This window comes from Rhinolophus hipposideros (assembly GCF_964194185.1).
Source record: "Rhinolophus hipposideros genome assembly, chromosome: 1".
NCBI lineage: Eukaryota > Metazoa > Chordata > Mammalia > Chiroptera > Rhinolophidae > Rhinolophus > Rhinolophus hipposideros.
Genome location: NC_138047.1, coordinates 80,396,469 through 80,684,826, shown reverse-complemented (window position 1 = coordinate 80,684,826; position 288,358 = coordinate 80,396,469). Strand labels below are relative to the sequence as shown.

General features: G+C 41.0%; 4 protein-coding genes and 1 pseudogene across 7 annotated transcripts; 3 read left to right on the top strand and 2 right to left on the bottom strand.

Moving 5' to 3' along the window:
• The first annotated feature begins 53,675 nt into the window (after positions 1-53,675).
• Positions 53,676-54,269, top strand: LOC308490711 (large ribosomal subunit protein uL6-like; annotated as a pseudogene). The gene has a single exon. The product of its transcript is annotated as a large ribosomal subunit protein uL6-like (transcript).
• A 17,175-nt stretch (positions 54,270-71,444) lies between these two features.
• Positions 71,445-183,657, top strand: LEF1 (lymphoid enhancer binding factor 1). 2 transcript variants are annotated; one of them, XM_081056157.1, is made up of 12 exons: positions 71,445-72,839; positions 75,409-75,475; positions 76,929-77,062; positions 149,498-149,630; positions 155,107-155,197; positions 156,876-156,959; positions 158,991-159,113; positions 160,135-160,297; positions 165,304-165,411; positions 170,117-170,165; positions 170,825-170,865; positions 182,454-183,657. In XM_081056157.1, exons 1-11 carry the CDS (start codon positions 72,627-72,629, stop codon positions 170,857-170,859), a joined length of 1,200 nt encoding a protein of 399 aa, XP_080912283.1. In that variant the 5' UTR covers positions 71,445-72,626; the 3' UTR covers positions 170,860-170,865; positions 182,454-183,657. The 2 variants fall into 2 exon arrangements, with proteins under 2 accessions (XP_080912283.1, XP_080912282.1); XM_081056156.1 differs by lacking the exon at positions 170,825-170,865 and having other exon boundaries at positions 182,454-183,650.
• Positions 183,658-192,238: 8,581 nt separating this feature from the next.
• HADH (hydroxyacyl-CoA dehydrogenase) lies at positions 192,239-237,757 on the bottom strand. 2 transcript variants are annotated; one of them, XM_081056185.1, is made up of 8 exons: positions 236,445-237,757; positions 214,840-214,968; positions 211,348-211,505; positions 207,067-207,193; positions 203,896-203,985; positions 199,996-200,068; positions 194,041-194,157; positions 192,239-193,089 (listed from the first exon to the last, which is right to left on the bottom strand). In XM_081056185.1, exons 1-8 carry the CDS (start codon positions 236,625-236,627, stop codon positions 192,971-192,973), a joined length of 996 nt encoding a protein of 331 aa, XP_080912311.1. In that variant the 5' UTR covers positions 236,628-237,757; the 3' UTR covers positions 192,239-192,970. The 2 variants fall into 2 exon arrangements, with proteins under 2 accessions (XP_080912311.1, XP_080912312.1); XM_081056186.1 differs by having other exon boundaries at positions 236,496-237,757.
• Positions 237,758-247,746: 9,989 nt separating this feature from the next.
• On the bottom strand, positions 247,747-271,449 carry CYP2U1 (cytochrome P450 family 2 subfamily U member 1). Its single transcript, XM_081056145.1, has 5 exons — positions 270,695-271,449; positions 254,115-254,750; positions 252,124-252,285; positions 250,779-250,946; positions 247,747-250,032 (listed from the first exon to the last, which is right to left on the bottom strand). Exons 1-5 carry the CDS (start codon positions 271,179-271,181, stop codon positions 249,854-249,856), a joined length of 1,632 nt encoding a protein of 543 aa, XP_080912271.1. The 5' UTR covers positions 271,182-271,449; the 3' UTR covers positions 247,747-249,853.
• An 8,293-nt stretch (positions 271,450-279,742) lies between these two features.
• On the top strand, positions 279,743-280,387 carry LOC308499425 (UPF0711 protein C18orf21 homolog; the record flags this gene model as incomplete). Its single annotated transcript, XM_081052865.1, has 1 exon — positions 279,743-280,387. One exon carries the CDS (start codon positions 279,743-279,745, stop codon positions 280,385-280,387), a length of 645 nt encoding a protein of 214 aa, XP_080908991.1.
• Between the last annotated feature and the right edge of the window lie 7,971 nt (positions 280,388-288,358).

Genomic DNA, 288,358 nt, shown 5'->3' with positions numbered 1-288,358 from the left:
TATTCATATTATTTTAAAAGTTTTTTTCTATTATGTAGACTAAAATACGTTTGTAATTTTACTTATGACACTAACTTTTTATTTATTTATTGGGGTGACAATTGTTAGTAAAATTACATAGATTTCAGGTGTACAATTCTGTATTACATCGTCTATAAATCCCATTGTGTGTTCACCACCCAGAGTCAGTTCTCCTTCCATCACCATATATTTGATCTCCCTTACCCTCATCTCCCACCCCCCACCCCCCTTAGACACTAACTTTTTAAATAAACATTTCCTCTACTAATACTATTAAAATTTAGGCCTTAACTAAATCACACATTTTGGATTATGGGAGTTGATAATAATTGAGAAACAATAGTACTCCTCTGTTGTTTTCTTTCTTGTCCAGGATCCATTTCCCTTTCTGCCATTAATAGCACCCCAATTTTCTCCTAGGAAACCATCTTTCTTCTTTTCATAGTTTGTCAGGATACACTGAAGTTGACCCCAACCCCAGTCCACAGATGGGCATAAAGATCTAACCTGTCTAGTCAGAGCATTCCATCTTACTGTCCGAATAAACCGATTTGGGATGGGCATGTGACCCGCTCTGGACCAATAAAATCCACTCCTAAGACTTCTGCTGCAACGGTCATGAGAGAGATGCTGTCTTCCTGCTGGTGTGCTAACCTGGTAGGGTGTGAGCCTGGTGTTGACCACACTAAGTTTAAAAAGAGAGCCAGACCAGGAATGAGGCCAGTGCAGGAGGAGGCAGAGCTGAGAGAGAAAGACAGAGTCCTGCTAAATGACATGATCTGCATCTGCACGGTGGCTCAAGGCTGCTGTACACTTGGACTTTTCAATTGCTTAAACCTGTAACTGAGTTGGATTTCTGTCATTAACACGCAAATGAGTCTATCCTACAAGTTTCTTCTATGCTGATTTTCAAAGCATGCTCTGCTTGGTTATATTTTAAATCCTGGTGAAAGTATATAGATTTCTTCAGCTGGCCATATGCATAATTTAAAATCTTGCTAACCTTTCCAAACATTATAATTAAGGACTTCAGTAATTCAGAAAGTCAAGAGCTGTGTTTTAACAGAACCTATGAAGGAAAGGTTTTTCTGTGTAGCTTGATGGCCTGAAGGTTTTTCTGTGTACCTTGTTTTCAGAAAAATAACTCAAATCTTTGAAGACTATGATTCAAAAAGTCCTTTCTTTATACAGGACTTCGTGTACTGTTAGGTAATACCCATTACCACCGATAGGCAGGGACCTAGAAATACAGCCTTATGGTGGCAAAAACTACACAGATTCACAAAATGAAAAACCTAGAAGATTGCCATTCTTCTAGGATTCATGGAATGCCTCACAAAAGTCTCCAAAGGGGAATGTAAACTATTCTGAAACAATTTTCTATCATCCCAAACACTGTATCATGGAATCAAAACAGAATGGAAGGGTGTGGAAAGAGGAGCCTTAATCTGGGTGTGGGTCCCGCTTTTGGTACTTGCCATCTATGTGATACCTTTAGTCTCTCCATTCAGTGTGATAACTTTAGTCTCTCCATCTAGAAAATAAGGATAATAGTTTCTTCCTCATGCGACTCAACGGAGACAGTGAACTTTAAGGACTCCAAGAGCTCTATAAATGAACTATCAACTATCATTTTCATTATATTATTAATATTGTTATGTTTATTAACTGCGTTTACCTACTTAAAAGAAAATCTGGTGTGGTAAACAGTTCATATCCAGGGAACGTAACCACAAATCTCGTTCATGTCCCTGAGACAGACTTACCCAAGGGTCTAAGTACCTTGTAACAAGAGGATAAACAGCATGACTGTTCTACTTTGTGAACTGCGCTCAACAGCGGCGGGCCTAGTGAACCTTGCTTTTCTGTGCGCAGCCATATGTTAGCACCGTCAGAGCTGTACCAACGTGTAAGGCAGTCTTTACTTCTAAGAAGAGAGAGGCCAGCCGTAGAGGCAAGCATATCTTGCACCAAGCACATGGGGGCTGGAACAGATGGGCAGGCAAAGGGCTATCTTATATCCAATCTAGTTAATCTTCATAACAATGGGCATTTCCACACAATTTCAAAAATTACCTGGGTTTTAATAGGTGCTGTGGAAGAGTCCCCGCAAGAAAAAGGAAAAATATGTGGAAAGGCACTGAGTAGTGAAAATACATACAGGGTTCACGAAAGGTTGAAGTTGGGGACAAACTATGCACAAAGACTTGTGAGAATGGGGAAGGCTGGGAACACCCAGTAAAAAAGCGGACTTTAGTCTACAGGCAGTAATGAGTTACTGCAGGTGTTAAAGGAATGAGCTACAGAAACAAGCTAAAATTTAGGACAAACACTCAAGCATCCGTGCGAAGGATTTCTTGACTAGGAGAAAGTATATTGGCAGGTAGAAACGTGGGGAGTACTGTAATCTCCAGGGAAGGAAATGATAGAATGACTTGATAGAATGACTGGGAGGTCAATAATAATACCAATCAAGTAGGAAATTCAAGTAGAGGAACACGGCTGGAAATGGAGGAATATTGTGTACCTTTGGAGTTTGAGGTGGTGGTGACATAGTGTAAGAGATAACAAAAGCCAACTGGAAATGAAGATGTCTAGTCATGATGAAGGTTACAGCTAGAGACAGAGCTTTAGAAATCAGGAGACCTCCCAAGGAGACACTGTAGAATGGTATATCGGGTTATGTGGGAAAAGAGGAGGCAAAAGTGATTCAGGCCCTCAGAAGGGAAGGGACAGAGAGTTTTAAGAAGGGAGTGGTCCTCTCATAATAGGCCGTACAAAGACAGAAGGTGAAGAACAGCATTTGCCCATTAAAATTTCAATTTGACTTTAACCAAAACTTACCATTTTTTAAAAATCTGATTTTATATACGCAAATATTTTAGAGTTTTTCATCCCCAAGACCAGAGCCAATTAACACACTAGTTATAAAACTAGCTATTTTAGAAAAGTGATTTAAAGAAGAATAATCACTTACATTTCTTAAATCCCAAGCACTCTCTCAAATGTTATTTTCATGGTTTTCCTCTCCCCAGTTTCTCTCCAAAACAAAGGAAAAAGAATTAACATTAGGTTTTGGGTGATTTATTTTATTTTTTTAGATTTACACTTTTAAATGTTTCTCTATTTTTTAAACTATTTTAATCAACTTTATTTACAAAATACTAGTCTAGCAATTATAATTCTACAAAGGATCCATTTGAAAAATATATATAATCACTTAGATAATGATGAATAATTCAAATTTACTTTAGAAGAGAGACAAAAGAGCCTCCTATTCACTACTGTGGAAGGTGGAAAGATGAATGATTCCTGGCCCTTTGTGAGCTGGGGGTGACGATGGGGGATTGTTCTACCTACTTCTTCCCACTGCCTCAGAACTTTCCTCACATACATGCACTGATCAGTACTCAGCGAAAGATGAAACTACCCTCTGCATATCTCCAGAGCACTTCTCTCTCTCTCTCTCTCTCTCTCTCTCTCTCTCTCTCTCTCTCTCTCTCTCTCTCTCTCTCTCTCCCCTTACCTCCATAGCTCTCTGCTCCCAGATACTCTGCCCTGTGCATCCTAGCCACCTTGACCTCCTGGAAGCACAAACTCTTTCTCCTCAAGTCAGGGAGGATTGCACTGCAGCCTGGAAACACTCATGAAGCAGTGAGCTAGGCCTATCATTGAGCTCACTTTCATGCATTTCCTTCTCTCAGAGATCATTGTCCTGTCTATTTTAAAATAACTAAACACTACTGTTTTACATACTTTTGCCCATTTATTTTCAGTTGTTTAAGTTAGAATGGTAAATTCAGTGCTTATTACTCCATCACAGCACAGTGTGTAACTGATTCAGGGGATTGAATATCAGGTTCAGAGATTTGAACCATAAATTCCAAAGGGTTAATGTCGAACAATTTCCACAAATTTCTCAGTCTGACCCAGATCCATGGAACACACGTGAATGAAGGAGGTTCAGTGTTCCTGATAGGAACCCTACTTTTATTTCCATAAATTAAGATTCAATGTATTAGTATGTGTTGCTCTACATTTTCAAATCCCTGCCCAATGATTTGGAGATATTTTCTCTTCAGCTGTGTGTGTGTGTGTGGGGGGGGGGGGGGGGGGTAGGGTAAGGGACAGTTACTATAAACACACATGCATATATATTTTGTATCCAGCTGTGTGACTGGATTTAGGCTTAAAATAAAACTTGTAAGTAAACTCTGTTTAATGCATATAAACAGGAAATAGCTACTTGTGAATTCATTAATTAGAATCCTGTTTATGGAATTATTGTGAAGGGTAATCCTTTGTTCACATGAGTGAGATCCTGCTGTCAGTTTGAAAAATATAGAGTGAAGTCCTGTTAAGGAACCACCTTGAAACTTGACTGCACAGTCAGCCAGTTTCACTCAAGAGCCCCCTGTATTTCCCATGTCCTGAGATCGGGTCTTACTCTCAAAGGAGTAAGCGTTTGACCGGACTAGAACCTTTCAGAAGAGCTAGTCGCCAACCCAGCTGCTCCTCCCCCCTTCCTCTGACTCTATTCCTAGAGCCGCCTTGGCTGCTTGCCCAGATCCTTGACTTCTCGAATTTGGGCCCACTTTGTTTTTCATGCCTGGCTGAACCCAAGGCCATCTACCTTTCCTTGACCTTTGGTATAAACTTTTCTAGACTCCTGTCTGCCTGTCCACCTGGCCATTGCTTGGCCTGATGCCCAGTATATGTTAAAAGCAAAAGGCAGGATATAGGAATCTACTTATTTCCTCTGAACTATGTATGGAAAGGCAGCCAGCGGTCAAGAGAGATGGATATGGTACGTATTTATAAAGTTAAATGAACCAAGGACATAGCTACACTATTAATGCAATTCAACAAAACACTTCTTAAGCCAGGCACTATGCAAAAGTCTGGGATCGAGCTGGATAAGACATTAGCCCTGATGATGGGCGCTCACCGTCTAGTTTGGGAGACAGGCAGGAAAGGAGATTGTAATACAGCATATGAGAGAACCATAGCTTCCCCTTGCCTGTTTAGTTCCAACTCTCTACCTTTCTTTACATTATGTTCAGGCAACAGACTACTACTATTGGATGACTGACACCGTGTCCACACTGATTTCCAAAAACAGTTTATATGTCTGTTTTTCTGACTAAATTATAAATTTCCTAAAGAGAGGGGCCATGTCTTATTCCTTTCTTGTTACTCCCAGTACATAATATAAATTTTCCTTAAATAAAAATACATGCAATTCACATATATAAGGGTCTACTATAAAGTACTAAATTATACAGTTAACACATAATAAACTAAAGCATACCTTCTGATAAATAGTGATACTTCTAATTAAGAAAACATAGATGGTTACAATTCACAATGAGAAGTTGATAGGTTAACTAAATGGTTAAATAGATTATTAATACATTAATAAAGTAAGTATATTAAAATTGTTCATTGTTCACCTTATCTCAAGCGTTATCTTTAATGTATGTGAGTAGTAAGGTTATATCCACATGTAGGCATCTGTGCACTGCTGGGACCAAGCATTTGGGTGATTGACAAGATGACAGCTAGAACTCAAATTTTCAGAGAAGAAAAAAGTCTAGAGGCTGCCAGTGTTATCATTTTTTTAATCTTTTGGCCACGACTTTCATCTACCACACCTCTACTCCATATAAAGTCTCCTAGAAGCAGGAAGATAATCCTAGATAGTTCTGTGCCTAGGAAGAGATACGTAGTAAGGGTTTAGCTACCAGCCAAGGAGAGGCAGGAGGTGGAGGAGGGGTCCAGCTGACTCTATTGGTTAGGAATCTTCCAAGTGACAAAGAGCCAGACTCAAACTGCTATAACTATAAATAAATAATGAAGGAAAATGTTTATGCTTCAGGTACAGCTAGATTTGGGGCTCAGACCATGTCACCAGAACTCCATCTGTCCACTTCATGTTCTGCTCTCCTCCATGTCAGCTTCATTCTCAGCCTTTCTTCAACTCATGAACAGTTCTGCCTTTGGTACAAGCTGATTGCAGTGACATATTTTCTAAAAACTTAACATTGTATTTGATAGTGAACAAAAGATAAATGAAATTGTTTAAACTCTCTGCTTTGGTAGCTGCAATGTCAGGCTCACTGACAAAAGTTTTGAAATATGATCTAAGTGAGAGAGGGGCACCACGTTCCATTTCAGCAGTTCCTACACTCAGTGGTCTCTTCAGTTCTCCTCACATACTGTGTTACACAAAATGAAAGATACACCATTCTGTGGTTTGAAGGATCTGAACCTTTATCAGCAGTACTTATTCAGTGTATCTCTCAAAGACCATGAAGTGGTTTATAATCCACCAGTTTTAAATTGCATTTTATGTCCTCAGTTACCCATTTGTCATGGTAAAATAATATCATTTCATTCTGGCCTTTGTCTCTGCATTGGTCTGATTTAGCACATATAATTTTGCAAGGTTAGATTGTGTGTGTTTTTTTCAAGTATTTATCGCCAGCAGAGTGCTTGGAACAGAGATGGTGAGTAATAACTATATTTTTAATGAATGGCCTCCTTCTTCAACTGTTGGTCTCTGCCACTCCCTGCATCCGAGCTTGCTAACCCATCCACCTTAGTACAGTGCTCATATAGCTCAAGATTCTGGATCATATGTCCTGCGCGTGCGCGTGTGTGTCTGTACGTGTGTGTTCTAATTAAGATATAACTCACATATGGTACAGTGCACCAATCTCAAGTGCTCAAATATACAACTTAATGAATTTTTACCAAATAAATAGACTTGTGTGACCATCTACCAGCTCAATAAATAAAACATTTCCAGAAGCTTCCTTACAGTCAGTACCCCATCAAAGATAACTCCTATTCTGACCTCTGTCGCTCTAGATTAGCCTTTGTTTTGAACTTCATATAAATAAAATTATACACTGTATCAGTTATCTTTGCTGTATAACAAACCACCTCAAAATGTAGTTGTTTAAAACAACAACCATTTTATTTTATTTATTCTTTTAAATTTTTATTGGGGAATATTGGGAAACAGTGCATTTCTCCAGGGCCCATCAGCTCCAAGTCATTGTCCTTCAATCTAGTTGTGGAGGGCGCAGCTCAGCCAAGTCCAGTGGCCGTTTTTCATCTTTAGTTGCAGGGGGCACAGCCCACCATCCCATGTGGAAATCGAACCAGCAACCCTATTGCTCAGAGCTTGCGCTCTAACCAACTGAGCCATCCGGCTGCCCCACAGCAACCATTTTATTTGCTCACAATCCTGTGTTGGCAATTTGCCTGGGCTCAGTTCTTCTGTTTGTCTCACCTTGGGTGAGGCATGCAGCTTCAGTCATCTGGCAATTCAGTTTGGTTCTTCATAATCTGACAGGACCCAAATAAATACCTAGTGATTTTTGCTGACTGTCAATTGAGCTGTTTGTGTCCAGCAAAGTAGCCCATATTTTATCGCATGGCATTTGTGTTCCAAGAAGGTGAGAGCTGCAAGCCTCTGTGGCACAGGCTCAGTAGTCATACTACATCACCTCCCCCACATTCTGTTGGTCAAAGCAAGTCACAACAGCAAATTATATTCAAGGGAAGAATATATAGACTCTGTTGGGAGTAGTTACAGAATATACAAGTATGTGGCCATTTTTAATTCACCACACACAACAGGTATTATTTTATGTTTGATTTCTTTCACTCAACATTATAAGATTCACACATGATATTGTGTGTATTATTAGTTTGTTCTTTTTTATTGCTATGTAGTATTCTATTATACAAAAATACCACAAGCTATTTACCCAATCTACTATTGATGGATATATGGGTCATTTTCAGTTTGGGGCTATAATGAATAGAGCTGCTATGAGCATTCCCGTGTGTATCTTCCAGTGGACATAGCCACTCATATTTATTGGGTATACATCTAGGATTAAAAGTATCAGGTAATAGTGTATGTGTACGCTTGGCTTCAGTTGTACTGATAAGTATTCCAAGTAGTTATTGTAAAGTGTTGTGATCTAGAAGTTTCACATTGTCTTGGAAAACGATTTCAACACCACTACCCATGTGTCTTTTTGGGTTCTCAAATAAAACTATAGATTTTTTCCTCTGTTTTATACTCCTGTTATTCTTTTAATGGTGAAAATGATTTCAACATAGCCATTTCTTAATTAATTTGGTCTAAACAAATTTCCTTGAGCAATCAAAAAACCCTTTTTTTTCTGAATGGTCTAGAGATGTATGGCAAATCTCCTATGTCTAATGACACAGTATGCAACAAGTCAAAGAAACCTGATCAGAATCCCACCAACAGTAGGTAGGAGAGAAGGGTAAGGGGAGGGTAAGTAATTTTTATTGGCGACCTACTGTGTGAAACGCACTGTTCTGTGTCCTTGGCTCATAGGACCTCAGTGAATCCTCACAATCATAAGCTGAGGTAGGCTTGATGTTTCCCATTTTGTAGATGGGTGAGACTCATCTACCTACCTAAGGTCACATTCGCCTGCTAAGGGGCAGAGTCCAGATCAGGTTTTGATGTGCTGCCCAGCATTGTATGAAATAATTTTGAACTAGATATCTCCAAGGTGAGCAAGATTCACGACTTACAGCAGATCTGACTGAAACTGATTCCTTGATCTGCACTTGAATATATTGAGGCTCAGAGAAAGCCACAGCAACAGGTGCTACAAACTCCTCAGCATGTCCTCAAAACACAAACAAAAATAGCACATGTGAATCATTTTTGTTTGAATCATTTTTCAAACCAAATTTCCCCCACCTGCCTCAGGTATCAGAGGGTGAAAGGGCACTCTCCACGTGCCCAGGAGTGAAGACCACTGTGTGCCTGAGTAATCCAGGGTGCGAGGGAAGCACAGCCAAGCCCACGTCCATGTGTTCCATTTCTCGACAGTATTCTCCTGCTCTAACTTCCTTTGTGCCTAGATGATAGCCTTCTGAGCTCCAGGAAGAAGTGCTCTATTGGAGTCTCTGTTCCACCATCCCCATTCACCCTTTCCTCATTCTGCCCCAACAGTGGACAAGTCTATCTCTCCTGTGCACACCAGAAACCAACCCCACAGGCCCTTCTGTCTTTGCTCAGCCCTCTCACAGGGCACATTCCAACATGGGGCCTGATTTACAATTTAAAAGGACAATTGTCCCTCAATATCTGCAGAGGATTTGTTCCAGGACCCTCCTCAAATAACAAAATCTGTGGATGCTAAACTCTGTTTTTAGTTGGCCCTCCATATCCGCGAGTTCTGCAACCATGGATACTGAGGGCCGACTGTCTACAGGCTATGCTTCCTATCGTTTTGTCACACTAGGAAAACACTTGGCTCTGCATCCCATACTATCAAAACAATGTACCTCCACACACAACTGTTAATTCTCCCATTCTTCAACACACACATGTGTGAACACACACATGCACACACACACCCCATGCAACAATCTCTTCATGGAAGTTAATCGATGCCCTTGTCTTTTTCAATGTGTTATTAAACAAGGCATTTTTCTCTTCTGTCAAAGCTAAATATTTTCCATAATTACCTAGGCCATTTTAAGAAAGAAAAAAGTCATAACAGTAACTTATAGTCAAAGGAAGAATACGTAGACTCTATCTCCTATTGGGAGCAGTTGCAAAATATATAAATTAATAACCTATTCATGCTGCAATTGTCTCAGCCTTTGAGGTGCTTTTCAGGGCTGTGATTCACTGTGGAGCTTTGAAGATCACCAACCCCGGGCTAAACAAAATTAATGTCCTGCTTCTGATTACTAACTAAAAGAACACAGGCCTGAAATCTCCTGAGTTCTTAAAACTTCACCCCTGGGTGACACGTGGGATTAACCTGTGAAAAAGCAACATTACTTGTTGGTACTTAGGGGTCTATTTGGGGGTCTGGATGTGTAATTATTAAGCAGACAGGCTCTGGAGGTTTCAGCCCTAGTCCTGTTCCTGGCCATCAGTGTGGCCTTGGGGAGGTTACTTTACCTTCTAGAAAATAGAAATGATATTATCTATCTCATATTTCTGCCATGGGATTCAATGACATAATTCATGGAAAGTTCTTAGTACAGTGCCTCACACACAATAAGGCCTCAGTAAATGTTAGCTATTCTCATTCCAACCGTCAGTGTCACCACTGCATCTTCAGCCTGACTCCCAATCTCCTTTCTCCTACCTATTACTGGAATATTGCCCTAGATGGAAATTTCCACACTCCTGTCATCACTTCTCATTCCCCATCCCTCCCCACCCATTCCCTTACCCACCAGGCTTTTTCACTGTGCCCTGAGAAACTTCTGCCCTGATGTAAACACACACCCTCTTTGTCCTTTCTCCTGAATGCTGGCTTGTCCCTGAAGATACCATTTTCTTTACAACCCTTTCTAATGGTGATCTACAGCCTCTCACCTTTGAAATAAGCACATTCCAATCACAAACTTAGTTCTTCAGTCATCTCCCAACATCTGCTTATCCTGAAATCAAAGCCATCCACGTAGATCACCTTTCTCCAATTTTGTTGCTGCTATGTTTCTTAGTTTTTCTTAAATTATACCTGGTTGTTTGGACTCATGTTTTTAACAATTACGGTGCATTAATAGATGCATGAAACTCTGCATCAAGCACCGAATATATAAAGGTGAATAAGACCTTATTCAGCTTCCACTAATTAGTAGTCTGGTGGGAAGGCAGACACATACTACTAAGAGAACGGAGTAATGAGTGCTACCAAGGAGATAAGTACTGGTGCGGTGGAAGCTCAAACCCCGTAGCACCTCAATTTCCATTATGTCAACCTTTTCAAGCACAATCTCTTACATGACCTGATCGCCTCCACTTTTCTACTTGCCCTGCCCAGAAACAGACCCCCACATTAGATCTGGTGATCCATAATTTAGAATTGCTCACCTCTAAGATCTTAAATTCCCCTCTTTGATTATAACCTCTGATCTTTGCTTCATTTTTCTTTAATTCTTAAAATTCCCTATTTTCACTACTCATTGGTCCCTTTTAGACCTTTCTACAATCTCTATCGAGGGTCATTAATTCTATCAACCCATGTTCCCCAGTCTTACCATACTTTAAGAATCCCTAACCTGTGTCTTCAAACCATCCGTACTCACATTTTCTCCTCCCAAGGTACTGTTACTGGAGACGTTCAAAATAAAAATAATTTAAAACTTAATAGTTCCAATTTACATATGCAATTTCAACTGGCCCCTTTTTCTATTCAACAGTATTTTCATTCAGTGAAATCCAATCACAGTCCCTACAAAACCAATTCCACATCATTCCTTTCTTCAAATCCTTCTACCACTTTGCCTCAGCTGAGCCCATGGGACAGGTCTTTCAACTTCCCCCATTCCTCCTCAAAATATCTTTAAATTTTCATCCATTTTTTCATCTTCCCTTCTCAGCAAAGAGCATGATTTCCTGCTTTCCCAGGCTAGCCACTATATTTATGACCTTGATCTTACCCATGTCACCCTCATTGAGCAACCATAACAATTGTCAGTTCACTTGATTCTCCCATTTCTCCCTCTCCACTGGACTTGCCTGATCAGCCTATAAGCAAGCTAAAATCTTTCTTCCTATCCTAAAAGAGCATCCCTTTGATATACTACGCCATAGCCACCATCCATTTTCTTTTCTTCTTCTCATGGCTGACTTCTTGAAAGAAACCTATACTCACTGATTTCCACTCTCTGACCACCCACTCATGTCTCATGCGTGTGAAATCTGGCTTCCAGTCATGTGGCTCTAATAGCAGTGCTTTAGCACAGATCACCAAGGAAAATACAGGATAGTAGAGAAATCATTTGAAACCAAGGTTAAAATAGAATAGAGTTAGGCTTTTTCAGTAAAATTCTCACAAGAATCAAACACTACCCAATTCTCACGGTTGTGTGTTGTTGACTTAAAAGGAAAAAAATGTCCTTAATTGTTTTTCTGAAAGAGGAAGAAACTTCAGGATGTAAATTACAAAATCATGTGGGCTTTTTCCTCTTTCCTAAAATACTCTAATTTTTAGAGCATAATGACAATATACAGTGTTTCAGATAAGCATCTTGATTTATAATGTACAATTTTTCCATTTTGTATTAAATGAATCCTATCAGATCTTATGGTTCATACAGTACTCTTTATTTATAAAAGTAGTTCCTAGGAATTAGCGATGCATCAATTTAACTAATTCTTCCATTATTCTGAAGACAGAAAAGAAATAAAAGTTTAGGGAAAATATATCTAGAATGAATATGTAATATGTCCATAATCTCCAGTCCTTGCGATCAAGGACCATGATACACACAACCTTCTAAAAATGGAAGAATAAAATTCAGTATTAATATTATTTTTTCATGAGTTTCAGGAGGTTTTTACAGGTTGCTGGTTCTGTCCATACCATCATTGGTTCTCACTTTGACTGGGATTCTGCTTACAATCTGTTCCAATGCATTCTTGCCTTGCAAAGTGTATCATTACTTCTGCCTTGATATATCTGTATTAGTGCCATCAATAAACCCCATGCTTGCCTGTTTCACAATATAAATCCTTCATAATTAGTATAATGACATTCAATCATAGTATGAGAATTAATTGAGCCTTCGGAAAACTGAGGGTGTGGCCTGTCTGTCTGGTCTCTCCAGGTTTTAGACTACTAAAGATCCTTCCACTTCTGTTCTTCACATCTCATGCTATGCAGGTGGTATCTGAGAGTATCTACAGAATGAAAGTTTTTCTGTCTTTTTAGAAAAATAAAAAAAGTGTTAAGGTTTAAAAACTGTAGAAGAAAAGTGGGAGTGAAGTATGATTTGGGCAGTGTTAAAACTAATTGGTTCATAGATTTTCTTTCTTAGAGTGCTCATTTTTATGCGTGTATTCTTAAGTAGAAGGGGCTCACTACAAAGACTATTCACCATCACATACTTAAGTGGAAAAGAGCTGAATGCTGTTTGCAGGTACTTGGTGAGTGCCAGAGCCAGGTAGCCAGGTTGCGTGGAGGTTATCCTCTCTACTGCAGAATCACAAAGCTAGCAAAGTACAGATGATCACGGCTATCTTTCAGTTTTGATGATCTAAACATTCAGAGTTGAGAAATTACCTTTCTCTTATATTTCACCAAGAGTATACTCAGTTAAGAATCTTAATTCTGTTAACTGTGGAACAATAATGCACCTTTCCGTAGCGATTTCCTGACAAGTGAAGTAAGAAGCCCAGAGTCAAACTTCTCTATACGGTATTTAAGGCTGGAATACATCTTGCTCTTTGTCCAACCCTGCTTACTTATACAATGTTATTCACACACCAAAAGGAATCCTAGTTACCATGAAAACAAGCCACAGGGATACTATAGAAATTTCCCACAATTATTTGTTCCAAAGTAAACATATTTCCTTTGATTTTGACAAAACCATAAAACACAGAAGTGTATTGTGAGGCTCCGATTAGCTGTGTGTTTACCAATACCCTGGAGGCTTTACTCTTTGAAACGCAACAAGATTACATCATGCTGTTTCATCTTTCATCACTTGGCAGGCTTGTATGTTATACCTAACAATCAGACGTCAGCAGGGAAGCACAATGAACTAATTCATGAATCAGGATTCCGTTTTATCCTCCATTTGTGAAGGATAATTGTGACTTAGCCTAATAAGAATCAAGGCTAAGAATTTTAGCCTTGATTACAGGTTTCAAAGCATGAAAATGTTGACTGAGCCTGGCTCTCTGATATAACACATGAAATACAGAATATTTACACTACCTTTGCTGAAGGATCGTATAAAGGTTAACTCATGTACAGCACAGGAAACATTACAGAGTATACAGAAGATCTTTGTTTCTAAATTTTATCCCTGCTCTCAGTCATAATAACAATAACTTTGTTTTCATTGTATTTTCTCTTCTCTTCCCGTCAAAAAAGCCTTCAAATGTCTGAGCCCCCATAACACTACTCTCCGAAAATAGTCACTTGAAATAGTCACTTCAAGGGAGCACTTTGTTTTCATTTCAGATGGCAAACTTCTTTTTGCTCTCTTCATCTGTTTCAGTAGATTAAAGAAGGATTGTAAAAGAATGATAAATGCTCAGAAACCACACAAATAAAAAAGTCCCACTACTTTAGAGTTTCTCTGTGGCTATCATTTTATTTATTCATTCATTCAGTAAATATTGAGCGTCTAAAATATGCCAGGCATCAACCTTCCAAGAAACAACACAGAAGAATCTTGTACATCTATGACCTCCTTCATTCTGGTTCATTCATGTCTTTTCCCAGGAGCACACCTTAGCATTATCACCACCTGGAACTGGGTCATGCTGAACTCATAAACACAAACCACATCTTGCTATCTGTGCCCTTTTGCTCCTTTACTCTTACGAAATTTATTGTTTGATTTTACTAACACCTTTAGTTTCTCATCATGTGGAGGTCTCCAAACATGATACTCACTTCCCTCAAGCCCACAGTGAGTCATTCTGACAGCACTCTAACCGGTGCCCTTCGTTCTAGCCTCCTTTGTCCTCTCGCTGCTACCACCATGACCACCCCCTGCTCAGTTCAACCCAATTAAATCACAGAAGGCTTGGTGTGACATGGCCCCAGACAAAGCCCTTGGCCTTTGCCGTCAGTCTGTGGCTTGCACTGCTTCTGCCAATTGCCAACTTAACCTCCATAAGCCTCAGTTTCTCATCCATATGGTGGAAATAATAATACCTACGTCATAAGCTTTGTTATGAGGAATAAAGAATGGGCATCTTAATCATATAGCGTAGATCCTGGCACATAGCAGGTATGAATAAATGGCAACTAGCATTATTTTGTCTGTTTCTAGTTCAGGTCTGCTAAACCCTTCTGAAGAAAATTGCATATTCATGTTGCTGGGCTCCATTATAAATTTATGAGCTCCAACCTCAGCAAGGCCCTCAAGGATTTCTCATCCACTCCATTTCTGCTCTCCATAACAGCTGTTCTGAACCTTACCACTTCCCTCAAGGATCCTACCAGCTCCCTGCTTCTGGTGCTCTCTTCAGGTGGCCTAACCTGATCCTTCCCTGAGAAAACAGGCACATACAAGCAAACCCAACTTCTGCTTCTGTCCTGACCTCCAGTCAGCCTATCATTATGCCTGCTCTCCCGCTTCACTCCTGTCTCGGGGAAAGAGGTATCCCTGCTCATGCGATCATTAACTAAATGACTCAGGAAATATATATTGAATGCCCACCAACCATATGTCAGGCCCTGTGCTGGGTGCCAACCTGCCGTCTCGCAGCTCTAGCTCGCTTCCAGGAGGAATTAGACCAGTAAATAAACAAGAACCAAACAACGGGGTTCATGCTACAACAAAAGCAAAGACAGGTACTAGCCAAGACATGCAAGGTCAGCTAGGACAGCTTCTCATAGGCGGCTGCATCTAAGCTAAAAACTGAAGAAGAAATAGTAGCAGCCAGGTTGCAGAAAAGGCAAGGGGGCTTTCAGGCAAAGTAAGCAAGATGTACAAACCCTGGAAACATAGAAGAGTCAGGTGCTGGGGTTGATTTAATTACAGATGTAAGAAACTTGGAGCAGCACAGCTATTGTATCCAGCAGCTGGGCGAGCAACTCAAGTTTGTGGCACTAAGTGAGGAGGAATGGAGAAGCCAGACAGACCCTCCTGCCTTGCTCCGAACCAAAGTATCTAGTGTTATAGAGAACGATCAGGAAAACTGCTAACTGGGGCATGACATTCCTGTACTGGACACAGAATGACTTTCCCTCCATATAACTCAGATGAGACCAACAGATTATGACCACAGTCCCTCCAAAGTAACTGCACCGTTTTCTGTGTGCACCAAAGGAAATTGTGGTTAGAACCATATTTGTTTAGAAATACTGTTTGCTTCTTTTTTGCTGTGTGTACCTCCATAAACAGATTAGAGAGAAACTTGTCCTTTTGTATCCTAAATAAAGCAAAAGTTTTACCTTTCAAAATGTGGGCCCATAGTTTCTTCTTTGGAAAGCATAAAAAAAGAGGGGAGACCTCCAGGTTTACTAAAAAAACACCTGAACAAGCTTCAGTGACCCTGCCAGGGCCATGGTTATCTTCTGCCATCCCCCCAACACTGAAGTCTGGGATAGATAGCTGCAAATTCTCATCTTTAGGCAGAGGGCTCAAGGCCATGTGGGTCATATCTGAATGTTTAGATATGACTTTTGAAAGGAATAAGAGGATATGAAATCATTTGATTGGTTTCTATCCCATGGGAGGAATTTTGTCGCAGACACTTAAAAAAAGAGAAGTCACTCATTCCCTTGGTGGTTGTCTCATGGCTTTAGTAGTGTCTATATTCCAGTAGCGCCTGTGATATGGTGATTTATAATAAGAAATATATTTTAGGTCTTTGTCCCTGTTTCTGGCATCCAGCTCCTAAAACCCTTGGAAATTTTTAAGTGATGAGAGTGATAAAGGTGTCTTTGTTATGTTAACGAGGCGACTTTTGACCACACCTAAGGATGGAGACTGGTTGCCAACCCTGTGATAAGAGGGTTGGAACGATGGTCTCACCCCCGTGACCTCTGGGAAGGGGAGAGGGGCTGGGAGTTGAATCAATGGCCAATTGCCAACCATTTAATCAATCGTGCCTATATAATGAAGCCTCCATAAAAACCCAAGAAGATGCATTTCCAAAAGCTTCCTGGTTGATGAACAGGTGGAGATTCAGGAAAAGCGGTGTGCTTGGAAAAAGCATGGAAGCTCCGTGCCCTTTCCCCATTCCTAGCCCTATGCAATCTGGCTGTTCCTGAGTTATATCCTTCATGATAAACGTAATCTAGTAAGTGACATGTTTCTCTGAGTTCTGTGATCTACTCTACCAAAGTAATTGAACCTGAGGAGGGAGTTGTGGGAACCTTTGATTTACAGCCAGTCGGTCAGAAGCACAGGTAACAAACGGGATGCGTGATTGACAGCTGAAGCAGAGAACAGTTGTAGGACTGAGCCCTTAACCTATGCAGTCTGACGCTATCTCCAGGTAGATAGTGAATTGAGTTGAATTGTAGGACACACAGCTTGTGTCCAAGGATTGCTTGGATGTGTGTTATTCAGTCCTCATACACTTGGATTTGTGTAGTTCATGCTGTTGATAATCCCCTTTGTTAGACTTCTCCACGTCTTCAGGGTACTTGTTATTTTTTAGCATTTTTGTTATTTTTGAATTTCCTGGGTTTTCCGTGGGTTAAGAACCGCTCAAGAAAGAAATTGAACGTGATCTTCTTTGTGTTCCCAGCACCGAGTCCAGCACCGAGGACAGAGTAGGGACAGAGTAGGCACCGAGCGATTGTGAATGGATGGGTCGATGGTTGGAACAATAGAGGCAGACCTGATTTCCTACCCTTAAATATTCATGACTCATATATTCTCCTCCTTGGACTTTTCTCATTCTAACATGCCTTAAGCAATCTCATTCAATTCCAGTTTGCACTCATCTTTGGAGATAAGCACTGTTACCAGTTGTGTTTTTTTGGTATTTTCTGCACTTTTTTACAATGTACATACAGTACTCCCCCCGGATCCATAGTTTCAATTTTCATTGTTTCAGTTACCTGTTTTCAATTGTGGTCCAAAAACATGAAATGGAAAATTCCGGAAATAAACAATTCATAAGTTTTAAATTGCATGCTATTCTGAGTAGTGTGATGGAATCTCAAACCATCCCACTCCGTCCCGCATCTCCACGCTGTGCACGCTCCCAGCCCGTTAGTCAGTTAGTAGCCGTCTCAGTTATTGGATTGACTGCCATGGTATCACAGTGCTTGTGTTCAGGTAACCCTGGTTTTACTTAATAATGGCCCCACAGCACAAGAGTAGTGATGCTGGCAATTCAGATATGCCAAAGAGAAGCTGTAAAGTAGTTCCTTTGAGTGACAATGTGAAAATCCTTGACTTAATGAGGAAAGAAAAAAAATCATATGCTGAGGGTGCTAAGACCTACAATAAGAATGAATCATCTGTGAAATTGTGAAGAAGGAAAAAGAAATTCATCCTAGTTTTTCTGTTGCACCTCAAACTGCAAAAATTACCGGCATCGTGTGTGATAAGTGCTTAGTTAAGATAGAAAAGGCATTAAACTTGCAGGTGAAAGACATGAACAGAAAATTGATGGCAATGTGTTGCACCAGAAAACATTGGGCCTATGAGAAGACTCCAGCATGGGTATATACACGTATGTATAGGAAAAAACATAGTATATAAACATAGTAAAAAACATAGTACTATCTGTGGTTTCAGGCATCCACTGGGGGGCTTGGATTGGGTCCCCCACAGGGAGAACTACTGTATAGAAAAACAAAAAAGGCTCATACTGTGTTTCCCCGAAAATAAGTCCGGGTCTTATATTAATTTTTGCTTCAAAAGATGCATTAGGGTTTATGTTCAGGGGATGTCATCCTGAAAAATCATGCTAGGGCTTATTTTCTGGTTAGGTTTTATTTTCGGGGAAACACGGTATATACAAGTCTCGTTTATAGTTATGAAATTTGCTTTTTTTCCATTAGTATGTCATGGAAATTATTCCATATTATTACATACCTCATTCTTCTTAATAGGTGCATAGTAATCCTTGTAAGGAAGTGCTAAAATTTAATTTTTGCTGTTGAACATATAGGTTATTTCTCATTTTTCTTTACTACAAATAATGCCCTACTGAATATCTTTATAAATATGTTTTTGTGCATTTGTATAGTTCTATAAGATACATTTTTAGAAATGGGCCCATTAAACATTTTTCATAAATACGGACAAATTGCTCTTAAAAATACATACTTTATCAATCCACATTTCAACCAATAATTGCTTGAGAAGACCAGTTTCCTTGTATCCTTACAAACACTAAATATTTTAATGCTTTTTAAAAATATTTGCCAATTGGATATTGAAAAATGTATCAGTGTGGCTTTAATATGCATGTCATTGAATATAAAGAGGTCAAAGACCTTTCAATATGTTTAATGAACATTTGTATTTATTCTTTTAGTGTACTTTGCTTGTTCTCCTTCTGGAGATATTTTTCTAATTAATTTGTAAGAACTTTGTAAGTTTTGTTTTGCCATATTGGCTGCAAATAGTTTTCAATTCAATGAAGCATTCTTCAGTGCATGCAGGTTATATGTTCTTGATGGATTTTATCTTTTTTTAATAGTACAATAGTCCCCTCTCTTGTGTTCAATGTATTTTGTCTTAAATTCTTCTTTTCTCTTACAAATATTTTTATTCTGAATTTTCTTTTGCATGCATTTACCTTATATATTTTTTTAAGTCTCTCTTTAAAAATAATTATTTGTCATTTATTTTTAAGTATGTCTCTTATAGCATAATGGTCTTGCTTTTTCACCCAATTGGAAAGCCTTTGCTTGTCAGTGTGTATGTTGTTGACTGGTATGGGGAAGATAATTAACTCATTCACATTTATTCTAACTACCGATATATTCTTACTACTGATTTAGTCTTATTCCTGCCATCTTAATTTGTACTTCAATTTATTATACTTGCTGTTTGCCTCCTTTATTCTTTATTATATTTCCTCCATTTTACTCTAACAAATATAACTGACATTATATATCTCTATCAAAGTCAACAATTATTCTGAATCTGTAGTCTATCTTCACAGAACCGTCAAGATCAGATCTTCAGCAGAATTTTAATTCCTCTCCCCACTCTTAGGCTTCATTGAAGTAAACTGAAATTTTAGCTATGGATTGTTTTACTGTTATAATTTATTTCTTATGATAGCAAAACCCTTAAAATTTGCATTAAACTTCACAATTACATCATAGGTTAGTTACCATAAATTTATATTCACCATTCTATCTTGTCTATCTCAGGTTCCCTTCCTGACTTCTTTATTCTGACTTATTTTTCATTTGGCTGGAGTATTTCCCTGAGTAACTATTTTTATAAAAGGTGTAAAGGTAGCATAGTTGTTATGTTTTTTCACATCTTCACAATTGAATGATAGCTTAGCTGAGTGTGGAATTCTGGGGCCATGGTTCTTTTTCCTTAGAATCCATCACTTCTCAGCATATAGTGTTTGCCTATGAAGTCAGATTCCAATCTGATTAACATCCTTGTTGTTTTTTTCTGTTTTTTCTGCCTAGAAGCTTGGATTGACAATTTTCAAAGAACATGAAGGAAAAAGTCATTCAAAAAGAAAACATTAATGTCTGTCCTGAGGATTTAATGATTCCATAAAAATAATTTAAGAATAATTTATATTCTACTAGAAGAATAATGGCTATTTTTTACCAAAGGCATAATAATTAGTTTTTAAATGAGTAGCAAAAGAGCAAATGTGATTTATCTCTATGATAAAAAGAAATAGGTTATATGGAATGAATTATTGTCTAATGGTAATGGTTTTTAGAAAGGTTTGTAAAGTTAAGTACTGCAAAATAAGTTTCTCAAGAGTCCAGAAAAAAGTCCCTGGAAATGGGAGGGAATTCCAGATTCAATCACATAACACTCAACGATGGAAGAAGATATGTCAAGTACTTTACCTGTACTATTCTTCAGAACTGGTTCTCAAAGAAATGAAACACTTACTCAAGGCTCTAACACTAGTGAATAGTGGCAGAACTAGAATTTTAACACAGGATTTTATGCCTTCAGTAACGTCCTCTTTGCAATACGCCATGTTACCCAAAGTGCCTACACATTCAACACACTAGACCAGGAGCTGTGAGGGATACAAAAGAGAATGCCCCTGAGTCCCTACATTCCAGTTGTTATCTAGCTAGAACCTATTCAGTATACTCAGTTTTAAAAAAAAAACACAAAATGCATTTTTCTTCTTGTTAGTAAAAATTAGGCCATGAATCTATGATTCAGAAGAAAAATGTCCTTCTCCAGGTGCATTTTTATACATTAGCATTTAGGGCAAAGTGCCCAGAACTCCAATAGTAATTTACCTCCAGGATCTCAGTCCATAGTTACTGTCGGAATTTTTGGCAAGTCAATTTCCCTGAGGGTAATAGTCAAATTAAGAAGTCTTCTTCAAGTAAAGGTGTTGGTCTTAGGCAAAGATTCAAAGCTTGGTGTTCAGAGGTGGGAGGTACCCGCAGTAATGCCCTGGCAGTAGAGATGGTGAGAGATTGCCTGTTCCCTCCCACCCCCGACCCCCACCACCACTAAGCCCTGCTTAATGGGTCCATGGTAGAGTTTCAGGTGCAGTGATGACAATCTTTACTTTGCACTCAGAATTCCAGTGGACTATATTTTAACTTCTAACTCCAACGTTATTATAGCAGATTTGGGAGGTGAATATTTCCACGGTCAAATTCAAACTTTTTGCAAGTATGAAAAGGCAATGTGAGTTTGGCTGTCCAGTAGGCACTTCCCACACCCCTACCTCTTCCTTACAGTGGAACCCAAATTAATGAGTCCATTCTCATTGAACTGAGAGTCCCCTTAGATCAACCAGGAAAATAGTAACAGGATAAGCTATCTTTTTTGATCATTTGGTATGTGGTATGTACTAATCTAAGGACTTTGCCATTCATTTAATCCTCACAACTCAATGAGGTTGTATACCTATTCTATAGATGAGAAAACTGAGGTCCAGTGAGATTAAATGATTTGCTGAAGATTATACAGCTACCAATTGGCAGATTCTGGAACTGATCCACATAGACTGGTCCCTAGCATGCATAAGTAACCACTACCATTTACGAGGTTTCATGTAGTCACATCTGACCTTTAGAGAATTTTTTCTTTAGCATCTGAATCAATCTCAATGCAGACAGATGTTCAGGGGAGCTACTCAAGCCAATATATTCCAGGAAAACACTAGCCAGGCAGCGTAGGGAGGGCTTCTACAGGGCACGCATTCCAGGGCCCCTAGTCACATACACCATCAAGGAGCCAGTAAACCATGAACTCTCTACTAGGAATAGAGCTGATCAGAGAACATCTCCTGGACCTTCCTTTAGCTAGCTTCCAAATCTCAGTTTTGTCAACCCAGCCAAGTTTTACAGTTACCAACAGTACCCATGAGTTTCAAGTCCATAATCTTTTGAAAAGTCAGTAATATGTGTGATGAGTTGGACTTCACAGGAGTCTGTCTGTGGCTGTGCTCTGAATCTGCTGCAGACTGTAGACAGATTGAATGACACGAGAAATAATCAGAAATGTAAATTGTAGCATTGTATGTATTTTTAGAGATATAATCCAAATATCTTCATTTGACGAAGTTCTCAAGGCTAAGAAAAGTGAAATAACTTGTGTTCAGTTACCCAGATGCCAGAGGCCAAACCAGAATTAAAAACCAAGTTTTTGGTGCCTAGTCTAATTCTCTTCCATTCAGCCATGCTGAAGGGGGCTTGGGCTCAGGTGAAAGGAGGGAAGGAGGTATGAATATGAAACAATAGATATTTTATGAAAACCATTTTCTATTCACTGTTATTACGTTAGCAAGATAGACAAAGAAGAAGTATTAGGTCGGTGCAAAAGTGACTGCGATTTTTGCAATTATTTTTAACCTTTTAAACCGCAATTACTTTTGCACCAAGCTAATTCCTAGAGTAAGTCATGAAGGTCCCCATCCACACACTACAACTCCCCACCAAGAGGTGATTACTGCAGTTGATAATGTGGGGTGTGACCTTCCAAACCCGTTTCCAGAATGCCATACCAGTGCCCTGGATACAGCTTGCTCTAGTCCTTGAGAGCCAACTGAAATTGTCAGGAAAGTTGTGAGCTGGTTGCTAAACACAGTCATTATTAAAAATTATAATAAGTGCTCAAAATTCATCACTTCCTTTTTTTTTTTTTACTACATTTTACTATTGTCTATATACTTGGGGTTATTTACATGTATTGTATCTCTACGGTAGAAAGACTAATGGTGTGTGATTACATATCTCTTCCCAACTTCACGTTCAGTGACATCACGTTTGTAGACTCTGTCATAGTGGGAGTTACTTACACCAAAGAAATTGACAAACACTACAAATCAGGGCCTGCCCACCCCTTCCACCAGTCAATTTTTAAGCGTTTATTAGCATACTATAATAGACAAGTTTTTTCAAGTATTTTTTTTCTTTATATAAATAGACTATTGAAAACTTTTAAAAGTCTGTTAAATGCATTTCTTTTCCTTGGTGGAAATAGAGAAGAAGCACTGAGACATATAAAATAATTTTGCCATCAAGCTATGTTTAAAACTATTACTCATGTTCTCTCCCTCAATAACCTGCTCCCTTGGTAATCTTCAAGTATATTCCCTTTTCAAGTATATTCTGTCTCCCCTCCTCAATTCACCCCCACAGTTTTCAAACCTTCTTAAAGAGAGGAAAAGCATTCTTAATGGTAAAGGTGAAGTTTTTACAAAGGTAATTACTTAATAGGCAACCAAACAAGAATGGCTGGGTTTGCTTTGCCTGGTAAGCACTGATCCTGCTAGCTACATACTTCTGCACTCCCAGGCTCCTGAGTGTCAGAGAGAAAGCAACATACTTAGTCCCTTTTGTTTACACACCAAAAGATTAGGTTTCCTTAAATTCCTCAGGAATTTCAGAAGATTAACTTTTAGATAGGAAACTTCATAGGCTGAGCTGGCTGAGAAAAGAAAAAAGAAAAAAAATCATGTCACCCTCAAGCAGTTCCATCAAGGGATGAAATTTTAAATCACATCATGTCTCACACCCATTTCTTCGTGCAAAATAAATCACTTGAACAGAGTGCAAGCCAATTTTTACTTTAAAAATGTTGTGTCCTAAGGCTGTCTTCTTGAACTTCAAAAGCACACTTTGTAATTACTCTACCTATCAAAGGAAACTCAACATTTCACCCCCAATCTTCTTCAGCTTGTGTTACCATTTTTAATTGTTAATAAACCACATTAATTTTAAACTGATTATTCTGTTTGGGAATTCTACACTGAATTATATATAAATGAACTTATTTATGTACAAGCTAAAGTAAGTGGCTCTTCTCACTATCCTTCATTGGTTATATTTTTAGTAACTTCTGTCATTTTGAAGACTCACAGCTATTCACATCCCTCATTTCTTAAAAGAGTGGTGTTCTGGGAATAAGAGGGATAAAAAAAAGTCAAGGATTTTATCAGGGTTTGTGCCCAACATTGATATCATATGATTGTGGGTTTTGAGACTGCCTGCAACTTGTTTTGTATGTTTGAGGAAAGTGGAGGGCTGAAAAATAATTTGCTAAACTCAGGCCACATTGTCAACCTGTGTAATTCATTCAGATTTGTTTAAACCCTCATTTTCTTAACAAATTTTTCCCTAACCTAGAATTAAATAGATAAGTGCTTATTATGGACCTTCTTGCTACCGTAGGCAATGATGAAGTCTCTTTGACAAAAGCATTTGTTCGCAAATAATGTTTTTCCAGCCTGGTCAATTTTCTGTCACGGTTACAAGCAAAACGTTCTCAAGATGGAAACATGCCATGTTTGTTTCCACTTTGGCACCAAGCTCAGAATTCAGGATTGGGAGCAGTTCCTCCTACCTGACTAAAAAGTTTTCAGATCATCCTTCTCTCCACTCTAATTGTACCCATAGAGCTGAACCCTCCATCTGGAGGGCGCTCCATCGCCTCTGCCACGCAAGACCAATTCTGCAGCACCCTGCCCTGCCTCCTGCATGAAACTGGCATGCTTCCCTTTGGCACCTAGCACCATCCCCACCCACCAGCATCGCCATCCTCGGCCTCTATCAAGGGCTTTCTGTGGTGCCAAGCACAGTTCTATGTGTTTTACATGTGTTGACTTAAGTAAGCCTCACTACAGCCCAACTATAAGTGTCATTACAGTCCCACTTTATACATAAGGACACTGAGGGTCTGAGAGGTTGGTGCCCGAGGTCACTCACCTAGTAGATGACAGAGCAGGATGTCTCCGGGGACTGCGTTCAAGCACTTTACCTCCTACTGCATCCAGCTACTTAGTTACCTACAGACTTGTTTCTCCACTGGCCCCCACACACTCCTTAGGCAGGGAGCATCTCTTACACATTCCTACATCACCCAGAGTGCCTGATACAATGCCTGGCGGATAGTAGGGGTTCCTTAACTGTTTATGGAATGAATCAATGCATTTTTCCTACCATTTCCAGGTATGTGAATTGGGAGATGTCCTCACAAGAAGACAGCCTGTGGTGGCATCAGGAAAAGAGCTCACCAAGCTGGTGGCCCTAGACCATACACAGCCTGAAGCCAAGAGCGGTCCACTCCTGGGATATATAAAGTGAACAACCTAACTGACTTTACCAATGGTAAGCACTGACCAAGGGTCACCTCCTCTGGAAAGCTGTGGCAAGTACGGGGCCACAGATGGCACTTGACACGCTGTAGGTCAATGACTGAGGTTGGTATAAGCAGCAGGGCTGACCCTGGATTGGTGGGAAAATGGGGTATGTTGCCATTATCATATTTTTCTAATTCTTTGAGCACTCTGCTAGCAAAATTATGATTTAAATTTATTCAATTACTTCTACATACCATATCTTTTCCCCAAAATGATTTACATGTTCAGCAGATTTATAAATTGGAAGAGTGGAAAGAAGAAAACAAAAATAGGGACAATAGTTGGAACTTAGAATGAGACTAATACAAAAAAATATACATGTATAATGGAGTCGTTACATATTTGCTAAGCTTGGGGCAAAAGACTAAAATGTACATAGTGCCTTATGCTGTACAGTCACAAAGATTTGCGTATCGGATCTTTAATGCGGCCATTCCTATAGCTAATGTTACCATGTGCAGGTTACAGGTGAAGAACTTGAGGTTCAAAGAAATCAAGAGACTTGAGTTTACAGAGATAGTAAGTGAGATTGTAACCAAAGCTGAAATGAACTCTTTGGGCTAAGGAACTATATATAGTTGACCCTTGAACAACACGGTTTAAATGCGTGAGTCCACTTATGCATTGATTTGTTTTCAGTAAATAGTGTAAATGCATTTTCTCTTATGATTTTCTTTACTACATTCTTTTTTCTAGCTTACTTTATTTTAATAATGCAGTACATATATAATACGCAAAATATGTGTTAATTGATTGTTTATATTCTCGGTAAAGCTTCCGGACAACAGTAGGCTATTAGTAGTTAAGTTTGGGGGGAGTCAAAAGTTCTACTCGGATTTTTGACTGTGTAGGGGGTAGGCAGCCTGACACCCTCGTTGTTCTGAGAGAGTTGCTTCCAAAGAGAGACCTGTGTCTCACTAGCCTCTGTGGACTCTCCTCCCTTCTCCCTTTTTGTCTCTCCAGCCTCACCATACCCATCACTGCCCCCACCCCTACTACCTACCTCAGGACAGTTTCCCACCTGAGCAACCCTAAGGAAGGTGCTTCAGACCCTGTCTTGCCAGAAATGTGTTTCTGAGTCTCTGTTGCTGCCATAAGCATCTAGAGAAGGCCCCACTGCGGGGTGCACTAGTCAACAGTGAAGAAACATAATACTACACACTTAGACGTGGGATTAGTGGCAGCTAGACACACTGAGGAATGAAAATTCCTTAGCCTCCTGCTGACTTGCTGTGTGAAGGAAAGGTCCAGCTGATGTGCTAGCAATCATCCCTGAACAATAAAACAATGTTTTCTATTTCGAAATCCAATCACCACTAATGGGATCTTGCCAATGACACAAACACCTTGCTGCCCCCATCTTTCCTGACTTTCCTAACTTGGCCCTTTTCTGGCTGTGATAATGTACCAGCACGTACAGATGTGGATATTTCTCTTCAGAAAACTAATCACAAGTCAGGGCTGAGGGATCCCAGCATCATCTTGAGGCGACCTGGAGTCCAGTGACCTTGCCTAGCTATAAAACCATCTATAACCAATAGACTGGATTAAAAAAAATACTTGTGGAAGATCATGAAATAAAATTCAAAGATACCTCAAAAACAGAGGCATTTAGGAAATAGTTTAATCATTTTAGTCAAATATTCTGACAAGATGAACACAAATTAGTAGACAATTCATTTACTGGAATAAACTTTGAAGATAATGTAGCATAACCTTCATTTTACAGATGAAGAAATTGAGGCCCAAAGAAATTAAATGAATGTTCCAAGATCATAGTGCATGTCAGTGTTAAGACAAGAAACTAAGTAAGTAAGACTGGTAGCAGGACAAGTAATGGAGTGAAAGAATGCAGCTTTGAGAATCCAGGACTGCTGGGATTACACAGGCTCCTTCATAAATTAGAGATGCACACTCCCACTGTTCCCAATGGGGACCAGGATTCCCTTGATCCCCAATGCTGTTCCCACTGCTTACACCCCTCTACCCCTCCTGCAGTGGGTATCATTTCATAGTTACACCTGGGAACTGTGTCACAGATGATAAGATACAAAGTGGATAACAGAAGTCAGTTGAGCCCCTTCCTACACTCAATGGGTCCACTTTCCACCCCAGGAATGGGAAAGGGAGGAGAATAGTACAAAGAACAGCAGCAGTTGCTTTATTTATCCCTGTTTATGTATGCTTCCTCTCCCCTCATCTACCAACCCCCTGCCCTGCACCCTCTGGTAACCACTAAATTATTGTCTGTGTCTATGAGTTTTTGTTTCTTAATTTGTTTGTCTTGTTCCTTTGTTGTTTTCAGTTTTGTATACCACGTATCAGTGAAATCATATAGTTCTCGACTTTTTCTGTCTAACTTATCTCGCTTAGCATTATAATCTCAAGATCCATCCATGTTGTCCATGTTGTTGCAAATAGCACTGTATTTCATCTTTTCTTGTGGTGGAATAATATTCCCTTGTGTATATATACCACAACTTCTTTATCCATTCATCTATCGAAGGACACTTTGGTTGTTTCCGTGTCTTGGCCATCGTAAATAAAGCTACAGTGAACATCAAAGCACATATATCTTTCTGGATAAATGCTTTCAGATTTTTTAGGTAGATATCTAAGAGAGGGATTACTGGGTCATATGGTAATTCTATTTTTAACTTTTTGCGGAATCTCCACACTGCCTTCCATAGCGACTGCACCAGTCTGCATTCCCACCAAAGGTGTATGAGGGTTCCTTTTTCTCCACAGCCTCTCCAACACTTGTTATTATTTGCCTTGGTGATAGCCATTCTAACCGGTGTGATATTCTAATTGATATCTCATTGTGGTTTTTATTTGTATTTCTCTGATGATTAGTAATGTTAAGCATTTTTTCATATGTCTATTGGCCATTAATATGTCCTCTTTGGAGAAAGGTCCTTTTTCTATTCACTTTTTAATTGGATTGCTTGATTTTTTTATTGTTGAGTTGTATGAGTTCCTTATATATTTTGGGTATTAGCCCCTTATCGTAGGCATTGTTTGCAAAACTCTTCTCCCATTCGGTTGGTTGCCTCTTTATTTTGTCGATGGTTTCTTTTGACGTGCAGATAGCTTCCCTGTTTCTGTCATCTGGTACTACTATAGCTTGAAGTAACATTTGGCCCTTGGTGACAGTACTCTAAGGAAGCCACAGCTTCCTCTAACCATCCTCTTAGAGGCTCAAGACCAAGGCTGGAGGCTTTAAGAGAGTCCTAAAGACTGGATTCTGATTTATTTACTGTTGACTTATTTATAGACTTTTTTTCCTAAACTCCTTTGCGATGTTTAATAATACATAAAGTTAAGTTTTACCACATACATATAAATAAAACTGATCACCACTGCCAGCTGTAGCAAACATAACTGATAAGCTGTAAACCTCTGCAAAGAGAGCAAGTGTTCAGAGCCTGGCAATACATCTAATATTTCATGTTATGAGTAACTGAACACATTTGCAAAAAGAAACCCACTGCCCTTAAAATACCTACTCTATTCTCTAGCACATCTGTGATGCAGTTAAAGAACCTAGTGCACAATTAAAATTCAGGTCAGCACACAGCAACAATGGGGCTCTTTGATGTGAGGTCAGCTTTGGTCATTCTCACATACTCATTAAACAAGTTAATCAACTTAGTGCAGGATATAGGACAGGAGTATCCCCAAAATCTAATTACCATTACTCTGAAAGCTTCGGCAGAAAGATCTGTTTTATTTGTTTGACACAGCAACTGCTGCTTCATTTTCAGTGCATGGCTAAAGGCCTCACTTTTGGAATTGTGTGCTTTCTTTTCCAGCTTGTGAAATGTAGACATCACACAAACATTTGTTTGTATTTGTTATTAATTTATATATTGCAAAAATAGATGTGCCTTTCTTTATTCCCCTATACATTTCTCTTTCTTGGTTAAAGTAAACAAATCATGGGTCAAATTTGTGGAATCTTTCTCATGCTCTTTATACTTGTTGTCTTCCCTTGAGTCAAGAAGGTGCTAATGTGATACATTCCGTTCAGATGAGTAAACTTTGTTCATGTTCTCGTAGTAACATGCTTTATGCAGTACCCACAAGGAAGAATAATTAATACGGATGAGTAGAGCCTATTGCAAATGCTTTAGTGGAAAGACTTGAACTTTAGGTCAAATACTCATAAATTTAGATTTGAATCCAGCTTCTTGATCAGCAGTTGTTCATTTGTGAAATGAAGATAATAAGACCTACTTTGCAGGGTTGTTGTGAGAATACAATAAAATAATGTATACAGTGTGCTTAGTGCAGTGCTTGGAACGTGATAGAACTTTTTATGATTAAGAAAATGCTTTCTTTTTTTTTGACATTTTATTTTATTTTATTTATTTTTTTAAGTTTATTGGGGTGACAATTGTTAGTAAAATTACATAGATTTCAGGTGTACAATTCTGTATTACATCATCTATAAATCACATTGTGTGCTCACCACCCAGAGTCAGTTCTCCTTCCATCACCATATATTTGATCCCCTTTACCCTCATCTCCCTCCCCCCACCCTCATTACCCTCTGGTAACCACTAAACTATTGTCTACGTCTATGAGTTTTTGTTTCTCATTTGTTTGTCTTGTTCTTTTGTTGTTTGGGTTTATATACCACATATCAGTGAGATTATATCGTTCTCTGCTTTTTCTGTCTGACTTATTGCGCTTAGCATTATACTCTCAAGGTCCATCGATGTTGTCACAAATGTTCCTATATCATCTTTCCTTAACGCCAAATAGTATTCCATTGTGTATATATACCACAACTTCTTTATCCATTCATCTATCGAAGGACATTTTGGTTGTTTCCATGTCTTGGCCACTGTAAACAAAGCTGCAATGAACATTGGAGCACATGTGTCTTTATGTATAAATGATTTCAAATTTTTTGGGTAGATACCCAGGAGAGGGATTGTTAGGTCATATGGTAATTCTATTCATAATAAGAAAATGCTTTCTTAAGTCATTAAAGAATCTATAACATCATTAATCAGGGTAAAATTTTCTTTTCCACTTAAATATGGCATTTAGTACAAATCACTGATTTTTTTTTAATGATGAAACTGAACACACAATATATAAGGTTAAAGTAAATAATGAAAATCATTCACTAGACTTAAATAACAGAGCTAAATGACCTCAAGAGGAAGGCATTGTGAGTGAGTGTCACATGTATCCAAATGCTTCCTGTGTCATGCCCAAATAAGATACAGGGAGTCCCAGCTTTGGGAAGCAGGAAGTGACTTGGGAACACTCACGATTAAAAATCACAAATAGCCCAAATAACCCTGGAATATCCCTGAGGAAAGAACTTCACTTGGTTCTAATTACTTGTGGTAGTTAATATTCTATAAAGTAACTGCAAACACTGAATTAGTAAATTTCAAATCATAGTTCCTAAAGGAAATAGAGAATTAGGTTCCTGTGAGCCTCTGCTCACAATATTTTTGTCAATTAATCGGTACACAACCTTGTTTTATGTGTGTTTCTGTTTAAAAACACCTTATTTAATGTATATTATTGATTCATTAACATTGTACCCATGGCTAACAGCACTTCAACTCATGCCTGAACAAAGTTTATCCAACACATATATTTTCTCCATAAGGTATGTCACAGCCCTCTTGCACATAGGAACACTAGGCCACAATTTGGCACTGTGATTGGGGCCATTGTAAACAGCAAAATCACCAATATATATACAAAAAAAAAAAAAAGACACTAAATTGACCACCAAAAGGACACCTGTTTACAATAGGAGAACAGAAAAAAAAAACACAGAGTGATGTGTAGTTTGATCTCAGCTGGGAAACCTATGCATTGGGCAAGTCAGATTTTTTACCATGCAGTGCATGTCTGCGAATGAGTGTGAAAGCACCACCAACATTGATTTGGGGGGTACAAACAAATGTTAAGAAGTAGGTGAATTCACAGATGTTGAATTCATGAATAATGAGGATCAACTACATCAACTTGAAAATTGACATACCACCTCTCAATAAGTCCTATATAGCAAGTCTTTTCTTCAGTGTGTGAAGGAAAGCTGTTTCACGGGGTAAGCACCAGATGAAATTGTTGACTTGCATGTAGGGCCCACATTGCATGAAAAGCACTAGAACAACATTTTAAACATTAGAACAAAACTCTAGAGAGTCTCAGAATGAAGAGATTCTAACTCTATGAGACAAATTAAAGGATCAGTAGATTCAGATCTCCCATCACCCACTTATTATGCAATAGTAAATAAAATTAAAAAAAGAAAAAAATGATAGCTAGTAATTATGTGGCGTTTATTATGTACCAGGCATAGGTCTAACTTTATCAGTTAAATGTATATTAACGTAGTAATTTATTAAATACTGTTACTATTACTATAGTGGTTCAAGTTGTTGTTTTTCTTTCTTTTTTCTTTGGAAAAGTTGGCTGGTGCCACGAGAAGGAAGCTATTCCTGTTGGTTGGAAGGTGTACTGGTAGAAAAACTAGAAGCCATGGGAAAATGTTCTCTCCTCTCTCCCCTTACATAAGAGCATCTATTGATCCATGCAGAAAGCAGCCACTACTATGTTCAACAGGCCAACCAAGTGGGATCTTCTTCAGAGAGTTAGATCATGCTTAGGATGATAAAATGTTAGACCTGAATGGGAGCATAACAGTCACCTTATTGAACCCCTTCTTTTTCAGAGGAGAAAAATGAAGCTCATAGAAATTAAGTGACACAGCTAATTAGTACTATCCACATGACAGAAAAATTATATGATCATAACAATAGAGGTTGACAGTAATTTGATGAAACCCAAAACTAATTTAAAAGAAGAGAGATGCAAATGGGCACTTGCCCTATTACAATTAAAATATATTATAAAAGCACATCCTTTAAAAATATGTGGCACTAAAGAAGAAATAAACAGACACACCAGTGTCATGGAATACACACCCCACAAATAAATCATAGTCTGTTCATACAGATGTACAGGTAATCAATCATCTGTACATCATTTGAAATTATTCACTAAAATAACATAAATTAAAAAGCTAAATATTTTTATAAACTAGAAAACACAGGTAAAATATAGGTTGATACTTATTAGATCTCCATTTAAGTAGGGCATTTTAATTTTGCAATAGTGGAAGAGATTACAAAAGAAAATAGTTACTACGTAAAAATTTTAATCTTCTGTTTAAGAAAAATGACCACACATTAAAGTAAACACAATGAGAAATATATTTTAGCAGACTCCGATGGCTGCCTACCCAATATCCATTCTCTCCTTTTTACTTACAAACAGAACTCCAATTTCATCAAAGTATTAACATGTCCAATTTAAAATCCTGTCTTAGGCATCTTTGCAGCATGGTGTGGTTATGTGATAAGTTTGAATCAAAGGAATGTATTGGAGATTGTGGAATAGGGCACCCAGCAAGCTTCACAACAGAGACAAACTGCAGCAAATGCTTGGTGCTCTGCCCAGACCCCCTCAGAAACATTTTATCCCCTCTGTGCACCCTTATTTCTCTGGGTTCTGATCCTAACAGCTGGCACCTGTTATTTTATTCAGACAACTACTTTTGGCTGTTAGAGCTTCTATGCCTAGATGGTCTGAGTGTTCACATTCCCATTCCCCCACCGACTGGGACAGGAGTCGGAACACGGAGCTATTTTGCTTCAAAATGACAAAAACCTGTGTGATTTATGCTCAGAGTTCCCTTGAGATTAGACTGAAGCACTCTCTTGCTTGGCTTCATCTTTTCCTCTTTCTCCACTTACTGATTTCTCCTAGAAACACTTCCTTAGTAAACCACTAACACATGAACAGGCCAGGGTCTGCTTCTGGGGAATCTGATGTAAGACATATTCTCAGCTGGTATGCCCTTCCACCTTTTGCCCCTTTGCCCTTCACACTGCCACCTTTTTCTTTCTTGGAGCATGAAAGAAATGCCTGGATGTTCAGCAGCCATCTGGCCACCATGAGGCAATAAGCACAGAGTCAAATGTCCATACACTCAGGATGATATAGAAGAAAATTGAAAAAGCCTAAATACCTGATGGCATAATTAAGTTGTCGCACTAACCTTGGACTGACACACCTAGACTTGTTTTTGTATAAGACAAGTAAATACCTTACTTATTTTTATGCCTGGTGTGGCATAAAATAATGCCCCCCCCAAAGATGTCCACATCCAAATCCCTTGAACCTGTAGTTATGTGATGGCCCATGACAAAGAGAAATTATGAGTGTAGATGGAATTAAGACTGTGCTGCTAACCTTAAAATAGGAAGATTATACTGGATTATACAGGTGGCAGAGGGAAACAGGAGATCAGAGCCAGAGATGTGGCGATGGAAGCAGAGGTGAGAGTGACTATTTGTGAAAAGGACTCAACCTGCCCTTGCTGGCTTTGAGGATACCATGTTACCCTGAAAATAAGACCTAGCCAGATCATCAGCTCTACTGCATCCTTTGGAGCAAAAATTAATATAAGACCCGGTATATATTATATTATATTATATTATATTATATTATATTATATTATATTATATTATATTATATTATATTATATTATATTATATTATTATATTATATTGTATTACTAAAGACCCAGTCTTATATTATGGTAAAATAATACAGGGTCTTATATTAATTTTTGTTCCAAAAGATGCATTAGAGCTGATTGTCCGGCTAGGTCTTACTTTTGGGGAAACACAGGAGTAGCATTTGATCTTTAGTCTATGTGGAAGTAATTTTTAACAGGAAAGAGCCATGATCATATTTGTATTTTATAGAGATTTTTCTGCCACAGTGTGAGAATGCGCACGGGACCAGAGGCGGTGGGATAAGTAAGTTCTATGGTAATTGTCCAGGCAAGAGGTCTGAGCTGAAACACAAACAAGAGAGCTAAAGAGAAAGAATGAATTCAACAGATACTTGAAGAGTCTATGAACCAAGGGGAATGATTTAGAGGAAATAGTGAGGTTGACGCCCAGTGTTTATTGAGCATCTTTCTACCATTTTTCCCCTAGTTTTTTAAATGACAGCTAACATACTATACGTGTAGAAACCAATGCAAATAAATGCACGGCATTTACAGCTCCATGAATTACCATAATGTGAACACACTCATGTAATCCCCATGCAACCTGTCACTTCTTGGACTATTGGGGCCTCAAAGGACGTGACATCCCTTTGCTCAGACCAAAACCCAAAAGTCATCTTTTATTCCTTTCTATTCCTCATATCATATGCATCTAAGCCATCAGCAAGTCCTGTCATCTAGTCATTTAAAATATATCCAGAACTAGCCTGTTCTCACTGTCTCCACTGCTACTACCCTACTCGGAACTACCATCATTTCCAACGTGGACTCCTGCTGTAGCCTTCTGCCTGTTCTCTCTCATTTCACTCTTGCTCCCCACAATCTCTATTCTCCACACAGTTACTGAAGTGGACCTTTTAACATGGGGATTGTATGAAATTACTCACTGTAGTGGATTACGTTAATGGCCCCGTTCTTCCCCCTTTCCTGTGTTGGTACCCTTTGCCATGTAGCTTTACAGTGACCTGGCCCACTCCATTGATTCTGGGCTCACTTATATAGTTTACATAGTATATCTGATGCACGCAGAGGCTTAAACTGGGTTTGAGCATTAAGGCTTTTTCTTTGCAAAATTGTGCCATACTCCATGCTTCTCCCAACTTCACTCAGGTAAGAATTCAAGTCTCACAAGATGCATCTGACAGGTAGAATCACATCACAGCTCTAGTTGTAAGGGCATCTATGAACATTAGGCTCTGCAATACAGGAAGAAGCATGAGAATGAAGTTACCGTGAATGGGAAATGATCCATTTCATAGTATCACCATATTCTCCTGCTCCAGTGTGCCTTTACCAATTGCCTTGCACAATCTTGCCCCTGTTCCTGCCATTACCCCAGGTTCCCCCGCTCTATTCTCTGGCTCTCAGGGTCCTGGCCAGGATTTCGCCTTTTCCCTGAGCCCTTTCCTACCCACAATGGCCCATGTTGGTCTCTGTCCCACTCTGCGCAGTGCCTTTTAGCAATCTCCTCCCAGACTCCATAGCTAGTGTCAAATAAAAGGGAATCTCCAATCTCTCTCACTACGCACCTGTCCCCCTTTCTTCCCACGGCACTCTGCACTGTTCAACTGCCCATCCTGTCTTCCCCTTCTCCTGGAAACTGACCACTTAACATCATGTTTTGGGCTAATTTTGAATCCCCAAGAACAATAGTTCAGATCAAAACAATCTCTTCTTCTGATTTTTTTTTTGTCACTTATGTGGAAATAGAAATGACTTATCCATTAGGCACAACAGCATAGTACCTAGAGGCCCACAGAAATGTTTTCATGTTAATTTCTTTTAAAATAAGAATAAAAAAGAAAATAATAATAACAAAGATGTAATAATGAATCCAGCCTGGATTAGATTAATCTTCGCACTACACATTTGTAAAATATATGTTTTAGCATTTTTTAATGGAGGAAGGGGCCCACAAAGACAAAAAGTTCCTAAAGCAAACAAAAGTCATACTCTGGTCCTAGTTGCTTTTGAGTATATTGTTATCTTTCGTGGGTGTATGTGTACTTTGACTTAACTGTTAGCTCCATTTTTTATGTATTTGTTTTCCCGACTTGAGCTGTCTTCTTATTAGAAACTTGTTTCAATTGGCTGACCAATTGCAACATTCTTCCCACAACATAGAAACGTCAGTAGTTGCATTTTCCTTTCTCCACTCTGGTCAAAGCCACAGATGATAGAGTGAGTGAGCCCCACACAGGTGCTTCATCTACATGAAGACAGTGGAGATCATCTACTTGTTGGTTGAAAGTTCACGACCAGGTTGGTCGAGTGGTTCACGACCATTCTCACATGTTATTAGAGGGAAATGAGAGGAGACAGTAGATTTTCTCATTCATTTATTCACTCATTCATTCATATAGTGGAATCCTGGATCCTCTCTTCTTACTAGTTACTAGTTATAAGGTCTAGACAAGTAATTTAAGCTCCCTTTGCCTCAGCTTCCTGAACTAGAAACTGGAGAATAAGTACTGGCTTCAGAGGCCCACGATGAAGAATAGGTGAGCTAATCCACACCAAGGCCTGCAATGGTGACTGGTGCACTCTAGAAATGGTAGCTGTCAGTTAATTGGACAAAAAGTTGAGTGCCAACAAGTTTACTTGTTGACGTATGTCAATTGAATGAACCAACGGCGATCAAACATCCAAGGCCTTGCCTCTGGGCACTGCTCTCTGCAGCTCTCCTCAGGTGAGCACATATCCTGGACCCTTAGGTCAGTCTGACCCGGCTATGCCAGTCAAGCACATTCACATTCACTGGCCTTTGGTGGAATGTAAGCATCTCGAATGTATCTTGCCATGCATGCTGAATGTCTGCTGACTGAGGAGAGAACTTGTCAGCATCCCCATGGGATTGCAAAAGAAGTATCTCCGAAAGTTTTACTGTAAAAACCGCCTAACTGGTCTTCCCAGCCCCCGTTCTGTCTCCACATTGGGACATTCTCCACAGAGTAGCAGACGGATCTTTCTGAAGGTGTGCATTAGATCACTTCCCCAAGTATCTCTTTCAAGGTTTCACCTTTAATGTAAAGTACAAACTCTCAGTGGCTTACCAAGCCCTCCATTTTCTACCCCAGCCTGCCTCTCCAGTATGGCCTCTTTCCCACTCTCCCTCCGACTCTGCATTCCAGACTTGGCCTTGGTTTTTCAGTTTCTTAAGCAGCATGTTCTCTTTATCTCACAGACCTCCTACTGGCCAACTCCGGTCTCCTACACCCCACCCCACCCCCACAGAGTTCCCTCTGCCGACAGCAAGTGTTTTTCTAAACTTTTGCCTAGAGCAATTGTCTCTCCACTTGGCAAATTCTCACTCCACCCTAGAAAATAACTCGGACCCCTAGACCACCGGCTTTGCCCTCCCACAGCACCTGGTATTTCCCCAACCATCACTGCAGTCTATTGTAATTATTCATTATTAAATCTATCTTTCCCAACTGTAAGCTTTGTGGGGCTACCATTACCCCTGTCTTGTTCATGATTGTATTCTCATCGCCTAACACAGTATTTGGCTTATAGTATCTCTCAACACATATTTATTGACTGAAAGAATGAATTAATCAATTAAAGAATAAAGTCCTAAAGGGCAAAACCAAAAATGAATCTCAATGCCAAGAATTAGTCTGCATCCACTAAAACGACACACTGTTGGGGCCAAAGAATAAGAGAGATACACAGGGTAACATAAGAGAGATAAGAAGGTAAACACTCTGTGCCTCAGTTTCCTCACTTGTAAATTGAGGATACTAAAACGGCTACCTTACAGGGCTATTGTTTAAGTGGTTTAAGTGAGTTAATAGAATAAAGCAGTTAGAACAGGATGTGACACATGCTGGCATTGTATGTGATTATTATTATCTTTTATTCACGTGGGTCATTTTTCCTGGATAGTGTACCTTATTCCACACAATGAATGCAGGGACAGTTTACTGAGGCAAGCATGAGCAGGAAGGGACATTTGTGGACTGGCAATGTCCAGTGGCCCATCCTAGAGGGGCACAGAGCAGGAATGGCTGAGGCTGCTACTCCCTGGAAAGCCCTGTTATCTACAACATGGTACAGATTAGAAAGTTATAAGCCTGCTCTATGGAAATACATGTAACACACTGCTGCATTTCCAGCCTGTCTGGAGAGCTGGGTCCAATGAGTATTCCATCTTTATCCTTCCCAGTCCCCAAGAAGAACACATCAAAGAGCATGTTTGCATCGCTACAACAGATAAGAGCACTGCCATAAGCTTCAGGGTCCACACATGCTACAGATAGAATGAATTAATAATTTCACATATTTATAAAATATAAATTAGCCCAAGACATATAAAACTTCAAGTAAAATTCCTGCTTTTTAAAACTGAGCAGAGAAAGAAGCTTTGATGAATGAAAGGCTAGTAAATTGTCATTACGTGGCATCACCAAATTGGCATTTATCCCATGGAATAAATCACTCCTCTTTGATATATAGATATTCACACAACAGAAGCGTGAGGCTGTTTGGGTGGAGGGAAAGGAGGTGGAATCCAGCCAACTGACCTTTTTAATTACATTTGATTATTTGGCTTTTTTATAACAATAGAAAACAAGTAATATGATCGGTAAGAATTCTAGAGACTCTAGTGCATTTATATAAGCACAGTAAATTACTAGCAAAAACCATGAAGCATTTACCTTCGTCTTTGTGTATAATATACCATGTCTGTGTGGAACCCAGTTTGCTTTGATGGTAAACAGCTATTCTTTCTGAAACCCTGCCTTTTCTTGCTCTGCTCTGTGTTGAGAGGTTCCCTTAATAGCCGAACTGGTTTTCCAGGAAGAAGAAAAAGACAGCAGTGTGAGAAATGTATTAGACTTTTTTTCTTTTCTATAATACTGTAAGGATAATTTACATTCATATTCAAAGATATAAAGATCCATATTCTAGCTTTGTAGAGAAGCATCAAAGATGTAAAGCAGTATCCTATATTAAATACACCACAGCAAAGAAAAAATTTACCAGTTTATTCTACAGCACATAATGTACTAAAAACCAACCTTTTTTCTTCTCATGTCTCTGACCCTGAAACAGAATAGTATGTATATTCGCAAGAATGCTATAGGCATGTAGATTATTTATTACTGGGTTTAGGGATTATCTTGTTGCTAAATAGGCTTGAGGGAGACTATGTATTATCTATGAGATATTTCCAACATTATTAATGACACATCATCAGAAAAGACAGCAACTTTATACCATAAGTTTCTATTTTCCTCATAAAGAATTTTCCATTTAGAACCTGAAATAATTATATACATATATTTTATAACCACAATAGAAAAAATAAGATTAAAAAAAGAAGATGAATTCATTAGCATCACCTCCAGGTAAAGAAATATGTGAGCTGTGATGGAAGGCCTTTATATGTAAAGCCAAGAACACTTATTTCCATATTGCAAAATGTGTCAAGTTTTGCAGAGATAATAGCATAGACTGAAAATTTTAATTACAATAAATCTCCCGGAAGCACTCTGGACTAGAAATTCCCCCTATAGCTCAGGATAGTCTGTAGAACAGACCAAGGAGCTTGCCCCTGCACTTCTCTCCTGTTCTCTGGCCTTTTCTGAATGCTCCCCGGTGCATATTTCTTTTTGGTAGCAGAGCCTGGAAGTGGCACCCAGAGGACCCAAAGTTACCCTTAGCAGAAGCTCTCTAAGGGACCCCATAGCCACAGCCATTGAAGAGCCAGCTGGAGATTCACCCAGAATCAGGCCTGTGAGCTCCGCGCCAGCCAGGGCCACCCGGCCTCTTGGCAATGCATCCGGGCAGAAACTCCAGCACCACAGCCACACACAGAGCCACCTAAGAGAAGGGAAGAGATTCTTCCTGTTCCACACTCCTCCACCCTCCATGTGTATCTGAGCCAATTTTATCCTTCCCATAGCACGCCTGGGAAAACCACGTTGAATTCAGAAGAAAATAGCAAGGCACAGGAAGAGGAGAGGCTGGTTGAGTGTGTGGTGTTTGCACTTGACAGAACCCTTATTACTGAAACTTCTCCCCACACCTATTCCTTCACAGCAGAGCAACTACATTGCAAAATCCCAAGCTGTGGTCCTGAGAGATGTGTTAGATATAAAGCTTATTTAAGAACATGGAGGATGGGAGATGGCTAGTGTACAAAAATTACGTTTTATTAGAAATTTCTATTGTACCAAGGACTCTGCATGCATTATCCCTGGAAGTCTCTATGATCATTCCATTCCACAGAGAATGAAACCAAAGCTCAGAGACATGCAGTAACTTGCCCAAGATTACATAGACAATAAGTATCTGAGGTGGGTTTGAACCCAGATTTTTAAGACCCCGTGCTTTTAACCACTGAATCAAACCTTATTGCGTATCTTTGTAGATTAGGCAAATATGGATAGTATGACAAAGAACTCATGTATTGATTTAACAAGCAAAATACGTATGACAACATTATTAGTAGCATTTGAAAGAGAGACATTATAAAGGCATAAAGAAATGTTGATCTGTCTTTATATTACATACATACCCACACACAAGCAGGTTAAATTAATGGAATGGTATAAATACAGAAAGGAACACGTAGGGCAGGGAGGTTGTATCATGTGATTGAATGATGGGATTCCGTGGTCATAAAGGTTTTCTGCCAGCCATAGGCAAGAGGCTGCATGGTTAGCCCAGAGCCTGCAAAGAGCATGGTTTCTGCCTCCTCTGCAGGTTAATCAAACAGCAATGCTACAAAGTGTCAGGTGGTTTCCTGATTGGACCCTGGAACAGAAAAATGACATGAATGGAAAAACTAGTGATACCTGAGTAAAGTCTGGAGTTTAGTTCAAAGTACCAATGTTAAGTTCTCTGTTTTGACATATGTCCCCTACTTATTTAAAATATTAACATTAGGAAAAATTGGGTGAAAGGAACATAGGAACACTGTACTATCTTTGGAACTTTTCTGTAAATCTAAATTCATTCCAAAATAAAAGATTTGGTTTAAAAAGTTAAGCAAAATTTACGGAGCCAGCCCGGTGGCTCAGGTGGTTGGAGCTCCATGCTCCTAACTCCGAAGGCTGCCGGTTCAATTCCCACATGGGCCAGTGGGCTCTCAACCAAAAAATTGCTGGTTCAACTCCTCAAGTCCCGCAAGGGATGGTGGGCTCCACCCCCTGCAACTAAGGTTGAACACAGGCACCTTAACTCAGCTGCCTCCTGGATGGCTCCATGGGTTGGAGCGCGGGCTCTCAACCACAAGGTTGCCAGTTCGATTCCTCGAGTGCTGCAAGGGATGGTAGGGATGGTGGGCTCCACCCCCTGCAACTAAGGTTGAACACAGGCACCTTAACTCAGCTGCCTCCTGGATGGCTCCATGGGTTTGAGCGCGGGCTCTCAACCACAAGGTTGCCAGTTCGATTCCTCGAGTGCTGCAAGGGATGGTGGGCTGCGCCCCCTGCAACTAGCAATGGCAACTGGACCTGGAGCTGAGCTGCGCCTCCACAACTAAGATTTGAAAGGACAACAACTTGACTTGGAAAAAAGTCCTGGAAGTACACACTGTTCCCCAATAAAGTCCTGTTCCCTTTCCCCAATAATAAAATATTAAAGAAAAAAAAGAATATAAAGAAAAGTTAAGTAAAATTTAAATGTAAAAATGAGGGAAAGAATGAGAGAGAACATAATACTACGGACGGAAAATCATCACAGAAAATCATCGTGCTGGACTCTCTATAATATTCAAAGGGAAAAACCATGCTGGATAATTTTGCAAATGTTTTGTATATGTTACTAATATGGTCACACAGATGCAAAATCATTGACTGTGTATATTTAAATAAAGAGAAAGATGATTCTCAAAGATTAGAAATACACATCAGTTAAGCAAAAATCTTGCTTTGTCTGAATAACTCTCCAGGGAGCTTATTCTCTTGCCAGCACTTCATTAGGAGGGATTCTCTTTACTGGAGTGAGTATTAAAAGAATCTGCTACTAGACAAAAACGAAGACTTGAAAAAAATTGCAAAAATACCATGCTCTTGGATAAAGGCTTAACATCCTAAAATTCAATTTTTCTTATATCGATCTGTAAACTTACATGTTTCCAACAAAAAGGTGAACTGTTTTTGCGGGGGAACTAGACATGCTGATCTCAATGTCCATAAGCAAGCAAGAATAGCCATGAAAATTTGAGGGGAAAGAGTAATTGGAGAGAACAACCTCTCCAATTTGAAACCTCTACCAGATTTCAAAATGTACAATAGAACTATAGTTTTAAAAACAACATGGTACTGCTGCATGACTAGACAAACTGATCAATGGAATGAAACGGAATGTCCAGAGATAGACCTAAATTCAGGAGGTAATTTAATATATACTAGTAGTTTTTCAAAATATTAATGAAAAGATTATTCAACAAAAATGGTGTTAAGGCAAGTAGATGGCGATAGGGAAAATATCAGTAAGCCTGGTTTTTTACCTTATATCTTCCACCAGAATAAATTCCAAATGTATCAAATATAAATTCATAGGAAATTGATAAAAACGGAGGGATTTTTTTAAATGACCTATTTTGGGAAAAGCCTCTTAAAGTATAATATAAAAACTTTAAGTCATAAAATACCTGGATTTGATTACATAAAAACAAAAACTTTCTGCCCAGAGCAGGGGGTGGGGGAGACTAAATAAAATAAAATACAAACAGCAAACTGGTAATATGTTAGTAATTCATATTCCAGGGGAAAGAAGACTAGCATCATTAATATGTACAGAGTTACAACAAGTCAATGAAGAAAAGAATATCAACTCTAGAAAATGGGCAAAGAATATGAACATACAGTTCACAGAATAAGAAAAACAAAGAGCTCTTTAAGCATAAGCAAAGATGTCCATCCTTACCTACAAGAAAAGTATATATTAAGTAATACTGAGGCACTATTTTCACCTTCTAAACTGGCAAAGATCCAGAAGTCTTGATGTTGCACCATGCTATCACGGATGTGAGGAAACCGACACTCTCTCATATAACTGGTGGGGGTGTGAATTGGCATGATCTTTATGGAAAGCAAGGCAATATAATTTCAGTCAAAACCACTACCAATGCTCAGACCTTCCAACCTCGCAATTCCAATTCTAGTCATTTACCCTCCAGGCTCACTCTCACGTTTGCAAAATCCCACAGCTACAAAAATATTAATTGCCACACTGTTGGTGATAGCAAGAGATTAGAAACTACATAAAGTCCATCAATAGAGACAGGTTAAATAAACTAGGGAACATCCGTATCATGGAATGCTATGCCAGAGATAAAAAGAATCACGCTGTGTGGTGAGCACACAATGTGATATATAGATGATGTATTATAGAAATGTACAGCTGAAACCTATGTAATTTTACTAACCACGGTCACCCCAATAAATTTAATTTAAAAAGAAAAACAGTGAAGCAGTTCTATAGGGACTCAGAGCGAAATGCCTCCAGAATATATTAAGTAAAAAAAAACAAACAATGAAACAGTGGACAACGTGCTATCATTTGGAGGTGTGTTTATAGATGGATATAAAATCTATGAAGGGGAATAGTTAGCTGGCGGGGGGCGGTGGCAGGGAGGCTAGCAAATGTAGCAAGAGACTTGGTGCTTGGTGGCAGAACTTTGTACGTTTTCTCTTTTGGCTTCTCTGATTATTTTATAATGAACATCAATTCTATTTTAAGCAGGGAAAATAAACAAAGTTAATTTTATAAGAAAGTCAAATGCCCTGTGACTACTCCAACACATTTCTAAGAAGAAAGTGAAAACAAATAGAGCCACCTGGGTCTTGGGGGCCCCTCTCCATGCTCCTCAGCCTTCTCTACCTCTCCCTAAGAAAACAACTGTAGTGTTAAACCCTCAAAGCCACCCAGCTCAGTTGTTAAGGTAATTGTGTTTACTCTTTTCCAAACAAAGTGATTTGAATCAGAAAAGTAAATGTGCTCCGTCTTGAGGTTCTTTGATGTCATCTTCCTCCTTGCTCTGCCGATTGCGATGCCGCCCACGGCACTGCTGCCCAGAGCCTGACACACAGATTCTATAAGCATTGCCATAGCTACACCATTCTACTTGTGATAATGACATGAAACAAATGAGGAAAATCAAATTGGAAATAAAGCAATAGGCCCTGAAAAACATTAGCTGTGTTGTGTTTTTTTTTCTGCCCTTTGAACACTTGTGGAGATTATGAAACTTTGGAGCATTTTAAAATTTCAGAACAATTTTTAGTGTGGTAAAGTCCCAGGGGTAAGACTATTTTCTTTCCTGAAAATAACATCTGATCGAGGCAAATGGTATGTTTGAAACATGAAGAGCCAGCGTCCGTACCTCTTGAGCCTATCAGATGCTTTCCCTCTAGATGACCCTTGTTAAACATCCCATCAGCTTGCAATGTGATTTTAGGATTTTAGGTTCCTAAGACTCCCAAGCTGGTGGCTGTCTAGTCATGCAGGCTGGCTCTATGCAGACAGAGGACAGAGCAGACCGTGCCATCCTGCATTAGATGAACTATCCCAGTCATCCCAATAAAACTGTCTAGTCTGGGGGACACCTACTGGCTCCCCTGCCCCAAAGGCAGGGGAGCACCCCTGCCATTAGTTCTTTCTCCTCACTTTGTGGGAAACCAGGTTTACTTGCCTGGAGCTTCAGGGTTGTTTTGTGGGGTTGTTTTTTTACTGTTTCCCCCCTCTTAACACTCCATTCCCCCTTCCTATCCTTGTAACAACAAATTTGGAGTTAGAAGGTTAAAAAGAAAAAAAATAGGAAAAGATTTTTAAAATACGTAGAATTTCCTTTGCTCTTTTAACACCCTGAGGTTAAGCTTCTCGAATGACATTTAAATCCTTGGTTGTTTTTTTTTGTTGTTGTTTTTTTTCATTACTTTATGTACTTGCAATAAAAACATTCCTTTAGACTTTAGAAATTCTAAATAAAACAAGAACAAAAGAGTGTTCCGTTTTTTTCAGCTCTCCACCCAAATGTTACCATTGTAAATCAAGGTAAGAAAGTAAATTAACTGCTGACATTTAAATGTTTGCTGTCCCAAATATTTATTCCTTCCCTCTCCCCCAAAATTTGTTTTATACAAAACAATGTTCATAAAAACAATAAATATTCATTTGTTATCTACTAAAATTTTTAGATCAAAGGACTGGGTGGCCCTGAATAGCAAAAAGTAATGCTGTTTGTTCAGCAGGAAGCCTTCCACTTCCCAACAGCAACCTGATCAAGTTTGGTTTCCATTTTCTCTCAGTGCTGGAGTGTTAGGTTGAGATATAGTAATATAATTATCACTCCACATTTGCATAATACACTTTGCAAACAGAGTTTCTCTTACCTGGTAAGTGCAGTGTGCTGGAATGAGCACATGCTGACTTCAGGCCTGGATTTGAATCCAGATGCTGTCGCTTACCTAGCAGCACACTCCCGCCCCAGGATTCAGTTTGTCATGGATAAGACCAGAGGATGTGCCTACTTTGCTGGGAGATCGTGATGACTGAATGAAATAACGTATCCACGACTATTGGCCCCCAGCAGGCCTGCCCTGTGTTGTATGTTTGCTTCCCACCATAAAATGTGAACTCCTCCAGGAAAGAATTAAGTCTCCTCTACCCTTTAAATTGACTTAAGTGTACAACGTGCTTATTTTTAAATTCTTTCCTTGGGCTTACAGAACTGCTACCGTGCCCCTCACCTACAACCTCTAACAAGAGGGCACCAGAGCCTCCCTTTTCCCTGCCATGTTCCAAATTCTCTTCCAGCCCCATTCAGGCGAAACATTTGCGGGAGCTGTGAGAACCTCCAAGGAGAGGTTCTCCCCCCACCACCAGCCTCGAACCAGGCTAGGCTGGCACAACATCCCCATCCTTGCCAGCCCTGACTTGCCCAGAGCCTAACGGTCTTCCCTCAGTTGTGTTTTGCCTTGTGCACACAGACAGGCTCACGCGCACATGCACACGACTCCCAGGCTCAGAGTGCTGGGCAGCCCATGGCTTCCATCCAGTGCTGCAGAAGGATTCTCAGAGCGTTCCTGCCTTTCTGTTGGTCCCCTTCCTTCTGCCCTGAGGTGGAGTCCCCACACCAGAGCTTTTGTCTGTGTCTGTGCCTTGTTCGACAAAGTTGTTGTCCCTGGGGACAGCTCTTGTGCAATGAACTTGGCAAACAACTTTTAAATGATTACCAACACTCCACTCCAGGGTAGATTACCCAAGGACAGATACACACTGCCCACCCTGTAAACTGCTTTGTGGTCCTTGAGAGCCTTTGGGCACCTCTTTTAGAGAGTACGCAGAGAAAGGTTGAGGTCAATTCATAAACCTGGTAAATATTCTTTGGTGAGATCAACTACTATCCTATCTTATTAAACCATTCAGTGACACATAGTGAGCCATCATTGTGCCAATTATTGTGAGTGAGACACTATAAGACACGGTCTTTGCCCCCAGTGTCTTCCAGTAGAGGTGGTATAGGATACAGGTCCCACATCCTGCCTCTGCCACAAACCATTTGGGTGACACTTAGCCTAGCTCTGAACCTCAGTTTTCATTCTGTGAAATGGAGATACTGTGCTTTGCAGATTATTTCCAGGATTGGAAATGATATACGTGATACACAGGGTGTACAGGAAACAGAGTTTACTTAATGACAGGTCTTGTTTTGTTGGTTTTTGAGGGCTTGCTGAGAGGCACAATCCATGGCTGTCAAGAGATTTATGGACATAGGAGGAGGGGCAAATGTGTAAACAAACCCATGGGTACCAGAGTGGACTTCTCTATCGGGTAGAGTTCCAGGGTGGTGAACGAAGGAAACGTGATCACGCCTTTTGAGGTGAGCTTTCTGAGGTGGGGAAGTCCTTCATAGAAGAGGTGACATGACTTGAGCTATGAGGGATGTTTAAGTACAGGATAAGTGGTGAAGACTGGAACAGTATTGTAAATGGAGAGAATGGCATGAACAAAGGTCTGGAAAATACACAGAGTTCAGAATTCTTGCAGCCTGCAGTATAAGCCCGGGCCACATGGCATAAGACTGTAGTGAGGAAGAAAGGAAGCCTGAGGGAGAATCAGCGATAGAGTGAATTTTTAGCCCCCTGCTTGTAAGCAAGAGGGGGTGTTCATTGAATGTGTTTCCCCTTGAAAATCTTTATCTTTATTAATTTTAATTGGAAAAATAATATGTACTCTTTCTTAAAGAAAAATCAAATAGTGAAAAGTACATAGAAGAAAAATCAAATCATCCTGCCCCATTCCATAGAGGAAACAGATTAGTGTCTATTCTTTTGGACTTTCCATTGAAGGGTGTTTTAAATAAGAAAGTATCTTGGACAGATTTTGTATTAGAAAACGACTTTTGGCATTAGGAAGTGAGTGGGGAGACTGAAAGCAAGTAATGGGGGTAGTTCTTTCAGAGATGTGGAGAGCCTGCATGGAGACAGTGCAACAGTGGAGAGAGGAGTGTGCCTGGGTCTTCATCAGATGAAAGGGTGAATAGACTATAATAGGGTGACAGTAAAGGATAACCCCTTGATTCTGGCTTAAATTAATGATATTGGAAATATAGAAGAGGGGCTGGCCCCTTCTATATATTGAGGCCAAGATATATTGAAATGTCTTTCAATATATGAGTGGATAAATATCCCATATATACAATGGAATATTACTTGGCCATAAGAAAAGATGAAATAGGGAGCTAATACCAAGATGGTGCAATAGGTAAACACTGTGCTTACCTTCTCTCATGGCTCAAGCGGTTAGAGCCCCATGCTCCTAACTTGGAAGGCTGCCAGTTCGATTCCCACATGGGCCAGTGGGCTCTCAACCACAAGGTTGCCAGTTCAATTCCTTGAGTCACGCAAGGGATCGCGGGCTCCGCCCCCTGCAACTAGAAACAGCAACTGGACCTGGAGCTGAGCTGCACCCTCCACAACTAAGATTGAAAGGACAACAACTCGACTTGGAAAAAAGTCCTGGAAGTACACACTGTTCCCCAACAATAAAATCCTGTTCCCCTTCCCCCAATAAAATAAAAATTAAAAAAAAGAAATATAGAAGAAACACAGGTTTGTGGGGGAAAATTGTGCATATAATTTTGGACATGATGCGTTTGATGTGGCCATGAGACTTCCAGGAAAGGATGCCCTAGTTTTGGAGCTGAGGAGTGAAATCTGGCTTAAAGAAATAGACATAAAGTAGATTTCATGTCATGGTGAGATTGCTCAGAAAGAACCAGAGGAAAGCCTAGAGTTAAGAAATGAGCAAAGATGGGAACTTTACAAGGAGATGGAGAAGAAGCAGATACAGGAGGCGAGAAGGGAGTCTAGTGTTACAGTCAGTAGTCAGGACAGAACTTCAAGAAGGATCAACAGTGTCAAATGCTGTGGAGGGAACAAGTAATTTGACTCAAGTGAAAATGAGCATTGCTCTTAGTGTTCATCAAGGAGCTTTACTGGAATGGGTTCAGAGCCTCATTTATGTATTATTATATTATTAGACAAGAACAGGAAGGAAATATAACATAATGTCAACAGTAATTATTTCTGGGTGTTGAGATTATGGGTGATTGCTATTTCCTTCTATCCCTAGAAAAGAGATGAAGGGTAAGGGAGAAAGAAGACATTGCAATATTCCAAAAGGAAACATTTAAAAATTATACAGAAACTTACGGACCTTGAGTTTAGAGACGATTTTATGAATTTGACCTCAAAGGTAAGGGAAATAAAAGCAAAAATAAATGAATGGGACTATATCAAACTAAAAAGTTTCTGCACAGCAAAAGAAACCATCAACAAAATAAAGAGGCAACCAACCAAATGGGAGAAGATATTAGCAAACAACACCTCTGACAAGGGGCTAATATCCAAAATATATAAAGATCTCCTACAAGTGAATAACAAAAAAATCAAACAATCCAATTAAAAAATGGGAAGAGGACCTGAACAGACACTTCTTCCAAGAAGATATACAAATGGCCAACAGATAGAAGAAAAAATACTCAACTTCACTAGCTATTAGGGAAACGCAAGTCAAAACCACAATAAGATACTACCTCACTCCTGTTAGAATGGCTGTTATCAACAAGACAAGTAATAACAAGTGTTGGAATGGTTGTGGAGAAAAAAGAACCCTTATACACTGCTGGTGTGAATGTAAATTGATACAGTCATTATGGAAAACAGTATGGCGGTTCATCAAAAAATTAAGAATAGAATTACCATATGACCCAGCAATCCTTCTCCTGGGTATCTACCCAAAAAATCTGAAACCATCTAACTGTAAAGATATACGTACCCCTATGTTCATTGCAGCATTATTCACAGTAGCCAAGACATGGAAACAACCAAAATGTCTTTCAATATATGAGTGGATAAATATTCCATATATACAATGGAATATTACTTGGCCATAAGAAAAGATGAAATAGGGAGCTAATACCAAGATGGTGCAGTAGGTAAACACTGTGCTTACCTTCTCTCATGACCACATCAAAATTACAACTAAACTACAAGACAACCCTCATCGAGAATGGCCTAAAATCTTGCTGAATCGAAGCTCTACAATTAAAGACATGCAGAAGAAGCCACCTCAAGACTGGTAGGAGGATCAGAGACATGGAATAGGCTCGTCCCACACCCACTGTGACCCTTAAAGACTGGGACAGATATTTTGGCTTTGAGGTCCCTCCCACCCTCAGAGGAGTGCGAGGTCCAAGCCCCAACCCAGTCCAGCATTCCAGGGCCAGGGAGAGAATTTCCCCATAATTTCTGGTTGTGAAAACCAGCGGACATTGTGACTAAGTGAGACGGAGGGTGGCTGCACTCCCAGGTGCTCCTCTTAAAGGGACTGCACGTGGATTTACCCACCAACGGAATCACTCGCTCTGAGCTCCAGCACTGGGGCAGCAGCTGGAAAGGCGGCAGGTACAAATGGTGGGGAATTGAGTTGTCTAGCTTGGGACGGAGGCTGGAGAGGTGGCTTTCCCCTAGATGGCAGAGCTGGTGGAGGCCATTGTTCCTTTGATGAGCCCTCTCCCTTCCTGGCATGTAGATGGCTGTTATATCTGAGCCTCCACCATTCATTCGCCAAGCCCTGGCAATTCAAGACCCAGCCCCGCCCAACTTTCGGGCACACCCACGCTGCTTCCAGTGATTTTTTCATACAAACTGCCTGCTTTAGCTTAAGCTTTAGACTTTCCTAGGGTCTCTCAAAGGTGCACAGAACCCAGACAAGCAGCATCTGACTTGAGCATGTCCTGTCCTCTGTATGAGCAGCCCTAAGCTCGGCACTAGTGGCAGCAGGCCTTGGTTCACAGCTAGGCCTCTCAAGGCACTTATAAGCACAGCACAGACAACAACCATCTGCAGATTTCTTTGTGGCCCCTGCAGGGCAGCCCTGAGTGGGGCAGGGCTGTGGCTGACTTTGACCTATAGTGGCTCCTCTCCAAGGTGGTCCTGGGGCTGGCGACCCCAGTGGCCAGCTTCAAAATGAGCGAGAGCATCACCCAGCTGCCTCCAAGTACAACACAACCAAGGGGTGGATTGGGCAGGCACCAGAATTCCTGCTGAGATAGATCCTGCTCCATAGGGTCAGCCCCTTCACAACAACTCTTCCACTATAGTTAAGGCCACTCCTCACAACTAGTGAGCCCAAGGGTCAGTCCCTCTCATTGATTTGCAATTATCAACCAAGACTCAACTACAAGAGGAGGGCACACACAACCCACACAAGAAACACACCTGGAGTGCATAGCTCCAGGTGACAAGAAAAACTGTGCCACTGAGCCCCATAGCACACCTACTACATTAGGCCACTCTACTAAGACCAGAAGACATAGCAGCACTACAGAATACATAGAAACAAACACAGGGAGGCAGCCAAAATGGGGAGACAAAGAAACATGTTTCAAATAAAAGAACAGAACAAAGATCCAGAAAAAGAGCTAAACAAAATGGAGACAAGCAATCTATCAGACACAGAGTTCCAAACACTGGTTATAAGTATGTTTAATGATCTCAAGGAGAACTTTAACAGAGAGATAGAAAATATAAAATTAGAGATAGAAACATGAAAACGAACCAGTCAGAAATAAAGAATACAATAATAGAAATGAAGAATATATTACTGGGAATCAACAGTAGATTAGATGAAGCAGAGGATCAAACCAATGACGTTGAATATAAGGTAGCACAAAGCGCCCAACCAGAACAGCAAAAAGAAAAAAAAATCTAAAAAAATGAGGAGACTGGGATAACATCAAAGCATAACAACATTCGCATTACAGGGGTTTCAGAAGGAGAACAGAGAGAGTAAGAAATTGAAAACCTATTTGAAGAAATTATGACAGAAAATTTTCCTAACCTGGTGAAGAAAATAGACATACAAGCCAAGCAAGGGCATAGAGTCTAAAACAAGATGAACCCAAAAACGCCCACACCAAGACACAAGATAATTAAAATGCCAAAGGTTAAAAAGACAAAGAGAGAATCTTAAAAGCAGCAAGAGAAAAGCAATTAGTTACCTACAAGGGAGACCCCATTAGAATGTCAGCTGATTTCTCAACAGAGAGACTTTGCAGGACACAAGGGATTGGCAGGAAATATTCAAAGTGATGATTAGCAAGGACCTACAACCAAGATTACTCTACCCAGCAAAGCTGTCATTTAGAATTGAAGGACAGATAAAGAGCTTCCCAGATAAGAAAAAGCTAAAGGAGTTCATCACCACCAAACCAGTATTACAAGGAATTTTAAAGGGACTTCTTTAAAATGGGAGAAAGTTAAGGATGGGCAAAAAGGGGAAGGGATTAAAAAGTACAAATTGGTTGTTACACAGTAGTCACAGGGATGTAGGGTAGAGCATAAGGAATATAGTCAATAATATCATAATAACTACGTATATTGCCAGATAGGTATGAGATTTACCAGGGTTATAGATGGGAATAGGGTTAGGGACAGGGTGAAAAAGGTGAAGGTATTAAGAAATACAAATTGGTAGTTACAAAATAGTCATGGGAATGTAAAGTATAAGGAATATACCGTGTTTCCCCGAAAATAAGACCTAGCCAGACAATCAGCTCTAATGCATCTTTTGGAGCAAAAATTAATATAAAACAGGTATTATGTGATAGTAAAACAAGACTAAGTCTTATATTAATTTTTGCTCCAAAAGATGCATTAGAGCTGATTGTCCAGCTTGGTCTTATTTACGGGGAAACACAGTGATCAAAATATGGTAAAAACTATGCGTAGTGCCAGGTGGTACTAGTTAGGGGGATCACTTCCTAAATTATATAAATGTATAACCACTACACTGTACACTTGAAACTAATATAAAATAATATTCAATATCAGTTCTAATTGAAAATTTAAAAAGGGGGGAAGATCAATAATATTGTGGTAGCATGGTACAGTATCAGATGGTTGCTGGACTCATCATAGTGATCACTTCTTTAGCACAGGGAATAAAACCAATACTGTGGTAATGACACTGTGTAGAGCTAGGTGGGTACTGTTGAATAACTACGATGTAACCTGAAATATTGTATGCTAGTTGTATTTTAAATATATATGTGTGTGTATATATATATATATATGTAGTGATTTGAACAACCTTTCAAAAAAAAAATACTGCCATTTGTAACAATATGGATGGATCCTGAAATTATCATGCTAACAAAATAAGTCAGACAGAAAAAGTCAAGAACCATATGATTTTACTCATATAAAACTGATATAAAACTGAAAGCAACAAACATACAAAAACTCATAGACACAGACAACAGGTTAGTGGTTGCCAGAGGGCAAGGAGAGGAGGTTGGTAGAAGAGGGTAAAGGGGGTCAAACATATGGTGATGGGAGGAGAACTATCTCTGGGTGGTAAACATACAGTGCAATATATACCGGAGTGCCAAAAATATGTATATACATTCTAAGAGATGTTAATGCTTTGGTCAACGTTGCTCAAGCAGTAGTTTGCTGTAATCAGAAGTGTCTGGACACTGATGAGTACCATTTTAAGCACCTTTTGTAATTGCAGAAGTCAAACATGACTTGTATTCATCTTTTGTTATCAGTATATATTAATAGTTTTTTCCTTTCTTAAAATGTGTATACATTTTTTGGCACCTTCTGTAGATGATATATTACAGAATTGTACACTCTAAACCTATAAAATTTTGCTAACCAATGTCACCCCAATAAATTTAATAAAAACTTAAAAAAATAAACTAAAAAAAAATATCAGATGAAGCAAATTTATTCCATATGCTGAAGCATTTAAATTCCTAAGGGAAGATACCAACTTTATGGGAAATATGGCATAAGATAATATTGCTGTTACATATCACTGCTTGCTGTTTTATAAAGGTGCCACATGAAAAAGCATGGTGGGAAACTCTGGTTCCCCCAGAGACCAAACAAAGCCAACTCAGGAACCACAGCAGGGTGTTCCCCAAACTTCAGTCATGTAAATCCATGATTTTTCTCAAATCCCTTTGTATTAGCCCCATTATTTAATAAGCATTGTATTTAAACCAATTCACTTTTAAACTTAAATGGATCCATTTATATTATAAAAGTGATTGGAAAATCATTATCACAATAAATAGAAGGTTACTGATAAAGAAAAGAAAATGAAAACAAACCTAATTCTAGCAAGATGCTCTCAACAACCCAAGGTTTCAGCCTGAGGCCTTGAATAGCCCTTGGTTAAAAAGGAAGATCAGCTTTTTTTGCTGAATCAACTGTGAGGATGAAGACCATTCTCAGCAATCAGAATGTGGACATTCCAGAAAATGTGGACATCACTCTGAAGGGACGCACAGTTATTGTGAAGGGCCCCAGAGGCACCTTGCGGAGGGACTTCAATCACATCAATTAGAACTCAGTCTCCTTGGAAAGAAGAAGAGGCTTCAGGTTGACAAATGGTGGGGAAATAGAAAGGAACTGGCTACTATTCACTACTACTATCTGTAGTCATGTACAGAAAATGATCAAGGGTGTTACACTGGGTTTCCGTTACAAGACGAGGTCTGTGTACGCTCACTTCCCCATCAACGTCGTTATTCAGGAGAATGGTTCTCTTGTTGAAATCCGAAATTTCTTGGGTGAAAAATACATCTGCAGGGTTCGGATGAGGTCAGGTGTTGCTTGTTCAGTATCTCAAGTCCAGAAAGATGAGTTAATTCTTGAAGGAAATGACATTGAACTTGTATCAGATTCAGCTGCTTTGATTCAACAAGCCACAACAGTTAAAAACAAGGACATCAGAAAATTATTGGAGGGTATCTATGTTTCTGAAAAAGGAACAGTTCAGCAGGCTGATGAATAAGGTGTAAGTTGTCCAGCTACAGAAGCACCAAGACGTCAAGACACCGAGCGAATCTGAACTTTGTGATATTTTGAAGGCGCAATAAAAGACATGTATTGAAAAAAAAAAAAAAAGGAAGATCAACAAGCACTAAAAGTGGTAAAAAGCCTTACTGGTGCTGTCTTAGTTTGGATTTCTCCAGAAGCAAACCCTATGACAAGAATTCACTTGCTAGTAGTTTACATGAGAGGTGAAGGAAACATGGAAACACAAATAAGAGAGTTGGGAAATGAGACAGAAAAGGGAAGGAAGTCAAAAATGGTGTGTTATCAAGCCAGCAATCACTTGGCAACTGGTTCTTAATCCCCCCGGGGAAACTGTGGGAGCCAGTACAGAACACACCTCAGAATTAGCCCCCACTGAGGGTGAGAGAGCTGGGGTTTTTATACACCAACTGTCGTCCAAGGCTGATTCTGGGACATTAATTCCCCAGCATTCCTGGGCTGTCTTGTGGGCAGCAAAACCGGCCCCTGAGGTGAGAAGACCTCAGGAAAAGAGCACAAGCGCTACATTTGGAAGTCTGGACAGAGTACACTGACTTGACAAAGCTGAAAGATACGGACAGGGCCTGGGAGAGACTGCTAGATACTAAACCGAGATTGAAAGATAATAGAAAAGGAAATAACTTTCCCTTTTATTTATGTCAGAGGAATTTATGCTGGGCCTGTTAATCACTCAAAATCATCTCCCATACCACCAGGCTTAAGGCTTCCCCACCCCAGTAAGGCCTGAAGCAGCTCAGGGGAGTGAGAGCCTAACCCAACACTGCTCTAAGGGGCCTGGCAAAATCTCATCCAGAGCAGGCCACTGAAAAACAGACCTTTTAAAATATTTTTAAATTTAAATTTACTTTCCTCCCTATCAGTTAGAAATCACTTCATCGTATCTGCCTGCCTGATCGAGTTGTCTAAAAGATTCTTCTCTATGAAAACAACTCATTAGGATTAAAATCTACATTGGCGATGTAGACAAAGGAGAATATGATTGGTCATTTTTTAAAAATTTTACCCTTATAAAAGGACCATCAAATTCCTTCAAGTAATCACATCCCTGATTCATTTAAAAGGATTTATTTACAAATATCAAGCGACCCTATCGACAGCTCACAACTATAACAAGGGATAAAGTACACAAGGGCTACCAAACTGTGCATATGTATTTTTGTAGATTTCATTGGGCAAACACTTATTGAACTCTTTCTATATACCAGGAGCTGTTCTAGGCATCTGGAGACATAGCAATAAAGGAAACAAAAATCCCTGGGCCAGCCTGGTGGCTCAGGCGGTTAAAACTCCATGCTCCTAACTTGGAAGGCTGCCGGTTCGATTCCCACATGGGCCAGTGGACTCTCAACCACAAGGTTGCCAGTTCAATTCCTCGAGTCCCGCAAGGGATGGTGGGCTCTTCCCACTGCACCTTGAGCTGAGCTGCATCCCCGATGGCTCAGTTGGTTGGAGCGCATCCTCTCAACCACAAGGTTGTCGGTTCGACTCCCACAAGGGGGCTGCGCCCCTGCAACTAGAAATGGCAACTGGACCTGGAACTGAGCTGTGCCCTCCACAACTAAGACTGAAAGGACAACAACTTGAAGCTGAATGGCACCTTCCACAACTAAGATTGAAAGGACAACAACTTGACTTGGAAAAAAGACCTGGACGTACACACTGTCCCCCAATAAAAGTCCTGAACCCCTTCCCCAATAAAAAAGTCATAAAAAATAAATCCCTTCCCTCCAAGGAACTACATTCTAGTGGTCAATAAATAAATAAAAAACATATACAGGATGTCAGCTGGCAATAAGTGTACAAATAAAGCAGGAAAAGAAAATGGGGAGTACCAGTGGCTGGGGAGGGGTTGTAATTTTAAATAGGGTGAACAGAGGTGTTACTGACAAAGGATATTTGGGAATAACCCAAAGGAGGTGAGGGAGTAAGCCATGTGAAGATCTAGAGAAAGATTACTACAAAGAGAAGAACCAACCTGCGCAAAGGTCTCCTAGGGCCAGGACATGCCCAAGATTTGAGAAATCACAAGGAACCTGGCGAGGCTGGTGCAGAGTAGGTAAGGGGAAGGAAGAGCAGTAGGAGATGAGACCAGAAGTCAGGGGTTAGTATAGATCTTATAGGGTCTTGGAAACCATTGAAACGGAAATCTCTGGAGAGCGATCAGAGGAAAGGCCGGAACTGGCTTAGGTTTAAGAGGATGGTTGTGGCGGCGTGCAGACAAGGGCAGAAACAGACCAGATATATTGTTTGGATGGCAGCTTGAACCAGGGTGGGGAGAGGTCGTTGGTTCTGGTTCTATTTCACAAGTAAAAGACTTATAGCTAGGTTAGATATGGGGGAAAAGAGAAACAGAAGGGTGATGGCTCCAAGGTTTGGGGCCTGAGCAGCAAAAAAAAGACACATATTCTGAGGGAGAGAATCCCTCAGAAGACTGTGGAGAAGCAGATTTGGGGAAAAATCAGAAGTTAGATTTTGAACATGTTAAGTTTCAGATATCTGTTAGACACCCAAATGGAGAGGACTGTAGGCGGTTGTACATGCAAGTCTGTAAGTCCGGGGTTAAGTGTAGGCCAAAGACATAACTCTGGGAGTTGCTAGCATACACAGTGGATTTAAAGGCATGAGACTGCATGAGGTCATCAAGGGAAGGACTAGACAGAAGGGGCTGAGAGGCTGGGCCCTAGGGACACTCTGCCAACTGCTGGTGAAGGAGAAGAGGAGAACACGCCAAGGGAACTGAGGGAATGGCCCAGGGAACCAGGGAAGAACAAGAGCTGATGGTATCCAGGAAGCAAGTGAGAAAGTGAAAAAAGAGTCATCAACTGTGTCAAATGCCCATGATGAGTCAAATAAGGAGATTTGAGAACTGACCATCGGATTTAGCAGTTTGTGTGGCAAGCTGGGGCCAAAAGCATGTCTGGAGTGTGTACAGGGGAGAATGGGTGAAGAAGAATGTGCTCGCACTTGCTACCCTCTTTGTGCCGACGATTTTAGCACTGTTTGGAACCTATAAAGAGTCTAATTTTTTTCCCAGATAAAACAAAGTATAATTGAACATTAACTCTGTTGAATTTAATTAATTCAACAAAAAGCTGTTTAACAAAACAGCTTTTCCTTCACCAGTAGGGTGTTTTGCCTAAGGTATTAAACGATTGGTTTAATCTTCTGATTTACTTTTTACATGAACAAAATATTGGCTACATACTATAATGTGTGTAGCATGTAAGAAGGATAGTCTACATATGTAGTCACTGTAATGAGTGTATTGATAGTATATAAGTCAGTAAATAAGTTTCTCTCCTTCTCTCTCTGTTCCCTTCTGGTGATGTGGAAGACAGGAAAAAGGACACAGTAGGATGAAAAAGAACAAGCAATACAGACTTTTAAGTTATCTCCAACCTGAAGATGGAATTAATCCCATTTAAATCCAGTAGCGACATAATGGATGAACACAGAGTAACATTCATCAGTGTTCACAGTGAGGCAGGTAGCATACTTCCTGACTCACACACAATGTAAATTGAGTTACCAAAGTAAAAAGAAAAGAGAAATTGCCCCGTCTTTCCTTTTAAATTAAATCTTGTGTCATGTTGATCAGAATACAATCCTGAGTTTTTAACTGTATAAATTAGTTGTACTGTCTGCAGTATGATCTTTATTTGATTGTAAATTCCTCTTTCATCTTACTGAGACTAGAAGAAACTATGAAGAAATCGAATATCACTTATCTCCTGATTAACTAGAAGTGAGGGCAGTTTTATTCAAAGGATTCTAGTCCTAGACTAGAAATATAATTATTGTTGTTTTCTTTAGTTCTTTTTATTTTTTTCTTTTCTTTATTTTTTCCCCCCTTTCAGTGAAAAAGCAGCAGAAAGAGACAGTAGAGCTGAAATACAGTTACTTCCATGAAATGTTTCTTCCAGAGTGCTGGGAACCTTAAGATAACAGTCCTGTATTCAAATGCGAGAGGCAGAAAATGTAATTTACTTGAAGCACTACATGAAACAGAAAAGGGTTTTTTTAAAATAAAATCAGCCATAGTAAGTGAAATATTCACAGTAACTAATGTACAATGTCCATTTGATTTTCAACCTTTTCTCACTTTCAGTAATCAAAAAATAGGTATGACAATGATTTTCATTTAAAGATCATTTTTAGCTGTTGCTGTTGTTGCACTAATATAATTAATTATAGAGCATTAACTCTTGCATGGAAAACAAGCAAACAAATAAATACCCACTTTGGTTTACAAGCGAAGAGGAAAGAAAAAAGAAAATATTTAGTTATTAAGTAAACTTCCTCTCCTGCTTCTTTTTCAGACTATAACTTAGCTTTCATTGTTGCTCTCTGTCCTTCTTAGAAATGGATCTTTTTTATTATCTGAATTTTCAGCCAATTTATTATTTCTTACCTACTATACAAAGACATTTTTTACCTAGGGGACAGTTTCTGGTGACCAATTCACCACTTTGGGCACCAAATCGTCCTTCCTATCAGTTCTTAATTCCTTTCACTTTCAGGGGTCAAACTATGAAATTCTCATAGCTCACCAGTGGAAACAGTTTATCGAGTGATTTCACACCCCACATGCTGCAGGGTCCATGAAGAAAGGGGGACAGATGAAAGGCATCGACGAGCAAGACAGCAGCTCTGGAGTGTTTTGCAGTCCATACTTGGAGTAAATCCTGAACGTTGCTTTCACATTATTGTTTTATTTCCCTTACAGTGGGCAATGTCTTTTTGGGCTACCAGGATAGTAATCCAAGAAGTTCTAACACTTAGCTAAGGAATCATCTAACCTGAACCAAACTGCAATCCATTCCACAGACTGTCAAACAATTCTGCCCTTTCTACTGATCAGATTGTTCTGGCATGGGCCTTTGAACACACATTTAAGTTGATTAAATTTTCCCCTTACTGGAAGCCCAGGTTTATTTTCATGTTAGAGAGAGAGAGAGAGAGAGAGAGAGAGAGAGAGAGAGAGAGAGAGAGAGAGAGAGAGAGAGAGAGAGAGAGAGAGAGAGAGAGAGAGAAAGAATGTCAACTATTTCACAATAAGGGGAAAAAACATCAGAGTACATCCCGTCTGTACTTTTCAACACTTCCCATAAGAGAAATCCAGGAAACGTCTCCTCCCCCCTTTTACAATGAATAAAATTTTGTGCCACAGCCAGGAGACCCCCGTTTGCTGTGTTCAACTGCATGTATGCAGTGGACTGGATCAGACAGAGGCCAGGGCAGTACTGAGCGCAGGAGGTGTGTGCTGGGGGCATGCAGAAACCCACTGTTTTGCTCTCCTGTGTTCCTACGCCCACCAAATAGCCTCACATCCCCAGGTTTCTGGGATGCAGTTGCCTTTGGAAATCACCCCATCACTTCTTTCTCAATTTAACCCCACAGTCACCTCCCTCAAGCATCCATGTCTGGAGCACCCGAGACCTCTCCTGTTGTGTCTATTGGGACCATAGACATCATTTCATCTATTACACTCAAAAATAATTTGTAATACAAATATTTCACTGAATCTACTTGGTCAGTGTTTCACTTCAGCATTTCAATACTCCACCCAATACTATGAGTTCCATTCCTGCCCTTCCTATAAAGTACAATAGCACATTTTCTGGAAAGGCATGTTTTAATTTCACAAAGGTTTCTAGATGGAGAAAATAAATCCCAAAGAGTTTAAGGGATGTTTCCGAAGCAGTCAGCAAGAAAAGAACAATCTAACAGCATGACATTCAGCAAAAATGTGCTTAAAAGTTGCTTCAAAATAAGTTAATCCCATGGGGGAATTTCTGGGGTGATTGAAATGTTCTGTGTCTTGAGTGGAGTGGTGTTTTCACAGATGTATATATTTATGAAAACTCATTGAATTGCACACTTAAGACCTGTGCATTTCACTATGTTTAGATTTTACCTTAAAAATAAAAACCCCGACTTTCCAATTGCTATAAATGGTCACAGCCCCTTGGCATTAACTTCTGCATGCCCACCAGTCAGCCTGCAATTGTCTGCTGTGATGCATGGCTCCCACACGGCCAGGTCGTTCCCTCATCCTCCTCTTGTCCTTAGTGCTTTATTCATTTCTTTTTTTGCTGTTGTTATTTAAGATTGGATTTTATTTTTTTTTTAATCTTTCTATCATGTTACACGTTAACATCTTTTATCTTCTTCCTTTAATAATGTTGATTCCTTGCAAAATGTTTTTAAAAGCGCAAAGAAAAATATAAAAACCACCCATGGCTCCACTATTCAGAGACAATGACTATCCATATTTTAGTTTATCCTTCTAGATATAGCCAACAGATACCGACCGAGTGCCTACTTTGTGGCATGAATGATTCTAAGCACCAGGTAAACTGTGGAAAACAAGATAGTACCCCTGCCCTCATAGAGCTTGCATGCTAAAATATGTAGAAGGGGATTGTATGTGCTTTTTCTTGTATAACCTGCTTTTTCCACATAACAAAATAGCACTAATGTCTTTTCAAGTGAATAAAAATAATTGTACAATATCATTTTCATAGCTGCATAATGCTCCACTGTATAGTAGAATTTAATTAAATACCCAGTTCAAATAATAGATCTTTCAAAATTATAAACTACACTTCTAGGAACATCTCATTGAGAGTCTTTTGCATATATCTTTAGTGATCTTCTTGCTCGCAAAATAATTCCAGGAAACACTGCTAACATACTTACTTGTTTTCTTTTAAACACCCTTCATTTTAGCGGTTGCATAAGTTTACTCCTTAATGCTCTGTATTGTTGGAGAAAGAGTCTATAGGCAATTTTCAAAGTCATGGTAAAGGATGACACGTTCATGCACTTATGTCTATATAATGTTTCTCTACCATAAAGGAATATGAAGGTCTTGAAGGTAGATCACTCGTCAGGAATTTCTTTTAGGAAATTACCCTACTCTTTTTATTTCATCAGGGTTTAAATCTTTGAAATGGGCACAATAATTTCTGCAACTATAAAGCATTTTGCCTAAGACTACGGCTGATACCTTATTAAGATATCTTGTTTAAAAACTCTAGGCACAGGACAGAGGAGATTTACTGTCATATGTGGCTAAGAGGCAGTTGAGGGAGTACTGGTATAGCTGAAAAGGAAGTCTGGGGTAGGAGTGGGAGTTCTCCATGCTACATGTTTCCTGAGAAACATTTGATCCCAGATGACTCATAGAGAACCTAGAAGTTTTACAGAGGGGGAGAAAGTCATTTTAGAAAATATGATACAGAAAATCTTCAACTTATATATTTCCTAAAGTTCAATGGTAAATCTATTATTCAGGATGTAGAAAAATACTCAAAGAAACAATTTAGCAACACACTTGAACAACTATTCAGTGAGCCCTTATTATGTGCAAAGCACTACTACACTGCACTTAACATGAGTATTACAATCATCAGCTAGTTCACAAAAACTTATTTCACCCTCCAATAAAGTTGAAAGTCTATAGTTGCCATGAAAAATAGTATATAACAATGTATTATAATATTGATACATTTTGGATCATCTACTGTTTAAAGAGAATTGTGTAAGGTACTATTATAGCAAGGTGCCTACAAAGATGAATCAGACAAAAACTTGTCATTAAAGGGCTCATCAACTACAGCTGCACTATCTAAGATGGTAGCCTCTAGCCATATGTGCTGCTGAGGTGGAGAAATGTGCTAGTACAAACTGAGTGCCATAAATAAATGACATACCAAATTTCAAAATCTCAATATGAAAAAAAGAATGCAAAAATCTTTCATTAATAAAGTTTTATAATGATTACATGCTACAATGGTAATACTTTGGATATTTGGGTTAAATGAAATACATCGTTAAAATTTAACCTGTTTCGGGCCAGCCCAGTGGCTCAGGCGGTTAGAGCTCCGTGCTCCTCACTCCGAAGGCTGCCGGTTTGATTCCCACATGGGCCAGTGGGCTCTCAACCACAAGGTGGCCAGTTCAACTCCTGGAGTCCCACAAGGGATGGTGGGCTCCGACCCCTGCGGCTGAGGTTGGGCACAGCGCCTTTAGCTGAGCTGCCTCCTGGATGGCTCAGTTGGTTGGAGCACGGGCTCTCAACCACAAGGTTGCCAGTTCAATTCCTCGAGTCCCACAAGGGATGGTGGGCAGTGCCCCCTGCAGCTAGCGGCGATTGGACCTGGAGCTGAGCTGCGCCCTCCACGGCTAAGACTGAAAGGACGGCAACTTGGGGCTGAAAGGCACACTCCACGGCTGGGATTGGGACAACAACTTGACTTGGAAAAAAAGTCCTGGAGGTACACACTGTTCCCCAATGAAAGTCCTGTTCCCCTTCCCCAATAAAATCTTTAAAAAAAAAAATTAACCTGTTTCGTTCCAGCTTTTCAATTTAAAATTAATATATGTGACTTGCATTCTATTTCTATCGGCAGTGCTGATATACACAATTATAGTTACTTCCTACTCAGTGTTTATACTATATGCCAGGCAATTTTGTATCAGATATACGTAATCTTCCATAGGGAGGTATTATAGGTGAGGAAACTGAGGATGCAAAGGCTGTATTAATTCATTATTCAACACACATCTAGTACATATTCTGTGCACCCAGGGCTGTTGTAGGCAGTAGGGCTACAACAAAAGTCCCTACTCTCATGGAATTTATGTTCTAGCAGGAGAGAAAGGTAATGAACAAACAAATAAGTATAAATATGTCAGGCAGCGACTGTGAAAAAAGATGAAGCCTGTCAAAGAACGAAGAACACCCAGAATTGGGGTGAGGTGGGGGTGGGCTATCTTTAGAAAACAATACCTGCGAAGGAGCTGTCATCTGAGCAGAAACATGAAGTGATGGAGTGAGTCCTACAAATATCTACCTGGCCGGGAGCTTCTGGGTAGAGTCAACAAGTAAAGGACTGACAGGTGTGTGTGTGTGTGTGTGTGTGTGTGTGTAAGCTTTACATACTGGAGGGACAGCAGGAGAGCAGTAAACAAGGAGGGCCAGAAGCCTGTTCCCATAGCGACTTGGAAGCCACCACAACTAGGAAATATTCAAGGATAACTTTGGCTGCTCTATGACTCATGGACTGTTGTGGGCATGTGTGGAACCCAGCAAGAGCGGAAGCCGGAGACCAGTTAGGAAGCTACTGCAGTAGTGCAAAAGACCTTACGAGGTCTATCTGACGCAGCCACTGGAGATTTGCTGTTCCTGCAATACAAAGTAAAAGAATCTAAAAATTATCCAGAGAATTTGAACAGCAAAGGTCAAATATTTGGATAATCCAAATCTCAAAATATATTTGGGAGTCTGTAGAGTTATCTAAACTGGCAGTCAAAAATCACTGTCAAACTTCCTCGATTAGTAATTTGTCTCTGTCCCTTGCTTTCTGCCAATTTCACCTGAGGGAAGTAGACTTGAGATCTGTAATTGGCAGAGTGGGATTACAGGACCAATTAAGTCAAATTCGGATCAGGCAAATTAGCTCTATTTTTGCCAAAGAAAGTGTTTAGTTGGACCAGATGACAATTTTGTAGCCTAAGTTATTTGCATTGTCTCTGTCTACCTTCTGAATTACTCCCATAATTGCTAACTGTGAGATTGAGCATAGTTATCCACATAAGACAAGAGTTAAGGAAAGAACAAGAAGCTGTGTCTTGGATAAATGTATATATTAATCTAGGTAACGCCACTCAATAAGTCTGTTTTGATGGACAGAAGTACTTTAAAAAAGAAAGACTCCTCAAGGTCAAATGTTACATAAACCAAGTCCATCCTCCTCTGAGAGATAAATGAAGGTTTAAAGTAGGTACCTGGTTTCAAATGAAAGCAAATATAAAGCAATCACAAGGACCCTCCCAAAAGTTATATCGTGATTAAAAAAAAAAAAAAAAAAAAAAAGAGGCTCAATGCTGACCCTCAGGTGGTTTATTTACTTTGATGGAATTCACTGGAAAATTGTTCAACTCTGTGCTTCACTGTGCCTGTGTAGATGTGCTTTCTGGGCATTGGCTGTAGTTCCTGTCAGTCAGGCACTTTCCCCAGCACTAAAATGTACAGATTACACACATCAAAGGCAGGCTGTGACCACTGCAGTTGAAATTTACACAAATCTGTGCTGTGAGTAACTAGATCAACAAGGAGACTAATGACCTTGTTCTGCATTAATCTCCATATGGCTCTGTTGGTAGTGCTCTTGCCTTGAGGCAAGAAGGTTGTGGCTTTGGCTTCTGGCCTCAAACCAGGGATTAGGCACTGGCCCAATGCTGACAGAGCCCAGGGCCCTGCTCCTACAGCCCAGGAAGCCTGAGACTACAGAGGCCATCCATCTTAGGAGGTGCACTTACCATCATTTAAGAAACACCTCCATTACCACAGCCACTGAGAAAACAGATTTATAAAAATAAGAAAATCCTTTAGCCATGCTTCCCCCTTCAGAGAGTTTATTTTCTTCAACAGACGGCCCGGGTTTTCCTTGAGTGTTTTCAGGGCTTCCTCACTGCCCTCCACTCCCACACATCGGACAGAACCCTCAGTGCTGTGATCCATGTTTCCTCCAAGAATAAATTTCAAAATGGCTGCATCTGTAAAGAAGACAGAAAGGGAGGACTCAAATTTACCAGTGAACTTGATCAGCATTTATTTCTAAAATGGGATATTTGGGGAAAGATATGTTAAAAACAGAAGGTGCCTCCTAAGTGCCCTCGCCCCAAATGCCATACAGTCCCTTCAACACTATTTGCAAAGTCTGAGTACTGCTGCCAAAGGAGACTCAATACCTCACGAGGATTCTGCACCTGGGTAGCCTTGGACCGCCATAAAAGGAGAATGGAACACAGAAAACAGTCCCTACTCCTGCTTCATCTCTTTGTACACAGGTCACACTGAAAAGGTTATGCTCGGAGGTGGAACCAAGGCAATGACTCTGTCGGTGGGTTACCTTAGATTAGAAACCATTACACATGAAGCGCACTCAACTAAAAGCCCTAAGTTCTACATATGTGGTACTCCGGTGACTTCACACCCAGCCCAAGCCATAATCTTTACTGCCTCGTAAATCTGAGATTCCTCAGTCTGAGGTATGTAATCACATCCTATTCTGACACATAAATTCTGGTGGGAATTACAGTCCCCCCCAAACACCTCTTATATACCTTTCTGGTTACCCTCCTGTATTCATATTGCTTTTATTGTTTCAAATATTTGATCCACTTATATACACTACCCCTTTCATAGGCCATCGCATTAAAAAGACTATTCACAGAGTTATTGTGAGCTGTGTCAAATGCCTCACAAAAAAGTATGCTATTTTTAGTGTCACGTTTCTTCATCCATTTATCAATTCATTAAGAGCCCATCCTAAGCATGCGGCACATTCCCTCGCTTCCTGGAGTGTTCTTTAGCTCATCACACTCAGTCTGGGTAACAAACGCCAAGGTGACTTTGGTGCCTTTGTAACTCTACCACTGTAGCAGATATGGAGATGGTCACAGCAGTTGATGTGCCAGTGTGAAACCATCCCCATTTGCTCCTGTGGTAAAAATTCCTAGTGCTTTAGAAGTTTGCTGTTTTGCAACACGTCTCCTCAAGAATCATCTTTGCTTCATGGACTAATAACACCTTACTTTCACATGTATTATTACCTCACTGAATTCTAACAACTATCTTGTCAAGTAGACAATTATTACATCCATTTTTCAGAAAGGAAATTGAGTCTGGGAGAGGTTAAATGGCTTGCCTGCGGTCACCACAGCATGGGAGGGAGTGGCAGAACCCACCTCCAACCCAGGGTGTCTGACTCTGCATCACACTATTTCAAAGCTGTCTCTTTATACCAGTTACTTCTAAAACAAGAGAATACTGTTCAAGAAGCATATTCAAGAAGGGGCCTTACAGTTTTTTTTAACCAAAAGAGAAACTTTCTGGCGGGTCACTTCCTGGCTGTAGGAAAAGATTTCTGAAGTCTACCGATGAAAGGGTTTCAAATCATAGAGACCATTGAGAGAGTGAGTGCCTGATAAAAATATTTAGTATTTACACTGGTTCTCCAGAATCTCACTTTTGTGGAACAAAACTATGTGGTATACGGTACGGTGTGTTGAAAACTCAGCATTATACACAATGCACATATGCACACATGTTGTGTTAAATTCTCTTCCCAAATGTGGCTGCAGAAGAAAGTGTGAAGCATACTGAAATAAGACAATATTTATGGCTGAAGAAATTCGGCCTCACGTAACGGTAATTATGAACAAGATATTTTCCTTAATAAAATTACTGCAAAACAAAATCTGGAGGAACTAAGTGTTTCCCTATGTTTTCTTTTTTTTTAATTTTATTCCATGTGCTCAAGAACGGTTGCGGGAAAGAAAGGGGGAGAGTAAAAGGGAGCAGAGGGAGAAAGAGTTATAGCGAGACCGACTCTGCTGAGGGTTGGTTTTGCTTTAGAAACTGGAATGTGTCCAGGCTTGATTTTTATTTTCAATTCACATTTCAGATCCAGCTCCCCAAACTCTTTGATCTTTCTCCCTGTCTCCTTACCCGGAAGAGAACCCTTGGCCTTCTCAGCTGGGAGCTGGGAGCACACGTGGAAAGACTGGCTCGGATCCATATTCTTGCCAAATTTAGTCACACAAAGAGGCCTGCAAGGGAAAAAAGAAAGGATGAAAGCCGCAGCCGCCAGGACTTCAAAGGCCGCGCCGCCGCGCCGGGCCCCGCGCAGGCGCCGCCCTCCGCGGATATAAGGCGCGGCTTGCGCGCGGGGCCACTCGCGCGCGTCCCAGGCCCGAGGGCGGGGCCCGAGGGGCGGGCCACCGAGTCCGCGCCCCCCGCGGCGGGTCCTCGACCAAGGGAAGGCGCCTGAGAAAAGTTTTCAGAAAGGAGAGACAAGAATGTCCCGTCTAGCCCACTAGGCGAGCCATCCTGCGGCCAGCCAATTTATTCCAGCTCCCATTCCACTCCATTCTGGGGATCTCTCTTCCAGACGAGACGCCCGCTCCTCTGCGCGGGAGCCGGGTCCTCGCGGCGGGTGGCTGGGGGCTCCCGTGGCGCAGGGGAGCCGTGAGGATGTGTGGCAGGGCCCTTCTGGCCCAGACCGCTCCCCTGAGCCGCCCCGCGCCCCCTCATGCCTGTCCGCGATCTCACAGTTTGACTCCTCTCCCTGTGGGCGGCCTCGGGACATGAGCCCTCGCCTCCCGGTTGGTAGAGGGTGGACTGGCCGAATCCACAGATGGTGGTGGTGGCCTGGGGCCCACCTTCACAGGCCTTGGGGAGGACCCAGCCCCTGGACTGGCGTGCCTCGGGCTCCGACCCGGAGATACGCGGACGCGAGTTCGGCCCACACCAGCACGAGCGTGGGAGAAGCCACGAGAGGGCTGAAGCGGCGGGCTGGAGCCCTGGGCTCCGCAGGCAGACCCCCGCCAGGCAGCGCTGGCCCCGTGTCCGCAGGCGGCCCGATTTGGGAACGACATTTTTATGGTCCCACAAGTTCTGTTACCCCGGCGGATGGGGGGGGGTTGAGTTTGTTTGTCTTAGGAGGAGGCAAGAAGAGGCGGAAGAACCCCTGGGACACAAACTGCCATTTCCCTCGCCCTCCCCCTTCTCCCTTAACCCGAAGTCCGTTAAACTGAAGACGCGCACAGCTTTAGGCTCGGGTGAGGCGGGGGTGGGAAATCGAGGATGCTGGAGTTCCGTCTCTGGAATCATATTCTTCGTTTATCTAGTCCTTGACCATCGCTTCTCTCTCTTCGAGCATCCTCTTCCGTAGGCCCCCACCACCCTCTTCCTTTGGGATCCCACCAAAGTTGTAGCTGGGAGCGAGTCCAGGCCACACAAAGGGGAAGACCCGGAGCTTGGGCGGGGGGTTAGGACCGAGGGGGCGGAGAGGGCTCTGAAGGGCACCGCGCTTTTCTCTCCTCCCTGTAATTAAAGACTCACTTGAGTGTCTGTAACTGACTTGACTTGGCAGCAGAATCGCCGGGGGGAGGGGTCTATGGTGTGGGTGGGGGTCATTCTCCCAGTTCCCTTGCCCACACCCGCGGGGGGCTGGGCCCGGTGTGCCCTAGGCTACGGGGCGCGTCTCCGCTCCCCCTTCCTCTGTTCCGGCGCGGGGTGGGCGCCTCTCCCCCACGCGCAGCCCTGCCGACGGCGCCTGGCGCAGCGTAGAAGGAAGTGTTGATATAAAACAAGTCACTGTTCGCTCCCCAAATTAACCCCAACCAACCAAAGCCACCAAGGGGAAAAACCAACAGCAATCCAGCCAGCCCCTAGCAATTGTTTCACGGTCGGAATTAAATCACATCAAAACGCCCCCTGAAACCCACATCCTGAAGGAGTGAACCTGCAACAGCCAACCTCCCGTCGTTCGCTCGAGTTCACACGAACAACCCGCCTCTACATCCGAAGGAAGGGGGCGGCGGGCGGCGGAGTTTCTCCCGCGCTGCACCCACCACATCCCGGACGGTGCACCTCGAGAGGCGGCTGCATATGTTAATAGCAGCCCCCACACAAATTAAAAAAGACCTCCCGGCGACCGAAAATGCCTTTGCCTGGAACTTCACCGAACCTATAGGGAGGAAGGAACGTCTTCCCAGGGTTACTTCGCCCCTCCTGTGCCCCCCCCCCCGCCTCGAGAAACAGACTTCACGTGGAAATGTCAACCTCCTTCCCAGAGAAAGCTTTAAAAAACTTGGGTGAATGTTTTCTAGTAAAGCCTTTAATTGCAGCCCATTAGAACACTTGCAACAATGCTAAGGACACTCAGCAAAACACCTCGCAGTACACGGGGAGGGAAAACAGCCACGCAAACAGAGCATGGCGTTGGGTGCTTTCGTTGCAAACAATTTTTCCAAAGAAGAGGGTTACCGCCAAATACTAAATAAAGGCAGCCACTTACCCTCGGCCCTTGTAGTAAACAGCTCCCACTAGTTATTGCTCCAAAAACTCCCATCTTCTCGAGCGCCTCATCTCCAGGACACCTGGAGTTGAGCTCCAAATGACTCAGGGAGTCCAGATAATTAACATGAAGGAGAAGATGGGATTCGAGTGAGTTGCAACACTTAAACGGGGATGTAGGAGTCATCATTTAATCTCTCTTTGGCTTTCAGAAAACACCCTCTGGCCACGCTGTGTCCCCCCTCCCCCTCCTCAAGTTTGATGAAAAGGAACTTCTACTCTGGCTGCTTTGGTGAAACTGCATTTTCCAGTTCTTTTTCTGTCGGTCGAATTGGCACCGTGTGGAACGACATTTGACTACTTTGTTTCCCAATATTTCATTTAGAACAGAGGGTATACATGTGTGACATAGTTACATGTTCGCGTCTCTAGAACATTGCACTCACATTGGTGCATAACTTCAATGGAAGTTGCTGCATATGGCCACCAATCAAAAAATAACATTGGGTTTCTTTCCAACCTTTTCCGTATTGCCTTACCGACACTGCAGCAGAATATTCTTTTTTGTTTTTCTTCTCTAAGGCATTGCATTGTTAGCTATTTAAAGTGGGTTTACTGTTTTACTCTTCATGGCTCCCATCACCAGCCCCAAAACCCCTCTCCCATAGAATTCACCTGTGACTACTGGCCATGTTCTATGTAATCGACTGAAAATGGTATAGTTTTTAAAATTGCTTCCTACAACAATTCCCATCCCTAAGAAGTAGATGTAAAGTGAAGTTTCAGGTGCTCCATTAGAGCCTTGTTAAGGTCTTTTCTTATACAATATCCAACAGCAATCACCCCCCCCCCCACACACACACACCTTAGGAAAAGAAGAGGGATCTTTGCCTGACTGTTCCTACCGTATATAATAGAGTTAAAGTCTGATTCTGTAGTGTTTTCCTTATTTTCAATTTAAGGGATATAGAGACATTTATTCCTGCCCCTTGTTTACTGTTCTGAGGTTTTACAAATGGCTACTTCATTGGGTATAATAATTTCTCCTGGATTTTTAACTGAGGGGGTTTGAGAGCCAAGGAACAAAATGTAACGTGTTTTCAACTTCAGCTTCAGCTTCGTTTATACTGTAACTTTCACAAAGCATCTCCTTAAAAGTCCTGTCCTCGTATAAAATGCATCGGTGGAGAGGTGGAGACGGTGGAGGCTGGGGAATTTTTGAGGTTGGATTCGGATTTGCATTTTCAAGGGTCCCTTTGAGCCCAAGTCGGAGGTGCCAGAGGCTACCCTGTCCTCTCTCTACTGGTTTCGCTCTTTTGGGTCCTTATACCTTCTCTTCCTCCTCTTTGGGTTATTTTTTCATTCTCTATGAGATTCTCACACATTGCACCGTGTATCTCCGAAAATCCAGGAGAGACCTAGCGTAACTCTCTCCTTACATCCCATGGCGAGGACACAATGGAAGAGATCTTGTTTAAAAAGCGATAATTAAGATCTTCAGTTTTTTCTTCCTCGTCTTATTATTCTCGGTAAGCCTGGAGATTTTATTTTTGCTAGCATGTGCTCTCTTGTCCTTTGACATTGTATTTAGGAAAGCCACAACTCTATTCCTTGTCCTTCTTGCTTCCGTTCTCTTATTAGTTGAGCGATGTCTGTTACATTTTCCCCTTTTCCTTCTGTCTCCGATTCCCGCCTCATCCTCTGTCAGAGCATCTTATCAATGTGGTGTCCATCACTGCTGTGGCGGCTTCGCTTTCATCTTCCCCCTGCCTGAGTGAGGGAGGGAGAGAGGGAGGCGGAAAGGATGTGGGGGAAGAGACTGGCGGAGGAAGGGGGCGGAGGGGGTGCAAGAAAAGGTACTTAGATGAAGTTAAACCATTCGGGCAGTTTCTTGTCAATTTCACGCGGGCAAAGCGTGCCTCTCCGTGGGTTACAAGGAGCGCCCGGTCCTTCCTTGTCAAATTGCGGGATCCTTCCCTCCAGGAGCGCGCTCGCGCGTGCTCACGTACACACCATACACACACACACACACACACACACACACACACACACACACACACCAAAACTAGGACTCGTCCTACAGGCTCTGGGAAAGAAAAAAAAGTCCTCAATCACCACCTCCAACTCGCGGTCCCCCTCCTCCCCCCACCCCCCCACCCCAGCGGGCAGCCAAGGAGAGCTGGAGGCGGGGGAGGGGAGGGGGAGGAGAAGCGACGCAAGTGGGTAGCTTTTCAGCGCCGGCGAGGCGCGGGAGGAGGAGAAGCGGTGGGGAGGCGCAGCCGCTCACCTGCGGGGTAGGGCGCGGAGGAGGGATCGGGGCTGCGCGCTCTCGGGCCGAGGAGCCATCGGGACGCGCCCGGAGCCCCGCACGCAGCCAAGCTCCGGGCGTCCCCCTCCCCTCGACCGGGAGAACCCGAGGGGTGCAGCTCTTTGCTTTGACAGACCGGCCCGGCGGAGGCTTGGAGAGCGTCGAGAGAGCGAGCGACCGAGCCAGGCAGAAATTCGAGCCGGGAACAAAGAGGGGTCGGGCTGTGTGTGTGTGTGTGTGTCGGCTCCAGCTCCTGGCAGAAGCATTTAGGTCCGAGGCCCCTGCTGTGACACCCCGAGACCCCACGGTGCCCTCCACTGCCGACTCCTAGCACTCGCCGGCAAAAACTTTATTCTTGGCAAACTTCTCTTTCTTTTCCCCTCCTCCTCCGCCCCCACCTAGCCCTCCTCCTCCTCCTCCTCTAGCAGATTAAACGCGTCTGGAGAAGGAAAACCGAAGCGAAAGGGAAGGAAATAAGAAGCTCTATAAAGGACATATTCCAACACGGGTGGCTCTTTATTTTCCTCCCCTCCAGGAAGTGGACGTTTTGTTATCTTTTGATTCTCCTGAACCTTCTCTGCCGGGGTAAAAGGAGACTTTTTGCCCAGCTCTCCTCTTTTCTCGGAAAACTTCCAACTCGGCATCCGGGGGAGCTAGGGTGGAGAGCTTTACGTAGAGACGCGCCGACGGACTCTCCCCAGCACTTTGGAGAGGCGTGCCTCCTCCACAACAGGCGTCCTCGGCGCGCAGACCCCGGAGGAGCTGGGGCGTGGGGTGGCCACCGGAGCAGCCAACCCTCGGGCACCCACGTTGTGCCGCGCAGACGCCCGCAGAGGCGCCTGCCGCGGCGGCCCTCGCAGCCGGGTGCCCATCAGCCTCGAAGGCGGGCGCAGGCGGAGGTCTCCGCGGAGCGGGCAGGCGCGGGCGGCCGCCGGGGCTCAGGCGCCGCCGCAGCTGCTCGGGCTGCGGGCCGCCGGCCCTGCGCTAGCCGGCCCGACTTCCGCCCACTCTCCTCCCTCACGCATCCTTCCAGTTCTCCTTCCCTCACCCCCCCTGTCGTTGACCCCCTCTCTTTCCTGCTGTCGCCTCGGGTGCTCCCCCAGCAGAGCGGACGTTACAGGGTGGTCGGAATGCCCCAACTCTCCGGGGCCGGCGGCGGCGGCGGGGGGGACCCGGAACTCTGCGCCACGGACGAGATGATCCCCTTCAAGGACGAGGGCGATCCCCAGAAGGAGAAGATTTTCGCGGAGATCAGTCACCCCGAAGAGGAAGGGGACTTAGCCGACATCAAGTCCTCGCTGGTTAACGAGTCCGAAATCATCCCGGCCAGCAACGGGCACGAGGTGAGCGGGCCGTAATCCGAGCGCCGAGAGGCGTGGCGGGTCCCGGGGAAGAGCCGAGAAGGAGGGCGGGCGGGCGCCGGGCAGCCCCGGCGATGATCCCCCGGGGGCCCCTGGTTGTCTGGGGGGCGGATGAGCCCCTCGTCCGCATTCTTCCTTTGTGTGCCTGTGTGTCTGCGCGCGTGTCGGGTGGGAGGTGGAGGGGTGTGCAGGGAAACTTATTCCAAGTGGATCCGTGTGGGGTTCGGTGGCTAAACCGTTGGTTTGCGGGCAGGACAAGCTGGCCTTAACACGATTGGCCTTCGTAGGTTTCAGCGGCGGTGAGGGTGCAGTGCATTAAAGCAGGGATGTCTAAACCGAGAAGTTCTTCCGTAGGACGGAAAACAAAGTGCACCCGCTATCTCTCGGTAGATGTCTGCCAAAGTGCGTTAAACCACCGAAGGCTTAGGTAGAGACGAGCAGAGCCACAGGCGGAGAGGAAGGGGAGGCGGGCGTGGGCCGGGGACAGGCGGGGCCGGTCCAACTGCCGCGGAGCGGGGCGCGCGCCGAGCCGGCCGGCCGAGGGGCCTCGCGCCTGGGCGGGTGGGGGGCGGTGCGGGGCTCGGTCCCTTCGGCCGCCGGAGTTCCAGCGCGAGAGCCGTGGGCGCGCGGAGCCGAGCCAACCCAGGGGGCCCTCGCAAGTACCGCCCGCAGCACTAATTTTCTCCTACCCCTGTCACTTTTTTTTTTTTTTAAGCGCATGTATTTGAGGTTAGATTGGCCCCGGATCAGGACTTAAATCTATGCAGAAGACAGGCGAGTCCGAGTGGAGATGCGGCGGAAGCCAGGGCACCCACTCAGGGGAGGGTGGAAAGAGCTTTATCAGATCTCCTGGCCCGCGGCAGGCGATAGCGCTGGTAACCCGAGTAGGGTAAATAGAGACACGTGGGTGCCGGCGAGAGAAAGCCGCGAGCGGGACCGCGCGGAAGGGCTATTTCAGGCCGCGCGAGAGCTTCAGAAGGGGGTGGGGGTGGGCGGATGGACCCTGATACCCGACACTCCACTGGCCACTCTTGTTCAACAGCTGGGAAACAAACGCTTTGGAGGAAATCCGGTAGAAAAGTTCTGACACTCAAATGATTTCACCAACGCTTTTTCCCTCCAAAGAAACTTCGAGGGTATACCCTTTGTCCTTAAATGGCATCCTTCTACCCCCCAAAAGAAACCTTGTGGTTTTGGGGGCGGGGGCATTTGGGGTTTTAAACAACGCGTTTAAGAACACCTCAGAGTTACCTTCTTTATTCCAATGGCAGGGGTGAGTACGCATTTTGGAAGGCTTGGGGGCCTGGGTTCTAAGGAAAACATATAAGGGTGTTCTTTATTCTCTGAATGTTTCATCCCAACATGCCAATTTGAGGGGGATGGGGGGGGTGTCTAGGGTGCACCCGACCCCACTTAAAAAGTTTGTGACATATGTGTATTGGGGGGAGGAGGGCATTGGGGGACACGTGTCCAAAGACCCAAATAACATCCAAACCTCTCAGAGGCCAAACTCTCCTATTTGTAGAGAAGCCTCTTTCTATCCATTTTGCTGTCATTCCTATTCAATAAATTAATTTGCCACCATTTCACATTTTCTGTGTGTTTCTGCTCTGGGAAGAAGAGCACCACATTTGAAGCCCAGAATCCAGATATTAGGGCTCTGTTAATCTTTGCTATGGTGGTAAGTGGGCATGGGGCAGCCCCAAGGAAGATAGTGAAGGGTAACACCACTGATTAGCACGTGGTTGAGCCTGGGTGGATGGTGGTTACCAGAACTGATATTAGCTGGGCTACCTTTTAGATGTCTAAACCCAACTCTCAAACTTTCCTTTCTTCAACCACAGAGTGGTTCACTTTTCTCTTGTAAGCTTGCACTCAGCCAGCCATGGTAGGTTGTAAGGAGTGGAGCTCCTGCTGGGACTGGCTTGGGACAGTGGCTTCTGTGAGTAGTTGGCTTGTTTTTATTTACAATGCCATTTTCAGTTGAACAATGATATTTCAGCCAGCTTTTGATTAGATCTGATTCAAGTAAACAGATTGAAGTAGCTATCAATACGATCAACTCCATTAACTCAAACTCCTATCATATTAGGCATCCCAGTAGCCTGATGCGTTTTAGCAAACAGCAGTCAGAACAGCATGTGGGTCTTTCCCAAATTTACTATATTATTATTATTTTCTTATTATTTATATTTTTTCTAGTCCTGAGTAGATAATAATGACTCAAAAATACCAGGGGGGTGCCAAAAAAAAGGTGTATTGCATGACTTGTGTTCATCTTTTGTTATCAGTATATATTGAGTATTACTATTTTAATACAGTTTTTTCCTTTCTTAAAATGTGTATACATTTTTTGACACCCTCTGTACATGTTAAAAAGAAAAAGATTTCCCACTACTCAACCCTAGCCTACACCTAGTAGATTAATAAAACGGGTAGATTGAGTTGCATTTAATACTCCTGCTTTGAGTTACCAGTGGACTTCTATCAGTATTTTCACAACCTCTAAGGTGATTTTCTTTCTTTTGGGGATGGGCATTCATGATGTTAGGTGTCCAGACAAGCACAAACCTCTCAGGAGTCCTACCACGACAAGGGCAGAGAACACCCTGATGACGGTAAGACTAATTCTATTCCAACTATTATTTACCATGTGCAATTTGTGAATATAAGTGTTTTGCTGTTTTGAGTCCAGGAAACTGGGATCAGATGTGATAAGACTGTGCCCACTATTTTAACAAGATGGAAAAGAAAACCCAGGAGACTTCATGCTTATCTCTAATATATATTTATGTAATTTAAAAACTGTCTTTGAATGCGTTAGGAGCCTTTTGATTTCAGTATTGGCTTCCAGATTTTTTGTAGAAGAGCAAATGTCATTATAATGAGTTTTTCTCTTTTCCTCATTTTACCTGAAGTTCTAATTGGCTTTGTCTTTAGCATTTTTTCTTGCGTTGTTGACAATTGGTGTAAAGAGTGACAGTTTACACCAGTTTATTTTCCAACATGAATGGTGTCAAATGGATTTTTGTTTGTGAAATTGCTGTTTCCAGTTACAGGGAGAAGAAAGGCAGTGAATGTAGACTAAATGTAGCTCAGCAACGCAGACTCTAACTTGTAAAAATATAACATTTTATTCATAAAATTAGGAATTATGCATGTGAAACATGATAGACTTTCTCTTCATTTCTGATCTTGCTCAAAACTTTACAAATTGTATATATTTTTTTAGATTTAAGGAGAGCTCCCTGTGACTTTAAAAGAACGAAGGAATCTGTAGGGTTTCCTTGTTAGACAGTCTGCATTTCTGTTCTCCTTTAATTATTTACAATTGGCCTGACCAGAATGAAGTGTTTGTACATACAATATGTCAGCCAGAAGAAGGGAAGAGAACTGTAATATCAGGCTTCCTTTTGAGCTACAAAGTAGTTACACAGATTAAAGAGAAGAAATGTATATACTGAACACACGCAAATTACTTTGGGAAAATGATGTAAGTGTAGCACATAAAATTCAGTTTCCTGGAGTTAATCCTTCATAAATTTGGGCAGTTGTCCTTACACCAGCTATAACTCTCTCCCTCAGTAAAATCTACAAATTTTCTAGAAATCTGGAAGCTGGGGTAGAATTTTTGAGTTTGCCTATGAGGTGGAGCATAACTTCAAGTATATAAATATATATGTATGTGAATGGCTAGATGGCCTAATATATTTATATTACAGCTTTAGGTTTGTGTGTGTTCTTTCATGTGTCTCTATTTCTTACTCCACTTTGTTAGTATTAGAACAAATTAAGTTAGATGGATAACACTTATTTTTGTAAAAACACTAGTCAGTAGTGGAAGTAAATTGAACCACATGTTTTTAGAACATCTGGTTCACTGCTAAGCCATTTAAGAGAATAAATACTGTCAATCTAAAATAGAGCATAATAATTCAGTTACAGTATTTTGTAAACAACTCTTTTATGTAAGATTTGATTTGTCATAGAACTAGTAGATATTCAGATGAAAAATACACTGATATAAAAAGGAAGCCAGTGCATCCTTGATTGTTCTTTGAATTCTCTCAGGAAAGCATCCAGATGGAGGCCTCTACAACAAGGGACCCTCCTACTCGAGTTATTCCGGGTACATAATGATGCCAAATATGAATAATGACCCATACATGTCAAATGGATCTCTTTCTCCACCCATCCCGAGAACAGTGAGTAACTTGCTCATGTTGCAAATTATTTTCAGAAGAGCAAATTAATTTGTATTTCGGCAAAATGTTTTGTTTTGTTTTTAAACACATTGGAAATGCTTTTCATTATATATGACCAGTTTTTGCTAAATAAGACCTGTTATGAGGAATGGCTGTCTTAAAAGAGGCTAACTTTGATTTCTTGCACTGGGAATTTTAGCTTTTGGCTTGTTGGTTAAGATTAATAAATAACAGATCACCAGTTACCATGAAATCAAATGAAATTAAATCAACAAATTTATCATTTTATGAGTATTGTGCTTTCTATGCTGATGAGAGGAAAAAATTGATCTAATCTTTCCATTACCTAAGTACTGTATAGCTTTCACAGCCATAAGCTATCTAGAATCAGAACTACTTTGGCTCATTTGGAGTTGAACATTTGGAGTGTTACTTACTTCAGCTTTTAAAACAGTGTCTTGTTTTAGTGTATTAGGTAATGTTTCTTTCAGATCACTTGAGATGAGCTATTTTTACTTTATTATCAATTGTTGAGAAAGTATCACTTGAAAATAACCCTAGTGAAAATTATATGTTCTTTTTTATCTCGTGGTTCAGGTAACTTTCAGTTAATTTTCCAAGTTCCAAAAATGCAGTGGCATTAAAACTGCACGATACAAATGTATAACACTGTGAAGAATTTCAGATCTGTTACTTGACGATATTTCTCTTGCTGGGAAGTAGAAACATCACTCATATAGTAAGAGAGCATCTAAACTGTAACTTGTGTAGTATGTGATTGTGAGACGTGCTGATGATGGGTACTCCCTTGAGAACCCGTCCTTGCCTGTAGAGATTTTTACTGCTCCATCAATATATTTACCTTTATCCCACCTCACTCTCTCTCTACCACCTAAATGCCAATGAAAAGCATGGATGTCTGGGTCTTGGGGATTAGAATTTCCGTCTACCTGGCCCTCCTAATTCAGGATCGTAAAAAGGAACCAACCTATCATCTTTGCCTTGGCCCAGTCCTTCCACCAAGTGAAAAAAAATCAGTCACAGACATCTGGGGAAAGTACTGCTGTTAATACCTCAGTGAACAGAATCTTGGGTGGAGAAAATTTACCAAAATAGCAGAGAGGAATGGCTCATACATACAAGGGTTTTGTGTTATCTTGATTATCCTCAGTACTTCACTGTTGAAATGATAGGTGTATAAAATATAACTACTTTTTGTGGGTGCTGTGATGTAGAAGTTATTTTAATTATTTTTCCATAAATTTCAAAAGGATGTTTGACTTTTCAAATAGGGAATACGATTTTTCTAATTTTCATATAGTGGTTAAAGTGGTGATACTGGAGATCTTGTGATGATGGTTGTTATAGGAAATAGTGATTTCACATTTTATTTTAAAAGGCTTTTTAAATATTTAATGACAGAGATGTCTGTGTGGTATATATGAATCTCGTACCTAAAAAGTGGATGAACTAATAAAAGTAAATAATTGTAGGCCACCCCCAAATAAATGTTTCTGAGTTTCAAAAATTTGTAGGAAGCTTTATATTTGTTGAACTAAATATGCTAACATATCAGGTATTTTATAGTTGGGCTGCTTTGTTTTGTTGGGTTTTTTTCTGGAGGAGAAGGAGAATATGTTTTAGATAAGGAATAATTAATTGAAGCTTTCTGTTGAAATCCTTTTTAGAACAACAAAAAATCCTTTTGACAAGTCTAGATTATAGTTTCTGACTTGGTTAACAGTAGAAAAGAGCCATCAAAACAATCTTATATTCTTTGTGCACATGGTCAATGCTTAATAAATATTTGTGTGGCTTTATTCTATAGGTCAGCTACTTTTCCTTTCAAAACAATTTTTAAAGTCAATATAATAAAAATATATTGGTATTTATAAATGATCCCTAAGCATATTGAAAATTAAGCTTCTCTTCCTCTTTCAACTAGCATTTTCTGCCTTAGGTCTCTCCAGCTTTTTCTCCTGTCCCTTGGTGTATTAATCATTTTGAGATTTTGATAGAATGGAAGCTATTTAGTGTTAGTGTATGTATGTATTAAAATTTTGAGGTCAGTAAGCTGAACAGCCATTCATTGTTTAGGAAAGATTTGTGGCCAGAATAAATGTTGGTAGGTGTAGAGTGGAGGAGAGGGGTGTGGTCAGGAAACAGTTACCTTACCCTGTTATCTGCTGCTTTGCTTTATTGTTGCATTTTAGGACATATTTATTTTAGGCACTTTTTCTTGCAATATTCTGCAGCTCGCATAATTCCAGAAGCTTTTCAGCTTTAACCACAAGGCTATGTCCAATTTTTTTTTTTTTTTTAAGGTCGGACTAAAGTGAGTTGCAGTCTTTGGTTTTTAATACCTAACAGCTGTTTTTAACGTGTCTGAGACCCAAAACACTTTAACCGGAAGGCAGCCTCTCTCCTTCACCCCTAACCACACTTCTGCCTTCTTGATCTCTAACTTTGTCCTCAGCAAGAGGAGTGTTTGTGTAACTGAATCCATAGTGATAGGTTTTAATCTGAGGTGTCAGGAGCAGGGAGACCATTTGTGTTTGGGCTTAAAGTGGGAGCTGCCCTAAGGCATCCCTGATGCTGGAATTTGCATTACAAACAACTGCTTGTTTACTGCATCTGATGCCTGCAGGTGTTAGGACTCGGAAAACATCTGGGGGTGGGAAGAGCTCTGAACGCCCCCTTCCCCACACAGAATCTTTTATTTGTAGTAACTGCAGGTCACCCAGAGAATACCTGCCGTTGGCAAGTCACACAAAAATGTTTCTGCTGGTAGCTCATCCTAAAAATTCTGTGTGCTTTTGTTCTTTTTTTAGACAAACTGACATATGTATGATCGCAGAGTTTTACCTATCACCTACGTACATTATTACCTACTCAGGAGAAGCATCTTCACCAATCCAGCTTTTTTACTTCAGAGGGGAATTTTAATTGGCTAATTACATCCTTCCAGAACTGGAATTCTTAGAGGTGTGTCTATACCAGAAATCTTGTGAATGGGTGTCTCACAGAATTTTAAGAATTCTTAGATCAGAGATAAAATAGGCATAACAAGAAAGCACCTGTAATGGATAACACATTTGGTGTCAGTGTGAGTTCTTAAACCTCGAATTGTCTTCATAGAAGAAGATGCAGAAGCCTGTGAAGTATGTCAGAGCAAAGACCCTGATGAGTGCATTAAAAGCACACATAGCCCCAAGCTTTTCTTTCTCTGAGTGTTATTTATGAAATCCCCTGTAGGCCAGTGGTAAAGGTTCATATTAAAAGAAAACATCGTTCGTAACTCCGTGCTTGGGGCCCTGGCACTGCCGTGCCTGAATACCCTGGGAGCAGTGAGCTTGCCTGGCTTTCACACAGTGAAAGTTCCCACTGGCCTGTGCACTGGGTTATTCATCTTAAGTGTCAGGCTCCCATTTGTCCCTCACACAGCCCAAATGTTTAACACCTTTGACGAGAAACAGAGAAAGAGAAACAAGAGAAATGTCTAATTTCTCTTCAGCTGGCTCAGGGGAGGGTAAAGCTGTGGGCTTCGTGCAGGAAACTACAGCAAACGTTGCAGCTGGGTTGTGCCAACCACAGGAGTACCCGGTCACCACAGTGCTGCAGACAGAGGACATGTATTGGTTTCTTTGTGACCTTTCTGAAGATGGATTTTTAGGTCGGAAAGGAAGATGTTTGTGTTTGCAGTTCATCTTTCTTTCCTTATTTTTATTAGACATTGCTGTTGAAATGTTTCAGGGTTTCTTTTTCATTATTTTGAAGGATTCATTCGTTTGAGTTCTATTGTATGGTTTTTACCTGAAGGGAATCAACATTTGGCTTTCTGATGAACAGAATTATAGCTGTTATAACATTGTCTTACCCCCCACCACACACGTTTATATTTGCTTGCAAACACCTAAAATTTGATTTTTGTCATTTTTGACATCTGGACTTAAGGAACTAAGGTGGATATGTCTAATCAGTAAGCTTTCACCTAAATCACTGTATATTCCACTGCTACCTAAATTAGAAAATAATCACAGAAAAAATTAATTCAAGTGCAGAGAAGACTATGGTTTGTAATTTGAGCATGATTTTTAAGGCAGAGTGTCTTTTCACTTTACTGCAAGGAGCTACTTAATTTGACTTACTGATAAATTATTTTTAATTTTCTTATCTAAGTTGTATACTTTTTGAAGCTAAGTGTATTAAAATTTCTTCTTTACCTCAAGTACAGTAGAAGTTGAGTTTTAGAAAGTGTATTCTGTTTCAAATTTGAATGTGGATTTTAGGAGAATATGTGGTGAAATTCCTCAGAGCTCCCAGACTCTTCTGTTTAATTCACTCTTAATTGTACTGCTGTAGAGTTGGGCAAGGCTCACAGAAAGAATAATTGGACACTATTGCCATTCTCCCTTCAGGTACCTTAGCTGTCTTGGGACCAATAGTTTGCTTATTCTGGTATCCCGGGGGCCACACTGTGCGTGGCCCCTCAGGAGCATGACTGGTGCGGCAAGGGTGTGATCCTTATTCAGATGTGTTTTGTTGAAGTGATCCCAGAAATTTCTTGTTTATTCATAAAAACGTGAGAATGACCCAGTTTTGCTAAAACAAGGCCATTGAGCCAACCTGCAGAAAACCTTGCTCTTTGAAGTACCCTGTCCCTGCCCCCATACAGGTCCTGACTTGCTATCATCAACCCCATTATTTTTTGAACCAGTCTCTTGTGGTCAAAGACTCATGTGTGATTTAAGAGGACAGAGATTGGGTCTTACAGATGGGTCTCTCTGGACTTCAGCTTGTAACCTCACAATTATACTTCCATAATATCAGCTGAGAACATTTTGTAGCTCTTGAGTCTTGTTTTGGTTTTGTTTTGTTTTTTAAGTAATCCTGTTAGCTTTTTAGGTAGAACCATTTTTGGTTTATGTGACTGACATTTTTTTTAAGCAATCGGATCATTCTATTCCTCTCTGATTCCTTTTGTTCCTCATTTATGTATTATAGACATGATTAGAATTTTTATAAAACTGGTTTCCCTTTGATTTCTTGATAGACTTGGAATTTAAAGACAAAATGTGCCAGCACTGTCTGTGAGCCAGCAGAAAAGCACATCTGTTTTATTTTGGGGCAAAGTAGAGCTCAGTGTTATATAGGTGCTGCTGTCATGGGACTGAAGGTTTTTTAAAAGAGGATATTCATTTAAAACTTGTATCTTTAAAGTTATTACTTAAGTGGTTATGCCAAACTGAGCCAGTCTGTGGAAAGCCAGTACTGTAACAATCAAAGAGAATTAGTACTGCTTTGTACAGTCCCAGTAGGTCCTTAAACTCATTTGGAAAAGGCAGTCTTTGGATTTTATTTAAGGAATTTTGAAACTATATTTTAGATTCATGATCACTTTTTAAATATTGTGACTTTATGAAGTCACAGTCTAGGAACTGTAGACTCTACTATAAGCTCTTAAGTCATTTTAGGCAAATAAACGATCCAATCTCTAAGATTTGGAAGTGCAAAGCCAGAAAATGACCTAGAAACCAACAGCAGAGAACAGGGGTTGGGGTTTGAAATGCACCAAAGAGGAGAGTGGGGAGTTGAGCATAGATAGTGAACAGGGATTGCTAACTTCAGAGATTTTGGTAATGCCGCCAATCTAGCTGGGACTGTTTGTAGACTGAGGCTGTTGAGAGGATTATACTACATTTGCACACAATACCCACTCTAGCAAAACCTCTAAACCTGCTGAAATTATCCATTTGCTATATGTAGACTACTTACAAAGCTCTCTGAGGAACGGTACTGACCTGCTTTCAGTGGGTAGCGGGAAATTTACAGGAGTATTACAGAGCAAACAGGTTTGGGTTACCTGTTCCCTATCCCCCATCTGACTGAGAAATATGACGGGCAGAGATGGTGCATCACAGAGGGTCTAGAAATGTGTTTTATTTTTGCAGCAAACTAGGGGCAAGTAGACTCTAAAAAATGATTATTGACCATTGTTTCTAGCTATGCTCACAAATAGTCTTATATGGAACTTAGCAGTTTTGAAGAACCAAGTTTTGATCTTCATTATAGTAATGTATTGTTGATGTTATATTCACTTTTTAAAAGAGACCTATTACTACTTTATTCAACATAGAGAAAGGTTGAATGAGGGCAGGGTGGTGGGAAGGCTCTATAATATAAAAAGAGGAGTGGCTCTAGTGTGACTTTAATGTTCTTTTATTATTGTCAGCTTCTGAATGAAACAGTTACCAAAACAAAATTTTAAAAGCTGGCGTTCTAAGATATTTTTATAAGTCCTTTTATATTTTTTAATCTTGAAAAATTTTGCAATGAAACCTATCAACTGTTGGTGATAGTTGATCATCTAATCAAGTGGTGCGAGACTACTGATGAATGTTAAAATAGTTACATTCAGCCAAGCACAGAATAGACACTTCAGTAGATTTACTGAATAGAAAACGTACCAGAAATTTTTCGTGTATGTTTTTTTTTGGATATTTGCAAAAGATCTCTCTTTATCAAACCAAGTACTAGGTGAAAAGCAGAATCTGAAATAATCCTTATTGTTTTAATATTTTACCTTTTCTCTGTAGCATCAATGAAAAAGACATTAAACCAAGGTCTTCCGTGAGGAAGTCAAAGTCGCTTTTTATAGAATGTTAAAATTTTCAAGTAACAGCTAAAAGCAGTCAGCTCTGGAGCTCACTGAGAGAGTAAAAAGAGTGGGAATGGACTCTCCTTTGAGGACCGATCATAAGAAGTACTTATGTCTTACTTAGGTCCTAGAAACCTAATTGAGGAAGAGAAGATGATTGAAATGCTTTTTTTCAGAAGGGTGCTTGAGATGGAAATATAATAGTAATAAAAAGAAAACCATGTTCAGTTATGTTTTAGTATCATATTATGCTTTTCAATTCATTTTTATTCTTTCCCTGGTAGAAAGGACATTTTTTTTTTCTGTAACACTTGAGATATTTTCATATATTAAAAAATTCTTTAAAAAATAGTCTGTGTTCTTTTCCAATACATACGGCAGCATCATTGCTGACTTTTCTAGGCCCGTTTGTGTTGTAAATTGATAATATCTTCTGCAATGTAGAGGACAAAATTTTTGAGTCTTCATTAGGCAGAGGTAAGCAGTCCCTGTGAAGTCTGAGCCTAATACCAAGTCTGTCACTCTTCTCTAGGAGCCTTGGGAAGATATTTAACCTCTATTAGCCTTTGGTTTCTCATTTACAAAATGTCATATTAGTATCTAGCTTACCTACCTTATATGGTTGATGTGAAATTCAAATGGCACAAAGCGTGGGAGAACATTCAGCTTTCTAGCTAAGGGAGCAAAGCATGAGTCTCAGATGGTGTAAGCCAGTGCCCTGGTCCCCACCTGGAGGGAATTCTGCAGCCACAAGAGGTGCTTGGCTGTATCCAGGAAGTAAATAAGAAAGAGAAGAAAGTTTTGGTTCTTACTCTGCCACCAAGCTAACCTGGAATTTGAACACTGAGTGAAGGCCTTACATTAACCTTTAGAAAATATTTGCATAAATAAAAAATCTGGGAGTTGTCATTATGTCCCTTACAGAGGTGTTTCTCTTCTCTTGGGCTCCATTTTCTCTCCTAATGATTGGGAGAGCACCTCATTTTCCTCTTTAGCACCATAGTCTTCTAAGGGAATAAAATGTGTGAGGGAACAGGTTTCTAAGTTTCATATTTGTTAAAAATCTCGTATCCTTGTAATATTTTATAGGAAATTGCCAGATAACTCTTAAAGACTCCTTGGATGGGAGTAAGAATATATTTTTGGTTAGGAGACTTTTTTCCCCTTAATCCGTTAGGAGCTGGGTCTGTTCTCCCCTCCTGTTTTCGCAAAAATTACAGAGAGAGGAACTCTTTAAGAGCCACGTGAATGCGGAGGACAATAGGCAAGTTATTTTTTTCCTCGTTTGAATTTTCCTTTAACTTAAATCTTTCTAGCTCTCCCGGCATCTAAAAGGATCAGGTCCAAAGGAATATGTTGGCCGGGCAGCAAAGAGAAATCCCTGTTTTTCTGGCTTCATGGAAAATTCCGGCTTGCAACCTTTCAAGACTTCTTTTTCAATAAAACCCAATTTATGCTAAATATATTTCAACATGGAATCAGCTTTTTTGGTACAGAAGTCTTTAATTTTTAACAATACATATTATACCTTGTAATAATTGTGATCACATAGCATTTCGGTGCACTCGTTCAGATGGCCTGGATAAAGGGAAGAGGTACTGTAATCTTATTTCAAGTGTGTTAGGCCTTGTCTTGACTACCAGCACTAGGTTTTTTAAAGTTTGGAACAAGCCCAAAGTACCAAAGTAAAAATATGTTTGCTATAGTTGGGCTATTCAGTTACCTAGTCAGCAGGGCTAGGAAAAGAATTAGGTCTTCTAAACATTGTTTAAATTGGTTTTTGTTCATTTTTATGTATATACTAAAAGCTTTAATTTAAAACTGAAGAGTTTGTTTTTTTGAAAGGGAAAACAATTACCTTTTTTTTTTAAAGGTAATTGTGCCAGATACTGTGCTAGGCAGTTTACATGTTTATCTAATTTAATCCTAACTGAAAACTGTGGGTGGATGTTATAATCTCCATATTAAAGATAAGGGCCCATCCTCAGGAACAGCAGTAATCTGCCTCAATTTAATAAGTTGTAGAGTCAACGCCCCTCCTTAGGTCTAAAACCTTATTTTCATTAATAATAGCAACCATATGTGCATTTCAGAATATACAACACTTATTAATGAATCATAATATTGATTAAAATGTAAAACAGAAAAGCAATTATTATTTTGATAATTTTGTTGGACGCTTCTTTTCCGTAATACTTAACTATCTTTATGAAAGTTAAAAAAAAAAATTCATTGAAAATCAATACGTTTTCGTGGTGGCCGGTTAGCTCAGTTGGTTAGAGCATGGTGCTGGTAGCACCAAGGTTGCTGGTTCAATCCCCGCAAGGGCCACTGTGAGGTGCGCCTTCCATAAGTTAAATAAATAAGTAAGTAAATAAATAAATAAATACATGTTTATTAGAAAAATTAGAAAACTTAGATGAGCAAAAGGAAGAACAAATATTAAATCCCCAGGACCCTATTCTCAGACATGATCACTCTTAAAACTTGCTTGTGGTCTTTAGACTTCTTCCTATGAACATATAGAAATATACATAAAGCTGTACAATATATATTATACGTTCATGGCAATGGGAACATAATATACCATTTTGTAACTTGCTTCCCCCCCACACCAGTATTATAGTGGATACCTTTTTTTTACCCTTCTGTACATCATTTTCAGTGATTATCTAATCAGTCTTTTGGTAGATACTCAGGTGGTTTCTATCACCTTTTTCCCCTGTCTTAAGCAAGGTAGTAATAAAATGCATATTTTCTAACTAAACCTTGACACAGATTTTATTTCTTTGGAAAATAAATTGCTAGAAATAGAATTGTAGAGTCAAAGGCAATGCACTTTTAAAATTTGGTTAACTAAACATTGCAAATTAACCTTTAAAAATATTCATTTAAAGTCAGTATTAAAGTATGTTCTTGATTATGTTCAAGTTTGGTTATGATGGGTCTTTTGAGGTCGATAATTTTCTTGCCTTCTTCCAGTCAAGAATAAGTCTAGCAATAGTCAAAAAGTCAGGCAGATGGGGAGCAGAATATCAGCTGAATTATTAAAAAGGCTGGATTGGAGAATGTGGCTTGAACTATGACTTGAATTTGGACTTCCTTGGACTTCTCCAAATAGAACACACCACTAAGCTATAGGCCTCCTCAACAGAGGTGGGGGTTTACCTCTTGTAGAACTGGAGATGAAAACAAACCCATGCTTGGGCAAGCTGGCCCCAAAAGAGAGAATCAGTCAGTCCATCCTTGCCCAGTTTTTTCTTCCGGTCACCAGACATGAGTAGCTGTTCCCTGTGGAAAGGGAATGAGGGAGTGGGAGAGAGAATGGCGACTGCCACTGCCAGGAGAGCAGAAATTCCTCCTGTGTTGGCCAACCTAAGGAGGAGGAAAGAAGGAGAGGCTGCTTATCTCCTTAGTCCTCATCTTTGATCATACCGATCAGCCTGTAATTTCTTATTGCCATCACTGCCACCAGTACACAGGGCAGTGATGGGAACACAGCCTGCACATAACGACAGGAGTTGCTGCAGAGCCCAGCTGCTGGAGTCAGATTTAGACCACAGTGCTCTGTTACTGACTAGCTGTGGGTTCTTCAGCCAGTTACTTACTCTCTCTGAACCTTGGTTTCTTCTGCAACATAGATTGCCACCTTTTCTACTTGTGAAAGTACACAGCCCTCTGTGTTAGTAGTAGTGTTTCTGGAAGGGGAACCCACTGCAACCAAATTGCTTGTGTTCTTGTTTAAAAGGCAGACACCTGGGCCCCTGTGCAAATGTCCTAAACCAGAAACTGCAGGCAGGTCATGCATTTGCACTTTTAACAAGTTACTTTATTGATTGTTACCTGAAGTAAGGTTTGGAGAAACACTGACCCAGAAGATGTCCAATAATTTAACTGAGGTCAGATAACCTAAGTGACTTTCACAAAGTCTCACACCAAAAGAGCAGTGGCACTTGGACTCAAAGTTGGGTGCTTTGGCCCCTGTAGGTCCCTTTCCTCTCCATTCAGCCTTGTCCAGTCCTGTTCCTCATTGAGACCACTGGCACTCTGTTTATTTCTAGTCAGGCCTCAGGAAGTTTCCTCCCTGAGCCTTTCTACTGACTACAGAATAAAACCCACATTTGTTCGCATTATTGTCAAAGCTTACCACAGTCTGGACCATATACCTTTCAAGACTTGCCTCCTCACCGCCCTACCCTGCAGTTTACGATTCAACTACATTTCCAGACCTGTACCTTAAACCCTTTCCCAAATCCCTGCCTCCCTGAAATGCCTTGCCTGCACAATCTTGTTCATCCTTAAAGGCTAGATGGTACGTCCTCCAGGGTGCTCCTCCTGATTCCACCACCAGTTAAAACTAAGTGTTCTCTCCGGTGGGTTTTCATAGGACCTTCATAACTCTGTTACCGTGTCTTATGTAATGGTTATGTCCGTGTCTCTATTTCTCACTAGTCGTTAGTTCCTTTAGGAAAGAGAGTATGTCTTACTCCTCTCTGTTGCCCAGAACTCGTTACACTACCCTGCATAGAGCAGGTTACTCCCCAGATGTTTGTGGAATAAATATAGCAGAAATTTTAAAACTTTACAAATGCAGGGCCATAACACCAGATATCAATACGTATTTAAGTGGAGACTCTTAAAAATGTATAAACTCATACAGAATCTGAAAGCTGAAGTAGAGCTCAGACGTTTTCTGAGCGTTAAGTATAGAATCTATGGACTCGGCATTCGCTATTAGTTTTGAGTACTTAATACGTGCCAGGAACTATTCTGAGCACTTTATATTTGTTAACTCCTTTGATCCTCACAATACTCCTATTTCACAGATGAGATCGAGGCGCAAAGAGGATTGAGAAACGGAAGCATAGGGGTCATAGGGTTAAAGACCACTGTAAAATAGACCCAGAAATGGAAGGTCAGATGAGGTAGGTAATTTGCTTGGATCACACAGCCAGTAAGTAGGGCTACCATAACGGGGGGCCCAGGCCTTGACTCCCACTGCAGGATGCTTTTGCAACTGTAATTTCTTATTGCCATCACTGCCACCAGTACACAGAAGATGCTAGATGATTTTGATTGTTGTATCAGTGACTTTCTAGTCAGTAAGATATAATTGATTGTTGTAGGGGTTCTGTGAGTATAAAATGAGATAATATATGAAATTATAAATTTCTTTAACATACTTTTGGGTAGTAATAGCTGTTGTGCTAGTGGAGAGCATAGAGTTAAAGGCAACCAGTTAAATGCAGGGGGAGGGAGGTGTATGAAAGATGGTGAGAGTTCCAGCCTGATGATGAGGGGAGAGTATTAGTGGAAATAATGAATTTAGTTAGACAGAGGAGCAAGTTTTAGAACAGCCATTCCTGAGTTGGGTTTAAGGATTATCCTATGTTTTCTCTTTTATGCTAAGTAAACAAAGCATAACAAAAATTAACCAATACTTGGAACCACACATTTTCCATTATGGACATCTTTTTGGTCCATAATTTAAAATGCCTCACCAAATCACCTAACTTACCTCTGAAGCTACTTGGACCTTGACCAGAAGCGTATTTTTGATAATGGGTAATAGAACTGCATATTGCCCAGAGGTAAGGAGAGTGTTAGTATTAATAATACAGTAGATTGTATTAATAATACAATAATACAGTACTATTTAATAAATGCACTTTACGTGCATTTTCTTATTAAATACTCTCTATAACACTATGACGTGTATACTACTTGTCTTTACATGTTTCCAATAAAGAAACTGAGGCACAGAGGTTATTTGATTGCTGTAGTCCCAGAGTTTAGTAAGTGGTAGCATTTGGATTCAAAGCCAGGTATAGGTATCCCTGAGTCAGGTGCCGGGACCCAATTCATGAACTAGATTCTCCTCGAAAGGGTGTTGAGAAGAATCCTTAGTCATTGTCAGTAAACTGCTTTGAAGATTAAAAGCATCTGTTATGGTGGTGTTTTATTAAACGATGCAAACGGTTCAACTTTAGTGGTGGCTTAGTAACAGGTTCTCTCATTCAACACACAGCCATGTAATTGCTCAGTGTGGTCTTGAAAATTCCCAGGAAGTATTTGTCCTTGGGTGTATACTTTTGATAAATGTCTACTTTTTATGGGAATCTTCATTGCGCACTTTAGGCACCTAGTGTCCCCAAGTCTTAAGGACTAAATAGATTATCCAAATAGCTGTATGGCCAAAGGTTTTGTGATTCTTGGATTCTCTTTGGTAAATGATGTTGCCTCCTTACTCCATGAGAACAGAGCACTTACAGGCAAAAATCTCTGCCAAGAAGTGTTCTTTGCACAATAAGCAATTAAACTGTGGTATGTGCTTTGTTTTTTAGAGCTGTTGGTGGTGACTTTTGTGGTATCTTGATCTTAGGTTAAGTAAGAGAAATAAGTTTAGAATTAACTGGAATTGTGATCATTCCTGAGAAGTTACAACAGTGGATTTCCTTCAAAACGCGAAGAAACTTTTCATGTTAAGGAGATAGTTATTAAGAGAATAGTCTAATTTTTCTCAAAAGGAAATATCTTTTTTGTTGTTGCTGGTTGGTTGGTTTTTAAAAAGTAATTATTTTTTCAAGTTGGGAAAACTCCTTAAAGAACAGAAAAAAGTAAAAAGTACCTGTATTTCTACCATTCAGATACATTTCTTTCATTTATACACACACGTACATAGTTTCAGATGTCCTTTCTGCATCTACACTTACAAGCATTTTTATAAATGGGTTCATAAGATTAGTGGTTTATTGTACTCTTTTTTAAAAATAAAATATTATGTTCTCCTATTTCCATATGAATAAATATAGGTCTATATCATCAATTGTAATAGCTGGCTACTATCCGGTTATAAGAATATTTGAATTTATTGATTTTACCCTCAATTGTGGATATTATTTTGTTGCTTGCTTTAAACAATGCTAAAATACAACCCTGTTAAAAATACATATTTATAATATTTTTATAAGGTATATAGATTTATATTGATGTCTGTTAGATGATTTTAATAGAAATTGATTTAAATAGATTATAAATAGGTATTTTACATATGTATGTTTGTGTTTTACATATTTATGTTTATGTGCATTTCTTGTTCATATCTTGACTTATGAGAGGTGTTTATATATAAAGCATATTAACTATTTTGATCAACTCCTCTTGAAATAATGGTTCAAAACTATTCTACACCAAAATTATGATTATTTTTCTCTTTCTTTACAACAGTTGAGATCTACCTGCTGGTTATTGAGTAAACAACTAGCTACTTAATACAAGAAAATGTTTTTCAGCATTAGCTTGGCTCATTTCTTGTATTTTATTTCAGGAGAGAAGATGCTAATACAGCTCTTTTGACCCTTGTAAGATCGTACAGTAACCAGCAAGGACATTTTATTCCATTTCATTAATCAGAAGAAGATATCTGTTGTTGTAACCATTTTTGAACAAACCCTAAAGTTTAGGGTTAAACAAATTTCCAGATAGAATGAAGACAAACACCAGAGAATGTTTATTTCAGGAATGATTTATCATTCATCCCATAAATATTCATTGAAGGTACTTACCTTGAAAGTCATTGTGCTGAACCCCATTGTGGATGTGTGACACTGAAGATAGAGTCACCACCTTCACGGAGCTTACAGTTCAGTCAGCGGGAGACACTGTACACACCTGGGTACAAGGTGGGCAGAGGTGAGACAGGTCTCTCTGGAGTGGGGCAGCCTCTTCCCACAGTTCCACAGGACTGTCATTTTTTAAATGTGTCATTCTTTCTTTACCTGCTTTCAGGCCCATTTGAAGTATGGTAGAGAGGATTTGGTTTACACATTTAAAAGTGGTTGTGTAGATAGCTCTGTTTTTTGGGGGTTAGGAAAGTTGCTTAATAAATACTTTTTTTTTTTTTAATGAAAAGCACTCATATTAAGTAACCTAAGACTAGTTAAGAAAAGAACTTTATTTGTTTAAAAAATACATTTAGTTAACACATCCATCATAACACATTTTAAATGACCAGGTTTATAAGCGATGGCTGCCAAGTTAACTGATGTATAGAGTTAACCCTCCTCTGTTGTATGTCGTTCTTGCTGTGTCACTTATTTAATTAGCACAGCCACCAGAAACTCTGACTTGTAAGACATTTACTCTGTGTACTCTGGAACCACATTTTAAATAGTTATTTTCAGACTGGATGACAATTAGCATTAGGCAAACAGAATCTCATAAAGGTAGATAAGTTTCCATTTATTTATATAGTGTGTGGTGATGAGAACACACTGGATCTGACTGCCGAAGCCCGAATCAAGGATCAGCCACTTGCTATGTATCTAATGGGAAAATTACTTTTACCTTTCTGCTTCTGTTTATTCATAAACAGTTTGAAAACTTTTGTGATTGTTGGAAACACAGCAGGAAACGACTGCTTTGAAAATCATGTGACTTGGTCACGCTATGTAAGAAATATTTGGTCAGTACCCATGTCAGGGAATCACTACCTGCCAGGAATAAGATGCTAAGATAGATCTGTGACTTGCAGACCTGAGGATGTTTGCTTTTGTGTCTTAAAAGACCATTTAGCAAATAATTCTAAGCTAAAAGCAAAGTTAAACAAAGCAACACCGTATTAACTAGATTTTATGAGGGGTTCTTATGTAACGAATTGGGGAAATTAGTCAAAAATTAAGTTTTTCAAAAAGAAATGTTCCCTCCCAAGATGTCTGGTTATCAGGAAAGAACAGGAGTCTCTGTGTAGTAGCATGAGAAATATGACATTTAACCTACAAATGAGAAAACAGTTTATAATTCAGGGATGTTTATTTTTTGTTTATTATTTTAGTAGTTTTTGCGTGAATTCAGTAATGTCTATGCAATGTGAAGTTTAAAAATACTTGGCTACCGGAAGAAAAACATATTTTAAAAGGCTTTTTTTTTTTTTTTCAGTTCTATTGTTGTTAATGTCATGGTGGAGGGGAAAAATACTGACATGGACTTGGCGAGTCATTCACTAGCTGTGTGTCTTTGAACAAGTCTCCAACTTCCTCAGCCTTAGTTTTCTTATCTGGAACCTGGTAATAACAAATCGTTGTTGCGTGAACTAAGGGAGGCTCTGTCATGGAAGTGCGCTTGTTTGAAAGCCCCTGGGCTTCTTGCTGCCAGACCTCTGAGCCAGATCAGAGAAGGAAACATTCACGTTTCTCTCCTTGTCTTACCAGTACTGCCAGCATTAGAATTGACCTTGGTGCTTTGGCAGAGGAGGTTTTCCTACTCTAGGAGTAAATAGGGTAGAAAACTGACCCAGTACTGCTTTTGCTTGAACAGGGCATCTTGTTCATTAGTAACTTTCTGGGGGCATCACAAGTGCAAACTTATACCAACTAAGGTCTGGACATCTGACTTGGGTCGAATTACTTTCAATAAAGATCTGTCTTCAGAGAACCAGCCCATCCCTATTTTCTGCTCTCCTCTTCTCACTCATACCTCAATCTATTCCTAGAATTCCTTGTCTACGGTTCTCATCCAGATGCTGCATTTTCATGAATAAATATTTGTTGTTTTAAAGTCACCAGGTAGTTCTGTGGACAAGGATTAAGCCACACTGTAGTTTTTTTCAGGGAGATCACATCCAGGAGAGTTTCCCCTCTGGCTTTTTTTTTTTTTTTTAAATTGGGGGAGGAGGAATTTATTCACATATTCATTCAGCAAACATTCAGTGGTTACTTATTTTTAAAATAACTTTATTGAGATATAATTCACATACCATGCAGCTCACTCATTTAAAGTATGTACTTTAGTGGTTTTTAGTGTTTTCACAGATGTGCAACCATCACCACAGTCAATTTTAGAACATTTTCCTCACCTCAGAGAGTAACCTCACACCCTTTAGCTATCATTCCCTTCTCTCCCGATTCCTTCACCCCCCAACCCCAGGTCTAAGGAACTACTAAGCTATTTTTTGTCTCAATAGATTTCCCTGTTTGGGACATTTTAGAAGAATGGAATCATAATATGTGGTCATTTGTGACTGGCTTCTTTCACTTAGCATAATATTTTCAAGTTTCATCCATGTTGTAGCATGTGTCACTATGTCATTCCTTATGCCTTCTGGGTTTTCATAGCTGTATCTTGCCTCCCAAAGGTTAAATCTTCTCACTCATGTGGATGAGTTATCAGTATAGTGAGAAAAGGAGTTGGTGTAGTCTATTTTGGGAGGAAGGAAAATCAAAATTGATTGATAACTTCAGATGTATAAATCAGTGGTAAGAATTTTTTTGACTTCAGGTTCCTATCAGTTAAAAATTTTGCCCACTGTATAATTATTTATGAGTTATATGCCATACTTGCGTAATTATCTAATAACTCAGATTACAGCATACACTTAGGGCAATGTTTATGGTCATTGATGGAAACTGCAACTTCTTATTTCAAGTAAAATTGATAATTTCTAATTATTTTGGTCATTTTCTTGTCAGATCTCATTATAGATTTTAGCTCTAATGCAAGCTTTTAAAGAGTTGGTAGTTGAAGTAGGGTAAGAGTTAGCTTTGCAATTTTCTTGATTGCTTTTTCTTGCATTATTAGCATTTTCTTCATTCTACTTGGCATTCTTGCCCATCTGACATACAGAGCAAGTGGGGGCCCCAGTGACAATCTGTATATTAAATATTTTTTGCAAAGCTTAAAATTTTAATGTAAAAATATACATTGATGTTGTACTATTTTATTCCTGCACCCCAATGGCTGATGCTGTATACTCTTTGTGTAGTACATTATAACTCACTGCTGTACATTGATTGATGGGGAATGCAGAGCAGAAGCTATATTCCTATTTGTTGCAGTGAAATGCTCCTGACAGTCTGGCTGCTGCGTATTTCATAGGAAGTTTTTTTTGTGAGACCAGCAGATTGTGCAGCACTCATGAAAATACTTCTGTTTTTGTCTGGTTGTGTCGGATATGTAGGTTCCTTGCAGATTGCTCAGAATCACCTGGGTTTGCTGAGCACACAGGCTGTGGGCTGAGGCTGTGTGTGACCCTGGTGTGGCCCAGCTACATTACATCATGTGAGGTTGTGCTTCACTCTGACCTTGTGGTGTGTCCTGCTCACCCCTCTGTGGTCCTGCCCTCCAACAGCTGTGTGGGAATCCCGCTGCCTTCCTCCCCTAGATTAGAATGTCTGTGTGAAGGGGTTTGCTATTTTAAACCAAAAATGTCGTGCTGGGTGTGCAAGTGATGAAATCTCTTGAAAAGAAAGCCTTAACGCTGTCTGAGACAGTTTTTCAGTCTTTTATGAGCATGTTGACAATTGGGTACTATCCAAATCTTGACATATTCTTGTGGTTCTTGATGGGAGAACTCTTTGCTAGTCCCCAGAGGGCCTTGCTTGATAAGGAGCGGGTCATTGGACTTGGAGAAGGCAGGAGGGCGGTTTGAAATCATCTCTTAACTATAAGACTATTTCTTTCACGCAAGTTTGTGACCAGCTTTGTTCTTCACTGAAGAAATATCCAAAGGAAATGGGCTTAAATTGTTGAAAGAATTTAGGTTGGAAGAATTACTTCCAAGGGAGGGATTAAAAAACACTGTGGAATGGTATATCAGAGGAAAGCATGGAATCTGATTATTTAAAGGTGTTAAGAATAAATGCTTTTTTTTGTATGAAGTGATTTAAATGCCTCACCTGGAGGGATCCCAGACCTTGGGCTGTGCCTGTTCCTCCTGTTCCTCACCCAACTTGCCTCTCCCTCTCTTCACCTCTGAGGCAGTTTTCATTTTCTTTTCAGTTAGCAGCATACACACCCCCGCCCCCCATGTCCTCCAGGAGATTATATTCCTTCCTGAAGGAAAAAATAAATAGGTCAGCATGCAGATTATGCTATATAACGAGTCTCCTGCATATTATGACAGTGTTGTCACCTCAGTTCTCAATTATGGCAGTTTTTGCTGAGGGGCAGTCTTAGGAGTGTGTGAAGCCCGAAGCTTCCGAGGCTTCAGTGTTTCTATTCAGCTGCCGTCATGTCTCTCTCAAGGTTGGTGGCTGAGCACACCTCACGAGCTGTTCAGGTGACTCTAAATTCGGGTTCCTCTGAGGAGAGCTTTGAAGAATGGTGGACGCACGGGAAAGTCGAGGACAAGTGGAATGCGTGTTTATGAGCAAGGGGCCTGGGTTCCGTTAGCCTGTACTGACTTCTCCTTAGATGAATGAGAAATCCGGGACGCTTTGGTGGCTATTGTGCCACTGGAGAGTCACAAAAGAGAGGGGTTTTTGCCTGATAATCTGAAATTAGATGGGGGCCTTGGGATGTGGAAAACATGATAAGATCACTAGGATTACAACCTAGAGAAAAATATTGTCTCACTGGAACTTATTTCTGCCATTTTCTGAAAATGGTAAAATTAAGGAAAGACAGCATTTTTTCAAGAGAAAAAGATCTATTCTTTGAACTGTTATAATTCATGTATTTATTTATTTTTTTTTGGTATTGCAGTTCTGAATTCAGATAGTTTGCACCCCTTCCTCCAAAACAATAAACACACTCCAAATAAAACAAGCATTAAAACCGAAACCTGGGAAACTGAGGTAGGTAGTCTGTTAAAATAGTTTTCTAGCTCACACAGTTTCAGACACATTTCTCAAAGAAAATGTATAGTTGGGTACCTTACAACCAGGCCTGTTGATTCAAAATGCTATCACGAAAGGCAGCTTTTGTTCACCAATTACTTGGTGTTTCAGAACTAAGAGATTTTGTACAGAATGAAAAGAGGCAAGTTGTTTTCTAGTCGTATCTTCAATGTCGGTAAGTTTCAGAACTTCATAGACTTGGAAAAGTAAAATACTGATGGTTCATAGTATCTGCATAAACAATATTAAACCTTTCAAAAAGGGCACTTTAATAAATGAGATGCATTCAATTCTTTAAAAATTCTTCTGCTTTCCCACTCTCTCCATCCTACAGCCTTGTCATTTATTACATTTGGAGTGTCAGTATAGAACTATATATGAATTGGGTCAGACAGTTTCAAAATCAGCAATTTGAGTGTTGGAATTGGAATATTAGAGGGTTGTCTCATAGAGTAGGAGTAGAGATTACTGGGCATACAGAGCATTAAAGATGTAATATAATTATTTATGGTTGACCTACTTATTTTCTGTGTTGATTTTAAATGTAGTAATGGATTATTTGCACAACGTGCTTAATAATGACCAAGATGCCTTAATTTCTTTAAAAATCAGAAATACCTTCACTCTTATTTGCTATTTTAAGAAAGAGTATAATGCTGGGGTTGATACACTTTGGTAATTGTATCCTTACACATTTTTTCTGTTTAGTGGCTTCAGGTTTTGATTCAAGTGTCAAGGTATGACAGATTTGTGCCTGTGTATCTGGAGTCGTAATCGAAAACCTCCTTTGACTTTTCTGTTCTTCCTCTCCTGTTAATAAGGAATTATACATTTACAATTTCGCAAATAGTCTGTGATTTATTACAAATGCAAATTTCAGCTCTACTTAATTGGTTGGAGAGGGAGCAGGTGGGGGGGGGCGTTCTTGAGCAGCTCCTCCAATTCACCTTGCATCAGGTGGCTGCAAAGTCTTCAGACCAAATCCATGTTAGAGTCCCTTTCCCAATTGGAATCACTTAGCCCATCGTTTTCGTTTTACCCTCTAGGCTTGAAAAAGTGTGTATTTAGCCATCAGTTCATTTTGTGTGGTCTGAGTTATAAAAATGCCCCTGCTGGTTTTTCCATATGAAAAACATGTTTTTCATTTGTGGAAACTTATATAATTTTTTTTTTTTTTTTTTGCTGGCTTTCTTTTGTGCTGCTTTAAATTAAAAGCAAATGTACTTCCCTCCCCTTCATTCTTGCTTCCCTACCCCCATCTTTGCATGTTCCAATTACAGAGTTGTGAAAATAAGTCATCTTTCAGCTTTTGTTACTTTAAAACAGCTATCGGTGATGTCAGAGTCAATACTAAAAGCATTAAGAATGCTGGCCGAATGTAATGCAGCTGCAATCCAACATGATGCTGGAAATGGGGTTGAGAGCATAAAGGCTTTCCATATTCCCAGGGCGCACAACTGCTTGCGGCCTTGGCTTTGATCTCTTCAAAGGCTGCTGCCTCCTCCTAGATGGAGAGACTTGGCTGCCACTCGCTTGCATTGAAAAAAGGCAGAGGTCTCTATTCAGGCAGAAATCAATCACTGTGCAGAAACAATTATGTGTAATTCAACCATCATGAAAACAGGACGAGATTACGGGTTTGTTACCTGAGTGACTGTGTGGAGACGGGGAGCAGAGAACACTGGAGTCCTGCTGACATGCCACATCTCGATGACAATTATAGACATATGAATGATGTGGCGGGTGGGGGAGGCACGATGACAAATGCTGGTCATGCTGTCCAGCAGAGCAGAAAATGAGGTTACAATTGGGAGATAATGTTTGCATATGTAACCATATTTCAGCAAGCTGAACAACTTCAGGGAACAGACCCTCAAAAACTCTAGTGGATATTTGTATGTGTGTATACTAGCATGTGAATGAAGGTAAAAGTCATTCTAATTATTTGAGAATTATACTGGGAGAGACAAAGTCGTTGAAGTTCGTGTTGCTACATTTGCTAATTTGGGGTATATACTCCTGACTCCAAACTCTGAAAACAGCCAAGTTTCTAACCTATATATGTGAATCTGTCTGTCTTTGAACATCTTCTGGTTCAAGAGTAACGTTTTCATTTTGAGGTTGTTAATCTGCCTCAAAAAAAGCATTAATGTTTTATCATCTTTATTTAAGCCCTTTGGGGAAATGATTTTGTCAGGCGTACTATCTTCCGTTGTCTTCAAATGTTATTTTTCTAAAGCAACCTTCTGAAATGCATTGAAGTTTCCTTTCATTGTGAATAAAAGCAGGGCCTTTTTTTCTAGGTAGGAAGTAACTTCTTGCTTTAAGTAGAAGTATATTTAATCTCAGAGCCCTGGCACACAAAGCTGTCCAGGCATTTATTTTTATTTTAACTTGCTCTTGTCACGTAACAAAGGTGTAGGAGGAACCTCACACTTTGCCAGCTTGCCTGGGTAAGGGTTGGCGGGTGGGGGAGCGGGAGGCAAAATAAGATGAAAACCTAGATGGCTGATTATAAAATGGCATTGCTGCCGCTCAGCTTGCTACCCAGGCCTGGGTTTACCTTTTATGCTGCTCCAGCTTAGACATCAGAGGCGTGAGAGCTGCTTTGAGTTACAGATCTTCAAACAATAAGTCAAAACAAAAAATCAATCCCCTCCGGTCCCTGGGTGCAGTTATCGAAAGATAAAAGAGAAAAATAAAGTTATGCTAAAGCAGATAGAGGAAAGGAGCAGATATGCCAAGGAAACTCGGAGGACAAGTGCAGAGTTGAAGTGGGCCTCGTGTGAGCCAACATCAATGAATTTTTATCTTATCAAAAAGTTTTAGGGTTGCCAGTTCTCTTCAAACTGGATCCACTCTGCTCCAGGGCTGCCTGAAGCATTGGCTCCAATAAAGATGCTTTCTCCCCCTCCCTTTAAAACATAACCACATAGGAATTAGATTGCATTTCACTCAAGGTATAAAACTTGCCACAGACTTCAACACAAATTAGGGGTTTCAATAATCCCCTGATATTTTGAATATAAATTGAGGGGAGTTTCTTTATGTTTACTGAAAGCTGTAGATTTACATGAAAAGTAAGGCAAATCTCTATAGTATGTGTGTTTTCTTCAAGCCAAATTTCTAAGGAAAGCTGGAAAACCCCTTGAATTCTTTTTGAGGTAAGAAATCTGTGTTTTCCCTGTTTCTTGTGGGTAATGTCAAATATTTTTGGAGATTAACTTTAAGTATCTATCTGAAGCATTTTGATACATGAGCCAGTGTGTATTTTTGTGACTCCAAGTTACAGTAAAAAAAAAGAAAAAGGCCTCATATTTTTAGATAGTCTTATAGAATACTGAACCTGTTGCTCACTGATTTTATAGCTGTAAACATTTCTGAGATTATCCAAGATGGACTTCCTTCCCTAGTTTTCCTAAAGGTCTATCATAAAATGGCCGCATACATTTCTCTCTGCTCCTTCCATTGGTTTCTCTTCACTTTCCACACGGAGAGAGTAGTGTACCTGTGCTTCTGTCAGAGAACCAGCTCTGCATCTATCTCCCTGACTTTGTGGAGCCCAGTCTGCCCTTTTCGCGGTAATCAGTTTCCAGATTTTAAGGGAAGAAAAGATAGTTTGCTTGGATAGTTAGAACTGGAGGCCCTGCTATTTAAAGAAACATGTTCTATATATAAACTATAGTTAGTCATTTGAGTAAAACCATCATAGCTTTCATTTGCATAGTTCAGATGACTCACTGTTTTGAAAATTAAATAAACTCAAATGGAAAACAACCACATACTTCGGGTTACAACTTTTATTTCCTAGTATAGAGTTAATGAGCAGAAAAACGGCAGAGCTGTTTCCAAACATTTAAGGCTTAAGTGTATTTCTGAACTATTAATGAATGTACTTTATTATAAACATTGAAGTTTAGAGTATGTACTGTAGGCCCTGGGAGAAATGGAATGATTCTTTCTAGTTTCTTATAATTATGCTACAGTAGAGAATTGCAGTCTGTATTTTTAGGCCTTTCTCCTCTGACTCTCCTTCAGGCTGGGTTCAGCTAACATTTTCACTCGAGTCTCCCTATCATTTCCTATCCTTAATCCCATCTTGTCATCCTTCCAGGCTACTTAGAGGATGTTGTTATAAGTGGCTTCATGTTCACATACAAGGAAGGAAAGAACACAGAGGAGGAAAATGGGGCAAGGTGGTATGTGCCACCCATAGGTCCCATGCCCCAGCAAGCTCCGTTCTGGCTCCATTCTGGCCTAGGTGGAAGAACCATTGAATTCCTGACATCCCAGCCCTAAATTCTGAACTCTTTTATCCTCATGCAGCCAGTGGTAGCTCCAAGGGTTGGTTGGGAAGGGGGTGAGGGTGGGCGCTAGCCTCCCTCATCAATGGCAAAACCCTAAACGCAAATAAACACCTGTGCTAAGTAAAAACATTTTTCAAGACAGAACCTCTAATCCCTTCTTCCAACCAGATTGCAGTTCCTAAGTGCCTGTTATGTAGATATGTCTATGCTAGGTTAACTGTCAGGCATAGTCACTTGTACCTGCGCCTGGGTGTGTGTGTGTACATGTACAAGTAATGCAGTGTCCAAAGCCCGTGAACCAGGTTGCCTGTACTTGAATCTCAGATCTACCACTTAATGGCTGTAGGACATTAAGCAAGTTACTTAAGTATTTTAACCCTCCATTTCATTACTGTATAATGGGAGTAATAATAGTAGGCACTCATGGGTTTGTGTAAAGGCAGTGCAAATGCATACCTGATATTTAGGTGCTAATAAATGTTAGCTATTATTATTGTCATTAGGAAAGAACATGTCTGTTCTGCACTCAGTTAAAACATTTCATTTTGTTACCAACTTTTTGAGATGGTAACAATGGTACCTTACCTATTTATGCATTTTTCGTATTTGAGTTTCTCTATGAGCTGTTCTCAGAATAGAGCCCAGGCTGTCTTATCTAAGCCTGAATTTCCATTAAAGATGCAAAAATAGGAGGTTTGTTGTGGTGGTCCTAAGGGTGGCATAATCACGGTGGGGGGGGGGAGTAATGTGGTTAATAATCCCTTAAACTCTTAGGTTTCGGTAATTTGTAATTGGGGGGGGGGAGAAAAGCCCACAATTCACATTTTTTTTAGCGTTTTCAATATACTAAAGGAAATAAACTGTTTCACAGAAAAAAATTTTTAATTGCGTGAATGTTATCTTTTGACATTTTATATTTAGTTGGATATATTCCATAGGACAATATTAGTGCTCATTACAGAGAACGGGCATGTGTAATTCCCTAGTGTTTGGAATGGTAAAAAAGAAAGCCATATTTCAGATACTTTGAATCAAATAAAATATGGGTTATGGATCTAAAATGTATAATATTCAGGAATATAATGGGTAAGACAAGCAGATTTAGGTTCCAAGGTTCTATAGTCCTGCAGGATAAAATCAGGCCCTGGGCAGTACGGTCACTGGTATCTGCCCTCCCACATTCAAGGCTGCCCGCGCTCCTTGCCCGCCAGCACCCAGGGACCCTGTCCATCACGCCAGCACTCAGCAGTGCTGCTGAATGCTCTCTCCTTGGGGCTCTGAGGACAGTTTTATCTCATACAAACTCCAGATTGAAATCTAAGGTAGACTGTGAAGATAACTTGGCGATATTTAAAATACTACTTAGACCTTCTGTTTTGAAAGGAAGTCACTGACTTAGATCATGTTGTGTTTTGTAAAAACATCTTGAAAACAACTTATTTAACCAATTGGCTTCTTTTAGTTTCAAAATCCTGTACTGTTTGAAGAATAATTGATAGGGGAGGGGCACTAAAATATATTTTAATTAATATTAATTAACATGAATTTTAAAGTACTTAAAATAAAAAAAAACTGACTTTATGACAAGCTGAAACAAACTTATTCTGAATTAAATTGCTTTATCCTTAGCAGAAATGATTAGACAGCCTCTCAGATTTCCCCCCAGCTTTATTGAGGTATAATTGACACTCAAAAAATTGTATATATTTAAAGTGTACAATGTGATGTTTTGGTCAACCTCTCAGAATTTGAAAGGAATACTTAGAGCTCTTATTGGTAGCTATGTAATTTGCAGTGCCTACATACCTGTATAATTTCACAAAAATTATTAGAGAGTATCTCACATTTTATTCTTGGCTGTTTGGAGTTAGAACATTATTTCAAAATCTTACTAGTATATCAGGTCTATAATCACCAACATTTACACTTTTGAAAGAAAATACAAATCTTATTGGAGGGCACATGACCCTAAACGATATAATTTGACTCTTCAGGCACTCTGAGGATTTAGTATTATGCTGTTTAAACATGTAAATCGTGACTCTCGATCTGCAGTTAGGAGTCCTCAAAGGCAACCTTCAGGCATTTGATCCTGTGTATTGCTGAGTTTCCCGGATTGGAGTGAAGTAGCCAAACCTGGAATGGAACTATGCGGCATAACTATCTAAAGTTGTTGTTGTTGTTGTTGTTTTTTAAAAAAGGAAAGTTGAGATACACATTATCTCATTGGAAATATTTTTAGTGGCAATTTGGCATACACATGTTTCTATAAAGATTAACCCTTTGATTTTAGAATATTTGGTTGAATAGCTAGTACAACTGAAGTATTGAAGGTGTAGGGGAATATATATGCTAATAGTAGAAGGACGAAGCAGACCTGTTGGGAAGATACAGATTTTAGAAAGTGCTAGACCAGCACCACATGGGCGTTTTAAAGGTGAGAGTTCTTCGTAGGCAGTGTTACTTGTGCATCTTAGAAAAAGGTGAACTATGCTTTCTACTTTTCAAGTTTTTAATATGATACTCTTCTGGAAATTATTTTGCATTTAAGTTCAGTTTTTTTCCTTCTCTTATCTACCATGTTTTGTCTTGTTTTTCTACCTGAATTTTAACCCCACATCATCACCTTTCTATGAGCGGTTATACTGCTTCCAGGTAAAATGAGACCAGTTTTTGTTCAGTTGGCCTGTTTGTCCAATAATTTTGTGACTGACTTTCATTATGAATGGGCGAAAGTCAGCCTAAGGGATTTTAAAAGGATGTACTTAATCACACCTACTGTTTGATGTACATTTGGGCAAGGGGGTTGGTGTGTGTGTGTGTGTGTGTGTGTGTGTGTGTGTGTGTGTGTGTGATGAAGTCAAAAAGGAGATTCCTTGGGGCCCTGGCCCATGGGGTGAGTGGGAGGAGGACAGAAGGAATTGCAGGCTCCAGTGGGGTTAGCCCCTGAAGGATTCAGAGTGGATAATTACCTACCCTGTAGGGCTTGAGGAGAGCTACATGTCTCTGCTTGCCTAAAAATCTCTCCCCTGCTGGCAGTCCATTGAAGTGTCACTCAGCCAGCCTCCTTGCTCCCAATTCCCACTGTTAGAGGTTCTCTACAGACAAAGCAGGGACGTTGTTGCCTACAGCACCCCCCCCCCCCATTCAACTCCCTGTGAACAGAGACACTAGGGGAGGGGCGGGGCCTTAGAAGTGGGCTGGCCTAACACTCTGGCTAGTAGACACAGTGCTGTACCTCTCCTCAGGTAAGGCCAACCCTCTGCATGAGGAACTCCGTCACCTGTCACTTTCCCACTATGCCCTGCCCCTGCTGGGAAGGGCACTTGCATTTTAGGGCGCCATCACTGAAAATAAATGGAATCGTCTTCCATATGTATGTGAGACTGCTGTCATTGCTTTCCTCTCACCCTTTTCCACTCTTCTGGGCTAAACAAACATTCGTAGTTCTTACAGTTATCTGGTTTTACAACTTTTCCTGTTCTGTAACCCTCCACCTTACGGACTTGTTTTGGTTCAATAACGGCTTGAAGCTGGAACTGTTCAGTGCTTCAGATTGGGTCTGACCACGATAGCATCGGGCTGGTCAATGGCATCCCTCATCCTGGGCATTAGTGGTCTATTAATGTAGCCACAGGATTTAGAGTTTTAATCACCTCTTGACACTTGGGCTCAAAGTTAATTTTAGACAACTAAAACTATTTTCTTCTAACACATTGGTGTACGGACCTGTCAACTTGTAAAGTTTCACATTAATCCGTATCAAATCCACTCTTCTCAATTTCACTTGGTCCTTTTTAGCTATTTTGGATCCAGTGATAGGGTGTCTTTCATTTTTCCCATTTTCTTGTCCTATCAGAATATGAAAGACAGGTATCTTCATCCTCTTTAAAGTCATTGATTAAAATGTGTGTAGAGGAAAGACTAAGAACAGATTTACTGCACCACTCATTGGTACACTTTGGGTATATTGGAAGGAGCCTGCGTAGACTTTGAGATCAGGTAATTTTGCCTTTGGCTTACTGTGTGACCTTGAGTAGTTAACTTCTCAAGGTGTTAATTTCCTCACGTATAAAATGATGACATCTCCTGCTTCACAGAGCAGTTGTAAGGATTGGGGATCGCGTATGTAAATCAGCAAACAGTTCCTGGCACACAGGAGTGGTCAACCAGGGTTCTCTTTTTTTCTGTTTTGGAATCACAGAGATAAAGTTTCATTCTTCATCCATGTCTTCAATGAGTTAAATCACTGTCTAGCCCATCAGCCTCACAAGTCTCTTTTCTAGGGTTGAGTGCCACTTTTGGACTGCTCCTCCTGTGCTCTTACGTTGCATTTGAACTTTAAATAATGAAATAAGGCTGCTTTGGATGAGTAGTTGACCTTTTTCCTAGTCCTCTTTCATTACACTGGATTACTTTATCAGTTGATAATTTAGAAGAATGGTGATATATAGGAGGGGGCATAGTGGGCAGTGGGGAGGGGTCTGATGCTGTCTTCAGAGAGCTGAAGGATGGCTAGTGTGGAAGAGGAAATAGGCTGACTTTGTGGAATCATAGAGGACAAAATCATACACGTCCACAGTCTTTTACTCATAAATATGGAATTGAAAAATATCTGAAAATTGAGGGGGATTTTTTGGTAAATTTGGTGGCAAAATCTGACCCTAATTAATGTGAAGTTATTGATAATCTTTATTCTACTAAGCATGAATATTCACATCTCACTGCAAAACTGAAAATGAGTTTGATTATAGAATACCATCTTGAACCTAACAGGACAATACAGTATGTATGTGTGCCAAAATAACACTTTTTTTTTTAAATCTGAAAAATTAGGTTATAAAACATACTTGTATATGGTCCCAAGAGTGTCAGATAAGAAATTGTGGGCCAGTACCAATGGGTAAGCAGAAGTCTTGGAAAGAAACACCAGCCTAGTTTAAGGAAGACTTTCTCACATACTTCACAGTAAAGTGGGATTATATTCCAACGTGATGGCATCTCATACATTGAGATCATGCTGTGCAACCATCTCTTAAGGAGGCTATCAAAGGGATTGATTGAGGAGACTGGACCTCTAGAGCCTCTTCCGACCCTGCATTTATTAATTTAAAAGATAGAGCTTGTTTAGTCCTAGGTGGATGAGCTTCAACAGAACTTTGGGAGAATGAGCCCATGACCCGAGCCCGCTGAGAAGTAGAACGTAAACTAAACATGGGGTGTCATACCAGAGAGTGCAGGCACCTCATGACGGAAGAGCCTGTAGTTGCTCTCCACTGATTACTTACGTCTCATGGTCACATAGAATGCTATAGGCGTTGTACAGTTTAAATTCCAAATAAAGGTTGTGTGATAAACTTGTGCTTCACGGATTGATCTTAACCCCCAGCTTCTCAGAGTGTGGTCCCTGGATCAGCAACATTAGCATCACCTGGGAACTTAGAAATTCAGATTTCTACCCCCCTGCCAGATCTACCAAGAACTCTGTGGGTCAGGTCCAGAAACCTGTGTTCTATTAAGCTTTCAGGTGATTCTGAGGCATGCTAATTCAGTAACCATTATTGGGCACTTTTCATAAGAAAGCACCAGGAGGGCCACGTGAGGCTTGCCTCCTAGCCCTCAAAGCATAGTTAAGAGATAGGCCCCGGTTGCTCTATGCCAAGATGCTATGAATGAAACTGTAAATGAAACTCAAAATGCAGAAGGAGAATAAGGGAGGAGTAAAGGAATTTTAACTGGGACCTGGAGGAAGGCTCATTGGGAAGAATGTGTGTCGTGCGGGGGACCCTGCTTGCTCCGCCATTTGTTCTGCGAGGTAACCTGCAGGGTCTCTGCTCCTGCTCCCCACATAAGAAAGCAGGATGTGGCTAGGCCAAAAAGGAACACCCACGGAGCCATAGGAGGGGAGTCATACCCCTATAATCTCACTGGAGGCTGGAGCCACACGACCTGCAACCTGCTGTCCACTTTTCTGCCTGCCCACCGACCGACTCCCCAACCAATGCAGCCGCGGCAGTTATATCAGTGGCTAATTGGCTCACTGGTTACAGCTGACGGCCAACTAGCCACAGCTGATGGCCATCCAATCACAGTTGATGGCCATTTACTACCTGAGTGAGCACCTTTCCATGTGAAGCAGAGAGCCTGGAATCTGCTCTCTGGGACTCTATCCCCACAATGTGCTTTAAGACACGGGTAAGACTTTGGGGGTACAGAATGGGATAGCATTCCTGGGTCAGGGGAAAGGACCTCCCCACTGGGGACTCAGTCGTCTCTGGAGTGTCAGTGGGATATGGCATTAACAAGGGAGAACTAAGATAATACTACCAGCCAGACTATCGGAGTACATATTTCACATGCTTTGAATATGGAATCAGTTCTTTTTTGGATCTAAGTGCCTTACCTTACGTATCCTTGTTAAATTTCACCTTCCTTGAGTAGGCCTATCAGTCTAATCCTGCAATGTTTTGCGTTCCTGAATCTGTCACCCCGTTAGATCCTCATGAGTCATCAATGAAAACTTGGAACTGGCATTTGAAATTTCCCTCCTCTTTGACCTAAGTCCAAACATAGTTTCAGTGCACTTGCTAAACTAGGAAGAAACAGTCCTGATTCTGTGTGTGGTTTGTAAAAACAGCCTTATTGTTCTGTCATCATAACCCTATACAACGTACCCCTTAATTTTTTACTGGGTACTTTTTACATTGTAAGGTTTGTGTTATAAGATCGGTTTCATACTGTATGATAAGCTGCACAAGAGCAGAGTTTTGTCTGATTTTCAGCCTGCTAGAAATTTTAGATTTTAATTTATGTTCTGACCGGGCTCATGCCTCCCAGAAGTGTAACTGCGACGAGTAGCATATATTAGCTTGCACCCAGCACACCGTAAACAAAGGCTCATGGATGGGCTTGGTCTTCAGTAACCTCCTCTTTAGACCACTAAGGCAGTTTATGATTTGACTTTGATGCTGTTGCTTGAGAGTTCAGTGTTTCCAAATGACTTCCTTTCCACCAAAATTATGTCTAATGATATATAGAAGTGTATTTTTGTAATGGCCTCTTGCATAAGTGTGTAGGCGTTGCCTAGGTACTTTTGAATGGTTTACATGAGAAAAAACTATGTCTACATAATACCACCGCCACCAGGTAATAGTTTCATATTGTTTAAGATTTAAAAATATGTGTACCTTACCAATTTTCTTTCTTTGTTGGTTAAAGACAATCTTAAGTTCCAGGAAGCAATTTTGGGAGGGAAAGGAAGGGAATATGTTCTTTTCGCTTCGTAGCAAATTAACTGGAAAGCCTTTTGATGAACTGTCAACAGTTAATATAATCAGAGGCTGCTAACACAGCATCATAGGACTGTCAAGTAATGTAAGGGAGCATTCTTGTGCCTTTAAGGATCTCGTCAGCATCATGCAGGTATATAGTTATCTGCCAAGCTCTTAATCTCTTCATTTAAAGAGAATCATATAAGCAGTCTTAATAATCGGTTCTGGTCACCTATGTTATACACAGGCTGTCCTTCCTCTTTTTTTTAACCTAAATTCCAGCGGTTGCTCTAAAAGTCTTTGTATAAAGGAAGACATTTGAAAGACTATTTTAACTCATCTTAAACTTAAGGGAAGTGTATGAAGTACTGTTTTTCTGTACGTGATCATTGGGATTGATGATGTTACGGAAGAAAAGAAATGAAAAATGACATCATCGTTGAATACTTTGGTGATTATGCACTCAGTAAATAGCATTGCTACCCATAACATGGCTTAAAAGGACCATGTTTCTTTCCTAAATTGATACCATTTATTATTTGGTGATTCAGACAGGCTAAGAAAATTGTTCAAAGAATACACAGTATGATTCCTAGTGTTATACCCTAGTAAGTACTCTCCCAATATTGATACCACATTTTTGTGCCTAGGATTTGCAACTAGCTTTTAGTAACATAAGATAAACTTAGTATGTATCTAACTTTATTAAACAATTAGAATGCAAAGATATGACCTAAATTAATTGGGAATGTTTTATTGTTGAATAGACTTATGGAGAATAGAACAGCCATCGACATTTTTGTTGTTTGTTTTTTAAGTAATAGACCACCCAGAGCAGGGTTTTTGTCCTGTATCTGGAATTTTCTCAGAATCCAGAAAAGTGTTGTTTTACTTGGATTGTTGTCTCCCCTTCTGCTTTTCCATTATTCATGAAGGACCATGTTTTTGAGAACAAAGCATTCACAATTCATGCAATCCATACATGGTTTGAACTTCTAACTATCCCTTACAAAAAAATTATGACTCTGAGGCTTAGAGAAACTATGATTCAGGGATATTTTTTCCTCCTAAAATTATAATTTTCTTTGGAATTCTAGTACTCTTAGAATGCTAGAAGCAAAGAGAGCATTCTAATTGACCACTGGTTCTTGGGAATGGAAAGGATTTGTATTTTTCTATCTCTTTCTGGTGAGTTGGTTGACTAAACAATTTGGAACTGACCAGAGTTCCATATAATTAGAAAGACTTTGAAGTGGCCAGAATCATACAAAGGTGTGTAAGGAAACTTGGTTTTCTCTATTCCTTTCTTCTTCCCTTAGGAGCTGCAGGTTTGGTAATGTCAGGAATTAGAGAAAGAACAGAAGCAGAAGAAATGTCCTGATTCAGTTTTGAAAGGGGGATGGGGAAGAGGGGAGTGATGAAGGTGGTGACCAGTGAACATTTTCTGGGGTTTCACCCGGCCCTGTTTTCCAAAGTGAAGGTATTGCCTATGATTTAATAGTTTGTGAAATGCTCATTGATTTTAGCTGTGATAATATTTATTTGATTGCTACAAATAACCATTTATGATAGGCATTTTTATGGGTTCTTTTCCTCTTTTTAACTTTTAGTCTGTATTAAAGCAACAACAGAGGAAATAAAATGAGTTAATTTATACACAGCCTTTCCACCCTAATAATTAACTTTTCATTATTCGTGATCTTTTCTAGTCCTTGCTCATATATGTATGCATTTTAACATTTTTGTAATCCTATCTGTTTAGATATTTATATCCTTTCCATAAGTATTGGTGCTATCTTAACTATATATTTATTTTCTATTAAAATGAACATATTTCACAATTTAGAAAAGTACTCCTTTAGAATCAGCTGTAAAATAAATAATATCTTTTCAAAGGGCAAAAAAACTTCAATTCTTTGCTTTCAGTCATCAATTTATCCTTTAAAAAAAATTCTCACTTTTTTTTCCTTGAGAATTTTAACCCCACCTTGCTTTTAATGACAATTAAATCATTTTGCTTATATTGTGAACATTGACATTTAGGAGTTTGTGTTCCTCAGTTTTGTTCATCTTTTTGTTGTCTTTCTTGAACCCCCTAACTTGTCTTTGGAGGGCAAGACTGAAAGTTCTTGTGAAGACCCTGACTCCTGGGCTCTGACCCCTTAGTGAAAGTGCCCTTGTGGGAACTCCACAACAGGTGAATACTCTCACTTTTACAATAGGCTTGGCATGTGAATTTATTTTTGAGTGCTCTGCTCTCTCCTGAGAAGGGTACATACTTCATTTGCTATTCTTTCCCAGCAATCATATATTATGAGAACATACTTTGAATGTGTCGCCTTAGCAAACCTCCAATGGCTGCACAGTTAAAAAGAAATAAGGCTTGTGAGATTGAAATGAAGATTCAGGGTCATGTGGAAAGTTCCGGAAAAAGAGACACAAGGACAGTTACCCCATCCTTGACCTAGTTCTCTTTGCCTGTCCCAAAACACTTGAAACTTTAAATTCCTATTTCCCATAATCCAGCTTTTATTATTGTACTAGTTTTACTCTCTACATCCATAAGTTCTCTCTAACTTTCATTTTCCCACTATTTATATTCCTAAAATCTCTGGGTCCTGACAGTGTCAAGAGTGCTCAAATACATTTTCTGCTTAAGTAAATGAGATGTAGCTACAGTACATGCTTGGCTCAAGGAAGTATACGATGTGCTGTAAGAATAGCACAGACGTTCCAGAGACGACCTGTGGACTCATTGAGGTAGTTTGATGGGTGATTTTCAAATACATTGAGAGAAAGCGAGAGATCGCAAAATTTATGACAATGTGATAGTAATTAATTGTAAATAATAGTGATTGTAAATAATGAATTTCTTATCATCAGTGAACCCCTGGGCTTTCTTCTTTCTAACCTCCACACCCTTCAGCCTCACCCTGGGCGATTTATATAGCGGTCACCAAGTGCTCAGCATTTCCTCGGGTATACAACTTTCTAAATGAAATAAGTAATTTTTAGATCTCTTTCATTCCTTTAATAGTCCCCTCAACTTAGAGGGCTCTGAAATAGCATAAGGATTCCTCCTGAGGGATAATCCAAGAATTGACGCCTCCGATGAGAAGGGCCAAGGGTGCTGTTCCAGCCTCTGGCTGGGCCTTTGCCTGTGCTGTTCTTTCTGCCAAATGCTCCCCCTACACGGCAAACTTCTGCTCAGCCACTGACCCAGATCACATGTCAGCTCTCCTGAAAAGCCCTTCTTGAGCCCTAGTTGGCCTTAATTACTCCTGTAGTATTGTATTCATGCTTCACTTAGAGCATTTTCCACATTGTACTGAGAGTTATTCATTTATATCGCATCCTCCTCATTAGATTTAGCACAGATTCTCCAGGACAGAGACCACTTTTATATCAGTAGCCCCTAAAATAGGGCTACATATACACAAATTAACAAATAATGGAGTAAATGAGCAGTACTTTCACTTTTTTTTGGATAAAAATATTAGGAAATGAGTATATTGAGAAATTATTAAATTATAGTCATGATTATTCCAATTGTGATTTATCCTGTGATCCTTTTACCACCTTTCCTTTCTTCCTGTTATACCTCTGTGTACATACCAAAGGCACAGGAAGGTCAAATTCAAACTAATCAGTTTAAGTCCTGGTAAGGGACTTAGATGAAAAATTTTGATTGGAGAAGTTGACATGATTGATTAAAATAACTTCTGAATGCTTATTAAAAATATCCATGATATCTGTTTTTCATTATTGTCAAAAGTCTAGAATTGCCTTCATATATTCCTGTGTATATAAAACTTTTTGCAATTTAAGAAACTTATAATTGGAGCTTTAAGTCCTTAGTAGAAAATGAGAATTTTGGAACATAATCAAAACCATTGGACTCTGTATTAGGACCATTTCCTGAAACAAACAATAACAAAAATCAACCCCAATCTAGTAAAGTGGTCTCATGTCCACCTAAGAACTTAAAACATTCAAAATTGGTAGGTTATTGGGTAGTTTTGTGAATTTGGGTGGTAAAAACACGACCAGTGCTTATTGAGTACTGTTACTATGATTAGCAACTTTTTGAACTTAGAGTTCTGCATAATATATTTAGAATTACCTCATACATGAATCATAATGGATTTAATCATCTTTGTGGATTATATTAAATTGAAGTCCCAGGCAAGCCATGGCCTCTGTTCTCTGGTGGTAAGAGTGCTCACTGCTACACTTAAACCATCATTCAGGGTCAGTTGTTTCCAAAATTTGGCTATTAAACTATTTTGCAAACTCGTATGCTTAACAAAAAGAGATTCTAAGGTGGTAACATGCAGCAAACAATTGATTTTTCTGGAAGATCCCAAAGCGGCAAAATCCCACTGATACCATATAAATTATCGATAATATGTACATACTTGCAGAACTTTCATAAATTTTTCACTCGTTTATTAAGTAAATTCTAAAACACAAAACATTTCACCTGTAGCAATGGGAAATTTAAAAATGATAATGTATGGAGTGGAGAGATGTATTTAAAAGAGCTGGAGTCCTACCACTGTAAATAATATTGAGTCCTACCACTGTAAATAATATTGATATGATAATGGCTGAATTACATTGAATTGATAAGTACAATGCATCCTAGTAAGCTCAATGCATTAGTCCAAAGAAAAATAACTGCTGGTGTTTTAGCCTTTCATAGAGAATTCATTTCAGATTTAATAAGTGAAAAATAATGCTTCCCACAGCTTGGTGCCATTAATGCTACATTAAAGTATATAGGAGAAATCTGGTAATACCTAAAAAGAAATGTTGTTAGAAAACCTAAGTGTTAATCCTAGATCCAAGTTGGACACTAGACAGGTTGCTTGCAGATAAAAGAATGTGGAAATCCAAGAAAGCTCTGAAATCCTAAATTTCGTAACTTATTTGATATCCAAAGCCAACCAAAATTGATGTGAAATTTTTTATGGCCTTTATCTACCCCAGTCAGTGTGACTGTTATTGAGTTTTGCTGAAGAAATGTTCGTGTATCTGATCAAGGGGTGCTGCCCCAGACTCTGCTGGGAGGATTACATGTTATACAATCTGTATAACTTTTCATACGTAATGAAAATCCTGAAAAATATTTGGCCCCATGTGTTTTATATAACATGTATGTTGTGGACCAGAATCTCGTGACCTCATGTAAATTAGAGTAACAATACCATACTATTTTGTTAAGAGATAAATTTTTGATGTCAGACAGATCTGGGTACGAATTTCTTTTGCCTCTTACTATGAGACCAGGGACAGGTATTACTCTGAAAGGATAATTCTTAGTTCATAGGATTACTTGTTTTGAAAGTTTCTAAAATACAGTGTTTGATAGGTGATAGGCAAAATACTCCATAAATTGTAGCTTTGAGTATTAATTTTAGATTTAAAACTTACATTAGGCATCTAACAATTAATGTGGTCTTCTGATTCTGGCATCATGGTAGATGATATACTCTAACCAACCCTTCTGCTGAAATAAGCTAAACTTATGGAGATATATTTTATTTACACAAACACTCACATATTTGTATACACAAATAAGTGCACGTTCATGATATATACACACAAACATGCACACACATGTCCAATCTTTAAAATTTTTCTTTTCAAAATATACATTTAGAATGCATCCATGAGCTGACTAGAAAGTACCGGATACTGAGAGGCCAGTCATAAAAGTGGGAACCCAGTGATGTATGTGGCCCATGGAGCTGGCTTTTGTCGAACATAGTGAATCAAGTTTTAGTTTACATCTTATCTTGCAGGGTGCATGGGACCAAGAATAGAGTCGAGTAGGGGAAAGACCCCAACCCCAGCAGAAAGCTGGATCTAAATGACTGTATCTTCAGTTTAAAGGTGAACTAGAAATAAACCCACATTCCCAGGGAAATGCAAGGAAAATATCTTGTCTCAAATATTGGCACTAACTAGGAGAGGAAAAACACTCTCCGGAGCGTTGTAACCACAGCTTCCTTTCACTCAAGTTTGCGTCACCACTTCACATTATGCAGGTGGACGGAAAGACCGAAAACTGAGACTTTTCTTTAAAGGAGTCCCATTTTGGTAATGCTTCCCAGCGCATGGCAAAAGCAAAGACGGATCCCCTTGGGAAGTACTTTCCTTCAATATAGAACTCAAAGAATTTCGTAGATAAATTTACAGAAAGTGGGCACTCATAATAAAGCAGAAGAAAAATCACACACACACACAAGGAAACATGGCCCCATGAGCCATCGCCAACAGACTCCCTGGATTCAGACACCCGTTGGTCGATGTTGTCATATGTATTACCCAGTACTGTATGTGGCTCTGGAGCTGTTAACTGCTGCAACTGAGAAGCTGGATTTTTAACTTAATTTAAATTTAAGTAGCCACATAGCTAGTGACTGCTGTACTGGGCACTACAGTTTTAAAAAATAGAATTGTTACACACTAAGTTTAATATGCTTAAGAAATGGAAAAGGAAATTGAAAAATATGAGTAAACATTAAGAGCCTAATAAAAATGATGACACAGTTTTGAAAAAGAAAGAGTTTCTAGAAAAATTAATAGAATAAAGTTATAAACTAAAAGCTTTAAGAGCAGATTGGATTTAGCTAAAGGGGAGATAAATGAAATGGAAGAAAGAGCTGAAGAAATTTCCATGAATATATATGGAGAGACCAAAATAAAGGAAAGTTATAAAAGTTAAGGTATAAGAAAGATATTGCATGAAAAGACCAACTCAGAATAAGCTGATAGAACTATAATAATAGCAGACAAAAGGAAGATATCATTATAAATGGTTATGCTTATAATAATACAGCTTCAAAATCTATAAGGGAAAAATTGACAGAATCACAGGAAATATAAACAAATCTACCTTCTTGTAAGGGATTTCACCATTTTAGTAATTTATAAATCATCAGATCCTCCTCCTATCCCCCCAAAATAACTAAGCTATAAGATGTTTGAACAATACAAATTACAACCTTGATCAAATGGATTATGTGGATTATTGTATGCAACAACTCCAGGATGTAAAATTATTGGGCCAGGAATCAAGTGTTAGCAAACTTCAACGAATTAGTTATCATACAGGTTAGGTTTTAATAGATTGGTTCTCAAAGTGTAATTTCAGAACCCCTGAGTCCCTAAGACATTTTTAGGAGGGTCCATGAGATCAGAACTGGTTTCATGATAATATTAGTCATTTTTTGACCATTTTCACTGTGTGGACATTTGCATTAGTGGCATGAAAGCCATGGTGAATAAAATTCATGGCAACAGCACAGGTCAAGGTGGTGGCACTAACTGTATGAATAGTCATTATATTCTTTACTCCCATGCACTGGGTTAAAAACAATGCTGGTTACTTGATGAAGTTACTTATAACTTCATAACCTGCATTCTCTGGTTATTCTCATAACCTGCATAACTCTGATTTAAGTTACTAATTTTATTGAACTTAGGCCCTTGAGTACATATCTTTTTTTCTGGTGACAAAATGAGAAGTACATGTGAAGTTCTTTTGCTGTGTAGTGAAGTGCCATGGCTGCCTTAAAGAAAACACCTGTGTGACATTCTCTAATGATCAATACTTGTTACAAAATCATACATAGGTGAAAAATGGTCCAGTGTAGTAGCAAAGGAGAATACTCATAATTATCTGAAAAGTCTATTGAAATAATAGTTTGCCCACTACATATATGTGTGAGGCCAAATTTTCTACATATACTTCAACCAGAGCAACATGTCACCACAGATTTTATGCAGAAGCAGATATGAGCATGCCTGTTTTCTGTTAAGCTAGATGTTAAAAGGATTTGCAAAAATGTAAAGACAGTGCCACTTATTTCCCATAAAATATTATGTTCACATGTAATTAATTTACTATTGTTTTTATAAATAAATTAATAAGTACCTTTAAATACTGTTTTAATTTCTAATACAGTAAATATTGATAGATACAATCCATATAAATAAAAGCTCTTAATTTTTAAGAGTACAGGGATCCTGAAACCAAAGTTTGAGAACCACTAGTTTAGTAATCCAAACTTTTTGGCTCTTTCATAAGAAAAACTTGAGGCTGCCAAATACACAAATACATACACGTTTCTTTTGTAATGAAGGCTATTAGTGATGAACCACACCATCCAACATAATCCCAAATACGCCCCATTGGCAAAGACCTTAAGATCTTTTATCGAGCATTTGAACTATTTTTTTGTGTTACAGTGGGATTTTTTTTAAGTGTGGGTAATTCTCCCTGTCATTTTGTACTTGACTGTAATATTCTTAAATGACATGGAGCACCATAAATCTGAAGTCTATCATATATTTAAAGGAGACTCAGAAATTTCCTGAGTGAAAATTGATAAGAATCGGTCATTATCCTTAGCTTTTACTTAATTGAAACAAAACAAAGCTTCAATGTGTGCATTCAAAGGAGATCAAGAATAGACTAATCTATTCTAAATGAAAGGAAAAAAGAAAATTTCACCATTTAACAGAAAACAAAGACAAGTGATTTAGAAACCCAGAGACTTGCTTTTCTCCTCGTTATGTGATTTTTTGGTAACATGGTGTTTGAGCTTTCATCCTGAATGTGGGAGTTGGCCTTCACCTCTACAGACAGAGCTGTGCTCACAACCTTTCATCCTGGCCTGTAGACCTCAAAATTCCACAAGCACAATTAAGAGATGGGAGCAAGAGAGAGAAAAATCATCTTACCATGTATCTATACAGAATTACAGAAAGTGAAAAGAAAAACAAGAAATCATTAAGACTGGGAAGCCCTGCATGATTTGGATCTATAATCTACATAGCTGACCTACTGAGAAGGCAGAGAAACTGAATAAAATCTTCCTTTTTAAATTTTAGTTTTATGTTTCTTTGGCGTAAGTTGCTTGAATGTATTTGATTACAAACCACATGACGTGAAGTTCTGCTCCCTCACAATAATGCACAGCTGTCATACACACACACACACACAATCCGTATTTGAAAAAAATAGACAGTTTTTGCTTCAATCAAAAAGAAGCTCATGAACAGGTTAGACTGTCAGTGGATGTTGTGTTATTCTGTCTCATTAAAGAAAATGAGTCAAGATTGACCTAATTAACTCACGCAGTGAATTCAGCACATTTACCCCCTAAATCAGACAACAGTGGCCATCTCCTGCCACAGCTGTTTGTTTAAATTGCTCACATGAGTCATTCTGAAAAGAGACTGCCTTTAAGAAAATACGTAAACAAACTATTTGAAAAAGTTGTCTTCTACCTGCTAATCATCCAAGAGAAGCACTGTAATTATGTGCTTGGGACTTGAGAGAGTCCCCAGGCCTTTCCAAACCTGAAGTGGCCTCACAGAGAAATTTAGAAGAAATGCGTTTTCATTTGTCATTCATTGGAGGCACCGTGTTTTTATCAAGTCTGTCTGTCACCTTCCTGCTAGTTCAACTACAATATAGCATTGCAGTTGCCAGTTCACATTTAGCCTAAACTTAACACTCAAGCAATTATCAAAACCATTATTTTAAGATATGTGGATGTTGACTACCAGCAAATTGATCTGTTGAGTATTTTGATGTCGCTTTAGCACATGCAGAAATGTAGATTTGTAAAAAGATGACGGAGAGATGAAAGCGTGAATTCTTTGCCACCTTCTAAATTAGAAGTACTAATAAGCTCATCTTTAAAAACCAATGTAATGGAAATAAAAATAATTATTTACTCTTACAATATGCTTGGAAGGAGCCTAGTTCCCTGTCAGACAGGTCTGGATTTGATTCCTGCTTCTCCTGCTTCCTAGCTGTGGGATATTAGGCAACTCCTTTAGTCTTTCTCAGCCTTATCCTAAAATGGGGATAATTATAGCAGTCTCACAGGGTTGTCACTGGGATCAAACATTTGTTTAGCACAGTACTTGGTGCACAGTAAATGCTCCAACTGTAGTAATAGTAATTGTGACTGTTATCGTTGCTAATATTAAGTTGTATTTCACAAGTACTAATTAAGGCCTGTTATCTTCCTGAGCCGTGGTTCTCTTATCTCTAAACCGGGGACTAGGTAGGTGAGCTCTTCAATTCTCCCAGTTGGACATTCTGAGTGTGACCAGGAGGTTGGCTTGCTGCCCATGGAGGGTCCTTCACGCCCTGCTCCCCGCCCCCTTCTTCCTTCCCTCCCTGGCAGCAGCCCTGGCCAGTTAGCGCCTGGCAGGAGGTTGCTTTTTTGGAAAGGTCAGGCATTCCTGGAGCTGTGAAGCTCAGCTGGCTGCAAGAGCCGCCCTTCCCTAAACGAGAAGAAGTGCCAGACCCTAAATGGAGGAACCTTTCTAGAAGCCACTTTCTGAGCACTGGGGCTCTGAAGAGCTGGAAGAAACTTAAGAGAAAATACCTGTTTGGGAGGTCGCCATCAAAAGCTTTCATTTATGCTTTTGTTTCTTTTGGGAAACGTAAAAGGTGAGAATAGGACAGTGGAGGTCAAGGGTTGTCATAAAGATTCTAACGAGTGATAAAGTAAATTACAGTGTAGTCAACCAGTGCAACCATTAAAGATGGTGTCATCAAACATAGTCCACACGGGAAAGATTCACAATGCATTGATTAAAAAACTAGAAGACGAAACATCTCAGATTTTTAAAAAATGCAAATGTGTAAAACTATAATAGAGAAAAAATTGGAAAGACAGTTCTCCATTAAATTTTTCTTCCCAGAGGCAGTATCAGGTAATTTTTAACTTTTATTTGTATTTTCTAAATGTATTACATGAGTTAAGAATTCTAATAGGGAAAAACAAAGCTGTTTTTTTTTTTTTTTTAAGAAAGAAACCAAATTGTATTTCAAACGAAAAGCTTCACCTCTTCAGAGAAAAGAGGATGTGTGAATGTGAATTGTGTGCAGTGGTGCCTCGAATGACTGCACCCTGTGTTCACAGGGTGACACCCTCAGAGGCTTGTGGGCTCGAAGTTATGGAATGTAGCCAATTCCTTTATTTGTGAGACTTATGCCCAGCACTGTTCTCAGCACTCCACAGATCCATTAACTTCATAAAGTGGATCCTGTTATCCTTACTTTGTGGGAAACTGAGGCACGGGGAGAGATGAATGCAGTCAGTGAGAGGGAAAGCTGAGACTCAAACCCAAATCCCACACTTCAAACCCACAAGGTCCAGCCCGCCCTGAGCGCAGACTCGGCTAGCACTCCTGGCAAGCTGTTTTCAAGGTGGAGTTTATATGTGCCGCATGGCCAGGTGAATTGGGGTGCTGTGGACACATTCATTCATGAGTGGATGCAAAGGGCTCTTTGGACACCTTTCTCTTGTTGATTCTCTGTCCTATAAGCTGAGTCCAGCCCATCTCCCCCTGCGCTCTTTACCGGGTCCCAATCCTAATCCCAACAACCACCTTGGTTATCAGATTCTACTAATTTTACCTGAGAGGCAAAATCTTACCTGGGTGTGAGCGTAGCAATGAGCCTGTAGTCTCCTTTGAAATTGAAACTTGGTAACAAGTTTGACCTAATGTAATTTCTTTTGTAATTTTGAAATTTCTTTTGTAATTTCTTCTTCTTTCTTGTAATTTCTTTTCCTCCTGTCATAGTCAATGGCTTCACTTCTCCCTGCAAAAACAACTTTTCCATACCTGCTTCTCAGTATAGGGAGGAAAGCAAGGCAACAAGGAAAGGGCACCCCTGGCCTGGGGTCTTCGAACTGGAGCTGTCCCTAAGCCATTTGTGTATGTGTCAGACCTCTTCTCTGGGCCTCAGTTCCCCCACTGGGAAGAAGCAGGGACAGAGTTAAATGAATTTCAAGGTCTCTCACTGCTCTGATTCTTTGAGAAGCTTCAGTGCAGTCTTTCAACATTTGCCACTACAGATGGTTTTATCTAGTATACTTCATAGGCAGAGACAAGTGAGAGTATTACCATATATTTGTACGACAGCCACTAGAAGTCTTCTTTTGTCTTTTTAACCTCTTGCAGTCTGATAAGTACCTCAGCTGTGTCCTGTTGTTTTGATAACAGTTATCTGTACTGTGGCACCAGTTACTAGTGCACTTTCGATGGACAACTCCAAGTTGCCAGTTCTTGTGTTTCTAGAAAGACCATCTCTTCAAAGCACACTGGTTAAAAATAATGTTTAAATAGACAGCGTCTCAACATTATAAAGCAGAGGAATGATATGCGTTCGCTATAGCCACTGAAAGAAGAGGTAGCTTCCCAATATTAAACCAAATTATATCTGACTGACTTCATCAGGTCTTTGGACTGTGTCTACTCACTCTGTTCTTTCCCTCAGGTTGACACACGTATGTTAAGCTGTGCCTTTTGGTCTGATCGATTTGGACAGCTCATTTTCAGTATATAAAGTCAGGTATTTGCATATACCACTTATACCAGTGTATGTATATGTGTATATATGTTTCCATATAAAGGGAAGGGGACATTTAGTTGATGCTTATAATCTAAAATGGATAATAAATAAGTTGCTTTAAATTTAGACTCTTGGACGTAGGCTGTACACGACAAGCCACAGTTCAAATGCCATTCTCCCTCCATGCCTTTCTTCCCAGGCACGCAGCTCTGACCCTCACCTTGCTCCGGACTGCTGCCTGGGGTGATGCCATCCTGGGCACTGGGGGGGCAGTGGGCTCCCCAGTTTCTGTTCACAGAGAAGGTGACAGTTCTATTCGGACGTGGACGGTAGTTCTCTCAGACATTGCAGGTCTGCTTCAGTTTGATGTAATGGCTAATGGCAGGTTGTATGTCCCATGTGACGGGTGCCTGTGACAGTGGTCCTAACTTCCCTCTTTAAACTCTTTTCCAGTGTGCAAGGTGTTTTCTTTGCCCTTTGGCCACTGTTCATTCATAGTCATTGTTCTCTCAATAAACACGAAATCCCATATCTTAAGTTCGTGGAGCTTGTCTGCTCATAAGCACCAAAATTGTCTTCCTAGAGTATGCTTGTTTTGTTGCCCTTTGGGCTGGTTACCCAGACTGCATAGCTTTTCATCTCTGTGCCTTTGCCATTGTCCTCATCCTGACCTTTCCCCTTAAAAACAGGACTCTTGGGGTAGAAGTGGCGATGAAAGCCTTCTTTCCGCAATAAGCGCTTTCTGGAAGGACCCCATTGATATTTCTTACCATTACTACCTTATCGGCAACAGTGGTGGTGGTAATGATGGGACCACCTGTATTGCTGTTTGCGAATAAAATGCCTTTTCCTTTATCATTTAGGCAAGCTTGGTACTTCTCCCTTGCTTGGTCTTATACATTCCTTTAACTGTGACAATATTGTTCAGGTTAGTTTGCTTAGCACACAGGTTAACTATAAAGGAGAGAGAAAAATCTCTGAAGGATAGTTGTTATGTATCTTGTTTTGCTGGAATGCTAAATACTCTGGGCTATTACAGAGTCACAAAGTTTGATGCTTGTAACTACTGAGCTGAATAGGCTGAATTTCTACAATGAGAAAGTGGATTTTTTAATAACTTTTAATAAAACTGGTAAAAAAAAATTTGAGTCATTGAAACTTCCATAAGTTTCCCTAACATTCTTGCCTTTTAAAACCAAAAAAGAAATGCAGATTTCTTTAAACTTATTTTTGCCTTTCTTTTATTCTTTGTCTTCATATAGTGGTTTTCAATGAGTTTAGTGTCCAGAGGTAAATCTTTTACAGCTGAAAGTAGAACAGAACAACTTTCAACTTGCATCTGTCTTATCTTTTATGCAGAATGATTATCCTAAGCAGTGGTGACAGTGGGTGGCTACATGGTAGGAATAGCTGTATACTGTTTCATATTCCTTGCCCCCACTTCTTCTCTCTCAGCACACAGACCTGCAACTTATTCATGGCCCCCACTTCCCAACATGGGTATTACTGTTTTGCATTTGCCCTCCCTCACTTTTTGGAGTGCCAGGGAAATCCTGCTGAATTCTTTGAATAGCAGATTTGTAGGTGTCTTCTGTTTTGATATTTTGACAACACTACGTGCAGACTTCGGTTTAAGGTGCTTGTGATCTGTGGCAAAAACAGGATGTTTTAGGTGAGCCTGACTGTACAGGCGGTAGGCTTGTGACAGGGCGGGTGCTCCCTACTTTGGTCCCCATTTCCCCCTTCACGCCCACAACAATTCGATTTCTTGGTTATGCAGATTAGTTTCAGGACTTACCAAGGGACAGCCATTCAGTAGATGCTCCCTTCTCCCTTTAACACAGCTCCCCGGGTCCCCCCACCCAAACCCAAATGCTCCCTGCACCCCCTGTCCCCCACACTCGTTCACAGCCACACCCAGCCCCCTCCCCGTGGACCTCTTCCACCTGTCTCCTTTCTGCCTTCATCAAAATGTCTCTGTCCCATGTGTTTTCTTTCTGATTTCCAAATTGAAAATTCTGAGTTTGTGGATTTACTGGCTGATGTAGTTCTTTCTCTTTGGTAAACTGTGTGACATTAAACAAAGAGAATGGTTTCCATTGGTATCGTTAATTAAACACACAGTATATTTTTCACTTCAGTGACATCTCACCTTCGGGGAGCGTTCTCCAGTTTACAGCTGGGAGACTGGTGGCAGCACTAGGCTTTCATTCTTGGGCACCTGCTTCTCCTAGTGTTTTTATTCCAGTTGGACACTTTCTGACAGTGCTCTTTTGACTTTGCCCAGTGGTGCACTTTATGGGTCTGTGGAGGGTGTCTTAGGGACAGATAACTTTACTTTGTGGCATTAGATTCTGGTTTGATTCTGCCTTTTCTGACAGAGCTGCTTCTGTAAAATGGTTTAGGTTTAAAGTGAGGAACACAAACTAGCGGTGCTTATGCTAAGCCATTTGTAACTGGTACAACTGACATTTGGTCACTGTGCAGCAGATGTTGACATTTTTACATTTTATCCATTTAACAAACATATATCATTATTATGAGCCAGGAAATGATCCAAAAACTTAATAGTAGCTCACTTAATCCTTAACAACCCCATGAACTAGGTACTGGTATCATGACCCTTATTTTTAAATGAGGCACAGAAAGATCAAGTAACTTGCCTAAGGTCGTACAGTGAGTGGCAGAGTTGAGATTCAGACTTTAGCCGTCAGGTTCCAGACGCCATCCCCTTCCCCCACCCCATGGCTGGGTGCCTGCATGTGGGTGGTGGTGCCAACACAGTCCATTTTAAGAAACCATTTTAAGAAACACCATTTTAAGAAACACGTTTTCTTTACCTGTGAGAAAGCGGGATCAGAATTCTCCATACAGGGGAGAGGGGCACCGTGAAACACGGACTCTCAGGCCTACGAGCTCCTTGTACTGGTGTTGGCACTTCTTGGGCCTCTTCTACTGGCAGCCACTATCTCAGGCCCTCATGTGACCACAAAACAACATCATAAGTGCACAGGATAGAGTTCTAGAGACAGGAGTTTCCAAAGCTCCAGCCGCCACACGATGTGTACCAGTTCCTGAAATTGTCAACGTGGTTAGCTGACACGAATCCAACACTCCAGCACCACTGAACCCCTGACAGGTCATTGCCACTGTTTCTCGTTGTCTCCAAACACCCCATCTCTTTGCCTACTCTGACCACTAGCTGCTGACTCCTGAGGGGGCGGTTAGGGCCGGGCTTGATTTCATGGGTGAGAGGCTGTGCCAGGAAGTCCACCTTAAGCATCTCGTCTTCCTCTACCTCATCCGTCCTTCACTGCCCCTCTGACTAAATAAGGTGGTGGGGCTAGGAATTTATATGGTAGCTGCGAAAGGGAAAGAACCTTTTTGTAGCCACCTCTTGTTTTTCTCTTCTCTCCTCCCTCAAGCAGGACTGTGAGGACTCTGCAGCGGGGTCTCTGCAGTGCGTCCTGGTTGCTGTAAGGTGGCTTAGCCAACAGTGCAGTTCATTGTCTGGGTCCCCAGGGACCCTCAGCAGGTGGTGCTTTCAAAGTTAGCTACAGGCCCATGAGCTGGGATTCCAGGTAAGAGTACGGCTTTGGTGAAGTCATCAAAGCTTTAGGTACATTCAGAAGAAAGAACAGTGGGAGTGGAAGAAAGGTAGAGAGTCAGGTCTGCATGGGTACATCTCACTGATGCGTGTTCTTCAGTTAGAACAGAACTGCACAGAAGTTCTATTCAGATCATCATCATGAATAATCTTTTCTTCTTACTTTTTTGTTGTATGTGTTCTTTGGTGTATCCTATGGAAACATTGAGGGGAGGGGGTAAGGTGTTGATTACCCCTATATTCTGCCTAGGAAATTATTTGCCCAATAGCTAGGAAATTCAGCACGTAGAAAGATGAGCCATCTTTCTCCCAATTTTAATAATTTCTCCGTCTGGACAGATTTCAGAGAACTTACAGTTGTAAAAGCCATCCAAGGTTTGACATAATAGGAAAGATTGCCATGTAGTTATTATTGAGCAGCTACTGAAGGCTATTAATTCTATATATTTGTTCCTTAATCGTTACCAGCACACTGCATGGTAGATGTTAACATTTCCATTTTACAGTGGAAGAAACAGGTTAAGTAACTAGACAATGATTAGAGAGGTTGCAGAGTCGAGATTTGAACCCAGGTCTGTCAGTCTTGCCCACCCTGGGAGGCCTGCATGGCTGCCTGTGCTCAGGGAGGTCATTAGCTGGGTCGATGTCCTAAGAGAAGTGGAGAGAGGAGCATTCTTAGGACGGTGAAGAAATGAAGAACGTTGGTATGCCTTTCTCTTCACTGGAAAATAACCTCTTGTTTTTTATTTTATTAAATATCAGCAGCACAAGTTCAGTCTCAAAGACATTTATAATCATTGTATTGGCAACCTTCTAGGCAACAAATGGTTGTATCAAGGGACAGGTTGAAGCTATTGTAGAGATCAGAAATGCCCATACAGTATGATGGTTGTGAGAAATTCTGACTTCAGAGAAATGAGAATAAAATAATGAAGGATGTTAATTTTAGAAAGTGAAAACACGCCCTATAAGGAAATGATTGTAATACTTAGTGACCCCTGTAGTGATACTCAAAATAGCAGACAGAAAAATTTTGACAATTAAGCATTGTTTGAAGGATGCTAATTTTCTACCTGGAAACCTGTTTAGCCAACATTGCCAGCTGCCTTTCTCCCCATCTCCCCTCCCCACCGGAGGCTCCTCACCCTTGCAGCACACAAACAATTGAAAGGAATAGCAGCTCTAATACAAATTCTCATTATTTTCCCTTTCACACCCCTCCCCCACTAGACTTTAAAAGTGATAATTGCTTGAAATACTGGGAGAAAGTAATTTGTATTGGTAAAGCTCTTCAAACAAATCCGTGGTATGTAATGGTGACTTCTTTTTAATTATGGGGCTCGGCGTCTGCCCTCACCCCCACTCCAAGAGCTTGGGATTTGATGGTGGAAAATCACTTGTCTGAATTTTTAAAAATCTGTGTGTGTACAGCGGGAGGCCATAGTTAGAACCTGGGACTGTCTTTGTATTCAGGACCCTGAATGTTTTGGCTTCTGTTTTCTAGATTAAGATTTACATCAAACAGGAGTAGTAATAGCGAATGTGTATTGGTCACTAATCTAAGCACCTCACATAGGTTAATTTTTGTTTAAAAACACTGACATAGTACTCACCATATGCCAGGCACCATTCTAAGTGGTTTGCAAATATTGATACATGTACGCTGCACACATTTTACCAAGGGTACTCAAGTTCTTGTTCCCATTTTCTGGATGAGGAAATGGGGGCCCACGGAAGTGGAGTGACTTGCTAAAGTCACCCAGCTGGTAAGCAGTGCTATTCTGACCCAGGCAACCCAGGCAGTCTGGCCCCAGAGTTTATGCCTAATCACCTCACCATACTGAAGACACTTGTCTCCTCTTCGTTTGCAGAAGCGTTTCACAGCCTCCAGCAAGTGAACAGCATTTAACTTTCGTCTGTTAATCATTGAAACAAATTGAGTGCGGAGGAAGTGCTCAGGCGAAAACACTGAGGAAGAATAGTTGATGGCCTTACAGGGAATGGATTTCTCTCCTTTCCTCCCATTTAATTAGTTCTTCCACACAGGTGCTAACTCAAATATGCCTAAAGATAGCATGCCCCCAGCAGATAGGTAACTTCTAGCAGATAGAACAAATGATCCTTTGTCTGCCGAGCTCCTTGGTTATCACAACTACATCCCTAGGTAGACATGTACGTTTTTACATATCAAAGTTTGCCTGCTAATCTGGGGACACAGGAAGGACCTCCTGAATTTGATACTTGGTCTGGATCCAATCCTGTATTCCTGGTTGCAGATAGAGAATTAAAAACACACATAAGTCAACTCTAATTATTAGTAGGATCTTCACTCCAGATCCTTTTAATGTAATTAAGAGGGTTAATAGGAGTAGGAGTGCGAGGGAGGAGAGAAACTAGCAGCTCAACAGGAAGGGCTTGTTTGCTTGTTTTCTGTTTATATTTAAACCTGCTATTTAACTGTTAATCCTAACCTGGTGTGAGTCTACTTATAAATAAGGAAATTGAGAAGGCAGTGATTTGTGTGGGTTTCATGGGTGATCCTGTTTGCCTCTTGGGAAAGATCTGGTGAGATGTAGTGGGACACCTTTCCAGACACTTTGGTTCTCTTGATCATGTGGCTTGCTCTTCTTTTGGTGGAAGTTTCCCCAGTTCCAAGGCCATAAGGCATCTCCCATGTTTTAATATGATTTACTGTACACATTCAGAAGGAAAGTACCGATTTTCATGCGTGCCATTGCTTTGTTTTGGTTAGGAAAAAAACGAGTCCAGTAAAACATTCGTGCTGCACCTCTTACTTAGCCCAGTCAGGCTGCAGGGAGAAAGGGTGAGTCAAACCCAAAGAAGCAGAAAGTAAGAAAGGTGCTATCACAAACTGATCGCAGATAAGATGACAATAAACTGAGACCTTTTCATTACCAGCACCATGTTATGGCTTGTTACAAAGCTATCATCTCTTGCAAAGCACCTGAAAGGTTGATGTGGAAAATCTGAGCCATTTAGAGAGGAAACCTCAAAGCGAAGCACACTGTTATGAAGCCACATGTCAAGGTCAAGGTCCCTTGCAGCTATACATTTCCAGAATGAGTGAATAGTTGGTGGGGTCTCATCAATACTTCCATTTCTCTTGAATTCAAGTGAAGATGAGTTTGCTTTGTCTTAACCTGTCCCTGCCCAGGCAACCTGTCCCTTTGTAGCCAGCATAGCACTGTGGCTGTCTGGTTCTGAATCGTCAGCGTTCTGCTTTCTGAGGATGTCCTGGCTCCTCTTAGAAGATCTTCATGTGGTAATTGTCCCTATGAGTTAGGTTTTCTGTATCTTGTTTTCTGTTATCAATAACAGGGGAAATGGCAGTGAAAGGCAGCAGAGTGGGAGGGGGGAGGAATGAAAGTGTACTATTGGATTCCATGATAGTCAGAAGACATAACACCCAATTTGTTTTTTTGTTTCCCTTTGATGGACCTAAAATGGTGTGTGTGTGTGTGTGTGTGTGTGTGTGTGTGTGTGTGTGTGTAGATAATCAGTTACTTGATGGAAACATAGGGGGTAATTTTGCGAAAAACCTAAAAATTTACAGCTGAGGCCGAATTCAGTGGCTATCCAAAATAAAATTCATAGTATGTGATTTCTTTTATACACGAAAACTCAAGTAGCACTAAAATTTCCCTTTCTTGTATAAAATAAAACTGTTTTTCTTTGATTATAAGGCTAATGCATAATTTTCTTGGTAGCAAGTTTAGAACATACAGAAAGCACAAGAGACAAAAATGGCCTGTAGTCTCACAAGTTAACACTGTGGTTAACATTTCAGTGCATATATTTCTGGTCTGTTTTCTATTTGTACACATTACATTAAATTTCATTTTTCCCAGAACCAAAGCTGATAAATCGGTGTGGTCTTTAAAAAAAAAAAAAAAACAAAAAACACACACACACAAAAAAACCCCTTTTTCCTCTCTGTGCCCATAAACTCCATCAGGTTTGATGCAGAGGTCCCTGACCTCAGCCCTTCTTCCTGGCACCAGTCTGTACATTCATGCAGAATAAAAAAGATGGGGGCGGGGAGGCATTGCATAACCTGACGTAGAGAAAGTGGACTGTTTAAAGGCCCAGTTAGACTTTTCATTAATACCAACGGGCCTTTTTATCTTAAGAGGAATGTGAGGTGTGAGGTAGGGTTTTTAAATATTTTCCAATCAGGCTCAAGTTACCAGCCCTGTTGGATTCTGGGTGAACATAGTTTGTCTGGCCTGCTGAGTGACTTTTACTCATCCCTCTGTCATTACCCATTTTCAACCTGTCTGCTTCCTCATTCAGATGGGTTTCCTCAGAGCGTTCATAAAAGTTGAAAGGGAATATAAAGACATGTAAACTCCTCTTCATCGTTGAGTTTTTGATGATCATGTGATGCCACATTTTCTTATATATATTTTACCAACATGACTCAGTTTGGGAAAAATTTCTATTTATGCAACTAATCCTTGAAACTCATCCATGAATAGAGGTAGCGATATGGAGCTATAGAATGGCCAGGGATCAGAAGTCAGGCATTGGTTCTACCACTTTCTAGCCCAGTGACCTCATGCAAGTCACTTTGTTAATTTTGTTGCATGAGATGACAACAAAATAGCCTCATCAGTACATGAATGTGTGGCATTGTTGTTGTTGGCCAGTTCCGTTCTGGAGAACACTGGACACACAGCCCCTTCATCATCTTTGTCCACAAAAAGCCAGCCTCACTGTTCTCCGAGCTTCAGGTTTGTAAGCCTGGAAGCCTCTTTCTCCTGGCCCTTCCCCTCATTGCCACACCCACTCTGTGGTCACCACGTTGGGCTCCTCATCTGCCTCCTCACGGCGCTCACGCGTGTGCCATTCCCTCTGTCACGTCTGTCCCTCCAGCTTGTTACCTCCTGCTGGACTTGCTCCTCTTCCAGCTGGCCAAACTTTGCTTTGAACACGCCATGTTACAGTTATTTACATATGTGTCTTACCTCTCGGAGCAGATGCTAAGTTCCTGGAGAACACAGATGAGATTTCACTCATCTTTGTCCCCTTTGCCTTGCTTCCTAGTTTGGCCCTGCGCCTTAATGTGGAGACACTCAGTTTAAAGTTGGTTGAGTTGAACAGAAGTGAACTGCATTGAATGGATTGTTTACGCTCTCTGAGCCAGATCTGGGCTGGCCTTTGAGCATTTTGGCTGCCTGGTAGTGGCACAGTGTCCTGGACTTGGGAGAATCTGGAGGCTGACTGCAGACAACCAGCTCCCTGACTTCCCAAGACATCACTTTCCTCATCTGCCAACTAAGGATAGTCAGGCTTATGAGCCCTCAGGCTCCCTTCAGCTCTTGAATTCCATTTTAAGAAACTGCTTTGCACTTGATCACTTTGAAGTGGGTGGCAGTTTTCCTTCTCTCGGATGAGATAAAATGCATATTTCATCTCAAGCCCAGGAGTCAGTTTTGCACAAACCTGTGACAGGAGGCTAATGAAAGCCCTGGTGGAGACTTTACATTGGAAGAGATGGGATCATTTTCATTGCTCTGTCATAAGAATTGGACCAGCTCCTCTATATAGAGAGAGAAAAATGAGAGAGAGAAGCCTTAAAAATTTCATGCATAACAGTAAAAATCATGATTATTGAAATTAATTAGAAACCATTTGAAAAAATGGAGATATTTGAAGTAAAAACGATTTTTTAAATTCTAGGAGAGTGGCCTTTAAGTTTTTTATTCCAACACTACTAGTACTCTTAAGGAGTGGATATTGAAGTGGATTCTTAACACACTTCTAAGTTTTAAAAATTGCTGCGTTTTTAAATACAAGAGAAAAACATAAACCGTAGTACTTAGCACACCAGGTTAAAATGTATGGTTTCTAGGTTACTGATGACCCTAAACCAGGCTGGGTGTCTGGGCCAGCAGAATGCCCTTGGCGCCCTTCAGTGCCTGCCTTCAGTGTCCGTGGCACAAACCCATCACACACCCCTCCACTGGACACACTCCAGTGTCCGCTGCACACACCCCTGGCAGCTGAGAGCAGGCTAAGAAGACAGTGCTAGTTCCTAGGAGGTCTGCACACACCCTAATCATCCTCTGGCAGGTTGGAGAATACCTGAAAAGGCAAATCTCCAGTTCCCAACTGTCAGTTCCCTGAAGTGCCTCCAGAGTCAGATTGATGCCATTTATGGAACAACTCCAGAGAGCTCCCGGAAGGGGAGCGGCAAAGAAGCACTAGTAACACTGAGACAGGCCCAGGAATTGTGTCTGTGTGGGAAGCGGAGAGGCCAGCTCCTAGACTTGATATGATAATATGGTGTCATCCGCATTATCACTAAACACACAGTGTGTCATACTTTTGCTGTGCGTTGTGCTTTGATTACATATAATCCCAAGGTTAGCCTTCTGAGATTCCCCTGTCACCACTGATGTAGAATTACAGGGCTCAGAGATACAATACACATACACGATAAAATTTCACGTTGATTTGCCTCACATATAAAGTAAAATTAGCCTTTATTCAGTCTAAATCAGTTCCTGTGCCTTTATTTTTAAAAATTGAGATGTAATTCACATAACATAAAATTCACCATTTAAATTGTACATTTCAGTGATTTTCAGTATTCACTGAGTTGTAGAGCTATCACCACTATCTAATTCTAGAACATTTCCATCACTCCAGAAAGAAACTTTTTGCCTGTTAGTAGTCAGTCCCAATTTCCCCATCCCCTCATCCCCTGGCAACCTCTCATCTACTTTTTGTCGTTATGTATTTCCTGATTCTGGACATGTCTTACAAATGGAATTGTGCAATGTATGACCTTTTGTTTATTTCTGGTTTATTTCACTTAGCATAGTTTCTAAGGTTCATCCATGTTCTAGTATATATCAGAACTTTATTCTTTTTTTTATGGCTGACTGATATTCCATTGTGTGGATAGACAGCCATACCTTGGAGATATTGCAGATTTGGTTCCAGACCACCGCAACTGAGCATTGCAATGAAGTGAGTCATAATCTTTTTGCTGGTGGAAGGTTTTATCTTCAATTTGTAAAAAAACAAAATGAAACATCTGCAAAGCACAATAAAGCGAAGTGCTATTATGCCTGTACCACAATTTGTTTATCCATTCATCAGATGATAGACATTTAGGTTGTTTCCACTTTTTGGTTATTATGAATAATGCTGCTACGAACATTTGTGTATAAGTATGTGAACGTATGCTTTCAGTTCTCTTGAGTATATACCTAAAAGTGGAATTGTGAGGTCATATGGTAATTCTATGTTTAACTTTTTGAGGAACTGAAAAACTATTTTCCTATCTATTTCTTTTAAATATTTTTAAATCTCTCAATATCACCTAATTAAATTTCCTTAAAAGGGAGGTAGGGGTTAAACAAGTCAACATACTTGGTTAGGGAAAAAATAACTTAGTAATTATTACTAAGGCTGAGGAGAAAATTTTCAGGTTATGTTAAACAAAAGTAAATGTATTATTTACAATTTATGTGATCTGCACATTTACACATTAAAATTGGCTTAAATAGTGTCAATGGAGAAAATTGAATTCCCATAGATTTTTTTAATAGACATTCAAATTCTGGTAAAATAAATTTAATTATTTTCAAGAATTAGTAGTAACAGTCAAGAGCATTGCTAATTAGGTGGAAGAGTTGAGAGCCTGAAGAAATGATCATTATTAAAATAAACTGAAAAATTAAGGGAAAGTGAAAAACAGAACCATATAGATTCCTTAAAGTGATGATTCTTTGTTCTATGGACAATTTCCTAAATAGAATGATAGAATAGAATTCCTAAATAGGAATTTCCTAAATAGAATGATAGCTTCCGTTCTTTCTAGACATTCACTTCTTCAGCTTAGCTTGGGAATCGCAAGGCTTGTGAATAATTTATTGATTATACTGTTCATAAGCGTGTTACGGTGATACTGCATAACCATTTCTAAAACAAGCACAGGTGGTGATAGCAGTGATCACGTTAGGAGGAGGGGAAGGTTCTGCGGTGATTTCTTGTTTGGTTACACATTTGCAGCTTGACATTTCTCACGCCAGCCTCTGAGGCCTCTGTGGCCTGGCCCCGGTCAAGTTTTGAGACCAACTTAGTAAGAGGGCCTCTTGGCCACTGGATAACCAGAAGATGGGCTACATCCTGGTTTGGTGAAAGAAAATAAGATTGAGTCCAGCTTCTTTTGCTTACTGTGTGATGTTGGGCTTTTCTGAACATTCTTTTTCTGATTTGAAAGATGGGGATATTAATAATACTTTCCTTACAGGGTGAGGGTGAGATCCAAATGAGATAAGGAACATGAAAACACTTTGGAAACTAATATAAATTTTGTTGTTTTGTTATAGTTCAATTTTGGCTTTCCCCACCCCAAGACATCAGCCTTTCCTTGGAGTGGCTTATTCATAGCTAGACCAAATTACAAAGATGCATCCTCTTTGAATGACATACTTAGAGGAGACCTGGAATCCAGACTCCAGGTTTGCTGTTATGTAGGATCATAGCTCTGTAATGACACAATTGATACAACTTAGAAGCACTGGACATCAGCTCACTTTGTCAGTGGAAATTTTGTTCATTGCAACTAACTCTAGTTGCAGAAGGACGATCTCCCTGCCCTTCTGATGGAGATTTGCCACTTCCTTGGTCACAGACTAGTCCAATTGGATTAGCCTGTGAAGGTTAATTTAGTGAGATTCAAGGTAGATTAGGGGTGTAGATGTGCAGTGGTTCCTTTCTTTGCGACGTAAGGGGAGAAACCCTTAGTGGAATTTTGGCAGGATAGCCCTACCTGGAGGTATGTCCCTAGATCATTATTAGCACAACCGTACAGGTCCTTGCACTGGGAGAAGTCGGGTTTAATGACGATTAAAATACTCCTGCTCTCTGTCTTCCATCTGTTCTGGAAGCTTTATTGATATTCCTTCACATTACCAGTACATGCTGCCATCAAACCAGTGCCCACAATCAGCAGTGTGACACTGATCCATCTTGGAAGTAATTTTTTAAATGTTCAGGTAAATAAGTCATTATAAGCAGTTCTTTCTTTTGCCTTTCTAACTTCCTTCTTCTGCAGCTGCTATTAGAAGAATCAGAACTACAGAATATTAGAGTATTGACATTCAAAGGTCCCTTGGATCATTGATGCTGGAAAGAGCATTGGAAATATTTAGGCCCACACTTTTATCATTTGTTGATGCGAGGAATTCAACACTCAGGGTCACAAACACCTAAGTTCTTGTCTGTTGTTCCTCTCACTTGTATTTACCCTTCTTGCTAAACCTCCAGTGTTAATGGAGCATCTTTGGTATTTCTAGCCCCATGCCCTTTCCCTCACCCCCACCCTCCCCCCCATATATAATTTCAGCCAATCATTCTTTTATCTACCTTCCCTCAAACGTCATTGAAATACTGGTATTCAGATGGAGCAGGTGACACATATTAAAGAGGTAAATTGCAATGTCCTTCAAGCATTTAGATGTACCGTAGTATAGTATATTTGCATCATAGAAGTTGTCTTACTAGGGAGGTAGGGTTTTCCTTGAGGCTGCAAGTCAGTCGTAACACAGTGATTGAGAGGATTCTTTGAGGCCTTTATTAACTGTTTCAGCAAATTTCAGTGAGCTTGATTTGATAGTCACCAAAGTCATGCATGCTGACTCGGGTGGTAACTTTCTCATTGAAGGAAATGAGCGTAATGACTTCTCTTTTTCCCAAGTGGAATTAATATTATATTTTCATAGCATTTTACCATTGGCCAAGTGTTTTCTCCATGCATGATGTCATCTGATCCTTATACAAACTTAACCAGGGAAAATACTAGCTTCATTAAATGAGGAATCTAAAACACAAAAAGTGTAAGTCATTTGCCTAAGTTCACACAACAACTAGCAGGCACAACCAGGAACAGTATCCAGGTCTTTTGACTTCAAATCCAAGATGCTATTATTATTTGCCCGAGAATGGGCTCCCACCCCGTCTTGGTAGAGAAACCTGGGCAAAAACATTGTTAAAGCAAAGAGCAGAGTGTCTTAAGAACATTCTTTAATTAGCCCTTAGATTATTTTTGCTTGTTTATACGTCTCCCTAGGATTCATATTTGTTTTCAAACATCCATCCCTAAGTTGATTCTCTTATTCTCTGGAGAGAATTTATGTTGTGTTTCTTGAGTGAATGTGCTGCAAAGACAACAGCCTCTCATCTCCCTCTTTTAAAATCTTTAGTCCAATGCCAGGTTCTGTGCAGTTGGCTGGGATAATGGCACTCTGATATACTGCCCTCATGTTGGAAGCTGCATTCTTTAATGCACATACGACACAATGTCCATTATTTGCTTTTCTGTGTAAAATTCATTTGTTAACGGGTAACTTTCAAAACTAATTACATTAAGCATTTTACACTTTTTAAGAGACTACATCAACGATTTCCCTGAGAAACGGGAAGAAAATGCCTGTGACTCTTCCACACACCTCTTCTCATTGCTGTGCAGTGGAGCTCCTCCGAGCTAGTGACTCAAACCCAGGGCTGTTTAGGCCCAGAGGCAAGGAACCAGGCAGAGCGATTAATGACAGCTGGCCGCACATTCCCTCTGCGTTAGCAGGCCCTGCGGTATGGATCAGGTCACCCGAGGTCATGTCAAATGATGATCTTTGAAATGTCTTATTCTGGAATCGTTTCAGACAAAGATCAAGATGATGTTCCTGTTGCTTGTCAAAGAGAAATAAAGAAAAGTTTGTTTCACCTAGTAATTTAGGAAGGGATTCAGTGTTTGCCGGTGGTGTGTTGGTACATGTTTAACAGCCAGCTTGGGGAAAGTGGCACTGACTTTTCACATTTGCCAGTTTCCCTGGTATACATAATCCTACTGGGGCCAACTTCAAGCTACCAACATCATTAACAAAATTAACAAGCTCTCAGGATTCCTAAAAATTCTGTAATCAGCTCTGGAGAGCTAGTATAAGCTGGCTCTAGCACACAGCTAGGTCGTTCTTGGGGAAAGATTTATAAAGATCAGGCATTCAGTACCTGCCTTTATTTCATCAGACTGCAAAATAAAATTCAGGGAAAAAATGTCCTATTCATAATAAATGGTACAAAATGGGGTTTATCTTTGATTTTATATTCACAGAAGTATCCTTTTTCACTAGCAGAGAGAATGGATATTGTCATCTTTGCTACTATAATTTTCTGCCTGACTACAGAACGTTTTTGTTTTAAAATACATTCACAGAATTAAGAGTCTTTATTTAAAAGGTCTTTATATTTTGCTCCCTCTTTTTATACCACTGAAACAAATGTTTTCAAGGAAAGTTTTCTAGTTTGACTTATTTGGGGCCTTTAAGATGAATCACAGTGTGCAAAATTATATAAAACGCAGTTTTTGTGCTCTCCTTTGTCATTTAAGTTTTCTGCGTTAATTTTCAACTCATTTCAGGATTCTGTTTCTAAATCCAAAATGAAAGGTTCTTTTTCCTTGACTCATCTAAGTATATCCTATGAATAGTGATGTCTATAGCATCATTTTCATTCAAGATAAGCTCTGGGTGGTTTTCAGACAGTGTGCTCTGTTGTGAGAGGGAAAAGATGGTTAGCCATCAAAGAGTGAGTTAATCATTAATTTGTAGTGAATCTGAAAATGTGTATTAGGTGTTTTTGAAAGTAATCGGAGCCAACTGACAGGTTGAAGAAGTTACATAAACCGTTGTGCAACAAACCATTTATTCAAAAGGCCTCACTCAAACCTATAAAAGATATCATTTAGTAATATCTTTCATACTGTAGTATGAAATGTTACAATTTTATACTACTTGTCCTTTAAATATTTGGTTTTAAACTTCCTAACTTGGCTCTCAGTATGGGATATTGAAATGTCACGTTTTTGATTGTCAGGTCTACCAACTGAACTTTTTTGATTTTCAGTTTCCTCATCCCTAAGTTTCCTTTTTCATAAAAGGAAATTTATTTAACAAATATACCTACTTCTTTTGTTCAAGTCAAATAAGAGTACAGTAGGGAAAGAAGCAATCTTACCTTCAGATTTTCAAACTATAAAGCAGATCTGCCGGACAAACACAAGCAAGTCACAAATGCAAGTCATATATGTAATTTTAAATTTTCTGGTAGCCACAACAAAGTAAAGAGAAACAGGTAAAATTAGTTTTAGTAATAACTTCATTTAATGTAATATAGCCAAGATGTTATTTCAACGTGAAATCAATATTAAAGATTGAGATACTTTACATTCTCGTTTCCACATTAAGTGCTTGAAATCCAGTTTGTATTTTACATTTAAAACACTTCTCCATTCAAACTAGCCACATTTCAAGCACTGAAAGCTAGTGACTAAAGGCTGCCATATTGGACAGAGCAGTTCTATAGAAGAGTTTTAATGCTTATCTTACAGTGCAAATATCACATTCATACATTCATAGAAAATGATTTGAATTTCCTAATAAACTTTAGCTCTCAACTAGACTTTTAGTCTTAGTAGCTGAATCCAAAATAATGTTTTTGTTGTATTTTTTCTTCTGATTTCTGACAGGCTCTTCAAATTTTATAGAAAAATGAGGATTCCCCACAGACTTAAATGTTGCTCTTTACACTTTTTTAAACACTCGGTTTTGAGCAAAGAATATTTCACACATATGGTACTTATTAAAATCAGAGATGGCTTGTGGGACTACATTGGCACATAAGCCTTCCCATTCAACTGTTTTGTAAATGCTTCACACCTGATCTTAAAAACAAAAACCAATTTTATTTAAAATAAGGCAGATGCTTTTTATAGTCACCTTAAGTGTGAAGGGTCCCATTTCAATACAAAATGATTAGATTTAAGCTTGTTGTTTTTGCCCCTATGGAATTTTGTCCCATTAACTTACAGCCTGAACATATAAACAACTCCTCCACACTCCCCATCTGAGTAGCTATGGGACTCCCTTGGCCTGGACCCTGTGCAGCCTCCAGCCACCCCCACCCCCTCACCTCCAGGGATTCATCCAGTTTCTCGGCCCCATTCTGCCTTTCCCTCTGGACATTCTGAGTGCCATGGGGAGCATCTTCCAACCCTCTGAAACTGTAATAGAGAGGTGCTGCTATGCTGGCGGGGGAAGACTTCCCTTCCCTTCCCTTGGGATATGCCATCCCTGGACGGTGGCCCAGCGCAGCACCAGAAAACCCGACTGAGTCGATTCAGGCTTGATGGCTGATGAGGTTCGGGGGAGAACTTCTGAGAATTTGCTCACCCCACAACAGCATGCTTTCTCTGGTTCTGGAGCTCCTGGAGTTTCCTCATTCTGTCTTTCCTGTTGCCTATTGTCCTTATACAACCCTGTCCCTGGGCTACACAGGAAAGTGCAGCGTGCTACCAATGCTCTGCGCTCTCTGTGGTAGACAAAGCAGGCTCTTGCTCCTGAGTGGCCCCCACCTTCACTGACTGACGGACCTTCTTCCCCAGTGACCGACACAAATACTATTTTCGACAAGCTGACTAAACTCCAGCTTATTAATAATAATGAATGATTATGCAGTGAATACCAAGCACTTTTCTCTTGGAATAGGGCAACAGTTTTTATCTAGGGTTCCTGTTCTCCCCTATGCAAACTGCAACCCCCACCAGTACCCACTGACGTGTGATTGTATTTGTGTATAAAAACATGTGTACACAGCTTGCATCAGCTCACAGCGTCTGCGATCCAGAAAATGGTGTGAACCACTGGTATTCTTGCTCTATCCCATGTCCTTCCCCCTGCACTATTTTACCAACACGTGCACCCCATGGAACCCCTTGCTCCTGCAGCTAGTATTCCAGCTTTCTCGTCCTGCTTCCTTACAATCTAGCCATCTTTCCTTTCACCTATGCCTCCTCCTTTTACGGGACTTCTGAATTAGCCACCATGTCACCTGACTTATAATATTTTACCACTAGCACTTGTTTTGTTCTTCGTTTGTTAATCTTGAATGACTCCAGTTCTTTCTCTTAATTTTCAAAGGACAATCTTAACATGGAAAAAAAGACAGTCTTGAACATGAAAAGTAAATGCAGCACTCAGAGGGTTAGGGGTGCAGTACAGGTGCTAAGAAATCAACCAATAGGGTGCTGCAGTGTCATGTAATCAGAAGTCATTCTCGCTTTTATTCTGATTTCTCTCTGCGTTCAGCCTTGACTTCAGTCCCTTTATTTACAGGTTCCAGTTACTGAAAAATAGGGGGTCCCCTTTTTGACTCCCAGAATGAGTTATTTCCCTTTGTAGTCATTCTTTTTAGCAATTCACAGTGAAAAGTTCATCTGTTTGGGATAAAACAGATCTGAATGAAATCCAAGTTCAACCATTTACAGGCTAGCCTGTGTGACCTTGGGCAAAACTTAACCTTTCTAAGTCTCAGTTTGTTTCCTCATTTGAAAATGGAATAAATTTGATCACCAATATCAGAGCATCATTCATAGTTCCTAGACTATAGTATAAATATTCAGTGAATGCCCTTTTTCTTGTCTTTCTCACTCAAACATCCAGGTTTTAACTATTATGACCTATGCTTTATCTCATCTCGGTTGCCTTTCTTTGATTTATTTCATTCTACCATGTTTACTTCACGTTGCATTTAGTGCATTATTAATGATTAGTGAATTATAAGACATTTATATGATTCTTCAGCCACCCTAAAGGGTCACATAATTAAGTTAAAATAAAGCTTAAGTTAGACAGTACCTTGTAGTAGAAGAGTAGCACTTAAATATAAAATAATGACTTTTCTAAAAATTTTCTTAAAAGGCAAATGATCGGCCAAAATCTGACATGTTGGTTGTTAATGTTGGAGAGAAAGCCAAAGCGCTGTTTAAAGTTTCCTCAAACTAAATTTATTTGGACTTTCAAGTCTGTTTCGAACTTTTCCATTCCTTAAGCCATGACCTTGAGATCAACGTGGCACTTTCTTCACACACAGTTCTACCTGATTCCCCTGGGGTTGGGAAGAGCGAAGGGGAAGAGGCGCTAATCCGAACTCTCATCCCTTCCCCTCTGAAGGGCAGCTCCTGTCAACTCTGATATGTGAGGAATATACTGTTGACTTTGTAGTACCTGGATTAAAGGAAGAAAAGAGGAGAAGAGAAAAAATACAAAACTAACTGAACTTCAAAACTTTCTAGTGTAATCAGAATAACTGTAACACCAAATAATAATGTTTGTAATGGCACTTCATTTTTGTCTGCTAACGATAAATTGGTGATAACGTTTTGTAAACGAGAGGAAAAAAATGAGCAAGTTAAGTGGGTTATCTTTGTTTTAAAGGAGGGTGTTAGGCCTTGTAGCATCCTGAGCTTATCAGAGCTGCCCTCTGTCTCCCCCTCTCCCATTTTTGGAAAGAGAGATTATGGGGTAGGCCCGGCACAGTCACATGAGCCCTTGAAAAGCAGAGGGGGTTCTCCACTGTTCATACCAGAGAAGAGGAAGTCAGACATTCAAAACAAGAAGCATTTGATGCACCATTACTGGCTTTAAGATGGAGGGGGCTATTTGTCAGGGAATGGGAGTGGCCCCCTCCTGACAACCAGCAAGGAGATGGGGACATATCACCAGGGACTGAGTTCTACTAACAAGCAAAGTGAGATTGCAGAGCCTGCCGTCAGGAACGCAGCCTGCCAGTATCTTGTGATACCCTGAGAGAGGACCCAGTCGCACTGTACTGGAATCCTGCTCACGGAATCTGTGAGATAGTCAACTGTGATGTATTAAGCCGCTAATAAGTTTGTTGTAATTTTCTACACAGCAATAGAAAAGATAAGGATCAATCCCTGTTTTTTTATATAAGGGTCTGAATTCTTTCTTGAAAGGAGTTGACTTCTTGGTGTGGAAAACCTCATTCAGACAATTAGTCCTAAGAAATAGGTATCGAGTGTCTCTACTTTGCTGGGGCCTGTGCTCCATGCAGGGGATAAGTCACCAAGGCACGACCTCTATCTGTGTGTGAAAACAGATGTACAAACAGGTAGTAACAGCATGGTGTGGTCATGCATAGAGCCAGGTCCCAGGGGCTGCAATTGCAGAGCAGAGGATGAGTGAGAAGACCCAAGGGAGTGAAGAAGGCTTCTTAGCACCAAAGGGTGCAGCTCCGTAGTCCCAACTGTTGTGTGTCAAGAATCCTTTTGAAGAAAATAATTCAAAATCGAATGAAAAACACAAGTCTGGAGTTCTATACTGAGTTAAATTAAAGGAGTCAAAAGAGTTTTTAAAATTTTAAATTTGTAAAAGGATATGCTATGTATTTTTGTTTGCTTTTCAGATTTCTCTTGATTTGCACATTTAGAATATTAGAAAATAAGAGGGAGAAAAAATACCGATAGCTTAGGATATTACAAATGCACTCCGTCTTTGTAACCCGTAAGTTAATTTCTCTCTAAATTCACCATAACCGAAACATTACCTTTCACTCCATTAGCTTGGATCATCAACTGTTTCTGTACTATTACTGTATTAAAGGCATCAGTTCTCAAAGTACTGTCTATGGACCCCTGGGACTCCGAGATAGAGTGTCCACAAGGTGAGAACTGTTCTCCTGATAACACTAACACACTGCGCTTTTCCACTGTATTGACATTTGCAGAGATGGTGCAGAAGCAATGGTGGGTAAAAGTGCTGGTGCCTTGGCACTGAATGGGACCAGTAGTCACTGAATTCTGTACCTCAACACCCTCCCAGGAAAAAAGAAAATTCCAGAGTCACTTAAGAATATCCCAATAAAGCAGTAAAATTTATTAATTTTATTAAATCTTGACCTTTGAATGCATAACTGACAAACAAACCATGGTTTATTCCAACTTTGGTATTTGGCAGATATTTTCTCCCAAATGAGCAGACTCTCTCTCTCTCTCTTTCTTCAATGAAAACAGTTGACAGCATTTGTCACCAGTCATAAACCCTGAGGTTTCAAGCAAAAATTAGAATATTAGAAATTTGTATCAACTGCCGTGGGCTCGATAGCTTCCCAAATTCTTAAAGCTTTTCTGGTGACATCAGTGATAATATGAATGAATGTGATTTTTAATGTATAATGAAACATATCAACTCCATGAACCAGTATTTTCCAGATGACCAATGTTACAAAATGATACATAGGTAAATTCATAGTGCAAGACAGATCAGTGGATTTTAATGTAAGAGCAGAAAAAGTATATTGATACGGTTTTGCTTTTTTAAAGATTTTTTTATTGGGGAAGGGGAACAGGACTTTATTGGGGGTACAGTGTTCACTTCCAGGACTTTTTTTTTTTCCAAGTCAAGTTGTTGTCCTTTCAATCCCAGTTGTGGAGGGTGCTGTTCAGGTTCAAGTTGTTGTCCTTTCAGTCTTAGCCGTGGAGGGCGCAGCTCAGCTCCAGGTCCAGTCGCTGCTACCAGTTGCAGGGCGTGCAGCCCACCATCCCTTGCGGGAGTCGACAACCTGTGGTTGGGAGGATGCGCTCCAACCAACTGAGCCATCTGGGAGGCAGCTCAGCTCAAGGTGCCGTGTTCAGTCTTAGTTGCAGGGGGCGGAGCCCACCATCCCTTGCGGGATTCGAGGAGTTGAACCAGCAACCTTGCGGTTGAGAGCCCACTGGCCCATGTGGGAATCGAACTGGCAACGTTCAGAGTTAGGAGCACGGAGCTCTAACCAACTGCGCCATCGGGCCGGCCTATTGATACGATTTTTGATTCCACATTGCAACTAGCCTTTAAAAACCTACCACTTGTTGAGGTTTGGTACAGTATCAAAGATGAGGCTCCACAGTGATCTGAAAACAACTATTAAAATAATCCTTCCCTTTCCATATGTGTGTGAGGTCAGATTTTCTTCATATACTTCAAACTAAGTAAAATAATCAAAACGGAGATTTGAATGTGAAAGCAGATAAGAGAATCTAGTTGTTGTCATTAAACCAGATGTTAAAAAGATTAGCAAAAACATATAACTAAATGTCACTCTTCTTATTTAATGTTTTTGTTTAGAAAATGGTAATTTTTTATAAAAACATTTTTTATGTTAACATGAATGGGTTTGTCATTTTTAAATGAATACTTTTAAATTTCTCATTTTAATTTCTAATGTGATAAGTATTTATAAATAAATCCACACAAACAGAAGCTCATTGGAGGATCCTCAATAAGTTTTAAGAGTGTTAAGGGTACCGGAGACCAAAAAGTTTGAGAACTGCTGCTGTAAGCCATTTTTGAACAATGATTAAAAATAGATTTTATTATCTATTAAATTATAATCTACCATGTTTCCCCGAAAATAAGACCTAACCGGACAATCAGCTCTAATGCGTCTTTTGGAGCGAAAATTAATATAAGACCAGGTCTTATTTTACTGTAAGACTGGATCTTATGCAATATAATAACATAATAAAATATAATATAATGTAATATATTACCGGTTCTTATATTAATTTTTGCTCCAAAAGACACTTAGAGCCGATTGTCCGGCTAGGTCTTATTTTGGGGGAAACACAGTTATGGAAGAAATAAAGCAAGCACATGGAAAACCTGTGTGTACATGTATCCATAGCAAGTTCTAAGCCAGAATGTTATGTGTTGTTTAAGGTTTCAGGCATGAGGTGCCACTTGTGATGGATCCTGAAGGGGGTGGGAGGGATTTCTATAAGCAGTGATGAGAGGAAGGTGTTGAAATATCAGACACTTTAGACCAGGGGTGTCCAAACCTTTTTCAATGTTTTTTCACCAAGGGCCATATGCGGTAAAATACACAAACAGCCGGGCCACTCACTCGAGGTGAAGTACGTATTGCCTCACCTGGTTTATTTAAGTAAACTAAATATATTTTTGGAATTTGCTGCTGGCCAATTAACAATGGATTGCGGACCACAGTTGGACCTCGGGCTGCAGTTTTGACACCCCTGCTTTAGACTAAAAGTATGTTGACAGAGTAGGGAAGGGAGAGTTTAGTGGGGAATTTACCTGAAAGAAAGCATAGTTCTAAATTCTAAAACTTAGCTTTGTCTTAGAGATGAGTGATTTGAATTTTTGGAAGCAGAGTAATTCATTTATTAGCTGTCTTTTTCCTTTTCTCTTTCCTTTATCCATTCCACAAATATTTATTGAGCATGTATTATGTGCCACGACCTGAATTAGCTGTTTCATGTGCATTGCTCATTAATCCTCATCTTAAATCCTGTCAGGTATGAATAATACCCATTTTACGTATGAGGAAACCGAGATTCTGAAAAATTAAGTGAATTACGTAAGCACAGTGACTAAGTGACATTTAAATGTTTGGGATTTGAGCTCACTGACTCTAGTGCCCATGCACTTGAACAATAAACAATAGTATTACTCATCTTTTCCATTTGGCAATCAGAGGATGCCAGGATTGTTTTTAGTTCTGCAGGGATATAAGCTGTGGACTTCAGAGTCACTGACTTGAGTCAAATCCTGTCTCTGCTACTTAAGATACCGTGTGATCGTGTACAAATTACTTACCCTCTCAAAACCATGGTTTTCTTCTCTATAAAGCAGAAACCTTAATGCCTAACTTAAGGGTGATTTCAGTATTAAATGAGGTAACGTATGGAACCCACTACCTATAGAGAACTTGGAACATTATGGTGCTTCACACCTTTGCTTTATAGCAGCTCTTGCAGCAGTCTGTTTGTAGTTCTGCAGTGACATCAGCCTTCCCCAAGTGATCAGCTGTACCCATGGCAGGCCACACTCGCCTGGCAGGGCTGTTTGGAGTAGAGATGGAGAGAGGAGCTGAGTAGTGAGCCGGAAGAGCAAGAAGTTAGTATCAAACAATGCCAGTGTAAGTCCTCTCTCGACTAATTATTACTGAGCTGTGTGTCCAAAAGGACTCAGCCTTCTCATTTATAAACACAGAGGTGATACTGCCCACTTACGTAGATGAGTGCCAGAGAATATAAAGGCACGGCCACAATGGCGGGCACTTACTGGGTGTCTGATCCACATTAATTCCTTTCCCTGTGACATGCTCCTTCCTCTCTTAGGCAAACATCCCAGGTGTCTGGTGATGGGAAAGGTCACTAGACTATCCCTTTGTGTCCATAGTTGGACTTAGGGACCTTTGTGAACCTTAGCACTTTACCAGTTCCTGCTCGGAAATCTTCAGAGCCTGGGGCCTCATTGTTATCTGAAAAGAGCTGCTGCAGCACAACCAGCTGTGGTCTTAGATTTGAAAGCCACATCAGACCTAAATCAGGTGTTTGGCTTTGATGGGTCTTAGGAAAGATTTCCAGTACTAGATGTTACTTTTGAGGTCAAATCAATGCAAGAATCATTGTTTCCCACTGGACTGACAAATCTGCTCATTTTTGTGGGAAAGCTTGAGAAGAAGAGGGAAGGCGCAATATGCAATTACACGGCTTCTGTTTCATGAGTACCAGACTTCCTAAGAGTTTAATAAAAAGTAAAATGCCACCATAACGATTGAGGCCACGTGAAATTCCTCATCTCAGTAAGTTGGTGGATGTTAAAACTTCCCCGGATTCGATCATTACCAGGAGGGCCACTGATACAATGCAAAGCCAGCTGAAGTGGAACTCAAGACCTTTACGCACAGCCGGATCCTGCGCTGTGGTTTTAGTCGAAAGCTGGAGATGTACACAATGGGGACAAACTACCAGGCCAGCAGGTCTCTCCCCCAATTACTCTGTTTACCAGCAGGCCCAGGCCATAGCCAGGCACTTTTTAGTTCTTCCCAGAACCATACCCTCGGAGGCTGACAACTTGCACGACAGCTAGAGTTAACTGCCAGCGGTGAGTGGGTCATTTCTGGGACCGCTGCTTTTAGGGTGGCTCTCAGAATCTCTTAAGTAGCACTCACTATGTGTCCACAGGAGGTGTGGGGTTTTTGGGCTGTGATGCCGAAGAGGTCCTTACCTGCAGGGAGCAGCCTGGGTGGTAGGCACGCTAGCTTCTTAGAATGCTTTCCAGTCCTTGAGAGAAAGGTGGCAGTTGAGTCTCTGCAGGTCTAACCGCTTCTACTGAGGTGTCTCTTTGTCTGAGGGGATTCCTGTGCCTGGGACAGACCACACAGTCATTTCATGGATCACATCCTGTCAGGTGTGGCCCACATGGTCAACTCCGTGTGCAAGATTTTGTGAACTTGGCTCTTCAGGGAGGCTGCGTAGTGTACTGGTAATGAACATGGCCTCTAGAGCCAGACTTTCTGTGTTTGAATCCTGGCTTTGCCACTCACTTGCTCTACACCCTTGGGAAAGTTGCTTAACTTCTCCATGCCTCAGTTTCTTCATAAGTAAAAGGAAGATAATAATGGTACCTGCCTCAAAGGTATTCTAAAGTGCTTAGCACACAGTAAGTACTTGGTGTTAGTTGCTATAATAATGATGTGCTTTGTGGGTAGGATGGCCTGGTGGTGGTTTCTCAAATTTGGGGAAGGATTACGGGCTTCCTACTGAATAGCCTTGTGTGGGTGCTGAGTTAGGTGGGGGAGCTGTCTTCTATAGTGCACTCTTGATATTTTCTGCCCCTTTTCCAGTACCTACTTTTTCTCTTTGTTATTTTTTCCTTTGCACACCTGACCGATCACCTACCTGACATTAAAGAGTATACTATAGTGTAGTTGGAATCAAAAGACCAGGCAGGGTCTGTGGCCTGGCTTAGCCACTTATTGCCGTGTGAGCTTAGATAAGTTCCTGTACTTCTTTAAGCCACAGTGGGGTTTGGGGGGTGACACTAGGCTGCTGGGTATCTCATAAAGGTAGAGTAATTGTGCCTGCTGTACCCCTGGGAAAATGAAACAAAGGGCACACATTGGGAATTCCTGGTGCTTCTCCACTGGAAGCTAGAACTTACCTGAAAAAGAATCAAAGTGATTTTTACCATTTCTCCCTCTCTAGCAGGGAGATGTATAGAGGAAAAAGCACTAGACTAGCAGCCAAGAGACTGGGGTTCTATTAAGTGAGGTCTCAGGTGCACAGTGATGGAATTTCACTATTACGTGATCCCACTATGTTGAGTGACTGAGGGGTTTCCACTCACACTGTGTTCACAGCGACCCTATACTACTCGAACTGTGTAGTTAGCAGCACTGTATTATGAGGGCTGGCAATAGTCATGGCTTGATCTGGTGGCCTCCGTGTCCTGTCTTAGAAAACAAGGATCTTGGACTAAATGAACTTTTGGTGTCTTACAGCTTTAAGGTGATATGAAGGCTTAGATATAGGTGGTCTCTCCTATGACCAGGTTCCTTTTTTTTTTCATAGTACTTGATGCTATCTTCTCAGATTTTGCTTGTTGTTTTTCATGTATTTACTCTTTGTCTTCAGTACCCCTACTCCCACTTCAGGGCTGCTGGAAAGGAGGCTGCTTGAGAACAGGGACCTACCTGGTCTGGGTTGGCCATCAGTGCTAGAGTAGCACCGGGCACATTATACGTGCTTACTAAATATACACAGGCCCACGTACACATGTGTAATTGTGCATTACAACGTAGTTACATGAATTTGTAGAGACTAGGTAGTCACTTGGTTATTCTTCCTCCCCCAACCCTTTCGCCCCACCCCAAGATACACCGTGTTGTTATTTGGAGACCTGAGGGCTAGAATTCAGAATGGTTGTATTGTCTGTCTTAAGACTTACTCAGAATGGCAGTGCCTAGGTTCTCACCTTGTATGTGCATATGGTGTCAAAGGACAAAACCTCCTGCTATCGGGGGAGGCCAGTTGAGGGCCGAGGACGCTTGGCTGTGATGGCGATGTGTAGCATAGGTTACATGCACAGTGGATGTGGTCGTCAGGAGGCAAATATAAACCTTAGAAGCGCGCTCATATAATACTGAGATTTCATATTGCTTTTGTTATTTGGCTACAAAAATGGACTTAATCCTTGTTGGCTTTAACAGACGACTAGTGCTGCTTCCGCTATCCATCTTGCAAAATATAAGACAAGGCCAGAGCTTAAATTAAAATCCTTGGCTTCTTATCTCCTTCCCACAGGAAAGCAAATCTGTGTTGAAAACCGTAAAATTAAGAGGAGAGCAAGGATAGCATAATTTAGCGGAAATTCGTGGCACCAGAGTCTGAGCTATATGACTGGAGGGGTGGGTCAGACATTAAGAAGATGCTGCCTGCTAATGCGAGTTCCTTACGGTGGTGCTCTGGAAATGAGACAGGCATGCAAAATATATGTATTTCCAGAAGATTTCTGCAATGCTTACTCTTTCTTTATAACTGCCGTAAGAAAATATCTTGGTAGGTTGTTTGGCAATTATGCTTCTTATGAGACTTTGGAAATGCAAGTCAAAGCAGTTATTCTAAAGTTTAACAGTTGAAATGTGTTCATTTTAGCATTTGGGTGTTGAGATTTTTGTTTCCATTTTTAAAAGCGTTCAGAAGGATATCCTCCTATCCCTGCACCCACCATCCCACCCAGCCCCCACCCCACCTCCTTTAGCATTCTAAAGTCCTTGTATTTAAGAAGCTCATCTGTGTATTTGGCAGACTGCATCATTACCACTTGAAAAGCACTGAGACATTTTTTTTAACCTTTTACACATTTATATGCATAGATGCCAGTGCTGAGGTACATGGAGAAAAGGCGTGTGGCTTTGATAATAGTGCTCTATTTAATAAATGCCAAGGGCTATGAAAGTTCTGCCATTAGAGAGGAGCTGTTAATTATAAAATAAGGAAAATACAGTATGGAAATTATATCATTGTCTAAAAAAGTGTGATTTTCTCTTCCCCTTGCTTTTTCTTTTTGGTAAGTTTCTTTTGGGTGGAGGTTATAATGACAGGGTATAGAGAATTACTATTACTGGCTGTAAAGAGAATTAAGTGTTACTAGGATAATTGTTCTGATTTTCCTGAGGGTACACCTTCTTATTGGAGCCACACACTTTTAATACCTAATTTGTAAAAAAACATCAAATACAAAATTAGTGTATGTCATAGGTGCAGCCACCCGACACAAATGTGTTACAGGGCCCTCAACCATTCAGATACCGACCTACATGATGAGGAGTGTATACAGTGCAGCTTTCAAACATTTCCTCAAATTTTTAAATACAGATATTTGCTTCTGGAGAAACAGATTTCACATGCATTTCATTCTATAATACAGTAAAAAAAAAAATCTCATTGATTCAAACTAATGCATTGAAGGCATGTCTGAAGGAGTGAATTCTGAGTATTCAAAATTCATTGTATCCTTTTCCTCTCAAAGTCGTAAGTTACTTATTACTATAGTGTTTGTAAACAGAGATCTTCCTGATTCTGCTTTAATTAGTAGATGTGTTTAAAACCAAACATATTTTGCATGTATATAACTGTGTTGAGTTTATTTTCTTTGGTGGGGCGGGGTGGAGGGAAGTGGGTGGGAAAAGATGTAGTTTCTGTAAAAAACTATCTCCCTGATGAGATTAACCTGCCTGAGTCTTGTTTGCTTTACTGATTTGCTTAAGCACTTTCTTGAGGGGAGTGGGGGAGAAATTCAGTTTAACCAAACAAACTGATCCCAAATTTCAAGTTGATGAAGTCCAAATAAATAACCTGTATCTTTAAAATTGTTATTGTTGTGTAGTTTTAGACTTCAAATTTATTTATTTATTTTTTATTTATTTTTTTAAAGGAGGTTGCAGCTCACAGTAGCCCATATAGGGATTGAACTGGCAACCTTGGTGTTATGAGCACCGCGCTCTGACCAACTGGGCTAACTGACAACCCCTAGACTTCCATTTTTTTAAAAAAAAATCTATTTGATAATAGTGCTCTATTTATAAGACACTATTTATAAGACAAATATAAGACATAAAATATGTTAAAATATATAAAATATAAACAATTTAAAGTGTTCTCACAAGCTATATCTCATATGCAGTTAAACTCAAAATTGGAAATTCCCTTTTATCAATTGTCTTCTACAAACTAGAGAACATGAAGATAAACTGAGTAGGGCTAAAATGTAATGGATGGTCACGTTTGATTGACAAAGCTATAAAACATGAAAAAATGGTATAACATGGTTCTTAAAGATGTATTAACTATAAAATTACGAATTCTATAAGCTAAGGGAATATCAGTACAGCAAATTTATATTGGGTTGTTTAAAAATTTGCTCTTCAAATTTGTAATGTCTTTTCATTTATTTGTTCATTGAACAATTTTTTATGAATGCCTTTTTATTGCCAGACATATATAATGAATAAAGAACTTATAAAACATTCATAACTTTTGCTCTCAATAACTCTTTGTTGAACTCAGTCTGAAGAGATAATTTAAAAGAGAGAGACAGAGAGTAAAAATATGTATATACAGAGATTCATGCCATGTGGAATAATAGTAATCAACTTAAATCTCCAGAGGGTCGCTGGGTAAATAACTGATAGTCTCCTGATGGGATATTCATGTACTTGAGTAAATAACATGAACAATTCTGAAGCCCTGAATGAGTACAGCAGATGATTTCAATAGTCCAGGTCTGGAGATGATTCTTGAGTTATGCTGATGCCCAGTTACTGCTAATGTGTGTCTGTTTCTTTGGAAGAGGAGGCAGGAGCTGGGCATCTATATTAACTGTTGACCTTGTGGTTCCTTTGCAGTCAAATAAAGTGCCCGTGGTGCAGCCATCTCATGCAGTCCATCCTCTCACCCCCCTCATCACTTACAGCGACGAGCACTTTTCTCCAGGATCACACCCGTCACACATCCCATCAGATGTCAACTCCAAACAAGGTGAGAGCTCTGCCCTCCCAGGCCTTTTTCATTAAAGGAGGATCCCTGTCTCATCGGCCGAAGTGACCTTACAGGTACCTTTGCTCCATGTCACTGGGTGGAGCAAAATAAAATTTTAGGAGATGAGTCATTCATTGGATAGCAATTTTTTATAAACCTGCAAGAATTTGTTGTTTCTTTTCTTTTACAAGATTAAACAAAAAAACAGAAAAGAAGCATAGAAGGGTTATTTTCAAAGCAATAGCTCTGAAAATCTAGGGTCCACAATATAAACCAGTATGTTGTGCAAATACACTACAAATTCAATCCTTGGTGCCCCCTGCAGTTATTCTTTTATTTCAGCATATACTAGGTGTTGATGGTAGTGTTAAAAGAAAAGTTAGAAAAGGGACCCAGTGGGAAATTTTTACTTTGAGCCTTTAATGATTTCTTTTGGTTTCAGTTATATCCCTATTGGGTTTTATCCTTTTTATTATTTACCAGCACCGTGTTAGATATAAGTAATAAACTATAAAACCATAACTTGAATCTTATTTGCTTCTCTACAGTATTAACAAGTTCCTCTTCTATATCATTTATGGAAAAACACGTAGCATAAGAGGTTTTTAAAATCAGAAGGCTTATGGGTGTGGGAGTGGTTGGCTGGAGGACAGAACTCGGGCTCTCCCAGCCTGATGATCCCATATCTGCTTTGATCAAACTTGGAAGGTGAACTTATTCCCGGGATGGCCTTTGCTCTTTCTGTGTACATAGCACTTGGACCTCAGTAGGATCTTTAGAACTTCAAAATAAAAAAATCCTGTACACCTAAAACTAATACAATATTGAATATCAATTCTAATTGAAAAAAAAAGAGAGACATTTTTAAAAGATCCTATAAAACCATGTGACGGCAGAGAACGCACACATGTACAATTTGCCATTGGCAGCACTTCACCTGTTTGTCCAGCCTTACCTCTGACCTATAGCAGACGACAAAATGTGTTAAGTGGGGGGAAAAGACAAGAGTGGCGTTCGGAGGCTGGGTGTTTTTTCCACCACTGTGAGCACTTCTAGGTTAAATATGTAACCCCTTTATTTTCCTACATGGTTAAAATAGACATCTTCTTTGAGGACTTAGTTCCTGTTGGATTTTGACTTGAGTGGAACCCAGGTACCTTTCCTTAGAGAAGGTAAGAACCACCTATGCAGAGGTTTCCAGGCTTGCCTCTGTTTTAGTCCTCATTTCTAGTCCTTTCTCTACTCCCTTTTACCAAGGATTTCCAAAGAATAAGAAACGTCAAAGACAGGTCTGGTGAGAAAGGGAGCTAAGATAGGCATCTTAGGAAGAAGGCCAAGTCTGAGAGGGAAGATCATGGACATGACCTTGGTTGTGGCAAGTGTGAGCTATCTGAAGGGAGACACGAGGTAGGCAGTTTAAAGATCCCAGTCCCAGAGCAGGGCCTGAGCTAGAGATACACACGTCGGAACTACAAAGGTATAGGTGACAGTTAAAGGTAGATGTAAAAGCTCAGGCAAGCTATTAGCAAAATGAATCCAGCAGTGTGTGTTTTATTCAATTTTTAACTATTTATTTATTCAAAGTTAGTTATATGGTGCTTCCTATGTCCCAGGGCCTGTTCTGATCACTTTGAAATGAACTTATTTAAAAGAATAACACGTGACGCTTCAGTAGTTTTTCTGTTAAGAATTCTAGGACGGGGGGAGGGGGGTTCACGGTGTGAGGGATGTAAAAAAAAAAAAATTCTAGGACAGTTCAATATTTTAAAAAGACCAGTAAATGATCAGCTATCAATTACATTTCTATTTTATCTTCCATTTTCAGCTCATTGCTACCCTACCTTGTTTTACCTTACTAGTTGTAATTATATCATCGCTTCTCAAACCTTTTTTTTAAACAAACTCTCCAGAACTAGAGATGGTCCAGCTTGCAGTTTCTTTGAAGTCTTTATTTTGTTGTAAAAATTTGTGTTATTTTTGCATTCTACCCTATACACTTTTTGTGTTGGTTTTAATTCCTTTTTTGTCCTGGACTTCATTTATCTCATCACCATTGTATCTCAGGGGATGTGTGAATCTTGGTTTAAAAAGAACGAATTTGTATGATTCTGAATTTATACCGTTCCATTTGGATACATTCATCACCAAAAAATAAGTTAAAAAAGCTCACTAGATGTCTTGTTTTTACTTTTTCTCACCTACTGCCTACCTTTGGGTTATATCATGTAGCACAACTAGTTAGAACATGGTACTGAGGCCAGAGCTGCTGATTTCATAGTTCCCAAGAGGCTGGTTAGCTTTATTAAAAATAAAAACAAAAAGAGTATCATGTGCATACGCTAACACTAGATAGAGCCATTCAGTTAATACAAACTGTTTCTCAGCAGAACCCATTCTCATTTGTAGGAAAATCACTTCAGGTTAATTTCCCATTAGGAAGCACCTAGGTTTTACCTTTCTCAGTGTGTTGGTGTGTAGCTATAGAAAAAGGAAAGAAAGATAATACCAATCGTTTTGTTCTACTCATTATGTCTGGTGAAAATGTTAAAGCTTTCAGGAAATACGGGGTTTATATACCTGTTGATATTTTTGTATTATTCGTTGTATCCTTATAAATAACAACAAAGACTCACATATCACTTATACTGTGTACCAAGCACTTTTCTGCATTACATATGTAATGTATTTATTCCTCAAAACAACCACTATTCAATTTTTATGCTGATTTTACAGAATAATAACAAATAACTTCCTTAGAGATACGTATTTGAGTGACAGGCAGAATTGATATATCCATACAGTCTGACTTCAAAATCATTTTATCTGTATTTATAAAAGTTACTTACTTTTATACTTTATAAGTACAGTTTAAGTATAAGTATAGTATATAGTATAGTATAAGTATACTTTAAGTATAGTTACTTACTTTTATACTTTTTTACTTTAAAAGCTTAAAAATCTTTAAGGCCAGACTAGATATAGTCTCCAGCACATAGTAAGTGTTCAGTACATACCAGTGAAATGAGTGATGTGAAATGTGTCTTTCGTAGACAGCAACTGGTGGAGAGTCACACACACTTCTAGGAATCTTTGGAAACAGGATCTTAAAAAATAAGCTGTTTGAAAACACAGACCCATTTTCCACTCTAGTTGTGACTTAAGCCACATGATGTTCTTGTATTTACCTGCAAAATGATTGATAATGTTGACCCAGCATGGGGAATAGGTCGGTCTAAACACTTTCTATTTCACTTGTTCATTTGTTCAGTCGTTCAAGAGTATTTATTGAGGCCCTCCTCTGGAGAAAACCGAGGTTTGATACATAGATTGGTAAAACATAGTCTCTTTTTTCCAAGTAGTATTTAAGCTCTTGCAGGAAATCATTTGCATAAACGAGCTATAAAAATGAAGAACATCTTAAGTACCACGTTAAAAATACAAATAAAATGTTGTAGATTCGAAGAAGAAAGAGATTCCTCAGAGCTGTAAAAGTTAAAAGAATGTTCCGTGAGAGAGGGGTATTTGAACTATGAGTAGAATTTTAATAGAAATAGTCAAATTAAACACCCAGCATAGGAACTAGCATGTAGCAGGTGCTAAGTAAAGGGTAGTTCCCTCCTTCCTCTTTCGAGCAGTAAAGCCAAATCCAAGTTTGTATTTTTCGTTCTGCTGGATCACTCCGGCACAGCATCTCTAAGGGGCTGTTCTAGGCATACTCAGTACATGGACTTGTGTGGGGAGCAAAGTTTTGAACTTGTCCGCTTAGAGACTTGTTTGCACGCAAGTTACCTCTCTGCGTCCCAATGATAAGAGCCCAGGATGACACTTTCTGTGTGTACAGGCACTTCTGCTCTCTAACAAAAGGATTCAAGTAGACAATTCGGAGGGTCTCTCACTTCTGATCATGATTTTCAAGTTCTTATTTTCACGGGGTTTGCAAAGTCCTCAGTTAGTCTGGTTTTTCTTTTCAAAACAGCAGTCCCACTGCAGACCCTGAGGTTTGGGGAGCTTTCTGAATCTCAGGTAAGAGTGGCAGCCAGTGGGGGAAACTCCCCAATGAGTCCGAAACATCACGAATCACCCCTGTAGGCTCCCCTTAAGATCAACCCCTCTGCCCTTACCTTCCAGACCTAAGAAAAAAAAATCCCAGCATATGAACTTGAGTGTCCACTGTGGCCAAAAGAAGCAGAAAATCTAGCCCAAAAAAGAGATTTGAAAAACATTCTGTTAAAACAGCAAAACACGAGATGATCATGTAAAAACATGTAAGCTCTCTGTTGAGGGAGAGATTAAAGACCTTTCTCCTTCCTACCTACTTTCTATAAGAACTGAGAAATAGTTTGTCCTGACTTCAAAGTCAAATTAATGTCAACGTTGAAGGCAACACTTCTTAAGTCATTCCCATATGTTTAACGCCTTCAGTATCTTTTAAGATCCAAATGAAATGCATAATCATTTCAAACAGTAAAAAAAGACTACACAAAGAGTGTCTTCCATGTGCTCGCCCAACTCCACAGACTGGCCGATATATTTCTAACAACTGAATGTACCTTCTGGGGATTCAACCTGGGAATGTGTTTCTATGTGGAAATGGCCTTTTAAAGCAGATGAGCTGTGTGAGGAAACTGTTGTGGCTTTTTTATATTCGGAATCACTTTCCCCCAAATACATTGAATCTAAGTTTTTATATTTTCCAATTTTTTTGCCTTACCCCTTCTTTTCTATACCCAAGGTAAACTATAAACGAAGAGATGTCGTTTGGGACTAGGATTAGGTATAATCCTTAGGTGGTTTTTACAGTTACAGGACAGTGCACTCTAGGGAGTATGAGCTCAAGAAACCATTTGGTGTCACTCTTGTTTTCTGTGGAATACAACTAATCCCCAACAGCTTGACCTTGACGCCCAGAGGACTCAACTTGATGAAGAGCTTAGTTGGAGCCGAAGTGGCAGAGACCAAATGAATCATATCAAGGGTGACCATTATGGGGCTGAAGATGATTCCTAATTAATCTTTGATCCTCTGAGGTACCACGTTTCCCAAATCTGTGTGTCCATAAGGGAGCCAATAAAAATATGAAAGTGGCAATTTACCTAATCCTTGAGGGCCATGGCAGGCCATCTACTCAGGAAGGGCTCTCATTTGCCATTCTACAAAAAAGCAATTGTCTACCATTTTCTTAACCAAAGTGAAATAATGTGGGCAAACTAAATAATTTAAGTCTCATTTGATGACTGTTTTACCAGCAGTGTAGTTACTCTTTCAGCAGTTCTCAAGATGTACTGTTTTAAGACCTGTTTTCTCAGATGTTGAAATCTTGAGAAAAGATAACAAACTGACTTCTCTGACATGAATCTGATAAATAAATGTTTGGTTCTAGACTTTAAGAAGTTTAAGCATTTTATTGCCTTTATATTGCTCTAAGAGTCAAATGCCCTATAAATCTGAACGCTCTTCTCTCTCTTCTTTTTAATAGGCATGTCCAGACATCCGCCAGCTCCTGAGATCCCTACCTTTTACCCCCTGTCTCCGGGTGGTGTTGGACAAATTACCCCACCGCTTGGCTGGTAAGATACTTCCTGCAAACTCCAGCCAGGCACTTGAACACATGTTCTTGTACTTTCCATTCAATGGAAATTAGCTTTATGAATGATAACACTTGTGGAGTTGAGGAAATTTCACATCAACAAGCAAGGTGCTAACTTTATTTCATTTCAATTTAAAACATTAAAAAACATAACAGACTTTGAAATGGATTGAATCCGTTTGCTAATATGTGTAGAAAATGACTATGTAGCATTTGCTTTGAAGCTTATAGTTTTATGGATTCAATTTGTGGCTTTGGGCATTTGCTATGCCTGTACAAAGTGCTCGGTGTGGGTTTTCTTTTCTAGTTTTTTATGAAAATTTATAGTTTTGAAACAAACTTAGACACATTGAATATGTACTTGCCTTGCTTATAAATGAGCAAGTGAGGTAAATGACAAGTAACTAGAGAGAAATTTTAAAATACAACAGCATCTTTTGAATTTTAATAAAGTAAGCTCCAATTTGAGTTCAGAGAAGTACAAAACTAATGTTTGCACCTTTTTCCAACCCCAGAATCCAAAAGTTCTTTATTTCTAAAAAATTCGTACAGTTGCCTTCAAAATTTTCTAAATTGTAAAGGGAAAGGAAAGGAAATATATTTTAGGAAGAGAATAATTCTATATATAGTGTAGCCTATTTTTACCATTTTATTGTTAACACACAATTTTCCCTGCTCCCACTCCCGTTCCTTCTCCATTCCTCCCCTCCCCACTGCTCACCCCATGGAAACTGTGCTTCAACTTGAGCAAATGTTCTCTCCTTTCTTTATCTGGGTCTCTGTCCCTACAGCCCCATGCCACTGTCCCAGTCTCCCTACCTCGACATTCTTACATTATCTCTCCTTCCACAAAGGGGTCATCTCGTCATGGAAATTCCGGTTCCCTCTAGCTTACTCTTTATTTAGTATTACATCTGTCCGTCAATACTGTTTGAGTGTTAATGGCTTATGCGTACATGGTCAAATCTGTATCATCAGTCTGTCTGAACCTAATGACTTAGGGGCAATAATCCTGTGCCTGTGCCAAGTTGTGTCAGTGGCAGCTAGAAATAAAGACTGGAAATGAAAAATGTGAGATGTGGAAACAGAGGAAGAGATGGACATCTCAGAGTGGAGGGAAAGTAATTTCAATGACTTGATCTCTTATTTCTTGACTCTAACATGGGTATATGGTAGGGGAGAAGTGAAGGTGTTTTTAAAAAATATTTGTTCATTTTTATATAAAGTTTTATTTCCTTCTATCTTCCCTTTCCTGAAATTCTCAGATTCTGATGAAGAATCCACTAACTTTCTACTTCGAAAAGGAGTGTTTCTCCATTCTCAGGGTTCTGTTATATTCAATAAACATTTGTTACATGCCTACTTTGTTCAAAGCATTAATAGGGTTGGAAGAGGGGAAGGGATAAAAGACAAATAATTCATGGATTGGTTTGTTTTTAAAGTTGAGGGTCGGAGATTTTCTTTTCAAGGCAAAAGATGCTTTGATTGGGTGGAGGGCAAGGAATGGAAGCAGTTGGATAATTGAAGGAAAGCTCTGGTCTGTAATATCCCACAAAATTCTATTTGAATACTTCCCTCTTCCCCCCTCATCAAACTCTTACTGCTGGTTGGTAACTCATGTTTTGTCATTGATGGGTTCCTTTCTTCTGTGACCTCAGGCAAGGTCAGCCTGTATATCCCATCACGGGAGGATTCAGGCAACCCTACCCATCCTCACTGTCAGTCGACACTTCCATGTCCAGGTAGGTAGAGGTGAAAATTGGGCACCCCAGGACACGTTGCTCTTCCTGCGCTTGCATTTGTGCGGCTCTGCTTGCCTCTTGGTTGGCTAGGAGGGTGCATAGCTCAGCCACGTGTCTGTCTGTGCAGTGTGCCTGGCTCCCACACTAGGTGTCGTAGAGATTCCTGGGTAGGAGCCATACTCTGTGCCTCACAGCAAGCACCAGCCACACCCACCAGAGAGATGGACTCGGCCACACTGGGGAAACTGCCTCCAGAAGACTTCCTTTGCCACCTGACTGCAGGATGCGAAATGTCCTGAAAGTGGACCTCATAAGAGATTGTTTTATTCAAAATATGCCGGGAGTGGGGTCAGGGGAAGGATAAAGACTGGTTTGGTCTAAGTTCTATAATTTACTTTCTTTGAGGAAAGTTGTATCCGTTACATGTGACACTATTTGAAAATGCCCAGATAGTCTAGAACCTTTCTGGATCAAGGCTGTCAGAAGAGAAAGAATGGTGCTCACAGGCCATCAGGCCTTCCGGGGTGTGTCCTAGTGTGTGAATCAGGCCATGTGGCCGCACAGTAGTGCCAGCGAAGCTCTGTGAGGTCTGCCGCCACACCGCTCTGTGTCATGCTTTGCTTCTGGAAAGGATGGCTTCTGTGCCCTGTGCTTGATGTACACACATTGTGATGTATCATCTGTGTGTTCAATGTTGCTTTTTCAAGGGAGCTAGCATTACGGTGCCAGAAGTCAAACTTTTGGGTTAGTAACTGATTGTGAATCTTTACTTTTTATATAGGTATGAAATTCACAGTTTCTGTGGTAAATCTCAGCTTTTTAAAAAAACATTATTTGTTCAGCAAATTGTAAATCTAGCTAGTTGGGAGGGGATGAAATTAATATCTTCCCCCCAAATATATTTTTACACCTTCTAACATTGTAAGAACTATCCAATGACAGGATTTTCTTATAGGCCTCACGTATTTTTGCAAATGAGGCATTTAGCAAAGCATTAGTATTTGATCAGATATTTGTATTGTTACCATGCCGCCTTAATTTTAAAAAATTTGTTTCTGAAATATTACGTATCCAAGCAGAGTTCCTTCTTTCCTACCCAGATGAAGGAATTAATTGCACAGGCTATGATGAAAGACCTGAGAATGTTGTTCTTGCTGAATTACATGTTTACTTTAAAACAGTTTGAAAGCAAAGATTTCCAAAGCATACCCAAATTTATCCAAAGCGCTTGTTGAAAGTACTGTCTTTATTTTATTTTTCTTGCATGGCAGTTTCCCTCCTTTGTGTTGGACGGTGGTGGATATCTTAAGATTTTTTTGTTATGCTCTACAAGCATACTTGGGAAAAAGACTTTATTTAGCATGAGTAGTTTTTACCTTGATGCAGAACCGTATTCTTCCCTTTGATTTTGTTAATCGGTTTTCCATAAGGCTAGTTCTCTCAAACATTGTTTCTGTGTGGAAAATTATTTCGGATGATGTTAATAGCAGTCTTATTAGATTGGGGACTGAAGAAACATCTTTCTGTCCCTTATTTTCTCAGTTGTTCTTTACTAAAATTAGTAAAGAAAACCAACAATATGAGAAGACTATGATGGTTTGCTTGGGAATGTAGGCAGAGGTTTTTAAATGGATGTCTTTAGCTTTTATTTAATAGTCATTTAAAAGCAGAATCTTAATAAAGTGTTTTATTTCCAATAGTTGCTCTTACTGAAATTCTTCTTTTGAAAACTGCTTTGCAAGAAAAGTTACTCAATTTTTTTTTTTAATCCTATGGCCTAAAGCTGTCCCTGGAAAAATGCCAGATTCTACTATTAGTTTGGGGAAAAAAATTTCTGTTGTGAAGGGAATAATTATAAATATTTCCCATCAGAATACAGAAAGGAAAGAAATTAATGATCAACCCACTCTGATTTATAGTTACTACTCCTGAGCGTAACTGCTACTAGCAGTCAGTGGATGGTTTCAGAATCCTATCCAGCTCTGGCTACAGCCACTAGTACACATTGTTTCTTCTCTTTCCTCCTTTCAGGTTTTCCCACCACATGATTCCTGGTCCTCCTGGTCCCCACACAACTGGCATCCCTCATCCAGCTATTGTAACGCCTCAGGTCAAACAGGAACACCCCCACACTGACGGTGACCTGATGCACGTGTAAGTCTGCCCCCAGTCTCACCTGTGAACGCCTGAAGACACGGAGGATTTAATCATAATTTCTTCTCTATTGTTGAACCTTCCCCCTCTCTTTTATTATGGAAATCAGTGTGGCTTTGCTTTGAAAGCTCGATCCCTGAGGACTTTTAAGCGGCTTGATTCTCACTGTGAGCTGATTTTGATTCTGAGATTGGAAAGGAGCACCGACCCCAAAAGATCAAGGGAACCTCACCAAAATGGAGTAATCTTCAGAGCACAGGCACTGAATAATCCTGAGCTGTGTAGCCATTTAGTACCAAATTTCAGCTGGGTTCTGATTGTTGGGGAGCCCCTGGTGGTGCCTGAAGGGAATTGGAGAGTTCAGTGCTTGCCCAGGAGGCAGTTGCCCTGCCTTGCGGCTTCAGAAGCACAGAAATCAAAGGAGAGGGGCACACCACGCCCACGATTCGCTGTGGGGCCCGCGTGGTCTCAGCTGTGACAGTGGGGCTCAACCCTTTGAAGAGGTTAGGAATTGAGTTTCTTACTGTAGGGTTTGCAGACTCGGACAGGAGGATGGGGACTGCAGGAAGCACGGATAGTCCATGAGGCCCCAGCAAATGTAGGTAAAGCCAACATGCATTTGTTTGGGGGAGACAGCCTGAAGTTTCACGAGCTTGTCAGAGTGGCCCTTGACCTCCCAAAAGTTAAGAACCTCAGTTCTGAAAGAGGAATGACCACTTGTACTATAGGGTTAGCTTTTCCTGAGGTGACCAAGGAGTTCAGTTTCACACACCCATTTCCATTTTGTGTGGAACACTTCTATAGCCCGGGGGGAATTTCCTCAGACCAAAAGATCCTCACTCACAAAGCAGGAGAAGTTGATCTTCCAAGTTGGTGGTGTTCTGGGGGCTTGTGGAGGAACTAGGGTGTTGTCCCTGCCTGAGTTTAACTGGTGACATAAACAGATGCTCTGCTTCTCTCCTCCCATGTCTTCCTTATTCTGTTCTCCCCCTGCCCCAACACCACCACATCCACCTTTTAGGAAGCCTCAGCATGAACAGAGAAAGGAGCAGGAGCCAAAAAGACCTCACATTAAGAAGCCTCTGAATGCTTTTATGTTATACATGAAAGAAATGAGAGCAAATGTCGTGGCTGAGTGTACTCTGAAAGAAAGTGCAGCTATCAACCAGATTCTAGGCAGAAGGGTAAGTACTGGGATGGTATATAAATGTTCATGGGAAGTGCGGAACTGCTTCATTGACACCTGACCCAAATGGACTGCCGTATCAGGTGGTCATAGAATGCATTTGGGTAATCACCAGCCACTTTAGGAAGTAACAAAGAGAACAAGATACGTTGATAACCTTTTGGAGGATTAATTGATAAAATGCATTGTAAACAACTTAGATTATGCCTGGCACACAGAAAACTTCCTGTCCATGATAATCGCTTTCCCTGTTTGTTTTTAACAAGTATTTATTGAGTGTCTTTTATGTGCCAGGCATGGTAGTCCAGCAATTAGATAGTAATTGCTAAATAAAATAGATACTGTCCTTGCCTTCATGGAGTTGAAAGTTTTGTGACAGGATACAGATAGTAGACAAATAATTACCTGATGAATATGTAATTGTGACAAATACTGTGAATGTAAGAGCAAGATTCTGTGAGAAAGAGTAAGAGGGAGCTAGGGAAAGGCCCCTCTGAAAAACATAGTATTTAAACTAAGACCTAAGGGATGAGTAGGGGTTAACCAAATGACTGCGGGGGAAACATGAACTCTTCCCAGATGGAGCCCTGTGTGTGGACTCTTATCTGAAGCAGGAAAGCACTGAGCCCACCCAGGGAGCAACTGAAAGGCTTTCCTTGGAGGACCAGCCTTGTTTCTGGATGAACCCTGGCAAACAGAAGTTGGCCACTTCTTCCAAGATAGCAGCAGATCTGTGCCACGCAGAAGCTTTAAGTGGAAGAATTTATACGGGCTACAGAAGTCTTCATTCTGGAAAAATCACTCTCTGATTCTTAAAGTGTATATGAGACATGTTTCTGGAGAGCCCCTTTTCTTTTCATTCCTTCTTTGAACCATGCTAAGATATTTTTCTGAGCACATATTATATACCACGCACTAGACTATAACTAGTACAGTCACATTAAGATTATTTTTATCCATCCACCAACCAAAAGGCTAGTCAGTCTTTCCAGGTATTTTTCTCAGGATTAAAATGATTCAGATAGGTATCTGAAGAGTGGTAGAAAAAAATTTGAATTTTTCTAATTCAAATTATATTTTCACTGCAATTACATTGTAATTTTTAGAAATGCTTTATCACAATTATGGATGCTCTTCATATATGTGTAGTGGCTTCTTAATTGTGCACTTGGTGGGTATATTTGTTTTTTGCAACCTCTCAAAAAATCCATGATTTGCAAATGAACATTCAGTGAGGAGGGTCTAATGACCTTTATGAAACTTAGAGGATCATGTTTTAGCAGTTGTTGATGATCACTTTTACCATGTTTGTTACAAACCTAATACATTCCAGCATTCCTACGAGAAAGCATTCAGGCCAAGTGAACAGGCAAAGGGAAGCAGAATTGCTGCTTTGCATTATCGATTCCTGTTGGCTAACAAGAATAATACAGCTATTTTCAATCTGCAAGGCACCAGGGTTTCAGGGATAGGGTGCAGTGGCAGATTATAGCTTTTTGGTGCCCTGCGTACAATACTCTATCTCAGTGTGGATTCTTAAACACTTAATAACAGTAATTACAATGATTTCCCAAGCCAGATCATAGCTGAAGAGTGATTCCCATCATCTTTGAAGAACCCCACCTTGAAAAAGCTTAAAGGCTGATGACCATTTCCCCTGACCCTTTAAAAGAAGAAATTAGAGGAAGAGAAGGGTTGCCGTTCTTATTTTAGCTTGTGTAAAACTCTTAGCTTTTTTTTTCTTCCTCTTTTGAGTTAGGGTCCCCTGGTCTTCCAGCAGGAATTCTTTTCCTGCTCAAGAGACTAAGGATATGATATGGAGGTATGCTTCCTATTTTTAATGCACGTTTCCCACAGTTGCTACTTTCTCAGCTCCCTTAACAATCCCCAGATCAGAGCATGTGTCCTAAGGGATGGTTCTCATTTGGGGTCTTTCTCTGTCTTTGATTTGGACACCTGTTTCTATTTATAGGTCTCTGAGATCTTTGATTAAGATCAGGTTTTCTATCCTTTCATAACTCCCCTCTGGCAGAGTAGTCCTTGCTAGTTCTTTAAAGTTCCTGGATTTAAAATCATGAAGTTTTACACTGGAATAATTATAATTCTTAAAAGTGGAACTTAAATCCATCCCTGAACATTTAATCTTTTGATTTTTATTCATCTTTACGTATTTCTAAAATAGAAATGTTCATTCATATGAATTAAAGTTTTCTTCGTATTATAAATAACAAATCTTAACTTTCAGATAAGTTTTTTGTTTTTTTTTTAAGACCCTCCTGACTATTAAAGGAGGTCCATTTATTGCAGATGTATTGTCAGGATTTTTAAATCTTGGAACTGTATAAGTTTCTTCAAATTAAGTGGATATTTTCTCAACAACTTGGTTTAACAATGAAATTTGATTTTTTAAAAAATTAACTCTTAATTTTTCAGTAGGCAAAAATGATACAGAAGCATTTTTAGTCAATTGTCTTTCAGGAATTCCTGTAAAGGAAGATCATCTTTCTAATTTATACTACACTTATTTTTGCTTCAATGCAAAACTTGAATACTATTGTTTGACCTATTGTTTTACTCTGGTAAAGGATGTTTTGTGAGTAGATTTTGTGCATTAGAAATATCAGAAAACTAAAAGCAATTGAAGATACAAGTAAATAGTTGAGTCCGTGGCCTGCTTTTTCTCATTGCAGTTTGCTGAATTTTGTTAGCTCGGGTCTTTTCGCCAACCTATTTTTTTCACTGAAAACTACCTGGTTGTTTGCGTAGAAGACGCTAAACTCCATATGTATTTTGGAACATAAATTTCATAAAAGTTATTTCAGGTTTACTCAGCAAGTTATAAAGCTGCCACAAATTACATAAAGTTATACTGATATATTGCAGTAGCATAAGACAGATATTACTTGTCAAGTGCATAAACAAATTTTGTAATTTTATTTTTTTTGACTCCTTTTTCATTCATTTTTGGTCACACTTTGCCTCTGCCAGTCACATTTATTTAGTACCATTACTGTATAAATATTAATGATTAGTCTTTCGTCAAAAAAAGCAGTCGAGGCTGATCTTTTCCACCATGCCCAGTTTGTTTGTTTCTCCCTGTGAAGGTCTCTAGTACCAGGCCAGTGCCTCAGATTTAGGAAAGCTGTCAGTTGGTAGAGGCAGTGTGACTTTTCTTGCCTAATTTAAACTTCACTGCTGACCCAGACATGCCTTCTTCCTAGGCTCCACTGACTTTGTGTTTACTCTGTTAGTACAAAGAACTAGGTAGGTCTCAGATAACGTGTTTTTTTAGGATTTTGGGGTTTTTTTCCCTACCAATTCCCTGCCCCTCTGCCCCACTTCTTTTTTTTTTTTTTAAAGAAAAGCCTATTACCTGATTTGCCTTTAGGCTCAGGCCAAGTCCTGCTGAGTGTCATGCTTCTTAACTTTACACTCTGCACTTCTACAGCAATTAAAAAATAAATCATCTACCCAAATCCAGCACAGAAGCCCTGGCTTTTCAGGGGCTTTCGAAGGAAATGAAACCCCTTAACCTGCCTGTGGGCACCAACCGCACCGAGGCTGGAGGCCAGAGTGGTGGATGGGACATGGCAGAAGGTGCGTTGGTGCCCTCCTTGAGGTCAGGTTCTCTTAACAAGCCAGAGTAGCAGGGGTTTTTGTTTTCCTAGGGCTGAGTCTGGGTCGATGACTTAGCACCGTCTACCTCCAGGAGAACTTTCTCATCCATCTCGCTCATCCTTTCCCCAATCCAGCCATACCTTCTTTTTCTTTTTCTTGTTTTTATCATTTTTAAAACCTAGAACCGGGAAATTAAAATCAATATGCAGGTAGACAGGAATGAGAAAGAGTCACCTAGCCTTGAATAGAAGGAAATGAAAGGGGAAGCTCCACCCCTCCTGCTGGGGAGAGCAGGAGTCACGAGGCCTGCGGCTGACTCAGTGCGCATGCGCGAGTGTGCCCGTGGGTGCACGCCAGGTGTGGGGCGGCCTCAGGTCTGTACCTGCCGCCTCTGTGCCATCGCCACTTGACAGTGGGCCCCCCAAAGCTCAACCAGTTCTCTGGGACAGAAGTCTGTTGACAGACCCGGCCACTGAGAAAGTATGGAAAATACTTCAAGACTGCCTCCTGGGAGCCTGGGGCAAGCTGTGTGGAAACATGCAAAGCAATGTGCAAATTATAAGCTGCTTAAAATCCCAAATGGTTGCCTTGCCTACATGAGCTATTTATTTATTATGATATCTATCAGTTAGGTACAAGAGAAATGGAAAGGATATCAGCCACTGTATTCAAATTAGGTACTGCAGCCTCAAATTCTAGATGGCAAAATAAACTTAAGCAATGCCCCTTACTTTCCATCAAAAGGAAGCTAAAAACCGTGACCATAAAGTGTGCATGTGTGGTTGTACCATGTTGTCAGTGTTCTGTCTGTAGACAATTAGTATATAAGTGTGAGGAGAGGGTGAAGAGACTGAGACAGACTGACTGACTTTTAATATCTTGCTTTATAGACAGGATCGTATGATGAAGGTTTCATACTCTACATATGACAAAGTGGGAGAGTGTGCACGGGAAGCAAGGATATCTGTGGAAAAGACATCTGGAAATTATCACATTTTGCATGCATAAGTGATACTTAGGCTCAGTTATTAGAAGATGCTGCAAACTATGAAAAGGGGCTAAGTTGGGTGTTGAGGTGCAGCAGCAGCAGTTCTTTTTAATTTATATTGGAAAAGAGAAAGAGTAGGTGACAGATCATCACACTTTGGGGAAAAAAGCACAGAATAGAGAAACCAGAGTTTGAGTTTCATTCTAGCCACCAGACGCCAACTAGATTTCTGCAGCATTTGGTCTTCTGCCATTTAAAAATAAATCAGTTCGAATATTTTCTTTAACTATTAAAAATTAATATTTTCATTCTTCAGTGTTTGAAACATGAAATATGTGTTACTGCTTCTATTTTGCTTACTTTGATTTGATGTCCTCCCTCTCCCCTCTTTGTTTTAGTGGCATGCCCTCTCCCGTGAAGAGCAGGCTAAATATTATGAATTAGCGCGGAAGGAAAGACAGCTACATATGCAGCTTTATCCAGGCTGGTCTGCAAGAGACAATTATGTAAGGCCCTTCTGCATACCAATGGCTCTCCACTTTCACCCATTCTTTCTTTCTATTACTTTCATGAAAAAAATGTGTTTTAGAGTGTATCTAATGCTGGTACTATTTCCTATTTTTGGAAGTTAATAATAAAGATTTTATTTTTAAAGATTTTATTGAACTTTATAATAAAGATTTCATGGATATAGCACAAAGCTTATATTGAAAGCTTTCAGTTGTCATATGTGTATATATATATATATATATACACACACACACACACACACACACACACATATATACTAAAAGTATTAATTTTTTAAGTAAAACACTTTCAATAAAAAAAAAAACACCTTATCAAAATGTTGGTGAAAAAGGTTTTTTTTTAAAGCCCATATTCTCATCATGTACAGGCAACATTAGTAATAACTAGTTACATTACCTTCCAGTTTTTTTTTATGGGCATATGTTTTTATTTTTTACTTGGATATAAGTGTGTATGTGTGCACATACACTTTTGTGTCATGTATGTTGCTCTTGTGTATAATCATTTTTCTGTTAAGACATAGTGTTTCCATATGTAAATCTTAATGGCTATATAATATTTCATTGAGTGAATGTCATAGGTTACTTAACCATTTTTCCCTGCTTTTAGAGATTTAAGTTGCTTTCTATTATTTTACAATTGGAAATAATCCTGCAATGAGCATATCTATGCATAACATTTTTTTTTCTGTCTTTAGGACTATTATTTCTGTAGGATAGATTCACAATAATGGAATTGTTGAGTTAAAGGATAGAAATATTTTAAAGGCTCTTGATACATATTGTCAAATTGCTTTCTAAAAGGATTATATTACTTTGCAATTCTTATAAATGATGTAGTCAAGTGTCTGTTTTACCACATACTAATCAGAACTGGCAAAATATTTGTTTTTGTTTCATATTAATGTACCCTGATGTCTATATATTTTATTCAGACACAGTAGGTATTATCATATGTTTTAAATTGTACTAATTTTATTGGCAAAAATATCTCATTTATATTGTTATGTTATTACTTTAGAGTTTGAACATCTTACTAATGTAGTCTTGATACAGCGAAGAATATTTCTAAGAAAGTATATTATAAATGATATAGAGGGAACAAGTTTATTATTTAAGCTCTTAATTTAAAATTTTGAAGATCATTTTCTTTTTCCATGTGAGACTAGCATTCGAAATACCAGCTAGGACAGTGTTAGGTGAAACTGTCCCTTTTAAAAAAGTCGAGGGTGATGCTATTAATAAGTAATTTAATGTGTGGCCATTGCTGTAGATGGTCCTATTGGGCTGCATGTCTGTGGTCTTACAGCTCATATAGTGAGACAGCAAGACTTTCCAAACACATTTGTTTCCGGTAATGTGTGCTCCAAAGAAAAATTCACTATTGGAGCTTAAACATCGGGTACAACCATGACATAGGAAGTCAGAGTCCTACTGTTTGTTACTTACAAGCAACAGCTTGTCAGCTCTCCTGAGTTGTTGTTTTAATAACTACCATATGCCAGTTGTCAGGAACTGTGTAAAGGCTTTCTGTGTTATTTTCCAATCCTTATAACAATCCCGTGGCATAAATAGTATTACTGAATTTTACAGATGAGAGAAATTGAGGGGTCAGGGAGGTTAAGTAATTTGTTCATAGCCCTGTAGTGGCCAGGCTGCAAGTTACACCCAGGTCTCCCTGACTTCACCGTCTATGCAGTTTTCCTCCTAAGCTGACTAGCTCAGTCTTCCAATGCCTTCTTAAGAAGACTGCTTTAGTTAGAGAGTTTTCTCCCCCGAACTGGGCGTCTGTTCTCTTGGCAGTAATTAGCATCTTCCTGGGTAGAGTCTTTGTGATGCCCTTTAAGTGGGAAGATCAATTTCCCAATTAAAGACTTTCAGAAGTGTCCTCTTCTAACCCTGTCCTGGATCTCCTTTGGATATGGTTTGTGGAAATGGGGAGAGCTGACTTTCCCTCTCTGGCCCACAGAAGAGCTTTGCTGTGCTGTGAATTTGTATAGATTATATAGCATTGCTTGTTAACTGTCTTTGAGTGAAATTTCTGGTTCTGATCTTTAAGTAAAGGAGTGAGTTTTCACTTTTAAAAAGAGATAAACACATACTCTTTTCCCCTTGCTATCTCTCCTTTTCTCCGGGTGGAGAGATGGGAAGAAAGTAGTTTTAAAGAAAGCCAGTGCAATGTGAATTTACCTTGAAAGATTTTCCTCTGCACAATTTTTAAAGGAAGTTGTTTTGTATAACTTGATTTTAGAATCCCCTTGAATGAAGGGGAAGCCCAGCTTTGTTCCATATAGTTTTTATAATAATCAACGTAAGCCTATTAAGGCAAACAAAAGTCAATTCAGTTGATAGCACTTTAGCTAAAAATAGTATTCTTAAAAAACAAGAAGTCTGCTTTGCGTCTTAGCATTTAGTGTCAGAATGCTAATCTAATCCTAAGATCATGTGAAATATATCTCAATGATTTACTATTAAAATGCCCTCTTCTATTGCATCATAGGTTTTATAACTTCAGTTTGTTTTCAAAGTTTTATTGTTTATAACATTTATAACTGAAGTTTTCATAAATCAACAGTGTACATATTTTCTTAAGTGAGATAAGCCAAATATTTATATTATTAGAGCTTTTAAATTTAGTGCTTAATAACCCCAGTATTATACTTGGGGTGCCAAAAAAATGTACACAAGTGAACATTTTGGTCAATGTTGCTCAAGCAGTAGTTCTCCATAATCAGAAGTGTCTGGACACTGATGGAAACCACTTTGAGCACCTCTTGTAATCCCAGAAGTCAAACGTGACTTGTATTTATGTTTTGTTATTGGTATATATTGAGTATTACAATTTTAATATAGTTTTCCTTTCTTAAAATGTGTATACTTTTTTTGGCACCCTCTGTTTATGTAATTTTAATGAAACATATGTTTATCACATGAATTTTGTGTGTGGTTTTTTTGTTGTTGCTTTTTTTTTTGTGGTATAAGTTAGCATTCTTTTTGTTTTCCATAAATGTAGGTTCTCTTGAAACGCTGATTTGTCCCTGGAATGTAGGTATCAGGTTAGTGCGAAAGTAATTGCGGTTTAAAAGGTTAAAAAAAAAAAAAAAAAAAAAAAAAAGGCAAAAACCGCAATTACTTTTGCACCAACCTAATAGTATAGGTTACCTCACACAGGCCACAGCAGTCTGACACCTCAAGCCACATCACGTGTTCTAGGCATGTACTAGGTGGCAGAGACTCAGGCGGTGCTCCTAGGAGCTGATGGTCCTGTGGTGAGGAGTTCAGGGACAATGGCCCATCTCAGCACCTGGGAAGAGTTAGGTTATGGCACTGAACTCTGCCTGGGGGTGGGGTGGGAAGGGGTGAGGTGGGACGAGAAGGTTCCTGGGAGAGATGATAGGAGATGAGTGTTCAAAGGCAAGTGGGAGCCCAGAGGAGATAGTGAGGAAGGAAGACTGTTCCAGACATACACCAACCTCATAGCACCTTATGAAAAACCACAGTAATAATTCCTTTTGAAAGAGAGAGAGCAGATGCCTGTGAGAAACATTCTCCCCCTCTTTCCGCTTTCCTCTTCCCAGAGCACCTTGAAGTATCTTGAAGAAGACTTTGTTATTTTTAATATGCCATTTCCCAGGGCTGACTCAGTGTTCGTAAGAATAGTTTCAGTTTTCCAGAGCTTTATGCCTTGATTGGTCAGGTCATACCACATGAAGAAAAACTACTTTGAGGTGCATACAAATATTACTTTTATATATTCACACAATATATTCAATACAATCATGTAGTTTTATTTTTCATTATTTGTTAACGTGATTGTTACAGCAGACATAAGATAGAGATATTGGGTGTGATATGTGTTTTGTCACAATTACTTGAAAATACCATCCTAATCCAGGTTGGTCATTTACTATTCGTATAAATCAAATATGTACTGTGTCTGTGCCCTATTACAGTTTTTTTATTGAGGGGTAGGTAATTATGAAGAAGGACGGGAAATTAAACCACTATAAATGGAACTTAAATTTTTGAATGTGTGATTAAGATGATTTTGAAATATATTTAAAATTGCATACATACCCATGTTGTTGTATCTGTTTTAGGCAGCAAGCACCATAGTTGCCAGAAATAAGTATTTGAAATTATAATACCTTTAGTTTTCTCAAGTTCTTCTTGAACTATCACTTCTACCTTCTACCACTATCCTTGGTCCTGTTATGCGTACATTATTGGGGGCTGAGGGTGCTTACGTAGTTAACATCCTGAACTTTGAATTATATAGTGGAATTCACAGTAAGGAAGATTTCTGCCTTCCTAGCAGAAGTGGGTTCTAAGTGTGGTGGTTAGAAATAAAAGGTCTGCCTCTTTAAGTGGGCTTCCCTTGAAGGGGGCTCTGTGGCCACAGCCCTAGGACACCATTATCCTAACGTGTGTGAGACGACTCCCAATGTCAGTGTTGATGATACTATGAAGCTATGGAGACAAAGGTCACAAAGAAATAAGATTTTTTTCTCTTTCTCTGCTTTCTGACTATTTCTAGGTACAGGAGGGAGGGAGGGAAAGGGGTCGGGAAAGAGAATGTATGAGGCATCTCTTTGTTGACTGTCTGCTTGTATTTTTGGTTCGCGTTCACCCGCGTGTTCACAGTGTAGTCTATAACATGACCGTGCACATCTTCTTCCAGGGTAAGAAAAAGAAGAGGAAGAGAGAGAAGCTACAGGAATCTGCATCAGGTAGGCACCGTGTGACTGTCCAGTCAGTTCTCATGCTTCTGACAAGCGCCTTTGAAGAAGTTCGCCTCCTTCTACACACTGCTTTATTCTGCAGCTACATCTGTGATACTTTACCTCTGCTTTTCCTCCTAAAATTCTTTAAAACTGTATAAGAGACCTTTCTTTTCAATGTGACTGTGTTGAGGCACATCTAAAAACTTTTTTCCCAAACCCTGTCACCTGGAATCCTGGTTGTTAACTGTGGTTGTTTGTTTTGTTTTGTTTTTGCTTCTGTTGTCTATGTTCTCTTTGCTTTAACACTTCTATGTGCAAAACTACTTTACAGTAAGATTTTTTAATGATGATTCTATAATATGCTACCTTATAGCCGCTTGAGAATTTTTTTCTGTGGTTTAGGTTATTTAAAAAATATAAAACGTGATGGTAGGGTTTATCTTTCCTGTACTTTAATTCAAGGCATCAATCAGTGAGGTCGTATTTATTTCCCCTTTTCTCTTTCATTAAAAGTAAGGCCACTAGTACTGCACAAATAAAAATGGCTGGTATAAGAACCATAAAACGTAAAGCAAACAAGTCCACATGATGTTGTAGCTACTACGTATTTGGAATGTTCAAAAACCTCTTCAGTAAAAATTTGTTAAAGACACAATTTTCTGCAGGTACAGGTCCAAGAATGACAGCTGCCTACATCTGAAACATGGTAAGAACGACTCTCTGGTCCTACTGCTGACATTAATTATAGACAGAGGCACTTGCTTGTGAATCTTCTTGCTCATACAGATGCCATTCAGCCTTGGTCCTTTAAAGAGGAAACTCCCCCCAAATCAAACGAGCGCTTTAAAAAATCTGATGGTTTTTATACCGGCTATGTATTTGCAATATCATATGCGTTTCTCTCTTCCCTTCTTCCCTTGTAATCTTTCTCTATTCCTTTTCCCCTAAGTCTTTCTTCTCAACCATTCCTTACTGTGATGAGTTGCAAATCTGCCTGCCTGAAAAACAAACAAACAACAACACAAACCAGCAAACAAAATGCCATGTTCCTCAGCCCAGGCAGAGCCGCGTGTGAGGAACCCAGGCTCTCTCTATCTCAGGACTCGGCAGTTTTTGCTCTTTAGAGTCTTCTTCTCAACTGAGATGATATATAGATACTTAAAAGTAATTTATTTGTTTCTAGTGAGAAAAACAGATGTGCTTTATTTTTTTCTATTATTTAAAAGTATGACATGGGGACTACTTATTTGATTAACTGTATTCTGCTATCAAGTTTTTTCTTTATTGATAACCATTGCTAGATCTCCCTCTAGTATTTGTAAGTAGTATTTATCTCATTTATTTTTGCTCTGATTCTTTTATTTTTTACCACATAACCACCAGCCCCGGGAACCTGGCTTTGTACACTGATTTGGTCTTTGCTAAGCTCTGAATCCATGGTGTGTCCGTATCTTCTCCTGATGGCAATTCTTTTCAGAAGAGCCACCTTGGATTCTACCCTCTACCTAGCACACCTTCATCCAGGTCCTGTCCGTTTTTTCTTTTTGGTCTGTCTGGCTTTCCTCTCACACTCGTCACTGCCACAGCCCAACTCAGGTGTGCAGACTTTCCATCTGGATTATTGGAACAGCCTTTGGATCATTTTCCTACCTCCAGACTTTTTTTCCAGGTCATTCTCCATGTTGCTCCCAGAGGGATTTGCTAAAACACAAATTGATTATATCACTTCCCAACTCAAAACAGTTAGAGCTTTTCATCGTCCAGAGGATGAAGTGCAAACCGCTTAGTGCAGCTATACGTCTGCCCCTATCCCCAGAGTTGTAGCCCCTGCCTTCATCCCCTGCCTCTCCTTACCTCCTACCTGTCCCCATGAGTCCTGTGCTCAGTGCAAGCCAAATTATTAGCAGTCCCCCAGACAGATGGAGGCCGCTGCACATGGTGCCCTGTGTGGGAAAGCCCGTTTCCTTTGCCAGACGAGGCGCTTGGTCTGCAGGAGAAGAGCATTCCCTGCAGGTCATTTGGTCCTTGGTTACAACCAGGTGACCCTTCCGTAATCTTTTACAACTGAATTCTGGTGCTGAAATTTCAACAGACTTTCCCAAAGGGGCCAGCAGAGATTTTGGAAGCAACGAGATCAGAATTTTAAGTCCACTGTGTGCCTGGGCAAGCTCCTTGAGGTTTTTCATCCTCATTTTCTTCATCCATGGAACGGGAATAATGACACCTACCTCCCACAGCTGTGCCTGTGTCACATGTACCTGCCTTCCTCTGTCCACCCTCAGGTGCCCTCTCCTCCCTGCAGCTTCCCTGATCTTTAGTCAGACTCCTCTGGCTCTTCAAAATGCCATCACTGTCGTTTTATGATATCAAAACTCTCCTAAATTAGTACTGAGTGGCAGGCATTTCTCCGAGTGAAAAGAGGATCATCCCTTCATTTAGGTGTCCAAACAAGGTATTCCAAAAAGAGTATCACAGACACCCAGATTTAATTCCACCTAACAGCTATTATTGAGGATCTATTCTGAGCGGGCCTCCCCGTGTAGTTAGAGGAGACAGAAATAACTTAATCACAGGCCCTGCCCCCAGAAGCTCACGGCATTGTGATAGAAGAAATTCTAGTAACAATCACGTGCACAAATTTTTGTGGGCTTTTTGCATCCTCTTTTTTTTTTTTTTGAAAGAATGTTGTCCTTTTAATTACTGAATACAGGCATGGACAGCAGTTCTTCCATTCTCTTCCTCTAAATGGAAAATCCTCCAAAGTTCAGTGTGCTGAGGATAAACAGGCATTGATTTACTCCATCATCTGATGGCTCCAAAATCTTTAGCACTGTTTCTCTTAAAAAAATCATACAGAAATGTGCTTCTGTATCTTTGAGTTTGGTATTTGATTTTTGTGTCCTCCTGGATTAACATCATGTGGTGTTTTAGATTAAAGATTAAGCTGAGTATATTTTTGTCCTAGGATGTATCTCAAACATTTTTTTAAAAATAAGTCACAGCTCTCATTGTGCTTTCTTGTCTTTTATTTTACTTTTTTTATATATAAAGGTTAAGGTGTCCTCTCTAACCTGTACCAAAAAAGCAAAACAAAGTACCCTCCCCCCCCCCATCCTCAAGAAAAAATGCCACCAACCGCCCGGTGAGGCTGCAGACGGAGGAGGGTCACTTACATGGAGTCTCTCGTGATACTCTCTCCTCTCGTTGCTAGATCCGTCCTGCAGCCTTTGAAGTCACGGTCCTGTTTGGGAGAGCAGCACTGGCCATCATTTGATAAGAATTACTGAGCGGAGAGGAGCTCAGACTTGCATTCGTAAAGATTTCAGTAAATTAGGAACGATAACATTCCTCTTCCCCTTACCTCTTTCTTTGTTTTAGGAATTCAGAAGCTTCGGTGTGTATAGTAGCTGATTTGTTTTGTTATTATTCAGCATTTATTGGGCACCTAATAAATGCCAGGTTGCTTCGTAAGACCTGGAGATTCGGTGTTGAATGAGGCAAAGGAGTTCCCCGCTCTCTGTAGTGCTTACGTTGCTATGAGGGTGGTTGATGAAAAATAAACAGGAAAATGTAAGTGCTGTCATAAAAATACAACGGGAATTCACTTGGCAGTCTGCTTTAGGTTGGATGGTCAGGAAGGGCCCTTCTGAGGAGGTGGCGCTTGGTAATACCCAGTTGTTATCCCTGAAAAATGAGGAGGGTATTCTGTGTGTGGTTCTGGAACAGAGTGGTGAGAAAGAAATGAAAGACAAGGGAAACAGCTCATCGTGTTGTAGAAGGAGCTTAGTCTAGGGCTAAGGCCCCTGGCCTCTCAGATTACCCCCGGCACCCGCCCGTAAGCTGCATGGCCTGGTGCAGGTCACTGAATGCTGGTGGACCTCGGGCTCCTCCAGCACGAAGGAAACGGCTGTCCCCATGGCCTCGAAGGTCCCCCGCCGCTCAGCTCTAACTTCCTAGTCTGCTTTGCTCTCCGTGGTCTACACTGCCTCCCAGTGTTAGTAAAGAGACAGGGTCTCTTATATTTACAGATTCGTAGTCCTCAGTCTATGTCTGAGTGGTTTTTGTATAACTATTAAAGCACCTGTGTGATCTGGAAAATGACTTGTACGTGCTGTGGCTGGGTTTCAGTTCCTGCATAGATTGCTTTGCCTGCCCTTCTCCTCCCCAGAACAAGGGCCTCTAATGGGGCTTGATTCTCTGTGACGTGATCATATGGCTCCTTGTTTGCCAGACTAGGTCACGCTAGTGCTGGCTTCACCTTAGACACAAAACAAAGACAGATAAAAAATCTGATTAGACTCAATCCTGCAGATAGTGTGATGTGAAGTCTCACATGACCGGTTTACTGCTTTGAAGGTAAGTAGTTGCTGAGTATTAGCTAAATCCCTCATGCTCCTGTCTTCAGTAAGGTAAAGCTGATGGAGCACTGGGCAGGGAGACATCGTGCCTCTAACAGGAAGAGATTTTTTTGAGGGGGTTTATTTCTTTTATGTACACAGTGAAACTTAACACTGTTTTGGTGTCCTTCAAGAAAATTCCTACATCCGTGTACGTACCTACAGTGCTAGAGAACTCGCATTACTAGTGGGGAACAATGAACTATAAGAAAAATATCCCTGCTGATAGAAAGACTCCTCAGTGCTCTATTCTAAAAACTTACGCTCTATTCCTTAAAAGGTATATGTTTCATCTAATGCTTTCATTTTTGGAGGGTATAGGGGTGGAAAATGCCATTGCAATTGCCTAATGCAACCTGAAATAGAAATTGGCTGATTAAGCAGTTCCTCATAGACCCAGTTTTGTCCCCTGCTCCCCGTATGTTTCTACTTTCGTGTATTATATAAGAGTATGCACTCTGGTGAAATCATGGTGAAACAAAGAAATTAGCATCACCCGGCCACGATACCTTTCAACAATTTCTAGGATAATTAGAAAAGGGATCCATAAAAGACATTTCTCAAGGTTGGTGGAGGTGATTTCCAAGCTGTGGGTCTTTCAAGAAAGCCAAGTTCATCCTTAGGTTTTTGGACTAACTTGTCACTTGTGGGAATGCTGGGAGCCCAGGGCCACAGGGAATGAGACTGTGCACATTCTCCTGGGCCCAGCTGGAAGGCCAGTATCACGAATGCCAACCGTTTGTTTATTCACTCTGCAAACATCCAGTGAGGACTACTGCAAATCAAGAAGTGTATTAGACAATGGGGCTACTTGCCAAATGGACCTTTCCTGGAGAACTCAGAGTTTAAGAAGATATAGACATACAAATAGGTATTTATAAAATGTTTTATGCTATGAAGGAGGTGCATATAGTGCATTATGTAAAAATAAAAACAAAGTATGTAAATCAGAGTGCAGTCAAGGAAGGCTTCCTGGAGTAGGTGACACTTAAACTGTCCTGTCATGAGGGAATTCTTGGGTTTGATAGAATAGAGATTGAGTTGCTGTGAGTTTCCAGTGTTTTGGTACATTTCTGATTTGGAATATGTATGTAACATCTCAAGAGTTTGTCAGAAGTCAGAGAGTGTCATCATATAACCGAACTTCCTTTTCTTCCTTACTTAAAATTCACCAGGAACTAAAGAAGCAAAGAATTAAAATTTTTGAAAAACTGGAGAGGATTATCATTCTGAGTTTACTAATTTAAAAATATAACTTGACAAATTGGTTAATATTTACTTTAGCAAACAAATACAAAAAGCCCACCATCTTAAAATTATGTAGATTGAAAGATATTCTTGTGATATTTCAGTAATTTCCTTGGATTATATAATATCAAAGAACTACTTAAAAGTAGATACAAGCAATCTTTTTAAATACACAAAAATAATCCTCTGTTTTAAACACATAGGCACTCGATATAGACATATTCTCACACACTGTTTTTGACTCTGGCATAATCTTTATCTTGTATACTTGCTAAACTGAGAAATTCAAATGTTTTTTACTAAATAAAAACCTTAACTTTTATTTTCCTTGGCCAAGAGGTGAGTGGGAGAGGTAATTTCTAATACAGTATAGAATGCAATAGTTAATTGTGCAGTGCTTGGATTTGTATCTTTTAAAAAAAAATGTTTCTAGCTTTCTATTTGATGGTGCCTAATGAGGCAGTTAAGGTTTGGGAACCTGGGGCCCCTGGGTCCTGTGAATCCTCCCGACAGAGCTGACAGGCAGCAGAGTGGGGCTGGAGACATCTCAGGAGGTGATGGACGGTGACCCTGGAGCTCTCTCGGGAGCCTTGCCCGAAGCCCGAGACTTACCCTGCCCTCGCAGAGCCGGGAGCAGTCGAAACAGTTTCAGTGGTCTCACAGAAAAATTTGTATGTAATATAGTTTTTGAAGCTTTCCTTGGTGAGTTTGACACTTGCCTAATCTTTGCTCTAAGTTGTGTTGCATAAGTGCAGTTGTGGTCACCCACATTAAGTATCAATAAGCTGGGTAATTGCCTCTGGGTTGGCAAGGCTGCTTAGAAAGTGAAGCCATGCTCTTACAAAATAATAAAATTGGAAGCAGCTAGAAAGGCTTGTCAAAAGTCTCAAAGTAAAAATTAAGGTTTTGACAATTAGAAAGTGAAAAAATGACATCCTGTTTTCCATTCTTCATCTTTTTGTCACAAACTTTGGCACAAAGTATGTCAAGCGTTTAGGAAGCCCTGAGCCCAGGCTTGTTGAGTGGCCCTGGTCACTGAACAAGCAGGAGATACCCAGGGGTTAGGGGCTCTTGGGAAGGGAGCCTGAAGTCTGAAGGTGGGTGGCTGTCAGATAAGGGAGACAGACCCAGGGATGGCACAGCACTGGCCGTGGCAGCTGTGTGGCCTCCCAAGTAGGCATTTCCTGGGAAACATCCTCACCCTGCTCAGCGTTGCCCCAAAGCACCGCCTGCAGTGGTCCTTTGAATGGAAGCCCAGCCCAGGGGCATTTCCGCCAGCCACAAGGAGCAGAAACAACCCATGCTCCTTGAAGGAGAAGAGAGAAATCTATTTTAAGGCCACAGGAGCATCTTGTGGAAGCCAAAGACAGTTGAGCCAAGGAGAGGACTAGAATATGGCATTGGAAAAGCTATCCAAATGCTTTTTCTGCCTCTAATAATCTGTCCCTCCCTGAAAATTGCTTCCTTCTTTCTGCAGACTGACTTCAGTTCTTTGATCCATGTGCCCAGAACTCCCAAGCCTACGTATTGTTAAAGTTATCTGTCTCCCAGAAAAGATGGTGATTCTTTCAAATTCCAGAGAAGGGACTCTGTTTCGCCCGGCATGGTCAGACTTCTCCAGCGATCCGTGAGCTGTGGCCAGAGGAGAGGGTCACACTGTAGTGACAGCTGTCAGGCTGGCTGCTCTCACCTGGGCTGTGCAGAATGGGGATGAGAGGGGGCGGGGCAGCAGCCCGGCAGGTGTGCACGGCAGCTGGTGGCTGGGCTGTTAGGGTAGCAGACAAGGCGGTTGTATCTAGACAGCTGTGTTAGTGAAGAAATTGGGAGGGGAGCATACAGATGGTGCAAGCTTTTAAAATCTGCTGTGCTGCAGTCTCCTTGCCATCAATTCTCTTTCCTTCTTTTATGGTCAGAGGAGCTAGAATTGTGTTTAGGTTGCCAGGGAACTGGACCGTTGGCTAGCAAGCAAGGTTGATCACATGCCATTAAAGAATAGAAGTATGAGGCTTGTTAAATAAAACCGTCTTGAGGTGTGTAATGCTTGAGGTGTAGTATTGTTCATGGAAGCCCATGAAATTGAATTAAGATCAATGCACTTAAGAATCGTTGATAGAACTAAAACGTATTTTGGACAAATTTTGTTTAACGAAATGTTTTTCTCACTGAGCCAAGTAGAACTGTAGAGGAAATGAGCCCTTCTGGATAATGGGGTTACCCAGAGAACTCTTAAGTTTATCTCTCTGAATTATCAAAATATGTCATTTTTGACGCTTAGGTGCAATTCTATCTTCCCCAACAAAATATGCGGGAATTAGGTATTTCTTAATACTTTACGCCATTATCCTACGATGCACATAATGTGGCATATAGTATAAGTGAACAAGGGACTGGAACTTTTTGCCACTACTCTTAATGACCCCAAATCATGTCAGCTTTTTAAAAATCTGCTCTTTATAAATTTTTTGTGTCTTTTCTGTCTGTGACTGTATCCCTCCCATACAGTAATATGTTCCTTCTGATATTGCGTGGATTTGGGAATAAGAAGACAAAGCTTATTTAGTTAGATAACATTTAAATGCACAGTAAATGGGGCCTGAGAGTAACATGTGGTGGGGGGAGGGGGCTCTTTAAGGAAGGGTAAGATGTGGTCCATTTGTGTGTGAACTTCTTGCTAGTACTGGGATAGCTTGAGGCCTTTGCACTTCCCTTTCCTCAGTTGTGTTCTTTGGAATTGAACCTGCCTGAATAACTGATACCCAGATGAGGGAGGCGATTCTGCTCACACTGCCCATGCGCTTCAGTAAAGCCACTTGATTCTTTTTGACAGAATGATGAGAAAGGTGTGGTGGAGCGAACATGTGTTGAAGGCTCAAAGGCTTCTCCTGCCACCTAGGCTGGGTGACCTCAGGCAAGTCGTTCAACCTCCCACAGCCCTGACTTCCTTACCTGTAAATGGGCTGAAACACTAGGAGCTGCTGGGACGATTTTAGGACGTTGTACATGTAAAGTACTTGTCCCAGGGCCTGGCACCTCCGTGCTCAGCGGACGTTGCTTTTCTTCCTCCCCCCTCACTGCTTCTTGCAGACAAGGCCACCTTGGAGTTAACGAGGCTGTGACGCGTGGAAGCAGGAGGCTTGGGTACTCTCTGGGGCTCACGTCAGACTGTGCGCCTCAGTCTCCTCTAAAATGACATGGCCAGACGTGCTCTGTCATGTTTACTTCCTGCGCTGGAAGTCTGCATGCCTCATCATCCAACCATGGCATTGCGCAAGGGGAGAGTTGGCACCCTGAAATAACAGGATTTTGTCAGTAAGACTGGTGACTTGAGGTTTGTGAAGGGCTGCTATAAGGCAATCTTGGCAATTAAAATCTGCCTCTGTTCGCCTTTCCGGAAGCTAAACTCTGCTATTCTCTTCATAGATTTCATGTGCTAACTTAAAAACACTTTAAGTTCCTGCTCCTTGCTAATAACATTTGGGAGGGCGATGATGCAGGAAGGATCTTTACTTCAACCCCCTTTTTGGGCTCCTCACCATTTCTGAACAAGGAAGTGATGTTGCATGGCACCGGGGTGGGCGCCACGTGTTTTCCCCACAGACCAACTCTGCTGCGCCCAGCGTGGCCTAGCCTGCGGAGCAGACTGAGTTCCTGGCCACATGCTGACCCTCCTCCCCTCCACCTTGGCTTAACCGGCCAGAGGACCGGCTGGGGAAGGGGCTGGGCTGCAGAACCCCCAGGAAAAGGGCTGGTGAAGCTTCCCTCAGCTTCTGGTGGTAGAATTTTATGTTAGAGCTGATGGAGCGGGAATGACCCCCTTTCCCTTTCTTCACTTCTTGTGAGTCAAGGCCTAGAAAGCCCTAATGCTCCAGAGTCAATACCATTCATCTACCAGAAACAGATCCATCTTGAAATCCTTAGATTTCCCTTTATCACTTGGGCTCTTAATGAGTGACTCGGCCCATTTGGGTTCCTGGTTGCATTTTGTTAGTGGGATATTTTGTCCGGATTGGAGTTTGATCCAGGGAGAGCATCATGGGTTCCAGCTGGATGGTGGAGGACAGGGATGGTCTTGTGTCTCCTTCAAATCCACTCTAAAGCAGCCCAGCAGCGACAGTGACTCCTGGTGGAGGAGCGTGAGTCTTAACATGGAGGAGGTGGGCCTCGCTGGCTCCCTTTGAAGCGGGAGCAGTAATTGCAGCTTTGATTGTGCTGGGGCTCGCCCGGCCTGGCCCAGCCTCCACAGTCCCCCAGTGAAGCCTTAGATGTGGGAAGTCTCCAGTCTCCGAGCCTCATGCCTGTGGTTTCTTGAAAAGACTCTTGATTTGACCAGTTTTCTATCTGTAAAGCAACACTGTCCGGCCCCCATTTCTCTCATTTGAAGATAAGACCTGGTTTGCCCTTGACAACGCTGTGTTTTTAGGAGCAGCCGGGTTTAGGCTTCCTTATCTGATAGCAAGACAGTTTCTTCGCTGATTTATTTAAATACTCGTTCCACTAATAGGAGAGCATCCCGGGTGGGCACAAGTTGCTCTTTTGGTTGACAGTTAATTGTACAGAGGGTTTCTGAAGCCAACTTTTCAGGAGGATTTGTAAGAGGACACTGAACTAGTGAAATAACCGTGGGGAAACGTGAGACTATACCTATACAAAGAAATGGCTTTATTAGGAGAGGTCGAGCTTCTTTCCAGGGAAGTGTGTATTATCTCGGTGATACGTGGCCCCTCTGGACAGTTTATTTTAACAATTATGTTAATACTGTGCTCAGCTCAAAAATGGAGGAGAAGGCGCTTTTGGGGAAGGTGAGGAGAGGATGACTCGGTGCAGGCTGGCGAGGGGGCGCCTCAGGAGGGCTGCAGAGGTCAACTTTACCTGATGACCTTAGAGTCAGCCCTGGGCTGGGGGCAGGATGGATCCCAACAGAGGGACACTTTGTCTTCTACTAGGAGACATTCCTGGCCAGTCCATCCTGAGTCACAACACTTGTCTCCAGCTGCTGTCAGCTCCAAGCCCAGGGCCGCAAGGCCGTTCTTCATTCAGCAGGAACAGCACCCTGGAGCAAACCTTTGAACACATGTGGTTCAGAAGTCCGGTGTGACTGGGAATGGCAGGTGCCCTCACCACTGCCGGGGGCTCTGCTCCTTTCTCCTCGCCAAGGGAGGGTCCTTCGGGGCTCTTTGATCCCCCCAGGTGAAGGCTCCATACCCTGCTTAAATTGAGAAAACCACAGTGTTCTAGTGTGTGTTTCCCTGTTGAACAGGGAAAGGGTCATTTTGCAGGAGACTAGGAATTGAAATTGTCATCGAAGACCTCCTCAGTTGACAACATTCTGTGGCTCGTTTCCTTCTGTTTTGCTTTTGTTTTATATTGTTTTATATTGTTCAGTAATGACCCAGATGCACAGTTCTGATGAGTCATTTTGAGGGACAGCATTGACAGGGGTGCAGTCACCTGCACAGTAATAGTTACCACATTCGTGGGGCTCTCTGTGGGCAATGTGCCTTCGACGCACCTGGAGGGCGTTAGCCTCTCCTCCCTGTCACAGCTTCCATCTCACAGACCATTCTCCTTCTGTGAACAGCACTTTATAGACTGTAACTCACCATCCCAAGTTTAGTTTTCATTATTAAACTATTTCAAAGCTTCCTTCTATTTCTCCTCTAATACCTCTTTTCCACTCAAATAAAAAGCATAAAGAAATCCTCTATTAGAATGTATTTCTTTTGAAGGCAGCGTCTGCTAGTAGCAAGGACAGCACAAGCACGAAGGGTTGGAATTCATGTGAGACAGTCGGGGATCCAGTTAGAGTCTAAACGAGGCAGCCTTCCTAAGGTCAAAGCACGGGAGGCAGATACTCTCCGGGGAAACGGAACCAAACTTGGGGACGCTTTCACTTTCCTTTTGTCTTTGTCTCATCCTGTTACAGTGTTATATTTTATTTTTAAGTGCTTTTTAAAATCTCAGCTTATTTAAGCTTTTGGGATTTGGGGATTCTCCTTTTTGAAAGGCATTATCAGTAATATTGAACAACAGTTACTTAAATACTTGTCAAGTGTACATTCCAAGGCTATCTTTAGAGAACCTAGTTATTATGAAGGAAAAAAAATGTTGAGAATTGTAAAATCTTAAGAAAACTTGGACTGACTGTGGTGGACAGAGCACATCCTGGTTGCAGGGCCTTGCCCTGGGCGTGTGCAGTGCAGGGCTGATGGGAGCACAGCTTTGGTGGGTGCAATGTCATACAGTGGCTCCCCGCAGTGAACTAAAAAACGCAAACACTTTAGATGACAACCTTTCATTGGTCTGGCCAAGGCCCACCGTTACAATTCAGGTTGGGCCATTCTTCTTGATGTTTTTCACACTTTTTGTTTTTCAACCATGATCCAAAGTATTAAATTTATTTCACATCATAACCTATACCTACATAGAAACATACGTGGAACCAAAATAAACATTTTGAATCTGTATTCTCTAACGTAGTCTGGGGATTTGGGGCTACCATGGGGCAGTCCGTTTTAGCCATCACCAAACCAACAAAGTGGATTAATTTAATGCAGACATCTTGAGGCATGTGCTATGTGCAACAGAGGTTCCCATCTCTGAAAGGCCTGTGGCATTCACATTAACAGCATGTCGTGTGTTCCTTCCTGAGGTGGAAAACGAAGCTCATTCCCAACGTGCAAAGCCAAGGCAGCGGCCCCGGGGCCTCTTCTGGAGATGGAAGCTTGTTGAAACCCAGACTGTCTCCACGGCTTGCCCAGTCGACCCCAAAGGAGAACTGACATCAACTTCACCCTGAGGTCACTGCTAGAGACACTGATCCATAACGACAATCACTGCCAACCCCCCTTTCATCTACTACAAGAGCCAAGTTCCAAACTAAAGCATAAAAGGTTTTTTAAAAGAAAATGAAAAAGCACATGAGAATGCTAGCGGGCCCTGGGTCAGCTAGCAGCTTGCCTCCCCTCATGTCCGCCACGCACTTCCCAGAGCATCTTGCAACCACACCTGTAACCTTTGGCAAGGACAGCAGCTTGGCTGCCTTGGCCTGCCATGAGCAACCGGCCGGCAGCCAGCACATCCATCAGCGTCCTGGTGGGGAATTTGTGGAAGAGTTCCCTCTTTGTCTCCATTCTTCTTTCTCTTCCTTTCTCCTAAAGCTTTTATTTAACAGTGCAAAAGGATGAATCTTTTGTTTGCTTTTTTTTTAAACTTGAATTTTTTAAATTTACACTTTTTAGTTTTAATTTTCTTGTATATTTTGCTAGCTATGAGCTTTTAAGTAAAATTCAAAGATCTGGAAAAGTTTGAAATAAAAGTGAAATGAAAAGAAGCCGCCTTTTTTTGAGTGACATGACATTTTGTCCCTAATGGCTTCTCTGTGAATGACCTGTAACAAATAGTGGCCTCTGTCTTCTAAGGTGTTCGATGGAGCTAAATAAATGTAACAGCCAAATCCACTCTGTTGGTAGCAGTTGGCAGTACTATTTCATTTTATTTTTCTTGTGATCTCTCTTTTTTTTTTTTTTTTTTTAATGGTAAACCTTAACAGATACTTTCAGTAGACTGGTTTGCAGTGAATTTTCATTTCTTTCCTTCTCACTCCCTTCTTGTAAAAAGCCCAGCACTTGAATTGTTATTACTTTAAATGTTCTGTATTTGTATCTGTTTTTATTAGCCAATTAGTGGGATTTTATGCCAGTTGTTAAAATGAGCATTGATGTACCCATTTTTTTTAAATAGCAAGGCACAGCCTTTGCCCCAAACTATCATCTAATGTTTGTCATTCCAGTTTGAGTTAACGTGCTGAGCATTTTTTAAAAGAAGCTTTGTAATAAAACATAAAAAAAGTGTCATTGTTTTAAAGAGTGACGTTCCTGATAATCTGGAGTCGGTAATGGTGAACTAAATCCAGAGGCCAGGCCAGAGTGGTTTGTCCATATCTGACGGGCCCTGCTGGTATAGCCTTCTCCCGGGACAGGCCAACACCTGTGGTAAAGGGACACCTTCCCCCGTGTCTAAGATGTGTGGTTCTCAGTTATTGGTATGGCATGGGCCCCACCACTTCCTTCCCAGGTGTAGATAGAAATCAGGGGCAAAGGGAAGAAGAGCGTCACTAGGATTCATGAGATTGACGTCCCTCCTGAGTATCTCAAACCCCCAGCTGTGAGCTTGCTGCCATCCCTGCACGTGTGCTGGTGCTTTCCACTTCATAGCTCATGGGTTCTCAAACTGGGCCCCCCAAATCAAGATGCCCCTGGGGTCTGTGCTGAAGGAAGGTTTTAATTTCCACTTGTCTTCCCAAAGTCAGCATTTTCCCAATTTTGAGTGTGTATTCTAGAGTCTCCCTTAAGTTTTTGTTATACTAGTATATAGGTTGGTATCTGAATTAGCCCATATATATATGTATATATGTGTGTGTGTGTGTGTGTGTATATATATATACACACACACACATATATATATATAATATGTGCAAAACATGAATATTTCATGGTCTTCTACACTGTTGTTCCATTCATTGAGCTAGCTTGAGGACCATCGATGCCACTGGTCTAACTTAAATCTCTTGCTGCAATTCTAGTTCTCTCTCCTTTTTTCAACCTTCAGTACAGCTGGAGAACAGCTGGCTACCATACTTGTAATAACCCTCCACATACTGTACTTGAAGATTGCCATTAAATCACCCCTCAAATTTCTCTTCTCCAGGCTAAGTAATCCCGATTCCTTGAACCTTTCATCATCAGTCCTTTAATCATTTTCATTACTATCCTCTGGAACCTCTCCAATTCCTCTTCATTTAGTCCTAAACTTGAACCAGAGAAAAATGTCTATTTTATGTTTCAAGGGACCTACTTGTTATAAAGGTTTCATATTCATTTGAAAATTATCTCTGAGTTTTCTTAATGCACATGAAACAAGTAGTTACAACTGCCTCAAGCACCCCCACCATGCTCTTTTCAGGAATTAACTAGAAAATCCAACAAAATTATGTAGGAGGTGACATTTCAGTGTTAACTTTGGGGGGGCAGCCAAAAGGTTGTAGCAGTATCGATTGGCTCTTCTGGATTTTAGAAAGAAACTGGTTAATGATTGTCTGTCCATTAAGTAAACAGCAAGGATATAAAACTGAAAAGCAAGGCTCGCCCAGAGCCCAAGTCCTTTCCCTGGTTCCTTCTCCATTTTTATGACACAAAAAATGAGTGAACAGCATTGAAAGAAATGGGTTGTTTCATCCTCTCTGAGCCGGTTATTCCCTCGTCAAGCTCAGTCCCCTCCTTGCTGTCTACACTGCTTTCAGAATAATGGCCCAGATAACGATGTCACAGCACAGTGCTCATTCCTGGCCTTCCTGCCCCAACCCTGCTTTCTGCAGGCAGCAGTGCTGGGGAAGGAGAGTCAAGCGCCCCCTACAGGTACCTGCCAAGAGCCGCCGTCCTGGGTGTCTGGGCAGAGGGCCTCTCCCGCCCCTGCTGCTGCTGCTCTTGGAGTGACTTGGCTTTCTTCCCTGCAGCAGGCTCAGAGCTGACTCCTGCGCCAAGAGGCAGAGAACGGGTCTGCCTTTTTTCTCAGAGCCAGTCTCTGAGGTCACAGCTGGCACGCTAGTCCTTACAAAGGGGTGTTTTCTAGTTTTAGTTTGGTTGCTAGGGTTCCTGGCATCTACCTGTTTAGCTGGAAGGAGACCGAACAATTGCATGACCATAACCGACTGAGGTAAAATAATTTTTTCCCTCTGTAGTTTGGTCTAAGGCTGCAACAATATGGAAACCTCTAATCAGGGCCCTGAGCAATAACAAGAGGTCTGTGTGGCTTTCCTTTCAAGGGAAAAAAGTCACGAAGAAGTAATGCATGGTTCTGACAGAAAAGGGAAACAAATTCCACATGACAGAGTACTTGTACAAATTACATTTACTACATTTGCCACATGATGTTATCTCTCATACTTAGAATTTTAAGAGCTGCCCTGGGAAACCTAACTTCCAAGGATACCTAGGGACACACACACACAGCTTTGAACTGCCTTTTAATAGAAACTGAATAGTTTGCAATTAAGCATTTTAATACTAATAAGAAGGATATGGTTCGAAATGCTACTTATATTATGGACAAAAATAAGATCATTGGATTTGCTGGCTGTCACTCGTTGGATACCATTTTGGAAACTGCTGTTCTAAACTTCTGCAACTCTCTACAGGGTAAACCTGTATTCCTCTGCAGCTAGGAGTGGTTCTGAGGGAGGATAGGAGAAGGGTGTAGCAAGAGCAGCTATTTCAAATAAACATTTCTTGCATGAATTGACCTACATTAGAACTTTATACACATTAGGTAATATAGGATTAATAATTTATGGTAAAACTTGAACTCAAGTAAAAACAGGCTACTTACTTACTTGCCCTTGTTGGAGAAGTAACGCTAATATTGTTTTCTCATCGGCAGTACTATGGGCCATGGTCCCCCGTATGAAAGAAATCAGTGATGCCCTCATTCAGTACATTTTCCTTAGCACCTGCCTGCCAATGGGCTGTGCTGAAATAACTGTACACTAGAAAAACGTTTCTCCCCTTTGTAAGCTTGTTCACCTTCTGCATTTGTTAAAACATACAAGCATGCTTCTCCCTGAAAGGTCATTTGCATTGCTGCGTAGGCATCCAACCCTCTGCGCACACCTCCTCATGGGCTAAATGAAGAGGTCACTGACCTCTACAGAGGCATGCCGGGTGGTGCAAGAGACGCCTGGCACGTAGGAAATAACCAATCAATGAATTTCCCCTTGAATCGTTTTGTCATTTGTTACTAGACATCTTTTGCCCAGTATACAAACTATTTGTTTTTGTATTGCCTACAGCCATAGAACATATGAGGATATTTCTTCTGCCCATGGAAGCAGCTGGTAACCAGGACTAACCAATTTGTTCTGGACCAAAGATCAAGGAAATACTTACAGAAAAGGGGCAGAGTCTAGATATTTTGGGGTCATCTACACTGATGTGTTTGTTAAGTATTTTTCTTAATCTATAATAGCTTGAGATATTACCAGCTAAATTAATTACAATTTTTATCTCCATTAAATATATGGGAGAAGTTGGCAGAAAAAGGAATGGGAACACTACCTACAAATAGACAATCACACACACAACTTACTGTTGTTGTTTTTTTTTTTTTTGTAGTCCAGTGGAATTAGTCATTTTCTCTTTTCCATCTCTAACTTGATTGTCTCAGAATTTGAACTCAGTGTCGTCACTGAATGACATGGTCCTATAACTGTCATTGCATTTTCTCCCGTAGGAAGAAGGTCTGAGGCTACCAAAGTAGAATGGAACCCCACTAATTGGCCTGTTGGTTGTGACAGGTCCTATCAAAGTTAGACACCCGCTCACTTGGATTAAGGCAACCCCCAGTTTTAAAGTCTAGCTTGCCCTCCATGCCCAGCTCAATGCACCCACCCTTCAGCAAGCACAAAGCAAGGTCTGCTTGGTGCCCACTGCTGGCTGCCTGGTGGACAGCCTCATCTGTTTCCACAGGCTGACATCTGGCACATGCTGTGCCTGCTCCAGTGCTAAGGTCCCAATCAGCTAGAGCTGTTCTTTCCTCCATGCCTGGTCCCAGAGAACTCGAACCCATCCAGGCTTTACAAAAACTGGCCCACTTTCATGAGTTTCCAATCTCAATGCCACACTCATACTGTGGCCACTCCAACTTTTATTCTGAAGCTTTAGGATGATTGTCTGTATTCTCCTTCAGTCTTTCCCCCCCAAAACAATAGGGATAGGGAATTTCAAGTGGTGATCAGAAACCCTGGAGTGCAGAGTCCTAAAAAGGCTGTGGTCACTGGGGAGGGTGGGGGCTGCCAACTGCAGGTACGTTAATGAGACGTGCTGTCCCTTACTGACCTCCCAGCATGACATTAGCTGTGATTTTAATAAAAGGATGCTATAAATGAGTTCTCTCCTAGCAAGAGACAACCCTCGACATGCAGGAAACTTAACAAGAAAGGGAGCATAATAGAGAAAATCAAGATCTAAGCATTAATAGCTGTACCATAGGCCTATGACTGAAGAACGTCCTGCCAGTTATTGGCAGAATCCTCTGACACCAGTGTGGAAAGGGCCGCTGATTCTTTCTAAACATCCACACACACTGCTGGGTCTCAGGCCAGGATGTGTCTGGTAAGCCCAGGTTTCCACCAGCTGCACAGACCGCAGGGCGGCAGCTCTTTACCACTTTCCTCCCTTATGCATCACCTTTTCTTCTGACACCAGGTAAGCAAGAGCTGCTCACCTGGGGAGCAGGCTCAAGGCAGCTGCTGCTTCCCCAGGATTCGAACCAGAGGGCTCACCGTAGCAGGACTAGACAACATCGGTCTGCTCTGCCTGCCTGGTCCTACCACAAATCGATGTGGTGCAGGAACGGTTGCTCTGTATTGCAACCCTCCCTAAACCTGAACACCAAGGCTAAAAAGCTCTGGAAATCTACCTTCCCACAGTATATGCCCAAACCTCCACACGGCTCCAGAATGATGGATTTTCGGTTCAACCCTTCAAAGTACCCCAAGCAGAAACCTCAGTTCAAACATGTCTTCCAGGACTGGTTTTGGAGGCTTCTCTGTTCCCTCTTTTCTAAACCTGGTATTTCTAAACCTGGTGGAATCAAGTGGCTTTTTGTGACAAGGTAGCAGGAGGCAGAATTCTTATTCCAGGAGGTTTTCCTTTCTAGTACTGCTTGCCTCGGGACTGACTACATTTTCCTGCTGGACTATCCCAGTAAGTGCATCTACAAAAAGAAGGCTGAGGTGTCTCATGGAGGTTTGGAGACCCCTGTTCAGACACCGGATCATGAAGGCTGGCGGTGTAACTGCTGTGCAGAGGTGCGTTGCCTTGACCGACTACATGAAGGTAGGGTGAAGTTTCATCTTCTGTTCATATACCACTACCGCTTCCCTAATTACTACATTAGCAGGATCTTGGGACCTTTTCTCCTATTGTTTTTTTTTCTGGGGTCTTAAATCATCCAAAGGCTACCACACACACATAAAACGTCACTTACCTGAGCGACAGCCACCTCTTCCAGCTCACTGGAACATTTTCCTGTTTTTCTCGAGCCCTGACCAGCACATCCCTGAAGGCTTGGAAAGATGTGAAACAGCTGAGAGGTGGAGTATGGAGCTCCAGCACTTACCTCTTATCCAGGTGGCCCCACAGCTTCACTTATAAGACTTTTACAAACCTTTGGGCCTGTTCCCAATCTCCAGCCACCCCCCCACCCCAGGTGTAAAACGTTCAGATTCTCTATAAGCCTGTAGGCTGTGAAGGAACTGTGGCTTCCTTCCAAATTGGGCAAAGATGAGGGAAGTGGTCACAATTAGCCTATGACGATAGGCAATGTGCTCAATACAAGAGCTATCCATCACCTGGTTTGGCCTTCAACAGTCCTGTGGGCTAGGGCCCATCATTTTGCCCAGAAACATTTGGAAAAGAACCCCCTCTCACCCCAGCTAGACAGGTAAAGCAAATGTAGGTGAACACTAGAACCCGAGTCTCTTTAATCTCAAAGCCCATAGTATTATCAGTTATACTGGTTAATTCTGCAACAGCTAAAGCTGGTGATTTTAAAGAAAACATTGAATAGAATTAGTATCAGTGGTGGGATTTTTCTGTTTCAGGAGTTAAAATTTGTTCTGCCATAGAAACAAATGAAATATTGAGACTCATTTTAAAAACAGAATTTACACAACCAAATGGGTTGCAAGCACAGCAACACTTCCATTGTTTAAAGCATTTTTTTAGGTTACTATTTATGTAGCATCAATGGCTGTGTACAAGAAAATTAGTTCCACAAAATTACAGCTACACCTTGCATTTTGGCAGACTTAATTGGTTATTTAGGTTAAAATGTTAAAGGGATTGGGCCAACCCGGTGGCTCAGGCGGTTGGAGCTCTGTGCTCCTAATGCCGAAGGCTCCCCGTTCAATTCCCACATCGGCCAGTGAGCTGCGCCCTCTACAGCTAAGATTGTGAACAACAGCTCTCCCTGGAGCTGGGCTGCCATGAGCAGCCAGACGTTGGAGTGAGCTGCCAAGGCAGCTTTGGGCTACCGTGTGCCGCAATGAGCTGCCGGCGAGAGCTGCTGTGAGCGGCCAACCAACAACTGGCTACCGACTGCCTCAGCCTGGGGGTGGGCGGGGTGCACAAGGCTCATAACACCAGCATGGGCCAGGGAGCTGTGTCCTACACAACTAGACTGAGAAACAACGGCTTGAACTGGAGTGGGGGAGGTGGAAGAAAAGGGGGGGAGGCGGACGACGGGGGTTGGGGGAGTGGGAAGGGGAAATGTTAAAGCGATTAAACTCAAGGTGGGACAACACAAAAGCTTGTTTTAAATGTGTGAAAAATATAACTTGCAAACCAAGAGAGCATACTTAGCAGATGTTGTATAAGCCGTGACTAAAATATTAGTTCTACCCTCTCTGTCCAATAGTGGTTGAGTCTCCAATATGCCTCTGAAAAATGACATGTTAAAGTTAGAAAACTTACTCTGTAACACCACCCCGTGGGGAATCATTTTGTACCACCCGATTTTATACTGTAGTCTCTCATTTCCAAGATCTGGTGCCACCTTACCCCACGCTGAGCCACGTAACAGTCCCCAAACTGGAACTATAACTTACAATGGATGTCAAAAGAAACTAGCCAACCATTGCCCCCCGAGAAACTGTAATTAACACTGAATCTTATGGACTTTAAAGGGCCACAATTTCTATTTTATAAAGACATCTTCAGAAGCATTAAAATTATTCTTCAGAGAATGCCATCTTGTTAAATGTAATTGAAGTCCCGATGATGGCTATGCTCAGAGGCTCACTTAATCTTTTTCAACAAGCCATTTAATCAATTATATGGTTTTCCTTTTTAATTTCAAATTTTCGTTTCTATTATGGGAATATAAATATCACTAAGAAGGGGGGAAGTATCCTCTGGATCTGAAAAAAACCTGGTAAGTTACTTTCGCGATCTGATGAAAGGTCCCGGTGGCTGCTGGGAGGAGAGTTCAGAGAGGTGAGAAGCCACAGCAGTGAGGTCAGGCCCCAAAAGTTCCACTGGGACAAGTGCTGCCCGGCACAGTGGGGGCCACCCGAAACCCTGGGGTTCTTGCTGAGGCCGCCTGCAGAGCAGGACCACAAACAGCAGGTGCTGGTCCTTACCTGGAAGCAGAGGACCTGACTGCTAGGACCTTCCTTCTCCCTACCAGCTCTCAGTGGGAAGCAGCGGCTCCCCAAAGAAAGAAGAGGCATGGAGTACTGAGGACGTGCTCTCAACCCGTGAGTCGAAATTCCTTCCTGGTCCCAAACAAGATGCAGGGAAAAAAGTTCTTTGAAAAAGATAAAAGAATGTTCAGAAGCCAGGCTTTTTGACTTGCTGGTAGGTTGAAAGTGCATTTAAAAACCTCAGCCAGCAAAACATGGCTGCGCCCCCTACCCTTCACATCCTGGCAGGCTGGTGGCCACAGCACTGAGTTCCCTGTCCTGGAATTCAGGGTCTAGAGCCCTGCTATTTCCGAGACAAAGGCCCCGTCCTAGGGGCACTCCAGTCAGCGACAAGGACAGCACATGAGGCCCCTCTGAAGCCTGGGGCTCATGTCAGAGGTCAAGAGCCAGCCTGAGGGTGAGCAGGGCCCTCAGACCACAAGGGTAACCTTTGGTCATGGAGATGGGGGTGGCATCACAGGTGCTTCCTTTTTTTCGTTAGGAAATGTTTTATAAGAATAATCTAAAAGTTTCCTAAAGCCGGTTTTATTGTGGTAGAAACGCTCTTTATTTTCCTATAATGCTATAGTTAGATTCAAGTAAAATAAATTAATGAGCTCCCTTTTATCAATCATGAAATGGAGTGAGGGGGGGGGAAAGTCTCTCGATCATTAGAACTATGGCCTATGACACCAAACAAGGATGCCCATTTTGGGGACTGTCCTGCTTGAAAGTTTGCATTTGAGATTTTCAAATTTGCTATTTTGTATTTAATTTTATCATCAAAACCTAGTTCTAATCCTGGCTCTCCTACAAAATTTCTGGTGACCTTTGGCGCATAACTTAAGGTCTTTGTTAATGAGTCCTTTGGACCCTCAGGGTCTTTCCAGCCTCAAAATTCTATCCTGGAAGATACTTTCTCAAGCCAATGATTAAAAGAAGCTTATGTTACACTATTTCTCTTTGTTGCAAAAGAACAAACAGATGTTCCTCAAAATTGTTTTCTGTGCCCTTAGTATTGCTTTACTGGTAAGAAATCTGAGTGACAGCTGCAGGCAGGTCACACATGAACACCTCCTGCCATTCCTTCCCCACCACTACCACTTTAAAAAGTAGAAACAGGCTCAAGATGATGGGGTATAGCTTTTGCCTAAATTACCAACCTTTACTTTTGTAAGCATTTCAGCATATTATCATTTTAAATTACATGTTTATTTCAATTCAAATTTTCACAGATTAAAAGATTGCATTTTATTAGGGTCAATTTATAGGCAGTTTGCAGTAATGATTTCTCATGGGGAAAAAAGACAGACAATAATCATTCAGATTTCAGATGTGAATGAAACCTCTTCCTGTGAACCAAACACATGGGGACATATTCCTGCCAACCCAGCAGCAGCATCTGGATGGTGAGGTGAATAAAGGCACGGCACGCGTGTCACGTCCAGGATGTAGGGTAAGGCCTGCAGCTGCAGGTAGCAAATGTTCTCCTAAGGCGTGATGCAGTGCTGCTCCCTATTGTACGTCACCGACACACCACAGACGTGTCAAAGGCTCGTGACCCTCTCGTGTGGCAGTGATGAACCCAGCCTGCTCTTGAAGAAAGTGCCTTCCCTTCTACAAGTGAATTAATTCAGGCAATGCTTTACGAAAATGACAAGATTCAAAAGACATGTTTGCTCTAAGGCACCAAGGGTATAAAGCTTTTTAGAAAATAGGCAGAACTGAACAGACTAAAAAAGGGAATCAGTTCTCAATGAAGGACTCTGCTATGTGTAAATAATTACTTCAGATAGATTACAATCAAAACGCACATGGAACAGACTGTGCTGTGAGGGAACGTCTGACACAAGAGCATTCCCGCGGGCACTTGGGCAGCTGCTGGTATGAGCTTACAGGTGTCTTCCCAGAGCCAGAGAAGCTGCACATCATTTGTATTTGTAAAATCCTTCCCCAGTCTTCTTGCCAAGCTTCTTCTCTGCCACCAGCTTATTCATGGATGCGCTGGGCTGAAACAAGGGATTCTGTGCATCCAGCTCATGCCACCCTATTGAGAGGAGAGAAGAGGGCTTGGGATGAAGCACTGGGTTCATTTTTATATCTTGGCATTCGCAGGGCAAGTCTGGAGCAGAGCGTGGGAGAACGGTCCTTACTCCTGCTGTCGGTGCCCCTCAGGCCAACACAGGAGAGGCAGAGGAAGGCTGAGCCGGTGCAGCCCCAGGGGCCCTAAAGCAGGGGCGCTCCCCGCATCTCCACATCCCTGTTTATCCAAAGCCTTCCTGAAATCACTGGTTCATGTGCAGCTGGACCCTTACTGACACAGAACATTGTTCAGAACACATCAACAATCTGAATTTGTTGCCACTGGTATTCTGCATCCACTTAAAATCCCAAAGTTCATGCTTCAAGTAGAACCCTCCTTGTTCCTCCCAAATACATAAGTATTCTTTGTGAAATGCGGTACTACGACCTACATCCAACTTCAGTAGTCCAATGCTAATAATTACTTCTACCGTCTTCAAAGCCACTACAGTAAAATGGGCACATTTTTTTAAATGGCTGTGTATCTTGACTGCAGTGGAGGTTACACAAATCAGAGTATGTGAGAGGATGACACAATGTATCAATGTCCATTTCCTGGTTATTATATTGTACTGTGGTTACGTAAGATGGAACCAGTGGGCGATACAGGAAAAAGGGGTAAATGGGACCTGTTTGATGTTTGAAACTGCCCATCAATCTACAATTATTTCAAAATGAAAACTTAAAAAAAAGAAGAAAAAAAATGAAAAAGTTACCCTGTGAGGACACACTAGGCAGTTCCGTTTTTCCTTCTCCTACCATCTATTAATTTGAATCCTTAAGCTGGTTGGGTCAGGACTTTGGAAGGTCTACTAAGACCCCTTATAATTTCTGTTTTAAGTAGGCATTGTAATTCGTAGTTGAGACAGACTACCTTCACTCGATTAGAGAAAGACAACAGAATTCCAATTCCTACCGTCCATGATGAACTTCGTAGTATCCAGCCCAACGTAATCGAGAAGCTCAAATGGGCCCATGGGGTATCCAGCTCCCAATTTCATAGCTATGTCGATGTCTTCCTTGGATGCGTCACCTAAGGAAAAGAGGGCAGCCCTGAGTCACCACCGCCTTTCCCACAATTCTCCTTGTCCTGCCCTTAGTTCTAAAATTAATAGAGTTTTACATATTTGCACATTCAAAAAACATCCGGAGTCAGGACTTCAAGCTTTGGGTAAGATTTTGTATCTGAAGTACCTGCCAAATAGGACAAAAGAGTTTCAAAGCTATCCACCAAGCTATTGTGTGAGGTGAATTCTAGAGCATTGCTACCTTGTTATAATGGAGAGAGAAGGCCCCAGTGGCTGGGAAACATTCGTTACTTTCTAGTGGGTTGGGATTTTCCAACTCTGTAATAATTTACTAAAATATTATTTAAAGCTGGAGTAGATTTTTAACTGATAAAAGGACTTTTTTTAAAAAAGTAAGTTTAAGGGGTGGCTGGATGATAGCCGCCCCTTAAAGTTGGTTATAGCGTGAGCTCTTACAACAAGGTTACCGGTTCAATTCCCGCATGGGCCAGTGAGCTGCGCCCTCCACAACTAGATTGAAGGACTACTGCTTGGAGCTCATGGGCCCTGGAGAAACACACAGTCGTCCAGTAACATTTATTTTTTTAAAAAGTAAGTTTAAGTTTGTTTTTGTGTATCTTCTTATATATATTTTTCCTTTCCAGCTTTCTTGGTTTTACACATAATGAGTATTCCTCTAGAATCACATTCACATAAAAAAACTTTTAGTCAAGATAACATTCAAAGAAAAGCCCAAACCCGATTTAGAATTGTCGTACAAGTTTGGAAATGTGTTGAATAGACTAAGACAAGGGCCAATATGCTTCTTCCTTGGAATTTTATCCTTAACATACTGTCTGTCCTTGGGCCTAAGAGGTGTTTAGGAGAACGATCAGTCTCTTTTCTCCAAAATCAGAAACAAGATAAATCTGTAACAAGCAGCTGTCCCCAATTTTGTTCCAAAGCATAAAGAAATGGCCAATTATAACAAAACTAAATAAAAGAAAAAAATGTTACCATACTCAAAGAGCATTTCATACCTAAATATTTCAGATTTTTAGGCACGAGGAACTACTTAAACATCTATAAAGACTATGTTTTCAAGAAGCACATTAAATACCAAAGTAACGTCAAAGGTTTTCAAGGCAGTTCAAGGCGATTAAAATACCAACCAATTATTTCTTACGGGTTACATTATTGGTACTCCCCTAATTGGTCAGCCAGAGGATCCTGAGAATCATGATTTGAGTTTCAGGCCGTAAGAAAGCAAGGAGAGCAAAAATGATCACATCCATTAGCCTTCTCAGGTGGCCTCATTCATTCATGCAACCTGTATTTTTATCTGCTATGCACCAGGCCCCAGAGACTTAGAATGAGACAAAGGAAAACAAGACAAGCACTGAGTACTCATGGTATAATGGGAGGACCCAGATGTATAAACCAAACATTTCATTATAACAAGTGCTTGTCTTGTTTTCATGAACATTCGCACAGTGCTGGGTGGGCAAAGATGGAGAGGCTTACTCACACTGCCACTTCACCAAAACCACCACTCAGACCCAGTCCTGGCCATCCTGAAGAGAATCCAGAGGGAAGAGTGGGCAGGGAAGGGTATTTTAGGCAGAGCGTACAGCATGTGCAAAGGCAGAAATAAGAAAGAACATGTCAGGTGATAAGTGGAATCTGCTCAAAGGATTTCATTAAACCTGGAGACTTCTGTCGTGTCAGACCTGGAATACTGGAATGACAGCCTAGCACACTCCTCTGGCTCAGCACACGTTGCTCACTGTACCTGGTGCCCAATGTCCTCAGACATCTGTAGGCCTCTGCTCTTGTGTCACCTCATCAAAGCAGCCCTGCCCCCTTCATGCATATAAACTAGCAACTGTCAGTCAGGACCCCTGCCATCCTCTTAACTATCTTTCTCGGAGATTACTGGTCACAACCTAACATGTTATCTATTGGTTCATTTACTGTGAGCTGTCTCCCTCATTAGAATTTAGGCTCCCTGGGGATAGAAATCTCATAGCGTTATGGTTCTAAAGCCACTTAATCAAAGCTATATTCAAGGACAGGCAATGAACCCTAGAGGCAAGACTGTAATTCCAGATTCAGAGACTCACTTGACTATTTTATTTCAAAAAATATGAAAACACAGCATATCATAAAAAAATGTAAACAGTTTTACAAAGTCAGCACAACTGAGTAATACAGAGCCAAAGAGGCAAAAAGAAGAGAGAAATAAAACACATACACACAGATTGGTGTGCCAAGTGGGAGTTAAGTATATCGTGTATTAGACCAATAATTCTTAACCTTCTTTAGTCAAAACACTTCACTGAGAATCTGACACCCTTTCAAAGAAACATATACACCATGTTACCAGGAAAATAAGACGTAGACAGACAATCAGCTCTAATGTGTCTTTTGGAGAAAAAATTAATATAAGATCCGGTCTTATTTTACTGTAAGACCGGGTCCTATATAATTAATAATTATAATATAATATAATATAATATAATATAATATAATATAATATAATATAATATGCCGGGTCTTATATTAATGTTTGCTCCAAAAGACGCATTAGAGCCCATTGTCTGCCTAGGTCTTATTTTCGAGGAAACACAGTACACACCTTAGGAGGTTCATGGGTCCCTGCTCCTGTTGAGAGCCCTTAACGCTAGACAACGAAGAGTTTCCTCAGTGAACTCCCAGATGCTCTGCAGCCTGGGAACCTGGGACCCGCCCCATGTGTCTTCTGCTGGCTCATCAGCACCACCTGCCCACGATTCCTGGCATTAACAACCAGGGTCACAGCAGCCACGATTCCTCTATTTTGCAACAGCCACTTCAATGCCTGCCCTACACAGGCCCTCTGGGGGGTATGAAGATGAGGACCCGGATACTACCAGAGAAGAGAGTACAGGAGGAGAGGAAAGACACCTGCCATGCCACAGGAAAGAGACAGGCATCTGCCCCAAGGGAGAGCCAAAGTGTGAAAGAGCTATGACAACCTAGATTGCAGCTCTGGGGACACTCCAGAGGGCCCTTGTGAGAAAGGTGAGGGGACAGAGGGGGAGGACTAAGAAGGTCCTCTGGCAAGGGCACTGTATTTGGTAGGTGACGACAGAATCACTGAATATGTCTCCAGCAAAGGAGTGACAGTGTGAGCAGGATGTCACACAGTGACTGGGCACAGGCTCATGGTACTCCCAGGCTGTCACCTTAGAAGAGCTAACCATGTGGCCCCATGACCTTACCAGAGCTAACCTGTCAAGAGTAGCGTCTGATGGGGGAAGCTGTCTGCTCCTGGGCACCAGACTGTTCAAAGATGTGGAGAGTGAGCTCTGACCCACAGGAATGACCAAGCACGGCAATCACACCTTAATTGGAGTGGGAATGAATGAGAGCGATAGTGAGGACAGAAGCCGACGGATCCTGGGAGAGAAGGTTCACTGCAGAAGCACGAGGCGCAGAGCATGAGATGGCAGAGGCGAGGGGTGGTGAGTGCCGAGCTACCACCGGGAGTTGTCGAGAAGCTCCGGTGGCGGCCTGTGGTCTGCAAGCCGTTCAGCTGCCCAGGAGGCCTGAGTGGACCGTCACGGAGAAGACTGTGCTCCAGTGCCCCACACATTGTCCCAACGAGCCTCCACTCCAAGCAGTATCCTGCCAGCCTGTCTGCACAGAGACCTCACACCGCAGGTGTATCAACAGTGTTTGCTGTGGACTGAATGTTTCTGTCCAAATTCCTATGTTGAAACCCTACTCCCCAGTGCAATGGTATGAGGAGGTGGGGCCTTTGGGAGGTGATTAGGATTAGAGGAGGTCAGGAGGGTGGAGCCCCCATGAAGGGGATGAGACGCCTTCTCAGAATCACGATAGAATTTGTTTCCTCTCTGCTCTCCGCCATGTGAGGACACAAGACGGCAGTTAGCAACTGGAAGAGGACCCTCACCAGAACCCACCGTGCTGTGAGCCTGATCTTGGACGTCCAGCCTCCAGAACTGGAAAACGTAAACTTCTGTGACAGAAGCCACCCAGTCTGCGGTGCTTTTTGTTGTAGCAGCCTAAGGGAGTGGGCTGACCAAGACAGCGTTGTACAGAGTTCTCCTTAAATGAGTTCTGAAAAGCCTAGGCTAAACAGTCAGAGTGTCTTCACCGAACAACTCTGCTGCTGGACCCGGGGCCCCCACAACTGTGTGGGGGCAGACATAGCATACACTGTCTCCTCCCCTTCCAGGACAACAGGGCAGTTTGGAAAAGACCGGAGGTAACGTGAATTCCTTTGCTGCCTGAAGGAGCCTCACTGAGGCAGGCTGACTGGCACAGGGGTGGCTGGCGTGACAGACAGGAATCAAAAGTGACAAATGAACAGAAGTGGCAGGCAAGAGAGGGATGATCCAAAATGGCTTCAGGTTTTAAAGCAGAGTGGATACAGGACAGCCAGTGGCTCAAGTGCAGGCAAAGGGAGACGGGATGGCAGGTGTGCACCTAAGCACCGCTCTGTGTTGGTGAAGGAGGGCAGAACCTTGGGGTGGCAGGAGGAACGTGCGAAGAAGCCTGAGGTGTGACATAAGGAGTCCAGACCACAGTGTGGCTTGCTGGGAGAAGGCACCTGCCCCAGATAAGACACCCAGGTCCTCGGAAGCACGTGCTATGGCTCACAGGCCCCGAGAAGACTGTGGGGAAAGAGGCAACGGGACAGCAATGACAGGGCGCTGAGAGCACCTCCCCTGTGGGGTCAGACACCCCTTCCAGTGTCACCTCACAAGAGACTAGTGATGGTGAGGGTCAAAAGGAATCCATCTATTTAGAAAGGGACCACTGCTGGTGGGAGGGGACAGAAGAAAATGGCTTTCACCTTACAATCAGATACTAATAATGTAAAAATACATTTGAAAATATATCAAAGTGACAGTAGGTTCCTGCAAGAAAAACACCACAGAGAGGTGGATCACCCACATGCTATATCCTACCACATTACATTAAAAAAAAATCAACCCTGCCTTTCAAGGCAGGAGAAAACGCTTCCCGCTTTCTTTGAGGTGTAATTAGGCATATTTGTTGATAGATAAACACAGAAGTGTTGGTTTGATCTCGGAGCAAAAGTGAGGCAAATGCTTCCATGAAACACAGAGAAAAGTTTTAATATTTAAAGCAGATTTTGAGGAAGCAAATGTGCTTTCATCTCTCTGGAAGAGCTGGTATAAACGTTTTGTTTTAAAAATGACATTCTCAGGAGCAAGCATTTGCGAAGTAATTGAAAACAATTACACTTGCTTTTTATCCAGTCCTATTAAGGCCTATTTGCCTTTGAAGCAGACATGATTGTTACCTTTCCAGAAATGTGGTGGGGAAAGCAGGCAGGAGGATACACGACATTCTATAACCTGGACCAGATCCCAAGTCTTATATTTCTATTAACAAGTATTGACTGAGGAGTCATTTTAGACCATTCTCTTAACGTTAACAAAACAAACGTGTCACGGCGTCATCGGAAAGGCCGGACAAGGCTGCCAGAAATGGTCCTCAGCACATTTCAGCCTTCTCATTTCCCATCACCTACCACAGAGTCACAATTTTAGAACCTTAAGGAACATTGAAGGTTACCTAGCCCAGTGATTTTTACATTATCAGTATTATTATTTTAAGCAATAAACCATTTAACCCACAGCAGAGATCCAGGATATAAATTCGGACTGGCCGAGCAATTGCTCTGGCTGGGAATGCAGTGGAGGGTCACAGAGCTGGTTCACTTGGCTAGAAAACCTAGAAACCAAAAGCTCCCTCGTGCTCTGCACAGCCCACTCTTCCTGCAGACCCTGCGTGAGGATTGCTCTCGCCTGGCTCAAGACAGCTACCTCGTTCGTACAGCCGGATTGCTTCCATGAGGTATGGCACCAGCAGGCGGTTTACAATAAACCCAGGTGTGTCCTGTTTTAGGAGAGAGAAAAATAAAAGACAAGTGATTTTCATTGAACTTTATTCTTTTGTGAAGTCACCAGATCAACCTCACTCTCGATTATGTTACAACATTTATTAAGCTACACATTTTCAAAACTTGTTTTAAAGTACAGCCTTACTTCCACCTTGCATGACAATTTATCGAACAACTTTAGCACTTAAAAACAAACAAACAAACCCAGATGCCCCTACTACATGGATCCTGAAATAAAAGCAGATCATGGTAGGGAGGTCAGCAGAAAGAGCACGGCTTTGGGGGCAGCCAGATATGGGCTCAAATTCAATACTCTCTGGCTCTGCGCCATCCTGAAACTGTTTCATCTGTGAAATGGGAGTAATCATTTCTACCTGACAAGTTGTGAAGATAAATCAGAAAACAAATAAAATGCTCTGCATATTGCCTTACACTCAAATACCGTGTTTCCCAGAAAATAAGACCTCGCCGGACAATCAGCTCTACTGCGTCTTTTGGAACAAAAATTAATTTAAGACCCGGTATGTTGTGTTATGTTTTATGTTATGTTATATTATACCAGGTATCATATATCATATCATATCATATTATATATTAGACCAAGTCTTATACTAAAATAAGACTGGGTCTTACATTAATTTTTGCTCCTAAAGACGTCTTAGAGCTGACTGTCCAGCTCGATCTTATTTTTGGGGAAACACGGTAGTAGCTCCTTGATTCCTCTCCTTTCCCTCATCTCTTTCAGGAATCTAGAACACTCCATCTTGAACAACTCTCACCGGAGCACTAATTCCGGGCTCCTCAGAGCCATTCCAGGGCCGCTCAAGATTTTCTCCCGCTTTAGCACACAGTGCAGAATGGGTGAGCTGGGGAGAGGTGCTAGGACAATCGAGCATATGCCCTCAGAGACCTGCTGCTGGCCTTTCACGCCCGCTACCCAGGATGCACCACACTGGAAGACTCCTTCCATCCTTACCCTCCACACTGAAACGCTTCCCCATCTTTTCTGGAAGCCCCAAGTGGGATGTGGATTCACCTACTGATCTCTTCTGGGGGCTTGTGGGGCTGGCCAGGGTAATATTTGTGTGACGCTGATTTGCATTAAGTAAATGGTGCCTCCTCTTTTAAAAAAAGGCTATGATCTTCCTGCAGGCAGAAATCCGCACCCTGGCCTGGGGTTCCATTTCCAGCACATACCAGGCACTCCATAAACACTAAATTAAAGGTGACCAGCCCCTGCACTCGACTGCATGTGGAATACACAGGGCAACAAAGCCGCAGGACCCGTACTTCCTATGAAACTACCCCCTACCCTCTCTCCCAGGAAAACAGAGATGCAGAAAAGAGCTTGATCAGTTTAACCAAGATTATATTAGTGAAACGATGTTGATTTTATAACCAGGGCAAAAATGCTTTTCTTTTTTATAAATTTAATTGGGGAATATTGGGGAACAGTGTGTTTCTCCAGGGCCCATCAGCTCCAAGTCGTTGTCCCTCAATCTAGTGGAGGGCACAGCTCACTGGCTTATGCGGGAATCGAAGTGGCAACCCTGTTTTTCAGAGCTTGTGCTCTAATCAACTGAGCCACCCGGCCGCCCACAAAAATGCTTTTCAACTTCAAAGTTTACTGCAGAGACTCAGGATAGGGTAACTGAGACCACGAAGCACACCATATCAGTATATATTATTACAATTTTAATACAGTTTTTTCCTTTCTTAAAATGTGTGTAAATTTTTTTGGCACCCTCTTTACAGAGTTAATACTATTTGCATAAAAAGCTCATAGAGCTCAACAAGGAAAGAATACTAAAACTCACAAAATATTTAAACACACTACTAATCAGAAATATTCATTAGAACAAAATAGCATTTTGCCAATAAGATTATTGGGAAAGGCTGTTTTTCCCCATTAAAATATTCAACGCTATTGAGGATGAAAAGACAGGCACTCATAATATTGGTGGAATGTAAAGAGACATTGTCCTTGAATAAAGCAATTTAATTTTATGTAATTGCACACCTTACATTGTTGGTATTTATTTATCTATTAAATATATTTACTGTACTTACTATGTGTCTGGTATTGTTATAAGTACTTTAAAAATACTAATTCATTTATTCCTCATAGCCCTATGAGACAAGTACTATTAGTACCTCTATATTAGGTAGAGGACACTGAGGCACAGAGAGGTTAAGTAATTTGCTCAAGGTTACACAGCTAATAAGTGCCAGAGCCAGGATTTGAATCTAGTCAGGCTGGCTCGTGTCCACGGCCTTAACTTTTTACATCATTCTCTCCCTATGAAGTCTCACTATGAAGACAGACACATCCCAGGCACATTAATGCTATTGTTCTATGTCAGGGGTTGGTAAACTATAATCCTGCAGGCCAAATCCAGCCCCCAGCCTGATTTTATAAATAAAGTTTTACTGGCACATAGCCACACTCATCTCTGCATGTATTCCCGCTACCACAGCAGGATTGAGAAGCTGCAGCAGAAACCATGTGCCCTAAAATATTTATTGCTGGCTCTTTACAGTAAAGTGTGCAGATCCCTATTGCCTTGTATTATCTTGAAGCCTCACCGACAGCCTGAATAACTGACCCAGAAAGACTCCCAGGAGGCCTTGAGGTCTCATCTAGAGTGAGTGTTCTGAAGGATGATGTAACAAGGGTAATTTTATGAAACCAAAGAGTTCCCATCCCTTCATCTGCAGTGGCCATGCTGATGGAAGAACAGATACTTATTCAAGATGAAAGAATGATTATGCTGCTGAAGATAATCACTGGTTCGTCCCTCCACTTCCGTACCTAGCCTGTGATTTGCTACATACTGATGTTCTTTCTAACATACTCCTACTATCTGCCATTAACACAGCATAAACTGATAAGAAAACGCAACCATAACATCTGGTTACTAATGTAACTTTAAAAATTAAGATGATTTAAAAACCACAAAACTAAACAAACAAAAAATGAGTGTTAAAAAATGAGACTCCCTAATAACGCTACACTCCTGGGGTTGGGGGGACTATGTTAGTCTGCTTTCTTTGGCTACTGGGGTCCACATCGACACACGACTTATTCAACTGATTCATGAACAACACGAGTCTTTATGGATTTATAGAATACTGTGGATTCAAATTTAAGAGTCTTTCAGAAATCAAAAGTATGCTATGAAAAGAGCCACAATGATATAAAAGATTATGGTCAAAAAATAGGTGACATATTTATAAAAATCTCTATGTCACTTTGTGACACTCTGCCCCTTTAGTAAAACTGCCAAACTATGCAGAAATGTGGTCCCTGAGAGACCACAACGCAACATCCCACTGAGAAACAGCGTTGCTAAGCTACCCTGGGTGGGTGAGCTCCCCTCGCTCCTTATCTTCCTAACCATGTGGAATGCTCTTACCAAAGTGAAGGAGGGGTGTTGTGTTGGGGGGGGTGTGTCCACCAGGCTGTGCCTGACACACTGGGCGCTTCTGGCTCCCTGGCACCCAGCAGAGGCTAAAGCTGATGGGGTAACAAAATCTGCTTATGGAAACACAGCTGCTCATCAACAGACCAAAACCAGCCCAGACCCAGAGGAAAGTTGCCCCAGCCAGGGGCCCCAGTTGGATCTCAGACTATTTGCTAGGGCCCTGGGCGTGGCCTAGGAGCCTGGCGTCCCTACTGGCAAACTAGGAGGGAGGCGGAGCTGGCTCTTCACCTGCAGTACAGTGCCCCATCTCGCGCCTCATTCTGCCAGGTAACAATTCTACCTGGAGTAAGTCAGGTTCTGAGGCAAACCACTCCCTTCCCAAGCTACCCATGCTGTACCTTGCAAGAAACAGGATGCTTTCCAAGGGTTTTGCTGAAGTCTATCAGAGATTCATACGTCTTCTGGCTGGTCATTGGTGTTTTAATGACCTGGAAATGCAAAGCAGACATTGATTATAACCAAGAGTCAGCAAATAATTTCAAAGAGAACAGTTCAAGGAACATTGATCAAAAGCGTCCACAAAGGCAGCAAAAACAGTTTTCATGTCAGAATAGGATCTGAAGCCAGAAACAAAATGTTTACCAAAATGTCCATTTAAGACAATGAGTGGAGTACTACAGGCTGTGCAAAATCAAGGCTTAAAATATAAATATGAATGTATGTATAGGACAGTTTTACAGGCTTTATCACTGAGACAGACCTGGGCTCAAATCCCAACTGCACCACTCCCTGGCCCTGTGACTCTGGGCATGTTTTGTGAAACTGAAATGACACTGAAATCACTCTGCCTATCTCAAGGACTTGAGGTGAGAATGCGATTAGATGAGCAGGTAAGGCCTGAAGTACAGCCCTCTCAGGTAAGAAGTGCTCAGGAAGTGCTAGGTTTTGCTGGTGTTTTACTTGCTGTTGTTATTTACATCAGGGAGGAAACCAGACGTCTACCAGAGTATGATGTTACCCTGAAAGACTTACGTGCAGTGTAGGGGGGGAGAAGAAGCCCCAGAAAATTGAGTGATTTGGCCAAGTCACAGGTCTCTTGGCCTCTGAGACAAGCGTCTCCCCATTACGCCACCCTCTTGCACAGACACCCCAGAGCCCAAAGACTCCCCCTGTTTCAGAACAAGCTTGTCAAAGATGAAGGCTTTCATTTCCAGCAAACAGGGGCACATGGCTGGGGCTTGCTGCCTGCCAGGCACCTTGGGAAGGCGCCCTACTGTGAGGTGCCGTGCGAGGATATGGCCGCTGCCACGCATACAGCAGCCCACTGGGATCTACAGGAGATGGCACCACACCTGGCATCAGCCCTCAGGAAATACTTAGAGAATTCACCTGCCAGGAATTAGAGTTTGGCAAATGGAGAGCCATCCAGGTGAACTTAAACTTAGAAACAAAAATACATGTATAATTTAAATGCAAGTTAAGGAACTTCAACGAGAGTCAAAACAAACAGGCTTCTACATCAGACCCTTCCTATGAGCTCAGGCAAGCCAAACGAGTCCTCTGTGCCTTACCTCTGTCCTGTGAAATGGGATGAGACTTGACACGTCCTCCCTGCTGTAAGAGCCCTGTATGGCTCAATGAACTAGTGCAAGATGAAAGGTGCTACATAAATGAAGAGAATTGTTATCATTCGTGTTTTAATGTGATCACAGCTTGGGGTGTGGTGGTGTGTTATGACACTAAGGGAAGTAAATGAGTGGAAACAGAAAGAAGCACCGTGAAGATGGGGATGAGGACAGGGAAGAAACGGGACAGACACTGCTCTGCAGGCATCACCAGCCAACCAGCAGTCTGAGAGCTGTTCAAAGGAGGTGTCACAAGTCTCCACCAGAACTGTACAGATGGAGCTGGGGCAAAGTTACCAGTTATGGAGTTTTCAAAATAATGTGTTGTTTTAAAGCAGTCAGTGGCAAAGGTTTTTAACAGGAGGACTGCATATTCATTCATTCAATGAATAACAACATGCTACAGATATTCTGCTTATAGTCCCAACATAGAATCTGAAAATAAGAAATATATATATACATACATATATATATACATGTATATATATATATGGAGAAAGCCATTCAGACACATATGCGGAGCTAAAGTTAAAGAATAACTGAATAGAGAAGAGCACTTAAAAAACATTTTCTAGAAAATATTACATTTGCTAAGCATTAGCTGTTAACAACCAATGTGCTACATTTCCAAAGACACAGACGGACATTATCAGATAAATGCAGTCGAAAACAACATTCGAGTTTGAAGTAAATCTATAAAATGTGTTTTTATCTACAAAACACATATGTACATGATACAGTAACTAAAGAAAGTAATTAGTCCCTAAGTACTGAAATGTTGAAAATTCCATTCCTCTTCTTTGCTCTTTTCTGCATAAAAGAGGATAAATGCGTTTTTTTTCTATTCCCATAGCCTTCCCTTTCATTCTTCAATTTCTTCAAAACAGCCTTAGGGAATGGGGTAAATTGGAAGAAGCTGAGGAGCAGTGTCAGTAGAACAGAAACATTCCTATTGCAAGATAGATCAGAGTTGTCACTTGACAAAACACTACAGGAAAATACAGTCATCTTTAACCTAGAAGCTACTGCTCATGCTGGGGTTGGGGGATGAGAGGATGAAGAAGGGGAGGGAGCCTGGAAGAGAAAGATCCTGAGACTCTCCCAGGGAGCCTGCGGGCTCCAGAGGTCTGCCCGCTCCACGTCCCCCACACTTCGCACGGCAATAACTCCTCAACCTCACAGCAAATACTACTTTAATGGTGGCTGCTCCTCAGACCCTGTAATTAGTCCCCTGTAAAAGGCAAGCTGCCACAGTTCAGGCGCAGACTGTCTATTGTGACTCCATCTCCCTCGTCCCAAGTCTCCATTCAAGCAGAAGCAGCTCGAACAGGAAGGCTGGGGCAGCCCCCCGCCATCACCCTCACCTGCAGGTTTGTGGTCAGAAGGTTCAAGGCTGTCAGCAGCTGCATGAACAGCTCTGATCACAACCAGGAGATGTGCCCCATCTGAGGACGACACTGAGGCCCTGTACGTGGGGCCGAATGCACCTCTGGAACAGTGTAGAACCAGGCTGTCTAGTAAGAATTCCATTTACAGCCTGGAGTAAACTGACCTCCACGAGACAATCTGAACAAGTGTCACTCTCCCCTCTGGGTCTCATCAAGCCAGTGGTCTTGGATGCTGCCTTCTCTCTGCACTGCCCATCAACTATGGGACAAACAATGGTATTCCACAAAGTTAACAGCTTTCCTGGACATCATGGGTGAGAACACATGGCTGTGAAGAAACAAAGCACAGGGGCCTCCTGAGGTATTAGGTGTCCTTTCTTCCTTTGGCTCTGAGAGGACAGACTATGGCCAGAGAAACACAGCACAAGGATAAAAGCCCTGCAGCCCACATTACAATCCATCCAGTGCAATCCGCAGTGGCAGGGCAGATTCGGCTCAGAGAAGCAAGACTGAGCTGGCAGAGCGAGCAGACACACACAAGCAGGTACCCACTGACCTCCACGAGCTTCATCAAGGGCACTGGGTTGAAGAAATGCAGCCCGGCGAATCGGTCCTGTCTGGTGGTGGCATTGGCTATGCTCGTGATCTGCAAAGAGGAAGTGTTGCTGGCAAAGACTGTGTGTCTGTGGAGAGAAAGATGGTGGAGTCGCGGAATGAGTCAGGACTCATTCTTTGTTAATAGGACTACTCTTGGGTACAATGCACAAGGCAACTGCTTTCTGCCCAGCTCTGCTATCCTGACCCATGGAGGAAGGCAGAGAAAACACACTGAAGAAAAACAGGCTGAAATCAAGTGACCTGGCTCTTTTACTTTCAAAATTTTATATTAAGTAATTTAAAAATTACCTGTTCCAAGGGGGTATTTAATCTTTGCCAATCTTTCCTTAATTTTAGAGAGCAAACTTTTTCCTATCTACTTGTATTAGTTAATTTTCATGATATGTGAGTAAAAAATGGAGGCAGCTACTTAACCAACCTAATCACAAAATGAAACTCTAAGTGATCAAAGACTAACGAAAAAAGGACGTATCACAGACACTCAAAAAAAAAAAGAAGTAAAGAAGTCCTCAACTAGAAACATCAGATAATAAACATGAACTACGATCTTTTCCCCTCAAGTGAAAAGCTTTATTTCTCCGCTGAATGGGAATTAAAATGAAAACAGAAGAAAGCCACCGTGGTCCAAAAGCAGTTTTAAGGTTACACAGGTAGACCTGGGGAAGGAAGGATATTTGTATATACATGATAAATGTAGTTGAAGGTATTCTGCTCCTAAAAAGCAGTACCACCTTCTTCTGTGCATATGAAATATTACTAATTTTAAAAATCCATACTGACTTAAACCAAATTTAATTTTTAAAGACCACAACAAAATGCGGTGCCAAAAGTGTGACAAGCAAATCTTTAAAAAGACAGGCAAGACTTCTAGGCTTTCCTATAGCGACACCTTGTGGATGAGTACACACAAAATGGCCTAGTGCTCATTAGAAAACCACAAAGGTCTGGTAACAGTACAGGAAGGGAAGGGTAGGTCCCTTACTGACCAGATTTGGGGGTTCGTGCTGACCAAAAACCAATAGTGTAATCTGCCTGAAATCATGGGCAAGTGCGAGGAAAGGAGGAGGGGAATGGAGAACAAACAGTAATCTGGAAGAGGAGAGAAGAGTGAGGTGCAAGGAGAAGCCAGGGTGGCTAGGTGGCCTGCCAAGAGCCTCCCGGAAGATCCTTCCGTCCTCACAACCTTCACTTTCAAGGCACTGTAACACCTACCTTTCCCAAACAACTTCCAAGTTAGCCAATGAAAAAGCCAGGCAGAGAGGGTTTTCCACTTTTAAATAAAACGACAGTTTTAAAGTTTAAAAATTCTAGTTTTCAAAGCTTCTTGCTTTTTGGTCAATGAAGGAAATAACATAAAATACTGCCCATTCCAGGAGGTAATGAGGAAAGATCGTCTGCAATAACAATGTGTGGCTGATAGTGTTGTTTAAAACCCTCACACTCTGAATCACAGCCGCAAGGCCACTGCCACCCAAGGCGGTGTGAGGAGGGGCTGTTACCGTATTTTGCCGCCCAGGTATAAAGTGCACCCACATTTTTGGCCCAAATTTTAAGGGAGAAAAATCTTTCGTTTTAATTTTTTAATTCAAATTTTTATTTGTTTACATTTAGGTGCTTGTTTTTTGTATTATAAAGGAATTTTAGCATTTATTTTTTAAAAACATATTATGGTACAAGAAATGTCATGTAACGAATAATTACAAAACACAAGAACAGATACGAGGTACAAGAAATGTTAGGTACCGGGAACAAATTTACAATATTTATGCATCACAGAAGGCCAAGAACTCTTTGTCTTTGCAAGTTCTGCTAAGTTCAACAAAACGGATTATCATATTCCAGGGTACTGTTTTGCATATGGATATCGTTATTGATTTTTGGAGTTACACTTTTAACTTATAAATATAAATAAAAGAATTAAAAACACATATATTAATAGATATGGAATTAGTACTACCCATGTATAATGCGCATCCTTATTTTTCCCTCACAAATCTGGGCAAAAAAAGTGCTCATTATACGCGGCACACTGTAAAAATATGGGACACTGGTCACGCGGTCCTTTTGTATAGGACTTTTGAAGGGCAACCCATCTGTGAGAAATGAGGTATACTGGCTGGAGAGCACATTTCATGAAAGGATGCAGTTACAACAGAGCCCAGTCCCAAATGTCCCCAACCTAGGGCACTCCCAGCACATATTTTATCAGAAGGGGAAAAGTGTCTCCTCCCAATGGACCTCTACTCCCTATCTCCCAATCAGTGGGGCTGGCTCTGCTCCTCAGTGTCTCACATGCCTTCTTTCAACACAAACACAATGTGTTGACATATTAAACATACAGGGTTGTCTTATCTTCCACAAAAAGTACACCCTCACATTTTCTCTGAAACAGCTGACTTTCTTGGACCATCTTTTGTCTTTCCCTTTCTGACACTCAAGTACCAAAAAACTACTTTTCTCTTAAATGTACTAAAGAAAATCCACAGCACAAGCATAATGATCATTAGCAAAGCTCCCAGGCCTTTGTGTGGTGAAGACAAGAGCGGGTGGTGGGAACTGCAGTGGATCAGAGGCCACGCTTGTCACACAGGAGACGCAGGACTCGGCTCGGCTGATGGGGCCTTAGCCAAGCTTTACAGCTGCACTTCTTACACTGCAGCTAGGAAAGTCATGTCCTCTTCCAGGATGCAATTGTTTCATTAGGGCTTCCACCCAGAACGTTATCACTGGACCATATCTGATCTCCCGTTATGGGATCTAACTGTAAAACAGCAGTAAAATATATCTCAGTCACGCTGCTTAAAAGGAAAACAAGAGTGCAGAGAAGGATGGCTGATGGCCAGAGCAAAGTCACATCTGTGGCATGCAAATGGTACCACTCCCCATATTTTACAGATCACTAGGGAAATTAGTCTTAGAGAGTCAGAACTGGGATAGACTGGGAAGTTACTTACCTCTTACCCCTCAACTCAAATTACAGGTGATAAAACTGAGGGCCAGAAAGGCTTCATGATGGTCCACAATCAGAGGGAAGTGGTGAGGGCTGGCCCCAGGCTCCATGATTCAATGCTAACACAGAGGGCAATCAAACCTGTACTGTCACTAGGGAATGACCAACACTTCATTAAGGCCAAACTGCTTGACTACACTCCCTCTCCTGGGGTGGGTGTCTGGTTATCTTAAAGGGCTCCCTGCTGCCTTGGGAACCAACACCCCTACCAGGAGAATCTCGGGTTTCTGTCAGTTGTTTCTGCAGCCCCTAAATACCAGTGTACAAAGGATGAGCGTGCGGGCCAGGTGACAGAAAGATAGGTCTCTTCTCTTTGTACGGGGCAGGGCCTCTCCAGACACCAGGCCACAGAGCTCTGAAAGTCGCCATTCCAGAGGGCTGGTATTCAATGGTCTCTCTTGAGCCACTGCTCACTGGTGGCTACCTAAGAATTATTTTTTTCACATAATCTTATTCTGACTTTCAGTTCCAACCAAGAAAGGTGAAATGCAGCCAAGGAAGACACAGGAGAGCATGAATGAATCAATCAGTCAGGTGTCACAACTGCCAAAAGCCCACAGTCAAGCATGACAGAGGGTGCCGATTCCGAGAACTCAAGCAGCATGTGCGCACAAGCTGACACTGCACAGAGTCCTGAGCCCGGGCACCTGTACGCCTGACCTACATGGGGCTGTCTCCTTTCCCGCCCTTTGCCAGGAAGCCTGGTAGGAACTCAGTGCTCCTTTAATGCTCCCAAACTGTTCTGATTTAACCCAGATAAAGCTCTAAACAGGAGAGTCCTGGGGGCCTTTGTGTAAACAGAGGCATCCCCTTCACATACACCATTCTGTTTGTTCCACCCAAATAAGAGGGACACATGAAGCTGCTCCGAGTTTCCTCAGCAGACACTGAAGGACATGTTTAATCCTCCTCTATCCTCTGGCCTGGAGGGCCTGTGACCCAGACGCTGCAAGAGACAGAGGCCTGGCCCTGGATGGACCCCGTTTCCTATCAGAAATTCCACCCTCGTTTGGGGCCTAGGATCAGACAGATCAGGGCAGCCTAAGCCTCCAGAAGCAAATTGGGAGTAGGACTGAGAACAAGGGAAACAGCTGGGGGCTACGGAAGGAGAAGTGGGCTTAGTGTCAGAAGACGCCTTCTTGGGAGCAAAGACTGAGGTGGGGAGGGAGGGAGCCCTCAGGCCCAATAAGAACGTCAGGGGCTACGTACTCAGCGGCAAACTTGTCCAGCCTCTGGAAGAGCTCATTCTTCACCTTCAGGTTCTCCACGATGGCTTCCACCACCAGGTCCGTGCTGTGGACTACAGATGCCGCGTCTGTGCTGATCGATACGTTGCTCAGGGTTTTCTCCATAAATTCCTCGCCAGCCTATGGCAGTGGAAGGAAGACTAGTCACTGAGCTCACCAGAAAATGGCGTGTGATTTGCTGCTAAGGCAGAAGGGAAAAGGGGGGTGAGAACAGCCCTGCTCACCTGAGACACAACTTGAATGTACCCTGAAATTCTGAGAAATAACCCCTTCTTTCCCGATTCTGCTTAGGGACAATGGCATCTCCATGTACTTTAGAAACCGGGGCAAGAATTGGCCTGTGAACAATCCCAACTGTGGGTCAACTAACACTGCTGTGCACAGGTTGTAATCTTCCAAGCTCTTAGCTCTGCTCTGGTTACTACACGGTCTGTTCACAGAACCTGCACTGGCCTCCTGTACCTGTTCCCAGGGTGACAGACTGCCATGTGCCATGTTCTGTTCTATGAAGCCTGAAATTGTCCTTCCGGAAAAGGGTGAAAGCTTAGCTCAGCACCACCCACTAGTCTGGGAGGTGGTGCTGACTATTCCCCTCTCACAGGAGGTAGGGAAGAGCTGAGTAAGGGGAACAGAGAAGGCAAGAAAGCCAAATTTAGTCATTCATCAAACAGTAATTGCCCATCACATGCCAGCAACTGGTGTTTCAAAAACAGATACAGCCTCTGCTCTCAGAGCTTGCAGTCCCATCTTTTCCTCATTTGTGACTCCAGGGCTCTACAAACAGACATCAGTTAGGGCACAAACAGACGGTGCCTCTATCCACGGCCATTTGATTTCAAGAGGCAATGTGCCCCTGGGACATCACCATGGTCATAATCAGCAAAGCTGTCCCAAACCATCACGGGACAGACAACTATCAGCGTTGGTCAACAGAAAGAAATGTGAGATGACTGGTGATTTCAAAATGTCTATTGGTTGCATTTTAAAAAGTGAAAAGAAACAGGTAAAAATTTTATTGAACACAATATAATCTAATATATTATCGTTTCAAAATGTAATTAATATTTTAAAAATCTAGATGTTTTATGTATTTTTTTCTACTGAGTCTTGGAAATCTAGTGCCTATTTTACACTTTCAGCATAACTCGATTTGGACGAGTCACATTTCAAGTGTTCAACAGGCACTCCCAGCTAGTGCTGCCGTACTGGTCAGCAGAGCTAGGCAGACACAGTATTGCCAACCACGTAAAGCTGACGCTGACACGTCCCTCCTCAGAGTGTGTCCCGGGCAGAGGTGAGACACATCAGGAGAGCAGACTCCCGAGCAGTGACTCTTCAGGAGCTGAGCCCCCTGGGCACAGGGACATCTCTTCACACTCACGGTGGGGCCAAGTCTCTACACACAGGTCAGCACAGTAAACAAGTGGAAAACACAGGTTATCGGGTTCGGAATCACTCTGAAAACAATCTCCATCCCTGTCCCAATGATTTTTAAAAGGTGACTAGATATTTAAAAAATGCAAACCAAAACCACGAGATACCACTTTCACACTTCCTATGATGGCTATCATGAAAAGGAAAATAACAAGTTTTGGCCAGGATGCAGAGAAACTGGAACCTCCATACATTGCTGGTAGGAATGTAAAATGGTGCAGCCACTGCAGAAAACAGTTTGGTGGTTCCTCAAAAAAATTAAACATAGGATTCTCGTATGACCCAGCAATTCCACTTACAGGTATATAACTGAAAGAGGGACTTGAACAGATAGTATACTAACGTTCACTGCAGCATTAGTCATAATAGCCAAAAGGGGAACAACAACCCAAGTGTCCACTGACAGATGAATGCATAACAAAATGTGGTGTATGCATACAATGGAATATTATTCAGTCATAAAAAGGAATGAAATTCATGGACAAACATTGAAGAATTATACCAAATGAAATAAATCAGTCAAAAAGGGACAAATATTACATGATTTCACTTATATAAGGTGTTGCCTTACAGCTGCCAAACCGTTTGTTCCCCCGCACTCTTCACAGGATTTCACAAGGGAGTGCCTCAGCAAACTGAGGCCCGATGGAGAGATATCAGAAAAGCTCCTTTGAGGGGAAGTCTCAGCAAACTGAGACCCAATGGAATTATATCGGTCCCTCCCCTTCAATGGATTCCTTGGAGATGCGCATGTGTGTGAAAGCAAAGTACAAGCTGGAACACAATGGGAACTTTCGGAAAGACAGCCAGCAGGCTACTAACACACAGATCTTGAGATTAACAATCTTTTACCTCTTTGGAAGTTTACCAATAAAAACTACGCGATGGTACGATTCGGAGCCAGTCTTTGAGGCTGCAGCCCCTTGGCCCTGCATGTACTATAATGTACTTGGCTACTGTCTTTTCTCAGCCCTGTGCTGCCCTTCTCCCTCCCCATAACCTTCGTCGTGCGGGATGCGACAATAAGGTCCCTAGAATAGGCAAATTCAGAGAAACAGAAAGATTAGAGGTTAACAGGGACGGGGGAGAAAGAACTGGTGTGTTATTGCTTAATGGGTACATTTTGGTTTGGAAAGACGAAAAAGATTTGGAAACAGTGGTGATGGTTGCACAACAGTGCGACTGTAATTAAAGTCACCGAGTTTTACACTTAAAAACGGTGAAAATGGCAAATTTTATGTCATATATATTTTACCACAACAACAAAAAATTTAAAGTAACCACACACACCTCTCTGGCTACCTCAGATGAAAAACAAAAACCCTATTTGCACTCTTCTCTGCCTGTATATGGAGAGAAATTCCATTCAAGGCCCATAGAAATCAATCTTAAGCAACTTTAACAAAGTGACAAAGGTAAACAAAAATTCATTGGGGTGACTTTTGCAGTATTTCTTATTATTTGCGAAGGGTCAATGAAAAAGAATCATTAAACCAGAGTTCCCAACCTTATAGGAGTTCCTCAAGTTCTTGTACCTCCTTTGCTGTTGCAAAGTAAGAATGATTCATGCTTTATTTTCCTCTGGCAAGTATATCAATAATGGGCATAAGATATTACCTAAGCAATCAAAAGTTTCTATCTAAATACAATGTTTATTATATCATTCTCTCTTGTACTTGCAAGTACAAAAAGTATCTTCCTGTTTCTCCCTCTTCCATCCTCTAACAAAATAGGTGTCATTCAATCCCAAAGTCTTAGCAGACAGAGTGAGTTCACTACCTGCAGAAACTTTCTCTTCAACCCCAAATCCTACCCAACAAGATGATTATCTACTTCTTATGTTTTCTAACTAGCCCCCTTGTATGTTTAGTGATTATGTTATGATATTGGTCTACAGTTAGGAAATGAGTTTTACATAAATCGAAAAAGCAAGCAAAGGCGAGCCGCCCCCACCTGTCCCCCACCCCCAATATGAAGAGGCCAGAGGACAGGTCAGTGGACATCGATAACAAGAAATTACCTTGGGGTTTTCTGCAAACTTCTTCTTGGCTACTTTCCTGAGGCTTTCCTCAATTCCCTTTTTGGATTTTGTCAGGATGTCCTCTGTCTGGTCCACCAACACGACTGTGTGGCCAGTTGCGGCAGCGACCTAAAGCGAAAAAAGAATAGTTTTTTTAAGAAAGAAAATATAAAAGTTAAAAAAAGGTAAAATTTCATATTCCACACAAACTGTATCACCATTCTATTCAAAGTACTGAGTAAACATAGTAAGCCAACATCACCGAAACACGCAGTTTTTGCTAAAAACACAGCTCTCGCCATGCACTGTCCTAAACCCTGCACATGGATGACGACCAATTCTCAAAACCTGGGGTCTGAACCAGGATTCTCTGAGGGCCACACTATACCTACTTCCTGTACTGCACTGTCCACCTTGAGAGCCACTAGGCACATGTGGGTACTGAAATTCAATGAAATTAAGTAAAATGAAAAGCCCAGTTCCTCAGCCACATCCCAAGAGCCCCACAGCCTGTTCACAGCGTGCCTCCACTGCACCCGCCATCTCCTTCTTCTCAGAACTGCAGCCCCCTGTGCAGTCCCGGCGTGGCTCTGCTTTTCTGTAGGCCTTAAATCACCAAGAGGCAAGACTTTACAGTCTAATAATGGTGCAGAAAGACTCTTGTCCCCAAGGGTTATTTAGTGATAAGACTCCCATGAAAGTAAGCCTTTGGTGATCAGACAACTTAGGAGAGCAATTTTCTTCCCTTCCCCACGCCCACCCTAGCTGACTCCTGAGGGCATGTTTAGTGAAGCTGCCACAAGTTTGAAGGTGGCCAAGTTTAGCCACAATCAGTGACAAGTCAATCCCTACAGGCATCACAGTTTCCCCATAGAGCTTTGGCCAGGACTGTGGAATAGGTGGTGTGGCTAAAAATAGATCATCTGGTCACAGTACAGGCAGGTGTTGTAAGTCAATCAGTTCCCGCCATAATGCAAACATAAATGATGCAAGAAGCCAGACACGGAGAAGCCCCCGCTGGGTCTGAGAAGTCCACCGCTTTACAGCTTCTGTGGCTCAAAGGGGGAACAGGAGACGGGCAGGTCAGCTAGAATGAACCTGCCTGGAGATGACAGTAAAAAGCACAGCCGACCCTTGAACAACACAAGTTAAACTGTGAGGGTCTATTTATATGTGGATTTTTTCAATAAACAACTGCAAATGGATTTTCTCTTAAGATTTTCTTAATAACTTTCTTTTCTCTAGCTTTTGACTGTAAGGTCACAGTGTATAATACATACGCAGTCGGATAATTAAGTTCGCGAACTCATCCTACAAAAAGTGCTACACACCTTATTGCTGAATATCGCTATGGTCACCTTTGAAGTACTCCCCTTGGAAGCTATGCACTGACATCAGTGCCTAGTATACCCGTCAAAGCAGTTTGGGAACTCTTTTTCTGGAATGGCCATCACAGCTGTCATCGTATTGCCCTTGATGTCCTGAATGTCATCAAAATGTCTTCCTTTCAATATTTCCTTTATCTTTGGGTAAAGAAAGAAGTCAGAGGGGGCGGCCGGATGACTCAGTTGGTTAGAGCGCGAGCTCTCAACAAGGTTGCAGGTTCATTTCCCGCATGGGATGGTGGGCTGCGCCCCCTGCAACTAAAGACTGAAAACGGCAACTGGACTTGGAGCTGAGCTGCGCCCTCCACAACTAGACTGAAGGACAATGACTTGGAGCTGATGGGCCCTGGAGAAACACGGTTCCCCCCAAAAAAAAGAAGACACTGGGGGCCAGATCAGGTGAGTAGGGAGAGTGTTCCAATAGTTATTTGCTTACTGGCTAAAAACTCCCTCACAGACAGTGCTGTGTGAGCTGGTGCATTGTCGTGATGCAAGAGCCATGAATTGTTGGTGAAAAGTTCAGGTCATCTAACTTTTTCATGCAGCCTTTTCAGCACTTTCAAATAGTAAACTTGGTTAACTATTCAGTTGGCAGAAATTCATAATGAATAATCCCTCTGATAGCAAAAAAGGTTAGCAACATCATTGAAAACAAGTTTGTGAACTTAACTGTCAGACCCCATGTAACATACAACATACGTGTTACTCGACTGTTTATGCTATCGGTAAGGCTTCCAGTCAACAGAAGGCAATTAAGCTTTGGGGGTAGTCAAAAGTCATACGTGGATTTTCAACTGTGCTGATGTCAACATCCCTAACCCCCATGTTGTTCAAGGGCCAACTGCAGTTCTAAACCACTGTCATGATGTGAAATTTCTGAAACCAGACAACTAAAATTCAGAGCAGAAAACCAAACAGAAAAAGAAATAGAAACAGAAAAGCAAAACTCAAAGGCAAAGAGGTTTAAATCCCAAAGACAGATTTCTGAAGAATACTTATAAAAATAGTAAGACAGGCTTTAAGTGGAAGTTAAGTACAACCGCCTCCCTGCCTCTCCCCAGAGGGGCAGCAATCTGTGCCTCTGGGGCCCAGAGGCAGAACAGGCTGCCAATGCCCCCAAGCCCACCTGGGAACCCACACAAGGAAGGGCTGCCAGGACCAGACAGCCTGATAATCCCAAGGGCAGTGGGGTGGAGGAGGACTGAGTCACCTTAATAAAAGGACAGAGGCAGGCAGCGAACTTGCCCTGTGGGCAGACACCCAGGCTGCGGGCAGGCAGTCGGTGAAAGGAAAACCGTGTCCAGAAAGCAAAACAGCCATCGGTCCAGCCCAGGGTTCTTACTAACGACAGACCAAGGCCCATCCAGCCAACACAAAGCTGAATTTGACACAAATGTGAACCTCCAATTCAATAAATTCAGAGTAAAAATGTAAGATCAACTCTAGAAACTGTGCAGAAAAGACAACACAGCAGGCGTGAGGCTGTTATCTTTAGATAGGCCTTTGGCTGGCCTTTGGCTGCCTTTAGCATATTTAGGGAGGGTTCCTGCCATTTCCTGACAAGATGGCTCGCTGCACGTGGCCTGTGTGCCGTGTGGTTCATACTGAACACCTGCTTTCCTTCTGGGAGTCAGGAATTTGGTGCTTCCCAGGCACAGGGTGCCGACGTGACCAGCCCCAATAAAAACCCTGGGCTCTGGGTCTCCAATGAGCACCCCTGGTAGACAACATTTCACATGTGCTGTCACAACTTGTTGCTGGAGGATTAATAAGGGTGACTCCACTGGAAAAGCATTCTGGAAGCTCACGCCTGGCCTCCTCCAGACTTTGCCCCAGGCAGCTTTCCCCTTTGCTGAGGTTGCGTTGTATCCTTTGTATCCTTTTGCTGTAACAAATTACAGTCATTCCTTGGTATCTAGTCTCCATGGGGAAACTGGTTCCAGACCGTCTCAGATACTAAAATGCAGACTCAAGTCCCTTATACAAAACGATGTACCGTTTGCACAGAACCTATGCATATCCTCCCATATACTTTACATCATCTGTAGATTACTTATGATACCTAATAATGTAAATGCTATGTCAATAGTTGTCATACTGTATTATTTACGGATTGGCTTTCTGAAATTGTTTTCCTAAAGATTTTTGATTTCCGGGTGTTTGAATCTGCGGATGCCCACCCCACAAATGCAGAGGGCAGGCTGGGTCCTGTGAGCCTTTTTTGTAAATCACCAAACCTGGTGAGGGCAGGCGGGTGTTGTGGGGAACCCTGACACACTAAGAAAATGAATCTCAAGTTCCAGATGGCACTGGTGATGACATGGAGCTGCTCTAAGAAGGCCCAGCTGAGGAGCAACAGCTGGGGGAGGAGTGGTGGCCGCTGAAGGGGCACGTGTCCTGCAAGGCCGGGCAAGCAGGGGTGCCGGCCTGGGGGCCTTCCCCTCTTGTTTGGAGCTCCTGTGTCTGATAGTCCCCCTGGAATGACACAAGTGATTGTCACTTTGTTCCTTTTAACCTCTGCCTACATCATCCTGTGACTAGGTCAGACGTAATTCCTGATTCCTAGCTGGCTAGGTCCCACTTTCCCCTGCCCTTCACCTCCAGCAGGATTCGCTCAGGCATTTTTTTGCTCCTCAAGGTGTTGGGGGAGAGGAGGGATTAAGTACATTTCGCATCAGGTGAAGCCAAAGCTGAAGGGAACAGAGACCCTCCCCCCCAAAAAAAAACAGGAGGGCAGTGTCCTTTTACTTAGGGACTTTATAATCTCACTTAGAAAATACGAAAAGCAAACAATATAAGGTTCTATACGTGGGGTGTCAAATAAAATAAAAACTGTCATCCTATCAGGCTGCAGATCTCAGAAGACTGAGAACAAGAAGTACAAGAAGAGGTCACCCAAAATGGGCCAGCTTCCCAACGAATAAAGTATTAACCTTAAAGTGGGTGGAACAAGCAAGGGAGTATGTGACAGCACACCTTTTTTCTAGAAAGCCACTTTATAAGTTATTATAATCATGTTTGACTGGGATAGTCACAGGGCAGATAAGCCATTACGCAGTCATTATTACTGTTTTTAAAACTGGAAGCAGAACCAAACCTAGAGAGGAAGCCCCTCAAATATTCACGTAAACCAAGAGACGTGCACATTATAAAAACACTAAAATTCAACCAAGAAAACCAATGGGCAAAAAGCATTTTCTGCCTAAATGCTGACTTTCTACTTACTACTATCCAAAGTCCCCGCGCCTCCACCTCAAGGAGACACTGGGACATTCAGTCACTACCTGGCTTCATCCTGGGTCTGACAATACACATATGTAGACACTGGCCAAAAAACAACTATTAATTCAAGGATCCCCAATGTTCAAAAGAGCAAAGTATGTGTGTTAGATCATGTTAAAGTGAAGGAGTATGTAAAACATTTGTTTCCCCATCTCAAGGAGAAGACAGGAGGTGAGAGCAGGGCCAAATCTAACAGAGAGGAAGATGACAAACACATTTTTCTTTCCCAGTGTCAGAGATCACACCGTAAAATTTCCCTTAGCTGCACAGTGCCTCACTGGTCTGAAAGAAGCTGTCCTTGTAGGAACTAAGCTCAATATTTCGTCACGCTTCAAATTACTGGAGCATTTTCTACAATTTTGGACTCTCCAATATGTCTGAACTGGTATCTCTAGTCTAGTGAGAACGCAACAATTGTATGCTTTAAATGGTTACCCCTGGCAATATATTTTTCTTTCTTTCGTAAATACTTTCTACTTCAACTCTTCTTTCCTTGGTTAACTCACAAAGCTTCAATAAAATACAGAGGAAATCTTATAGCATAGTTATTTCAAGACATAGAGAAGAAGGATATTTCAGTTTCAACCCAAAGTGGATATGGTAGTCTGGAGAAAATATAGACAAAAAAGAGAAATTCTAACTCTACTCAAAATGTTTTCCATTTTTTGGTGAAGCTCTGTGATGCAGGATAAAATTAACTGCACAGCAATAAACTACCACTACAGTATAGCTCCAAGTGATTTCCAGTTATAGCAGCATTTCCATTCCACCCACCTGCAGACAGCAATCCAACCTAATGCTCAAGTTTCTTGAAATCATTTCTTGCAGGCATACCCTAGGGACACAAGGTCAGCAACATCCTGAGGGCAACTTCCTGTCCTATTCATCCTTACAAACCCCAGTGCCTGGCCCACAGTGAGCACTCAATGCATAGCTGGTGAATGAAATCACTGAATGAACCACGTCCAGCCTACTGCCTGGTACGCAGCAGATGCTTAATAAAATGTCCACAGGATTATGGATCCAATGTTCTTCGATTCTAATAATCTACACCCAGTGGGGTTGGTATTTCTCTCCTACTGGTATGTGTCGAAATGGCCTACCACAGATGGCTTCAGGATGCAGACAGTGTCCCTTCCCCAAGTGCAATCCATGCCAGACCTGACAGTCGTACCGCTCTCATCCCAGACCTCTCAACAAGCGGAGGCAGCTTTAAGCATGGCTAGGCAGCCAGAGGCCACATAACGGCCAGCTCATTTCTTCCTGAATTATTAATACATTTGTCTTATTTCTCTTATGAGGTCCCTGAGAGCTGGGAGAGCTGAGAGAACTAACAGTCTCTATCTACCCTCAAGTAACAGAAAGAACATAAGCCTTCAAAACGAAAAAAGCCAAATGCAACAAAAATAGGAGGTGCCATGTACTGAGTACCTACTGTGTGCTGGACACATACTTTGTATATTCCAAGACTTTCTGATCAATCCAACAACCCTGTTAAAGAAGACATCATCCCCACTTTGCAAAAGAACAAAGGGATTTAGAGAGGTGGGGTCACTCGCCCAAGATTACTCAGCTGTGACGCTGTAAAGCCAGGTTCCAAGACCCCCTGGCTCCAGAACTTGTTCTTATAACCTAGTGAGAGGGGTACAAGGAATGCTGCCTTATTTGATGAGACAACTGAGATTTCAAGATACAATAGTAACAAAACACCTTAACAGAAATTTCACGGTATTGATTTTTTTGTATTCTCTTTCTCCACTGCCTTACTTAGTAACTGTGATAGACTCGGTGTATCAATAAAAACTCCTCCTAAATAACTACATTAGTTCCTCCCAAAACTGAAGTCCTAACCAATAACCTTCACAGTCCTTATGAAAATGGCATCACGTTACATTTTATAGATGAGGAAACTGGGCTTTCTAGAGGTTAAATAACATTTCCAAGGTCCCATGGCTGGTAAGCGGTATAACACACAAGCAGCCTTCAGTTCAATCAAATTACAGTCCTATTCACAGCAAAAATGACTTCACAGATAAAAACACCTAGGCAGACAAATGAGAATTTCCACGTGAGCATTAGACTCAAAAAACACCCTAAACATCAGTGGCTCTAGGACAGGGGTCCTCAAAGTATGGGTCCTGGACCAGCAACGTCAACGCAATCTGAGAGCTCGATACAAATGCACGTTCTCAGACTCCACGTCAGACCCAATGAATCGCAAACTCTGGGTTGGGGCTCCTGGTGATTCTGGTGCTCTAAGATCAGTGTTCAAATAGGGGTGCAGATCAGAATTAGCTGGGGGAACATTTAAATGACCACTATCACAGCCCCAACTGCAGATATTCTAATTCATTCAGTCTGGGGTGGCATCTACACACACACTTTTAAAACATCCCCAGATGATTCTAACACACAACCTGTGAGCCAAACCACTGCTCTACAACAAAAAACCTGTTGGCCCTGGTCCGTTCCCAACCACCCCAGCCGCTCCCGCATTGCCAACTATCTCCTCAACCCACACAGAGGCCAGCAAATCTGTCCCTAAACCAGCAGGGTCCAATGTCTTCCATGACAGTTCCAGAAATTATTTGGAAGACACTATGTGGAAGACTGCCCACTTCTCACCTCTCCCCAAGTTCCCGAGGCGAGGGAGGTCTGCCTGGGACTCTTGAACAGCAGAGTCTTGCTATGTCTTCCCTATGATGGGTATGGTGGTTCATGGTTATGGGTTTCCAGTTACTCCTCCTGAATAAACTCAGGAGTCCTTCCAGTGGTTAGGTCTTTTCTTGGCTTTCAGCTGCACACTGGCTCGAAGGCTAAGAACAGAACTAGAAGTGCTGTGTTTTTCTTGGAAGCCAAGTAACTGTACTGGAGGATACAAACAATCTGGATAGTGGGGAACCCTTTCGAACAGTTTGAGTGAAAATGTAATTAGAAAATGCTTTCCGGGTGGCCGGTTGCTCAGTGGTTGGAGAGCAGTGCTCTTAACACCAAGGTCGCCGGTTTGATTCCCACATGGGCCAGTGAGCTGCGCCCTCCACAGCTAGATTGAAAACAATGACTTGACATGGAGCTGATGGGTCCTAGAAAAACACACTGTTTCCCATTATTCCCCAATAAAAATTTAAAAAAAAAAGAGAGAGAAAGAAAATGCTTTCCACCAAATGATCAAAGGTCACTGACAAAACACTTGGCTTCTCAGAGGTGAGCACGTTATCTCCGACCACAGCACCGGTGCTCCACAGGGCTGAAGGGCAACTACCATTTAGATGCCAGGCCAGCCCATCTCTGCATTCATTCCTTCACTGACGGCCTCCTCCTGACTCAACATCTGTGTTGTGTTGTGCCTGTTTCGGGCCCTGGGGCAAAGACCCTGCTTGCAGAGAGCTTTAATCCTCATAAATGATCACATTTGCTCTTCATACAGCCTTTGGGGGAGGCATTGTCACAGCAAACTGATCTAAGTCCAGATGTGAATGGGACTTGCAGCTATGACTGCCGGCATCCGGGGCTCCACTGCCAGCTGTTCCTGGCGTGGCTGGGTCTACGGGAACAGTTTGAGACACTTGAGGGCAGACGAGTAGGTCTACTGACTGTGAGATGAGAAATACTGCCTAATTTCTGCAGGCTGTCTCATCTGTGAAAACGAGGCGACAGGGTTGAGGGGAGGACTAAAGGACATAATACATGTTAAACACCCAGAATGGCGCCTGACATATCACAATACCTAATTCTTTTTATTCTACGCAGCTCCCTTCCTCCTGTGAGGGTCTGAGGCCGAATACTGGATTCAGATACAGCCTCCTAAGATACATTTTTTAATTTTGCTTTTGAGTTTACATCTTGTGATCCCAAGACTTGTGCCCTATCTGGCTTTCATGTTCAGATTTTCCCTTCTGTGTAATTCCATTTTTACAAACAGGCTGGGACCTCTCTTCTTTAAAAAAAAAAAAAAGGTAAGGAAAAAAGTGGGGAGCCTCACAAATGCCTTTCACTTCACCACTAAAGGCCCTCAATCTCTGGGCGGCATGGTGGTATGTGGAACACCACGTCTAGAACTGAAATTCTTAGGTTTAAACCCCAGCCTCGCCACTTGCTACATGACTCTGGGCAAGTGAAGCAGCCCTTCTATCTATGGTTTCTGGACCTGTAATAAGGGACAACAAACCGTACCCATCTCACAGGACTGCAGTGAGGATTAAAGAAGTGAATGTGGTCAGGTTCTCAGGCACAAATGCCAGCACGTGGACGGTGCACTCTTTTTTTTTTCTACTTTCACTCTCTCCTGAGCCGTGCAATTCCTAAATCCCAGCAATATGGTTTCTCCATCACTGCTGCCTGTTCTTTGGTTCCATCTGGTACAACCTGCACACTGCCAACCAGGGTTTCCTTTCTGAAATTCTCTTCAATTTTTTATTTTGATTTCTTAGGAGGTCAGACAATTAAGTTAGTAAACTTGTTGCAATGATGTTGCTAACCTTTTTTTTGATATCAGAGGGATTATTCATTATGAATTTCTATGAACTGGACAAACAGTTAACCAAGTTTACTATTTGGAAGTGCTGAAGAGGCTGGAAAAAGTTAAGACGACCTGAACTTTTCACCAACAATTCATGGCTCTTGCATCACGACAATGCACCAGCTCACACGGCACTGTCTGTGAGGGAGTTTTTAGCCAGTAAACAAATAACTGTATTGGAACACCCTCCCTACTCACCTGATCTGGCCCCCAGTGACTTTTTTCTTTACCCGAAATTAAGGAAATATTGAAAGGAAGACATTTTGATGACATTCAGGACATCAAGAGTAATACGACGACAGCTCTGATGGCCATTCCAGAAAAAGAGTTCCCGAATTGCTTTGAAGGGTGGACTAGGCGCTGGCATCGGTGCATAGCTTCCCAAAGGGAGTACTTCAAAGGTGACCACAGTGATATTCAGCAATGAGGTATGTAGCACTTTTTCTTTTCTTTCTTTTTCTTTTTCTTTTCTTTTATTTTTTTATTGGGGAATATTGGGGAACTGTGTTTTTCCAGGACCTATCAGCTCCAAGTCAAGTCGTTAGTTATCTTTAGTTGTGGAGGCTGCAGCTCACTGGCCCATGTGGGAATCGAACCAGTGACCTTGGTGTTATGAGCACTGCGCTCTAACCAACTGAGCCATCCGGCCGCCCTATAGCCCTTTTTCTAGGGTGGTTTGAGAACTTAACTGTCCAACCTTGTATCTGTCTGTTCATTGACTTCTCTTAATCTTCTCAGCCTCTAAACAAAAGTATTTTTCAAGATTCTGCTTTCAATATTCTTTTCTGTCTCTACATCCTTTCCTTCTGGAATCTCAGTCATCCTCATAATTCCAACTGTGCCTAAAACCAACATATTCTGTCCTAAGCTATAGTCATCATCTTGCCCCTAAAGCCAATTCTTCTTGACCTTCATTAATGGTACCACTTAAGTGAGGGTCACAATCTGGCTGGACAACACTTTATCTTGAACTTCGCCCTTACTGTCCAAAGAAATTCTATCCATTATTCAAGGCCTATTTCAAATCTATACTCTCCAATAAAGCCTATTCCCAAATGAATGTACTTTCTCCTTTTTGAAACCTGAGAGCTAATTTTTTACAGCTCTTATTATGCTCCTTTATACCAAAGTCATCTGTGCATTTGGATCTTTGTCTAACAATCTCTGCTCTCAGACTTAAAATCCCTTAATAGCAGAAACTGACTTGGTGTTTTTATCCCCTAATATTTACCACATGCCTTGCACATGGCAGTTGTCCAATAAGTAACTGCTAAATACTCAATGCTTTGGACTGTAGTAACCTGAGCCACTGCACGTCTCCACCTTCAACGACAGCCACGCTCCACTCCCCTGCCTAAGGGGTTCCCGCCACCAAGAAGCTCCTATCCCTCCCTGCTGCTTGGGAGACTCCAACTCCTTTATAATCCAACACAGAGGCTATCTCTACTTTAGTGAAACCTCTTGCAATCTCTGGTAGAGGTGGTCACTTATTTGTGTCTCTACTGACTTACCGGTATAGCAGGTCCTTCATCGAGGACACCAAACACTGAAAGAAAATAAATAACCGAGTACGGAGCTGGTGTGACTACCCATGGCCACTCAGTTATGTAATGGTAGCCCAAACTGCAGGATGTGAACACAACGGATGAATTAAAAACAAACTGGCCAGGTTATTTCATGTTGTAAAAGTCTCACAAATCTCAGAGAAAAAGTCATTAACCAACCAATATGTAGGAAAAATTCCAAATGTGAAAAAGGAAAGGTGGAAAAACTGACCAACACCAATTTTTGATGAACTCAAGATAATACCTAGAGACCTTTCCAAAAGAGCTGTTACATCACCCACTTCTTCAGAGTCTGAACTTGCTGTTCCCACAAATCCCAATGTAGTGTGCTTTCGGCAGGCCTCTACCTGAAGCCCACTGAATGAACTTCATATACATATATGTAGTGACTATATACATATACCTTTTGTTACATATACTTTTTAATGTCCCCTTTTCCTTACCATAAGATATATCTTATCTGTTATATCATATCTCGTGTTTAAAAGCCTTACCTTACGGTATTTAAACCACCAAAACTTTCATCTGTATTAGGTCATTCATATTCCAGACATGACAGGTAGGCAGTCTCTGCCATTATTATAGTTGGTTGTTCATACTTATATTTTTTTCCTCTGGAGCATGAGCTGCTCAGAAGCAGCTACCACACTGTACCTTTCACCCACCCCAATGCCTAGAACATGGGAGGCACTTACTATTCATGAAAAAAACACATGAATAATAGACCTATTTTTTTTAAGGCCTCAATGTGTAAAATTATTTTAGAAATAAGTTCTCAAGGAATCATGATTGGTTTTATTGCTAGATACTACAAAAAATTTTTTAAAAACCTTCAAGTTATTTTAGATTTATGAAAAATCACGATTACTTTGAAAAGGATAGAAAGAAAAAAGTTAATAACCGAAGTCTTTAGTCAATTACCAAGCGGAAATAAAATGCCACAAAAGTACGTTATTTTGATAAGCAGATTACCTGGTTTCTGGCACAGGTGTTTGAGATGCCAGGCAAAAGGGAAACTGGAGGGCAAGCAACCACTGTGCAGTATGACCACCCCTGTGACTGCAAAAATGGATTTACGCTTTGTTTCCTCCAGCATGTGACTGTGTCCTGTATCTTTTATCAAAAGAGCTGTGGGCAAGGGCAGAAACCTGCATCCATCTCAGGGGAGCACATGTACAAACCAGGTCACCGATTTTCTACAGACACATAAGCTCACTCCCTCCAACATATGTTTCTTCTCTATCACACGGGGAAACTAATGCACCTTAGTCTCAATTACTGCAAGGTCAAAGAACCGGCAAAAGCATTTATTGCTCGGGTTTACTGATTACAGATAATCAAAACCATCGATTTTTGGAGCAGGAAGATACTCTAGTGATCATTCAGTGTGGTTGCTTTCCAAACATTTTTAGTGATGAAATCGTTTTTCAAAGGAATACATACAGAAGAACAATATGTTAAACAGAGGTCAGGGAAGGAAAGTTCAGGAACCACCAAGGAGATTCATGGAACCTCTAAAGTCCATCAGAGCATAGTGTAAAAATCTCTGATCGATTCACATCCATTAAAATGGCTATTATAGAAAAACAAGAAGTGATGGCAAGAATATAGAAAAAAATGAAACCCTTGTGCACTGCTGATATGAATGTAAAATGGTCCAGTCATGATGGAACACAGTATGGCAATTCCTCAAAAAGTTAAAAATAATTACCATATGATCCAGCAATTCCACTTCTGGGTATATACCTAAAAGAACTGAAAGCAAGGTCTCTAGCAGATATGTGTACACCCATGTTCATAGTAGTATTATTCACAATAGCCAAAAGGTAGGTAGAAGCAGTCTGAGTGTCCACTGATGGATGAATGGATAAACAAAATGTGGTATCTACATGCAACGGAATATTAACCAATTAAAAATATTCCAAAAGAATATTACTCCTTAAAAAAGGAAGAAAATTTTGTAAAGTTGCAGGATACAAAATCAATATACAAAAATGTTGCGTTTACTCTACACTAATAATGAATTATCAGAAAGATAAACTAAGAAAACAATTCTATTTATAATTGCATCAAAAAGAACAAAATGCCTAGGAATAAACCAACACATGGAAGCAGCCTGTGTCCATTGATGGATGAATGGATAAAAATACGGTGCACATGTATACACGTATGTGTACACACACACACACGTGCGTGCAAATACTATTCAACCATAAAAAGAAGTAAATCTTGCCATTTGTGATATGGATGGACTTTGAGGGCATTATCCTAAGTGAAGTAAGTTAGATAGAGAAAGGCAAATACCATGTGATCTCACTTATATGTGGAATTTAAAAACAAACAAAAAACCAAGATCATGGATACAGCACATAGAATGATGGTTGCCAGAGGCAAGGGAAGGGGTGGTGAAGGGGATTAAAAAGTACAAACTCCCAACTATATAATTAATAATACCGTATTATATATTTGAAAGTGGCTGAGATCTTAAAAAAGATTTCATTACAAGAAAAAAATGTAACTAAGTATGGTGACAGATGTTAACTAGACGTATTATGGTAATTGTTTCTCAATATATACAAATATTGAATCATTATGTTGTACACCTAAACTAATACATTGTTACACTGTGAATTATATCTATTTTTTTTAAAAAAGGAAGGAAATTATGACACATGCCTACAATACAGATGAACGTTGAAGATATCATATTAGGTGAAATAAGCCAGTCAGAAAAGGACAAATATTGTATGACTCCACTTATATGAAGTTCCTAGAACAGTCAAATTCATAGAGACAGAAAGTACAGCAGGGTTTGCCAGGGGCTGGGGAAGGAAACATGGGGAATTACTGTTTAACGGGTATGGAGTTTAATGGGTATGAAGAACGTTCTGGAGGCGGATGATCGTGATGGTTTCACAACAATGTACATGTACTTAAATGCCACTAAACTGCTCATTAAAAATTGTTAAAATGATACATTTTGTTATGTATGATTTTTTACAAAAAAAAACAAAACAGCTTTGATTTGATCCAACACAACACCCTCATTTTATTGAGGAAACAGGGACAAAAGCAGAAAAATCATTCACCTAGGAGTACACACAGGCACTAGTGTTCCACCTAAAATGTAATTCTGTAAAAGGCAGTTCTGTCTATATTGCTTACTCCATCAACTCTTCCATGGCTCCCCGTGACCACAGACTGAAACTTAAGCTCCTACACACAGGCTCGCAAGGCCCTCAGGTCAGGGAGTCACCTCCCCCAGACACACTCCTCACTGCTGCCGACACCCCTGCCTGCAGCTCCTGCATCTGCTGCTGCCTCTCCCCTCCAGGCCCTGCACTGTCCACCTTCCTCCCAACTTCACCTTAGTAAAGAAGCCTGAGTATCACCCCAGACAGTAAGCATCCTCACCCCAACATCCTCTGGGCCCCAAGCTAGGTGTCCCCCTATATCCTTACCACTGCACCCATCACAATGTGCTAAGTGCCGTCTCCCCTACGTCCCTACTGCGGGCTCCGGACTAAATGTCATTCGTCTTTGTCTGCTGAGCACCTAGACCCCACCTGGCTGTGGTGGGCCCTCAGGAAATGGTGACGGAACAGATACATCTAGTGGAAAAGCCATGATGAGATTAGATCTTTTGATCAGGGTTCTTTCCTTGGGAGAGCTGAGGGCATCCTCTCACAGTGTGAAAATAATTCTATTATTGAGGGCTCTTACTTAGAAAAGAATCTCGTGTCTTGGAAGCAAAGATAACCAATCATCCTCATTCTTCTTGAGTTATGCAAGGACACCATGCAAGTTATTCACAACTTCCCGAGACGGGGATGGCCGTGGAGGAGTGGACCACAAAAAGAAAGAGGCCCTTTGGACTTCTCCCATGCACATCTGTTATTTTTACAATAAATAAGGAAGACTCTTCCTGGCATTTTAACTTGCGTGACCACAATTTATCTCAACCCATTGAGAACTCTCGTTGTATATGACAATGACATACACACTGCAAGACCTTGAAGACAGCACTCCGCACTGGAAAGCATTTCATGTGAAGGCTGTGTCCTCGGCTCCATGACTTCTCTCGCCTTGGCGGAAGGCAGGCTGAGCCAGAGAGGAGTATTTTTAGACAAGGATGCTGCAGAGCTGTAAAAATAGGCCGAGTGAATAGCACACTTGTCAAAGCCCGAGTACTCCAGCCACAGGGCCCAGTAAACACGGCAAGCAGAGCACACAGGAGCTATATATTTTTACAAGCATATCACCAGACTTGAAGCAGCTTTTCTGAAGCATAACCTGAATGGTGAATTTGTGAGAACTACATCAACGGGTCTAGTGAGGTGTCCCGTGTACCCTAACACTACAGGGCTGCATTTCATCAACATTACAGTCTCTCAGAAAAATCGCAGAGCTGCGTGAACTACCTGCCACGCCAGAATTCCCACCTCCTCCCGAGCACCAGTCAGTGCTCCCGATGCTGGGCCCCGGCGGCGGCTGTGCCTTCCCAGCACGGCCTGGCTTTGGGTTCTCATGATCTGATGCAGGGAAGAGAAAAGTCATGAACAGTTGCGTCTCTCAGAGCTGGCAATTCGGGGTTTATAATTATCTCTGGTTGTGCAATACCATGAACTCTGCCATCAGCATGAGCTGTCTTCACTCACTTCGACAATCAGAGAAAGGCATTCTGTGAGGCTTTCGGCCACCACCAGCACCATAATCAGCAGGCTTGCTCTCAAAACAGTTCATTGGCGGGCCTCTTTGTATGAGCTTAGCTTTGCATATTTCAAAAAGTTTTTCTAAAAAGCCAAGAAAATGTGCCTCCCTTTTAAAATAAGAAGTCTGTTAAATACACAACTTTTAAAAAAATTCAATAAGTCTTTGGGTTTGGTGGTAGAGACAGTCACTTCTCTCCCAGGACTCTCCCCCACCATCTCCCACCAATTCTGGAAAAGCGAAGAGATAAGAGGACGTGCCGACAGTGCTAACCAAGTCTCAGTTGTAGTTAAGAATCTGACAGATGCTGCCACGAGGGACACTTTGTGGGTAGAGGAGAGAGCTGCAAATCCAAACTGCTCTCTAGGAAGATTAATATGCAATGTTTGTTAGGATGAGTGGGGTTTGGGTGAAAAGGACTAATTAAGAGGCTCGCACAACAATCCAGGTTAACAGTGCCTGGTCCAAGAATTATAAAGGACAGCACCGGGAAGAGCCCTCCTCACAGAGGAAGGCCTCAGAGCCTTGCGCAGCGTGGAGGAGACTGGCCATGAATGAGCTCATCTTCAGGGCGCCTGTGGATGGAAGAACAACAATGGTAATAACAAAAGGAAGACACTCACTGGACAAGTTGGAGGGAACATGATGAATTGAGTACTAGCAAGTGACTCTGAGTCCATTATGGGCTGAAAGATGGCAGCAGAAGATCCAAATGGTGCCTCTAACTCTGAGTCTAGAGCCAAGGAGAAGTCAAGTTGCTGCTGATTCCAGATTCCCATAGAGGATCCCCTTGCCAGCAGAGGCCACACCTCCCCATAAGATAGCGACACCAGAGGTGCAGGCAGAACTGCGTTATCTCAGCGTCACGGATCTTAAATCCTAGCCAGCAGATTAGGAGTCAAGAGACCGAATTCCAACCCTAGCTCTGCCTCTTACGCTTGACCCCAACTACCATCTCTGCAGGAGTGATTAGTCTTAAAATCTTTGGAATTGTCTGAACTCCCCATATCTCCCTATCAAATACCTTCAAAGACAATTAAGAGAAGCTAAAATGAGAGAAGTCATCACCGGAATAGATCTAATGGAACTATGTAAAAGCATTTATTGATCAGTTACCACTGCACAGACGAGTATGACTTTAAGCACTCAGCTCACTTAACGCTCACAGCGCTGTGAAACAAGTACCCCAAGGACTAGACAAGGAAAAGAGGCAGAGAGGGGTTAAATGACTCGCCAGGAGAGGGAGGGCTGGGATCCAAAGTCCAGCCGGCACCTCACAGCTGCTGACTTTCACCAGAAACTATCCCAGCACATCATTACCAGGGGCAGACACAGAACAGAGAGCAGCAGCATAACCTTCCTATGATCCCAGTAGAGCTGGGCAGTGAGGGGTGCACCTAAGACAGATGGGGAAAAGGGGGAGGAAAGGAAATTAGAAATTCAAGCAGGAGACAGATAACAGTAAGGCTGGATCTAGGACATGGCAGAGAAAACCCAAAACCTGACTTAGGTGCCATTTCTGCTCTGCAACATCAAACGTATTCTAGGGCGTTCTTTTTTTGTCTGTCACCCCCTCCCCAAGTACAATGACTAACATGCTGACAGAGGCTGGTTTACTGTCCCAGTACGTAGCGAAGAGCAGAGAACAGCCCAGTAAAGAAGTGAGCAATAACACAGGAGATGAAGGAAGAACTTCACGATAAACACACATCCCACAGCCTTGAGGAGGAAGTTAACACCTGGGGATAAAACTATTCCCGCCATCTGAACAGTCACAAGGAGCCTAGCTTAGAGCCAGGTGACTGTGCCAGTCTCCTGTGATCCCCAAACTTCTCTCAGACCACTGCACAGTTTTCAAGCAAATTTCAACAGAAACGTACTCATTGCAGAACAAAGAGATTTATAAAGTTGAAGACGACAGAACAACTCTGATCTCTCTTCTATTCAGCATCAAACAATTCAGAGCTGGGGGCAGGGAGAAGAGATGGGTGAACAAAGTCAGTGGCTGGGGAAAAGCTTTGGGGTCCACTTGAGTCCTCATCAAGCTTTACAAATGTGAGGGAAACACTGATCTGTAGCTTAGAATGTTGCCCTTACCCCTTCGTTTTAAGTCTAAAGAGCTCTCCCCAGAAGAAATGTACACTTGTTGCTTTTTAAGAGGGACCAAAAACACATCAACAACAAAATAAAAAACTTTTGAGTGAGAAGAACCCAGCTCCACATCCCTTCAGGATGCAAGCTTGCTCACTTGCTCTAAGAAGTGTAGTGTACTACAAGGACGGCTGTGCCAGAGCCCTGAGAAATCCGGCTTCTGAAATGCCATGCCCAGGGAGCTCACCGAGTCCTCACCAGCAACTTAACAAAAGCCACAAGCTCTCTGGGTTCCTCATATGAAAAAAGGCAATGGACAAAGCAAAGCTTAGAAAAACTCGTTCTACAAACTGAAGAAATGCACAGCTAGCACCTTTCTTCCTTCCACCCCCCCTTTATAAATCAAAAAAACCATCTGACCCCACTCAAAGGTCATTTAATGCTGCAGCTTCTTTGTCAGCCTACGTATCGGCTAAAGACAAATTGGCAATCAGAACCACGTCAGAAGTGTATAATGGGCAAACACACAGAACAAGTTAACCTTGCTCAAATACTGACCTGCAGTCTAAGAGATTTTTTAAAAACAAACAAAAGAAATGACAGGCAAAGTAGACACTTTGGAGAATACATATGTACGAATGATCTGTGCTCTGATCAACTGTAATTAAGTACAGACCTTGCTTGTCTTAAATTGGTTAATTGCTCAAGAAATCTGTCAGGCTCCCACAAAATCAATTTGAATATTTTTCATCCTATTCAGCATGAACTGGGAACATATGGCAAAATGATAAATAAATAAAAATTACGATTTTTGTAAACAGAGCTACATCTTGATTAAAACTAATTTAGAAAGAGTTCAGGAGAGAGAAGCTGAATGAGAATTAGTAGTCTACCTTAGATGCTAGTTTGTGCGTGTGTTTTAAGGTTTTGTGAGGATTAACAATTTCGATGGGGGGAGGACAAGAGTGCCTTCTCTCTTTTCAGAGGTCCCCAGGCAAACTGCAGTATCAGCTGGCATCTACCTTTATGATTGAGATGGAACAAGATCACAACCAACATTCCCCATCTAAACATTACAGGGCCACCTCGGCAGCAACAATCAGAGATGACAGTGGTATGAGGGGAGAAGGACAAAAGGACAAGCATAACTGCAATGATATACCGTATTTGCCGGCGTATAAGACGACTGGGCGTATAAGACGACCCCCTAACATTTCCACTCAAAATACAGAGTTTGTTATATACTCGCCGTATAAGACTACCCCCTCTTCCGCACACCTTCCACACACCAAATAACTTTCAGTTTAAAATTTGCATCATACTTCTTTCTTTTGGCTGGTGCCATGATAGGGATGATAGGGGTTTGACTGGTCGACATTTTCTATGCTGTACTGTACAATGGTGCAGTATTGTGGTTGGCTGTTGGCTGTATACAAAGCCTGATTTGATTGGTCCCTGCTCCCTGTTTGCCCGCCCTGTCACTATAGCAGTCTGGTCCACCCTTGCATCAGCATCTCCCTGGGACCTCACTAGTGCGCACGTGCGAGCTCTTCAACATTCTAACAGGCACCATGATAGTGCAAAATCGCGAATCTTCAATGCATATGTAAAGAAATATACGGTAACCCGAATTTACCACACTCGCAAAATCGCACACAGCCGACCATACACCCAGTATGGTATCGCGATTCGCGATTTTGCGCTATCATACTGGGTGTATGCTCGGCTGTGTGCAATTTTGCGAGTGTGGTAAAATTGCATAACAGCAAAATCGCATAACAGCCGAGCATACACCCAGCAGCGCTGCTGATGCCTGAACGGTATGTGGAATGAAGTGGGCGGGCATCGGGAGGCCACTATGGCACGGGGCAAGCACTATGGGCAGTCTATCTGAAGTGTACCTGGCGTATAAGACGACCCCCCCACTTGGAGGCATATTTTTCGGGGCCAAAAAATCGTCTTATACGCCGGCAAATACGGTAATAATCATAAAGGCAGCTAATCCTTCAGGAGCTCCTACTAGGTGCCAGACACTGTGCTTGCTAAGTGTCTGCCATGTGCTAATTCATTCAATCCTCTCCATACTCCTACAAGGCTAGTACTAGTATCAGACCTGCTGTAGAGATTAGTAAACCAAATCATGGAGGTTAAGTAACACAGTCAACATGAGGCAAAGCCAGTACATAAGCCATCCAATTCCCCATACTGAACTGGAGCCAATCTACAGTCACAACACAGCAACTGACTGGTCTTTGGCACTCGATAAGCAAAACAGATTTACCCTGTGCCAAAGGCTGTAGGTCAAGGAGCATGAGGCAATGCTGCCTAGAACTGCATGATGCGGGGGAGAGTGCCAAATTGGGACAGCTAAACTGCTGAAACCAACCAGCCTGCTGGCTGAATGGGGCACAGAAATATTCCGTAGGAAAGCATGGTTCCCCTCCACAAGATTAGAGTTGTCATCTAAAGTGGCTGAAGCTCTTGTAAACCTTATTCTGTAAGGACGGAACTACTTACTGTTCCCTATATCTGCCCATTATTTAAATTTCTGGTCTTTATCAACTTTCGGAATGACAATTCCATTATACTGTGGGGCAAGTAGCTCTCTATCCCCCCTTGGGTTTCAAAAACCACCCCCTGGTCCAACTATACTCAAGGATTCCATCCACATCAACATCAATTTCCTCCCTCCTTTCTCAGATGAAAGCTCCTATTCCATACCCATAATTTTAGGTGCTACCTCTATGCCTTTTTGCAGAACACGTTTTTTTGGCCTATAATGGATACAACATTCCAATAACAGAGCAACCTGATTTTGCATGAAAGTTGAAGTGATGCTTTTCTACTTGGTTTCTAATCCTCCTCCCCTGATGTCTTTAAGGCACTGTCAACAATAGTTTCCGGACCATTTGCTATATTGGTATTGGAGGCTTAAAGCCCTAAGATCTTGTCCTTAAGATGTTTAAATGTTTCTAAACAAATACGTTATTTTATACCTGCCCACAACAAATCTCACCCTGACAGCTGTGGGAGATTTTGGTGGAGCAAGGAAATACAAGTGCGCTCAAGCTCAATTTTCCCTTGGGTATACTGTAATGTAGTATAAGGTTCGGAATTTTTAGGTGAAAGGGATTTACGCCTCATGTAGGACACAGATTAGGGGGACACTATAACCTAGCAGCCAGGACATCCACACAATAAAAAGGGCAATGCACGTCCAACCACATGATCTTGGAAGAAAGAAATCAAGAAATATAATGAACTAGGATATGAAAATCAAGGTTCTCCAATATGAGCTGGAATTTGCTAAAAATAAGTAAGATGCAAGCATCACAGTACCCAGGTAATCCATTGCACAAAGGACCACAGCTCCGCCAGTACCGGGCAGAGTCCAGAAGGTGCACCACGAGATTGCAGCTTCTCCCCCGGCCTCAGCGGCTTTATCGTCCCCTCCCACTTTCTCCAAGCGCTTAAAGCGCGCAGTTCTTCGCACCGAGGGCACTGGGTCAAAGGTCAAAATTGCCTCAAGCATGCTCCGCCGGATTCCCAGGGCCTCGCAAGCTCTGATTAGGTAACTTCACAAACTGCTACAAAAGTATGACCGCTATTATTCTTTGCAACCCAGCAAGCAAAGGAAACACACGGCGGGTTAAAAGGAGGCCGTTGAAGGCAGCAGCAAACTGCTCTGACAAAGACTGCATGATTCTAAAAAACTGATAAAACTGATCCTAGTCCAGGTCTCTGGAAGCAAACCCGGTTGAAGCCAAGCAGCAAGCAAGCAGCTCATGTCTCAACCTTGTGCACATACAACGCTGTGTTCTGTCTGCACGGCCCGGTACCAAAAGTGCAATCACCTACGCGCTCCGCCGAGCCCTCGCGGCTGGAATTTAGAGCCGAGGAAACTGAGGCTCGGCCCCAGGACACACGCACAGGCCCAGACTCTAGACCTTTCAACTACACAGGGGAAGGGTGGGGAGCAGTGTGCCGGGTCTCCCGTGGACGCCGGCCTCTCGGCGGGACGTCCGCCGGCTCCGGGCCCGCCAGCGCTCTCACCGCGCGACCACCCGCAGCAAAGCGAGCGGGATGTGCTGCCGGGCGGCTCACCTGGGCGATGCCGGCGCCCATCAGCCCGCCGCCGATGACCGTCACGTGCTTGATAACGATTTTCTTCGCGGAGGCCGAGGCGGTAGACGAAGAGGACACGGCACGGACGAACTGCCTGGTTACGAAAGCCATGGTGCACAGGCGGAGGCGACAAGGGCAACGGCGACCAGACGCAGCGCAGGCAGCTCCGCGCGGCCCCAGGAGCCAGCCGACCTCTGGGGGCGGGGCCCAGGCGACCCACCGCCCGCGCGTCCTGGGCGTTACCGTGACGTCACGGCGGCGGGGCGGGGCCCCGCGGCTCGCTCCGCCCCTCGGCCGAGAGCACGCGACGCCTTTGGAACGTCGGAGCGCGGCGTCGCGGCCCACGTGGGCGGGTGAAGGCCGCCGCCTTCCGCCGCGGAGCCGAAGCCCCGTGCGCCGCAGGGGAGCGTCCGGCCGGACTCCCAGCCGCGGCGGGGCGGGCGGCTCGGGCTCCGGTGGTCTCCGCGGGCAGGCCTTTGCTTGGAAAAGCCGCGGGCCACTGGTAAGGTGAACACGTGGGGTTGACTTGTTAAATCGTCGCCTTTGATGCTTGTGCCTAGCTTAGCGCTGAGTAAATACGTGTTCTTTGGTTGTGGTGATAAGTGGAGCCAAAAGGAGCACCCTTGATTCATGTCACCGAATAACCAACTCTAGGGATTTTATTTTACCCCCGTGGACAACGATGCTTTCTGCTACAACAGAAGGAAACGTACTGCTCCCACCCAAAGCTAATGTCTAGGGACCCGTGAGCTCAAATGTAAAACTCAGGCCCAGGAAAGGGAAAGGGAGAGTTGCCTTTAGTTACCCATTTCAAATGTAGACATCAGACGGTTTAAAGTGGAAAAGCAACCTTTGTAATTAATCTAAATGTGTAATAATGACCCACAAACTCACCGTCAAAACGAAAGTCGGCCTTCTGTGGGAAATTACCGATTAATGTCACAGTGAATTCTGTGTTCACCATTCCTTGGCTCTGATCTCATTTTTGTATCTACTTATGTAAAAATGGGGCAGAAGCACTGTTGCTGAGCATTGTTAGGCTTGGGACAATACTAGGGAGAGACAAGATGGCATCCAAATAAGTCCATTAAGTGCTACAATGTAGCAAACATAAAAATCTATGGGACTAGGTTGAAATAGAAGATTACACAGAGAAACCTAGTAATTTGAAGAATGAGTAAATGTATGAGAGAAAGAGAATAATAGGCAGAGGAAGCAGCACACGCAAAGGTAAAAATAATATTGCCAAAAAAGAAAAAATATTGCCATAGGAAAAGGAAGACGCATTAGGTGTGATGAGAGGTAAAGCTAGGATAGTAAATTAGGAGGAAGCATGGTTGACTCTTTAGGTGGATTTTAACTTTTCATTCCCAGTTACAAGTTGTGCCTAATGCAAGGCCAAAACATATTCTAATGACAGTGTTGTCACAGTCTGTATTTTTCAAATGTCAAACATAATGCCAGAGAATGGTACATTTTCAGAACTGTGATTTGTTTTCCTCAGGAAAGAAGGAATAACCAGTGCCGTATTTTTTAGCGACTCTCAAATCTGAGGCCATCTGTGTTATGTAAAGGTGTGATGTCCGGAAAGGAGCACTGCGTGAGAATGAGGAGTCCTGGCTCAATTCCTGTTGGGCTGTATGACTATCTGCTGACACCTCCCGGGCTCCAGCATCCTTGTCTTTCAAAAGAAACAGTTGGATGGATAAGTTTGCAACTCTTGCATACTGTATTTCAGTTTGCAACTCTTTCATACGGTTTATTTCATAAACCCCTTTTACAGTCTTCTGAAGCAGGAGGGCCCCCTGCCCCAACTCCTGCCCAGTCCTGGTCAGATGACAGTTACAATAGAATCATTCTTCTTTTGCCAGGACTGCAAGTCTTTTCCCAAGTGTGGCCTTGGGCGCCGGGTTAATGATTTCGGTGGTCCCTCCCTAGCACCTTGACCCTGTTCTGGGGATCATGCTTCCTTTCTCTCTGCAGAAACAGTGAGACACTGGGAACGATGACCCTGGTCACTGAACCCATTCAGAGACAGCAAAGGAAAGGGCTGGTACTGAGAACGGAGTAAGCCAGGACTGCTTAGTTTTGTCCCATAAATGGATAATTGTAATATTTAAAAAATAGGTATCATAGAAGCATTATTTGAAAATATACATAGTGGTGGGCTCTGAGAAGGACAGAATCTGGGAGTGCAGTTTTGACTCCAACAAAGTAGCGGTAGACAAACAACATCCAAGCCTTCCAGTCATCCTGCTTTATGAAGTAGGCAGGCAGCTAGAGTGGCGTGACACTCTGTTTTCACACTGTCCTGTGACAGGCACATTGACCCAAGGACAGGGTGTGTTAACAATCAGGAACATTGGTGAAGGATTCACTGAGTAACTTGGAATGTCCCTCTGTCTGTGGGAAATTAGTGATTTCTGGCTTACTGGGGATACAGTGAAAAATTAATGCTGCCTCCCCTATTTTGTTGAGCAATTTTTAGATTTCATCTGGCAGAAAACCAGAAGTTGTGGCTGCTCAGGGTAGCCCAACAGCAAAGCCCAGAAAGTTCAACCAAAAGCTTACCTACTTCCTTCAACGATTGTATCCAAAATAAACTTCTAAAAGAAAGTTTTAAAAAAGCCTACCTATTGCACAGTGAATGAAGGTTGACATAGCCACACTTGGCAGCAGTGTTTTCAAGGAAATAGTAAAATGATTTGCATAAACAAAATATATAGTTAGTTTGAAAAGTACAGTCGTGTTGATATATCCCACTGAAAGGTACTTACAGAATGATTTATAAAACAAGGCAAAATCTCTAATAACACTGAACAATTTACAAATAATTTTATCCTCCTGACCTTTTAGAAAAAAATTATCATGGCAAACTTTAATGTGTCTTAGCTCTTATCAGTGTTACCAATTGTCCCAATAGCAGCTGCTCTCTACCTCCCTTCTCTGCTTGGAAAATTCATTAAATCCTCACAATAAACCTATTTGGTAGGTACTAAAGGTACCCCTCTTTTACATGTAAGGAAACTGAGACCCAGAGAGGTTCAGAAATTTGGTCAAGGTCACACAGCTCATGAATGACACAGGCAGAATTCAAACCGAGGCCAGTCTGTTTCTAGGGCTCACATTCTTGACCACTATGCTGTTTTGCCTCTCTCATAACCCTAAGGCTCCCACTGCTATCCTCTGAAGATGAAGAAACTGAGGTTCCGAACAGTTAAATCACTTATTATTAAATGTAACCCACCTAATAATTGGCCAGGCTCAGATTTGAACCCACTCTGACCTCAAGGCTCCCACTCTTTTTCATAATTCCATACTCCTTAGAAAGGTCCCCTGCTGCTAGATAAAAACAAAAAAATTGAGTCATGGTTTCCAGTAAACCTTACATATGTCTGGGTTTGGAGCTTTAACTATTGTGCTAATATTTTAATGGTTAAACAGATTAATTTATTTAGAGATTCTAATGAACCCCAGAATTGCAAGTTTCACACAGTGATTCCTAGTCTGTACACCTGAAGACTGTAAGAGCCTTAAGGTTTATACCATCTTGATTTCTAGCATGTAGATTCATGTTTCTCAAACACAGACATACACTTAAATTGTCTGTTGATCACCTCTACTGGAAACCCTCAGCTACGTCAAATGTAACTTATCAAAATTTGAACCCATTATTTCCTACCTCCTAAAATACCTGACACCTCTTGCATTTGCTCAGTTCATGATGACCCACAACCCAGGGTGTTCTCCTCCCTCGCCACCACACCCCCATCTAGTGGTCAGCTGCCATTGATTACACCTTAGAAATGGCTTCCTCCCTCGTGTCCTCACTTACCCCTAATTGTTGGCATTTTATTCAAGTCGTTATCTCTTGTATAGAGGCTACGCCCATTCCTAATGTGCCTTGCTGTAACATGTCTCTTCATTCCAATTAATACTTCACTTCTCAGACTGATTTCTCAAGTTATAAATTGGATCACTGCAGTCCCCTCCTTTTAAAAACTTTATTCACAGGATAAAGAGCAAACTTCTAAATCCTAGCCCCAACATTCTAAACTCATCTATTCTACTCCTTCACAAGTACATTAAATTCTAGCCACAAAGAACCAAAGTTGCTTTTCTAATTTTTAAATTTTTAAGTTTTAAATATTCGGTCTAAATATTAAAATAAGATAGTTTATCCTAGAGATTTAAATTATCTTTCATAAAGATCCCAGTTACCAGTTTATTTATAAATGAGTTAAAGGCTAAAATGTTTTGACTATAATTCTCAAACATTTTCAGAATTTGAGATTTAGAATTAAAGAAGGCTGCTAGTGACTCCTTGATTTATTTTTAAATATAAAATTGATTCTGGAAATAACAAGTAAATTATTTATTGCCCTATGTGAGTAAGAAACATGATTCTAGGTGCTGGTAAAATCAGAGGTGACTAGAATGTGGTCTTTGCCCACCAACGGCTCATAATGTAGTAGGAAAAATAAGTCACGACAACAACTTTGTGAGTCCTTTCCAGGGGGAATGTGAGGGGCTGTGAATGTGGTTAGCTGTGGGGAGGGGAGGTTGGGGTGAGGGGGAGGGAGGGCACAAGGGTAAAACTAACATTTAATGAATGCTCAGTTTCCAGATTGTGCTAAGCATTTCACATGTATTTTCTCATCTACTCCCGTCAGTCTTAGGAAGTAAGTCCCTGTTTTTGATCCTCATTTTGCATATGGGACAACTGAGGCTTAGAGAGGAAACTAACTTGCCTCAGGGTGGAAGGTGGGACGTATCAGGAAGTCAGGTCTTGAGCCCCAGTCTACCTGAGTGCAAAGTTTTTGCTCTTAACCAGTGTGCTGAACTAGGTCATCATGATGGACATAGTACAGCAGTCATGAGGATGATTAGAAGGTTTTCAAGCAGAGAATGAGTTACAAGGACATTCCAGACAGAGAAAAATATATATGTAGGCTGTGAAGTCACCTAAAGAGTAGCCTGGAAATAACAATTAATGTAGAATAACCAAAGCACCGAGTTCTTTTGGGTGAATGAAGATGAGATTGGAAAGGCAGGCAGGGGCCACATCAGGATGGACCTTTTTATGAGAGTCATGGTCACAATTACATTTAAGGTTTTTTGGTTGTTTTTTTTTTTCCAATTTTTTATTTAGAAATAATTGCAAACTTAGAGAAAAACTGCAGGAATAAGAACAGTGCAAAGAAACCTTGTACTCTTTATCCATATTTACCTTTTGTTAACATTTTATACATTCGCATTATCATTTGTTTTATCTATTATCTAAATCTATATATCTAGCTATAATAGATATGATAGATAATATATAGAGAGATGTAGTTTCTGAACCATTTGAGGATAAATTATATTACATCATGGTCATTAATCTATAATATTTCTGTGTAGATTTTCTAAGAATTGGGTGATTCTCTTACATAGTCAAAGTGTAGTTACAACTCTATTAAATTTAATATTGTTACAACAATTTTATCTAATTGATCATCTGTATTCCAGTTTAGTTAATTGACCCAATAATGTCCTTTACAGATTTTTTTTTCCCCTCTAGTACCAATCTAAGGTTAGGTATGGCATATAGTTGCCATGTCTCTCTCTTTCAAATAACAGTTTTATTGAAGTTTTAGTTATTTTGTTTTTGCTGCCAGCTTTTCCTTGAGCATTATGTTTGTGTACAAAAAGCTATATAAAGGACTTCAATATCCTTCGAAGACACCCTTCAAAACTATAAAAATTGACAACTCATCACAACCCTTTGAATATTAGGTGGGACGAGAGTTGCTAAACAAACTCAGATAAAAAAATACAATGAAGACAAATGCTGCCAAACGGAATATGATGAAAGAAGAACAGAGTTTTCACTGGTGGAATTTCCCTAGAGATGAGTCATCCTTGCAAGATATTTTTTACACTATGAATATGTTCAGGTGATTTATTGCTTCACAATAAATCAGTGCAGAATGGAGATGGTGGAAAGTGGGTTGGGTGTAAATGAAACAAGATTTGCCCCTAACTTCTGTATGTTTCAGAATTTCCATAATTAAAAAATGGGGAAACTCCATATGGTATTGAAATGTGTTCAATTTATGTCACTACTTTTATTTGCTTGCATTTTGAAAAATGTTTTTAAGAATTTCATCTGGGGGGCAGCCAGATGGCTCAGTTGGTTAGAGCGTGAGCTCTCAACAACAAGGTTGCAAGGTTGCTGGTTCAATTCCTGCATTGGATGGTGGGCTGCGCCCCCTGCAACTGAAGATTGAAAACAGCAACTGGACTTGGAGCTGAACTGTGCCCTCCACAACTAGATTGAGGGACATCGACTTGGAGCTGATGGGCTCTGGAGAAACACTGTTCCCCAATATTCCCCAGTAAAATAAAAAAAATAAAAAGGCATAAAATTAAAAAAAAAAAAATTTCATCTTGGTTCCTAGCTAAAATCATTTCAATTATCCTTCATCTCAAACACAATATTTGGTCTAAATGTTAAAATAAGATAGTTTATCCTAGAGATTACATACTATAAAACAAATCTGGTATGCATTTTTGTTTTTAAATTCCTCTTCAATGAAATACCATTGAGTCAATTTGTTATGTTCCTACTCTGTTTCAGGTTATCATCCTAGTTTTGGGAATGAGATTTATGTTATATATCGTAATTCACCCATTTCAAGTGTGCAATTCGGTGACTTTTATGAACGGTAGAACCATCACTATAAATTGGTTTTAAAACATTTTCATCTTCCCCTATTTAGATCCCTCATGCCCATTTCAAGTTAATCGCAATTCCTGCTCCCAACTGCAGACAATCACTAATCTATTTTCTGTTTCTATATAATACTTTTTATAAAAACTTTAAATGGAATCATATAATATGTAGTCTCTCTTAGCATAATGTTTTTAAGATTTGTCTGGTGTACCTACCATGTGTCAGTAGTTTGTTCCTTTTCATTACTGAATAGTTTTCCATTGTATGGCTCTACCCACAGTTGGTACCGTGTATTTCCCTGAAAATAAGACCTAGCCGGACAGTCAGCTCTACTGCGTCTTTTGGAGCAAAAATTCATATAAGACCCGCTCTTATTTTACTTATTTTCTTATAGTAAAATAAGAGCGGGTCTTATATAAGAGCAGGTCTTATATGAGTTTTTGCTCCAAAAGAGGCATTAGAGCTGACTGTCCGGCTAGGTCTTATTTTCGGGGAAACACGATAGACATTTGGTTTCCAGTTTGGGGCTATTATAAATATTGTCTCTATGAACACTCACATGCAAGTCTTTGTGTGAACATATTTTTTTCATATCTCTTCGGTAGATACCTAGGAGTGGAATTGCTGGCAGGTATGGTAGTCTTAGTTTAGCTTTTTGAGAAACCACCAAACTGTTTTCAAAGTGACTATACCATTTTATACAACCACCAGCAATATATAAGCATTCCTATTTCTATATGTCTTTACCAACACGTGTTATTTCATCTTATAGTCATTCTTGTGTGAAATGGTATCGCCATGGTCTTAATTTGTATTTTCTTAATAAGGATGTTTGAGCATTTTTATATGTTTATTAACCGTTTACATATGTTTGTTAAAATGTCTGTTCATATCTTTACCCACTTTGTAATTGGTTTCATTATCAATATGCACTCATGAATTCCTAAACTTTCCAAATGTGTATAATACTAAATTACTCTATTTAGTTATCTTGATGTTCAAATTATCTGGATTTGGCCAGTGGGAACCTCTTTAAGATGGTTCCTTGTGACATTCCCCCATCATTTTCTCAAGCACTTCCTTTTTCGCATAAGAAAGTTTCTTGTACCTATTCTGCCCTAGCTCCAGAGAGAGCCATTTTGTTGAGGAGCTCTTGGTTCCTTGTAGTGAGAATGGTATTAGAGACCAAGGTCTGGTACAACTGCACTTTAAGGAGATTACTCTGGAAACTGTGTGAATGATGTATTTAATTCTCTAAATTTGTGGCAGATCAGCACAAAACTTAGTGGTTGAAAAGACCTCAATTTCTGTGGATCAGGGACTCAGGAGCAGCTTAGCTGGGTGGTTTTAGCTGATAGTTCCTCATGAGGTTTTAGCCAAGATGTCATTTAAGGCTGCAGTCAACTAAAGGCTTGACTGGGACAGGAATATCTGTTCCCAAGATGGCTTACTCACAGGGCTGTTGGCAGGATGGAGCAGATTCTTTCTGGCTGTCAGCTGGAGGCCTCACCTCCTTGCCACACGGGCATCTCTGTGGGGTGTCTCGCATGTCCTCACAACATGGCAGCTGGCTTCGCCTGGAGCAGGTGATCCAAAAGTAAACAAAGCAGAAGCCACAAGTTTTTTATGACCTAACTTCAAAAGTTGCATGGTGTCCTTCCCTTCATAGCCTTGTAGTCACACAAGTCCGTGGTGTTCAGTGAGAAGGACCTACACAGAGAATAATTAGGGGCCTTCTTGGACTCTAGCTACCACACTACCCCAAGGTCACAAAGATACTTTTCTATGTTATTATTAGAGCTTTACTGTTGTACTTTTCACATGTAGGCCTAGCACCCATCTGGATTGCTTTCAGTGTATGATGTGAAATAGAGACGCAAGATTTGTTTCTGCCTATGTTGACATCCAGTTGATGCAGCAGCATTTATTGAAAATTCCACCCTTTCCCCCACCGTACTGTAGTGGCATCTTTTTCACAGATCAGGTACCCTTATATGTGTGGGTCTGCTCCGTTGGTCTATTTGACTTTGTGCCAGTAGCACATGGACTTGCTTACTGTAACTTTATACGGAGGCTTGATAGGAGTCTTGATGTCATGATTGTTTTGGCTATTCTCGGCCCTTTGCTTTTACAAATACACTTTATTTAGCCTTGGCCACTTTTGCAACCCCGGTAAGATTGTATCTAATTGGTCTGGGATGGAGCCTGGGTAGCAGTGTTTGTATCAAACTCCCCAGCTGAATCTAAAATATTTGCAGGATTGGGAACTACTGATCTAGTTTAATAATACTCCGTGATAGCAGGGGAAATCCAGGCCCAAAGAAGTTACGTGCTTGCTGTTAGAAGTTATACAGAGGCAGTTGCACAACTGGGCTTCAATCCACATGCCATTTTCCAATTCAGTCCCTTTCTACCATCCATATTTATTCTGGGATATGCCATTGTAGATGAGGAGCAGAAAAGCAAGGAGAAGAGAGATGCCCAGAGACTTCCCAGCTTCCCACCTCTGGGAGTTGCAGAGGGGACAAGGAGGATATTAGGTTATTAGTTCAAGGACACAGCCAGGATGCTCAACATGGGAGATGTAATGAAGGACTAGGAAAGCTATAGAGAACTGATAGATCCTCTCTCCAAATCTTTGACAGACGAGGGAACTGAAGCCCAGAGAGGTCTATGGCCGGTTACGGGCAGGGGCAGGACTTGGGTGTGAAGTGTGCCCTGCTCCTAGTACCGTCTTCATTATCCCACTGTGGCTTTCCACCCAGCTACACTAACCTGAGGCAGCAACTCTCACCACCAGCTTGAGCTCTGGTCCCTCATGAGTTTCTGTCTACAACTTAAACCTCTGCATACCTGTGGGTGATTCCTGAAAGGAGCAAGACCTTATTTTCCATACAATTACCTTTTTTTTTTTTAATTAGCAGAGCAGAAAGAATGTACTGCTCAGATGGCTAAATGGTATTAAACTAATCTTGGGCCCTCAGAGAAAGTATCTTTAACTCTAGCCTTTAAATTTTGTAATAGGAAGATTTTTGTCTTCTACAATAGGGCAGTGAAGAGCTTTATTAATACACCGTTTATAGAGGGCTTAAAAACTGATGGTGGTAGCATTTTTTTAAAAAAGAAACTTCCTTAGGTCCTTTTTTCTTTCTTTTTTAAGTGTACTGGGAAGGAACTACAACCACAGCTTTCTATTTAGGCAAAATTCTTCACCTTAAAGTTTTTAACAGAGCTTTTGTAGTAACCATGGAACAGATTTTTTAAATAAGTGAATAGCTTAGATGAATATTTAAAAACAATACCACTTAGGTGCCTGAAACAGTAAGAGGTAGAAATCCTACCTTTGATGTTTTAGGTAGGTCTTTAAAAATCTGGCGTGTTGCTTTCAATTTTTCTTGACCATATGGTAGCCTCAGACCGGGGAAACACGGTAGGTTAAGCCGTTGTTCAGTCTAGAAGATTATGATTTCACATGGATTGATAGGCAGCAACCAGGGCTCCTAGAATATATGTCATGATTCCAGACCAAGGAAAATCATTCACTCATTCGGAAAATGTTAAAACCTGTAGGCCCTGGAGCTTGCCTTCCCCCAGCCAGCCTCCTAGTCCATCTGGGAGCGCCTGCAGCCCCCACGGCTGCCCTTGCAAGTGTGCCAGGACTCCCACCCCAACTGTGAGGCCGTCATCAGCCATCAAGACATGGAGGCAACCTAAGTGCCCGTTAACAGACGAGTGGACAAAAAGGATGTGATTTATGTACACAATGGAATATCACTGAACCATAAGAAAGAATGAAGTCTTACCACTTGTGACAACATGGATGGGCCTAGTGGGTATTATGCTAAGTCAGACAGAAAAACAAATACCATATGATTTCATTTATATATATGTGGAATCTAAAAAGCAAAATAAAACAGTTCATAGATACAGAGAACAAATTGATAGTCACCAGATGGGAGGAGTGTTGCGGGGATGGGTGAAAAATGTGAAAGGGATTAAGGAGTACAAATTGTCAGTTATCAAAAGTCACAGGGATGTAAAGTACAGCACAGGGAATATAGTCAATAATATTGTAGTAACTATGTATGGTGTCAGATGGGTACAAGACTTATTGGGGTGATCACATCGTGAGGTATATAAATGTCTAATCACTATGTTGTACATCTGAAACTCATATTATAGGTCAACTGTAATTAAAAAGTAAAATAAAAAAATTTTAAAATGTACTTTGATACGAGAGCTTGTATAGGTTCATCACTCCCTTAAATAACGCTGAACTTTAACATGGCAAGTAAGAAACTTGGGTTGTTATACAGTCCTGAGAATAACTACTCTGAGGGGACATTTTGAAGTATTACCCACCTGTCTAAATTCTTACATAATACTGTGGCCATCTCTGTCTTTTTGGAGGTCTACCCCCTCTTCCATTTCCTAACTTGACATCTGGTAAACCAGAATTTTGTTTAGCAGTTAAAATAAGAACCAAAAATATCAGACATGACGCTATCAGAGTTAAAATAAAATGTTTAGTTTAATAAGCATAAAAATTATGCTAAAGGTGTGGATTAAAAATTAGATATTAGGCAGACTTACAATACAAAATACTATTATTTTTACATTTGAAAAAATCATAAAGTATAAAATTGTAAAATGTTGGCATGGACAAGGAAAGCATTAACGGCCCTTTCAGTGACTTACCATATAAAGATGTTTTTAAAGTACTATAGTTTGAGGCATTATATTTAAGAGTTTAATAAACATCTGATTTCAACATAATCTCACAGAACAGTTTTTTTTCTCAAGAAAGCTACAAACTTTTGTTAGGAAAGCTGAAATTAAGCATTGTATAAAATAAAGGAATAATAAACTTGCTACTGCCAAGTTATTAGTGCAGTTGAAAAGCATATGAAATTCCAGATCAAGAACCAACTTTCCTGCTCAAGGTGCAGTATAGTCCACATATGTGTCATCTCTTCTAAAAGCCATACAACAGCCTCTCCATTTACTCGCAGTTTGTTCCTGGCCATTTAGTTCATTAGGTTGTTGGTTTTTTTAATTAACAAAAATGATCAAGGCACCTAAAGATAAACCTGTATTTCATTAGCCATATTGAAAGTGCAGAGGTATACAGACTGCTATGGGATCAAGAGGTGGCAATATCGAGAAGTGATTGAGAAAGAACTGTCTAGTCACGAAGACTAGCAGGTTTGAAATGAACAATGGTATCTTTCAACCAGGTCCCTTAACAGTTCTAAGCCTCAGCTTCATTGGCTACAAAATGGCATCTAAGTAAGAATTATGTCAGCGTACAAGTCAAGCATTAAATATGATACCAGCAGAAAGAAAGGCTAAACAATAAAGTTGTTCATATTACTATCATGAGTACATCTATATAAAGGGGGTACTATGGGAGAATAAAGGAAAAGGCTAGTCATTCTTTTGAGTATGTTCTCATTGGGAGAAATATTGGCATACTCGGCAGGACAATTCTTCATTGTACAGAACTGCTCATTTAGTATCCTGGCCTCAAGGCAGCAAAAGGCCAGTAGCACCCCCATCATTGTGCACCCACACATTTCCAAACATCCTCTGAAAAGAGGTCATTACCTTTCTTGAGAACTGCCCTTCTAGAGGGGCCTTCTTTATTATGAAACAATTTAGTTCTCTTAGTAAGAATGACTTGTCTTTGAGAGTATTCAAGGTTGAGATACATTAGGCTTGGTGGCAGGGAGAATAGGAAAGAAGCGTTCAGTGCAATCTGAATCCTTTCCTGATGAATCCCAGTACAAAATTCCCAGGCTTATTATTCAGGGCTCAAGTCAAAAGGTAGAGAGCTACATCTTTGCAAGTAAACTCAGCAGAAAGGAATTCTACCATGAAGCTACTTTTTCAGCCAGGCTCACTTTTTGTATACTTAAAATAGAAGGTAGACATATAAATTCAGACAATAAGGTTTTCTCAACATACTGGACCGGGTCCACTTCCTCCCATGTCTACAAAAAGTAAAAACTAAAATCATAAAAAGATTAACAAAACAAGCCACCAAAAACTGACATGGGATCTGTGCCAAGAAAAGCTCTAACAGCCTAAACTCACATCCTTCCCTGACAAAGTATTCAAGTCTGCACACCACTTTGATGTTGTCACAGGGCTTAAACAGGTAGGTCTTCCTTCTACTCCTGAATTGGTTCTCTAGAACGTAACAGTGTTTTGGTGATGTCAGAAAAGATAGGAGGCATTTGACCTTCATTAATGCTGACAGACAGAAGGCCAAGTTTTGTTCCCCAATTTTTTTTTACATACGAAATGACTAAGGCACTGAGAGATGAGAAGAAATGCTCATTGGTATAATCCCTTGGGAATAAAATCCAGCTCTCCTGCTTCCCAATCCAGTACTTCGGTGCCATCCCTGAAATCAGATATGCGTTACTAAAATGGCTGAAGTATCCCCCTGAGGAATCCTCCACGATGAAAGCTGTATGCTCTACCCTCTTTCTAGGATCTCGCTAATCTGAAGCTAACCCGAGTGGCTGGATCCGCTGTCAAGTGTAGAAGGAAAATTCTATTCAGAAGGATATGTATTTACATTCTGTTCACCATCTCTCCTTGGAGATGCTCTTTATCTCTTTGAAATGATTATGTTAAATGGATGTGGGGCTAAAGTTAGACCATATCTTCCAGTCATGATAGGCTTCTTTGAATCCTTAGGTAAAGAGAATGTGAAACTCTGCATTAGGCTCACAAACATCAGGAATAATTCCATCTTTGCCAGCTGCTCTCCCATACACACCCGTTTCCCTAAAAATGAGACGAGAAAAAAAAGTAAGCACGATAATACCATCATTCCTTGCCCTGTCTCAAAAAGGACACATTTATATGAAATATCTACACTAAGTGTTTTAAAGGCAGATACAGAGATTTAAAATAAAATTACCACATATGCCAGATGACCTCCCACAATATATGCTGATCAGAGTTTTTACATACCAAGTTCACATTTTAACTCCAACTCATAAAAAATCTATCCTCATCCTAGACAGGAACTATAGACAGATCCAATGTGGCAGCTACCTTGTCTCCTCATTATCTACCTATTTATCTCTTCCCTGCACTGTTACCTGGGAGATTCGGGAGAAAATAAATCAGGTAAGACTCTCTGGGGCATTCCTTTTCTTACAGAAAAAATCCTACATGTCCTCATCTAGGAACCTAAAAGGCGGACTGCTGAGAGTAGAGAACCCCTGCTCTCACCCACCAGCTCAACACAAAGTCAGCTTAATTCCAAAAGTTTCCTGGGACTCAATCACCTGAGCAGATCAGAAAGGAAGATTTCTGGTCATATTTAAAGATTCAGAGCCAACTGCCTGCATTTTGTTTTTAAAATCTGAAATGAACATAGTGGAGATGCACTATCTAAGTGATCTCTTATTTTAGCTTACCAAGAAAAAAAACATTTAAAAAACAATGTCATGAAATAATAAAAGATTATTTTGGTTCTACTTCATTTTTAATCATGCCATTAAGAAAATAAAAGTTTAACTGACCTATCCCAAAAGGAATGAATGTTTCTTTTTTAATAAGTTGTCCTTGATCATCCAGAAATCGTTCAGGGTAGAAATCATCAGGTTTCTCCCAAATGGCTGGGTCTCTGTGCACTAACCACAAGTTAGGTACTATCACTGTGTCTTTGGGAATAGTGTACCCTTGGAGCACTAAAAAAACAAACAAACAAAACCAGTGTCATTCAACATGCATGCTTTTACTAATAGTTCTCTATAAACATTGTTATCTGAAAAACATCTAGTTACATACCCAGCTTCTTAATTTGCTGAGACTAAACCTTGCGGTACTTGAGGTCGGGGCCAAGACCTTATCTGTTAGCATCCTTTTCTCCACACCACCCCAGGACCCAGCCTGAGATGGGGTACAGGAATTGACCAGAAGATGTTGAGCTAATGAATTAGATCAAACCATAAAAACCTTACAATTAAGAGAAAACACTAAAACAGAAATCACAGGGCATTCCAGGTAAACTTTCCCAAAGAATACAAATTCCTATACTTACATAGAGCTTTACAGAGTCTTATGTCCATACAATACTATGATGAGGAAGGTAAGTTAAGGTAAAGGGAGGTACAGGGAAGTCAGCACTGCCTCTTAACTAGCTGACAAATTCATATGCACATTAAACAACGTCCAAAAGATACTGCACACACAGTGCATCTAATCTGCACCAAAGAAACTTAAATAATCTGGTGTCATTTCTAAGAGATTGCCTACTACAGCTGTCTCATAACTAGATCTAAGCCCATTAAATCCTGGGCTGTCTCCAGAGGAGGTCAATTTCTTGTTATGAGGGATGTTTGCAGAGTCTGAGTGCTTATATGTCAAGGACATGACCAAATGGACACATTTCAATGTAGGTGAGAGGTTGAATCAAGTGTCTTTAGAATCAGATGGGCTCTTCTAATTCTTCAATATTTATGTTTCAATTGCAATATTATAAAAAATGAACTAGGATAATTCCCAGTTATTAATAAAATCCTTAAATCCATATTTAGACTAGCTCTTCAGACCTCTAAGAAGAGGGGCCTCTATTAATTCTGGAGTTTCTTTTGCCAATGCAGCTACTGTAAATAGCAAAATTCGTTTGACAACTGTAAGCATGTGTGCTCTGAAGGCGAGAGCTATTTACAAAACAGTCTGCACTGGAATGCCAATACAACAAGTAATGGGCAACTAGCTGAAGCAGTCTCTGGACATTTGACTGTCCAGGACACAATGCTGAACCATCAGAAGGATCGAGCTAGGCGATGGTCACCACACCCACACCTCAACTCTTCTGGGCTTCCCTCAAGGGCGTTCAAAGGAGGAAGACCTTAGACTTGCCTGTTTTCTCCGAGGTCATGTGAGGAATGGACAGCGGCACCACCATAGCCAGCCTCTGTACCTCCATGATGGTGGCTTCTGTGAAGGGCATCTGGGCCTTGTCGGTGAGAGAAGGGGCTCGGTCAGCACCAATGACCCTTTCAATTTCTTCGTGAACCTTTTCTGTACAGAAAAAGAAGGAAAGAATAAACCAGAAGATAAGCCAGGAATGAGTTGAGACTGCCCTCCTATGCATATTTTCCATCACCTTGTACACACAACTGGCAAGTTGGCAGTGCCAGGCCTGACTCAGCCTCAGTGAAGTGAGGCATTAGTCAGATATTCCAAGTCGAGGCAGCTAGTCCTAGGGACCCTGAACCACCCCATGACTTTAAAGGAGGATGACAGAAGAGAGGGGCAAAGGAGAAAGCACTCTGCTCAGAAGCACTCAGAATCATTCTCTCCTATGAACACTGGATGGGCTTTCTAAGCTTTTATATGTGACAGTGTGTGGTAACCCAACATGGCCCTTAGTGATCCCTGCCTCTTGGTTTTCATGTTCTTACACAGTCCCCTCCCACTCTGTACCAAGTTGGTCTATGTGACCAACAGAATTAAGGGAGAAGTGTTGGCATGTCAGTTCTAAGCTTAGGTTATAAAAGACACTGTGGCCATTCACTCTCTCAGGTTACTCCGTTTGAGGGAAGGCAGCTGCCAAGTCAAGCAGCCCAAGTGTTAAGGCCTGAAGCCAGTAGTCACGTGGATGAGCCATCTTGGAAGTGGATCCTTCAGTACCAGTCAAGTTCACTGATGACTGCAGCCCCAGCCAGATTTGACTACAACCTCATGAGAAACTTGAAACCAGAAATGTTGCATCTCGCTGACCATTCTTCCATAGTCACATTTCCCTCTGACTCGAAACTCAACTGGGAAAAGTTCTCCCAGGAGCTAAGCCACTCCTGGATTCCTGATCCTCAGAAACTATGTGAGATAATAAATGGTGGTTGTTTTAAGCTGCAGAAGTTTGGGATAATTTGTTACTCAGCAGTAGATTAACTAATACAGGTAAGCACAGTTCCATCTTTAGTAGGCAAAAAATAGCCCCTTAAATGTGCACAACCTAATGTCCTTAACCCTGTGAATAGGCTACCTTATCTAGCAAGAGACTGCACAGCTGTGATTAAATTAAGGACCTTCAGATGGGGAGATTATCCTGGATTTTCTGGCTGTGCCCAATCTAATTTCATGGGTTTTAAAATTGGAGAACTTTTCCCAGTTGAGTTTAGAATCACGGGGAAATGTGACAATGGAAGAATGGTCAGAGAGATGCAACATTTCTGGCTTCCAAGATGGAGGCAGAGAACAATAAGCCAAGGAAGCTGGAAATGGATTCTCCTCTAGAGCCTCCAAGAAGGAATGCAACACCCCCAACATCTTGATTTTAACCCAATGAGACATGTCTCAAATTTCTAATGTGCAGAACTAGAAGATAACAAATTTGTGTTGTTTCAGGTCACTAAATTTGTGGTTATTTATTACAAGGACAATACACTGTCCTCCCTGTATTCTTCCACTATGAACGGCCACTGACATTCATGGTCTATTGGCATTGATGTGATGGAACTAGCTGTGTGACTGTGAAAGTCACAGAACTTCTCTGGGCTTCTGTTCTCCATTTTCAAAACAAGATGAATGGGTTCAGATGATCAATGTGATTCCCTTCAGCTCTAAATTGTTATTCTTCTCTAAAGTTCTTTTTCCATCACAGATTCCACACAGAATCAGACCTGTTGAGATTTAAAGCAGGGGCAAACGAGTATGACAATGTCTAAAAACTTTGGATTATGACTATGAACACCATCCCAACTCCTTACGAGATGCAGATATTTCCATTTTGTTTTCCAGCCTGAAGACACTGCTTAGTGCTAGGAGCCACAGGATCACTAAGGTTGCTGATCCTAAGTTAAATAACCTGGTTTTGCCATGAATAAAATAAAATATCTATTACCTACCTTGTATGCCAGGGTTCAGTGACATATACAGAAGGCACCAAAGCAAAGAGTTAGTTGTGGTATCCGTTCCGGCAATGAAGAGATCCCCAATGAGATACAACAAGTAATCGTCATTAAAACTACTATTGCTGTTATTTTTCTTCTCTTCCTCCACATGGAGAAGGTACATGTCGATGAAGTCCTGAGGGTTCTCAACATCCAGAGACTCTCGATGGTCTTTGATGATTTTTCTAAGGAAAGCGGTAATATCCTTTTCAATTTGTCTTAATTCCTTAAATGGTCCAAAGGGAAGGTAATAAAGCCAGGAGCATATATTGACCAGCTGGAGCTGGGTGTTCAGACAGATTTCTAACCCTCGTGACATAAAATGAAGCATTTTCTTAAACTCATTATTGGTGTACTCAAAGCGCTGGCCAAAGCACAGGGAGCAGATAATGTTAGAGATGGCGTTGTTGACGATGGGGAAGGGGTTGAAGGGGTCTTGCCCGTGCTTTAGCATTTCCTCTTTCACATATCTGAATTCCTTGATAACCTTGGGCTCCAAGCTAAGCTTCCCTAAGCCAAAATGACGAAGAGTTGAATGAGAGAACTTCCTCTGTTGTCTCCAGACTGGACCATAACGTGCGAATACAACCCCTGCAAAAGAACACCAAGAAGCAAAGGTGAGAGAGAGCAATGACTGATCATACTAACCCATACTAATGTCCCATACTAATGGGACATACCATGAAGTATATTCTATACTTCTCATGTTACTTGTGCGAAGTTCATGTCCAGATAAGGATCACCAGCCAAGAAGAATGATTAGCAACATGTAGTTATCAAAATAGCATATATTTCTAATAACAAAAATCCTATAAGATTTGATTAGGAAAATTTGTTAGAAAGCTTATTATTATTATAGATACTAACTCATGGTGAAATAAAAAGCAATGAGTTTCGATTTCTAGAGTTGGTGTAAATTTCAAAATCTTATTTTCATAAGAGTGAATCCAGGCTTAGAAAATATTTCAGGCTAGAGAGACCCATATTCTAAACATTCTGAACGGAAGGATAAGCAGGATAGCAGATTGCACATGAGGGCTGGGATCATAATTGATTGTACTTATCATTAAAATCTCAGCTTCTGGCCTAGTGCTGGGCACAGAGGAGGACCTTGTTAAATAGGAGCCGAATAAACCAACAGCCCAACTGGATTAGAACACTGGCCATCAAAGTTTGGAATCAGATAACTGGCAGGTAAATCTAAATTGTTGTTGGCAGCAGCGTTAATTTAAAAACATCTGAACTCAAGGTCATCCACAACTGTATCTTATTTGATTCTCCCTTATGTTATACATATTCCACCATCAAACCCAACAAAACTGCAACAGAATTGTTCTCAGATAATCCTTGTTTCCTGTCACCTATTTCATCCTGTCTTCCATGGTGTGTGCTTCATTGTCTCAGCCAGTTCTCCTTTCCCATTTTTAATGTACTTCTTTTCTGCTACTTTCAAGGACATGGCTCCTTCACTTAACAAATATTCCTGAATGCCTACTGTGTGTCAGTCACTGGGATATAGAACAGTAAAAGTAATTATTGTTACTTAATAATATATATGGAAACTTTATAATAAAGCTTAATATCTAAAAGGGAAGTCCTCCCACAACTTGTTCTTTCTCAAAATTGTTTTTGATTATTCTTGGCTCTCTACTCTTTTATAAAACTTTTATCATCTTGTCAAATCCTATTTTTAAAAAAGCGCATTTGGGATTTTGACTGGATTTAATTTACAGATTACTTTGAAAATTGTCTTCTTTGATAATTGGACTTGCTTGCAATCCAATAATAAATCCAACTTCAGTTATATTTTTATGCTTTTTAAAAAAAACCATTGGACTTGGTTTTTTAATATGTTAAATTTTTTAAAAAGTATTCATAAATGAAAATGGCCTATAAATGTCCTTTCTCATAATGTACTTGTCTGAATATACTGGCCTCCTAAAATGAGCCAGAGTATATTCTTTCTCTCTAGAAGAATTTGTCTAAAATTATAATTCATGTTCCTCATTTTTCCTTTGAGTTTATTCTTTTGTTCTTTTTTTGGATAAAGTTGGTCTCTTAACTTGTTAATTTTCAGACCTTTATCCTAATAAGTGAGTTAAGGCTTTACAGTTGCCTCTTTAGTAGTGGTCCATAAGTATAGTTTGCATGTATTTTCATTACAGTTTAATTTTTTTCTATTATGATTTTCTTTTGCCACCCACCTCGATTTGTTTCATACTGATTTTTGACACTAGTGAGCTTTTTAGCCTATGATCAATTTAGTATTTAGTATGTGATCAATTTTAATAAAATTTCTAAGTAAAGTGAAGAAGAATATTTACCCAAGCAATTGTTGGATATAGGGTGTTTTATTTGTCCAACAGAGAAAGCTTCATAACTGTTGCACTCACATCTTCTGTATCCTTACCAAATTTTTATCTGCCTGATATATCAACTATTCAAATATTTACATTAAAATACTTACTATAATGATGCATTTGTCAATTTCTTTTTGCCATTCTGTAGGTTTTTGCTATGTGTAGATAAATATCATAGCTATATAGATACTTATGTCTATGTATCTGTGTTGTTAGGTACATACATACTAGACAACTGTGGGAAAGATGTTAGGAAAATTTGCCTTCATTGGCTGATGTTAGCTTTTGTCTGTCAGCTTTTTGTTCCCTCACGTGAGAGACTGCATGTGAGGTGATGGTTAGCTTTTGTCTGTCAGCTTTTTGTTCCCTCACGTGAGAGACTGCATGTGAGGTGATGGTTAGCTTTTGTCTGTCAGCTTTTTGTTCCCTCACATGAGAGACTGCATGTGAGGTAATAGCTTTTAGTCAGCTTTTTGTTCCCTCACATGAGAGACTGCATGTGAGGTGATGGTAAGCTTAGGGTTAAGAAAATTCTCCTTTGTCTTATTTCCAGCAGGGGATATATGTGGTGATGAAGAGTTTATTTTGTCCCTTATGCCCGCATCAGCACATGAGGTAGAGAAGTAATTAAGTTATAGCAGAATTACCTGACAGGCAAGTTGCCAGGATTTGGAAGGCCTTGGGCCAATGGTCCCAGGCGAGAACAGTAGGTATTGTTTGTCTAAATAAACTGGCCTTTCAGCCGGATAAGTAATATTTTTGTCAAAGTAACTGCCGAACCCTCCTGGAACTGGCCATTCCCTGAGGGGGAGGCAGAAACAAGGAGCTTGCCTCTAAGGTACATCTGAAAAAATATATGACAGACCTCAGTTGACAGTGTAATTTTCGTCATTTGTCACTGGTGATTCTTCATCATTCTAACATTCTGAAAACTTGCATACAACATGCAGCTTACCAACATCAGGAGATGCCCTGACTTCCAGCCACGGACCTGGTAAGGTCTGGCTGGTTCCCGACCGTTCCAGTGTTATTCCCCACAGTTAGCCTTTTTGAGAACTTGTTAGCATTTTAGAACCTTATATGCAGCTTGCAGCATCAGGAGTCGCCCTAACTTCCAGCAACAACAACAACAGTGGCAACAGCAGCAGTATTTTTGGGGAACTTGTTAGCATTTTGGAAACTTGTATGCAGCTCGCGGCCTAAGGAGATGGATGCCTCAGTTATCCAGCCTGGCAAGGTTTTGATCCCTGACCTTTCCACTGTCGTTTCCCCACAGTTTGGTGAGCCTTTGGCATCTACTGTAATAGTTGCTTTCCTGTAAATTTTATTTACTGCTTTTGGATACTCCTTATTGATGTTGTTTGTGTATTTAGCCAAGTGATTTTTGATCGGTAATAAACATATATGGGGAATCTCTTAAACTTATATATATGTATACTCCTTTGACATGACATTGTTATCAATGTATATAGTTTAGTCTTAATCACTTTTACTTTCCATCATTAGCACATTGTTTTAATTGTCCTTGTCTTTTGCTGTTGCATATTGCTAAATAAATGGATTAGATGTTGCTAAATAAATTAATTAGCTGCTCTCTAGCGTGTGTTTCTCTTCTTTTCCCCACTCATCGTTATAACAATTGTTAGGTACATTCAAGTCCCGACTTATTATATCTTCCTTGCTAAAAAACAACAACCAACAAACCTCCTTTTATCATCCTGCAATGCCCTCCTTATTCTTAACAATGAAGACTTAAAGTATATTTTGTCAAAAATACAAGAGTTTTTTGTTTTTTTAAGTATTTTCTTGGTATAACCTTTTCCTTTCTTTTACTTTGAACTTGAATGCACCCTTATGTTTGGGATATGACTCTTTTTCAGGGGGAGGGTATATCTCTTTTAAAACAACATATATTTGAATTAAAACAAAATCCATTCTGGCTAAAGTGGTAATCTTTTAGCCAGTAAGATAAGTCCATTTACATTTAATATAAGTACTAATTTATTTCTAACATATACTTTCTATTTGGCTGCATCTGTTTTTCCCCCCTTCCTTTCTTGCCTTTTTTTTCTAAAATATGCTGCAATGTTAAATTTATCAGCCTTAATTTTCCTTTTTTTATAAATTTTATTGGGGAATATTGGGGAACAGTGTGTTTCTGCAGGGCCCATCAGCTCCAAGTCGTCCTTCAATCTAGTTGTGGAGGGCGCAGCTCAGCTCCAAGTCCAGTCCCCGTTCTCAATATTTAGTTGCAGGGGGTGCAGCTCACCATCCCATGTGGGAATTGAACCAGCGACCTTGTAGAGAGCTCACACTCTAACCAGCTGAGCCATCCAGCTGCCCCTCCAGCAGCTCAGCAGCAGCTCGTTGACTTCAATCTAGTTGTGGAGGGCGCAGCTCACTGGCCCATGTGGGAATCGAACTGGCGACCCTGTTCAGAGTTCGCGCTCTAACCAACTGAGCCACCTGGCCACCCCTCTTGCCTTCTTTTGCATTGAGAGAAATAGGGTGAAAGCTCGCCCTCAAATTTTTAACAAGGTTACTTAAAGTTTAGTGTAGTGGTCAGCAAACTACAGACCACAGGCGAAATCCAGCTTACAACCTCTTTTTGTATTGCCAGAGAGCTAAGACTTCTATATATTCTTACATGGTTGGAAAAAAATAAGAATATTTTGTAGTATGTGAAAATCATATGAAATTCAAATTTCAGGGTCTATAAATGAAATTGAAGTAGAACACAGCCAGTTAATGAGCCACTGTAATTCACTTCCATATAATCTACAGCTGCTTTTGCACTAAAATGGCAGAGTAGTTGCAACAGAGATGAGAAGTGGGGGAGAACATCTCTGCCAGGGTGAGGGCCAAGACAGGCAAATGTCCTTGTTTTCTTTTTCTGGTGGCCAGTTGTTGCGTGTTCTCTATCTAATTCACTCAGAGTGAAGCTCTGTACGAGTCCTCTCTCTCTAGAGGCAACTTTTCATCTTGCTGGGTACAAGGCCATATCTCTCTGCCTCTGCTCCCCCAACTCCTCATCCCTGGCTGGCCAAGAGGTCACTAAAACCCAAGGTTTTCCAGAGCAGCTACTTTCTATTTCTGCAGGAGTGGGGGTGGTGATAAAACAAAAACAAAAACCCAACTGCTCTAACTATATTTTACATGCGTGTGAAACCATCGCTGTTTTCAACCCACTAGCTCACCCCTGTACTTCTAGATCCTAAACCTTTGGGAGTTCTACAGGGTAAGTTATCTCACACCCCACTAGTAGCCTCCTCTGTAGACACTTAAGGGTGGTCGTCCTCCACCCCATGAAGTCATTTGGCAATCCCGTGTCCACGTTTTGTCTTCACATGTTGGGGTGCAGGGCTGTAGATGCATTTCACCAAGGGTGGAACAGTGCTGCTGCTAAAAGTCCCTCTCGTGTGACGAGCAAGACAAATATGGAATGGAAATGTTTAAACTATTCCCGAAAACAGAACCCTCCCTTTGTTTAATCAAGCTCCATAAACTATTTCCTAGGCAACCACAGCTTAGTCACTCTTCCTCTTTTTTAACCTGGGGCCAAGTTTTTTGCTGCATTCAGCATTCAGAGGCTAAGTGTTGTTGATCCTCCTTTTCTTTTCTTGGAAAGATATGGTCGCTCACTCTAACTTCAGGGTTTGACACTAACTTGAACTACCATCTCATTATTTAAGATATCACATGACGTCTCTGACATGACATCTCTGTTTTGTCCAATTACTCAAGGAACGATATTTTTCCTTTGTTAGGTCCTCGGTCTGTATCATCTACGCACCATCTTTGAAACTACACATTTGCATTTTAGAAATATTTTATCTAGCAAAATCCCCCTTTTTCTATCAGTTTTCCCAATACTTATTTAGTGTCTCCTATGTGCCAGATACTAAGGGCATGCAGATTTAAGATGTTCTTGTTCTCATGATGCTTACAGTCTTGTGAAGAACTGGGTAAACCAACAAGCCTAACACACTGTTCTATGTTGGATTGTGCTGAAGTTGAATATTGAATGTTGTATGTTGGGTTGTACTGAAGTTGCATTGCTAGGATGTATTATACTGAATGTTGGATGTTGGGGGTATATTGAAGTTGCTGTGTAGACAGAGAAAGGAACACCATGGCAGCGGAGGGGAGGTGGTGCTTCTCAGGAGAGAGGACATCTGAGCTGATACTTCATTTATAAACGAGGATGTGCATGAAGACATCTCTTAGAAAAATAACTTCAGTGAGACCAAAGAGGGTGTTTCAAGGACTAAATTATCTTTGGGGGAAATCAGGTTTAGATTAAAGCAAGAAAGTGGAGGGAACCTTCTCAGAAGAGGCTAATATTTAAGCATTAAGGTCTTGGATGATGCACTGACAGGAGTGAAGGGCAAGACAGAAAAGACGACCAAAGAGATGGTGCCTGGGGACACCAGGGATGAGAGACATGGACAGAATTAACTGCACTGGGATTGTTCAAACGTCACAAAACACCCATGACATGGAGCCAGAATGGCTGATGGTCTTAGAAATGTTTGGAAGAGGTTCAGGTATATCCTGCAGTTGGTGGTATGTTCTCCATTCTTAGCCCTGAAAAGCAATGGCATTCATGAATATATGCAAAGACTTCATCTCAAGGAGGATAATGACACGGAAAACAAAAACAGCTCCAAAGAAAAACATCAGGACTATTTTGGTTGAGAATGACCAAAATATACCCTCATTCTAGTGTAACAAAAAGGCCAATTAGGCTATGGAACCAAAAAACAGGAAGGGCCGGGTGTCACTACCTCAGGGAACACTAAATGCCACAGAACTCTTTCGTGTAACTATTTTTAACTTCTTTCTGCCTGACTGACTTCTTCCCTACTGCAGACCAGCTTTCACAAGAATCAGGAGCTGTTTTGAGATGCCTATTCTCCCATTTTCACCAGAGAGAAAAGCCCTTGATTCACCAGGTCCAACCTGAAAAATGCTGGGGAAGGATTCAAATGTTTCAGTCAGGTATCCCATAATACCAATCTTGGACATCTTAAGTTTATTTTATGGCTTGAAGTTTCCAAACTATACCACAAGTATACATTTTTGTGGTACCTCACAAAACTATGTGAGGATAGATCTGTAGTTATGAATTCGTGAGTTCTGTGCCCAGTCTACCGACTAACCAGTGTTACAAAGTGGTGAGATAATCTGATCAATCCCCTCGATCAGAGGTCTATCACTAAACAAATCACTGTGGCCAGGGAGGAGAGTTCTTGTAAAACATGCCATCTTTCGTCCCAGCCACAGTTAATGGGTGCAAAAGAATGGTGGGTACAAAGAATTCCTCAGAAGAAAGGGGTGTTCTTGTCAGAGGTATACATTCTAGACAATTAAAACAAAAATCCATCTCAAATCAAATAAAGGATAGGTTAAATTGACTATATTTTCACAAAAGAATACTGTACAGCTCTTAAGAACTTTGGAGGAGAATATTTAATAATATGGAAATATATTCATGATACTTTATGTGATTTTTTTTAAAACAATTAAAAAATTTTTGGGGGGGGGCATATTGGGGAACTGTGTTTTTTCAGTCCTCCCATCAGTCCCTGTCCTTCAATCTATTTGTGGAGGGCACAGCTCAGTTCCAAGTCCAGTCACCATTTTCAATCTTAGTTGCAGGGGGCGCAGCCCACCATCCCACAGAAGGAATTGAACCGGCAACCTTGTGGTTGAGAGCTCGCACTCTAACCAACTGAGCCATCCGGCCACCCGATAGAAACAATTTTAAAGAGTGTGAAGAATATGATTCCATTTTAAGGAAACAAATACATGTTTAAAAATATATGTACATACAGAAAAAAATCCTAGAAGGTTGCCATAGGTTGAATGATTGTGTCCTTCCAAAATTCATGTTAAATCCTAATGCCCAATATGCTAATGAAGGTGTGGCCTTTGGGAGGTGGTTAGGTCATGAGAGATGAGCCCTTGTGAACAGGACTAGTGCCCTTATACAAGAGGCCTCACAGATCTCCCACGTGCAGTTATAGACAGCGGTCTGTGAACCAGGAAGCATGTCCTCACCAGACACCAAATCTGCCAGAGCCTTGATCTTGGATTTCCCAGCCTCCAGAACCATGAGAAATAAGTTTCTGTTGTTTATAAGCCACACAGACTATGGTACTCTGTAACATCAGTCCAAACAGACTGAGACAAAGGTGACATATAAAAATGTCAATAATGGCTAACTCAAAATAGTACTGATCACAGATGATTTCTGAAAAGAATTATCTTTTTCCTCTCCATTGTTTTATGTTTTACAATAATAAACATATATTACTATAATAAAAAAACGTAAAATACAATAAATGTAATGCGATCCTACATTGATCATATATGTTTTCTCATTCCTGAAGCAGAGAAAGTACTATCCACTGATTATATTTGCCCTTTCCTTCCAAAGGGTCATAGAAGTTTTCCTCTTAGTGGGAATTCAGGCCCTCTTGATATGAGTACATAACTATATTAAATACCTATCTTACAGCATTTACCACAAGGTTCGGTTATCTTTGTTTTCTCATTTGTTGTCAAATTCCCCAGATGAACATTCATTTCTACCCTCAGTTCCTAACTTCATTTTGCGTCTTGTTCCCCTTCAAGGTAGTCAGTACAGACTGATCTATCCTGTACTTTCAAATTTCTTCAAAATTTCCTTTCGCCTTCCATTTTTATGGCTTTGCAATTTGCTTGGACTCTTGCTCCACGTCTCTAGCAATCTCTCAAAATCAGAAATGATCTGATTTCCATGAACAGGGAAATAGATAATCAAGTAACAAAAGCTAAAAGTAGAATATACTTTAAATATATGACACATGTAAGTTTTTAAAATATGTACTAAATAAAGCTATATTGTTTATGATTTTGAAGCAAATCTGAGTGGTGGATAAATGACTTTATACTGCTCTCTGAACTTTATATTTGAAATATTTTACAATAAAAAATGTACACAAGTCTTTTAGAAGAAATAGGCCACATTTTAAGCAAAGCATTCCTTTGGTAGCCTTGGGTTTGACTTTGTAACTTTATTTTCTCTTTCTGCTCAGAAAGAGAATCATATGAATTAATGAGTGTGATAGGTATAGCTAATGTAGAACATCTAATGGCCTATTTAGGTTATTGCAGTTTTTATGGGCTTCAAAATAACACCGATCTAAGTATGATATTTTGAAAAACTCAAATACAATAAATAACCACCTCACATTCTAGACTTTGGCAATGTGTTAAGTCAGCTATTTCCAGCCTCTCTACACACATCACTGTTTATGAATCATTCCCTTCTCTGCTAGTCTTCAGCAGCAAATTATTTAAAAATATCTTGTGATAAATATTTAATAAAGTTATTGGCCCCTAATTCCCTAATATCATTTCTTTTCTCTAATAGTCTACACATCTTGTTTCTGGACCATTTTACATTTTACAATTTTGCCACTGGAAACCTTCAGCCAGAGGTGGCTTGTGCATTCCTCAAGTCTGGCTCAGCAGAGCAGCTCAGGCTTCAGCTCCAGTGAACTCTCTTCCTCAGGTCGATCACACGATCCATTGTGTGACCTGTGAAGTTTACTTGGAAACTCACCTGCTCCTTCACCCTTTGATGGGCATCTTGAAATAAACTCACATCATCTCCTTATTCTTCACTCTTGAAAATGTTCCATTAAAAAAATAATCCTTCTATCTAAATTTTCCTATTCAGATGATTTGTTCTCTGTTCCAAGTCAACTGCACAAGCATTTGCTTTGTAATATATGGTTCTTCCTCTACCTTTTCCTGTCAATGACCTTCACCGGCTACAGAAATTTTTCTCAATTCTTTCACAGCACATTCACCCAACACACGTATCTACCACATTGCCGAAAAAATGCTAACTGTCTCTCTTGAGGGAACAAATGCTTTAGTTGAGATACTGAAGCACCAAGTTACCCCAGGCTCCCAGTCCTTTCTTAAATAAAGAGGGATCTGCTAAATAAGCTGTGATATAACTAATACTTAGAAACTACTTTAGACAGATTCTTGACCAAACTAAATATCCACCAGGAAGGACCTCAGAGAAGAAAACCTAATTCCTACCTTTAAAAATCTACAGGAAAGGACAGACCACAACACAAATTACAACATGATGTGGTAAGTGCATCAGTAGACCCTCGCATGCACGTGTATTCATTCATTTCTTCATTACCTACTCTGAGTTGGGACACAGTGTTTACCAAGCTGAACAAAGTCTTGGTCCTCACAGAGCTTCCATTCCAGGGGTAGGTGGAGTTGGCAATAGGCTAAATACTTTCAAAGCGTTTAATGAATAAAATAACAATGTAATAAAATAAACTGTGGCAGTGTCTAAAATAGGACTAAAAGGCAACAACTGGCCTGAGAGATGACAAGGAGTCAGTCAAGTGAAAACTTATTCTAGGCCCAAGATGACAAACCCCATAGCCTGAGGCAGCCACAAGCTTGGCAGGAATCAGCTCAGTGTGTCTACAGCAGGTTGAAATGTACAGTAAAAGGAGATGAGAAAGAGATAAAGTCAGAAAGGCAGGCAGGGGCCAGATTCTTCAGGGCACAGTAAGTAGGTCAAGTATGGAGTTGGAGATAACTGGTTTCAAGTAAGGACTGACATGGTTTGATTCATGACTTTTTTTTTAAGAGATCCCTTTGGCTTCTGTGTGGATAAAAGATTGGAGGAGAAGCAAGCAGGCTAGTTAAGAGTCCTTTCCTGAAATATCAGATGAGAAATGATGGTAGCTTGGATGAGGATGCTAAAATGGAGATGGAGAGAAGTGGATGGATACAGAGCATATATCTACAGTAGGAACTGACAAGAGGTCAAATGACTGGTAAGGGATGGAATGGAGGTTAAAATAAACCTGGAACCATAGAGAAAAAGATAGCTCACCTCTACCTGGGGGGGGGGGGCGGGGTAGACAAGTATGTCAGGGAACACTTTCTCAAAGAGGTGACATTTAAGCCAGTATGAAAAAACAGAAAACAAGTGTTGATGAGGATGTAGAGAAACTGGAACCTTTGTCGTTGCTGATGGGAATGTAAAATGGTGTAGCCACCGTGGAAAGCCATTATGTTGGCTACTGAAAAAATTAAACAGAATTACCATATGGTCAAGGAATTCCACTTCTGGGTATATACTTGGAAGATTTAAAATCAGGGACTTGAACAAGTATATGTATTTTCAATTGAGAATTTATTGAGGATCTGCTTAGTGGCTAATCAGCAAAAAGACATTGGAAACCAAAGTTAATACAAGATTTCAGTCATCAAATGCCCATTTGATGAAAGACACTGTAGAGCAGTGAGGATACAAAGGTGGTTAAGACAAATCATGAGGCCCACGATCCTGGTCTGAGAAGGGGACTAAATAAGGAGTCTGGCCACATGGTGGGCCTAGCCATGGGCAGAGATGCATCAAGTGCTCTATTCAAATTTCGATACTTGGGATTGGATGTGCTGTGCTTCAGGGATGGTAAAGAGTGAGGCTACAGGGCCGGCCCGGTGGCTCAGGCGGTTGGAGCTCCGTGCTTTTAATGCTGAAGGCTGCCGGTTTGATTCCCACATGGGCCAGTGCCAGATGGCTCAGTTGGTTGTAGCACGGGCTCTCAGCCACACGGTTACCGGTTCGACTCCTCAACTCCCACAAGGGATGGTGGGCTGCGCCCCCTGCAACTAATAATGGCAACTGGACCTGGAGCTGAGCTGCGCCCTCCACAACTAAGATTGAAAGGACAACTTGACTTGGAAAAAGTCCTGGAAGTGCACACTGTTCCCCAATAAAGTCCCACGCCCCCTCGGCCCCCCAAAAAAGAGTGAGGCTACAAAGCAAGAATGTCTGCTGAGACTCTGAAAGGTCTAAGTGATGGGTTCGGTACTGGTATATTATGTAAGACTGAACACCAAGATAGTCTGGATTTGAACTGATAGTGAAGAATTTCTGCAGTTTTGAGAAGAGGAGACATATTGATTGAGGACATATATTTTGACACCACACAATCACCAAGCAGTTGATAATGCATTGTATTTTTCATAATTTTGAGGGTTGAGTCCCATTATTCCTGTTTTATATAAGAGATTAAGAAGCTTGTCTAAGGTCATGCAGCTAAATAGTGACAAGCCAGAGATTTTGATCATTTCACTGTACGGCCTGCAGCAGAACTGTGATCTCAGACTCTCTTGGCAGTCCACCATCTATTTTTTAGCAGATTTAAAACCCTGGAACCAGGTTATTTCTATACTTTATGCTATTTAAAAACGGAAAATGGTTAAACAGTGGCTCTTTTAGCAGTGGCATAAAGAAAAGGAGGCTTAAAAACGAGTTTTTCAATAGTACTACATATAATAAAATTCAAAAAACATAAGCAAAGAAGTTTTCCGCAACCTCTATTCTCTTATGTAAAAGGCAACCAGTATCAACCATTTCTTGTGTATTCTAAGGAATAAATATATAAACGTATGTGTCTGTGTGTGTGTGTTTGCTCATGCACGCGCACGCATGTGCACACTTATGGTAAATTAAAGATGGCCACAAATTCTTGTCCATTCTCATGGAAGAGTGGAATCAACTTCCCCCCTACATGCATCTAGAAGGGACCTGTAACTGGCTTTGACCAATAGAATGTAGAAGTGACTTTGAAGATTTGCCTTCATCCACTTGGAACCCAGTTTCCATGCTGTGAAAATGCCAATATGAAAAGGCTACATTAAAAGAACCACGGCGCGGGCTGCTGCTGAGTGCTGCTGCGGGCTACCGTGTGCTGCCATGAGCGGCCGGCAGCCATTGTGAGCGGCCAGCAGCCATTGTGAGCGTCCGACAGCCGGCGAGAGCTGTTGTGAGCTGGTCACCGACAACTGGCGACCGACTGCCTGGGACGGAGGGGGCTCAAGGTTCATAATACCAGCATGGGCCAGGGAGCTGTGTCCTACACAAGTGGACTGAGAAACAACGGCTTGTATCAGAGTGTGTGGGGGGTAGAGAGGCAGGCACAAGAAATGGGGAAAAAAAAAGAACCACGGTGCTTCCATCAATAGCCCCAGCTGAGCTCACAGGTGACAGCCAGGGCCAACTGCCAGGCAAAGTGAAGGCCCCAGATGGCTGTAGCCCCAGCCGGGCACAGGTGGAACACAGGCACTAGCTGAACCCAATCAACCACAGCGTTCTACAATATTTGTTTGAACCACTCAGTTTTAAGGTGGTTAGTTATATAGTGATACACTAAACAAAGTGTTACTTTAAAAAAAAGGTTATACATTGTTTTTATTTTACTTACTTTCTTGGATATCTTCCACTAAGGCTGTCTAGCATTCCATTACATGGATGGTACAAAATTTATTTAACCAATGTGCTTCCAATGGACATTTCGGTATTTTCCTATTTTCTGCTACTCAAAGCATAAAAAAATTCATGTACATATTGCACCATACATGTAAAAGTATATGTGTCATTTAAAATGAACACATCATTTTCTAGAGCTATGCTGTCCCATCGCCATAAGCTACTCTGACTTTCTCAATCTTAGTATCTACATTTAGCTGGTGGGCAGCTTGGAGAACATTTCTGTCCTTACAGAAATTTTTATCATATAGTGCTGCTCTACAGCAGGTGTCAGGCACATTTTCTGCAGAGAGCTAAATATTTTAGGCTTGTGGGCCATACAATCTCTGGGAAATACTCTACAATTGTAGTGCAAAAGCAGTCAGGGACAATTGGTCTGTAAATGAGCATGATTGTGTTCTAATAAACTTTAAAACTGGAATTTCATATAATTTTCACATGTTGCAAAATATTCTTTTGATTGCATTGGAATTGCTTAGTCATTGTATGTGCATTTTTAAGTTTAAAAACTAGATTGCCCTTCTTAAAGGTTATACCAATTTACTCTGAATAAATGAATGCCTGTTCTTTCATTCCTTTAATAACTGCTATAAAAAAACTTATTTGAATGTGCGGCTGGTTTGCTCAGTGGTTAGAGCACAGTGCGCATAACACCAAGGTCACTGGTTCAATTCCCACACAGGCCAGTGAGCTGTGGCCTCCACAACTAGATTGAAAACAACGACTTGACTTGGAGCTGATGGGTCCTGAAAAAACACACTGTTCCCCAATTAAAAACAAAACAAAACAAAATAAAATCCTATATTAAAATATGACTGCTGGAAAATGAAATCTCAACTATGGATTTTATTTGCATTAAATGGGATTAATCACCATCTTTTACCTATTCGTATCTTTTGACCATTTACCTATTGGGTTGTTGAACTTTTACTTTTTTTTCAGTTACAGTTGACATTTAATATTATTTTATACTAGTTTGAACTTTTACTTTTTGATTTATAGGAACTGTATTAGAGAAAAATTAACACTTGGCAAAAATCTTTTACCACTTTTGTTGTGTTTTAACAGATATTTGTATATGTACCATTTTCATAGCAGTGTTTTTCATAAGAGCCAAACAGACAAAGCACCCAAGTATCCATCAGGGGAAGGATGGATACACAAAATGTAGTCTATGCACACAATGGAATATTATTCAGTCTTAAAAAGGAAAGCAATTCTCACACATGTTGCAACATGAGTGAACCGTAAAACATTACGCTAGATGAAATATGTCAGTCACAAAAGGAAAAATATTATATGATTCACAAATTCATTGAGACAAAAAATGGTGGATTCTTAGAACTGGAAAAAGAGAGAACCGGGGTTTTTAATGTTTGTGAAAAGCACACAAAGTTCCAGTATTGCCTGATGAAAAGAGTTCTGCAGATGATGATATGGGTTCACAACACTGTAAATAACCTAATGCCACTGAGCTGTACACTTTAAGGTAATTAGGATGATAAATTTTGTTACATGTATTTCTCACAATTTTTAAAAAGAGAGAAAAAAGAAAAGCAGGCAGTAGTTTCCAGGCAGCCATGAGATTGGAAGCGAATTCCACGTAGAAGCAGCAGCATGCGTGAAGGCATGGAGACGGTGACGTCTGAACTGTAACCGTTGTTCAGTGGTACCTTTATTATGATTGTCATTACTACTATTTACTTAAAATCCTGATGCAAAACGCTGGCTTAATCAGATTCTAAAAGGCCTGGATCTCTTTATGCCACATTCTAGGGACAGGGAGTAGCAGTTCATTGACCTAATAAATATTTACTGAGAATGTACTATGTGCCAGGCAGGACAAGAAATTACTCCGGCCCCCTCCCCCCACCCCCCATGTCAATCTAGTGGTGAAGACCCACATCCTGGCCCTAGATTACAAAATTATGTAGCTTCAGTTTTGATAAGTACAGTGAAGGAAAAATACTCACGCAATGAAACTGGTTCTAACAAGGGAGCCTAAATTATGTGGAGAGGCAGCGAGAAAAAAATTAAAGAGCTCTCCGTGAGGGAAACGTTTAACACTTGGCCGATGCACAAGAGTGACTTAATACAAAAAGTCAGGGACCTATGCCAGCCAATAAGACAACGGGTGGGGAAGACTGATAAAGGGAAAGAAAGAAAGAAATGGCTGACGTTTGGAGAAGAATACGTGGGATCTTTTGCAGCCACAAATAACATGTTTTTCCTAACCCTGAAAATTGCCCCCCTTAGACTCCCACTGGCAGGAATCACAGAGGCTACAAACCCAGCGTATTAAGTTTGCCAGTGGGCTCCTAAAGTTGTTTCCTGGACTTCCTATCTTAATGGGAAGATAAATCTCTTCTTAAACTCTTCCACGCAAACCTCAGAGGTGAAAAGAATATCCCTCCCTCTTTCTAACCGGGGCCAAGTTTCTCCCCGGTGACACGGCCTGAGGAGTGAGGCTTCATTCTCGGAAGGAGAGATCCGGCCCGGCTTCACACCCTGTGGTCACCCTCTTCCCCTCGCATTGCTCTCCCTCGACTTTCCGGGGAGTTTCTTACTCCTGATGTCAGAATACGAGCCAGTCAGTCATCCATCAGGGCTCGGTGGCATCTTAAAGGCACCGGGGAAGGGAGGGGCCGCCAGCGCCACCCACTGCGGCGCGGATGCAGGCGAGCGGCGGGGGGGGGGGTCCGGGGGGGTCCGGGGGGGCAGGGGGGCTGGAAGGGCACAGGCCCCGCGGCTTGGCGCTCACGCGGCCCTCGACCCCTCAGGGTGCCGGGCCGGACCCAGCTTACCCTTCTCCTTGGTCACGAGGGAGATGAGCGGCACCCGCGGGCGGTCGCTGAACACCTCGGCCTGCTGCACCAGCGCCTCGCGCACGCTGTGGAAGTCGTTGAGGACGACCACCAGGTGCTGGCCGATGTAGAAGCTGTAGATGTTGCCGTACACGCGGGCTAGCTCGGCCAGTAACACATGCGCGCCCATGCTGGAGGGGTCCATGCCTGCTTCCCTCGCCCGCCGGTGCACCCAGCTCCTCCCGCGGAGGAAGGGCGGCAGCAGCACGAAGCCGAAATTGCCCACCACCGGCCAGGGCGTGGGCCCCGGGGGGATGCCCAGCGCCCGGCATCGCCACAGCCATCTCCAGCCGAGCAGCGCGGCCAGGCCGAGCAGCAGCAGCGCGCCGCCCGTGGGGTCCAGCCGCAGCAGCCCTAGCGGCGCCGGCAGGAGACTCAGAGGCCAGGGCGAGCCCCCGGCGGGGGCCTGGGGCGGCGCAGAGGCCATGGTCTCCCGTTCTCGCCGCCCGGGGAGAGTGCGCGCACAGCGAGGCGCGGGGGCTGCGGCCTGAGGCCCGAGCGCGGGGCCTGGGCGGGAGGTGCGGCCGAGGGCGCCCGGGATTGGCTGCGCTCCCCGCTCCCCACCCCCCGGGGCAGCGACGCGCGCGCGGAAACGGGCACGCGCGGGCTGCGCTGCGGTGTCGCCCACAGGATGCCGGGCAGGGCGGGTGGCGCAGCCGGAAAGTTTCGCCCCTGATTCCCGGACCCTGTCTTCTCTGGGTGGGGCTTGGCTTGGCCCAGGGGAATTTCTATGGATATTTGTAGCCACGATGTTTGCTGCACATTGTTGCGCTGCGATTGGCTTTGGGAGTTCCTTGAGTCTTTCATTTGTCCGCCGAGTGCATACATTATGCGTAGACAACAGGCCTCTGATGTGACTCAGCCTCCACCCCAGCACCTCCACGCTGAGCTAGGAGAGTGGGGTACCCGCCCCACACCTTGGTAGCAATAAGACAGGGCTACTTCTTTTTTTTTTTTAATTGTATTGTGGAATGTTGGCAAACTGTTTCTCCAGAGCCCATCAGCTGCAAGTCCTTGTCCTTCAATCTAGTTGGGGAGGGCACAGCTCAGTTCCAAATCCAGTCCCCGGTTTCAATCTTAGTTGCAGGTGGCACAGCCCACCTTCTTGTTAAGGGCTCCGCTCTAACCAACGGAGCCATCTGGCTGCCCCTCTGGCAGCTGCTACAGCTCAGTGGCAGCTCAGCTTCTTTAGTTGTGTGTGTGTGGGGGGGCGGAATTTGTGTGGGGGGTGGGTTGGTGGGAGGATTGGGGGTGGGTGGGAGGGCGCAGCTCACTGGCCCATGTGGGAATCCAACCGGCAACCCTGTTCAGAGCTTGTGCTCTAACCAACTGAGCTATCCGGCTGCCCAAGATAAGGCTACTTCTTCATCTAAATCAGGATTTGGAGAGATAGCAGGATGATGGAAACGCAGTTAATATAATTAGATTTAGGCGGCCAAAGCTGAGGCAAGAAAGGGAAGGGATGGTGGTGGGTGGGTGATAGGCTCTGCTAACTTTCAGGTCTACTCTGTACTAATACTGTTTTTGCCTTGTTCTTCATAAGTTATTTTAAACTTAAAAAACTACCTCATATCTTCTATAATTAACCATTAATGTTTGATTACTTTTCTCATTTTTTTAAATTTAGAGAATTTTAAACGTTTAAACTGCTGTACTTGTTTACAGATATGATCTTCAGCATATTAGCTGATTCTCTTCATAGCCTTGCTCTCTGAAATAGTAGCCAATGGCATCTTTCTTTACAAGCAACTTCAATTCACAAATGATTGTAGGTTGGAACATGTCACTAATTTAACAATGCTAACAGACACCCCTTGTACAAGACAGAATTGCATTTATTGTATTTTCCTAAATATTCTCTTATTTCAATAGGTTAACAGGTCTGTAATGAAGATAGGAAGTGTTATGGGCTAAATTGTGTTCCTGCAAAAATTTACATGTGGGAGCCCTAACCCCCAGGACCTCAGAATGTGACTGCATTTGGAGACAGGGCCTTTAAAGAGGTAATTAAGGTAAAATAAGGTCATATGAGTGGATCCTAATTCAGTATGGCTGGTGTCCATAAAAAGAGGAGATGAGGACACAAACATGTGTGCGCAGAGGGAAGGCCAAGTGAGGACACAGTGAGAAGGCAGCCATCTGCAGACCGAGGAGAGGCCTTGGAAGAGACCAACCCTGCCAACAGGGTCCAACTATCTTGGACGATCGGCCTCCAGAACTGTAAGGAAATAAAGTTCTCTCGTTTAAGCCACACAGTCTGTAGTACTTTGTGATGGCAACCCTAGCAAACTAATACGGGAAGCTACATTGTTCATAATACAATGGATAACCTGTTTTAAACATGAAGCCACATAACTCATCTAGTGCTTAGGGATGAATTTCCCCAAATTATATTCAGGGCTCTCTTGCCAGGAAAAGGAATATTTTCTGCTCCATACTTTCTGTTTTAAATAGGAGAATAATGTAATAATCAGTAGCAGTAAAAGAAGAGAATACTAAAAGATCTTTGGGGTGGGGACAGAGGGGAAGGAAAACAAGGAGAGCATTAAGGAAATAAAATCATTTTTTTTATTGAATCCCCAAAGATCGTTTTTAAACCACTCACTTTCCTACTGAAATCCTTCTTGTTGTGCATGGATTTTGGCCAGAATGGTTGGTAACAGTATATCCAAAATATTTAAGTACTTATTATTTTGTTATCAAGAGTGGTGTAAAATTTGTAAATGACAATTGTCCAGCTTGTTTGTAATTCCCTGGGAGGTAAATGTCACACAACATACCCGACCAGAGTCAGTGAGTATGAACAGAGAGGACTTATGGTTTAAAAAGATTTGCAAAATGCTAATAAAAAGAGAAAGTAAAGAAACTATACTATATTTAGTTGCACCACTCCATTTAAAAATTAAGCCCTTCATTTCCTTTAAGTGCCTATGATTTGCTTCATGTATACTCCTTTGAGTGTCTTCTGTATATAGTTTATGTACTTCTTTATGTATCCTCTGAGTGTCCACGTGCTCTACCTAAAAATGGGATAATAAATGTGCCTACATCATGTGTAAAGATTAGATGAAATAATTAGCACATGTTCTAACATTCAATTAAGGCTCACTAAGTACAAGCTATAATTATAATAATTACCACTGGAGCCCTGATAGTGCCTTAAACTCTATAGGTTGGCACTATTGCTGCCTTTTTAAACCCCCTTTGCAGCTTTACCTACCCTTTCCAACATTAGATTGTGAGACTGGCCAAGATATTAACTTGTTTTCTATATTCAGCCTTTAGGCTTGTATGATAAATAAATAAACTTGCCCATCTTCAATATTACCCACTTCATTTTTCTCCAGTTGCATGTATATATTGATATTTTGCTGGAAACGAGATCAGGGAGGATCCTGAAATATCTAAATATTAGTGGAAGGCAGAATCTCAAAAGTAACAAAATCCAATTCCTTTTATTTAGACAAAGTGGTGCCAGAATTGAAACAAACTTTATCTGAACTAGAAATAGTCCAGATATCCTTCAAAATAAGAGGAGGAAAAGGTGGGGGGAGAAAGGGAGAAATAAATTGTGATACACCCCCACATCATGATTCTCAAAAAGTCAGACATAAAAGCTTACATACTGAATAATTACATTTATAAGAAGTTCTAGAAAGGGACAACTAACCTATGGTGATAGAAATCACAATAGAGGGTGGAATTGACAGTGAAGGGACACGAGACACTTTTCTGGGGTGGTGGAAATGTTCTCCATCTTGACTGTTGGTTACTTGAGTATATGCATTTGTCAAAACTGAACTGTGCATCTCACACTACTAAATTATGTTTCAATAGAACAAATAAAAAATAAAATCCAGTATCTTGGAAGAAAAAGATATGGTGAAGTAAGAAAACTTAGTTACCCATTGTGAAGTGGATGTCCTCAGTAACAGTTACATGATATATTTTACTATTAGGTTGGTGCAAAAGTAATTGTAATTTTTGCAATTATTTTTACCCTTTTAAACCGCAATTGCTTTTGCACCAACCTAACATAACAACAGTGATGGGTACTTTAGTATGTAAATAAAGAATAGAAGAAAAAGTAAAGAGTAACATTCCTCTTAAAAAAACAAACTTACTCTAACTTTAGCCTGCCCGTAATTGTTACTGATTCCTGTTTGATTTTTATGTAGGCGGAGGCATTGCTGAAATCCCTGCTTCTCTTTTTGCTCACTGACTTCCATTTATTATGCAGAAGTCAGAATGGGAACCACACAGGAACTCTGCCCACATCTATCTGGGGTGCTATGGACAAGCTGTAAACCTTTCTGACTCTTCATCATGTGATGTAGTAAAATGAGGGAGCCATGGCACAAGGCCTGCAAAATTCTTCCAATCTCTGATATTCACCTTCTTTAATAGATTGTCAGTTCTTTGAACCTGGCCCCTGATTAATAACATTCTTAGTCAATAAAATTTGAAAAAAATAAGTACATTTACAAGTAAAGTATAAGCTGGTTGCCTCAACAAAACTTACATAAGGTTGTTCCTTCCGGATTCAGATAAGAATGCTTGGCCCTTTGCCAAATAATGACGCCTCACTTCTAAGTCTCCTGACGAATCACATTTTCGGAAGGGCGTTGAAAGGTTATCTACTGTTTCTTTTAGTCAAGAATAGACTCAAAGCAAGCCAGATATATAAAAGTCAAATTTTCATTCGGATTTTTGAAACAGTAATCCACAGTGTTTGTAGAAAATTTGAAAATGCAGGCAACTGTAAAGGAGAGAATAATCATCACCTTTTTATTTTCTCCACTCAGAAGTAACTTTTAATATTTCTTCCCTCCTCCCCCTCTCTCCCCTCCACCAAAAGAACAGTTTATTCGGGAAAAGAAAAAAGAAAGAGGTCCCACCAGAGGTGTGCGAATGCATACTTCCTACCAGGACTCCCACCGGTGGCCCATATGAAGAAGACAAGACACTTTTAACATTTTTGTATGTATCTTTCAAGTCTTTTTTTCATATCGATATTTTAAGCTTCATAAATATTTCTATTTATAATATTCACATATTGAGTAAATATGTGAATATAGAGCCTTAACATTTTCCATGTTGCTCTCCCACAAATCATTTTTGATTGCTGTCTAGTTCAGCGGTTCAGCATTTTCTTGTAAAGGGCCCAAAAGTTAACATTTCAGGCTTTGCAGGCCATATGGTCTCTGTCCCAACTGTACAACTCTGCTGTGGGAACAGGAAAGTAGCCATGGACGATATATAAATAAATGGACATGGCTATCTTTCAATAAAACTTTATATAAAAAAGACAGCAGCTAGACTTAGACTGCAGGCTATTATTTGAACTTTGTGTTTTAAAAAATCTAGTTCGTTGTATAGGAGTGTTTTGAAATTTATCTAATATCCTGTTCTCGATACATAGGCTATTTTCAATTTTATTTACCTATTTTTTGCTATGATGAACAATACTGATATGTACATCTTTGATTGTTTCGGTAGAATAAATCAAGACATACAATTGGTGCTAAGTGTATTGCTACATAAAACAAAGTACGTACACACAGACATATTCACACACTACACTCACACACAAGTACACGCACTTTGCTTTTCTACCTCACAGGTAACCTATTAAAAGTGTGATACATATACTCTCAGATTTCTTATATGCTTACATCGATTTCCTCCCTCTCCCCCAAATGGCATCATACTATACTTTTGGTTCACTAACCTGCTCTTTTCACTTAATGATGTTTTGTGTTGCGTTTTTTGTGTGTGTGTGAGAATCCTGTCATGCCAGTGTGTAGTGATCCGCCTCCCCCAGTATTGAAATGCAACTGATGGTGAAATATTACCAAAGAAACAATAGAAAATTGTAAAAATGAAAAATTTGGTGTCTGACTGAATCATCTATAATCAAGAATGTCCCATACATCTACTTTTGCTTGCAAAATAGGAATAATGTTAAGATTATTTTTTAACATTAAAAACAGTCGTCTGGTATTTCATTGAATGGACTCACATTCAATAAATATTAGTATTTACTGAGCACTGAATGTCACGCATTGTTCTCGGCACTGGGAATAGTATGTGAACGAAACAAAGTATTTGCCCTTCAAGGAGCTTATTCTCTTGGGAGAGGACAGATAAGATGAACAAGTGTATAATGTGTCAGTGATAAGTACTATGGATGAAAAAAAGGCACATAAAGAGGATGGTAGAAACTGCTATCTGCGTGTGTGTGTGTGTGTGTGTGTGTGTGTGTTTGTGCGCACACGCTATCTCATATGAGCTGTTCAGGGAAGGCTTGTCTACGATAGCTGATCGCCGGATGGAAGGCTTGCAGATACCTAGGGGAAGAGCATTCCAGACAAAGGAGACAGCAAGTGCCAAGGCCCTGAGGCTAATTATGCTGGGGATTTCCAGGAACAAGGCTAGAGTGAGGTAGGGGAGGGGTGGGAAAGGTGAAATCAAAGAGGTAGCCTTGTAGGGCAATTGTAGAGACTCTAGCTTTTCCTGAGTAAAATCGTGAGCCATAGAAGTGTTTTTGAGAAGAAATACCAACATCTGGCTTATGTTTTAATAGAATCACTTTGGATGCTGTGTAAAAGGGGCAAGGTGAAACCAAGACCATTAGGAAATCCGTTAGGTATGTCACAATTTATCAGCAAAACCCTCTATATCTAGGTTACTTCCATTTCCTTTCTATTACAAATAGTGCTGGAATAAATATAGGGGGTTTTTAGTCACTGTGGTAAAATTTACATAACATAAAATTTACCATTTTAGCCATCTTTAGTAGTAAACTTCAGTGGCATGAAGTACATTCAGTGTTGTATAACTGCCACTACTATCTAGTTCCAGAACTTTTACATCATCCCAAACAGAAATTCTGCACCCATTAAATAATAACTCACCATCTCCTCCCAGCACCTGGTAACGGTAACTTCTATTTTACTTTCTGTCTCGCTGAATTGCCTTTTCTAGATACCTCATACAAGTGGAATCATACAATATTTGCCCTTTTTTGTCTGGCTTATTTCACTTAGCATAGTGTTTCCGGGGTTCATTCATTTTGTAGCATATTTGAGAATTTCATTCCCTTTTATGGCTGAATAATATTACATCGTATGCATATAGTACATTTTGTTAATCCATTTATCTATTAATGGACATTTGGGTTGTTTCCACTTGAGGCTATTGTGAATAATGCTGCTATGAACATTGGTGCACAAATATCTGTTTGAGTCCCTGCTTTCAATTTGTGTAGGTATATGTCTAAGGTTGGGTAGCTGAATCACATAGTAATTCCATGTCCAACTTTTTGAGGAAACACCAAATTGTTTTCCACAGTGCCTACCAACAAAGATGAGTGTCCCAATTTCTCTATATCCTCACCAACAATTGTTATTTTTGTTATTCTTTTCTCCCCCATAATAGCCATCTTAATGCATGTGAAGTGGGTATCACATTGTGTCTTTGATTTACATTTTCCTAATGACTAATGATTCTGAGCCTCTTTTCAAAAGTGCTTATTGGTCATTTGTATATATTCTTTAGTGAAATGTCTATTCGAATTCTTTGCTCATTTTTGAATTGGGTTGTTTTATTGTAGGAATTCTTTATATATTCTGGATACTAATCCCTTACCAGATAAATGATGTGCAAATATTTTCTCCCATTTTGTGATTGTCTCTTCACTCTTCATATTATCCTTTGATGCAGAAAGGCTTTTAAGTTCAATTTATCTATTTTTTCTTTTATTGCCTGTGTTTTTGGCATCATGCTTTAAAAACCATTGCCTAATCCAAGGTCATGAAGATTTTCATCTATGCTTCCTTGTGAGAGTTTTATAGTTTGAGCTCTTAAATTTAGGTCTTGATTCATTTTTTTGTGTGAATTTTTGTGTGGTGTATGGCAAAGTTCCAACTTCATTCTTATTCTGATGGATATCCAGTTTTCCCAGCACTATTCGATAAGAACACTATCCTTTCCCCCAATGAGTGGTCTCAATATTACCAGACTCATTAATGTATAATAAAGTCTAATCAGAAAATAAATTAGGATTTTAAAAACATTTTTAAAATTGTAAGGAATTTAAGAATTTTTAAATTGTAAGAATTTAAGGATTTTTAAATGAAAACATTTTCCGTTTAATACAAGATACAAATATTTGTCCTGTTGTACAAGCTTTTGGGTTACAGTTGAGAACAATGTCAAGTGTTTGTTTCCAAAAGCCCCACTCGGCCTATCTCCACCACCTGGTATATACTAAGATACCTTTGTAAAAAAAATTAATTGACCACATGTGCAAAGGTTTATTTCTGAGCTCTCCATTCTATTCCATTAGTCTATGTGTCCATCCTTATGCCAGTACCAGTGTTTTGACAACTGTACCTTTATAGTAAGTTTTAAAATCAGAAGTGTGCAACCTCCCACTGTTTCTTCTTTTTCAAAACTGTTTTGGCTATTCTGGCAAATTTGGCTATACAATCGGCCCTCCATATCCTCTTGTTCCACATTTGAGTAATCAAAAGTATTGTGTGATCAAAAGTATTCACAAGATGGCCTCAGGGTTTTTTTGAAAATTAATTTGGGGAAGGTATTCAACAATGTTGTAAAGATTTTGTTGGGTATCCGATGGACATGCGTCCTATTTGGGAGACCACCCCAGGGATACTGTGGATACCTGATCATGGCATTGTACACCAGAAGCTAAACATTAATGAATGCCAACTATAATTTTATATATATAATGTGATGGTTCAGTGTGAGGTCGGAGGGATAGATGGGGGGAGGGGGGTTCACAGTGTGAGGGATATAAATGATGAACGTCTAAGTATTACCTTGTCTTGTACACCTGAAACTAATGAATAAAAAAAATAATAAAAAAATAAAAAAAAATAAAGAAAAAAAAAAGAATACTTAGAAAAAACAAAAACAAAAAAAGTATTCAGTATAGCTTAGCGGTGTGGGGACGCAGTGGCCATGAGGCACTACATTGAGGCCGCGGCGTGGAAACTACGAGATAGTTCCCCGGGCCAGGCCCGCTATCTCCTCTGGACCTACAGTTCGTCACAAGATGCTAAAAGTACTTTTGAAGGAACATGTCCATACTGTTTCCAGTTGCTGGTTCTGGATAACTCTCGAGTGTGCCTCAAACCCAAGCCCAAACTGACAGCCAAAATACAGAAACTTCTTAATCGAAAAGCAAGAAATACACTCAGTTTTAAAGAAGCAAAAATTGTGCCAAAGTATAAAGACTCCAAAAGTGTATTGTTGATTACTTATAAAACATGTAACAAAACAGTTAAACATCATGGTAAAAGTAGAAGCTTTCTGTCAGCACTGAAGAACAATCCTACCACTCCTACACGTAAACTCAGCCTGAAGACACCAGAGAGAAAAACTCGAAGTTCTGCAAACCTGAATCATGATACGTCTGGTTCCAGAGGCAAGAGCCCAGCATTGACTTTCAGAACACGTACCTCTGGACAGTCAACACCCACTAACTCCTCAAAGAATGTGAGCAAAACAAAGAAACACTTCTGTCAACTAAAATTGTTGCTTAGTCAGAGTGAATCCCACAAGAAAACAAAGGTTGAGTTCAGAAATTTCTTATCTTCTTTGTGAAGGATGGACTATGAAAACAAGAAATGTTTAATGCAATTTCTGAAACTAAAGTTAGTCAGAAGAGCAGCTTTATGAGAGGGTCTACTTACTCCTTTCTGGATTTCTGTAGCCTTATTGCTAATTCAGAAAAAGGATCAAGTATATGTGTACCTGTTTTCCCACAAGCATCTGCATGACTACATACTAGTAACATCTTAACATTATTCCTATTTTGCATGCAAAAGTATATATATGGGACATTCTTGATTATAGATGATTCAGTCGGACACCAAATTTTTCATTTTTACAATTTTCTATTGTTTCTTTGGTAATATTTCACCATCAGTGGCATTTCATGTGCTCTGGTGAATACTTATTGCTAGTTCTAAAATTTACATTAGAATAGAACGTAAGAGTTTAGCTATCTTAATCTTTTCTGGAATATAGATATACTTTTTAAAAATGATAGGCTAGGATGGCATTCAACCTGTTTTTTAAAAACTCATTAAATAATTTAGATACTTTAAACTATGATCTGTTTCCAAGACTTTCTGCTGCTTACAGTTTAAAACTTACTTTTCTCCCATTAGGGCTTGGTAAACTGTGAAAAGCCAAGGTTATTAACGAGTAGGTCTTGTAGTTGTGTGAAGTGAAATTATACCAGCTAGCGTCAGCATTAAAGAGGGATGGTGAGATCATCATTCTGAACTTTAGACTAAGCCACAGGCTGCGGGACTGGGCCTTCCCTTTGTGTCCACAGCACCTGGCATACTTTGGTCATGACGGATAATTCCCCTTTCTGGCTAACTTCTCACTGGAACATCTGGTTCTCTTGAACTCTTGCTCTTGTTTGCTTACCCCTCTCCCTGATCACTCAGCCATAGTGAGCTCTTTGCAGTTCTCAGAACATACCATCTTCTTGCCAGCTTTGGGCCTTTGCACGTGGTTTTGGAAACTGCTGTCTACTCCAACCCCACTGCATTATGAGGGGACGTTTTTTAGCAAAAGTGCTGGTGACCCTGTAGTTTGTTTCTGATTGTATCTCTAACTGCCTATGAGCTCTGTGCAGGTCTGGGTGATCTCACCTCGGCCACTAGCACCTAGTTTCCTGCCCAGCACATAGCACAAGCTCTTCAAATATTCCTACACTACAACATTTTAATTCCAATTCCTTAGCCCAATTGTTCCACACTAGGTTTAGAACTAAGATCTTTTCCAGCCACATTACTGGGAAGTGGATAAGAACTAGCAAGTGAACTCCTACGATAGGTGGAAAGTTTTTACATATCCTTAGCTGTAAGTGAAGAACACCCATGGATCTGTGACTTTCTGTTTGGCAGAAACTCTGGGCATCTCTAAAGAAGTTATTAAAATTATAGTGTGGATACAAAACTCTTAGAAGAAAATAGGACTAAATCTTCAGAACCTTGGATTAAGCAATGGTTTCTTAGATATAACACCAAAAGTACAAACAACAAAAACATCAATTGGACTACATCACAATGAAAGACTTGTGTACTTCCAACGAGGATACCATCAAGAAAGTGAAAAGATAACCCACAGAATGGAAGAAAATATTTGCAAATTATATATCTGTTAAAGAGCTCTTAAAATTCAATAATAAAAAGACAAAACTTGGACAAAGAATCTGAACAGACAATTCTCCAAAGAAAATAAATGGCCAACAAGCACACTCCTAGGTATAGACCCAAGAGGACTGAAAGCATGTCTGAAAGCAAAATGTGGCATATGAATATTCATTGCAGCATTATTAATAGTCAACAAGTGGAAACCCAAATGTCATGAGATGTGGAGCCAGGAACAGCAAGCACCACTGACCTGTGAACTGCAAGAAGCCTATGCTCAACTACAGGCAGCCATCGTGAAGATGAAAAGGGGACCCTCGTGAGCCAGAGGGGGAAGAGGTCAGCAGAACCCTGACAGAGAAAACCAAATCAACAGGAATGGGTGGAAAAGGGGCAAGAGGGAACGAGGATCTAATAATCGTCTCAGTATCACAAAGAACTGTGGTGTCATAGAGCTGATCTGTAGGCTAAAATCATGTTCAACATGATTTTTCATGCTATCCATTATTCTCACCCTCAACACAGCCCCTTGGGCTTTAACTGCAAAAAAGGACAATGGTGACTTTTAATGTGATCCCTTCAGATTTTAGAACTCTTAGGTAATGTTTCTAAGGACATTAACCCAGAGAGGGGAGGTGCCAGTGGATGAACTGGGACTCAAAATACAATTACACATTGGAAACATAAAAAAAAGTATTCAGTATAAGAACTATTTACATAGCATTTACATTTTATTAGGTATTGTCAGCAGAGATGATTTAAAATACATGGAAGGATGTGCATATGTTATATGCAAATATTACGTTTTATATAAGGGACCTGAGCCTCTACAGATTTTGGTATCTGAGGCAGGTCCTGGAACCAATTTCCCATGAATACTGAGGGACAGTGTATTGAAAAATAATTTGACTATTGTTTTGCCATTGTTTTGGTCCCTTGGGATTTCATATGAACTTTTGATTGGCTTTTCTATGTCTGTAAAAAAACAACAACAAAAAATCACCATTGAGATTTTAATAGGAATTGCATTGAATCTGTAGATTGCTTTGGGTAATATTGTCATCTTGACAGTAGTAAGTCTTCCAATCTGTGAACATCAGTGTCTTCCTCTTTATTTAGGTCTCCTTTAACTGATTTCAGTAATGTTTTGTACTTTTAAAGTATACAGCCTTTCACCTCATTGGGTGAATGTATTCCTTTTTTATGCATTGTAAATCAAATTGTTTTTATTTCCTTTTCAGATTGTTCATTGTTAGTGTATAGAAATGCAACTGATTTTTTTGTTGATTTTGTATCCTACAACTTTGCTGAATTAATTTGAGTTAACAGGTATTTGTGTGCATGTAACCTTTTTTTGTTTGTGTTTGTTTTTTATATATATCACCTGTGAAGAGAGTTAATTACTTCCTCCTTTCCAATTTGCATGCCTTCTTTTCTCCCTCCCTCCCTCTCTCTCTCTCTCTCTCTCTCTGTCTCTAACTCTCTCTAACTCTCTCTCTCTCTCTCTCTCTCTCTCTCTCTCTCTCTTTTGTCTAATAGTTCTGGCTAGAACTTTTAATACTATGTTGAATAGATGTGGCAAAAGCAGGCATTCTGTCATTTTCCTGATCTTAGAGGAAAAGCATTGAGTGTGATGTGAGCTATGGGTTTTTCATATATAGCTTTTATTGTGTTTATTCCTAGTTTGTTGAGTGTTGTTATCATGAAACAGTGTTGAATTTTGTCAGATGCCTTTTTCCGCCTCCATTGAAATGATCATTTTTGTCTCTGCTTCATTGTTAATGTAGTGTATTGTATTGATTGATTTTTCACGTCGAACCATCCTTGCATACTAGGAATAAATCCCACTTGGTCATGGTGTATAATCCTTATAATATGCTGCTGAATTTGGTTTTGCCAATATTTTGTTGTGGGTTTTTGTGTCAATATTTATAAAGTATATTAGTCTTAAGTTTTCTTTTTGTGTCTTTGGCTTTGGTGTCAGTCTCAATCCTGGCCTCAGAGAATGAGTTAGGAAATATTACCTTCTCTTCAATTTTCTGGAAGAATTTGAGAAAGACTGGTGCTGATTCTTCTTTAAATATTTGGTAGAATTCACCAGGGCTTTTCTTTGTTGGGAAGTTTTTGATTACTAATTCAATTCTCCTTATTAGTTATGGGTTTATTCAGATTTTCTATTTCTTCATGATTTAGTACTGGTTGGTTTTGTATTTCTAGGAATCTGCCCATTTCATCTAAGTTACATAATTTGCTTGCATATTATTCACAGTACTCTGATTTTTTTTATTTCTGTAAAATCAATAGTAATGTCCCCACTTTCATACTGATTTTAGCAATTTGAGCCTTTTCTCTTTTTTCTTAATCAATCTAGCTGAAGGTTTGTTAATTCTGTTGCTCTTTGCAAAGAACCAACTTTTGGTTTCATTGATTTCTGTTTTTCTATTCATTTTTCTCCCCTCTAACCTTTATTTCCTTCTATCTGCTAACTTTGAGTTTAATTCGCACTTCTTTTTCTAGTTCCTTAAGGTCTACAGTTAAATTGTTGATTTGAGAGCTTTTTTTAAAAATGTATGCATTTATAAACTTTCATCTTAGCACTGCTTTCACTGTATCCCACATGTTTTGCTATGCTATGTCTTCATTGTTATTTGTCTCAAGGTATTTTCAAATATCCCTTGGGGTTTCTTCTTTGACTCATGGTTAAGAGTGTGTTGGTTAACTTCCATACATTTGTGAATTTTTCTGTTTGGGCAATTGCATTTCAAATAGCTCCAGCAGATGTCTCATGACTACTCTCAGGAAGGCGGCTGTATAACAAAAACAGCCCTTAACAACTTTACTGTTTTTGAGCTCAACTCTCTGATGTAATTTAATCTCAACAACCTTTTGGGCTTTCCCAAAGTCTGGTATTCTCTCAAATAGATATGCAGATCATTCAAAAGTCTGCTTACTGGTTACAGGTGAAATCTAGTAACTTTGCTGGTAGTACAACACTGTACCAGATATATGACCCCAGTGTGGTAGACAAGCTGTAGGTACTTATGACTAGGATAAAATGATCACTCTTAATCCATGGTCAAGGGCAGCAGGGCCAGAATTTACCTTATTGAATGAATTGTCCTTTTTTTATTAGAAAAAATATTTCCACAATAGCAAATTATCACTCGCTTTTTTTGATGTTTCTGAAGAGATACAGCAAAACAATTCATGTATCTTAGCATATACCATATGGGAAGGTGGGCGAAGTGGGGCTTTTGGAAACAAACACTTGACATTGTTCTCAACTGTAACCCAAAAGCTTGTACAACAGGACAAATATTTGTATCTTGTATTAAATGGAAAATGTTTCATTTAAAAATCCTTAAATTCTTAGTTTAAAAATTCTTAACTTCCTTACAATTTTAAAAATGTTTTTAAAACCCTAATTTATTTTCTGATTAGACTTTATTATACATTAATGAGTCTGGTAATATTAAGTTCCCTCTTATATATTATCTCTAATCTTCACCATTATATTGGGAGTTGGTTTCTTCACTCTCGTTTTATGGAGGGGACGTGATGATTCAGATAGGTAAAGTAACTTGTCGAAGGTTGGATGACTGGGAAGCAACTAACTGCCTTAGGAATGAAACCCAGGGGCCAAGTCCGCCGTCTTTGGATTTTCCACTTCAGTGTCTATTTTTCAACCCATATTTTTGGCCAAAACATGTTATATGATCGCTACCAAAACATTTTCAAGTTATAAACATCTGATGGTTTGTTAAATGCTTCAATTATTTTAAAGCAAATTATTTGGTTTAAGCAAATTATTTGAGCAATTTCCTTTTCATTGAGTCTTCATAAATTCGGTTACTAATCCAAATACACAAGACATTTAAAAATATTCATTCAATAAATATTTGCTGAGTATCATTGTATATGATAAGAACTTTATTAGACACTGAAATGAATACCAAGGCAATCTTTTCTCTTGAAGAACTCTAATTTGGTATGGAAATAGGATATATTTTTTAAAAATTTTAAAGTAATCATCTCACCTTTTGGCAATTTGTACCTCGCCAATTAGCTCTAATGTGCCTTTTGGAGCAAAAATTAATATAAGACTTGATGTTATGTTATGTTTTATTACATTACATTACATTATAGTAAAATAAGACCGGGTCTTATATTAATTTTTGCTCCAAAAGATGCATTAGAGCTGATTGTCCAGTTAGGTCTTATTTTTGGGGAAACACGGTATGTGTCTTTTAGGGAGGAATTCAGAAAAGGAGAAGGTAAAGTTTTCAGGAGGTGAGACTGCAGTTGAACTTCAGGACAGGCAAGATCTGGATATACATTAATAATTTCAGTGCTAGAATCGTGGTACCTAAACTCTTTGTTAACTGAATTTGGCCAACACTCACTGAATGTGTACCTTGTAACAACATATTTCATTTAGTCCTCCCAGCAATTCTATGAGACATGGACTATTATTATTTCCATCTTACAGATAAACTGACATACAGAGAGTTTATGCAACTTGTTTAAGGTCTTCTACATACACCCAGTACTGGAAGAACTGAGATTCAAATCCAGATGGCACAGGGCCACCATGTTACACTGCCTCTGCAGGAGACAGGTGACATACTGCGTGAGGAAGCATATCATTCGTTAGTACTGGGCACTGCAGTACAGAGGACAGAGGACACTGATGGTTGAAAGTAGTGGAAAAGGCCCCTACACAGGTAGGGCTCACAGATGAGGAACCACCACGGAACCCAAAGAGCTTCAGACTCTGTGCTATAAGCAGTGCTCTTGGCTGTAAAAAGATGAGTACATATAAAATTAAGACACCCAGGTGCTATGGACTACGTTTGTGTCCCCTCAAAATCCATGTGAAACCCTAACCCCCAATAGGATGGTATTAGGCATGAGGCATTTGGGATGTAATTAGGTTTAGATGAGGTCATGAGGGGTGGAGTCCCCATGGTGGATTAGTGCCCTTTGTAAGAGAAAGAGGCTACAACTCTCTCCCCAGGTGTAAGGAAACCTGGAAGAGGGCCCTCACCAGAACCTCACCATGCTGGCACCCTGGTCTCAGACTTCCAGCCTCCAAAACTGTGAGAAATGCTCACGTTTAAGCCATCCAATCTATGGGATTTAGTTCCAGCAGCCCAATCTGACTAAGACATTGGGGAAATGTCTTTCCCCTAGGGTCAAACGTGAACATTCTCTTCAAACCATGAACTGGGAAACTGACCAGATGTAATAAAAGAACGTGTTCAAAATTACCATCTCCTTCTAGCGAAGACCTCATTGGGTGTGTACCCTAGGGGCTCAGTTCCTCCACAGGCTCAGAGCCCATCTGCCATCCTTCTGCCACTGGCCTCACGCAGGTATGCGAGGAAAGGAGAGGGATGGTTGGGCAACAGTTTTGCCCCACTCACCACACATCAATTATAGGGCATGAGACTATAAAGAAGAAAAGAACACCTTGACAGATAAAAGGATTGGAGTTAGAGACAGGAATTCTGCTAAATATGGGTCAGGGAATCTTTGGGGGCTCAGTCCCAGGCACCCCTTAGCTTTGCTCTCAACAACAAAATCTTGTTGTCAAAAGATTTCCGGAAGAGGCAAATGTTCTTTTCCTGCACTCCTCGCACATGGGATGACTCTTCTGTCACACTGGTACAGTGAGAAAATGATGGGCCTTGGCATTCATGGGACTGGATTCTGTGTGCTCCTTGGCCCATATTTACCTCTGAGCTGGAGTTCTCTCAGCTGCAAAAGGAGCAGAGTAAGACTCACCTGGCAAGCGGGAGCGCTGTGTGTATTAGGTAAGAGGAGACCTATTAAAAGTGCCTGATAGGTGGTAGCTTCTCAAAAGTAGTGGCTCTTGTCACCCAAATAAATACATCGTTTAAGGAGCTTAGAAAGAAAAAGGGATAAATGCTTGGATCTAAGAACTGAAATAGTGTGCCCAGAAAACTTGGCCAGAAGCAAGGACACATATTGCGTCTGGACAGATTTTTAGCCCAGAAAACTCACTAGTTCCTGCGAGGACCGAACAATCCTATGGCTTCACTTTCGTCCTTTGGGGAGCCCAGCCAGAATCGACCCAGACTACCGTGACTCCAAGACTGGTCCATTCCCTCAGAGCTCTGCTGTCCTTTGAAAGCAGGTCATTGCATCTTTCCTTTTGACATTCCTTTGGGAATAAATTCTGAATCCCTGAATTTAGGGATAAAGCCACATCCACGTTGGTGTCTCCACATTAACCTGTGTGAGGCTAAAGTGTGTAATAATGTACTATCCTGTTAAGTGATACTTGCAATGAATTTGCTCTATTTGAACAAATTTATAAGTCACACACTTGGGGATCCTTTTGCTTTCAGGGCCATTTTGCACTAGAAGCACCCACTTTTCT

Coding starts and splice junctions, on each gene's coding strand:
- LEF1 (XM_081056156.1), top strand. CDS start 72,627: ATGCCCCAACTCTCCGGGGCCGGCGGCGGCGGCGGGGGGGACCCGGAA. Junction 72,840..75,408: donor CGGCCAGCAACGGGCACGAG/GTGAGCGGGCCG, acceptor TCATGATGTTAG/GTGTCCAGACAAGCACAAAC. Junction 77,063..149,497: donor CTCCACCCATCCCGAGAACA/GTGAGTAACTTG, acceptor GTTCCTTTGCAG/TCAAATAAAGTGCCCGTGGT.
- HADH (XM_081056185.1), bottom strand. CDS start 236,627: ATGGCTTTCGTAACCAGGCAGTTCGTCCGTGCCGTGTCCTCTTCGTCT. Junction 207,194..211,347: donor CTGGACAAGTTTGCCGCTGA/GTACGTAGCCCC, acceptor TTCTCTCCACAG/ACACACAGTCTTTGCCAGCA. Junction 200,069..203,895: donor AGCATCCTGTTTCTTGCAAG/GTACAGCATGGG, acceptor CTCCTAAAACAG/GACACACCTGGGTTTATTGT.
- CYP2U1 (XM_081056145.1), bottom strand. CDS start 271,181: ATGGCCTCTGCGCCGCCCCAGGCCCCCGCCGGGGGCTCGCCCTGGCCT. Junction 254,751..270,694: donor CCTCGTGACCAAGGAGAAGG/GTAAGCTGGGTC, acceptor GTTCTTTTGCAG/GGGTTGTATTCGCACGTTAT. Junction 250,947..252,123: donor CATGACCTCGGAGAAAACAG/GCAAGTCTAAGG, acceptor TTGTTTTTTTAG/TGCTCCAAGGGTACACTATT.